The sequence below is a fragment of the Lontra canadensis genome, unplaced genomic scaffold, assembly GCF_010015895.1.
Source record: "Lontra canadensis isolate GAN:19392208 unplaced genomic scaffold, GSC_riverotter_1.0 scaffold153, whole genome shotgun sequence".
NCBI classification, from domain to species: domain Eukaryota; kingdom Metazoa; phylum Chordata; class Mammalia; order Carnivora; family Mustelidae; genus Lontra; species Lontra canadensis.
Genome location: NW_022631147.1, coordinates 2,533,288 through 2,821,645, shown reverse-complemented (window position 1 = coordinate 2,821,645; position 288,358 = coordinate 2,533,288). Strand labels below are relative to the sequence as shown.

General features: G+C 44.4%; 2 protein-coding genes and 1 non-coding gene across 13 annotated transcripts; 2 read left to right on the top strand and 1 right to left on the bottom strand.

Annotated features, from left to right (window-relative positions):
* Positions 1–1,859: 1,859 nt before the first annotated feature.
* On the bottom strand, positions 1,860–12,506 carry PEX26 (peroxisomal biogenesis factor 26). Of its 5 annotated transcripts, none has more exons than XM_032844387.1 (6): positions 12,335–12,506; positions 11,842–12,137; positions 10,341–10,481; positions 9,559–9,854; positions 7,396–7,542; positions 1,860–4,738 (listed from the first exon to the last, which is right to left on the bottom strand). In XM_032844387.1, the coding sequence occupies exons 1-6, from the start codon at positions 12,410–12,412 to the stop codon at positions 4,638–4,640; spliced, it is 1,059 nt and encodes a 352-aa protein (XP_032700278.1). In that variant the 5' UTR covers positions 12,413–12,506; the 3' UTR covers positions 1,860–4,637. The 5 variants fall into 5 exon arrangements, with proteins under 5 accessions (XP_032700278.1, XP_032700281.1, XP_032700279.1 ...); XM_032844390.1 differs by having other exon boundaries at positions 11,842–12,195; positions 12,331–12,449; XM_032844388.1 differs by having other exon boundaries at positions 11,842–12,195; positions 12,296–12,446.
* A 69,034-nt stretch (positions 12,507–81,540) lies between these two features.
* Positions 81,541–276,180, top strand: MICAL3 (microtubule associated monooxygenase, calponin and LIM domain containing 3). 7 transcript variants are annotated; one of them, XM_032844441.1, is made up of 41 exons: positions 81,541–81,640; positions 162,816–163,156; positions 164,866–165,073; positions 166,985–167,101; positions 167,726–167,827; positions 168,448–168,603; positions 169,628–169,728; positions 172,921–173,178; positions 173,500–173,615; positions 174,650–174,776; positions 175,769–175,865; positions 178,034–178,181; positions 180,215–180,411; positions 182,160–182,272; positions 182,362–182,424; positions 182,912–183,085; positions 184,656–184,739; positions 187,891–187,989; positions 189,773–189,829; positions 192,173–192,280; positions 194,790–194,897; positions 195,514–195,700; positions 206,533–206,621; positions 207,411–207,498; positions 228,812–229,007; positions 235,779–236,035; positions 240,073–240,210; positions 241,379–241,441; positions 245,080–245,193; positions 245,944–246,090; positions 246,510–246,592; positions 247,686–249,537; positions 250,066–250,160; positions 253,959–254,009; positions 255,362–255,472; positions 256,941–257,034; positions 261,973–262,023; positions 269,887–269,952; positions 272,452–272,551; positions 272,739–272,812; positions 272,910–276,180. In XM_032844441.1, exons 2-41 carry the CDS (start codon positions 162,893–162,895, stop codon positions 273,092–273,094), a joined length of 6,738 nt encoding a protein of 2,245 aa, XP_032700332.1. In that variant the 5' UTR covers positions 81,541–81,640; positions 162,816–162,892; the 3' UTR covers positions 273,095–276,180. The 7 variants fall into 7 exon arrangements, with proteins under 7 accessions (XP_032700332.1, XP_032700335.1, XP_032700333.1 ...); XM_032844444.1 differs by lacking the exon at positions 240,073–240,210; XM_032844442.1 differs by lacking the exon at positions 261,973–262,023.
* On the top strand, positions 260,044–260,234 carry LOC116859313. The gene has a single exon (XR_004381130.1). It is a non-coding gene; the product is annotated as a U2 spliceosomal RNA (small nuclear RNA).
* Positions 276,181–288,358: the final 12,178 nt, after the last annotated feature.

Below are 288,358 nucleotides of genomic sequence, written 5' to 3'. Positions count from 1 at the left end.
GAGAGAGGGATTTCATAGGCTGCTTATGGAATTGTGCACATTGCCTTTAACCTCACTTCCTTCCAGTCCATAAAACTGAAGTTTCCAGAGGGAGCCCTCTGGAAGCAAAAGGAAGCAAAAGGGCCCTACTTTCTTCTAGTGAACACTTCACGTATTAAATTCCAAAGGGGTGCTATGGCAAGGAGGTTGCCTCAGCCAGAGAGTAAAATTAACAGAATTACAACAGGTCTCCCCTGTGCATGCCAGAGATCGAACTCCATTGGCCCTGGGACACCTCCATGCAAGAAGTGAAAGAAGGCAAGGTAATGAATAGGTGCCTATTTTGCAACTTATGTCAAGCCTTTCTCTTTCTGCCATTTCCTCTGGCTCTTTCCAGCAGATGGCAGAGGCTGCTTGAGTGCCAGTCCAGATTCAGAAAAATTGAATGTCCAGGGTAAGCAAGGGCCTGGTCTTATCTGTCCACCATGGCTGTGGTAATTACCAGACAGGCTGGACAGACTGCTCCATGTTTGCTAGGAAGTGACCGTAAAGAGGTAGGACCAATACCTGTTAATCTCAAAGTTAGAGTTACTGTGTTTCTTGGCTTAGGAGAGGGTGGAGAGGTCTCAATATCCCAAAAAGGAAAAGTGTGGGGGTTTTTTCTACACTGCGATCCTATCACACAATGGAATGCCGAATACCTAGTAAGAATGAGGCAGCTCTACATAAGCTGATGAGGAACAATCATCCAAGATTAATTAAATGACTGTGGTGGACTCTGGGCAGGAAACTGAAAGTGGGGAAAAAAAAAAAAGAGAGAGAATTCTTTTCCATGAATATCCTTTGGTAACTTTTATTTTCTTTTTTTCTTTTTTTTAAGATTTTATTTATTTATTTGACAGGCAGAGATTACAAGTAGGCAGAGAGGCAGGCAGAGAGAGAGAGGAGGAAACAGGCTCCCTGCCGAGCAGAGAGCATGGACTCTGGGATCATGACCCGAGCCAAAGGCAGAGGTTTTAACCCACTGAGCCACCCAGGCACCCCTCCTTTGGTAACTTTTGAATTCTGTACCATATATATAAAACTTCCGTATGATTTTTAAATCATCTACATGCCCACATGGCCTACATACATGCAAGAGTGCAGATCCCCTGCCTGAAACTATAACATACCTCCGCAGAGCCTTAATGCCACTTTCGAGAATCAGAACAACTATGTCCTTGACCGTCCCATCCACTTCCACCCCTGTGATTGCCCACAATAGCTTAATTTCATCTCTCCACCTCACCCCAACCTCCCTAGCCTCCTATCTGACCACAAAATGCCATCACCCATTGCTACTCTCCTTAGCATCCCTAAATTTTAAAATATCTGTTCTATGTTGTATTTTCCCAGAACCCAGTAAAACTAATCCACTAACTCCACCTAAAGTTACCCCTCCTGGACATATCTGCATATTAACAGTGAATTTAAGCTAGAGAGTGACTGATTTTAGGGCAAGTGAAGCAGAATCATAGCACAGTGAAAGGAATACCAGATTTGAGGGTCCAGGGACCTTTATCTTATTCAGGCTATGAGACTCAGGGCAAATAACTTCACCTCTCTCGGTCTCAATTTCCTTAACTTAAAAAAAGGGGGGCAGAGGAGATGGGGTATATAAGAGATGATCTTCCCAGATCTAACATCCTACAAAATCCCACAGTACAATGCTGATTGCTATCACCTCTGAACTTGATGTATACTGTTGTATACTTGATGTATTCTTGAACAACAGCATTGCCTGAAAGAAATATGTGAGTCATATATATATATATAATTTTAAGCATTCTAGCAACCCCACAAAAAAGTAGAAACAGCTGAAATTAATTTAATAGATTTTATTTAACCCAACATACCCAAAATACTATCATTTCAACATGCAATCAATATAAAAATTATTGAGTTTCCATTTTTATAGTCCTATATCTTCAAAATCCAGTGAGTATTTTACATTCACAGAACATCTCAATTTGTACCAGCCACATTTCAAGTGCTCAAAAGCCACCTGTGACTAATGGCTACCATGTTGGACAGCACAGGTCTAAGTCTAACAAGGAAGCCCTCCCTTCATTTCTGACCTCATTAAGGTCAGACGTGAAGACTGATATGAATACCAGCCTCCATTCTTAGAAAATATCAAAGTTATCAGAGCAGTTCTGGTTCTGAGTTCCTTGACTGACTAGGTAGGTAGCTAGGGCTGGTTGCCAGACAATATTGCAGAGTTCAAGACGAACATCACACAGAGAACCTAGAGGCCTAGAAGCTGAATATGGAAGAACTTCAGGGGACAGACAGAAAAAGGAGTTGGGTATAGTCAGGTCTTTTTACTCAGACTTTTCACAATATAAAATATACCAAAAGCACATGGACCTTTTGTCCTGACAGCTATAGCAGTTCATTAATTTAAACATCTCTAATAGCTTCATATTTCCTAGGTGCTTGGCTAGGCCCAGAAGTCCCTATGAAATAATAACTAACAGATGAGGACACTGAGGCTGAGAAAGGATAGGTCACTTTCCAACAGTCACATACCTCGTGAGTGGTAGAGCAGGGATCCAAACTGATTCTTAAACACTGCAACAAGCCACATTCCCCAGCATCAAAGAGCTCACAGTTACTGGAGGTAACAAAGGACTTTGCAATTATAAGGCTATGGGGTCACTAACATAAAAAGGTGGAAGCAGACATCAGGAGAGGATTCCCAAAAGTAACCCTTGAGTAAGTCTGGAAATTTGAGGAGCTAACCAGGCAAAAAGTGGGAGCTGGGCCTTCCAGAGGGAACAGCAGGTGCTAAAGATACAGCAGTGTGAAGGAGCATGAAATGTTCAGAAAACCATGACTGGCTGGGCCTCTGGAGGGCAGCGTGCATGAGCAACAGAGGCCCCACATAAAAGTGGAGGGATTAGCTAAAACCAGTGCCTAAGGGGCCTTAAATTCCGTGATGAATTTAAGAAGAAATGCCATGTGAGGCATGCAAAGTCATTAAAGAGTTTTATCTAGGGTAGAGAAAGGGACCAGATTTTCATTTTGAGAAATCATTCCAACAGATCTCAAGGCTTACCTGTCTCTTTTCCTCTTCTCAGGGTTCTTAACTCTACTTAAAAGCCCATATGTAAAAACACAGATTTATTTCCTACAGAGGTGGACTACGCCCTAGGGACTCACCTCCCAAAGGCCCGTGAGTTTTATTTTTCCCACCCGCTTTACTAAAGACAAACTGTTTACTTGAACGCCTAAAAACCAGCCTCTTGGAAACTACTAAGCATCTCCTCTATTCCTGGCATCAACACTGCCTGAAGACCCAGCAGGGGGCAGTTTGTTTGGCCTTCAGCCTCAAAAAGGCTAGCCCCTGCTGGAAGCCTTTTACAATTCCAACAGCATAGTAGTGTTTTACATTTATTTGCACAGAAACTTGTAAGATTCTTGTGGCTGGTGACAGAAAACACTGAAACATTTCAAATACCCAAATGCTATGGCCCCAATGTGTCCTCCTCCTCCTAACAATGAATTGCTCCTTGCCTTCAAAACCCGTATCTCCCCTCTGGCCAACTCCCTCCATACATCCCTTCCAACTCACCTGATTACCCAGTTCCATTTTCAGCTCATCAGCCTCTGAGGCTGACCTACTTTTCAAGGCCACACAAGCAGAAAAATTTGCACATTATACAAAGAATAGACTATAACTAGAACAACAGGACACAGAAGGTGGGGAGGAGAACCAGCAACGGTGTATACCAAGGAGGTAGGCAGAACCTGGTTAGACAGCCATCAGACAAAGTACAAAAATACCATTGCAGAGCAGGGAGAAGGAACTAAAAGGAAGAAAGAGAACACAGGAATACTGAGTGTGTAATAGAGCAGGACTTGGCCACTGACAACCTGGAAAATTGAGCTGAAGCCCAAGAAGCACCAAACAAGATCACTTTACCCAGTGAGAAGAGCAGAGCAGCCTTACTTTGCTTTCAACAGTTACCTGGGTAGTTCTGAAAGCCACGTCCTGGTCTGAAAAGAGAGGACCCAAACAGCTTCAAGCCTACTGCAAAACCACAGGAATGGTATATTGATAAATAACTTCTCTATGCTCCTCTCAGAGAAGAGAAATAAGTGGCCCTCTCAGATCTTCACTCTGCCTAACTAAGGGCCTGACCTGTGAGGCAATTTTCAGAGGTTAAGTTTTCCACACAAGTGAAAGGCCAGGGGTCATTCCATCAGAGTTTTCTGAACTTCCAGCTTCATTAACACTCTGACCTAAAAACACCAATCCTTTGCTTTTACCAAGAAGATGGACTATTTCATGGATATACTCTCCTTTCCCAAACCCCTCCTTTAGAAGGGGCCTTTGGGTACAAGGGAGTATTATTCTAGAGGACTCGTGCTCCCTGGCCCTACTTTGTTCCCGTATTACCTACCAACACCAGCCAAACTAGGGTGCAAAGGGGAGAACACTCGGGCGGCAAAACATAGTTCACCAGACTGGATCAACTCTTTCTAGAATTAGGGCTGGCCCCACCCCTGTGGGGCCAGAGCCAGCAACAGGAGGGCCACCATGGATGAGTGCCTCTGCTTCTGTCATGGCAGACCTGGGGAGTAGAGAGGTTGAGTGGAATGGGAAAAGCCACTCAATCGTGGATAGGAAGCCGGTAGAGAGAAAACATGGCCTCTTGGATCCGATGGAAGAGCTGAGCCAGCTTGTAGAGGAAGGGCAAAGAAGAAGGAGAAGCTGCAGGAAGAAGGAAGATTGTTGTCAGTATGCCTGCCTTTACTCCCCTCTTCTTCCCCTCAGCCTCAAGTCCCATCCCTTGGAAATGGAAGTATGGGTTATTTTTTTAAAGCATATGTTGATGCTTAATGTTATTTGCTCCTCCTTCCCTTCCCAACAATAAAGAAAACCTTCATTTTCTCTAGGATATATTCTCTGGGATATATTTTCTTTACTTGGATTACAGTGACCTTAAGTTCACTAAGAATGAGAAAACATATATTTTAGCCTAGCTTTCTGATACATACACAAACAAACTGATAATGGTGGCTGCCTCTGGGAAGATAAATTTGAGAAGAGACTTCACTACATTCCTTTTCATACCTTCTCAACCTGCAGCCAAGTGACAGTATTTTGTATTTTTATCCTAAGTTAATTATATTAAAAATAAAGTACAATCTACCTCTTTAGAATTAGGGCTGAGTTGATTGGTTAGTTTTTCCTTATTTGATTAACAATTTTTTAACTGATATTTTCTTTCTTAAAAAGAAAAATGTTATTTTTAAGGAAAGTTACTGACAGTCTACTCTTTTTATATCCTTCCTTCAGAGTTCTAGTTGCTGCCTAATCACGGGCTCTCCTCTCCCACAGAACCACCACTGCAATGAGTTAAATCTGCCACTGGGGGTCAGCAGCTCCAGGCCAGGGCATCAGGAAGCTCCAAGCAGCCCTGCAAGCCACAAACTCAAATTACCCTTTGCAGTTCCCACTCAGAAGAGAGAGACTATGGACTCTGAAAAACAATCTGAAGGGTTTGAAGAGGTGGGGGGGGTGGGAGGTTGGGGGAACCAGGTGGTGGGTATTAGAGAGGGCACGGACTGCATGGAGCACTGGGTGTGGTACAAAAACAATGAATACTGTTATGCTGAAAATAAATTTTAAAAAAATGATTAAAAAAAATAAAATAAAAAGCATTACAAATAAAAAAAAAGAGCAGGACTTACAAGAACCACTGGGGGGAAAAATATCTAAATTTTTATCAAGTCTCTGTGGAACAAAGTAGAAGTCAGCAACTGGACAGGAATGAAAACAAACTATCCTTAGCTTTCCTGAGAACTACAGGTGACTCTTTCCTTAAGCAAACAGAGCTATTCAGAGGGAATTTCTGCTCAGTGTTCAGCAAAGTGAAAAGGACAACTCTGAGCTATGCAAAAAAAGAAAAGCTCACTAAATAAGAGGAAGGGGAACGGGGAAAATGGGGAAGACCTAAAGATTAAATCAAGAACTAGCAGGTTTTGTTTTTGTTTTGTTTTAAAGATTTGATTTATTTATTTGAGAGAGGGAGAACACGCATGCACATATGCTCGCAAGTGAGCTCCATGTGGGGCTGGATCCTACAACTCTGAGATCATGACCTGAGCTGAAACCGAGAGTCTGATGCTTGACCAACTGAGCCACCTAGGCGTCCCAAGAACTGGCAGGTTTAAAAATAGACAAATTATTTGTGTGACCGTGGGCTAGTTACTTTTTTCTCTAGTTCTTGGGTTTCTCGATCAAAAAAAGAAAGAAAAAGAAGAGGAAGGGACTGGAATAAGGGTTTCCAGTTTTTCCTGCAGTTTTGAAAGTTATATAATTCTATTCTAAGTCTAAATTCATGAGAAGAGTAAAGATTAGATTGTAACTCACATAGAGTAACACACAAACATAAAAATCTAAAAGGGTGAGCTCTTAATCTTTGGTCCAGCACTTAATTTCGAGGAGTTAATTCTCAGGAAATAACCAGGGTTGTTCCCAAATAGCACTTAGGGAACTCATGTCTGCTTCATAGCACTGCAGAAAACAGAGTAAGAAATAATCAAAATGTTCAACAATAGGGGGTTATTAATCAATCACAGAAGTTTCTGCAGATTGGAATATTATTTAGCCACCTAAAGCCATGTTTTAAAAGATATTTATAACATGGGACGCCTGGGTGGCTCCGTGGTTGGGCCGCTGCCTTTGGCTCAGGTCATGATCCTTTGGTCCTGGGATCGAGTCCCGCATCGGGCTCCTTGCTCGGCAAGGAGCCTGCTTCCTCCTCTCTCTCTGCCTGCCTCTCTGCCTGCTTGTGTGTACTCTCTCTCTCTCTGACAAATAAACAAAATCTTCAGAAAAAAAAAAAAGATATTTATAACATGCAAAATTGCATCTGTATCCATATAGAAAAAGACTGAAAGTATAACTATTACAATAACAAACTTCATAGGTGATTTCTGTTTTTTTCTTTATGCTTTTCTCTATTTTCTACATTTTCTAAAATGTACATATATTTCAATTACGATTTAACACAATTTTTTAGGTATTATGATGAGGAAAAAAATTTTTTTTTAAATTTTCACATTCTAGTCAGAGTTCACCCCCGGATAAAGTGAATGACAATGACTCAAAGTCAGTGTTCAAGGGTCAACTGAATAGAGTGAATTTCCTCCAGACTGCTCCCATGGACTCCAGGGCTATTCTTTCCCAGGCGGGCTGAGCTGGTTCTTGCTGGGGTCCAACAGTCCCTCCTTATGGAAGAGACTCAGGGAGAAGTGGCACAGGAGATGCCTCCATCCCCAGGAGGCTCCCACAGGCCCAGCCCCTGTTCAACAGCCCCTTCCCCAGGAAGGGCAGGAAAGAAGACGGGCTTCATTACTCACCTGGATCAAACCTTACCACCAAGAGGCAGAGGATCAAGGCAGCCAAGAGGCTCTTTTTGAAGGGCATAGAGAAGAAGTGGCTCACTGTAGAATCCCAAAGCCGGCGAAGCAACATCATTAGTGACAGGAACTTGTGGGAGAAGGAGCCTGATCAGGGAGATAGAGCATACCTGCAGGTAACTCCACGAGAAACAGCTTCCCTGACTCTGAGCTTTGAGCAAGATTATGAGAGCTGACAAAAGGTAACAAGACTAGTTCACTCCTGTAGTTCATTAAGTGGTTATAAAAAAGATTCCAAAAGCTCCAAAAATGTTTTAAGGACAGACTACATCACTAGAATGTCATCTCCTTAGGAGAGACTTTTAATAGACAGCATCTACTCAGCCGGGTAAACCTGGCATATCTGGTGTATTTTTTAAATATTATTTTATAGCATTCTTTATATTTTGGCCTAAGATATGTACAGAGAGTTACAAAGAGCAGTAGTTCTTGATTATCACATTAATGAAGGGAACAGAGAGGCACTTAATATATACAGTGAAGAATTCAAAACTCAGATTGTAAATATGACCACCACCAACTCAAGTACAAGTGGTGCCAAGTCCTGACAGAACACTCTGAACTTGCCGTCAAACCCTTTCCCCATCCTTTCCTCCCTAGGAGATGGAGGGGCAGAGGGCTTTGGTAGCCACAGGAAATTCCTGAAGCCAATAACCTGTTTTCAAAGAAAGGATTCTACATCAGCAGGTTCATGCTCTGTAGCACACAAAGAAAAGACACTTTGGAGAACAGGATTATAGTTAAAGAACTTTCATTAAAAAAAAAAAAAAAAAAAGGATCAGGGGACGCCTGGGTGGCTCAGTTGGTTAAGTGGCTGCCCTTGGCTCAGGTCATGATCCCAGGGTCCTGGGACTGAGTCCCACATCGGGCTCCCAGCTCAGCAGGGAGCCTGGTTCTCCCTCTGCCTGCTGCTCTCCCTGCTTGTGCTCACTCACTCTTTCTCTCTCTCACAAAAATTAAAAAAAAAAAAAAAAAAAAAAAGATCAGGCCTATTCTGTACATACCAAGAGAAAAATCAAAGAACAGTGGCTAAAAACTACCAAGAAAAAAACTTAAATTTCAGGAAAAACTTCTCTACAGAACTGTCCATACATGGAATGAGCTGCTTCTGGAGATAGTAAATTTTCTATCCTTGCATAGACTATGTGATCACTTGAGGAAAAGAGGATGGAAAGGATTTAAAGACCAGAGGAAGGGTCTGAAGTAGAGGACTTTTAAAATCCTTTATAACAAAATAACCCCCACACCCACCCCTAGGTAGGCATCCCATGTAGGATAATAGTCAGGAGTATGATGTTGGGTTTAAAATGGTTTCCCTAAAAAGCCATTGTGTGAAACTGCATTCCAATGGGCAGAGATAGGCTGCCCCTTAAAGGGCAACATCAATCACTGAAGAACATACCCAGGAGATCTAGGAAGTAAAGGCAGACAGGAGGCTGGGTGGTGGGGCCCAAGCTGAAGATAAGTAATTTTTATCTAAGTCAAGGTACCAAGTTACTGTGTCAGCTTCTTATTTTTCTTTGGCTATCCCGCATACCTCAGCTGTGTTTGGGCCAGCTTTTAAAGAAGGAATAACATCCCACTCAGACCAGCATGATAGAGACAAGAGATCTAGTGACAGGACCCGAAGGAGAAGTTGGCTTTCAAAGAGGCCAGAGTTATGGTTCTGAGATTCAGCCACACCTCCCAGAGATTTTCCTTCCACCGCCAACTACAGAGGGTCAGGGCTTCACTTTTTTTTTTTTTTTAAGATTTTATTTATTTATTTGACAGAGAGAGATCACAAGTAGACAGAGAGGCAGGCAGAGAGAGAGGGAGAGAGGGAAGCAGGCTCCCTGCTGAGCAGAGAGCCCGACACGGGACTCGATCCCAGGACCCTGAGATCATGACCTGAGCCGAAGGCAGCGGCTTAACCCACGGAGCAACCCAGGCGCCCCAGGGCTTCACTTTTTAATCCAATCAACAGGTTTCCTATTCTGGGATTTTGGAGTTACTCATACAAATAATTGCTCCCAAGCTCCCAGGAATGTCATGATAACCCCAAAGTATAAGGGAGAGCCCACAACTCCACTTTACAGAGGCCACCAAAGAATAATGTCCTACCTTCCTGGTTTAGCTTCTGGGCGTCCTCAGTGCCCAAGTGTTGGTGTTTCTGCTGTTGCCTTGCCTTACTAATGGCCTGGAGTAAGTCCAACCGCTCTTCCTCATTGAAGGCTGCAGAACCCACCACTAGCTCCTCAGCCTCCGACAAGCAGCCCAGAGGCAGCAGCACTTGGTGCAGGTGAAGTTCTGCCAAGGCTCTGTATTCTGGAAGGCCCTGGTTGTCAAGGTCTTGCAGCCAGGCACTGACCACTTCCAGCACAGCACCAGGCTCTTGCATTTTGCTGTATAAAAGAACACTGCAAACCCAAATAATCCAATTTCAAAAAAGGAACAGTCAGTGCTCCATGGTCGGTTTACCTCTCATTACTACCACCCTCTCCCACCCAACCCTTCCCCTGTGTCCTCCAGGCCTTCCCTATGGGATACTGATATTGATAAGAATTGATAAGAATAAGAATTAGGAATTCTTAGGAAGTAGCAAGAAGCTCTGTCAGCTAGGACCCCACATCTATCATCCCACTTCACATCTCCTATTCCCACTGTCCCCCTCCTCCTCTTTTCCTCTACCCGACTCCTAAATTCTCTCTTCCTCATCCTTTATAGCTAGGTTTTGAGGTAAAAATAAATAAATAAATAAAAATTTAAAAAAACAGGGAAAGATTTAGATATAGAGGGAAAGGGTAAGGAAGGGGTAAAGAGAAGATACTGGGCACTGATTCAAAAAAGGATATGAAAATCCTCTTGTTTCTGAACTGACCCAGTGAGTCAGAAGAAGGACGTACCATAGTTCCAGGACTTTGGGAGGTAGCTTTTCAGGGACCTGGTAATACTGAAGAACCCAGGACAGGACTTCCTGCCACCGATTCATTTCTGCCAGGGCCTGGATCCCCACAACACACAGGGAGCATTTCACCTCCAAGGAACTGTCAGCAGAAAAACCAATTCAGGTTTAGAAGTGGTTCCCCTCCAGGGGTGCCTGGGTGGCTCAGTCAGTTAACGGGTGACTTTTGGTTTCTGCTCAGGTCATGATCTCGGGGTTGTGGGATCAAGCCCTGCACCAGGCTCCGTGCTTCGGCTCAGTGTAGACTCTGCTGGAGACTTTTTCCTCTCCCTCTGCCCCTCCCCCTGCTCTCACACACTCTCAGAAAGAAAGAAAGAAAGGAAAGGAAAGGAAAGGAAAGGAAAGGAAAGGAAAGGAAAGGAAAGGAAAGAAAGAAAGATAGATAGATAGATGGATGGTTCCCCTGTTTCCATTCCCACCACCACCCTGGGACCATTCCCCCCACACAGTTCCCAACTCAGTAGCCATCACCTCTATCCTCCCCATTAGTATTTAAGTGGAGCTCAAATTACAACTGGTCTCACTAGCCCCAACAGAGAGAAAACTGCCCTTTCCCCCAGGAGTTCAAAGTTCCTATAAATCTGGAGACAACTCCTGCCTATCACCCATCTTTGTACCCAGGTGAAATGCAGCACAGGTGTGTGGGTGGAAAGAGCTGGAGCTAAGAGTTTGCTTCAGTGAAGAAGTGGGGATAGAGCAAGGGTTCTGCCTGAGTGTATGTATAAGAACTTCACAACTGGCCTGTTAGCACCACCAAGTGAGGTACCTCCAGGAACCCCAAATCACAGCCTCCAGCATTTACTGCCACAAGCCCTACTCAACCCCCTAAAACACAGCCAGGGCTCCCCAGTTCATCCTTCTCTGGGGTCAGCTTTGACTATTCTACCCACCACTAGGCTACCCTAGTGTAGCCAAAATCAACATTACTATCCACAGAGAAATGATTCCCTCAACTTCCCGAAGAGGCTAACAGCATTAAAAAGAGCAATGCAGGACCAAGGTTTTCATCAGATTGATACTTTAATCCAGTCCTTCAACAGTCCCAGAACTCTACTCCTGCTCTTAACTCCACTTCCATTCATCAAGCAAGGTCAGAAGTGAACAACCTGGGGGAGAAGACTGTACCTAGGAGAGGACTTCCACCACCTGCTTACTGAACCTGCTTACCATAATAATTTAACACTTAATACACATTCTATCTTCCCATCATGCCACTCTACACTGGAATAGGGAGAAAAGAATTGGCTATGAGTTCTCACTAAGCTGTTACCCGACTTGACAGCTTCCTCCTCATTGGCAGTGCCTCAGCTTCCTCCTCTGTAGAATGGGCACACCAGCTTATCAGAGAGGGCTCCTTGTGAGCAATCTGGGAATAACAGAACTCCCCAAATCTTGAGTCCGTCCCCAAGATCACCCGGAAATGAACGGAGCCCAGCACGTACGTGCCCGCATCATCTTTGGCCAAGCTCTGCCAGGCGCGTTCGCAGGTTTGCAGTGCCGCCCGGAAGTCCAGGTGCACCACCAAGAGGTCTGCAGCCTCCTCCAGCAGAACCACGGCTGCCGACGGAGTCGGGGCGACGCGTACAGGCTCGCTGCTCCTCAGAGGCGCCCCGAGCCCCCTAAGGGGGGCTGCAGGGGTCGAGGAGTCACTCTTCATAGCCAGCCTGGGCTTAGGGCCTGTTTCTCCAGACATCAGAGTGGCAGCCTCTCCGGGGTCTCCGGGATATCCCGCGTCGGCCTGGGAGAAGAGGGACAGTCCTCATACGCTTGCCCACAGCCCTTCCCGAAGCCGAGTCCTGGGGAAGGAAAAGTTAGTAGCCATGTCTAAGGCAAAGGCTGAGTTAGCCGGGCAGATGCTCCAGCTCAAGACACTGAACACAGGGAACCAGTTCACACCTCAGATTTGCAGAACAGCTACATCCCTGGAATACCTGCCTCTAGCTTCTCTGGCCCCACGACATGTACTGGTACCCAACTTAGCCCCGGGGAGGGCCGTTCCAGGTTCTTTTTCATGAATCTAGCCGCTCACTGCAGGCGCGGGACAAGGTAACCTACACGCTTCCGGCTCTCGCAGCCCCCTGCAGACTCATGGCGTCCCGATGGCGCGGAGGACTCTGGAAGTTGTAGTTCTCTGGCTCTTGGCTCAGTCGCCTTCCTGAGGTAGATGGAGGAATTTCGGACTACAACCCCCAGCATACCACGCCACAGAAACTGTCACTGTACCCGGAGAAAACAAACTTGGCACCAAAGCTTTTGGAAATGACAAATCAGAGGCTGTGTTGTGAGATGGGGAGGTCCCCTCACGAACCAGTTCCAGCAAAGGCCGGACAGAGGAAATTTCAGTAACGGAGGTGAAGTTATGAGCAGGCTTCTAAAAAGCAGGAAAAGCACTGAAAGGAAACTTTAGAGCTGGAGACTTTTCCTTCTATATTCCGCTTTCCCAGGCATAGTCACATTTATGCAGAGCTTTACAGGGCCTAGCTCTATGCTAAGCGCTCTTTGTGCTATCTCATTTAATCCTTCCCTCAACCCTGGGAGATAAGAACAACTGTTACCACCATTTAGCAGGCGAGGACATTGGAGTTTATTTAAGCAATTTGCTGAAGGTCCCACAACAAGAGGTGGCAAAAACTAAGTCAACAAGGCTATTTTTGCTCAAAGCCGTGTATTTAACCACTATTCTGTTCTGCAGAACAGGGCTGAGTCTATGCTTTCTATTCAGAGAATGTATAAATCATTGCCCAAGCAAGTTACATAAGCTCATTGAGCCTTCTTGCTTCGTATAAATACATAAGCTCATTGAGCCTCGTTGCTTCGTAAAATAGAGATATTGTGAAAACAAACCCACACAGTGTGTAATGCAATGTATAATAAAGTGCTAGAACAGAACAGGTATTCAATAAATTAGAGCTACAATAATTATTATTAGATAAATTTACACAGATACATAAATTACATTTAGTGTTATATTATGTGCTTCACCCAGACGCTGCTGAATTTATACTAGGTTCTCTCAGCTTTAGCTTCTTCTCAGTTCCCTACCTTTTGAACTCCTCACAAAGCTTCTCTAGAATTGTTTTCTCCCCTGGTGATTAGAAAGGCCTGGCACAGGGTAAATGGTGGTTAATACCACACATCCTCTTCCCTTGTCACTAGATAGAGACACACCCATCTGCTGGGCTTTCAGCTCTCTGCAGAAAGTCCTCATGGAAAGCTGAGGCAGAAACATGATATCCATCAAACTCTGAAGAAGGAGAAGTATGGACCCTGTAACCATATAAGGTAATGAAGTCAGGACTTCACTTATTCTGTAAATACTTTTTTTTTTAAGATTTTGTTTATTTATTTGACAGAGAGAGATCACAAGTAGGCAGAGAGAGAGGGAAGCAGGCTCCCTGCTGAGCAGAAGGCCCGATGCAGGACTCCATCGCAGGACCCTGAGATCATGACCTGAGCTGAAGGTCCCCAGTGAGCCACCCAGGTACCCCTTTGTAAATACTTTTTGAACACCTACTCAGTGCTAGGCCCTATTCTAAGTACTGCAGATCCCACAGTGAACAAAAAGAGACAAAAATATCTGCTTTTGTGGAGTTTGTGTCATAGTGAAAGAAAACAAAAATTTTTTAATTTCCTTTTTTTTAAGATTTTATTTATTTATTTGACAGAAATCACAAGTAGGCAAAGAGGCAGGCAGAAAGAGGAAGGAGCAGGCTCCGTGCTGAGCAGAGAGCCTGATGCAGGGCGTGGTCCCAGGACCCTGAGATCATGACCTGAGCTGAAGGCAGAGACTTAACTCACTGAGCCCCAAGAAAACAAAATTTTTAAAAAGCAAGTGAAATACAAACAATAGTATGTCAGATGATAATAAATGCTGAGGAGAAATAAAGAGGAGAGATTGGGAGTGACAGCAGTGGAGAGAGGTAGAGTTGGTCTCTACATTTAACTTTGTTTTCTAACAGGAAATCCAGGGTTGCCGGAAGAGCAAAGAGAAATGTGGACCTTCTGCTCAGGACTGCTGACCTCTGTCAGCAGGATCGCTACTCATTTTGGAGCACTGCCCTTAGGACCAACATATCTCCAGGGTTGCTTGTGAGAAGCTCCACCCTACATCTCTCTTCCTTGCCTGCCAGTATTCATTCCCACACAGAAAACTCCAGATGAAAACAGAGATCCCTGGAAAGTGTGCTTCAGTCTGAGAATCAAGTTACCAACATATTTTATCAGCTCTGACTCAGATTTGATTATTATTGCACTGCAAATAAAAGCCCTGTTCTCAGAAGCAGGCAGGGGTAGACGTCCTGCTGGAACAATCAGGAAAGCAACAGGAGAATCAGAAAATAGACCGGAGCGGGACTAGGCAGGTTGAGACTGGCGCAACCACACCACATAATTTCCGGAAGCACCACCTCGGATTACCGCCTTGAAAGGACCCCTTCCTTAAATTCTAACAAGGAGTTTCTTGCTATTTCTAAATGCTTCCAGGAGATGGCAGCACAGCCTTTAAAAGAAGCAGACCTGCCAGAACCAAACTTGCCTATTTAGTGGTATGGCTGCCATAACGAGGTCAAGATTGGGGAGAGGGGAGATTGCTAAAAATCACGTAAAAATATAATTGTGTTCTGTTTCTGTGTTTCACCCAGTTTTTGACTATACAGGACTTCAGTGGTCTGTATGTAACCATTTAACCTTTAGCATTGTTAAGCCCACAAATTGACTCTTCAACCATCATTGTGACATTGCACTGTCTCCCCTGTCTGAATGTACCCAGAATTTCTCAGGCTAAGACACAACGATCCTAAACATAAGCAAGTTCATTCTACCTGAGCGAGAGTGAACAGACATTATATATATCGAACCAGTTTTTCTGACTCAGAGCTCACAACACAATCTTTGAAAGCACCTATCCTCCCCTGGGGATAAATCAAGAACCAGAAAAAAGTCCTAATCTGTAAGACCAGATCTAAGGTCTGGTCCATGCTAATATTTGTATTATCGGAATAGTTTCTTTGGTGGAAAATAGAGTAAATGAGATGAAGAATCCACATATGAGCCATCCTCTGAGCCCGACCCAAGCTCTGGGACTTGGTGTTCCTCCTTCTGCTGGGCGGGAGCACAGTCTATCAATGCATTGCCTTAATCTGAGAATGCGGATTTGCTCTGCCTGCTTTGAGCAGATGATGAATTGGTATTTTTGTAGCTGAAAGAACTCTAGACTAGAAGATGAACTACCCCAGTCAAAATACTGGTTCCTTTGGTGACCAAACCAGTCACCAGGCCTCTAGAAAGTCACTGAAACCCTGTGGGCCTCAGTTTTCTCATCTGAGGACATGGGTAACAGCACCTGCCACATAGGATGTTTGTGAGGGTCAGAAGAGACCATGTGACAATGGCCTATTGAGCTCTCTAAATCTCTGAAACAGTTCAGGCTGATATAAGGCCAGCTGGTATAATATATCAGGGAGCGAGTAAGAAGAAGAAAGAATCTCATTCCACCTCAAAGTTCTGCAATCTTACTTTCTGATCTAGAATATGACTTCACTCTTTCTTTCAAAGGTGAGTAGTGTTCATCCTGTCCTGCCCTCTTCAAGCTGATTCTACGTTCTATGACAATAGACAGCATCCATAGCTGACCCTTCTAACACATCTCTTTCAGCCAGGGACATTGATGATAAAGCTCCTGTGGAATAGAATCATACCTAGTGTGGACCTTTGACCAGACCCAAGCCAGAGAGAGAAATATTGGCAGGGTGGAGATAATATTTTTCCAGGATGGCCAAGTGTGCTCCCTCACTCCAGACCTTCGTTGGCATCTTTATGGCTCTTTTTTATTTTTATTTTTTTAAATTTATTTATTTGACAGAGCGAGAGATCACAAGTAGGCAGAGAGGTAGGCAGAGAAGCAGGCTCCCTGTTGAGCAGAGAGCCCGACGCGGCGCTCAATCCCAGGACCCTGGGATCATGACCTGAGCCGAAGGCAGAGGCTTTAACCCACTGAGCCACCCAGGCACCCCTATGGCTCTTTTTTAAAGCCTGGACTTGGTATTCAGGGCAGAACTCAATGCTTCATATTGGCTCCTGTCCATACAGATAGAGCAGAATTCTTACTTTGCCTCTGTGTCTAAGAAGTAATGATCATAATCATAATTATTCTCTTTGGTACTTTATAAAAATAAGACAGTCAATTTATTAGTATAGTATAAACTATGTCTGGGTGCTATTCTGAGTCCTTTACACTTAACTTGTTATAATCATCAACAACCCTATAATATAAGTTTTAGTGTCATCCCTATTTTGTAGATGAAACCAAAGCACAGAGAGGTTAAGTGACTTGTTGAAGGTCACACAGAAGTGCAAAGAAGGGCTGGGACTTAAATCCAAGCAATTTAGCTCTAGAGTCTTTCTTCTTAACTGATACCTAATACTGGCCCTATGAAATACTTTCACTTATTTTATTTGAATTTAACAACCAACCTGTGAACAAGGTGACAGATATATTATTATTATTATTATTATTAATTATTCCTATTTATAGATAGGAAACTAAAGCTCAGAAACCACCCAAGCTCAAACATTTGGTCTCAGTAGCTGACACGGTTACTGGAGATTTCTAACCAGATCCCATGCCCAGAACCTTCTTCAAAGAGCCACCAGAGCTCCTCTTCATCACTTGAAGATGACTAGGGGAGTCACTCTGTGGAGACCTGCTGTCCACCATTTCTCACCCACTACGGGAGTCAGAAGATTAACTCAGAGAAATCTGAGCAGATCTTCATGATGACAGACCAAACCTGAAAAATGAAACAAGTAATGGCTGCTCACTAGGAATAAGTCAGCCTTGGCTCTCTGATGGAAGAGTGGAAAGAGGTTATCTCCTCCCTGAAAACTTTCCTGATCACACCTAATGCAAGCTAATCACCACTTCCTTCAAACTCCCAATTGTGCTTTGCTTTTTTTATGACATTCTTCTTGTCCTTCCCAACTTCCAGGTCTTCTTATAGTATTTTTTTGTTTGTTTGTTTTGTTTTTTGTTTTTTGTTTTTTTGTCATTCCCGTATTCAGCTGTGCCCCTCCTTAGGGCAGACACAGAGTCTCACTCATCTCAGGATCTTGCATGGTTTAGCAATAGGCATAAAGCAGTAAGCACACAATGTTCAGGAAGGACCCCATCTCTCCTGAGCTGCTCTGCATGATTGGGTCTTAACATTGTCTGGTGAGCACTGTGTGAAAAGGTTGGAAGCTGAGGAGATATTAACCCCACAAAAAAGAGAGACACCTAAAGGTGACTCCAGGTACCAATAGCCCTGGCCTGCCTTCTTGTCCATGGGCAATTTGCAATGTTCCTTCCTGTGGTCTCTTCTTACTTCGTAGGAAATAATCAAATAACCTCAGTCACCTTGAGTGACAAAATTTTAGAGTTGTAAGGAGGCTTATCATACTACATATGGCCAAGGAAACTGAGGCCAGAGAAGGTTAAGCAATAGACTGATATTACACAGCCGAAGAAGGCAGCATTACTTGCCCCATCACATGCTGCCCCAGAGAGGACCTCACCTTTGCTTAAAAGTGTTTTCCTCACTAACACAGAAATGCCTGCCTTTAATCATACTTTGGGGTAATCTATGGTATCAAGGTCACTGTTAATGTGCAGATAACTAGCTGGGAAGGGCAGCACATGGAGCTATTGCCAGCCATTGATCCCCACCACCCCAGGGCTCTCTTCCCTCCCCTCCATGGAGAGCAGCAATGGTTCTCAAAACCTGTAGTTTTTAGCCCTAGCAGGCCTTCCAGGGAAAACGGGATGGAAGGGTTCTCAACAGTTTTAATATTTCAAGAAGAAATTACATTTACCATGCTTACTTGTTAATAGGTTTTATTTAGTAGACATTCCAAAACACAGTATTGATGGAGGGGCAATTAAAAGCGACCATTTGTACAAAAAAGGTTGAGAACCATGAGAGAATATTTATGTCCCAAGTGATTTCCTGAAATTATCTCTGAAGTACAATTTTGAGTCAACAAACCCAAATACCTTAAGGTATTTGAGGAATGGCAGAGAAGGCTGAAATGTTGGGAAGGTTTCCAGAAATCTTAATTTTAACTTCATCCAGGTGAAGGCAGTAACAAAGGAAGGGTATGGTAAGAATCCCAAAGAAGCTGTGATTTAAAAAAAAAAAAATAAAACAAGTAGTGAGCATTTGGTAATACATATAATTGTCAAATCACTATTTGAGTACAGCAAGTAAAACAAATATTTGCCCAATACTGTTCCACGTGTCCAGGGCCTAAAACCAATAATGTAACAAATATAAAATAAGTAAAAGGAATTGCAGTTTGCCTTTGCATTTGTTTTAATTATTATCCTCAGACAATGATCTCAAGAGCCTCTTGGTATCCCCACCCCTAGCCCAGTGCCATGGTCCATAAATGCTCTGACCCCATGCAGCCGTTGTTTCTGGAGCAGAGTAAGAATAACACCGGAAAGAACATTAAAAAGTTACTAAAGTGAGGAAAACAGACATCTGACCATATTTTTTAACCAAGAGCAATTCAGTTTATTTCAAAAATTAAGGACAACTCAGAGAAGCTCCAGTCTGTTGTCATAAAGGCCTCTCCCTCTGCAAATCAGTAGCCCCACCTAGCCCCACTCTTTTGTCCTCACTGGAGTTGGGCTGCATGACACACAAGCCACGTCCAAGCTTGTGTGCACTTGACTGTAGGAAGTTTTCTGGAAAGATTATTACGAATGGTAAGGCATGCTGTCACTATCCCTTTTATTTCACGGCTCTCTGGGAAATTTGTTCCTTTGAGTCTGGTCTGAAACATAGCGCGACAATGGGAGCGGATTCTGAGTAGGCTCACCACACCCTTCCTCTGATCAGTCATGACAAAGGGTGATTACCTGAGCCGCATGAAAGAGGAGGTGAGTTCCTAGTTCTACCTGACAGCCAGGTCTAAGGGACCAGAAAGAACAGAGGGAGAAAAACAGGAATCACATGTTACCATAGCAAATAAGGAGACTCATGTGTACACAGGCTATGACTAAAACTACCGTGTGATTACAGCCTAGGAAATAAACAGAAGTGAAAGGTTACCTCTTCCTCTCCTTTCAGGGACATCTTGGAGGGATTCCCTTCCCCTCCAACTCCTTTTAACAGGCATTTGTCTTTACCATGTTCACACACTTCTTATTGCCAGAACTTCCACTTTCCCTCCCTAAGAAATCATTCTCTGGGGTAAAAGGACCATAGAATAGATGCTCCTAGAGTTTTATAGCCTGAGATCTGCCTGTTTGATATCTGCTCTTCTTTTGTCTTTTAACTGTTTTTGTTAAAATTACACCTATCCAGTGTGAAAAAATCCAAACAAGACAGAAAAGTATAAGAGAATAAGGAACATTGGAAATCTCATTACCCATAAATGACAACTTTGAACATTTTGATGAACATCCTCCCACAAATACACATCATTATCCATAATTACACTGCCCTGCAGCCCAACTTACTCATTCCCAGTATGTGAGAGGAGTTCTTTTTATTTTCCAGTGGAATATTGCTATTACCTACTAACTAAAACAAGAAACAAATAATCCTGCTGTGACTAGTAACAATTCACAAATTTATAGTTCTTTGTAGCTAAAAACACTTGTACATACTTACTCCCGAATCATCCTGAAGCTGGAAGGAAAACTCTGAGGAGTCCATCTGCCTTTCTTATGGGTTTAATTATAATCATACCTCACATTGGTGTAGTAGTTTACAATTTTAAAAAGCATCTTTCCATGACTTTATATGATTATCACAAAGTAAGATGATTGAAAGTGAGATAAGTATCCACAATGCAAAAATAATGCATTGTCATAACTACATTTACATAACATGTTAATAATAGTTGTAAGTATATATATTGAGAAATGAGTGTGCCAGGCTCTGTGCTCAGTCCACTCCGTACATCACCTGCTGTAATCCTCACAATCCCTGTCTTAGAGATGCTGTAACTAAGATTTAGAGGGTAGTAATTTGATCAAATTTCCACAGCAAATCTTGGTGGGATTTTAATCCAAATGTGTCTGGCTTTAACATTCCTTGTTTTGTTTTAATTTTTATTTGTTTATTTGACAGAGAGAGAGAGAGCACAAGCAGGAGGAGCAGCAGGCAGAGGCAGAGGGAGAAGCAGACTTCCTGCTGAACAGGGAGCCAAATGCAGGTCTCAATCCCAGGACCCGTGACCTGAGCTAAAGGCAGATTCTTAACTGACTGAGCAACCCAGGTGCCCCTTTTCCCTGTTTGTTTGTTTGTTTGTTTGTTTTTAAGTTTTGTTTTTTTTTAGAGGATGGGAAGGAGCGGAAGAACAGAGAATCTCAAGCAGACTCCCTACTGAGTGCAACAATAGGGGCTCAATAGGAGGGGGCTTTCAATCCCAGAACCCTGAGATCACGACCCAAGCCAAAACCAAGAACTGGACGCTTAACTGATTTCGCCCCCCACCCCTGGCGCCCCAACATTCCATTTTTAATCACTGCATCATCCAACATTTTACACTAACATTAGTGCAACGCTGTATAAAACACATTCCTCTGATTAAAGGTGCTGAGTGTCAAAATGATCTTTCAGCTCTCCAGAGAAGGGCACTCTTCCAAAGATCTTCCAAAAATCCTTCCTGCTTCAGTGAAATCTCTTTCTTCTTCAGAGGGAGCAAGTCAGTCTCTTCCACAAAAACCAACCTCTTGGTCACATGCATGTGCCAGTTGCGAAGACATGAAGTTGTGGAGGTCCAAATCATTCCTTCTTCATGGCTTTCTTGTGCTTTGGATAGAGGGCAGAGTTGGTCTATATTGTCCTTTACTTCCAGAGAGAAGGGAGAGAGTGTTTATTCTTGATAATATGAAACTAGAGATGATGAAACAAAATTGAATGGGATTCAGGGAAACCATTAAAAGCAGGGTAAGTGGGAGGCATATACAAGGAATTAAACAGCATCCTTTTGACATACAGGCAGAGTTGGTTTGAGGAGGCAATTAGACAATGAAAATTGATATTTTCTTCTTTAAAGATAACAATTTTTATTTATAAAGCACTCCTTGCTGGAATGAGCTCAAAGCATCTAATGGGTGCTGGCTAATTACCCCACCCAACAATCTGGCAGCCAGGAAAAGAGAGAGATAATTATCCCCATTTTTCAGGCAGGGAGACCGAGCCACAGAAGAGTGGTGCCTTGCATAAAACCAGAGAGCTGAAAATAGAAGGCAAGCCTCCTAATAACACCCTTCCACCCCTCTGTATGTTTATAGACATCGACTCCTGAGGAAGGACAACCCACTTGCCAGAAAAAAGCAGCCGTCTCTCGTTGGGAACTACAGCTCCCAGCAGACACAGAGAGGAGACAGGGCTGTGCCCCTAGTGCCCAGTCCAGATTCCCAAATATGGAGAAGGACTGGGTTTTGGAAGAGGAACAGAATGCTCACCCTTGAAAGAGAGGGAGAGAAAGAGGGAGTATGAGGTAAGTTTGAAATATTTAACTCTGTCTCCTAAATGTCTGCCTGGTCTTTGAAATATAGCAGCCAAAGTCATGATCTTTTAATAAATCTTGCTAGAAGATCTCACTCTGTAAACCAAACAGTTACTTTAGCAGAACCCTGTTTATTCCTGAGATTAGATATGTGCTGGTTCAGTTCTAGGAGGTCAGAGACCCTTCCTCTGAGCCCAACCAGCTCGAAAGGTGATGGTGGTGATGGAGAGAAAGATTTCTGAGTAAAGGGCAGCCCTGACGTGATAGGAGCAGACATTCCAGAGGCTGGGGCTGGGGGGCCGGTTTGCTGGACCCAAGCATGAGCAGCCCTGGGAGGACAAGGGTTACTTTTTTTCTGCTTTGGAGCCAGCTGAGCCTGCCTGGTGGAAAAGGCATGAAAGAACTCTTTCCCCCATTCTGTCTCATTCTGTCAACAAACACTTATTAAAGCACCGATGCTTAGGGCACTGGACTAGATGATGAGAGGGAAACAAATCATAAGACCAGATTTCTGTCCTCAGGGTGCTTACGATTGGGGGATTGGGTAGATACAAAAGGAATAAGGAGCAAAGGGAAGAAAAAGACAATGCAAAGAACCTATTATTTACACTTTTCATCCAATGTTTAGTTATCAGTTAATTGATCACCCACCATGAGCCAGGTGCTGTTCAAGACACTTGGAATACAGTGGGGAATACACCAAAAGCAAAAGCTTCTGTCCTTGTAGATTTTACTGTCTGGTAGCCCCTGGATGTCTGGGGGAAGAGTCATCTAAGCGGAAGGAACAGTGAGTGCGAAGCCTTGAGAAGGATATGATCTTGGTGAGTTTGAGAGCAAACCAGTGCAGCTAAAAGCGAGTGGATGAGGACAAGAGCAAGGAGAAGTGAAGTCAGAGAACTAGTCTGAGGTCAAATCACACAAGGCCTTATAAGGGTAAAAAGTGTGACAAGATCTCATTGGGAAACTTGTTTTTAAGCAGTGGTTTGTTATGATTTAATGTAAAGGGCCAGATAAGGGGAACAGACCTGTAAAGGAGTTTGTGGAATAGAAGAGAGGTATCACTGAACTGGAATGGACAAGGAAGGCTTCCCAGCAGAATGGGATGCAAGCTGAGTGCCAATGATTAAACAGGATTTGGATCTCAAGAGAAGGCATTTCAGATGGATGGAACTCCAGGAGCAAGGTGTGCTGTCAGGATGGACCATGGCATGTTCGGATCATCAATCTGCCATAGAAGTGGTCATATGGGGGAGTAGTGGATGGTGAGGTTGGAGAAGGAGCATTGGAAAAATGTAAGGTCTCTATGTCAGCAGGTTCTGAATCTCAGGTTAACAGTCATTGGGGAATTTAAATGCACAGAGGCATTTTCACAGGCTTCATTATCCAGTCAGAGAACTTGGTCTTCCCCAGGGTCCAACATTTTTCCCCAAGAGACTTGTTTCTTTGAGTCCTAGGCTTTTGAGTCCCACATGAAATCAAGGCAACTGAGTGGCACAATTCCAGAGGGCACCATTCACATTGTGCCATATGTGAAAGGCACCCCCTATTGTATCATATAAACCACAGGGCAAATGGTGCCTCTGGAGGTGTGTGATAGCAGAGGCCCTGATTAACATTTTAGGGGATAAAATACCAACCTGCCCACAGGCCTGCTCATAGTGCCTCAGAAGCTTCCTTCCCTTTCAGATTAAAGCCCAGCTGAACTGGCTGCAGAATCAGTGGGGATGAGGGCCATCAGCTGACAGAGAACTGGAAGGGAGAACAGAAAAAAGAGAGATTCAACGAGGAGGCAAGGGAAGAAGCACTTAATGTTTGTCATCCTTTTGCCTAGTGGAGCACAAGAGGGAAGTAAAGGAATTAGAAGAAGCGTGGGGGGTGGTGTGTGGAGAAAAGGACTACTCAGGTAGCTGAGCTGCAGGTGGTTTTAGCAGATTGCCCTGTAGCTGTCATCATTCTCCCGTAGGATATCCCAGTACTGCTAGTCTATGGGCCTCAGGAGGGCAGCAAGCTGCTGAGCAGAAGAACTACGGTGGTGGGGGCGGGGCGGGGGAAGGGTGTCTAATGAATACTCCGCCCCTGAGACAGTTAGACTGACCACCCATTTACTTTTTTTTATAACCACCCATTTAAGTTATGTCTATTTAAGCACCTCACCAAGGAGTCTCCCAACTTTCTACCTGAATTTGGGGAAACCATGGTGTGGTTGCAACAGATGAAAGCAAAATAAACTCAAAGAAAATGTTACTCCCCTCTGTGCCTTCTTCCCCCCACCCTCAGCAGCCACACAGAGAAGGGAATTTGCATGAACAGGGAACAGCAGAATGTTGCGTGTGTGTCTGCTTGCCCAGGAAAGGGCAAGAGGGTTGTATGTTTGGGATTAGTATGTCCTCTGCCCAGTCTGATCCATTTTACATTCTCAATAATAAGTAGTAGCAGGCGCCTGGGTGACTCAGTCAGTTAAGCATCTGCCTTTGGCTCAGGTCATGATCCCGGGGTCCTGGGATCAAGTCCCACGTCAGACTCCCTGTTCAGCGGGGAGCCTGCTTCTCCCTCTGCCTGCAGCTCCCGCTTTCTTTTTCTGACAAATTAGTAAATAAAATCTTTCTTAAAAGATAATAAATAGTAGCAGTTGGGGCAATAAAATGTTCTCTTGGGCTGTTATACTGAGTTTCCACACTCCCTAGACATGGCAGACCCAGTAAATCCAAGATGAGCCACGTACCCAAATTCCAACAGCGTTACCTCTCCAGCCTCTCATTGTTCCTCCTTTCCTATATAGTCATTGCATTTGGAATAGTATTGCCCTTTAGTTCCTGCACTAAACCCAATGGGCATACAGCTGCACACACAGCTGCCCTGCCCCACCCTGCAAATGCCCATTTTTAAGAACCAGTGAAGAAATTCTTGACTTTAGCATGGTAGTCTCAAATTATGTGGACAGAACCTTTGATCCTCTGATCTATCCAGGAATACATAGCTATGTTCCGTCATGATGGCAGAGCACGTCTCCTCACCTGCCTTCTTCTTGTTTTCCCTTCCGCTGGCACAACTGTGCAGCTTCCTCCTACACCTAGGCTCAGAGAGGATGCAGCTCGGACTGAGAGCTGTAGCCACTGACTACCCATTGGTGGCCCAGGCAGTAGGACTGTTTTGAGGAGCATGGACTCCTTCCCTCTACTGGAAGTGCTCGCCCATCACCTTCAGGATAAGTCCCTACCAACTCTCCCAGCCTTATTTCTCACACCTGCAGCTCCAGGCAGAAAGCCCTCTGCCATTTTCCTGACCAACACCCTGCTCTCTCCAAACCTGGGATGTTGAGCAAATTAGTCCCTTGTCTTGGCCCTTTCCTACTTCCTGGACTGAACTAACCCTCCAGAGTTCAGCTCAATTATCATCTCCTCTGAGGAGGTTTTCCTGAATCCCTTTTCACCTCTTTCAGGTGCCTCCTTATCTGTATTTCTGGAGCACCTTATACTTAGCTGTAGTTTAGTTAGCATGCTAACTGTCTGTTTACTTACATGAATCCCGCACTGAACTATTAACTCCCTCAGGGTGAAGAGCTGTTTATTTTATTTCTGTATTTCCAACTTCCAACCCATTGAAGTCGTGATGATCATTTGTTGAATTAATAAATGGCCAGGAGGGGCACCTGGGTGGCTCATCGGGTTAAAGCCTCTGCCTTCGGCTCGGGTCTTGATCCCAGGGTCCTGGGATGGAGCGCCTCATCCGTCTCTCTGCTCAGCAGGGAGCCTGCTTCCCTTCCTCTCTCTCTGCCTGCCTCTCTGCCTCCCTGCGATCTCTGTCAGATAAATAAATAAAATCTTTTAAAAAAAGATTTTTTTAAATAAATAAATGGCCAGGAGCCTTTGGCCCAATGAGTAACCAGGTCTCCATCAGTGAGGTAAAATAAAGTAAGGCCATGATCTGTTTTCCAGGTCAACCACCTGTCTTATTAACTAACACACCCATTTCCTGGAAAATTCTCCACCTACACACTCACACCCTCCCTCGCCCTTCCCCCCACCCCACCCAGTCATCACCCACACATCTTGCCATCCTCTACCCTAAGGCTCCCCTCAGTATTCATTGGACTAAGAAGACACTAGTGCCCTTCTGGATTGCCAGAAAGAGAGTATCTTGTGTTCTTGGATGTCAACCTTCCCTTTCTTCCTCAGTCAGGAGAATGTTGGCTTCTGGCACCATTTCCAAACTGGGTTCTCTTTCTGGGTAACACAGAACAAGTTACTGACTCTCTGACCCCCAGTTCCTTTATCAAGAAAAGGGGGTGAGGAGTAAGGATAAAGGGATTACAGAACACCTGTTGGTTAAGTGTCTGCCTTCAGCTCAGGTCATGATCCCAAGGTCCTGGGATCAAGGCCCACATCTGGCTCCTTGCTGGGTGAGGAGCCTGCTTTTCTCTCTGCCTGCCACTTCTGCTGCTTGTGCTCACACTCTCTCTCTGACAAATAAATATTTTTTTAAAAGGATGGAGAGATTAGAATAAGTAAATTCCCATTCCACTAATCTTGCAAAGTTACAAAGATAAAATGTACCTAAGTATTGAGGTATCTGTGAGGGCTCTCTGTGATTCCCATTGTCCAAATCAACTTCATCAAAATCTTGGCAAGATCATTCCCTGCCTAGCTGTCCAGTCCTGATATGAGCAATCTCAATTCCATTTTTCTGGACTTTCTTTCTCATCATCGGATCTTGGCAAACTCCATGCCCTTAACTTAAAATGCTTGGTCTGATCATCCCCACCCCCACAGCTTAGGTCGACATTAAAAAGCAGAGAGACTATGTCTTATTCACATGATATCTTCCTCAGTTAATGCTGCACATGGCCCCAGTGGCTGCTCAGCAAATACCTGATGAATATATGAATTTGTCTATGATTTCCTTCCTCATTCCTGCTTATTTCTTCATTGTTATCAAGATGTCAGTCTTTCTGACCTCATCCTGTGGGAATACCACAGAGATTAGCTAATTAATAAGGGTAAAGCTCTCCTGACATTTGTGTTAATGTTTAACAGAAATAGTTGGGAGTGTGGTGACCCAAGGAGACAACAGCAAAATCCTGTGGTCTTCTCAGACCATCATGACATCAAGTTGCCCCTGTTCTCCTCTCACTGCACAAACACTCAATGGGAGGCCTGACCCTTGATCGTCATTGCTCCCTGGACCCTACTTTCTTCTCTTGGCAAGGCCTATCCCCAGGATCCAGCCTCAAGCCTAAACTCCACCCCACCATCTCCTGTGGACATTGCCTCTCCCTCTGGGGTATTCTTGCAGCTGTCAAACAAGGGGAGGCTGTGGAAGTACCATAGGTTCTGGAGGCCAGTCACCTGTTGCCAAGGTTTCCCTCCTCTCGTCCTCTTACCAGATCAGTTGTGGGGATCTAGGAATATGAGGAAGGGCAGTTTACTTGGTTCTTCCCTTCCACAGAAAAAGGGAGTGGAATGGTCACTGGCGGTGAATAAATCAAAGCAAAAAACCTGTTCCAGCTAGAGACCATTGGAAAAAAATCAACAAATCCATGAATTATCCTGTTTATACCAGAAATGATAGTTTGGACCTTTATTAATAGATTGTCCTGAAATTACAGGCCATTCACAAAGATAAATGCATGAAGCTGTGTTTTAGTCCCTCCTTATCCATTGAAGACTTTGGCACCAAACTTCTAGTTTTCTACTCTATGCCAAGTCTTGCTATCATCCTGGGTAACTTCAGTGTCAAACAGACCAATTATTTACACAGTAGGGATCACAAATCATTAGTGAGTCATGAAATCAATTAAGAGGATTGTGACTAGAATTTTTCTTAAGAAACAGAATGGAAATGAAATAAAATATCATATGTAGAAATGGTGGTTTGGGGTAAAACATTTATTTCAATAACATAATAATATACATTATTATTCTGTAATTATGTTAATAATGTATTATTTCAATATCAATACATACATGTGTTCTAGTCATGATGTAAAATACATTTCTTTTTTAAGATTTATTTATTTATTTTTAGAGAGAAAGAAAAAGCACATGGCGGGGCGGGCAGAAGGAGAGGGAGAGACAGATTCTCAAAGAGACTCCCCACTGAGCGTGGAGCCAGACACAGGGCTGAATCTCATGACCCTGAGATCAGGACCTGATCTGAAGCCAAGAGTTGGATGCTCCGTGGACTGAGCCACCCAGGCACTCCTAAAGTACATTACTTATTGTGGGCCATAATCAAAAGCTTTAGATGGTTAAGAGTACATACAATAGCATATTATTTAGCCTTAAAGGGAAGGAAATCCTGGTACATACTACAAAATAGATGAACTTTGTAGAAATTATGCTAACTTAAATAAGCCAGTCACAAAAGGACAAATACTATAATGGTTCTATTTCCAGGAGGCACCTTAAATAGTCACATTCATAAAGACAGAAAGTAGAATGGTGTTTACCAGGGACTGGGTAGGGAGCAGGGAATGGAGAGTCCGTGTTTAGTGGGCACAGAGTTTCAGTTTTGCAAGATGAATGGTGGTAATGGTAACACAACAATGCAAGTATACTTAATGCCAGCCAAAATACTTAATACATTTAATATAATGCATTTAATACCCTTAAAATGATTAAGAGGGTAAACTTTATGTTTTGCATATCTTACCACAATTTTTTAAAAAGCTATCATAGAAGCTTCCAAGGTCTTTGACCAGTGACCTTCATCCCCACTCACATCCAGCTTTCAGCTTCAAGGCTATACCCTAGTCCCAGTCATCATCAGAAACTGTTCATCTCCCACTCTGTGATCTCCACCTCCACCGTTCTTGCTTCCACACTCCTTATTCTCATTGTACCAATATCTGTACCTTATTGCATCATTTCAGCTCTTGCTCACCTACCTTTTCCCAGTCTACCTTCCTTCCTGTATTGGTGCAACAGCTTCCTTACTAGTCTTCATGAGAGTCCTGCCCCCTCTAAATTGCATAGGTGTGACATTTCTAAAATTTCACTCTTCTCTTAAAACTTCCTACTTAAAACCCCTCAGTGGCTTTCTTGCTTTCAAGGAAAAGCCCTTAGCTAAGAAGACAAACCAGTTGTGAGGTGGCTCCTGGTTAACATGGATCACTTCTTCCCTGTCATCCCGCATGGCAATGTGTAGCCTTCAATACTACTTGTAGTTTCAAGTTCAAGCTTTCATTTGCTTGAGTCTGGACCCATTCTCCCCTGGCCTGGAAAAGGCCCTTCCCACCCACCTCACTTGTCCTTCATTTGTCTAAGTCCCACTACTCAAGACTGGATTGGCTTATCACTTCTTCTAAGAAGTTTCCCTCTACTCTCATAAGTTTGGATCTGGGGCCTCAAGTGAAGTCCTACAGCACCTTTGGCCTGATCAGATCAGAGCACATACCATGCTGCACTGTAATTACCTGTTTACTTCACCATCTGCCCTCACTAGACTGTCATCCACCTCCCTAAAGCTAGGTATCTGATTCATCACTGCATCCCTGTGCCTACTACAATACCTACCATGGAGTAGATACTCTCTGAGTTGATGAGTAGGTTGGCAGACAGGAGGATGTTCAAATGGATGGATTTCATAGGTTTTGAAATTGAAATGGATGAATTTCACAGGTTTTGGAATCAGGCTCAATCAACAACTTTCATCTGGAAATACCTTTGATCAAGGTCTAAAGAATGGTTCATCCAAATGAATAACAGTTACTATATTTGTATAGCATTCAACAGTTTATAGAGCACTGTCATGTTTTTTTTAATCTTACTTGACACATGTAATAACATATGAAGTAAGATAACCAACCACAAATTGAATGGGTATTACACGTGACCTTAATTCTTAATTTAAAAACATGTTTACAAGTTGCAACCTACTTCATAAAAAGTCAAATAGACAAAAAAGTAAATAAAAGAGAGTGAGCAAGAAGGAGTGAGTGAGAGAGAGAGCAAAAAGAAATTCCTAAAAAGTCAACTTGTTTTTGTAAAAAACAAAAACAAAAACAAAACAAAACAAAACACAGAGGTGCCTGGGTGGCTCCGTTGGTTGAACGTCTCTAAGGTCATGATCCTAGGGTCCTGGGATTGAGCTCTTTGTCAGGCTCCCTGCTCAGCAGGGAGTCTGCTTCTCCCTCTGCCCCTCCCCACCCCTGCTTATGCTCAGTCTCTCTCTCTCTCCAATGAATAAATAAAATCTTTAAAAATAAATAAATAATAACAAAATAATGTACGAAGTAAGAAGGAAACCCATCATCATCACCACATTATAAATGAGGGAACTATGGGTTCTCCAAGGTCAGAAAGGTAGTGAATGAAAAAAGCGGGATAAGCGCTTACATCTTCCTTCCACTCACTTTACTGTGATGCATTTAACCTTCAGGAATGAAAACAATCTGAATAATTAATCCCAAAACCAGAACCTTTCAGAAAACAGTATAGTATTTTCTGGCTTCTACAGGGCCCTGTCAAGGTCCTAGCCCACACATACCTAGTAAATATTAACTAGCTCCACTGTAGCAAAACCCTCCCTGAAGTGCCTTGCTTTTTTCACATTTCCCAGAAAAAGAAAGAAAACCAACCACCCCAAGGACCAATATCTGGGATTTCCCCCTTACATTCACCCTATATCTCTGTGTTGCAAATCAAGCCCAATTTCTTTTGATTCTCAGCAGAGAGAAATAAATAAAGCATGAGTATTATTTATATCCCATTTGTATCCAAAAAGCAAAGGAGAAGAGTTTATCAGTAGTCCCCATATAAATAACCTTTTCTTTCTGCCCTCTCTGGTCCAAGTTAAACAATTCAATTGCATTTTGCATAGGATCTGTTTTCCAAGCACTCAGTCATTTTATTTGTTTTTATGTGGACTCTATCCAATTGTTCCCAGTCTCTTTTTTACTTTTAGAGCCAAAACTGGACATGGGTCACCAGTAAAATTCTGGTTAAATTCAAGAATTGTGGGAGGATGAAGAAAAAAACGAAAAAGAAGAATGGGAGGGTGACACTCCATGATCCAGGAATAGCACTACAGGATACTTACCCCCAAAATACAGAAACACTAATTCAAAGGGATACATCCCCCTCTGTGTTTATTACAGCATTATTTACAACAGCCAAACTATGGAAGCAGCCCAAGTGTCCATCAATAGATGAATGAATAAAGAAGATGTGGTACACACACACACACAGGTATTATTCAGCCAACAAAAAGAATGAAATCTTGGGGCACCTGGGTGGCTCAGTGGGTTAAGCCTCTGCCTTCAGCTTGGGTCATGATCTCCGGGTTCTGGGATCGAGCCCCACATCAGGCTCTCTGCTCAGCAGGGAGCCTGCTTCCCCCTCTCTCTCTACCTACTTGTGATCTCTCTCTCTCTGTCAAATAAATAAATAAAATCTTCAAAAAAAAATTTAAAAAAAGAATGAAATCTTGCCATTTGCAGCAACACAGATAGAACTAGAGAGTGTAATGCTGAGCAAAATAAATCAGAGAAAGACACATACCATATTATCTCACTCATATGTGGAATTTGAGAAAAAAAAAAAAAAAAGCAAAGGGGAAAACAGAGAGACAAACCAAGAAACAGAAGCTGAACTCCAGAGGGGAGGTGGGTGGAAGGATAGGAGATAAGGAAAATAGGGGATGGGGATTAAAGAGTACTCTTAACATGATGAAAAAATAAAAATTTAAAAAGTAAAGAATAGTGGTAGGATGACTTAGACCTTAAGCCTTACCCACAATACTTATCCTAGTGCATCTCCTTTGCTCCAGCAAAGCAAGCCCTGTGAGGTTCATGGCTACTGCCTTTGCACAAGAGAAAGGACAGAAAGAGCATCTGGTTTTGGTTTTTTTTTTAAGATTTATTTATTCAGGATAAAGAAGATACACACACACACACACACACACACACACACACAGAAATACTATACAGCCATCAAAAGAAACGAAATCTTGCCATTTGCAATGACGTGGAAGGAACTAGAGGGTATCATGCTAAGTGAAATAAATCAATCAGAGAAAGACAATTATCATATGATCTCTCTGATATGAGGAATTTGAGAGGCAGGGCAGGGGGTCATGGGGGTAGGGAGGGAAAAATGAAACAAGATGGGATCGGGAAAGAGATAAACCATAAGAGATTCTTAATCTCACGAAACAAACTGAGGGTTGCTGGGGGGACGGGTAGGGATAGGTAGCTGAGTGATGGACATTGGGGAGGGTATGTGCTATGGTGAGTGCTGTGAAATGTGTAAGCCTGATGATTCACAGGCCTGTCCCCTAGGGCAAATAATATATTATATGTTAATAAATAAATTAAAACAAAAATAAAAATATTTATTTACTCGTTTGAGAGAGAGAAAGAGAAAGAGCATGCTTTCACTCATGAGCAGGGGGAGGGGCAGAGGGAGAAGCAGGCTCCCTGATGCAGGGCTTGATCCCAGGAGCCTGAGACCATGACCTCAGCAGAAGGCAGACACTTAACTGACTGAGCCAGACGGGCGCCCCAGAAAGACCATCTAGACTGGAAAAAGCCCTTTCCTTTCCTACACACGTACACATAGTTACTCACCTCTGTCTCAATCAGTTAAGTACAGATCCTTTGCCTTTTGTGAAGTAAAACTGAGCAGAACCTGAAACTCTGATTTCAGGAATACTGGGAAGGCCCATGTCTCCATAATCACAAGTCCTGGAATTTTCAGAATTATCCTAACTTCAGAAAGTTTATTCTGGTTTGTCATAAACCATCAAATGATCCTAGAAGTGTCAACATTTCTATTTCTCAATTATACTTAAGGAAAAGCTTCTTAGGGCACCTGGGTGGCTCAATTAAGTGTCTGCCTTTGACTCAGGTCATAATCTCAGAGTCCTGGGATCAAGCTCTGCTTGGCAGGGAGCCTGCTTCTCCCTCTGTCCTTCCCTCTGCTTGTGTTCTCTCACTCTCTCTTTCTCTCAAAAATAAATAAATAAAAACTTAATTTTTTCCTCCAAGAAAAGCTTCTTTTATCTAAAATCATTTTTAAAAGGTCTACTGGTAGACAGTGTGTCCAAATTTTTTATTTAAAAATTATGGTCAGGGCACCAGGGTGGCTTGGTCCATTAAGCACCTGCCTTCCACTCAGGTCATGATCCCAGGACGCTGGGATCGAGTCCCACCTTGGACTCCCTGTTCCGCTGAGAAACTGCTTCTCCCTCTGCCTCTCTCTCTGTCTCTGTCTCTCATGAACACATAAATAAAATCTTTTGAAAAAGCAACAACTATGGTCAGTAAATCCAGGTTTTTGCAAAAGAAACATCCCGTCTGCTTGCTCCATCCCACAATTCCACAGGTAGAGCTTCATCCCTTTTTTATTTTTTAAGATTTTATTTATTTGACAGACAGAGATCACAAGTAGGCAGAGAAGCAGGCAGTGAGAGAGGGGAAGCAGGCTCCCTGCTGAGCAGAGAGCCCGATGCGGGGCTCGATGCGAGGCTCGATGCGAGGCTCGATGCGAGGCTCGATCCCAGGATCCTGAGATCATGACCTGAGCCCAAGGCAGAGGCTTAACCCACTGAGCCACCCAGGCACCTGAGCTTCATCCCTTCTTATCTGAAGGAGCTGCCAGGGCCATTACTGGGCAAATATCCATGTGAGATACGCTGTCTCAAACTTTTATCAGTCATTTATAACTTAGAGGGAAAGTGTTTTAGATTCTATACTGAAAGCAAAGTTTTGTTCCAGAGAAAGAAAGGCAAGAGCAGGAGACCAGAATGACAACATTTTGGTCATACCGTAAAGAATGTGTTTAAGCATCTTCATGATCATTGCTCTCCCCATGAAATTTGAATATCACAGATATACTGTACATCTGTCTGTGTATGTGTAGTGTGGCTTCCTTTCTAGCAAACACGAGTTGTGGTTTTTTCAGTCTCCAAGAACAAAATTCCCTGCTTGAGGACAGTATTGAACCCTTTGAGGATGCATAGTTGAAAAGGAAAAGAGTTACGACTAAGAAGCTGAGGCACCAAAGACGAGCTCCTTGCACAATGCTGTCACGCTTGATTTGACCGGACTGCCTTTCCTCATCCTTGACAACCATTCCTAGACTACGGGAGCAGAATTCAGCCTCTGTGGTCTTCCTCTGCTTGTGGGGTCCCATTCTCCTGGCCCTGATGGTACTTAGCTTAACTGACCCCTGAGCAAGAGACAATGTTGCTGGGCAAGTAGGTCTCCAAGGAAAGCAGCACTTGGGATCCACTGTGGGGCCATATGTAGGGCCAGATGCCCCCAGAAAGTTGTCAGGTATGAATCCAGAGGTCTGCAGGCATAATCTGTCCTCTCCCCCTGGTGATGGAGGAAGAAAGGGCCTGACAGCAGGAAACACATGACTGGCAGACAGGGAGAAGGCATACCAAGTTCCACCCTCCTCCAGGGAGGCAAGGAGGCATTCCACTATGCTGATCTGGAACCAATGTCGTCTACTTGTTAATCAGTTCTAATTACTGCACTGGTAACTAGAAAGGACAAACTGGTTTCAAAGAGCCCAATAGACTATACTGCACACCTAATACTAATATAATGCTGTATGTTAACTAATTGGAATTTAAATAAAAACATTAAATAAACAAACAAAACAAGCCAGCCCCACAGAAGAAAGCTAAGTGAAGAAAAGTGGAGGGATTATAAATCCAAGGAAGCAAAGAGCAACAGATAAGAAGCTGCTCACCAAAAGCAAATCTAGATGAAAAGAAGGTAAACAAGATAATGCCAGCTAGGGTTGTCCAAGGAAACAAGAAAGAGTTCTATAAATATAGCCAGAAAAAAAAATATTTGTCTTAGCTGATGAGATCACCACACATGGCTCATGATAGGAATCTTTTGTTGCTCCCTTAATTGAAGCTTGGAAGAGAACAGAAATGAGAGCAGAAATCAAACTACTGGCCCACACGGTCTGTGTTCCAATAAGCTATTCCACTTTTAATTAAATGCAGCTGAAGTCATTAAGACTTGATACTATCAATCTGGACTGTGGCCTGTATTTTCATTGACATGCTGGCCCCCACCTTTTCCACCCACCCCTCCACTCCCAGCAATAAACTGGCTAGCAGCTTACCCACACTGAGCAAATGGAGTCGGAAACAGGAAAAGGCAGATGGCTATGAGTTGGACAGCAGGAAAAGGGGAGGGAAAAGTGTGAATAACCCCCCAGCCTCCACTTCCCAGGGACTTCCTTTTTCTCTGAAGGACACTTACTGTACAGGCAGGAGCAGAAAAAGAGCTGGAGTCCTCCACAAATATTCAGTCCCTGTTATGTGCCAAGTAGAGATCTAGGCATTGAGAATATGCCAATGAATAAGACAAGTAGAGACTTGAAGAGCTTACATTTGAAGCTGGGAGTGGGAGAGTGGGGAACAGTTGAAGACAGACAACATAAATAATGAATATATGAGATAATTTCACATACTGTGAAGTGCTCCCCAAAATGGAGATAGAGAATGATTGGAAGGATTCTTTAACTCAGGAGGTTAAGGCAGGCCTGTCTGAGCAGGTGCTGCAACCTGAAAGGTGAGGAGGCGGTTAGGCAACAAGGCAAAGTGTTCCAAGACGAGGGAACATGAAATGGAAAGCCACTGAGTCAGAAAAGAGCTTGGCATGTTCAGAGGATATAAAGAAGGCCAGTAGGGCAGTACCGTAGTGGGCCAAAGAGAGAAGAGGAAGGTGCCTGCAAAAGCAGGCAGGACCACTTAGCTAGGGTCTTACAGGACAGGGATTTGGATTCTGGGGAATATTTTAAAGGGAAGAGTGTTTTGAGGCATATCTATTTCAGAAAAAACACTCAGGCTGCTAAGTAGAGAATGGACCAAGCCAGTGGAGGCCAGGAATGGAGACAAGAAGACTAGGTAGGGACTTGAGTCCAAGGAAGAAAGAGGGTAGTGGTTTAGATCTGCGTGGAGGTGGTGGTATATTTAGATCTGGTCCACGGTGAAATGTATTTTGAAGGTAAAACAAATAAGATTTCTTGTGAGATGTAAGAAAAAGCAAAGAGTTAAGGATGACTCCTGTGTTTTTGTCCTGAGCAACAGGGTAACGGGTGGCTTCCTTTAGTAAGGTGGGGAAGACAAGGAAAATAAATTCATTTGGAGTGGGAAGGAAACAAGTATTTTGTTTGGGACATATTGACCTTGAGATGAATACTCTACATTCTCTCTTGGACACCAAGGAAACGTGGTGAACTTCATGCTTCAGTTTCCTCATCTTTAAATATAATAGTACCTACTACCTTCCTTGGTTTATGTGAAGATTAAATGAGTTCTTATGTATAAAGCAGTTAGGATAGTTCCTGCCACAGAATAAACAACATGATATGTATTTGATATTAATAATAAGGCAGTTGTTTTCTTTTTAATTGCAAATGGTGAGGAGGAGGAGAGAGAAGAAAAAACATTGAAAATGTGAGAGAGAAAGGGAAGCAGAATGGTGAAGACCTTGTGGATACAAGGAATGATTCCCAGAGTTCAAGTAAAAGACTGACCTCAGATAGTTAACAAGGACACTTCTGCTGCAGAAACAGGAGGAGATTCTGCTCGTGTGCTACAAATGCAGTTGGACCAAAGGAGCATGTGGAGGGAGGGGACAGTTTTCCTCTGACCACACCAATCTTCTCTGTGAAATAGAGGGCAAGGTCTTTATCTAGTATGAAGGGCTGGGAAGGGGTGCTGGAGACACAGTGAGAGTCAGGAGCATGAAACTGTCTTCTCCAAAGTGTGAAGATGTGGTCACCAAGAAGGGAGAGTCTGGCAGGTGGGAGAAACATTGGTCTCTCAAACTGCCTCACATGGTACCAGGTTGGTTTGCAAATATAATTCAATTTGGAACCAATAGAGCATGTTACCAAATTCAGAGGAAGTGGAATTTGTGGTGTGCTGGAACTATGAAGGATGACCTCCCAGGGGAAGCAGGGTCTGAGCTCAGCTTTGAAAGACAGGTTGTAGGAATTCAACCAGCCACAAACCAGAGGCCACTGTTACCTATAATCCCTGGACCTTCGTACCCATCTTTCTCATGAATAGTGCCCCAAGACTGCTTTAATAAGGTAGAGCTGATTTGCTGGCTTTGTCTAATGAGGAACCATGCTGTGTCATCAGCAGAAACAATAGCAGAAGAATTCAATAGGCTTCTAGGTGGTTTTTCTGAGGGCGGGGCAGGTAGTGTCTTCTGAAGCTAGAGGTTTCTTCCATCTTAATTGGCTCTCCTCTTCCTAACATCATCGTTTGCAGGGCACATGAGAAAGTGTTAATTAGGAAAGATTCTGGCAGAAAGATAACCAAAAAGGTCATACTGAAATCCAGCCACATCTTTTTCCCTTGAAAGTGGGGCCCACATTCTTGCTCCTTGCACAATACAACAGTCTATTTTATTATCAGTAATTATCAGCCTTATCCAGCTCTGAGGCCAGACCTCCTCAGAGACCCTTGGGACCTACCCCAGTGAAAGGTCATAGAGACTCTTCTGCCTCCCTTAAGTGGCCCGCTAAAAAGTAAGTGGAAAGACTCATGGCTAAACCCCAAAGATATACTCCTCATAGTATTCCAGGGAGAAGGATCCAAGACTTGATCTGTGCTGGCAAAGCCATTTTTTAAATTGGAATTGCTGGTAAGGCTGCTTCCCTAAAAGGCAACTCAAATCCTGTCTTCTTCTTCCCCTTCCCTGGAGCTATGGCTCTCTGCCATCATGTTCTCTAAGACTCTCTAAGGGCAAGGGTTATTCTGGTCCTTTCCTCCCATCTGAATCCCTTAAGTCCACACTTAGCTACCTGCAGCCCATCCAGGATAAAACTATTGGAAAGCTTTTCCAATAATGTTCTATAAAGCAAAATGCTGCTGGTTGCATATGGTACAACACACAGCCCACACCTTCAGACTCTGGGATGGTACAAAGGCCTCCTGGAATTCTTTCCAAGCAGGCTTAAGCCCAGTCCAGGCCACTTTAGGAGGAGGGAGAAGAAGAGGGAAAGAATCCCAAGAAGACTCCTGCTGAGCGTGGAGACCTAAGTGGGGCCCAATCTCATGACCCTGAGATCATGACCTAAGCCAAAACCAAGAGTTGGTCACTTAAGTGACTGAGCCACCCAAACACCGGAGCCAATGGTCCATTTTTTTTAAGATTTTATTTATTTATTTGTCAGAGAGATGGAGAGAGAGCACACAAGTAGGCAGAGGCAGAGAGAGAAGCAGGCTTCCTGATGAGCAAAGAGCCAGATACGGGACTCGATCCCAGGACCCTGGGATCACAACCTGAGCCGAAGGCAGGGACTTAACCAACTGAGCTACCCAGGCGTCCCCAGTAGTCCATTTTTAAAACAATGTTTGTTGTTGGAAAGTATTGTAGGGGTTAATAAAGACGTTATCAGAGAGACCTAGGATTTCCTAAGCATTGTGTTTTTTGGGGAGATCAGCAAAAAAACTAAACTTCTGAAGAAAAGTCTCCATTTTAACTCAATCATTTGGCCCTTCAAATTGATCTGTCTGTTACTTTTTCCTTCTACAAATGATTTTCTGATTTGGGATCACCTGGAAACTGTCTTAAATGCTACCTAGATAACACCCTAAGTTCAATTTGTGAAGGCAAGTTACGATTTGGAAGTGAAATGGCAGTCTGTGTAGGTTTTCAGTAGCGTAATTCCATATTCATTCTAAGACTTAACAAATCAATAGCTTATAGATTCATAGACTGTGAGTGCCACATGAGCCTTAAGTTATCATGTAGCAGATAAGGACACCAAGTCACTTGCCCACAAGCACACAGCAAGGTGCAAGACAAGATCAAGATCTTCATTTCCATTCAATCCCATAGCATTTCAGGTTTACTTGTAGATTCCATGATAATATTTAAGAGTTGAGTGATTGTGATCAAATTTGACACTATGGAAAAGCACATAAAAATAATTTTGATGTTGGTTCGACTTATGACGTAGAAAGAAAATGAAAGCCAAAAACAACTTGTCAATAAAAGTCAGTGATATTTGACAAGTAATAGAGGTTAGAAAATGGATGTCTTATAAGAAGAAAAGCTCAATTTCTCATATGAAAAATAATCCATTGTGAGGCACCTGGGTGGCTCAGTTGTTAAATGTCTGCCTTCAGCTCAGGTCATGATCCCAGGGTCCTGGGATCGAGCCCTGCATTGTGCTCCCTGCTCTGCAGGAAACCTGCTTCTCCCCCTCCCACTCCCCCTGCTTGTGTCCCCTCTCTCACTGTGTCTCTCTCTGTCAAATAAATAAATAAAATATTTTTAAAAAAATAACCCATTGAATGCTGCCAATATTTTTATAACTTAAGAACTGTCTTTTATGCTCATGTCAGCAAGATGTGTAACATCTGTCCCTTTATTCATTTTAGTAATTTTTCTATAGTTTTAAAAAATATTTTATTAGTTACCTTTTAAATCCCATTTTATTCTAGAGGGAAATGGTAGGTGGAAGTTAAGTATTTATCAAAAAATCAAGAAAAGTAAAAAGGTTTGGTTTAAGATTATTTAGGAAGTATGTTGTGGGTCTAGTAATAGTCTAACCAGAGTATCTAGGTCTGACGCCTGTAGTAGAACTAAGACTTTAGAAAAAGGTATGGAGAGAGGGAGAAAAGTGAGTATGGAGAAGTAAAGAAAGAGAAAAGGATAATGAGGGAAGAAATTGGTTCTGCTTTCTCCTGAAGGCCTCCCAGCAGAATCCATAACCCAAGAGCAGTACGAGCATTGCATAGAGAAGTGGGAACATGACCAGTCAGAGATATTTTAGCCTTGCACACATCTTAAGTCTATGAGTTTACTGAGCTGGTCTCCAGTTCAAGGCATACAGTCCTTCTTGAACTTCTGGACTTTACCTTCAAGGGGTCCTCCTTCACTCTTCTATACCCCTAAGCCCTGAGATCTCCAGGAATTCTGCAGGGCCTGGGAAAGAGCACTCAATCCCCCCAGGGAGAGACAGAAGAGCACCTTATTTCCTGAACCTTGGTGCTTCACTCCCAGGAATTGGGAGAACAGGAGGATGGGAGAGGGGTGAAGAGAAGGGTTAGGGTGGAGTTTTCAGCTCCAAGCCAAAGCACTGCTCTGGGGAGAAGAGTGATGGTAAATGGAGTCTTGCTATTATTTTTCTGTGTTGCTGCTGGGGATGGGGGTTCCTGGCAGCTCGCTTTGGCCCCGGCTTTGGCCTTTGTTTCCCTACTCTCTCCTCTTGGCACAGTCAGAGGCTTTCAGTGTTGTGCTTTCAGGGTCACATGGTTAAATCTTTGCACAGCTGCCTGGGGGGAAAAAAGAGTGAGAGAGAGAGAGAGACTGAGACAGAGAGAGCACCCGTTCTATTCTTACCACGTGTGAGGCTAAACAATTATTATTGGCATGACTAAAAGCCCATCAAAGCATTCTCTCCCTGACCCCTACCCCTAGTTACATAACAAAACACCTCTCACTCCACTTCTGGACTATTCACACCCAAATCATCCTCTGTCCTCCACACACAAGCTTCTATCCACATTCCTATCCACACTCTCCAGTGCACACACACTCTCTCATATCCACAGTAGAGAGTGTGCATATGTATTATGGTACCTACTGAAAGGGAAGTCAACATTTTAATCAACCCAGTAACTTCTGCACCTGATGTTGGATAAAGAGTTTGATTTTTTGGGAAGGTGTCAGTGGATCTGGCAATTTACACACACATGCACACACACAACTGGCCTTTTCCATACTACTTCAAAGTTTTATGATCTCTGTCCTTAACCTTCTTTCTTCAGTATAAAATCATGAGCTCCCAGTCTCCTATTTTCTACTAACACGATATCTTTCCCACCTGAAAAGCCAACACAATGTGGTTTTTCAAAAAACAATCTTCAGGGGTGCCTGGGTGGCTCAGTGGGTTAAGCCTCTGCCTTCGGCTCAGGTCATGATCCCAGGGTCCTGGGATTGAGCCCCACATTGGGCTCTCTGCTCAGCGGGGAGCCTGCTTCCCCCTCTCTCTCTGCCTGCTTTTCTGCCTACTTGTGATCTCTGTCTGTCAAATAAATAAAATCTTAAAAAAAAAAAAAAAAGACAATCTTCTTATATCTCCAGGCCCCTACTAGTAAGTTTTATCCCTCAGTCTTTCCTACAAAACCCTAACTAGTGCTCTGTTTATTTCTATATGTTTATACCACCATTAATGGCCTCTGTCAGTCACTGTGAGCAGCAACAGCTGAGGCAGATAAGGTCCTTGGCATGTCCCATGTTTCTTCAGGCTGCCTCAAATTGGTCTTCGTAGTTTAACACCTTGAATGGCCGACAGGAAATTAGGTCTAACAAAGTATTTTTATGAAGTAAGGTGGTTCATTCTTTTTTTTTTTAAGATTTTATTTATTTATTTGACAGAGAGAGATCACAAGCAGGCAGAGAGGCAGGAAGAGAGAGAGGAGGAAGCAAGCTCCCTGCTGAGCAGAGAGCCCGATGCGGGGCTCGATCCCAGGACCCCGAGATCATGACCCGAGCCGAAGGCAGCGGCTTAACCCACTGAGCCACCCAGGTGCCCCAAGGTGGTTCATTCTTAAAAAAGAAATAGACCTGGCATGCCTGGGTGGCTCAGTTGATTAACCTTGGGCTCAGGTAGTGATCCCGGGGTCCTGGGATTGAGCCCCACATTGGGCTCCCTGCTCAGCGGGATGTCTGCTTCTCCCTCTGCCCCTCCCCTCACTTGTGTGCTCTCTCTCTGTCTCTCTCTCAAATACATAAAATCCTAAAAAATTTTTTTTTTCTTAAGCAAAAGACCAGTCTTGGGGCGCCTGGGTGGCTCAGTGGGTTAAGCCTCTGCCTTCGGCTCTGGTCATGATCCCATGGTCCTGGGCTTCTCTGCTCAGCAGGGAGCCTGCTTCTCCCTCTCTCTCTCTGCCTGCCTCTCTGCCTACTTGTGATCTCTATCTGTCAAATAAATAAATAAAATCTTTTAAAAAAGAAAAAAAAAAGAAAATTTAAAGAAAAAAAAAAAAGGAAAAGACCAGTCTTCAATATCCAAATAAAATTTCACATAATATTGTGATCCACATCACTGGGTTTGGTCTCTTACTTCTCAAGGTCATAGTGAAACATCCACTTAAATGTGTGACTTTTTACATGTTGTTTAAAAAGCAATCTTGTTGGAGTGCCTGGATGGCTCAGTTGGCTGAGTGTCTGCCTTTGGCTCAGGTCATTACCTTAGGATCCTGGGATCAAGTCTGCATTGGGCTTCCTGCTCAGTGGGGAGTCTGCTTCTCTCTCTCTCTCTCTCTCTCTCTCCCTATGTCCCTCCCCACTGCTCCTTCTCTCTCTCTCTTTCTCTCTAAGATAAATAAATGAAATCTTTAAAAGATAAAAAATAGTGAAAAATAAAAAGCAGTCTTGTTATTTTGTAGGTCCAATTCTGCTATAACCAAGAAGGTTTTAAATATACAGAAGCATAAAATGGCTAACAAATACATAATAAACACTTCCAATGTTTATTTCTTGGTTTATTTGCTGGAATTATATCTTTTATTGCAGGGGGTGGCAAACTACAACCTGAGGGCCCAATCCTGTTCTTGTGCAATCTGTGAGCTAAGGGTGGCTTTCATATTGTTTCGATGGTTGAAAAAAATTGAAAGACTATTTCATGACATGCAAAACTATATGAAATTCATATTTCAGTGTCCATAAAGTTTTATTTGAATATAGCCACATTTATTTGTTTACATATTTTTGTTTGTTTGTTTGTTTACATATTTTCAAGGCTGCTTTCACACTGCTACAATGGAGATGAGTAGCTACAACAGAAACCATATAGCTCCCAAAGCCTAAAATATTCACTATCTGGCCTTTTACCAGAAAATGTTGCTGATTCCTGCTCTACAGCATGGCTTTTCTATCTTCACATATCTTTGGGAAAGCTTTACTAGAAACAGAAGCCTGAAATAATAGTGGCTTACACAAGGTAGAGGTTCATTTTTCTCTCATGTAGAAGAAAATTCAAGATAGGTAGACTGAGCTGACATAGTGTCCTGGTGGTCATCAGAACATACAGCTTCTTGTATCTTTCTGCTCTGCCATCTTACTGCAAGGCTTTCATCTCCAAGATTACCTCATAGTCACATAATGACTACTGGAACTCCAGTCATCACATCATGTTCCCAGGAGTAGAAAGCAAAAGTATGGTAAGGACAAAAGAGCTATCCTCCCAACCAAGTTAGTTCTTATTAAACAGCTTCACCAGAAGTTCTAGACAAATATTCTTCTCCTTTTTTTATCCAGGTGTATTCTTCTTATACCTATTTGGGCAGCTCCATTTGCAAAGGAGCCTGAGAAATGTACTTTATAGCTGAGAACATTGCCACCCAAATAAAATCAGGATTCTGTTAGTGACACACAAGAAGAGAGAGGATACTGGTTAGGCAGCCAACAATATCTGTCCCAGGAACAAATGGGCTCTCCATATCTTTTTCTTCTCTTTTTTTTTTCTTTTAAGATTTTATTTATTTATCTGACAGAGAGAGCACAAGCAGGAAGAGCAGCAGGCAGAGCAGCAGGCAGAGGAAGAGGGAACTGATGCAGGGCTCGATTATAGGATCCTGGGAACATGACCTGAGCCAAAAGCAGATGCTTAACTGACTGAGTCACCCAGGCATCCTTCTCCATATTCTTTGCCATATATGCTGCATAATAGTTTCTCATAAACATACAAGTATTTTTCAATTACTCTTTTTTTTTTTTGTCTTTTTAAAGCATACATCCTTACTCAGCCTCCCCAGGTCTAGCTCTTTACAAAGTATATTTCACAAATATTGAATCATTTAGCCCTTACAACAACCCTGTGAATCACAGCAATCACTACTGGGAAACTGAGGAAATTAAAACTCAGAAAAATGAAGTAGAATGCCCCAAGTCACTCAAATAAGTAGCAGCAGTGCGACTCAAGTTCAAGCCTCCTACCTCAAATTCAGTTGATTTTTCCACCATATCAATACTGTACCCAGTTTGATGCCACTGATGCCCAGACCATTTCCTGCCAACAATATGCATTATTGGGATGCCTAGGTGGCTCAGTTGGTTAAGCATCTGCCTTTGGCTCAGGTTGTGATCTCAGGGTCCTGCAATCGAGCCCCACCTCGGGGTCCTGGGATCAAACACTGCATCGGACTCCCTGCTCAGCTGGGAGCCTCCTTCTCCCTCTCCCTCTGCCCCTTCCCCCACTTGTGCTCTCTCACTCTCTCTCTCTCACTCTCTCTCTCTAAATGAATAAATAAAATCTTAAAAAAAAAAACTGATATGCATTATCTCTAGTCCCCTCTCTCAACCATTTCTTCTCTTCCATGTCCTCCTCTCCCCCTTACTAACTTGACATTTTCGAGGCCCTAAGGATTTCTCTCTAGATAGTCATGGCACGTCTTTTCTGGTTGTCTTGCCAGAAGTTTTTGCTGAAAAAATATGCTGATAGTCCTATGGAAGCTCCTTTGTACATAACAAGTTGTTTTTCTCCTGCTGCTTTTAAAATTCTGTCACCTTTAACTTTTGACAATTTAATTATAATGTGTCTTAGTGTGGGTCTCTGGATTCATTTTTCTTGGAACCCTCCTAGATCTGTCTATCTGTTTCTTTCCCCAGGTTAGGGAAGTTTGCAGCCACTGTTCATTTGCATAAGCTTTCTGCCTGTTTAATCTCTCTTTTTGTTCTGGGACCCCTACACACTCACTTTACTGTATCCTTTAAGCCCTTTAAGCTATTTTCACTCTTTTTCATTCTTTTTGCTTTTTGCTCCTTTAATTGGATGGATTCCAATGCCTTGTCTTCTAGTTTGCTTGTCTTTCTTCCAATTGATCTAGACTACTGCTCAAACTCTCTATTAAATTTTCTGTTCAGTTATATTCCTCAGCTTTATGATTTCTGTTTGGTACTTTTCTATATTTCCTACATTTTTGTTGAAATTCTCACTTTTTTCATTGTTGTCTTGACTCGGTGAGGAATCTTATTACTGTCATTCTGAACTTTCTATCAGGTAAGTTATTTATCTGTTTCATTAGATGTGTTATTTATCTGTTTCATTAGATGTGTTCCTAGAGTTCTATCTTGTTCTTTTGCTCAGAACATATTTCTCTGTTTCTTAATTTTCTTTGACTCTCTGTGTTGCAACCTCTCCCAGTTTTGAAAGAATAGTCTTGTGTGGGAGATGAACCTCACCAATTAGCCTGGCCAGTGCTCCTTGTTGTTTCTCAAATCTTTGTGATTTTCCAAATCTTTGTGATCTTTCTTGCTCTTGGTGGCTCCCAATAGTTGAAGATATGCCAAGACCCTTAATTGTCTCAAAGGGAAAGATCACAGTCCATACCTAGACACAGGCTATTTGGAAGCCAGTTAGGTGACTGCTGGGAAAGTGTGTAGTTAAGTCCCTTTCAGGGAGAAACTGGGAAGTAGGCATTTTTGTCTGTTGCCTTTCTGCTGGGCCCTGGGTGTATAACCATGGGTGAGAGTGTGGTCCTGAATCTATTAAGAATTTCTTTGTTTTTAATAATACCATGGGACTCCTGAATGCATGTCCCATTGGCTATAAGAGCCAGGTGATCTGGCGGCCCATTCCTCAGGTGGCAGCCACAAAAGCTGGGCACAAGATATGCATACAAGCTCCTTCCAGGGAGATACTAGTGACTTGAAACGGGCTAGAGGGAGAGGACAGAGGAGATGTCTGCAGGCTTTCCCTGGTCTCTGGAAAGGATTGCAGTTAGCCCCTAGTTGTGTGCTAAATTAGAAGCCTTATGCTCAGGCAGCAGCTTTTAAAGGAGGCAAATTTCCCTTTTCAGGGAAAGACTGAGAGGTGGGCCTTTCTGCCTGTTCCCTCTGCGCTGAGTCCTGGGAGAGGGAGAATAGCCAGTTAAGAACGGCTCCTTTGTTTGCTACTGTCCTATGGGACTCCTGAATGGAAGTCCATTGGCTATCAGAACCAGGTGATCTGTGGATCCATCTCTCAGGTGGTACCCATGAAAGTGGGGTACAGACATATGTACAAACTTCATTCAGGGAGATATGGTGATTTGGGACAAGCAGGAGGTAGAAGGCAGGAGAGGTGTCTACCAGCTTCCCTGGTTTTGTAGTCAGTCCCTAGATGCCTGCTAAATTAGAAGCTTGACCCAACGGCACCAACTTTTTTTTTTTTTTTTAAGTAGGTTCCATGCCCAATGTGGAGCTTAAACTCATAACTCCGAGTTCAAGAGTCCCGTACTCTACCTTAAAGAAAGAATATAAATGTTCCCTATTCAGGGAAAGGCTGGGAAATTGACAGGTTTTGCTGGCTCCCCCTGCACTGAATCCTAAGGTGATAACAAAAGACAGTGCTCAGGTCTGTTAATAACTGCTTCTTTGTTTCACTATAGCCTTGTGGGCCTCATGAACTCAAGCCTCACTGATTTTCAGAGGTAGATGTTTTGGGGGTCTATCTACTGCATGAAAATCTTAAGAGTAGAGATATTAAATACAGAGTCCAAACTCTTCACTCCTTGAGGAGAAGCTTAGAATTAGGGGTTCCCTCCTAATTGTATGGCACTATCCATTTTGATGTGGATATTTTCTTGTTTGCCTGATGTATAGAAATTACTGAGCCAGTTCTGGATTACCATCAGAGGGAACTGCTCTGTGTGCAGCTCTTCATTTGGTGTGTCCAGGGGAGCAGGAGAGTTCAGGAGCCTCCTATATCACCATCTTTAAAGACTACTCCTGAGCAAGCCTAAATTCATTCTTAATAAGTAATAAAAAGTACAAAAGTGTATCCATTGAAAAATAAGTCTCCTTTTCATCTCTGTCTCCAGCCATCCAATTCTCTTACCCAAGACAACACTTGCCTCTTGAATATACTTACATAGGTAATCTATGCATTTCCCACTATGTGTATATACATACATGCATACATATGTCTTTATAATATTTTATTAGTATAAATGATAACATATTATATACATGCTTCTCTCACTTAACAGTATACCCTAAGGTGCATTCCATCTGTAGCTAGGTCTGTTTAGAACTCAGACCTTAACCATGTTATTATACTACTTTAAATTCCTTAGTGGGTCCACATTAACCCACAGAATGAAATTTATGCTCCTTAGTCTAACTTCAAGGTCCTCTCTAACCTGACTCTTCTTAGTACTTCAATATTCTCTCCCACCATCTACTGATTGCTTATATTCTAGTAGTCAAATTGCTTATAGTATGCCCTCATACTCAGTGTTATTTCACAAGTCAGAACCTTTGCGATGCCCTTCTCACCTTTCCTCATCTTAATTACATTTATATACCCTTCAAGAAAACTCAGATGTTTCTCACCCAGGAAGCTTTCCCTTTATTCCCAGCCTGGTCCAAGGATTCCTGCATGCTTAGCTCATAGCCATTATCGTATTAAATTAAAAGTATCTGTTTATGTGTACATTTTCATCATTTAACTTCTCCAAAGCAAGAATCCTACCATTTGGGGCTCATATTTGTTTCCCCAGAGCCTAGCATCATGTCTAGCATATAGTTGAAGCTAAATAAATATTTATTGACAAGGACTGATTTGAACTATTGAACTTCCTCTCTGGTAAGGTCAGAATCCTTTTTTAAAGCCGAGAGTCAAATGAAACAGTACACATTTCTAGAAATAGTGAGTTGTGATTGGGATGGGGCTATAAGGAAACTTTCTTGAAAAGTTGACGTGAGCATGTTGAAGGTGAGAGACAAATCCTGCATTGGAAATGGCTAATGGAAATGAAGAAACCTAAGAAACATCAGTGGAAGGAGAGAAGGGAGTTAAGGATGAGTGCAGCAGGCAGAGGTATTAGGCCTAAATTGGACATGCCGGGATGAGTTAGCAAGAGGTGACTATAGTAGTATCTTCTAGTGCAGGGTATTTTTTCACTAATAGGCAGCCTGTGTATCAGGAGAGAAGGACCCTGCACATTGCAAACTCCACAGTTCCAAAATGACCTTCTTTTCTCCACCCCTCACTCCCTGATGAAGGAGTAATAACTCTTTCAATAGTCTGGGGGAAAAAGATGGCTTTTCATGGTATGGGTAAGGAGGATGGGTTTGAACCAATTATCTACAACTGTTGATGTGGTTTGAAGTTCAGAGCCAACAGCCAAGAAAGAATTCTTGAGATGTCTTCGGTGCAAAAAGGTAGTTTTATTAAACCATAGGGTCAGGACCCATGGGCAGAAAGAACTGCACTGGGGTTGTGAGGAGTGACTGATTGTATAAGATTTTCTATCCTATGGAAGGAAGGGTGATGTTAGGGTTCCAGGAAATCCAGTCTATAGGTTTCCAGAGATTGCTTTTTTCTTGTAAATCATGAGGACAGTTCCAAACTAATGGAGACTCATGTCCTGCCTGACTATGATCTCTATCAGTTAACCACTTGTCTTTCCCTTTCCTTTGTTCTTGGGCAGCCAGGAGTGCCTGAGGAATGTCACACATATCCCACCTGGGGTTGGGGGGCTGGTCAGGGTATTAACTTGTGCTTTACCCTCAACTTGCCTTTTGCTCCTTCATTACTGTGATTAGTGCTCCTCCTAAGGGATGCAGGTGTCACAAGCACCGATGGCAGGGGACACCTTCTCAAAGAGGTCAGGGAAGTCTTCCTTGAGAAGTTTCAGCTGAGATCTGTAGGTTTACTAGGAGTTAGCTAGACAAAGCATGGTGTGAGTGAAGGGGGAGGGAAATGTGTTTCATGCAAAGGGAAAACAATATGTGTGGAAGACTAAGGAAGGAAGATGTGAGGCTTATAGAAGAAAATAAGTTAAAAATAGCGTGGAATGAATGGCAAAAGACAAAGCTGGTGAAGTAGATAGAAGTCCCATCACGCAGGGTCAGAAAGTTTGTGTACTTTATCCCCAAAACATTCAGAAGCACCTTAAGGTGCAGAGGAATGATGTGATTTGTGTTTATAAAATATCACTCTTGGGGCACTCTGGGTGGCTCAGTTGGTTAAGCATCTGTCTTCTGCTCAGTTCGTGACCTCGGGGCCTTGGGATTGAGCCCTGCATGGGCTCCCTGCTCCACAGGAAGCCTCCTTCTCCCTCTACCTCTGCCTGCTGTTTCCCCTGTCTTGTGCTCTCTCTCTTTCTCTATGTCAAGTAAATAAATAAATCTTTAAAAAAATCCCTCTTGTCCATCATGTATAAATGAATAAACAAAATTCAGTGTAGTCATACAGTGGACCAATATTCAGCCTTAAAAGGGAAGGAAATTCTGACACATGCTCCAAGGTGAATGAATCTTAAGAACATTATGCTAAGTAAAATAAGCCAACACATAAGGACAATATTGTATGATTCCACTTATATGAGGTACCTAGAATAGGTAAATTCATTGAGACAGAAGGAAGAATAGTCTTTACAGGCGCTGGGTGGGGCAGGGTGGAGAATGGGGAATTATTGTTCATGGATACAGAGTTTCAGTTTGGAATGATGAAAAAAATTCTGAACCTGGGTAGTGGTGGCAGTTGTACTGCATGGTGAATGTATTTAATGCCACTGAATTGCACATTTAAAAATGGCTTAAATGATCTCAAAGAGCTCTGAATTGCCAAAACAATCTTGAGAAAGAAAATCAAAGCTAGAAAGATAACACTTCCTGATTCCAAACTATATTACAAAAATATAGTAATTACAGTAGTCAAAACAGTATGGTACTAGCATAAAGACAGATACATGGACCAACAAAAAAAAAAAATAGAGTCCCCAAATACCGTCCCCCCCCCAACATATGGCCTACTGATCTTCAACAAGCATGTCAAGACCATGCAATAGGGAAAGATAGTCTCTTCAACAAATGGTGCTGGGAAAACTAGATATCCACGTGCAAAAGAATGAAGTTGGATCCTTACTTTACAGAATATATACAAATTAATTCAAAATGGCTTAAAAACTTAATGGTAAGACCAAAAACTATAAAACTCCTAGGAAAAAACATAGAAAAATCTTCATGACATTGGGTTACACAATGATTTCTTAGATATGACACAAAAAGTCCAGGCAACAAAAGCAAAAATAGACAAATAGAACTACATTAAACTTCAGTGCAGCAAAGGAAATAATCAACAGAATGAAAAAGCAACATATGGAATGGGAGGAAATATTTACAAACCATATACATGATAAGGAGTTAATGTCTAATATATATATAGAACTCTTACAACTCAACAAGCAAAAAACCAAACAGCCTGATTTTAAAATGATCAGAGGTGTATAAACCTGGTGATTCACAGACCTGTACCCCTGGGGATAAAAATACATTATATGTTTATTAAAAATAAATAAATAAATAAATAAATAAATAAATGAATAAATTTAAAAATAAATAAATAAATAAAAATGATCAGAGGACTTGATTAGACATTTCCCCTAAAGAAGATGTTCAAATAATCAAAAAACACATGAAAATATACTTAGCATCACTAATCATCGAGGAAATGAAAATCAAAACCACAATGAGATATCACCTCATACCCACTAGGATAACCACTATCAAAAAGGGAAAAAGAAAAAAGAAAAGAAGTGTTGGTGAAGATGTAGAGAAATCGGAGGTAGCCCATGCTTCTGGCTACCTGGTGCATTTAACTCTCACCCCTAAGGTAAAATGGTGCAGCTGCTGCAGAAAACAGTACAGAGGTTCCTCAAAAACTTGATAAAAGAATTACCATATGATTCTGCAACCCTACTTCTGAGTATATATCCAAATGAACTAAAAACGGGATCTCAAAGATATATTTGCACACCCATGTCATTGAAACACTTTTCACAAAGGCCGAGAGGTGAAAGTAACCTAAATGTTCATTGATGGAGAAATGGATAAAGAAAAAATACATACATACAATGGAATACTATTCAGCCTTTAAAAAGAAGGAAATTCTGTCACAGGCTAAAACATGGATGAAACTTGAGGACATTATGTTAAGCAAAAGCAGCTAATCACACACACACACACACACACACAAATACTGCTTGATTCCACATATATGAAGTATCTAAAGTAGTTGAATTCTTGAAAACAGAAAGTTGAATGGTGATTTCCAGGGCCACCCAGGCGCCCCATGGTATGTGTTTTTTAACCACAGTTTTTTACTTGGTTAAAATGGTAAGTTGAATATTATGTATATTTTACCATGTAAAAAAGAAAAAAAGACATCACTCTTTCTACAAGATGAATTCAAGAGGAAGCAAGGATTAGGTGTTTGGTAGGCCCAAGCAAAGAGATGACAGTGGCTTACTCTGGAAGAGTTGAAAGTAGTGGACAGGGGGTGCCTGGGTGGCTCAGTGGGTTAAGCCTCTGCCTTCGGCTCAGGTCATGATCTCAGGGTCCTGGGATCGAGCCCCACATCGGGCTCTCTGCTCAGCGGGGACCCTGCTTCCTCCTCTCTTTCTCTGCCTGTCTCTCTGCCTACTTGTGATCTCTGTCAAGTAAATAAATAAAATCTTAAAAAATTAAAAAAAAAAAAGAAAAGAAAGTAGTGGATAAAGTAAAGCTATATTCTGGAGATGTCTTGTCTCCTGAGTTAAAATGTGAGTTCCTAAAGGGAATGAGCACCATATTCTTTTTCTTTTATGTCCTTATACTGTATCCATCATAGATATACCATAAATATTGCTAGATCACCTGTAGGAAAGTGGCTACAGAAAAATCATATCCTGACTGACTCGTGGAAATGAAGAGTTAATGATTTTTTCTCACAAGCATAGTGATTTGCAAGTAAATCACTCCATAGTAGAGCTTTGGGAAACTGAGGTCTTCTCTATAAAATGGGAGGATTTTCTGTCAGGTCAAAGGAGACCCTATGGCCTCATGCCTCTGAGTGAAGGGGTGACTAACAGATCTAGCAGCTAAATGATATCCTAAGGAAGCAAATAAGAGATAGGCTTGTGAGCTAAACTTGCCATGAGCTAGATCAGTTCTTCTCCCTGCATGTTCACAAAGTTCTGTTCACAAAGTTCACATGTTCTGTTCCATCAGAACACGGAATGCCTACGGTGTTAGCCAATCTGATGAGGACTAGAGAATGAAGAAAGAGAGAGAGTGGCAAATGGTGGTCCTTGATATCTCAGGAGGGTGAGGGAATGGAGGTGTTGACACAGGGAGCCTTATAGGTTTTTCCTAGACCAAATAAAATACTAGGAGGAACTATAGATTTATTTGAAGCCTGAATCTTTCTTATGTAACATCATGTTTCTGACTTCCAGTATTCTGAGAAAGAATCCAAGCAAATATATATGTATTATATATAATATAATTTATATTTATAAGCCTATATATAAACATATATTTATAAGCTTATATATAAATATTATGTATATGATATATTTATATATATTATGTATATAATTATATATTTTATAGAATATATTATAATGTTAATAGTAATTAAAATAGTTAAGTGTTTATATATTATATATATCATATATTATATATATTTATATATACAAAAGCATATATATCTATATATGCTCTTGTGTAAGTATGTGTGTAGTTTAATTCTGCTTGTTCAGGTTATATATCTCTGCTTATGTATATAGGATGCCTGATACACACACATGGGGGACACTACAGAGGTTGATACATATATACACATATGTATGTACACATATGTGTGTGTATATATCAGTGTGTGTATGTGTATGTGTCAGGCAGGGAGGTTGGGTAGAGGGAAGGGCTTTGAACTGAAATTTGATTGTTTTTGGTCAAGATGAAACGCAATTAAAGTGGACACATTTTTGCTGGCAGGCCTCTAGCTGCCTCATGATGTCAGCTGTAATCTTGCCACTCTCAGCCTTCTTCACAGTCCCCTCACCCTGCTGATGAGGATAATGATCCCTATTAGTCACTGTCTGATTAACCAGACTGAGAAGGTCTCTGCCTCCCAAGGGGGGAACAATGTGGGGGATCCCTGTAGGTAGCTCAGTGATAGAAGAGAGACAGATACCAGGGGAGCTAAGCCACAGGCAGCCCATGCTTCTGGCTACCTGGTTCCTTTAACTCTCAGCCCCAAAGACCATTCTTTTAATCAGAAGACATTTAATTCCATAAGTTTAAGACTCAGAGACAGGATTTCTACTCATTTTCATTCAAGATCTCCCATTTCTCTCCAACTCAAATTCTCTGCCTCAGCCTACTCATTGTTTTGAATATACCTGGAGATTTCCTGCCTCCAAGTCTCACCTTGCTCATTCCCCTACCCCAGAATGCACCTCTCCACCACCACCCTCATTTCCAAACACTACATCAGTATGAGCTCAGAGTGAGCTCTCCTTCTTCAGAACTCCACTGGTCCTTGTTCCTACCAATCAACCCCCACTGGTCATCTGCTAGGGTTAGTTCCCTCCATAGGCATGGATCACTTTTCCTCAAACCAGATTATAAACTCTACTCTCTCATCAAACACCCTGGTGTGTACGCAATCAGAGGCCCTGTTCTCACTGTTTGCTTAGTCGTATTAAGTGTCCTTAGAGTATGTTTCAATCAGATAACTCCCACTGTCTGTTAAACTGCCCTTAAAACACAGGGTATGTGTAACAAAATGGTCAAACAAAACATAACTGTAGACCGTACATGGCCTATGACCAATTTGTAACTCCTGACTTGAACCAAAAAACTTATTAACTAAAGGTTTGTTTTTCTCATTTTGGATACTTCATGAAGATCAGAGTCTTCATTTCCTGAGTTCTTTATTGAAAGCATTAAACCTTCTAGATAATCCACTTTAGAAAATCATTTGTAGGGTCCAGTTGGTTTGGGTTTTGGTTTTTGGCATTTTTAGTCTACAAAATCACCTCTAGGAACAGGTGAATATGAATTTGGGACCCAAGATCCTGTGTTCTGCCTTTAGTTATCCATTATGCTTAACTCTCTAAGGACTGACAGGCTAGGATGAGAATGATTTGAACCCTCTGAACTGTTCTCCTTCAAGCTTCCTGAGTTTCTTTTCCTTAAGCAGCTCTCTTAGAGGTTAGCCTGGGTAACAACAGCATCCTTACTGCTAGAACTCTTGTCCCAGACACAGAAAGCAGCTAGGATTCCTTAAGGATGAAGTTTCTGATATCAGAAATGTAAATGTTCTTTTCAATGAGTCAATGTCACCCGCTTAGGAATCTGAACTGGAAACCCTGGGGGCTGTGGATACACAAGCAGATTCCAAGTCTGCCAGGGGACAAAGTTTTTCATTTGGACAATGATACTGAAGTCTGTTGAGTAGAGAGGCAAGAATCCTCCCTCACAGGAACTCTAGCTTACTTCAGCCTGTCAAGGTCCAGAGTGGAATTGGCCAGGGTTTTCTGAGTAGCCCAGGTTAGGAAGCCCCACTGTGTAGGGAGACAATGTCAAAATGCCTCTATGTTATGTCTATCTTGGCTTCAAACTGTGCTTGAGATCACCTTTTGCTTCATATTGACACATCACCTGATGGTCAGTTCTATCTAGAATGGTCCTACTACTGTGACTGAGACGGATCTCCTCCACCTGACTCTGAATTCTATCTTGTTCTATTCCTTTCCTATGATGAGTACACAAGTACTTTTCTCTTCATACTTCATCTGTTACCTACAAGTCTCCACCGTTCCCACCAATCACAGCTCCCCACCTGCTTAGGGCAGAACAAGGAGTAGAAGTGACAGAAGGGCAAAGCTCTCCACTTTACTAGTTACACAGTTCTGGTCAAAAATTGAGTAGCACTTGTGATGAACACAGCATAATGGAGAGACTTATTAAATCACTATGTTGTACACCTGAAACTAATGTAATATTGTATGTCAACTATAATTTTAAAAACTAAGTAAAGGACCAAACATTACAAAATAAAACTATTATTTATCTTAACTAAAATAAATCAAAATTTATAATAATTCTTTACATGGGACCCCTGGGTGGCTCAGTTGGTTAAGCGTCTGCCTTTGGCTTGGGTCATGATCCCCAGAGTTCTGGGATGCAGCCCCACATCCAGCTCCCTGCTCAGCCAGTAGCCTGCTTGTCCCTCTGCCTGCCACTCCCCCTGCTTGTACTCTCATTCTCTCTCTCTCTCTCTCCCATGCTCTCTCTGGCAAATAAATAAATAAAATCTTTTTTAAAAATAAATAATAAATTAAAAAAATAATAATCCTTTCCATTTCCACAGCACTTTTACAGTTTACAAAGTTTTATATTTGATCCTCACTTGTTCCTGCAAAATGAGGAAAACTGGTATTTCTATTCCTATTTGACAGTTAAGGAAATACATGCATTAGAGAAGAACCTTGATTTACTCAAGGTTACACAACTAATAGGTGGTATAGCTGGAACTCAAACTTAGGCTTTCTTATTTTAGGTCTAAAGTATCCTTGGTGTTCATTTATTCTTCTTTCTGCTGTCCTGTAACAGGGCCAGACAGGAGTGGAAGATCAGAACGCTCTCTGAGTGATCCCTTAAGTTTGTACTCCACCTGGCTTTTGTCTCAGTGGATGTGACTAAGTCCAAGGAAGAATATTAACTGTTTCCAGGCAGCTAATTATATCAAGGTAGAAAAGAGTACTGACTTGCTCATTTACTGCTTCAAGCCTAGGAGCCTCTCCCAAGTCTTCAGCCCCAAGAGGCCTCCTACAATAGAGAACATTCTCAGTTAGTGTGTTTGGTGCCAGTGACTAGGCTGGTTAGAATGAAGGAGAGGGGCTGACTTCTGGATGTGTGGGAAACTCCATAAAGGAAGATGAAGTTCCCATAGGCATGCCCTCTTATCTTCCTACCCTTGGGCTTAGCGGTGTTTAATAGGAACAGAAGAGTTGCCAGGCACAGACCTGTCCCCGTTCCACCCTGGCTTGGACAAAGCCATAAGCAGTGCTTGTTCCTAGCCCTATCTCCACCTGACCTGAGATATCATCATCAGAAAGTTCCTATTAAGCTCCTAACTGTAGGTCAGAGGCAAGAGTGATTTCTGCAACACTGTGCCCTTGAGCAGCTACCCAGGCCTTCCTGTTTTGCAATACTGTGGGGTGATTCTAATTATCCCCTGGGGGCGGGGGGGAGGCAGGTGGGTAGTGAAGGGCCAGGGGAAGGGTTGATAAATTCCCCAAAGCCAAGTGTATTAAAATTCACACCGATTTAAAAATAAATATATACCATCTGGCATTTTTAGGAAAATGGAGAGGAGTTGGGTTTGGGGAGGAGGAATTGCTAAGTGGCACAAAAACGGGTTGTAACTTCTCCAACAGATGTGAGTCACTCTAAGGAGCTCAGTCTTGTGTCTTTCATTCCAAAGCCCTGAATCTCAGAGAGCTGGTAGCAGAGCTGGAGAGCAGCCAATCCCAGAAAACTGGGCTGGGGAAGGAAATACAGTGGGGAGGTTTCTGAGCTGGTCTCCAGGGAACAGAGGGAACAATGGAAAGAGGAGGGGCAGAGGAAACTCTTTACCACCTGGTGTCTTGCCCCCAGACGACAAAACCACAAAACCGCTTGGACTTTGATCCCTTAGTGACTTTATTAAATGCACACTGCCCTAGTAGACACCTTGCTGAGAGATAAAAGACAGTGGTTAGGAGCACAAAATCTGTAGCCAAAATGCTAGGTTCACATTCTGGGTCTGCCATTTACTAACTTGTGACCTTGAGCAAGTCACTTAACTTCACCTCCATGTCCTCAACTAAAAAATAGAACTAAAAGTAATAACTACAGAATAGAGCAGTGGGTAGGACAAACACAAAGAATAGTGCTTGTGTTCTAAGTTAGTGAAATACAACATTGGTTACCTTTACGGCTGAGTACAATGGAGAACTACAGAGGAAGTGAAGCCAGGGTAGGAGAGCAGCTATAGTCTAAAGCACAAATGCATTTAAGACAGAAACTTGTTCTAAAAACATGAATATGTGCCAGGAGATTTAACTATGGCAGTCGGGCTTACTATAGGCCAAGTTCAGGCTACCTCATTGGAACAAGATAATATAGTTTCAGAACAATGACACTTTTTCTACCAGACCCTGAGAAAAAAATAATAAAGGAAAAAAATGTCCTACTCCATCTTTAAGAAAGTCAAATCATTCAAAACACACTAAGCACCTACTCTGTATAAAATATTCTGATAGATGTTATTAGAGTTAACATGAAATAAGGGACTTGTACCCTGTCATTTAGGGACCTTATAATCCCATTGTGAAGTCTGGGTCAACACTAATAGTGATAAAAGTGTATGTTTCCTCTTCTTGAACAATAAGAATCTACATCATAATTTTTCTCTTTGTCCAGAGCAAGTTTAAATTTTAATTTAGTGCCCAAATTCTGTAGCAATTCACTTTTCCCCAAGGGCCCTTCTGATTTCAATTCTTCATTAAAAGTTTTAACAGTTTTTTAAAAATATATATTCTAATATTACAAACTACTCTGAATTGTTTTGGTAATCAGAGGGTCAAAAACATTAAAACATTATCTATCAGAGTGAAATAGCAGTACAAGAGAAATGACCTATGAAGGCTCCCTGAGTTAAAGGGAACTTAGAAGTCAAGGAATCAACATTTCTCCCAGAGTAGTATCCTCCTGTAAGATCTCTGATGTATGCCCCCCAGCATTTCCTTGAGCACAGTTCCAGACCATTCTGTTGTGAGCCAGCAATGTTGGGAAACTCTTAGAGCAGAAATCCATTTCACATCAACCATCATTCCTAATGATCCTACTTCTGCCCTTGGAGTGACATAGAACAAGTCACATACCTCTTCTTCATTTGACAGCCCATGAGATATTCAGAAGTCTCCAAGCTAAACATTCCTAGCTGCTGTGTCCTCTCATCCTGAGGAGCAGAGCTCAGGCCTTCACTGTCTTGTGGTGGACGGACTCCAGTTTACAGATCCCTCTCAGAACACTGTACCACGCATAATGATACCAATATGACCAGGCACACACTCCCTTCAACATCAGATCACTCTCTGCCTATTAATATAGCCCCAGAGGTTGTACCAACTGTTTTAGCAGCTGTTCCTCACTTGGGACTTTTACATAGTTGACTTCACTCCACCATCTTGTTTCACATGAACTTTAGCCAAAGCAAGCCTATACCATGCAATAGATTTTTCAACCAAAAGTGTGGCCATTGTATTTATTGATGCTAAACCTCTACCTATTGGGTGTAGCCTATCATTCCAGGCAGATCATTTTTAATGTTTATATTGTCATCTATATACTAGAAATAGATTTCAGTCTATTTCTGTTGGCTATCTTTTCTAGCTTTCCATCATCTGCAAATTTAATCAGCTTGCCTTCAGACTTCAAGATCAGTAATAAAATTCAGTGCAATCTCGAACTAGTCATTTCAGCTCTTTCTGCTCCAGTTTTCTCATCTGTAAAATAATAAAGGGGCAGGGAGTGATTTCCTGGGTCCCAAGAAATTTGAATATGTCTTATACAAATCAAATGGCCAGCTGGTCAAAGACTGGGAAAGGGGAAAAAGATGGGGTGATCACTTTCACTCCAGGGTAACTTGCTCAAGTAAATTGTGAGAGTTAATTTAATGTGTCAACTTGACTGGTTCCTGGGATTTCCAGATATCTGGTAAAATATTATTTCTAGGTATATTTGTGAGAGTGTTTCCAGAAGGGATTAGCATCTAAATCAGTCAACTGAGAAAAGATCTCCTCACCAGAGTGTATGGGTGCCATCTAATCTAAGACCCAGACAGAACAAAAAGGCAGAGGAAGAGCAAATTTTCTCTCTCTCTCCTTGAGCTGGGACATCTATCCTTTCTTGCCCTCAGACATGAGAGTTCCTCAGACATGATTTCTTGGGCCTTTGGACTTGAACGAATTACACAATGGGTTTTATGGTTATACAGCTTACAGATGGCAGATCATAGGACTGTTTGACCTCCATAACCCTGTGAGCCAATTTTTATAAGTATATACATACATATATACATATATTATATTATTCTTTTGGAAGAACTCTAAGACATAAATTTTGTGTTCAAATAGATGGATTTCACGTATTTGAAAGGTTTTGACTTTGAACTCTGAAAAAAACATGGTAGATACCTTCACTCCTAGACTTTCTACTTTTGCATAGCTCTCATCTGTGAAAGAGAAAAGTTGCAAAAGATATAGATAATTGTCAATTTAATTGCAATAATTTCAGTTCCAAATTCTGTGTGGTTATCTAAAACTACCTGGTGAAATATTAGTTGTATATTCCTTTTAGTGAAAACAGTGCTAAATGTTATGTTATATATTCAGAAATTTACTATAACATATCCCAATAAGAGAATTTACAGAAGATCAGTTACCACAGTGTACCCACTCCTGCCAATTTTGCAGCAGCAATTAGCCCTGTAGCCAAGAGCAAAAACCTTTCAGTATAATCTGGATTTACAAGGTAAATTTTTAAATAGTCAAAAATATATCTCCCTTCCACCCTGCCACACCTAACTTCTTCTATAGAGGGATAACAAATGCTTAAAGGGCTTAGATGGGATATCTGGCTGGTTCAGTTGGTAGGGCATACAACTCTTGATCTCAGGGTCATGAGTTCAAGCCCCCATGTTGGGCGTAAAGCTTATTTTAAATGAATGAATGAATGAATGAATGGCTTAGAGATACTCCAGTCAGTGTTGTACCCACCTCCACTCTCCCCTACATGTCTTCCCTCTTTTGCTATCTTCTGCCAGGGAAGAAGGGATCCAGCATTAGGCTAGCTTTCCTTGCATTTCACCTTGGCAGATCATCAGTAACATCAAGCAGTCTTATCTCGCAACCTTGGAAAGTTCTATTACTCTTGCTGCTTTTCTTCAGAGATCCCCATCATCCAAGCCCAACCCTCTATGACAACATTATTAAATTCACCTAATCATCTGGTCAGTGCTGAACACTGAACTAAAATGCAAGGATCAGAGGGAAATCAAAGGCAGCTTTTCTTTTTCTTTTTTAATATTTTACTTACTTATTTGTCAGAAACAGACAGAGAAAGCACAAGCAGGGGGAGCAGCAGGAAGAGGGAGAAGCAGTTTCCCCGCTGAGCAGGGAGCCCGATGCAGAACTCAGTCCTGGGACTCTGGGATCATGACCTGAGCTGAAGACAGACACTTAAACAACTGAGCCACCAAGGCATCCCAAAGGCAGCTTTTCTATAACAGCATGGAGCTTAAGCCACCACCAGAGTCAAGAGTGAGTAAGTTTCAAGTTCCAACATCACTGACATTACAGGAACTTGGAAAGCTTACCACTCTGTCTTAAATTTTTCCTCCCTAAAGTCTAGTGTTTTACAATTTCTTGCTTATAGAGTTGTGCTTTTTTGTTTTTTGTTTTTTTTTTTTTTTAACTATGGAATGTTTCATGAATTTGTGGGTCATTCTTGCTCAGGGGCCATGCTACTTATAGAGCATTTTAAAATAATAAAGAACTATTGAGTTTTTCTGAATAAAATAAGCAAACAAAAAAACAAAACAAAACAAAAAAAAACCCTGAAAACAGCTAACTCCAATTTTCCAAAGGATTTATGAAATAATCAACTTCAATGCCAAATGCTAACTGCAGGCACACCAGACACTGGGAAATGTGTAAGTGGAATTGTATTGTGAATGCCTTGTGGAAGGGCCAGTGATTCAGAAATCCCCACTAGAGAAGAGCATTAGAAATTTTTTAAAATGTTTATACCTTACATTAGCATCCCCAAATCTAACAAAACATTTACAAGATCTATATAAGGAAGACTACGAAGCTCTGATGAATGAAATCAAAGGAGAACTAATAAATGGAGAGATATTCCATGTTCATGGTTAAGAAGACTCAATACTGTCAAGATGTCAGTTCTTCCCAATTTGATCCACAGAGTCAGTGTAATCTCAATCAAAGTCCTAGCAAGTTAATTTGTAGATATTGACACACTGATTTTAAAGTTTATTTGAAGAAGCAAAAGACCCAGAATAGCCAACACAATATTGATGGAGAACAAAGTCAAAAGATTGACACTACCTGATCTCAAGACTTACTATAAACCTACAATAATCAAGCAGTATGATATTGATGAAAGAAAAAACAAATAGATCAAAAGAACTAAGAGAGCCCAGACATAGACTCACATAAATATAGTTAACTGAACAAATGAGCAAAGACAATAAAATGAACAAAGTCTTTTCAAAAAACAGTGCTAGAACAACTGGATGTCCTCATGCAAAAGAAGAATATAGACACAGACCTTATACCTTTCACAAAAATCAACTGAAAATAGATAGCAGAGCTAAATGTTAAGATGAAAAACTATAAAACTCCTAGAAGATAATATAAGAGAAATATAAGATAATATAAGAGAAAAACCTAGATGATCTTGAGTATGGTAGTAAGTTTTTAGATACAGCACCAAAGGTACAATCCATGAAAGAAATAACTGATACCTTGGAATTCATTAAAATTAAAAACTTCTAAGTGCAAAAGAAAGTATCAAGAGAATGAGAAGGCAAGCCATGGACTGGAAGAAAACATTTGCAAAAGACACATCTGATAAAGAATTATCCAAGTGCACCTGGGTGGTTCAGTGATTAGGCATCTGCCTTCAGCTCAGGTCATGATCCCAGGGTCCTGGGATAGAGCCTCACATCAGGCTCCCGGCTCAGTGGGAAGCCTCGTTTCCCTCTCCCACTCCCTTTGCTTGTGTTCCTGCTCTCGTTGTCTATCTCTGTGTCAAATAAATAAATAAAATCTTTAAAAAAATTATTATCCAAAATATACAAAGAACCCTTATAAAAAGGACTCAAATAAGTAAGAAAACAAACAATTCAGTTAAAAAAAAAAAAATGGACCATAGACCATAACAGACCCCTCTCAAAGAAGGTACTCAGATGAAAAATAAGCATATGAAAAGATGTTCCATATAATTATCACAGGGAAATGCAAATTAAAACAACAATGAGGGATGCCTGGATGGCTCAGTCAGTTAAGCATCTGCCTTCGGCTCAAGTCATGATCCCAGGGTCCTAGGATCCAGTCCCACCTTGGACTCCTCGCTCAGCAGGGAGCCTACTTCTCCCTCTGCCTGGCTGCTCTGCCTACCTGTGCACTCTCTGACAAATAAATAAAATCTTAAAATAAATAAATAAAAGGAGATGCCACTGTACACCTGTAAAAATGGCCAACATCTAGAACAGTGACAACATCAAATGCCAGCAAGGATGAGAAGCAACAGGAACTCTCATCCACTGTTAGTGGGAATGCAAAATGGTATACCCACTTTGAAAGAGAGTTTGGCATTCTTTTACAAAACTAAACATACTCTTAGCATATGATCCAGAAATCATGTTCCTTGGTATTTACCCAAGGGTAAATTTATTTACAAAAACCTGTACGTGGTTGTTTATAGCAGCTTTATTCACAGTTGGCAAAACTTAGAAGCCACCAAGATCTCCTTCAGTAGATGAGTGGATAAATAAAGTGTGGTACATTCAGACAATGGACTATTACTCAGTGCTAAAAAGAGATAAGCTATCAAGTCATGAAAAGACATGAAGGAATTTTAAATGCATATTACTAAGTGAAAGAAGCCAATCTGAAAAGGTTTTATACTATTTTATTCCAACTGTACAACATTCTGGAAAAGGTAAAACTATAGAGACAGTAATCACAATAAAAAGATCTGTGGTTGCCAGGGGTTAGGCGATCAACAAGCAGAGCACAGAGGATTTTTAGAGCAATGAAAAATATGATACTTTAACGATTGATGCATATCATTATACATTTGTCCAAACCCATAAATGTGTAATACCAAGAATGAACTATAGGATAAATTATGTGGGTAACAATGATGTATCAATGTAGTTATAACAACTGTTATTAACATTGGTGGGGGATGTTGATGATGGATAGATAGGCTATGCATGTGTAGGGACAGGGAAATCTCTGTACCTTTCCCTCAATTTTAATATGAACCTAAAACTGCTCTAAATAAGTAAAGTCTTACAGTGTCTGGCTGGCTAAGACTGTTAGCCAGTTGGTGGAGCAGGCAACTTTTGATCTTGAGGTTGTGAGTTCAAGTCCTGCATTAGATATACAGATGACTTTATTAATTTTTCTAAAATTTATTTGAGAGATGGGGGGCCTGGGTGGCTCAGTCAGTTAAACGTCTGCCTTCAGCTCGGGTCATGGTCCCAGGGTCCTGGGATCAAGCCCCACATCAGGCTCCCTGCTTAGCCGGGAGTCTTCTCCCTCTGTCTGCTGCTCCCCCTGCTTGTGCATGCTCTCTCTCTCTCTCTCTCTGACAAATAAATGAAATCTTAAAAAAAATATTATTTGAGAAAGAGAAAGAGAGCATGAGAGAGCAAACACAAGCAGGGGGAAAGGGCAGGGGGAGAGGGAGAAGCAGGCTCCCTGCTAAGCAAAGAGCCCAACTTGGGGCTCAATCCCAGGACCCAGGATCATGACTGAGTTGAAAGCAGATATCTAACCAACTGAGTCACCTGGATGCCCCTAGAGATGATTAAAAAAAAATAATAAAATCTTTCATGACTTTAAAAAAAAACTTTTTTTAAAAAAGTGAAGTCTTAATTAAAAGAAAAAAGCTCATACCTTTAATCCAGTATTTCCAGTATTTTAAATCAAATATTCACAAAAATGGGCAAGATTTATGTAGAAAAATTTTTATTACAGTTATATGAAATCAATAAAAATGGGAAATAACTCAAATATTCCATAAGAAATTATGATACATTCATAAACTGAAATATTGTGTAGTATTTAAAATAATGTTATTTTATTTTTTTTTAAGATTTTATTTATTTATTTGACACAGAGAGAGAGAAATCACAAGTAGGCAGAGAGGTAGGCAGAGAGAGAGGGAGAAGCAGACTCCCCACTGAGCAGAAAGCCCAATGCAGGCCTTGATCCCAGGACCCTAAGACCATGACCTGAGCCAAAGGCAGAGACTTAACCCACTGAGCCATCCAGGCACCCTAAAATAATGTTTTTAAAGAACTGTAATGGAGGGTAAAATTCTTACAAGTTTATTTTAAATGAAAAGCAGGATACAATTATACATATATGGTCTTTGTCTTAGTTCATTCTGGCTGCAATAACAGAAAAACATAGACTGGGTGGCTTATTAACAATAGAAATTCATTTCTCATAGTTTCTCAGAGTTGGAGAGGTCCAAGATCCCCAAGGATCACCATGTCCCATGTCTGGTGAAGATTCATAGACAGTAAGCATTCCTCTCCCTGAATCCTTACACTGCAAAAGGGGCAGAGAGCTCTCTGAAGTCTCTTTTACAAGGGCATTATTCCCATTCATGAGGACACAGCGTCCATGACCTAATCACTTCCCAGAGGTCCCACTTCCAAATACCATCATTTGGAGATTAGATTTCAACATATGAACTTGGCAGTGACACAAACATTCAGTCTATGGAAGTCTTAGTTTAATGATAACAAGGAAAAAGACTGGAGAGAGTTCCTGGGGGCTCAGTCCATTAAGCATCTGCCTTCAGCTCAGGTCATGATCCTGGAGTCCCAGGATCGAGTTCTGCATTGGGCTTCCTGCTTAGCAGGGAGTTTGCTTCTCCCTCTGACCCTCCCCCATCTCATTATCTCTTTCTCACTCTCACTTTCTCAAATAAATAAATAAAATATTTTAAAAAGACAGGACAAAAATAGGAATATTAATCATAGTTTTCTTTGGATGATAGGATTATGGATGATTTTTATTCCTTTATGTTTCTATATTTTTCAAGTTGTTTTTTTTTTAAGATTTATTTATTTTAGAGAGAGAAAGAGAGAGAGCATGAGTGGGAGGGGCAGAGGGAGAGGGATAGAGAATCTCAAGCAGACTCCATGCTGAGCTTGGAGCACAATGCTGGGCTCAGTCTCAGGACCCTGAGATCACAATCTGAACCAAAACCAAGAGTTGGATACTCAGCCAACTGTGCCACCGGAGCACCCCTCAAGTTTTCTAAAATAAACACCTTATTTCTTTTTATCAAATTTTATTTATTTATTTAACAGAGAGAGAGGGAGGGAGCACAAGTGGGTGGAGTGGGAGAGGGAGAAGCAGGCTTCCCACTGAGCTGAGAGCACGGCTAGATCCTAGGACCCTGGGATCATGACCTGAGCTGAAGGCAGACACTTAATGACTGAGCCACCCCGGTGCCCCAGCATCTTATTTCTTTTTAAAAACAATGGAAGTAGGGGTGCCTGGGTGGCTCAGTGGGTTAAAGCCTCTGCCTTCATCTCAGGTCATGATCCCAGGGTCCTGGCATTAAGCCTGCTTCCTCTCTCTGCCTGCCTCTCTGCCTACTTCAGATCTCTGTCTGTCAAATAAATAAATAAAATCTTTTTAAAAAATGGAAATAGATAAAAGTAGTAAATGAGAAGTAGAAGAAATTATCAGTGATTCTGGACATCCCAGGAAGTTTTCCCTAATGGGCCAAACCCTGATGGCCTCATGCCCTCCACTATCATGTCACACAGAACTGGGTGGCAATTCCAGTTTTACCACTTATCTACATGAATAGCCTTGCACAAGCAAGTAACTTATTTTGTGGGCTTTTATGTTCTTAATTTATAAAAGTGATGTAAAATCTCGTAGGTTGACAGGAGGATTAAATGAAATAACCCATGAAAAGCCCAGGAACATTGTCTGAACTCAGTAAAAATGTATTCCCTCCCTTATTCTAGAAGTAGAGCAAAACACCTACAGATATGTAGGTGGAACAGACATTGATGCAGAGTTCTGTAGTGAACAAAGGACTCAGGACATCAAGCAGGTACCACCTCTGCACTACAACCCTGATCTTCTCAATAGCCTGACCCTCAGATTAAAGACTACGGAAATGAGGGGAACACGTTAATGAGGCAGACAATGACATGATTAAGGGATAACCCTTGTGACAAGAGCCCTTTCTCCAAGTCATCAGGCAAGGGTCAGCCCTCTTCTGAGAGTGCTGGCTGGAGTCAATCTGCTTTTGACTACAGAGCCAAGATGGATATCATACTGAAGCCAATGATCCTTGAAGACAAAATAATCTCTAAGGCTTCTTTCCGCTCTGATTATAATGCTATAATTATAATAAGCAAATGCTGGTAGGAATTTATTCAAATCTGTCCAGTCTTCCATCTTTAAGTGCTTGGCAGGTTTCTTTCAAGTTCCATGGGCCATGACAATCCAGGGGGCGTTGTTTGGGAGTGTGAAATAAAATCACTTTAAACTCCAGCAGCAGGAGCCCTTCTCAGAGTAAAGGAGAAAGGTCTAGGTCCTGAGCCCTTAAGAGGCTGCCGGCAACTGCACCCTTCCCCCAGGGAGTCACGCACTGATCTCCATTTAGCATGATTCCCTAGGGCAGGGGGGCTTAAATTATGGCTGGAAATTCCAAGCCTTAAAATGCTAGTGTGTGTGTGTTGAGATGGCCATTGGGGAGCGGGGGAGGGAAAGAATCCCGAAGGAGGAAGGAGGGTTTGGTTTTCATTTTGGTTGGAGGCTAAAAAACAGACATTCCGGACAGTACCATTCAGGAACTCCACTTCTCTTAGCTCCCTTGTGGTCAGCAGATCCCAGGAGAATCTATCACGTCATCACTCATCTGTTACCTTTTCCCCACTGCCTTCCCCAGCCACCATCAAGCCGCCCGCTCCTGGTCACCATAGCAACCGGGACGAGCCAGCATCCAGCTCTGCCGCACTGACTTCCCCAACCCCAGCTGAGATGCAGCAGTGAGGACAAGAAGCGAGAGGCAGACACCCAGGATCTAGGTCCTTCCTTGCTGCCCCGACTGTGAATCCCTGGACCCTGGGAGAGAGTTGCGGAGAAGGGACAAGGGGGAGAAACGGCTGTACCTTGGAGCCTCCCGATGCCGACCTCCGGTGGGGGGTCCAGCAGGAAGGTGGAGTGGGCAGCACTGAAGGTGTGTGCAGCCATAGCCGCGGCATCTGTACAACTGAGGACCAACCGACTCTGGAGAGCAAGCATCTGTTACCTACCGAGGAGATGCCCTTTGAAGCCCTAATCGGTGAGTACCATCAAGTTTTCCTTTGGGTGAACAATCTCTGAAATGACAAGGTTATATGTTTTGATTACTGCCTTTAAAAAAAAAATCACATTTTTAAATTGCGTATGATTGGGAAGCATTTTCCCTTCTGACATCTTTGGGTTTCTGGGAATTGTTATTTCCTTCTCCCTTTAAATGCGCTACTCCCTTAGCCAGTGGGAGCTACACTCCAGTCTGTGTCCCCATTACCGCAGAACACCCCACTGGTGCAGATACCAAGCATCACAAATAAACACTCCAAAGGCTATCCGAGAAGCAGCAGGGCTCCGTTTCCCAGCACCTTCATCCCATTTGCTTTGCGTTCCTATCCTACAATCAAAGAAATAACGTCCGCAGGCAAACCAGTGCCATGCCAGATGTCAGAGGAATGCCAGGAAGTCCTTGTTCCTTTCTGGTGAGCTCAAGGAAATGAATCCATTACCTCAGCCAGAAGAAACAATTGTTACACGAGGAGAGAAATCCACTTCATGCCAGTAGAGGGCGCGAGCGCTTGCCTGCGCAGCTAAGTACACAACCCAAAGGCGACACAGGCGCGCGCGCGCGCGTGTACCCGGAGGCTGCGGAGGGATGCAGGGCACTCCTTATCCTGGAGATTTTTAACAAAAGGATGGTCAAATTCATTCCTTCTTGGAAGCACAGGGAAGCGCCAGATGGCTTCTAGGGGACTGCATCTTGTTTTTAGAATTGAATGATTACGACTCTGTGGCAAAGTACTTTCTGTGTATTAAGTCCTTTCCTTGCCAGACTACCCTTCCCATTCCTCTCCACCCCTCCCTCGAAAAAAAGCTTTGTTATTGACCTAGCACTGTGATCAACTACTTAGAGTTTTCATTGTTATTAAGATTCCTTTCAAGGGAAAGGTGAAATCTTGTTAAAAGGTAAACAGAAGGCAGAACTGTTGGGTCCTTGCAGCACTGTTCAGTGGTTCTCGGCGAGCTGTGTGTTGGAACACCTGGGGAACTTTAAAAAAAATACCGATTCCTGGGTCCCATCCCCAGAGATTCTAACTTAATTGGTCTGGGACACAGCCTAAGCTGTGAGCTTTTTAGAGGCTCCGAGGTGATGCTAATGAAGTAAGTTTGCAATCCACCATTCCAATTAATTAGGATGACATTTTTCCAGTTGAATTTGATAGTTAAACTAAGCCTCTCAAAGAAGCTACTGCTGTGGGGCACAGTATATAATTGTTGTGAATGCCTAGAAGCTACAAGCTAAGACAGATGGCAGGGATCTAGCTGCCCAAAGGGCCCAGAATGAAGGTGATGTTTTAGATGTGGGTGGGAGCAAGCATCTCTCTTAGAATAGGTTCTGTCACTAACTGAGATGTTCTGATTTATATTCCAGGGCAAGGGGAGAAAGAGATGTGTGCCTTTGCAAGTCTGTAGGGTGAAAGCCATGGCTCCCCGTAGATTTATAGGCTTTACGTCTAATGGTACTAAACAGGGTCACATGTGTAAATCTTCCACCCACTGCAAGGAGAATGGACTTGGAGGGAAGAGGAGGGGTTTAGAATGCAGTGGTCACTCTAAAAAAGGGAGAAACAATAATAAGATCACCTAAGAATTATAAAGTCTTACTCTTCTCAGGCTGAAAACCCTTCCAAAGGGCTTTAACTCCTCCTAAGCTTGAGGGGAATCCAAAAATCTTAGGTTCCCTGAAAATTCAGGCATCAGCTCTGCAAGTACCACTGCATACTGGAGGGCAAACCTTGCAGGAGGTTCTTCCAATGCTCACATGGTAATGTTATCTCATGAATATTCATAAGTTCTGTGAAGCAGGTGGGAGGCAGAAACTACACAGCAATACCTAAGGTCCTCAAGGAGATAAGGTAAGACCTCAAAACTCTGGGCATGAGAAGTTCGAATTTTAAATACTGTATTAAGTATCATTTACCAGCCTGGAGTCAGAAATTCACCCATCATGGCTGTCTTTTGTTCCTGCTTTAATTTGGGTTAGAAAAACGGCTACAGCCTCCTTGAGGGATAGGTATGAAAGTACTATATCTTCTGAAACCCTCAGCAAGCCTCATTCACCAAATAAAAAGGCAAGAGAACTCAGATTCTGTTTAAAGATCATACAAGCTACCTGATGTGGATCACAAAGCCTAATGTGCCAGGGCCACTGAGGGAGTAACTGAGAGGTCTTCCTGACCACAGAAACACCACACTGCTACACGGGATTATTTGTATGCCTGCATTCTCAGGCTCTGCCCTCCACAAGTCCTTCCCTAATACCTCTCTCCAAGCAACCCAAGACAGTTGTAACCACCTCCATCCTGCCCTTTAGTCATTGTTTTCCTAGTCTGTGCACAGCCACACACACAACACTATTTTGTTCCCTCTTGGAGTCCACCTGACACCCCACCCCCCGAGACAATGCTTTCCCTTACCCACCATGGGCCTCCCCCAGGCTTCCTCCAGTATTCACTTGGCAAGTCAGGCCATAGGCAGGCTTAACCTTGCTTGCTCTTAGCTCTCTCAGCTGAACTGGAGCTACTTTCGACTAATTCCACATAAGAGACGGCTCCCAGTGGCTTATGCTACCTCAAACCCAAGGCCCTCCCCCAACAGACCACCTCAGAGCTGATTCTAAAAGACCTTTTTATCCCAGGTGTGTCAATACAAGAATGTGAGTGAGAGTCACAACTTCTGTTCCTCCTACGCTGTACTGCTCTTTGGAGATTGAACAAAACCTTTAATAAAGTATTTTGAATACTACAAAACAAACCTTTGGAACTTAAAAAAAAAAAAGCACACACTAGAATTCCATGCATAGCTATATACTGTATGATTCCATTTACATGACATTCTGGAAAAGACAAAAAAAAAACCAAACAAATTTAGCAATTACCAGGAACTGGAGGTGTGGGGGAGAAGTTGACTACAAAGGGGAACAAGGAGAATTTGAGGATAATAGAGCTATTTTACAGTGGCATATATTTGTTAAAAGCCAGAACCTTACACTAAAAAGAGTACATTTTTAATATGTAAATTATATCTCCATAAACCTGACGGGGGTGGGGGAGGAACTCCTTGGATAAATTCAGGGTCCATAAAAAGAAATTCACTCACTTGAGGAAGTAAATGAGCAAACAAACACATAGATATGTGTTTATTTTGACAGCAATCAAAAGTGCAAATTATAACACTGTGCTACTCTTTTATTTTTTGCTAATGATTAACAAATTTTAAAACTGGGGCACCTGGGTGGCTCAGTTGGTTAAAGGTCTGCCTTCAGCTCTGGTCATCATCCTGGAGTCCCTTAATCTCCCTGCTCAGCCTGTAGTCTGCTTCTCCCTCTCCCTCTGTTCCTCCTCCCCACTCATGTGCGCTCTCGCTCTCTCTCGCTCTCTCTCTCTCTCTCTGGCTCCTCTCAAATAAATAAATATACAATCTTAAAAAAAAAAAAAACAATAACATAATGCCATTGAGGGGGCAATAAGATTGCATTGCTTATTGTGTGTTGCAGTGTAAATTGGTAAAATTAGGGGGGGCGATGGAAGATGATAGTATATAGGAAAAGTTCTAAAAGTACTATATCCTGGAATTTTTCTCAAAACAGATTTTTTTAAATATTTTATTTATTTATTTGATAGACAGAGATCACAAGCAGGCAGAGAGGCAGGCAGAGAGAGAGAGAGGGGAAAGCAGGATCCCCGCTGAGCAGAGAGCCCGATGCGGGGCTCGATCCCAGGACCCTGGGACCATGACCTGAGCGAAGTCAGAGGCTTTAACCCACTGAGCCATCCAGGTGCCCCTCTCAAAACAGTTTTTAAATAAATATTTTTAAAATTCCAAATGCATGAAAGATATCCTCTAGTGTGCTACCTTAATAAAAAAAAAAATAGAAATAGCTGAAATGTCCAACATTGGAGGAATAGTGAAAAAATTCATGGTACATCAACACAATGGAATATTTTGCCTTCATAACAAAAGCTTAAATCCGGAGACAAGTAGAAAGAAACATGGAAGAAATTTATGATTAAATGGATGACAAAATATAAAATAGCAAGCATTCCGTGTTTGTAGCTTTTTTTTTTTTTTTTTTTTAGTTTTTATTTATTTGACAGAGAGTGACAGCAAGAGAGGGAACACAAGCAGAGAGAGTGGAAGAGGGAGAAGCAGGCTTCCCACAGAGCAGGGAGGCCAATGCAGTGCTTGAGCCCACCAGGGATCATGACCTGAGCCGAAGGCAAACACCCAATGACTAAGCCACCCAGGCGTCCCTCATGTTTGTAATTTAAAATAACTGCGTGTACCTGGAAGCCAAAAATCCTCACGTGCGAGTTACTGTGCTAAACTGATGTACTATAGATGATTTTTAAGTTTTAAAAATTCATTATTCATTTGCTGTTATACATTGCCATTTCATTAATAAAGAACTCTCAAGGGGCGCCTGGGTGGCTCAGTGGGTTAAAGCCTCTGCCTTTGGCTCAGGTCATGATCCCAGGGTTCTGGGATCAAGCCCTGAATAGAATGGAGCTCTCTGCTCAGCAGGGAGCCTGCTTCCCTTCCTCCCTCTCTGCCTGCCTCTCTGCCTACTTGTGATCTCTGTCTGTCAAATAAATTAATAAAATCTTAAAAAAAAAAAAAAAAAGAATTCTCAAACCTTCAAGATAGAAAGAAGTACATGTGGAGGAGAAAAGAAATCCCAGAAATTATAATATTACAATGTAGAATGTTGTTTTCTTGGCCCTAGAAACCAGAGAAATAATGAGAGTCACAATTATGTTGAATAAGCTCAAGCTGTATGGATTTTTGTTCATTCTTGTTATGAGCTAATGTCAGTTTTGGTAAATTCCTTGCTTATGGCAAGCAGTTTGTCAATATCTGATAATTGACTGAATAATTAGGTCTTTTAGTTGTGTTTTTCACCATCTCAAACCTAGAAAAACCTGAATTTATCTCTGAAGAAGCATCAGAAATCTTAGTACAAATAACACTTTCTCCTTATCTATATATCGTGAGAGGACTTTAATTTTTCCAGCATAGTGAATGCCATCTTTGGGCTCCCCCCCCCATTAAAACAATTATAAGATCACTTTAAGGAATGTCTGGTTGGCTTAGTTGGTAGAGCATGCAAGTCTTGATCTTGGGGTTGTGAGTTTGAGCCCCATATTGGGTGTAGAGATTACTTAAAATTTTTAAAAAAGAATTATAAGCTAATTTTAAGTAGGTCACAGCTCTGAAGAGAAAGATAAGGTATAGCATGGATAGAAATCTGGAGAAATTTTCTTAGAAACTTGCCTAATGTAGCTGTTTAAATGATGGAGCTGTTTTATTTGAGGTGAGAAGGAGAGTGGGGGCAAAAAGAAAACCAGCAACTTAGAAAACCTGCGTTTTGGGGGCACCTGGGTGGCTCAGTTCGTTGTGTCTGCCTTTGGCTCGTTGTGATCCCGGGGTCTTGGGATGGAGTCCTTCATCCGGCTCCCCGCTCCATTGGGAGTCTGCTATTCCCTTTCCCTCTGCCCCTCCCCCTGCTCATGGTTTTATATGTGCACTCTCTCTCTGGCTCTCTCTCTCTCAAATACATAAAATCTTTAAAAAGAAAGAAAAAAGAAAAGAAGGAAGGAAGGAAGGGAAGGGAAGGAAGAAAGAAAGGAAAGAAGGAAAAGAAAACCTGCTCTTTCTCTTCTAGGCTCTAGCACCTTCAGACCAAATGGCCTAGTGTATCATTTCTGCCTCCCCACCTTAACCTTTGGTTTGCTGTGTAACCTAAAGATAGACATTTAGTGTCTCTGTGCCTCATTTCCATATCCTTAAGAGGAATGAAAATTTTTGTCTCTTCTTTTTCCAAAGGCAGGTTGGGTGGAAGATTGTATGCATATTTATGTAACCCCTCTGCTCTTTTTCCTAAGGGTGTCTGCATTTTCTGATAGGCCTTCCACAGACAGGACATCAGGACACAGGTGGAGGACAGAGATATGAGGGAAACCTCCATAAACAAAACTGTGTGTGTGTGTGTGTGTGTGTGTGTGTGTGTGTGTGTGAGAAAGAGAGCGAAAGGACGGAGGGAGAGAGAAATTGTACTTGAATCAAGTCAGAACCAATAATTGGACTAAAAAAAGAATCGATTTGTTGAACTAACCCTACAGAGATAATAATTTTCATTTTTAGGGAAAGAACATTAATATGTATTAAGCACATACTCCAGGACACTGCCTTCGTGTACATTATTTCCATCAACCCTCAACAACTCTGTGAAATAAGCATTATTTTTCCCATTTTTCTGATTTAGAGGGAATTACTGCAATTTGGAGACATTAATGTAACCAGGGTTTTATGCAGAAAAGTGGGGATTTGAGCTCATTTTGCTCTCAGGACAAAACCTGCTCTATTATGCCTCCATGTCAGACAGACTTGGGCTAAGATTCTGACTGTGGGTGGCATTCATTAGCTGTGTAACCTTGGGCAAGTTTTTTAACATCTCTGAAGTTCAATTACCTTGTATTAAAATAGGGATAATAATGACACAAAACTAGGTTCTTAAGAAGGTTATCTCATACCTTTGGGGGTTTTTTGTGGTTGCAAACAACAGAGATAGACTTTAGGGCTAACTTTGGGGAGCAGTGGAAGAAATTTATTGGAAGAAGATGAATTAGCTAACATAAATGAATGAAAAGTATACTACCAGATCTTGCCAAGGATGAGGATCAGGGCTGCTAAGGGGATCTAGAGAGTAGAGAGAGAACCAGTTTCCTTCTTCAGGATATTCACAACGGGATGTAACAGCTTAGGTCAATTTCAGTTCTTGTGTCTTTCTGCATAACACTGAAATTCTAAGAAGAGAAGTCAGCCTGGCCTTGGCTGGGCTGTGTGCTGTCTAACTCACAGGTGAACAAGATGCCTTGGCTGACATGCCCACAGGCCTGCATGCAGCAGGGAAAGGAAGTTCCCACAGAAGATGTAGGTGCTGTTCCCCGAGAGAGGGCCTGGGTGCTGAGTAGGCACAAGTCGGTGATACCCACCACGGAACTGATCCAGGACCTGGCACAGAGGAACAGCTCTGTGAAGGCTTGCTGCTGGTGTTCTCACGTCACTTTCTGTAAGATAGCAGTTCCAGATCAGCAAATTGTGGTATAACAGTACATCCTGAAATCTACTTCAGTGTTCTCCATATGTGTGCTATGTTATGGCACATGTAGAAGATGGTATTTGACCAGTACCCTGGGGTGAACTGACAAGGTACTCCTGCAGGAAGAGGCTAGATGGAAGGCTCTGGCCACTGCTGGTCCTACCAGGCAGCCCGGAGAGCTGAGGGCATCACAGTGTGGCACCCATTAGTGACACACTGGTAACAAAGCTTAAGCTTATATAATAGGGCTTTCAAACTACCTGCCATTACCTAGTCTCAACTCAGCTTGCACCACCTTTCCTCCTCCCTTTTTTTTTTTGAAGATTTTATTTATTAATTTGAGAGAGAGAGAACGAGAGCATGAGAGAGCATGAGAAGGGGGAGTTCAGAGGGCAGAGGGAAGAGCAGACTCCTCACCGAGCAGGGAACCCCAAGCAGGGCTTGATCCCAGGACTCCAGGATCAAGACCTGAGCTGGGGGCAGTCACCCCGGTGCCCCTCTTCCTCCCAAATTTCTCATGAGGCTTCCCAGTAGGCAGGCAGGAGTTGAAGTCAATAGTGGTGACCCAGAGCCATCTTCTGTCCCCACTCCTTCCTTAGGGCTTTCACTGTCAGGAATTCAAGATTTGCAGAAAATCAAAGTAACTTCTCTTCTAGATAAGGTTTAGGGATATCTGGCCTAAGGGGCCTAAACTATCTTAGAGATTTTATTTTGCTGAAGCCAATGATTTTGCCATGATATACTCTCTGAGGGACTGCGCTAAGGCACGCTGCAGCTCTTGTTGAAGCAAATAGGCTGGGTTTCCAAGCAGGACAAGACGTTTGCCGTACAAAAGACGGCCACAATTGTGGAGGCAGCCAGAGCATGCAAAGACTGTGTAAAGTTGAAAACATGTGGATGCCCTACTCATTCCTTTTTCTCTTTTTTTTTTTGGGGGGGGGCTGTTTGAGGAGGAGGCTGTTGAGGAGGAGGAGGTTGTTGTTTTTATTTTTTCTCATTACAAAAGTATGTTCCATAGTCCATTCTTTCCCAAAATGAAAAAGCACAAATAAGCAAAAAGAAGAGAATCTCATACCCTACCCATCCCTTGCTTCACTTAGATGTTAACATGTTAATATTTATCCTTTCAAATTAGATATTTATAGATAAAGATATCTATATATATAGATAGATATATACACAGAGATATCTATATATAGATATCTGTGTGTGTGTGTGTGTGTGTGTGTGTGTGTAGACATATATATAATTTTTGGTAAATTTTTCTTAGATGTGGCTGCATATGAAGAAATCAGTCCAGAAAAATCCTGTTAGCAATATTTGCCATGTTTCTAGAGACTTTCAAGAACTTGGTCTGAGTTGGATTAGAGAAGAGCCTTCTTGCACTGGGACTCTAGGAAACTCTATTTTGATGATGATTACAATGTGGTAACCATAGATGTTATTTTGCAGCAACTTTAGTGATTAGAGATTTCTTCTATAGACTATACTGGTTTCAGTTTGCTTACACGTAGATAGAATTTCTGATCGCAGAACGTACATACCAATGAGTTGGGGCAAACACTTCTTAATTTTTTGACATTGTATTATGGAAAATTGATGCAAAAACAGATTTGCAATTTTTCAAGTTGTGTTTAAACTTTTTCCTAGCATGGTGAAACTTGCAAATCGGGAGTTAGTTATCTTTAATTAGTTAAAAGATTTCTAACTTTTTTAAACCCCACTATGAAATGTTAGCCTAGGGATAAACCCCAGAACTGAGGATGTATTCCAGTTCTTGGACATCCCAATCTATGATTCCCTTTTCTCCAGAAGACTGGGTTATTTCAAACCAGTCTTTGGTATAGAAGAGGAGAGGACAAGGGCATCAAGTTTTTCATCTCATGTCTTCATAGGTCTATATGACAATGCATGTAGCCCAGGAATCAAAATTGTACTAAACCATCCTCTTTTTCCCTCTTGACTCTCTTATCCTATAGAGAGAGAAGAGAGCATTCTGAGTCTGTCCGGTATCCTAGGAGACTTTACGCTACACATAGCTTGGGACTTCCTTGGAGATAGCTTCAAGGTAAATACCTCCTGGAGTCATGATGAACTGAACTAGCAGTGGTAATGGATGTGATATTTGGACTACAGAATCTCTCCACAACTAGTGTTTTAGTAAGCATTTTTTGCATTGCCAGTGACAGAAAGCTGACAAAATCTGATTTACATTTAAAAAGGGGCGGGGAGTATTTACTGTTTCATATAACTGGCTTCCCATGAAACTTGATTCAAGGCTCACATACGTGACCAAATCCAACTTTGCTTCTCTCCATTTCTCAACTCCACTCCTTCAGGTTTTCTCCTCCTGCAGGCAAAGTCTACCTCATGGCCCCAGATGGCTGCCAGCAACTTCCAGTGCTACCTGTATCCCACTTCAAGTCCAGAGAAGGGTTGTGATTAATTCCAGCCAAACTACACTGAAAATGGGGAGAGGTAAATTCTTCCATGAGAAATTAGGCTGTTGATGGCTGGAGAAAAAGATTTATGTAGAGGCAACCACAAAACAGAAAGCTAAAGGACAGGAAAGCTAAGCAGGAGCTGAGAGTCATGTTGAGTGGACTGGTGAACCACTCAGTACTGGAGGATGCGCTGCCAGCTTGGCCTGTCTTGGATTTATCCCCATCACAGAATTGGGTCTTATTGAAGAAGCACAAACTGATTTTAATATTAGCCTGTACTAATTGGTGACTGATACATTTTACAGCTGAAAAAATTTCTATGCATGGATTTGTCACCCATTTCAAAGTTAAAGTGTATAGATTTATGTGTTGTTTTGAGCCATCGGTTCCACTACCTTTTTTATTGTTTCAGGTAAAATGACACTGAGTTTATCTGAGCTCTGATCATTTGAACAAATTCTACTATGATTTTTCTATCATTTTTCAGGGTTTTGGGAGAAAGGTGGTTAAATGGAGGAAAAGGGAAACACTCATTTTCCTGCTTAATTTCAGGGCATTTGGGAGGAAAAATATATATTCACCACATTTTTTTAAGATTTTATATTTATTTATCTGACAGACAGAGATCACAAGTAGGCAGAGAGGAAGGCAAAGAGAGAGGAAGGGAAGCAGGCTCCCTGCCGAGCAGAGAGCTCCATTCGATTCCGGGCTTGATCCCAGAACCCTGGGATCATGACCTGAGCCAAAGGCAGAGGCTTCAACCCACTGAGCCACCCAGGCGCCCCTATATTTACCACTTTGATAGGTAAAAATACACTATAATAATTGAAACAACGAGATGTTCTTCATCTGTTCAATTGCCAAGGATTACAAAAGAAGAGAAATGCCCAGGATTGGTGAGGGTTCAGAGAAATAGCCCCTTCATAGCTTGCTGGTGGGAAAGTAACTGGTATAAACTTCCTGAAAGACAACTTGCCAATATATATGGAATATTTAAAAATGTGCATGACCTTTGACCAAGGAATTGTGTTTCTAGAAATACTAGGAAATAATCATAGCATATATAAACATTTATATATGTGGATAATCTTTGAAGTTACATATATAATGGAAAATTGGAAATAATCTTTATGACTAAAAAGAAAATCTTGGTTAAATAACTTAAAGTATACCCATTTAAAGTGCAGTCACTTAAAGTCATGTATTAGAATAATATTTATTGGAATGGGAAAATTCCTAGACTATTGTTATGGAGAAAGTAGACTGCAGAGCAGTTTGATTAAATTTTGTTTAAAAGATACATACAAAAAAGACATGCACACATACACAAAGAAAATACAGGAAAAATACATGGAAATAGTAACAGTGATAAGCTGTTAAGGGTAATGAGTAATTTTAATTTTTTGTAAGTCTCTATTAAAAGTTTTTAAACAATGAACATGTATTACTATTGAAATCAGAATTTTTTCTTTTCTTAAAAGTAAGACAGAATTTTTAAAAAAGTAAGACAGAATACACCATAATTCTTTGGACAAATCATGGGTTGATATTATCCCCCCTACTGTTTGGTACATGTCCTGTTATTTCTGGGTACCCTCCATTTTTCCACCTTCCTCCCCAATACAGATGCCATCTCCCCCACTCTACCCTCTCCCAGAAGCCTGCCCAGTGCTCTTCATCCTACTCTAAAGGACATGCTTTCTGACATGAGCTTGCAGTCAGCCTGGGAATGGAATCCTGTCACAGACTTTGAGGAGTTTGGGCTGACCCATTCCTCACGAAATGAATTTGATGTTTATCACCCTCTCCACTTGGAGAGTACAGCTTCATTTGCGATCAGTCAGGATAACCCCACACAACCTGACAGTCCTTTGCTCATGGTAGGTGCCCACTAAATGTTAGAGTGCATAAAGGAAACACTTAGATAAACAGAGGCTTTTTTAAAAAAAAGATTTTATTTATTTATTTATTTGACAGAGATCACAATTAGGCAGAGAGGCAGGCAGAGAGAGGAGGGAAGCAGGCTCCCCGATGCGGGGCTCGATCCCAGGACCCTGAGATTATGACCTGAGCCGAAGGCAGAGGCTTAACCCACTGAGCCACCCAGGCGCCCCTAAATAGAGGCATTTTTGAGCTCTCTGGGGATAATACAAGACAGGAGAGCGGTGGGAGTGAAAATTAACTGGACTGACTAGTCCTGGGCCAGGCAGAGATTGAAACAGAAGTATTGCCTTCAGAATTATCAGGCTTAGTCTTCTTAATGACATTAAAAGTTTATTGGCTCCCACATCATTTTGCCAGGTTGTTCACCCCTGTGAGGATTTCTGCAGTTTAAAAAGAATGAGATCATTAGCCCAGCTTACATTCTCAGGGCTGTGTTACAAGTGTCAGAGGAGCAGGGTACTTTTCTAAACAGCAACTAGGAAACTTCCCAGAATCTGTGAGCAGCAGCAGCCCTGCACATAGAAATCCCTTCCTCCTGGGTGCAGGGCTGATTGTATCTCCAGGTACTTCAGGCAGTGTTGGGGGTTGCGGGCAGTTTTTGTTGCCCTTTGCTACTGAGTTTGCCAGGTGTGTCAAAAACATAATCTCAGAGACAGAATATAAACACGACAGTAGAGAGAAAAGCTTAGTGCCTCTCACTCCTTGTAGAAGCCTTCCTTGACTTGTTTTCGCCCACTGTCAGCACTGGTGCCCTTCTCCCTGGATTCCATGCTGGGGGGGGGGGTGCTGTTATTTGTTCCCGTGTTGCTTATAATTGCTCTCTACTGGTTACATGTGAAAAAATTGTGTTCACCCAGGGAGCAGGGATTTCAGTGGGGAGAAAATGACAACTTGGAAAACCATACTTCATTATTGAACACTCTTGTCACCATAATTAAACTGGTCAGCATTTCTGAGCTGTAGTTCTTTCCTCACTGCAGACAAACTGCTCATAACCTTCCTGACATGGTTATTTTGAGGCTGAAATGGTATTATAGGTATAGACATGTAAAAAATGATATAAGTGTATGACATTATCTTTTGAATGGAATGCTGTAGCTTCTTAAGAAATAGGAGATAGTGGGGTACCTGGGGGGCTCAGTGGGTTGAGCCTCTGCCTTTGGCTTGGGTTGTGATCTCAGGGTCCTGGGATCGAGCCCCACATCGGGCTCTCTGCTCAGCGGGGAGCCTGCTTCCTCCTCTCTCTCTGCCTGCATCTCTGCCTGCTTGTGATCTCTGTCTGTCAAATAAATAAAATCTTAAAGAAAAAAAAAGGAATAGGAGATAGTATTGCACTATGGGTTTGTGAAGGTAGAAATGACAGACCTCAACTATGTGTACTTGGGCAAATCAGCTTCTCTAAGGCTCATTTTCTCTCCATAAAACAGGAATAATAATAGCACTTCATAGAGTTCATGTGATGGTGAAATGAAATGACACATACAGAGCATTTCCCAATAGTACTTAGCACATACTAAGCATTTAATGAATGTAAGCAGCTGCTGCTGCTGTAAATGAATGAGAGAGGAAACTATATTAATCAAAATTGCATACTGGGGCAGAAACTCAGGGTTATGATGGCACTGAGTAGAAATGGGAGCTCTATAAATTCACAGCTTCTGTTAATCAACCTGGGGAGAAACTAGACTTTCTTCACTGAATAATAGTTGGAAGATGAGTTGGGAGTGGGATGGGGCCTGGATAGTGGAGCTATTAGAAAAGTATCCCTAACACCTCATATAATTTGGAAGAAGGTTGAGTGGATGTAGGGTGAGCAGATGATGGAAGATTGAAAAGTTCTGAAAAATAAAGGTGGAGTTGGTCTGAAGTTTGGTGGCCAAAATGTTGGTCTAGCTGCTGGTATAAAGCTCTAAAATTGAGCAGAGTAGACCCCCCAAGGGTTGTTTTCAAGTCTTGAATTTGACGTGTAGTGTGACTAAAAGCATAATTGGCCATGAATAGTTGAATGGTATGCCAGACACTTCAGATAGTGCTTCAGCCACTCTAATGAGGACGGCCCAGTGAGCTGTGTTGCTAAAAGTATGGATTCTGGAGCTTCAACAGGTGTAGTAATTACGAATTGAAACTTTTATATGTGGAGGAAGAGAGAAGGAAAAGAAAAGGTGACTCTTGTAAGAGTAGAAATTATGAGATATTCGTAGAGGGGAGTAGAGAGTTGGGGTGTTCACCACACATAAGAAAAATGCTTTGCTTTAAGAGAGAAAGGACAAAGAATATTGAATGTGTCTTTACACAAGATGGGGTCTATACGGTCTGTATAAAGTGTACTTTCAACCAGAAAGTGTACTTCCAATCAGAAAGTGTACTTTCAACCAACGTTTTTTAAGATGGGGGAGCATACTGAAAATTGAAGAATATATGTAAATACTGCCAATCCCACGCAAAGGATTAGAGGACCACAAAATATGAAAGGACCATCAGAGATCATTTCTAGTCCAATATTGTCATTGGATTAGATGAGGAAACTGAGGCAGAGAGATATAGAGTAACCTACCCAAAGTCACACACATATATCTGGTTCAATTCTCTCCATATCTTGTTTTAGCTCTCTTACCCCAAAATTTGAGGAGCCCTTAATCTCGTTGTTTCCCGTCTGGATAAGATCAGGAAGAAAATTCTGGTTTTGTTTTGTGGCGGCTTCTGAGGGAAACAAACAAGTTCCCTTTAAACGCATCCTCTCTTCTCCCCATCTGGCAGGTTTGATATGCCCACCGTGTTTTTCCATTGGCCATTTTGTGTGGTTCCTTGCGGCCTTCCAGGATTCCCAACCAATCAACTCCTCCCTTTCTCACTTGGGCGGGGCTTTGAGGAATGTACCATATGGACCGTGCGGGGGGATAGAGAGGAGGAAGGGAGTGGCGACAGCCTATTTCTTTACCTTTTGCATATACCATTGAGATTCTGGCAAAGCCTGAGTCTGCAGGTAGCAACAGCGCCCTGAGGACGGGAACCACGTGCCAGTTTCAGAGGCGCACTTAGATCTGTTGCCCCCGAGACTGGGGTCCTATGGCTAGGGCTGAAGGGCCGCAGCCCCCGCCCTCCCATGTGCCCGCCCAGCCACCGGCGGCGGCGCCGCTGCTTCAGCTGCGGCCGCTGCTGTTGCCCGCGCTGACGGTGCGGCTGGCGCGCGGGGGCTGTGGCGCTGCGGGGCTGCGCGCCCGGAGCGGGGCTTGGGGGCCCGGGCCGGCCAGGGGACGCTGGCGCCGGGGGACACACCAGCATGAGGCGGAGGTGAGGACCGGGGTTCGAGACCTAGACCGGCCCCAACCGTTCCGTGGGGGCCGCATCCCACCCGCGCCCTGAGCGCAGGGTTTCCGGGGCCCCCAAGGGTGACTCCAGAGACGGCGAGAGCCGCGACCAGACCTGTGGCTGAAGACCTTACCCGGGGCAGCCGGGAGGGCTGGGGACCCGCCGTGGGCGCTTGGCGCCTCCTTCTGGCGGCCCCTTCGAGCCCTTTTCCTAGCGGGGCGGCGGAGTGAACGAGGAAGCCCCTCCTCGCGCTTCTCCGGCTCTCCAGACCCGTGTCCTTGACCTGCAGGAGTTGGATGTTCGGTCAAGTGCGGCCGCGCGTGCCCAGGAGTTCCAGGGGAGGCTAGCACTGGGGGAGGCCAGGGGATTGGGGAGGCTTCCAGCGTCTTGTGGGAGTGGGAAGGAGAGTGGCTGGGACTGAGTGTTCTGAGGAAGCTTTGGGGGCGGGGGCGAAGATCTCTTATCTAAACCCGGGGGGGGGGGGCCCCGAGGCTTGGGGATGGGGTGCGTCCTGCCCTGGCGCCCAGGCCCAGCCTCCGGGCCATTGGCCTTCCACTCGAGCTGGGGTATGGGACTCCTCTGTTGCACCGTGGCCAGGCGAGCGCTGGCTTCCAGGGGGGTAGATCCTGTCTTGATCTGGAGTCTAACAGAGGCTGAGTGTGGATTGCTGGGTCTCTCTGGGCAGGTGGCCATGAGAACCACGAAGTGCTTTTTGCCTTTTGTTTTCTTAGGGTAGTGGTGGACTGGGTGAGATGATGGCAGCCACATACGTCACTTATCTATGAGCCATCCCCCCCTTGCCTAACTGCCTTACAAGGTGATAGTGTTATTGGAGGTCTGTGTGGTACAACTGTAAATTCCTGGTTTAAAAACCACCTCGAGGAGCCCTTACACACATCAGAGACTTGCCTTGTGTTAGCAGAAAGCCAGACGTAGTGATAGCCTTTGCAGGTTCTGGCATGGATGGTAAACTAGTCATCACAATTCTTTGTTGGGCCCCTCAGGCGAGGCCTCTACCTCATCCCATTAAGGGGCATGGATTAGCCCTATGTCTTCGCTGGTTTTTTCTCCGGAGGTTTAATTCAGGGAAAGCGTTTCCAAGAATGCATGCAGATCACAGTTACATTCTTTTAATGTTTGGTGTTTAACACAGACATTAATTAAGGTTAACCTGAAGTGCGTTAAGGCAGAGAATTGTGAAAAGTATCTTTTTAAAATAAGGCTTATTATTACTTTATTCTTTTTTTAGTGGGTTGTAGATGGAGAGAATGGCATTTAAACATCAGAACATCAGTATTTGGTCCCATTTGACAGTTTACTGTGTGGACAATCATGTAGGATGATGGTTTGTACCCCAAGGGTGAGAATGAGTTGGGTTTTATAGTGAGAAAGGTATCTTATTTTGCATTGTTGCTGCCGGCAGGGAGGCTTTGCCCTCTCATTACCTGGCCACCCAGATGCCAATTCATTATTGTGGTTGCTTTCTCCCCGTGAGCACACCTGTAAAGAGCCGGAAGAGAATAGTATACATTCTGGGTTTGATTGTCAAATGTACTCTCAGATCAGAAATTTGGCTCAGATTGTTTTAGCCCTTAGTGAATTCTTATTGTGCTCTATGTTTTAAACATTTTTGAGCTTTTTTTGATAGTATATTATATATTCCTATATTCCAGAATTATAGGAAAAACGTGGTTTGAGTATTCCTCTTGCAAACAATCTTTAGGAATGTGGACCTGGTTCCTATCCAATTTACAGATAAGGAACTAGGGTTTGGTAGGACCCTAAGTCGAAGGAGTGAGAACAAGGCTGGTACTCAAACCTGGGCTGTCAGATCTCGAAGTGTGTGCTCTTAAATCCCAAGCTTTAGTGGTGACTAAAGGGCAGATGTCAGTCCCTAACTCTTGTTGCTGGTGCCTCCCTGGGGCCTGATGGCACTGTGATTGTACTGGGCCTTTATTTTTCATTGACGTAAAGTTTTCACACCCTGGAATTTTTCTCAAGCCAGGGGCATTCTTCTAGCCAGATGTAGGGTCGTTACTTTAGAAAAAATATTCAGAGCCGAAAAGGCATCTATATTTGGAGAGTAGGAAGTACTTAATAAGACCAGAAGGTAAGAATAGGGACAGAGAGAATCAAGGTGGTTTGTGGGCAGGAAATTTGTGATTTTCTAACCCCGGGGATATCTTTAGTACCCAGGCTTTTTAAACTTAGGCTGTGCATTGAAATTGTAAACTTGGAGACAGGGCAGCACTGGGCTAAAATCTGTGTAGTAAGGCTCTCAGTTTCTCGTTTAGATGGCAAAGTTGAAATTCTGATTCCTTTCCAGGCTTTAGCTTCTACAAATAATGCAGTAAGTTATGGGAATGATGGGGATATTGTTTGGAAATTCACCTAAACTCTTTGTGGACTTCCCCTTCCTTTCATGCTTCCCTAGCCCATCTTCAGTTCCACTTTTTCAGAATTCAGCTCTGATCCTGTGGAGTTGGAATGGTGGACGGTGTCAGGCTCTGCGATGCTTGGGATATACCAGTGGATAGAACATCCCTACCCCCGTGGCCTCTGCTGTACATGACTTGCTGTTGTCATGGTTTGGGCTTTAGCTGTCTTTGGATAAAAACTGGGGATGGAGGACAGGGAAACCATCACTACAAACCCTGCAATTCATTGACTTGTCATTGTGGAGTCAGAATTTCACAGAGAAAACTGCCAACTGCCACAATTTACAGAAAATGAACAGTGGTGATAATCAGATTACTAGAAGGGTGGTGAAGTAGGACTATTGGTTTGTACCTTGCTGAAAGGGAGAAGAAAGGCAGGAGTTTCTGGTAAGTATTAAGTTTTGTGATAAGAACAGCTGGGTCTCCCTGCATCCCTCTTGCATGGCTTGCTCAGTGTCTATCACAAGAAAGGAGAAACGAGCATGTCTTGGTGTGTGAATGGAAGCCAGGAAAGGAGTCTTTCTGCATTAGATAGGTCTACAGAGGTCTGTTTAATTGTATCTCCAATGAAGGATCTGGTTTGGTTAACTCTGGAAGGAGAGAGACAGCGAGTGGTTAACTAGTAGCTTTTATTGACTTCTTTACTATTTTAAATAATAACTAAAAGGCAGAGTGAAACTTTAGTCCCAGCCTTGTCCTCTCTTCTTTCCTGCTTCTTTTCCGTTGTTGATTTACATAAGTATGGAGGAAGGCTGAGTTTGGGGAGTTCTTCTCTATGTCATTGTTGGAACCTGAGAAGAGAGGAGGGGCCGAGTAACCATCCGAGGGAAGATCAAGAGTAGCAATACTTCTAGCTTCTGTAGCTCCTCTGGATTACACAACAAACCTTCAGCACAAACTGCTCCCAGCCTACAAAACTCTGACTTGTGAAGGTCCCAGCTGCACTCTTCCCTGTCTTCCCCCCAAGCTTCACCCACCTTCACCACCAAAGCCGCCTTCGATTGAGAATTGTTGGGTTTGTGAGTGGAAAAGGAAAAGAAGCGGGGAGAGTAACACAAGGATGATAATGACGTTAGCACTGGTAGCAGCAGCAGACACTTAGAGACAATTGACTGTGTACCAGGCTCTGCGTGGATGAACTCATTCAGTCCTCATAGCAGCCGTGGATGGTAGGTGCTGTTCCAATCCCGGCTTTCTGCATGAGGAATTCAAGGCCCAGGGAGTAGTGACTTACTGAATGTCTCACTTAGTGGTGGAGACGGACTGCGGACTTAGGTATTTGGTTCCAGATTTGTGCTCTCATGGACCAGTTAAGGGCAGCTGACTTGGGTAAACTTGTACCTAAAAGAGTTTTCTCTGGCCTGAAGGTTGCCTTTCCTCTCTTACAACCTCCCTTCCATTTTTACATTTAACCCCCTCTTTATTGATCTGAAATGCTATAGGAGAGATGCATTTAGGTTAAGTGGTATATTCCTTTAAAATTGGGACAGAGACAGAGAAGGTAATTCTGAATCATGTAGAGGGGCCTAGGTGGGCTTCCAAAAAGGATACCTAAGACAGTGTACAGAGACTTCAGGGACCCAGAGGCTGGACCATGGGATCTAGAAAGAGTACTCATTATAGCACTGCTCCCAGAAAAGATGAGGAACCTTTCCTTTCCCGCCTCTACCTTTTTGCTTGGCATGGGTTGCTGATTCCCAAGACCTAGAACGTGAGCAAATCCTCTCATTGCCCTAGCTCAACTACTTTATGGATGATTTTAGTTTCATTTTCTTACTTAATTAAATAAACTAGTCTTGGGTCCTCATCATGTTTGGAACAGAACCTTTTACCCAGTTTGGTCATAACTGGTCAGGGTCATTTATTTCCCTGTGAAAAAGGAAAAGGGAAGTATTGTGACTAGTGGCAAGGACATGTGTCATTTTGTTTCCAAACAGGTTTTTCTCAAAACCAGACTTGCAGAGGAAGGGGGAAAAAAATCAACCCCTGCCTTTGGCATTTTAAGCATCTTTAGACAAGTGAGTCCTGTGGACAGTTAGGTAGTAATACTTACTGAGTGTTACTGTGGGCCAGATACTGTGCCAAATGCTTTAATACACACACACATCATATCTAGTCTTCAGGTAGACATTCCTATTTTATCATAGGAAAAATGTTCCAGAGAGGGTAAGGTCCATAAACCCAGTAACTTGCAGAGGCTTGATGACTCTGAATCACCTCGTCAGAAGGAGCGAAAGGAAGAGAAAATGGGGAAGAAAAAGACAGTATTGGGCAGGGGAAAGAAATTCACAAGATGGCAACATGAATCAGCCTCCAGTATTTACTGTATATCTCAATGTACAGTAGGTGTACTGGGTAGGGCACCAAGAAGCCTATGGACTCCAACCACCCTTGGGGAGCCAGGGAACAAAGAAGTTTCAGAACCTAAGAGTATTAGGTTACACGCTGGGACTTGGTTTTAGTATGGATTTATTGAGTGAGTACTATATAATAAAGCAAGTGCCAGGTACTAAAACAATGTCTACCTCTGAGAGGTCACCAGATTTCTTAAGGCAAGCTGACATGAATCCAGAAAACCATAGTGTGTTATGATAAGTGACTTCACTGGCCAGGGAGCCCTGCACATGGAGTGGTGGGGAAAATTTATACTTACTGGCAAAATATTTCTTCTTGATTCATGTTCATTTCATGCACATAAGATTGAGAATTTCTGAAATTTACCCACCCCTGTGGCTATTGTTTCTGGAATGTTTGTGTTTTAGCAAACAGAGGATCTCTTTGCAGGTCCTCTCTGAGGACCATCCCTACACCTTGGTTGCAGGAAAGGCTGGGGCCACCTCCCTTTCCTGCAGGTTGCCCTTAGATCCATCACTGCTGCAGATCTGTTGGGTTTGGTGCGCTTGTCCTTGCATAATCACTGCTCACTTGGAGGTATAGGTGCTCCAACAGACCAGTAGCCCTTGCTAAAAGAGCATATTGCTGGGCTGTGCCCTTTCCAGGTGTTCTAACAGGGGTGAGAGCAGTCCTGGGCATGATGATGCTTTACCAATGCCTTGGGAATTAGATCAGACCATGTTACTACTGTGGCTCCTTTCTAACTCTAAGACCACATTACTGTGCCAGCAGTGACCTGGGCTCCCAGGGTAGCCTTGTAGTGATTGGTATCCGCCAGCCCTCCTACTCCTCCATCTTCCTTCCATATCTTCTTGTCATGTGCTATATTTGAAAGCTGATATATTGTGGGAAAAGGCCTAATGGGGCTTCTTATTGCTTGAAATGCTTAGTGAGATTATTTTTGTTTGTGTTTTAATATTTTATAAGGCCTTTGGATCACTATGATCAGGTCCATTCAAGTAGAAAGTTCGTACGTCTCCTGGACATTAAGTTGACTCAGTTTGGTAATAATACTTAGGATCCTTCACGTGCTGCTCATGAAAAGCTCTCTCTGTCCAGACCAGTGGCTCCAGAGAAGGGTTCACCAGTTTAAAGGTATGCCTTGCGTTAGGCATAGTTGATGTATGGAAGTTGTATTGACCTCCAAAATATAATAGTGTGTGTCTGTACTTCTTAGCTTTAAATTTAATTCTTCAGAGTAAAGGAATTTTGCAACAGAATTCTCTCTCTAGGTATTTAAAATTTTACTTTTTCTGTGTACAACTTTTTCGGGCAGTCTGATATTCCACCATTGGTGGAAATGACTGCATCACTTACCTGCTGGGACCCTCCCCAACCACCAGTGTGCATGCAGCTGCAGAGCCACGGGAGTTCCTGGGCTCTGCCTTTACAGGTTCCCAGGACTATCACCCCGGCTTGTTGGTGTGACAGACAGAACCAGATGGGCATATCCTGGCACTGCCTGGATGGCCAGCTTTGGCTTATGCAGTATTCAGTTGCATACCAGGATTTATCTGGACCATCTCTGTCTGTGCTGCCTCACTGGGCTCCATGCACACTTTTCTTTCATGCTTGTCTCCAGGTTATTTCTGCAGGCTTTCATGAGGCCCAAATGCTTGGCCAAAGGCGATAGGCAAGAAAATGCAAGGTGAAGTGTAAATTGTTCCTGGCTAGTGGGCCGAGGGCTTTTGGCTAAAAACCTTGCATACATTGGAGTATGGGACAAGTGACAAAGGAACTAATATATCAGGAGTCTACTTCATAAAAACACTTGATGACATAATCTTTGATTCTTAAATAACAGTTAAGTATATGGTGCCCACTTAACAGATTGGGAAATATGAGACTCAGGGAAGTGAGATGACTTGCCTGATCGATATCTCTCATTTGGTGAATGGTGGAGCTAAATTAGATTTAAAAGACCAAAATGTGGAGTGGTTAAGATCATGAACACCAGAGGGGCACCTGGGTGGCTCAGTCAGTTAAGCATTTGCCATCAGCCCAAGTCATGATCCTGGGGTCCTGGGATCGAGCCCCACATTGGGCTCTCTGCTCAGTGGTGAGTTTCCCTCACTCTCTCTCTCTCTTCCTGCCACTCTGCCTACTTGTTCTCTCTCTCTCTGTCAAATAAATAAATCTTTAAAAAAAAAAATGAACATTGGAACTAGACTGTTCTACAACATTTACTAGGGTTTGTGACTTTGGGTGTGTACTTTAACCTCCTTGGGCCTCAGTTTCTTAATCTGTGCAGGGGCACAACAATCCTATTCACTTTATTTGGTATTAAGCATGTGGAATTCTGCCAGGTACCTATTGAGCATCCTATTTATTAGCTGTACTGTTAGTGACTGTTGCTTATGAACCTTGGAGCTAAATACTGAGACACTGGGTTTCTTCTCCTCCAGGGACAGAGCATGTGTAGGTTCATGCTTAATATCAAAGTACCCACAAATGCCCCCTGCTCTCAACCATTAGCAACTATTTAGACTTCCTGGAATAATTTGTTCATTAATTTGTCATCTGCTGGGCTCTTCTTCTTCCTGTTGCAGGGCACAGATTTGTAGAAATGTATGACCTTACCCTGTTCTTGATGAATGCATCTGCTTCAGAAGATACAGTATAATTGTAAAAAAAAAAAAAAAAAAACACGTCTGGGGGAAGAGGAAAGAAAAGCAGTGACATACCAAAGTGGCACAGGCAGGTGACTCCAGTTGTAAGGACAGTAACCACAGCTGACCCTTGAATAACATGGGTTTGAACCGTGTAGGTCCACTTACATGCAGCTTTTTTTTTTTTTTTTTTTTTTTTTTGTAAGTGCAGTCTGGTACTACAAATGTATTTTTCCTATGATTTTCTTCATAACATTTTCTCTGGCTTACTTTATTCTAAGAATATAGTGCATAATGCATATAATATACAAAATACATCTTAACTGTTTATCAGTAAGGCTTCTGGTCAACAGTAGGACACTATTGGCTAAGTTTTGGGGGAGTCAAAAGTTATATGCAGATTGGGGTGCCTGAGTGGCTCAGTGGGTTAAAGCCTCTGCCTTCGGCTCAGGTCATGATCCCAGAGTCCTGGGATCGAGCCCTGCATCGGGCTCTCTGCTTAGCAGGGAACCTGCTTCCTCCTCTCTCTCCCTGCCTGCCTCTCTGACTACTTGTGATCTCTATCAAATTAAAAAAAATAATAATAACAACAACAACAACAAAAAAGTTATATGCAGATTTTCAATTGTGGGGAGATTAGCACCCTCAACCTTCCATTGTTAAGAGTCAGCTATATTGTCCATCCTGCAAGTTAGATGGTACAGTATCCTCCCTGCTTTGTAGATGCGGACTCAGAGATACAAGTGTCTTGTCCAAGGGCACACAGCAGGTGAGTGGGAAGAGCCTGGGGTTGGAACCCTAGTTGACACTGACTCACCTGGGCCCGGTCATTGGTAAGTTCGTCCAGGTGCTGCTGTGAGCAAAGCTTGGGTTGAGAGTGAGCAGGATGCTTTCCCAGCAGTGAGGAGGCCAGCCTGACTGGCTTGCAGTTGAGTTCAGGGTTTGTGGACTGCTGTGCCACGTTCTGTCTGGGTGTTGGGAGATGAGTAAGACATGTTCCTTGCCCTCTTGGAATTGTACTGTAGCTGGGGAGACAGACACACAAATAGATGATTTCAGTGTAGTGTGGTAAGAGCTGTGATGAGGGTAAGTATAGGGTGCTGTGGAAGCCGAGGGAAGGGAACCAGGAAATGCTTCCAGAGTCTTGAAAAGGTAGGCTTAGCTGCTGAAGGCAAGAAGAGTTTTCTAAAAGGCAGAGGGCCGCATGAACAAAGGCATAGCCTTTGTGGGCTTTTCTTGCTAAAAGCAAGTTTATTCACCTGTTCTGATGGATACTACGGGACCAGGTGAAGTTTATAGGCAACACCAGAGGTGTTGGAACACAGAGTTCCAACACTTAGTGTGGAAATAGTGTCTTGTGTCCGTTAATCTGGTGGAGGCGGGAAAGATGAAAGTCAAGCAAGACCACCTGTGGGAGGGGTTGGCAAACTTTTCTCTGTAAAGGGCCAGAAAGTAAGTATTTTAGGTTCAGTGGGCCATGTGGTCTCTGATGCAGCTACTTAGCAGCCTAGTGGGAAAGCAGCCGCAGACAATTGGTAAACAAATCGGCATGGCTGTGTGCCAACAAAGCTTTACTTGCGACCCTCCAAATTGAATTTCATAAAATGCTCACATGTCTCAAAATAGTCTTGATTTTTCTCCCTTGAGCCATTTAAAAATGTAAAACCCTTCTTTGTTTGCAGGTTGGATTTGTCCCACAAGTCCTGGTTTGCCCACCCTGAGTGGTAGTAATTCGGGTGTGACATGACAGGGAACTGAAACAGGTAGTTGGCAATGGAAATAGAGAGGAAGGGACTTGATGCCAAAGACATTTTGGAAAGAGGACACTGATTAGATGGAAGAGATAAGGGAAGAAAAGAGCCCCAGATGATGATGAAGCTTCAAGTTTTGTGGCTTCCCACCCTCTTTTTGGTAAAATTGGCCCCATTTTTCATGTGCTGAGAATATGACTTGATTCGGGAGAAAAACCTGAGAGCATGACTTGATGCTAGAGAAGAGGCCAGAGATAGCAGCTGCCCTATGTGATCCCTAACTTCTGTCAGCATTGTTAATTGTTCCAGTTTCCCCAAGAGCGTCACTGTGCCAGACCCCTCTGCTGCCTTGGCCTCTGGGTGCTTTAGGTGAGAGATGGCTCCTGCTATAACTGGGAGAGCATGGACACCTGTTTGACGGGGCACAGGTGAAGTTCCTTTGTTGGAGAACTTCCTTTTATATACTTTCACACAGAGAAGTTGCAAGAGCAGCCGCCTTCTGTTATCTAGGTCTATTAAATGAGATTTTAGTAATTATTTACATTCTGTCCCATTCGCTGTTTTATTCTCTCCCCATTCTTCTCCCATTTTTTCCTGACCCATTTGAAAGTTCGTGACATCCTGCCCCCTTTTGCCACTAAATACTTCAGCATGAATTTATCAAGGAAAAGGTAACCACAGTGTGGTGGTCAACATCTAATGGTGGTTTTTGGAGCTAACACACCTCTAATAGCTGTTACTCATAGACTATCTGCCATATGTAAGGAATGATGCTGTCATTCCCCTGACAGTTGCAGACACAGACACCTACCTGGCTTTGGGGACCCACACTTCCCTCAGTAGCAGTTCTCTAGGACTCATGCTTGGGCTGGTCACTGGGTTTCTCCAAAAGGAGAAGCAGCCCCAGGGCTGCAAGGTCACTTGGTGTCTTGAGCTGCTGAGCTGCCGGAGGGCAGGCACTTTACTACTGCCATTTCCTGATGCCTTCATGAGAAAGCTCTTCTCTGAAATGGAGCACAGCTGCCACAGCACCCAAACTCTCACTTATGGTTACAAACACATTCTTTCTCTTGGATTTTTTCTCCTCCATTGCTCCCCAGCCTATGGAAAATGATTGTTTTAGAGTGGATTTTGTTCCAGGCCTGATCTGGGGGAAAAAAAAAAAGAAATTGGAGTCCTTTATTTTGGGAATAAAATAGGAGGGAAAACTATATTATCTTTTCTGACTTAAAGCAAAAGGGGATTTTCTTTTTTCCAGACTGAAACCAGAAATAGGGAAATATTTGATGCATACTCCTTAGTTCCTTATCAGTAGTGATAGTTTGTTGTGTTCCATAGGAACTATGGAAAAAGGAATCTGGAAATTCTGCCCCCAATGAGAAAGGAATAAAGGGAAGGCTTTTATCTTAGGTGTAATATGGGTGTCTCATTCCATTTACCTAAGTGATGTATGACTTAACTGAATGCTTGGTCTTTGCCAGTGTGGATGTGATTGGGACCCTTCACTGTGTTCAGTCATTACTGACCTTCAGAGAGCCCATTCTTGAGATCCAGGACATCTGAAATCTGAGTCAGGAGTCTTCAGAGCCTTAGATCTTGGAGGCCTTGTCCTGGCCTTGGGGTGGGGGGCGGGTCACAAAGGAGGATGAAGGTGTCAGGTGCCTCTGCATTCCTTGATCTCCCAATCTACATGAGAAAACCTTGACTCAGCTGTTGTGCAGTTAGCTCAAGTGAATCACTTAATGGTTTTGTGTCATGGTTTTGCCATTTGTAAAGTGGAGAGATATTGTCTCTTAGCCATTTAGAGGACACCCTGGAGGGGCACCTGGGTGGCTCAGTTAATTAAGTGTCTGCTTTTGGCTCAGGTCATGATCCTAGGGTCCTGGGAACAGAGCCCCATGTCGGGCTCCCCCCCTTGGGAGGGTGAGGGGGTTGGAGGGAGAAGCCTCCTTCTTCCTCTCCCTTTGCCCCTCCCCCTGCTTGTGCTCTCTCTTGCTCTCAAATAATTAAATCAAAATTTTAAAGGAGCATCCTGGAGATAAAATTAGAGTATAACATTTGCAGGTGTGCTTGGAAACAAACTACGAGTACTTTTTACATGCTGACATTTTCATAGGAGCACCCTTAACACAGGTGGAGGTTACTGCTTACCGCTAGTATAGGAGGACTGATGGTCACAGATGTCCAAAGCTGCCCTCACGGGATCTGCTTGTCTTTTTTTGTGGTTTATGGAATCCACAAAGGCAAGGCAGGCAGATTCAGTAAACAGTCACTTAAAAGTACTAGGGACATACAAAGAGGGTAGAAGTCACAGGCTCTGTTCGTAGAGTTCACAGTTCATCTGGGGAGTCAAGATAAATAGTAGAAGAGCAGTTAGTGAACAGCAAGCAAATACAGAGAATCCATGTATGTAAACCATATATTCTGCTGCTCAAAAAGCAGTGGGTATTATTCCCCTTGCTCCCTGTGCTCTAGCTTCTTCTGGGTGTCGTGCTGTTCCTTGGACATCCCAGGCACGCCCTGCCTCAGACCTTTCCCCAGACTGTTTGGTCTCTGTGAAGCAGGCTTCCCTACGGTGTACACAGTTGACCCCCTTAGTCTCTGCCTGCCTTTGGTCACATGTTACCTTCTTTATGAAAGCTACTCATGCCACCCAGTCTGAAATTTCAGTGTGTCCCCAGTATTCTAAATTCCTTTCATCCTGCTTTTTCTTTTTTACCAGAGTACTTAAACCACCCTCTAGCATGTTTTACTTCCGTTTATGGAGAGGCACAGTAGCCTGGGCTCTGGGACCAGACTGCTTTGGTGTAAGTCTTGGCTTCACCACTTACTTCTTATGTGAACTTGGGTAGATTATGGAACCCTTTTAGTCTTAGTTTCCATATTTGTAAGAATAATACCTAACTCAGAGAATTTTTTTGAGGATCAAATGAATTGATATTTATTGAATGCTTAGCCTAATACCTGTCATGAAGTAAGCACTATATGAGTGTTTGATGAATAGTTTTTATTGTCAAATGAAAAACTGCATGAGGTCACAGAGCTTCATCTGTTTTGTCCTCTAATGTATCCCTAGCATTTAGAGCAGGGCCAGGCAGGAAGCAGGCAGTAAGTACATGTTCAGCGAATGAAGAGGCTGTGGAGAAGTTGGTCTGGAAAGGGGAGTACTGAGGTGCGGGCAGCGCTGTGGATGACAGGCCAACCTGGGATCCCATTCCAGCCAGCTCTGCACACTGTAATCTTGGGCCAGGGTCTCAATCTCTCCAAGGCTTGAGCTCTCGCTTCCCTTGCAGAGTTGTTAGCAGAATTAAAGAATATACATTTAAGGGCCAAGCACGATACTGGCCTGGCTGGTAGCAGATGGTCCATAAATGTTAGTTCTTTTCCTTCCTCAGCACCCCTGGAAGAAGTGAGTCAGTGAAGGAAGCTGGTTGTTAGGGAGGAGCAGGGGAAATCCTGAGTCTCGGTGCAGAGAAGGGGAACAAAAACAAGATATTCGATAAAGATGTGACCATCACCAACACGCTGGACTGAAGTGCTTAGTTAGAAGGGGCTGTTCCTTGTCAAACTTTGATGTTAAGATGAGAAGTGTAGGGTTTTGTTTGTTTTGTTTTTTGTAACTTTGTTTTGCTGCAATTTCAGAAAAGTGCAAGCATAGTGTAAAGAACTCTTTTTTACACAGAACCATCAGTTTCCATTTTGCACCATTTGCCTTTCATATTTTTTCTTTCTCTCCATATGAATTAAAGACATTGTATTCCTTATCCACTAAATAGTTAAGTGTTTATCTCCTAGGAAGAGGAATATCCTCTTAGATTTTTGATAGGAAGCTTTAGGTTCTTAAATAGGGTAGTGGCACTCTGTGAAAAGTACCTGGGGAAGGTGGGCTGGAGGCCGATGGGCAGGCAGTTTCGGGTAACTTCCCCTGGTGGATAGTGAAGACATATTGATGAACAGAAATGGGAAAAGGGAGATAGACCTAGGAGATATATAGGGAGTCTTGGGTTTGTTACAGCTGGGAACAAGGTGAAAATGATAACCAAGGGGAAAGGAGGGCTCATATGTAGCAGGGCTGTGGTCTGGGGAGGAGAGCAGCATGCATAATATGAAAAAGCAAATTCAGCTTTATTTTATGCTTGGGAAAATGAAACCTCACTCCTGGCTTCGTTCATGTTATTCAGTCTACAGAAGATAAAGGTCCACCAAATCCTGGCTGATGCAGTAGAGTCTATCTCCTACATTCTTAGAGGAGCAGCTGTGACAGGCTTGTATTGTCAAAGGCATAGAGATACACAGTGTGATCTGAAGGACACTGCAGTTGCTGAGAGCTGGGGAAGTACTTTAGGCTTTGTTTGCCATGAAAATAGTTAAGTAGAGACGAGCATTCAGATAGTCCGATGGAGATCTAGGAGTTATTAGTGACAAAGACAGTTGATATTGAGTGGGGACAATGATGAGAAGCCAGGGACCAAAACCAGCTTTGGTGAAGTGATCTATAGCGAACCAAGGAGAGGGACGAAGACCAGAGAAAGAAACTTAAAGGGAGGGTAACAACAGTAATGTAAAAAGAAGTAGCATTAGGAGGACCCAAACTGAGCTAAAAGAGATCCAGGGAGTCGGTAAGTAAGCTCCCAGCAGTTCCCAGTGCCAGCCCAGTACCTTCTGGGGCCTGGAGATACTTGCTGGGCTCTGTTTTTTCCAGAGTAGGAGCCAGAACTCATGAGCTTTAAGGAACACCCTGTGAATAATGCCACCCAGGGTGCTAAACCAAATTAGACTGTTAAAGGATTTTAAATTAACTTCCCAGTGCCTAAGTGTGTTGTGGAAGAAATCTCAGGGAGAATTTATCAAAAATATCTTACTTCTGAGCTTATAGTAAGTATTAAAAGATCTCCTCCTTGAAGATAATGTGTTACCTGGAGCATTCTGCTATTCTCTCTGACATTCAGAATTCTCAGATACAGTAAAATCTTGTTAGAGGAAAGTCTTGATTCCCTCTAGAAGAGCAGACTCTTAAGTAACTGTAAGAGATCATGCTTTCTTTCCACGAATATGCATGAGTGCCTTTTGTGTACTAAACACTGGGAATATAGTAGTGAGTCATGGCCTGCCTTTACCTTGTTAAATTTTCAGGAATTTTGCAGGTTGGTTGATAAGTACAGCCATTAAAAGTTCTATAAACTTATAATTGAATAAATTATATTAAAAACAAGGGTAATAAATACTCAACATTCATCTCTTCCTCATTAATTTAGCACAAACAATGCTCTGTGTCTCTTCTATCCATATGGTTGAGATACTATGTAATAGTGAGCTATGGTGCATTTCTTCCCAGCTTGGCGCCCATGCTAAGAGATGTCAAGTTGGTAGCTTGAAATTGACCATGATGGAAGTATATATTCCATGGAAACAAACGGCACTAAAAACCAGGGCCTGATTTATTTTGTTCATTGCCTAAGAAAGTGATGGAGAAAATGTTAACATTTGCTGTTCAAACCTAGTGTTTCTTGTTTTTTTTTTTTTTTCCTAAGATTTATTTTTAAGTCATCTCAGTACCCAATGTGGGGCTCGAACTCACAGCCTCAAGATCGAAAGTTCCATGCTCTACCGACTGAGCCAGCCAGTCACCCCCAAACTTAGTGTTCCATGTCTACAGCTATTTTACTGTGAATTAATATGAGAAATTGATGAAAGATTCATCTAGTGTTTGAAAGCTAGGGTCCAGTTCAGCAAGGAAGTTGCTCATATCCTGTTTGATATACATACATCTTTCTTGTTCCAATTTTATTTTGCTCCTTAAAGTAAAAGAAAATATCAACATTCTCCTATTAGTTGAATCCATGAGTTGGTTATAGATATATGAGTTAGACAAAAATCTGTGACAGCATTCTGTAAGAATCAATTGGCTATATGGAATTTACAGTAGAGAGTATTATATATTTTATTACTATATACTTTAGTATATATTTATTACTATTCTGTGTATTTTGTTACTGTTGTACGCTACACATTTTTATATCCGTAAAATTTATTATTAAAATTATTGAAATTTATTATAAATGTAAATATATGTTCACATAAATATACCTGTAAAGACATGAGCATGTTTTGGAGACTAGGCGGTTAAGCATTTACCAGCACCCCGCCCTAGTCAGTTAAATAAACACTGCCTTCATGGTGTTCACAGTTCAGTGGGGGAGACAAGTGTAGTCACGGAGATAACTAAGTCTGTGAAGGACCTGCAGGAAGGATCAGTGCAGGGTCCAGGGAAAGTGTGGGACAGAGTACTTCATCAGGGCTGGAGTGGGGACGTGGAAAAGGCCTCCTGGGGAAAAGGATACATAAGTTGAGTACAGACAGCTGGCAGCTGGGGAGTGGAGGAGGGCCTGGGGCAGAGTGAACAGTTTAGGCCTGCGGGAGGTTTGTGAGCTTGAGGAGTAAACAAGCAGTTGGACTGAAGCAGAATGATAAGAAAGAAGGAGAGGGCAGTTCTGGAAAGAAAGGTGGGTGTGGACCACATTGTGTGGGTGCTTGCTGTAGATCATGTGAAAGTCGTGGTAACAATTTAAGGATTCTGCTTTTAGGCTGTTTGGCAACTGAGATGCCAGCATTATTTTGGCTGACTAATGTGGTTTAAGAAATGAGAAAAGAGGCATTAATAAATATTTTTATTATTTTAAATAATATATATGTTATAAAATAATATATAATATATTTTTATTATTTTAATAATATTTTTGTGAATAAATACTTAAAGTTGACAAATATGAATTTTATCCACTTATTATATGTAGGACTTGGTGCTAATGGTTTTCTTTCTTTTTTTTTTTTTTAATTTTTTTTATTAACATGTAATGAATTATTTGCTTCAGGGGTACAGGTCTGTGAATCATCAGGCTTACACAGTTCACAGCCCTCACCATAGACACATACCCTCCCCAATGTCCATGACCCCATCCCTTTCCCCCCATCCCCCAGCAACCCTCAGTTCGTTTCCTGAGATTAAGAGTCTCTTATGGTTTGTCTCCCTCCCCAGTCCCATCTGTTTCATTTTTTTTCCCCTCCCTACCCTCCCATCACCCCCCCCCCAAATTCCTCAGGTGCTAATGGTTTTCAAGGAGACAAATCGTTAACGCTGTCCTTACCCACCAGGAGTGTGTTGCACGGTGGGGGCGAGCAGAAACACCTACGATTAACTGTAGTATAAGGTGGCTTTAAACAAATGCTGTGGAGGAAGCAATTAATTCTGATTGTAGGATGGGGAAGGCCATATGGACAAGGCAGGATAGTTAGTTTTGCAATAATTTACTTGGGGGACTCCAGGAGAATATCCTGCTTTTGACCAAAGACTTTTACTGTCTCTATTTCCTGATTTATCCCCATCACCCACTGCCCTGGAGTTTTAGCTTACTTCATGAATGCCAGTTCTGCCTCCAACCAGGCTGCTAGAGAGGGACCACATCCCAGACTTCCCTCCCATTTCTTGGAGCATCTGACCTGGAGCTCATGTTATATGCCTTCAAGAAATATTTATTGGCTTTGTATGTTCACCAGCAAAGCATCTTAGAATACAGGTTTAGAAGAAACTTTAGACTGAAAATATCAGCTTCATGTGCAGGGGGTGTGCTGGGCTGGAGAAGGTGCTACGGCAGGGCTCCTGGCTCCTCTAGGCTGGGACTTGTCTCACGGAAGTCACTGAATGCAGTGGCGAATTCCTCTAATGAAATCTTTGGTGAAAGACTCAACATTTCTATTATCTTTATTTAACCAACATTTATTGAGTACCTACTGTGTGCCAGGACCTTGAGCTAGCCCTTGTTCTCAGTTGGGTTTTTTTTTTCTTTTTTTTTAACAGCTTTACTATATAATTCACATATCATACATTTCATTCATTCAGATTGTACAATTCAGTGGTTCCTAGTGTAATCAGAGAGTTTATAACCATCATTCCAATCAATGCTAGAACATTTTTGTCATCCCCCAAAGAGGCCGTCTACCCCGTAGCACTGACTCTTTACTTCTCTCCAGTGCCCCTCCTTCTTGGCAGCCACTAGTCAACTTTGCTGTCTCTGTAAATTTGTTTTTCTGGATATTTCATATAAATGGAATCATACAATATGTGGTCTTTTGTGAATGGCTTCTTTCATTTAGTATAGTGTTTTCAAGTTCATCCGTGTTGTAGCATGCATGAGAATTTCATTCCTTTTTATGGCCAAACATTCCGTTTTATGGATAGACTCCATTTATCCATTCAACAGTTCTGCTTTGGGCTATTTTGAGTAATGTTGCAGTGAATGTTCATGTACCAGTTTTTGTGTGGACATATGTTTTCATTTCTTTTGTTTATTTATGTACCTAGGGGTCAAATTGCTGGATCAGATGGTAACTCTGTGTTTAACATTTTGAGGAAGTGCCTACCTATTTCCAAAAGTAGCTGCACCATTTTGATTCCTACCAGAAATGTAAGGGTTCTAGTCTCTCCACATCTCATCCCCACTTGCTATTATCTGTCTTTTTTACTGTAGCCATCCTGGTGGATGTGAAGCCCTATTTCATTGTGGTTTTGATTTGCATTTCCGTAATGGTTAATGATTTTGAGTGTCTTTTCATGTGCTTTTTGGCCATTTGTGTATCTTCTTTGGAAAAATATCTATTCAAATCCTTTGCCCATTTTAAAATTTAGGTTACTTTTAATTATTGAGTTGTAAGAGTTCTTTATATATTCTAGATAAAGTTCCTTATCTGATACACGATTTGCAAATATTTTACCCCATTCTGTGGGTTGTCTTTTCAGTTTCTTGATGGCATCCTTCTTGCTTTGAAGCATAAAAGCTTAATTAATTTTGATGAGTCAAATTTGCCCTCAGTTCTTGAGTAAACCCAGATTTATATGACAGATTTCTATGCTTTCAGGTATTTGTTATATTTAACAAGTCTCTGTTGAATAGTTTATAGCCAGTTTTATAACCTTTACTACTTGCAACTTCTTAACGTTGGTGAGTTTGTTTTAGCTTTTATTTATTTTTTAATTTTTTAAAGATTTATTTATTTGAGAGAGAGAGAGCGTGCGAAGAGTGAACATGTGAGCACATGCTCATGAGCTGGGGGGTGGGGCAGAACGAGAGGGAGGGAGAGAGAGAGAGAAAGAGAGAGAGAGTCCAGGCAGGCTCCATGCTCATGGGGCTCCATCTCACAACCCTGAGATTAATGACCTGAGCCAAAATCAAAAGAATTGGCAGCTTAGCCAACTGAGCCACCGAGGTGCCCCTGTTTTAGCTTTTAGAAACTTAAAACCCTCTGAAAGCAAAGACTAAGGCGTATAGACTGTTTATAGCATTTTAATCACCATATCGCTGGTAAAAATACAGCCATAGGCTGATGACTACTGAACCCATTGGGGCCAGTCTTCTGGGAATAGTTGGATGTTGAACCGAAGAATATTGAGATTGTATTTAAGCACAGGCCAGGAAAATGGAGCATTGTTATTTCCTATTGTAATTTTAACTCCTTTGTGTTATCTAACAAGATTTTGGCTATATTTACTCTATAAGGCAAGGAATTTAATAATAAGTCCATCTGAGTTATGTAGATAAGTTAACAGAGTGAAATACTTAAACTATCTTCTACCTGCATCCCTACGGAATATTTTAGTTGTCTACCTTCTGCGTATATCGTTCAGACAGGACTAAAGACGTTTTACTTACATAATAATGTTAGTTCTGTTGCCTGTTTTATTTGTTACCTCCTCTGAGCCACCTAGCACTTCCGGGATGGTATATACTGTCTCCTGTCGATGAGGGAGCAAGCTCAGGGGGCATGCAGCAGATGCTGTTTCTTGTCCAAGATCACATTCCTACTAGTAGGTAGGAATGCTTGGGGTCCCTTTGCGGGGACATACTTGGGATTACTTGAAAATGTGGTATTTCAGAGCCTCATTGGTTTTGTATCCCTTTAGCTCTCTTTATAAGGTATTTCCCTTTCTAAGTTTGGATAAATGAATGTGTGAAGTTTTTTCCTTTGCATGTAATCTGAATAAGTAGGTATAAATCATGCAGCTGGGGGCTGGGAGTGTGTGGAACATAAGAACAAAAATGTGAGAGGGAGAGGACACCTGATTAATAATCTGGAATAGTGGAGAAGACAAGAAGTTCTGTCTTCCCAGCTTCAAGAAAGTAGTGGAAATTTATGAAATAGGAAGTGAATTAAGTAGGCCATAAGGCAATTTAGATTCTTAGGCTTGTTCACTTCTTGTTACCCTGAGGTATCAGAATGCTTGGGTGTCTTTAGTAAGTGCAATTTTGAAACAAAGCCTGGTTCCATATTCCCACTTTGAAGATTTTTTTTTTTTTTTTTTTTTTTTTTGACAGATCACAAGTAGGCAGAGAGGCAGGCAGAGAGAGACAGGAGGGGGAGGCAGGCTCCCTGCTGAGCAGAGAGCCCGATGCGGGACTCGATCCCAGGACCCTGAGATCATGACCTGAGCTGAAGGCAGAGGCTTTAACCACTGAGCCACCCAGGTGCACCCATATTCCCACTTTGAATTGGGCTGCCTGGGATCAAGTGGATGATAGTGGGTGATGATGCTATCTTAGATTGCTCTAGCCTTTGTCTTCCATAGAACCATGCCGTATGGTTTTGTGATTACAAGGTCAACCTGAGACTGACAGTTCTTTCAAAGAAGTCACTCTCAGAATGTTTTTGGAACCTGTGACACTTTGGTCTCTTTGCCTGCTTTATTCTTAGTGAGGGCAGATACTTTGATGATGGACATGATGTGGTTAAGACTCCAAATTTGGACTGCCTGGGTTAAGTTCCATCTTTTACTACTTAGAACTGTGTGACCTTGAGTACATTACTAAATTTCTATCTCTTCACCTATAAAATGAGATTTCTATCTCTTCACCTATAAAATGTGTATATTAGTACCTATCTCATGGAACTTTGGAGAATCAAAGGAAATCCTGTGTGATGTTCAGAGAACAGCATACAGTATAGTGCTCATCACATAGTAAGCACACATTAAATGTTAGCTGCTATTATTTGTCTTTGCTGTTGCTGTGAAATGACCAAAACGTTAATTTGGACCTGGCTTTTGTAAATAAAGTGGGCAGTTAGATTGGGTAGCAGTATTTTTGGTAAAACATGAAGTGTGAAAATAAATAGCAATCTCCATAGTTCCTATTTATTAAGCACCTCCTGTCTGTTTGGCCCTGTAGTGTAGGCTCTTACTCATACTTCCTCAGTTAGTTCTGATGGTGGTCATGCAGGGTGGTTGATCAGCATTGTTGAGGGACATGCTTACAGTCCGACAGCTGCTCACTGTGGAGCAGCTAGTCTGGGTCACACAGCTCTCAGGAGTTGGGCTTTCTCTTGACTATATTGTATTGCTTCCCTTGTCTCTGTTCACCTTGGCAGCCAAAGTAACAGGAACGTCTTTATTTTCCATGAGCCTGTAATTTTGGTTATGCACACAAGCAATAGCCCAGAGGGAGGTAAGATTTCCAGGGTATAACCCTTTTTAGGTGAGTCTTTTCCATTGTGATGATTGAACAGTGAGGAGAGGAGGACCTCGGTCAATCTGTCTTTTAAAAAGGCCCATGGTCATCCATTTCAAGCCAGGTGGCTGTTGGTTCTCCTGGCACTCACAGCCTTAATTAACTGCCACCACAGGCTGGGGGATGAATGTGGAAGGGGGTTCTTGCCCCATCCTCCACGGTCATAACATATAGGTCTCAGGATGAGTGCAGGGTCTGGATGACCCTTCCTGAGTCCTGTCCTCTCTTGGGAAGGAACATGGGCTCAGTTACATATTCCCTAGAAATAAGTCTCTTATCAGATACATGATTTGCAGAAATCTTTTCCCATTCTATGGATTGTCTTTTCACTTTTTTGATGGATGTCCTATGAAACCCAGCATTCTCTTGCCACCCCTCCATTTCCTGCCCTGTTTCCCATAAGGTGAGGCTTTGCAAGTGTTGGGATGCCACAACATGCGAAAGAAGGTAGTAGTACCCACTCCCTGCCACCCACATACACTTCCCTTCATTTTAAAATAACAGAACCAAAGAAGAGTTAAGATTAAAGACCCATTGTTAAGTAGGCATGGAATAAGAGCGAAGCTCTGCCCCAAATAATCCAAGACTGCAGTGAGTGGCGGTGGCCGAGGGCCCAGCGTAGCCTGATGTGGGCAGTCCAGGTGAGCTGTGAGCGGAGCACAGGCGCTGCCTCCCTGGCACTAAGGGGCGGGGCCACAGGGCGGCTGAGCCGCCTGTCTGTGCTGGTGGCGCAGGGGCTGCCCGGGGTGTGGAGCATGGTAGGTTGCTTTGGGTCTGGCACTGCCAAAGACTACATGGGCTGGTGGTTCAGGTTACAGTTGCTGTGGGAACTGTGACCTTTGAGTTTCCTGGCTTATGCATGGAATTTCAGTTGCATAATACTACAACAACTTGGATTATTTTCCCCCTTCTTGCCTTTCTTGACATTTAATTTTTTTATCCCAGTGAATGGGACAGTTTCACTCACTTTCCTTTTCCTGCTCCCTCTGAGTGTGCCAGGGAGGAGACTAGCCTTGGCCCTTGGCCTGTGGGAATCTTCCTCTTGTCTCCAAGCAAGGCCCTGAGGTTGGGGTGAGCCGGCCTGGAGCAGCCTGTGTGGGGGACTGCTGTATGTTTTAGGGTGGGCTCAGTTGTCCCTGTGTGCTTATTTCTCCCAAATGGTCTTTGCTCGTTTCTACTTCTGCACCTCCATTTACACTATTCCCCATGTCTCTCTCGAGTATCCTCTGCAGGTGGCTTAGTTAAATACTCCACAGACTTCAGTTTCTACTTGAGTCCCACTCTCTTTGGGAAACCTGTTGTCACAATAGCCTAAAATTATACCCCTTTCCAGTGAATTGTATATGACTTGAATGTTTCATTTGGCATTTAATCAGATAATGCCTTAGGATATTTTTCTTATCTCAAGGACATTTGTCATTTGGGGTGAAGTGGTAGTCTGGTTTCTTTTTTCTACAAACCAGATTATAAGATTCTTAAGGGCCAAGATTTTAAGTCATTGCATTGCTTGTTAAATGGTCACTGGTTTATATGTGATTTGCTGAATTAAGTGTGTATTTTCTTAATATCTGCCATGAGGAAGGCATTGGGCTGGTAGCTCCAAAGGACAAAGGGAAAAAAACAAGGTCCTTACATCCAGAGTTCTCAAGATGCCTAGCCTGGCCTGGGGTGGTTTGGCTGGCCACATTTTCCCTGCCAACCTCTTCTTTCTCTCCCAGTGAACTCTAAGCCCAGTTACAGAAAGTAAATGGCCTTGGTTCGTGGAAGGCCCAAGTTGGTTGTCACCAGACAACCGGTGCACATGTGCTTCCTTCTGCCCTCAGAGAAAGTGCCTACCTTCACTTAGCACCATCCTTCTGGGCTCTAGTACGATAATACTTCCTTACCAAGGCCTTTCCTGACCACCTCAACCAGGGAGGTCCCTTCTGTTATTCTCTCTTACATTCGCTTTTGTTTTCCACCAGAGACTTTTTTGTAGTACCTAAGTATAAACTTACTTGTTTATGTGTTGACACTTCTCTTTTGATGGTTATGTCCACCACTGTATTTCCATTTCTGGCACATAGGAGACCTAGCACTTTGTTCACATTCTATACTCAGTCAGACCTAATACAATGCCTTGTGCTTAATAGCCTCATTGGAAATGCTTAAATGATTGGGCATTCTTACAGAAATGTATGTACTTTTTTTTTAAGGGAAAGAAAGGAAAATATGGTGATTTATCCTGTGATCTACGGCTTTGGTTGGTCTGCAATAGACAGGCCTTAGGACCCACCCAGGATCCCTCTCTTGAGATAAAAATGGAAACATCTTTGATCCTGGCAAAGTGTATTTGCTTTTTTTTCTTTCCTTCTCTTTTTCTGTCATCTTCCCTCCCTCCTTTTTTGACTTGTCTAATAAATAAGTTAAGGCAGCTTTGGCTGTCTATCTGTTCTGTACTGTGAGGAGGGAGAGGCAGGACTGTTATTCTCTTCCCTATTCTGTGGCATTCTAGACACTTTTTGCGGGGGACCTTTGGGATACTCACTTTTTTCTAAGCTTTTAGAATCGAATTTGAGAAGCAGCCTTTGCTATGCACCAGAACAGCTATGAGAAGGCGCTGCTCGTCCACTTTCTTCAGATTTCCCTGGGGCAAATTGGTGTGGGTATGTGTGCTTTTCCTAATCTGTTAGGGTGGATTTAACATCTTCACTTTCCCAGGTATTGGATCCTGTATATGACTTGCCTTTGAAAAAGTTTAAATAAAGAACCTGTAGGGTCTAGTGAAGTAATGTCTCCAAAGTACTTCAAGTTCTTCAGGAAAGAAAGAAGCGCTCTGTAAACTCTGAGTATAATTATTAATCAGACTTTCCTTTGGTCCACTTCTCTGCCCTGGGTTTGCCTTCTGCTGCTGTTTAGGCTGCCAGGATTAACATACGGAAAGTAACTGGATCATCTTTCCCAACCCCCCTCCTGGCATGGTGGCACAGACTGTGGATAAACACTCTGAGCGACTGTCCTCAGTTTGAGGAGTGGCAGCGGTCTGAGCAAATGCTCTGACACAGAGTCTTTGGTTCCTCTGGATGGCTGTCTCTGCCTCTGCCCGCCTTCCGTCCTGCATGCCATTTTCAGCTGCCTCTGACATCCACTTTTCTCAGCCAGACAAGAAGAGGGGGGACTGGTTCTCCTTCAGTAGGCCCTCTTGTGTTGTTGAATATAAGCTGGGAGTGGGTACCAAGTTCTAAACCTGTTTTTCAGTCCATCCTTCAGTGAGCAATTAACCCAATCAACTGACCATGGGGCCCACACCTCAAGGGTCTCCGTTCTCCACCCCAGTCCCCACTGGGCAGACTCCCTCTAGGAGTCAGATAAAGAAGCTTCTGCAGTTGGAACTGTGTCCCTTTTATTGTAGCAGATTGACTTATTTGTTTTTCAACTTCAGTTTTCACTTCTTTTTTTTTTTTAAAGATTTTATTTATTTGACAGATCACAAGAAGGCAGAGGCAGGCAGAGAGAGAGAAGGGAGGAAGCAGGCTCCCTGCTGAGCAGAGAGCCCGATGTGGGGCTGGATCCCAGGACCCTGGGATTATGACCTGAGCCAAAGGCAGAGGCTTTAACCCACTGAGCCACCCAGGCGCCCCTAGTTTTCACTTCTTAAAAAAGCATCAGATTTCAGTAAAATCACACGTATATTTTTATTTATTTATTTATTTATTTTTTAAGTAATCTCTACACCCAATGCGGGCTTGAACTCATGACCCCGAGATCAAGAGTCATTCCACCAACTGGGCCAGCCAGGCACCCCTCTCGTAGATGTATTTTTTAAATTTCAGATATATGTATTTTAATGCAGGCTGCATGCCTAGCACAGAGCCCAGTGAGGGGCCTGAACTCGCTACCCTGCGACTGAGACCCGAGCAGAGATAAAAAATGGGACGCTCAACTGACTGAGCCACTCAGGCACCCACCTCCTTGTACGTATACTTTTTTAAAAATTCAAATTCAGAAGCAGAATTTGATCACTTCCCCCTCATTGGCTTTTCCTGTGTCCCTTCCTCCCTCTTATGAAGTCCTGTTGCCTAGTGCTTATTATGTTCCTGGCACACAATAGGTGCTTTAATAGTTCTTAAGTTGGAGGTAGTGGGAAGAGGTATCATATAATTTAGCAGGATTCACCAAAACGTAGGAGAAAGTTTTATTTACTGTTTTCCCTGTTTGTTTTTTATCTTGTCCTCTATTTCAGCACTGTACTTTACGTTGAGGCAGTGTGTCCTAAACTGTGTTCCATAGACTGTTAAGATGTGTTCTAGAGAAAATTAAAACATTTCTTAATAAGATAATTGAATTTTACTTTTTTTGTAGTGGTGAGAATTTTGTTTATGAAGTTTTAAAAAATGATTGTTTTCTGCAACAGTTAATTTATCTATGAGACCTTTTGATTTGTGGTTAATAGAATACAACTTTATCCAAAATGTGGTTGAATTCATAGTTTGGATCACTAGGCACTTCTTAAATTTGTTGTCCCTTGCTAATCTAAGTGCCCCTAATACCTCTTGAGCTCCTTTAGTATTCTTTTTTAAGTTTTAGTGTGAAACTGTTCTGTGGCCAAATCTACTTGAAAAATGGTGGACCGGCATGGAACCAGCCTTACCTTGAAGACTACCTTGTGGGTTTTGAGTAGACATGGTGATCACTTAATTCTCTGCTCTGTGTTGGAAATGTCCTAGGCACTTCAAAGAGGTTGCCTGTTTTGAGCCTCACCTCAAAATATTTATGTTCCAGGAGTTAAATAGTACTGGATCTCTGTTTCACAGTGGGGAAATGTAGGCTTAGGAAGCCTTGCCTATCCAAGGGTGTAGTAAATGGTAGATCCCAGATTCCAAGATTCACATCCAGATCTGTGGGATTCCAAAGCCTGTTTCCACAGTAGCCTCTGACATCTATATTGCTCATATTTTGAGAAGCTCTGTCTCTTCAGTATTGAGAGTCTAAACTTTGTGCTAAAGTTACTCTCCTTTCCTCCATTTTCCCACATTACCATTCCCAGAAAGGCAGGCTTCACTACTTTGATTTGTTGCTGTATCTCTCCTTTGCCCATCATGCTAATTTTCTCATGTTTCTTCCTTTCCCCTTCTCTCTGCCCATCTCCCCCTTACTCATCCTTCAGGATCTCCTCAGATCTGTCTTTCTATGAAACTTGCTTGGATCTACTTACCTACTTTTACAAGCACTATTTTTTATTATCATAGTTAAATGTTTATTGTAATTAAGTTAGTTGCATGTTTATTGAATTGAATCTATTAGAAGTTTGTAGTCCAATTTCTACCCTGCTTCTGAACTCCTGTTGTCAGTAGGAGTCTGTGCCAGTAATCCTCATGCTGTGGGCAGTGACCATTTGTGTGTGTTAATGGCCTGAACTTGGTTTGAGTTAGTGCCATCTCAAACATACATATTCTGCTTTTTTTGCAATATGTAGATGCTGTTGTGATTAACAACATGTAAATTCATTGGAAAATGTTGAATTCATGGTGGGTTTTTCATGGTAGTTTTTTTTGTATTGTTAGGCATTTTTTTTTTTCAGTCGGCAGGTTATAAAGAATAGCCTATATCGCATAACGATAACAACAAAATAGTTGATGGTAAAAAGGAGTCATCATGCCTCCCACCCCCCGCCGCCAGAACTGGGAACTACTGGCTATCCTATCCATTTGGCATGTATGTATTTTTTTGTATTTTTAGTTATTTTATGTGTTGCCTTACCTGCTTAGCTAGATTGTAAGCCCTCTGAGTATGGGCCCTTGGAGTACTTGCACATAATCAGTGTCCAGGAAATATATACAGGTTTGATTTAATCTTGAAATCTTATTTTCCCTGTTTCACTACCCATCTCACTATATTTTATTTTCTTGAGCTCCCTCTTCTCTTCTTGTCCAGTTGGTTTTTTAAAAAGTTTTTATTTATTTATTTGACAGATAGAGATCACAAGTAGGTAGAGAGGCAGGCAGAGAGGGAGGGGGAGAAGCAGGCTCCCCACTGAGCAGAGAGCCTGATGTTGGTATCCATCCCAGAACCCTGAGATCATGACCTGAGCCAAAGGCAGAGGCTTAACCCACTGAGCCACCCAGGCGCCCCTTGTCCAGTTTTTATAAAGAATCCCTAACCTCTAATAACTTCCCATCACTGCAGTGCAGTTACTTGTTGAGCTCCAACTGCACATTCAGCAGGCGTTTGGCTAGGCTGCGGGCAGATGCATTATCATTTACATAATTATTTTGTGGAGCATTATGCAGGCATCGTGGAAAATACCTTAGAAATGCATTCTCTCATTTACTTCGTAGAAATACCCTATTACGTAGGCACTGTTTCTGTCTGCATTTTACAAGTGACTTATGTAAGAATTGGATAGCCGAGGGTGCGGCAGTCCGCATCCAGTCTCACTCAGACTCCCAAGCCAGTACTTGGAGGCCTTCTAATATCTGCATCTCCCAAGGATCCAGCATGGCTGTTCCCCTAAGGAATTTTCCACTGGGGAAACAGAAACAATGGCAAGCTATACTGCTTGGTTAAGAGTAAGTATTAAATTGTCTAGAACTGTGAAGGAGCTCAGAGGCGGAGGGACGCAGGCAGAACTGGAGATGCTGAGGGGCTGCACGGAGGGGCCTGTTTTCTGCTACGATCTGAATATGGTGGAATTTGGGTGCGGGACTGCCATGAGCCAAGGCCTGAGGAAAATGTGCTGCGCGGCAGCGGGGGCAGGGATGGGCATGGGGCTGGCCCAGCTGGAGGGCACAGTATCTCAGAGAAAGTGGGAGAGGAGACTGGGTGACTAGAGCCAGCAAATCTGTTGATTTTTGAGCAGGAAGTGACAGGGTGAATTTTCTGTTTTAGAGCCACAAGGTTGGCAGCAGATGGCAGATTGCTCATGGCACAATTGTTGCCTTCACTCTCTTGTATAGTTCTCCTTTCTTAAGGCTTCCTTCCCTGTGTGCCCCTGGGACCTAGGGTTACCTCTTCTGGTCCCAGGAGTAGCCATCTGTACAGAGGTCCCATGCTGGTTGATTATACTGTCTCAGAGTGAAAAGGTACTGAACATGGAGGTCAGAGACCTAGATTTGACTGCTGGGCGGTAGTTCACTGGCTAGACAAATTATCTAACCTTTTTTCATTCTCTTTTCTCCCTCCATCTGTGATCTGCAGATAATAGTAACAACTAAGAGTTGTTCAAGGATCAAGAGGCTAACAGATATAAGCTGTTTAATAGTCTAGTGGTTCCAGACTTTCTGGGATCAAGTGCCAACTCTGTCAACTTACTGTGTGACTTTGGGGAAATTTCTGAACCTCTCTGTGTTTTCCTTTTGTTATCTATAAAATCAGGCTACTTCACAGTGAGAAATAAATGCAGAAAGATAGATCAGTGGATAGTAGCTAGCTCTTACACAATACTGGCACGTGGTGATGTGATTAATAAAGTAGAGCTGCTGTCATTATTATCTTCTTCATCACCACTCTCACCACAGTAGTCAGTATGGAGTATGTGCTTTCTTTAAGGCAGGAAACCAATGAAGAAAGCCTCTAAAATATATAGTAAGAAACTCCCTCTAATTAAACTGGAGAAATATATGTCTTTCAGTCCAATTACAGAGATATATGTCTTCATCACTTCTCTCTTTTTTTTTTTTTTTCAAGAAAGATTTTTATATGAGAGAGAGAAAGAGCACGAGCCGGGGATGGGCAGAGGGAGAGTGACAAGCAGAGTTCCAGCTGAGCAGGGAGCCCGATGCAAGATTCGATCCCAGGACCCTGAGATCATGACCTGAGCCAAAGACAGACACTTAACCATCTGAGCCACCCAGGTGCCCCCAGTGCTTCTCTTAAGCACTACCATATATCCATCTTCCCCCAATTTCGGGATCTTTTGGAGAGTCCAGGTATTACTGAAATTCTTTAAAAAGTCACAACTTGCAAAGTTGGAATCACAACTTTTTCTCAGACATAGAATTATTTCCCTTCTTTTTTAAATAAAAAGAGGGGAGGAGGGAAAGGAGAGAGGAGAATGCCTGGATTTGCTTGGGCCACACAGTTCTCTCTGTCAGAGGTCTTCCTACCTCTGAGTGAGAGGCAGCTGCCGTCACGGGACAAGGCCGGCCCTGCTGGATCTGTCCTGGGACTGAGTGGCACTGAGGCTCCCATGGGGAGTTCAGGGCTTGCTTTGTAACCCTTGAGCTACAGTGTTTCTGCTTAGGAATCTTTCCCCTCCCTTTGTCCCAGACCTAGACTAGCACGTGGAGCTTTAGCAGTGCAGTTACATTCAGCAGCCAAGGCCAGTACGTTCTGGCTGCTGCTTCTAAAAGACCCCAACCCCTTGGTCTTGAATCAGCAATTATGTCTGAGTCTTGACTATATCTGTGTGGAGCAATTCTTTCCCTTTTTAAATTTTTTTTAAATACCCAAAACTCAAATTGTTGGACCTTGTCCTTTGCAGATGAAGTGAGAGTTGTTTTCTGAGGACTGGTTCATACCAGAAACCAGCTGCTTTTAAATTGCTACAGATCTTTAAAAAGACCGTTTATTTGTGGACCAAATTCCCTATCCACAGAACCTTGTTGTCTGTAGGATTCTTATGAAGACTATGACACTGTTGAGGTAGGTGACAGCTGGCAAAGGTGCATGAGTTTGGTTTTAAGACTTTAATCTCATGTAGGGTCAGAACCTTGTGGAGCTAATCCCTTTGACACTCCCCCCCGCCCCCTCACACACACACACTATAGTTGGTAAAATGTGTGGATGTGTGCCATGGACTGAAATGGTGAACAAAACCCAAATGCACACATTAGGCATATGGGCAGATGATCAAACGAAAGTAAAGACTTATCATTTGGGAGCCTCTGACATTGGCAGTGGTGTCTTACATGGAACGATGCCCTTGATTAGCAGTTACTTTGTAAAGGGCCAAAAGACTGGGCTGTGTATACTTGGCCTCAACTGTGCAAGATAAAAATGCAATCAGAAGGATATGATGGGAGGACAGCCTTTTGGAGGGAGTGCTGGGTGCTGAAGAAAACAGGGTGACAGAATGATAGCAACAGGCTTTGCCTCCAACTTTGCCTTTCTTGGATTTACACTGGCTCTGAGGGGGAGAGGCTGATTTTTTTGGGTAACGACTGGCTCTTTTCTTCATTCTTGTTAGAACATGGAATTCCAACTCCAATAATAATAATACCATTTTGAATTAATTTCATATATGTCCTATAGATTGGGGTTAGAAAGTACATAGATCTCCATCCGGTTTTAGGGAAGACTAGAAGAAAGTCTCTTTTACTATGTTGGTTATAATTGCCTTTGCATTTAAAAATATCTGTGACGGGGTCAGATTTTGCCATGTATTATAAATGCAGTAAAGATGGGGATAGTGTCTTTAAAAATGTCCCCACAAAATTTTTAGGGGTGCCTGTGTGGCTCCCCAGCCATTCTTGATGTCCCAACTCTTGATCTCAGCTCAGGTCTTGATCCCAGGGTTGTGAGTTCAAGCCCTGCCTTGGGCTCCATGCTGGGCATGGAACCTACTTTAAAAAAAAAAAAAAAGTGTCCGTAAAACCTTCTAGATATTTGACCCTCAGCTAGTCAGTTAGTAGGTGAAGAGGTTACTTGTCTGAAGCTAGGAGCATCTTATCTTGAAAGGCTGATAACGGAGTGTGTGGCATTTTATTTGGGTGTGGGTTAGGATGGGATGGGAGGTGGCAGAAGAGACTTGTGGCCCCTTCAGTGCATGTGGCTATGTCCTCATTAGAGCACAACTTGCCAGGTTTGTGGATACTCCTGAGGTTCAAGGGGCGGGGAGGGAGCTCGGGTGAGTGAAATGAGTGAAGAGTTTTCCTTAGTGCCAGTGGAGCGATAGGTATCCTTCAAGCTCCAGCCCATTGTCCTCATCTCTTCAGGTTCTCACAGAGGGAAGATGGTGCTTGGCCATAGTGAGGTAAAAGGATGGGGAAAGTAGGCCCATCAAATGTTAACAACTGTTGTGTTTTACTGTTTGGGAAATAGGAATTTTAAGCTCTTTTCCTCCATATTTATGTAAATGGAGCAGACAGAATAATTGCTGTGAAAGTGTGGAGATGGCTGTCATTCGGTCTCATGCATAGAAGACTAATGGAGTCTTCCTTTAAACATTCTGTGTTTAGGGGATGTTTGGGTGGCTCAGTCCATTAAGCATCTGCCTTCGGCTCAGGTCGTGACCCCAAGGTCCTGGGATTGAGCCCCTCATCAGGCTCTTTGCTCAGGGGGAGCCTGTTTCTCCCAATGCCTGCAGCTCCCCCTACTTGTGCTCTCTCTCTCTCTCTCTCTGACAAGTAAATAAATAAAATCTTTAAAAAATAAAAGATAAAACATTCACATTTAGGACAGTTGTAGGTAAAGTTAAGGCATTGACTGGAATATAGACGTATTTGTCAGCCTTCCTGCCTTTGAACAGGATGCAGATGATAAAGTCAACAGTTGGTTTGTATAACCTCTATATCTAATCTGCTTTGTTATTTCTTTCTTCAGAATGTCTTTGGAAACTGCTTATCTCCAGCACCTAAAACTACATCTGCATAATTTGTTCTCAGTATTTGTTAAATGACCTTCCCTTTTAAAATTTCGGTTCCCACTGCCACAGCTCCAATCTGGTTCCCTTCCGTTAGGTGCCCAAGTGATTACATGGGCTCCTGGACATTGCTTGGCTGCGGTTCCATTTTGCTTCTTACCACCCTCCTGGCTGTGGCCAGGCCATTCTGCTGCTTTGAGGCTGGGCTGCTCCTCTATGGCCCTAGTCATATGGCTCCTCTCTTACGTGGCTTCAAAAGCTCATAGAGAACTTCTCACCCTCCTCCTAGTCTCCTGCATGTGTTCTGCTAAGTCCTTCTTCTAATCCTGTCTCTGCCTTCTCTTCCCAGTCTTCCCGAATCATAACCATCCTAACCCTGATAGCCTGGCCATACAGTTTTAGGATGTGTTTGCTTGTTTGCTGGGGTACATGTGTTTTTCTCTGACTGGATTGTAAGCTTCTTGAGGGTAGGGATATTGTCTTGTTGTATGTACTACTTTCATCAGTCAGCATATATTGGTCACATTGTGAGCATTGTAAACACTTAAACTTACCACCTTCATAGTCATTGGCCTAGAAAATAATCAGCAAGAAGCACTTTCCTATCTTTGCCCTGTTTTAAATTCTTTTTTTTTTTTTTTTTTTTTGTATGACTTGTCTTTCTCAGGCTGAATATTCAGGACCTAGCTTGTGTGGATTTGTAAGAAGCCCCAAATAGTATGTTTTTATTTGTTATTATTTTTTTTTCCCAAACAGTTTTTAAACAGCTTTTTAGGGGTGCCTGGGTGGTTCAGTGGTTAAAGCCTCTGCCTTCAGCTCAGGTCATAATCTCAGGGTCCTGGGATCGAGCCCTGCATTGGGCTCTCTGCTCAGCGGGGAGTCTGCTTCCTTCTCTCTCTCTGCCTGCCTCTCTGCCTACTTGTGATCTCTATCTGTCAAATGAATAAATAAAATCTTAAAAAAAAAAAGCTTTTTAAGGATGAATCTCACAGAAATGCAGAGTACCCTTTTGGTCTTTGGAAGGTGAGGGGGTAGAGGAGAGGAGTAGCTCTAAATGAGTGATACAGTGGTATTGGTGGTGGCAGCAGGGGTGGTGTGGGGCTGGGAGGCCTTCGTTTGAGCAGGAGATGCTCTAGAATGTCTGAGGGCAGGCACAGCCTGAGTGAGAGTGGGTTTGGGGTACAAACCCTCAACCTTTCTGTTGACTTACCCTTCTTATCTCCTGTTATTTCCTACCTCCACCCCCAATTCTGTATCACCTTCTGCCATTATTGCCTCCTCAAGTAGCACAAAGTGTGGGGAAGAGACCCTAGTAGTTGTGTATGTACTAAGAATATGGGCTTCTCCTTTATCTGGAGCTCCGTTGAGCTGTCCTGGACCCGTTTGGGATTGGTAAGGAGTTCCAGGAGAAGATTCTGAGGATGTGAGACTGTGTGCCCGTCCACCTAGGGAGGGTTCTTGGTTCTGAGAATGCAGGAGGCAAAGTTGGGGGTGAGAGGCTGGATCTGGAGAGGATGCCCTGGTGGTCACATCTGGAGCATGGGAGAGGATCTCTGCCAGGTGACCATCTTCCCCTTGAGGGGACACACACAGTGAGAATGGCCGAGGGATTATTTCCCTATATCACTGCCTCTACTAGGACCCAGAAGGGGGGAGCTTTATATGTTGGTCCTTTTGTTAGTTGGTTCTTCATTTATCTTTTTAGTTCTTCCTGCCCAAGCTCTTTGGATGCTCCATTAGCAAGTCCTGTCAACTCCACTTTCCTGTTTGGACTCAGAACCTGACTACAGCCTGCACTGATACTTCTTTAGGCCAAGCCACTATCACCTGTTCCCTGGAGTTTTGCAGTAACCTCTAAATCAGTTTCCCTGCTCCCCGCTTTTTACCCCTAGATGTGTTGTCAACACAGCAGCCAGAGGGGTGCTCTGAAGATCTGCTGCACTCTTATCATTCTTCCTTGCTCACACCTCTGCAGTGTCTCCCCCCCTGGTGCCCCAGTAGAAGCTGAACCCCTCGCTGTGGCCAGCAAGGCTTCACACAGTCAGATTGCCTCTTGTATGTCATGACCCCCTCTTCAGTCCATATGCTGCTCCCTTGCCTCCAAGGCTGCCCCACCCCCAGGTGATCTGGGATTTGCCCCTTTCGTTCTTTGCTGTGCTCTGTTTCCTCACAGGCTTCCCAAACCGTCCTGGTTAACCATGCCACCTCCTACCCAACCCACCCCCAGGGCTTCCTAGCCTCCTTCCATACTCTGTTCTTCCTCCCTAGCGTATCTTTCCCTCCAGTACATCAGGGTCCACCTGCATGTTGTCTGTCCCCCCTGTAGAATGAAAGCTCCACAAGGGCAGGAATGTTTGTCTCGTTCACTGTTCTGTCCCCAGTGCCAGGCGCACAGGGAGTGAACAGTACATATTTGGTGGCTTCATTCAGTTATTTTGCACCCATTGTGCACTAGGCTCACACATACACACACACAGACACACATACATACACACTACGCACACAGGAATAGGACAGGAATTTTGTTACCCTCCCCTTCCCCCAATGAGCTCACCGCCTGGTGAGGAGCAAACAGTGAAGTAATAGCAGTGAAGTGAAAGTAATACTGAAGGAGAGATAAATAAACTTCTGTGAGGATAAGGAGGAAACTGTCCGGGGTGGGGGAGGGAGTGGGGCTGGGAGAGCAGCACAGATTCTCTCAACTCTGAGGCTGGTTTACCTAAACACATTCTGCTATTCTTTGTGCACATCTGCTTTCCCCCTTCCTCACGGGGCTGAGTGAGAATTCTCAGCTTCCATTTGCTAATCAACAAATATTAATGCTTTTTTGCATACATTTGTACACTTGTAGACATTGGAATACTATTAGATCTTGAAAGCAGGGAAGGTAGCATGAGTTTTTTCATCTTCATGCCAAATGAGTCCAATTCCTTTAACCTTCCCTTATAAGGTCGGTCTTCTATCCAGTTAATCTTTTTTTTTTTTTTCTCCCTGTACCCTTTCCAGTTTTTTTTTTTTTTTTCCATCTTTGTTTATCTTTGTTTTTCTGTCCTAGAAGGATCACATCCCTACCAGGAGGAATATTACCTCCTTAAGCTACCTAGTATTTTATTAGCAAAACCCCCCTCCTGCCTTCTCCAAACAGTAGGCAGTCATTGTAAACCACTGTTGGTGCCAGCTGCATTTAGCGCCATACCTTCATGTAAAACAGGCCCCAGGGCTTGGGCTTCCACCACCTAAACCCCATTCTTATGGCCAGTTCTGGCCCTACTGGCTGCAGCCATGGTATGATCTACTCGCCCATGGACAGTTCCATTTGACCTGTTGAGGGTTATCTTTGGCTCTTGGGGTGGAGAAGCACATCTGTCTCCACTTTAACAGAAGAGGGTGGGTATCAGGCTGGTAGGAGACACCTTTGGAAAGAGGACAGAGCTGAGGGGTAGCTCTGTTTTCCTTTCTTCTGTAACCACCTCCAGTCATTTGTTACCATCATCAGCACTGTAGAGAGTATCCATTCAACTGAGGCTCTGTCAGGCATTTCATTTGGGGGAGCATAATACAATTAACAACATGTCCTGAAAAGTGAACCCTAATAAGGGTGAGTCTTGGTTGGTGAGTTAATGAACTGAAGGTTTTGAAATTCACCGAGATTTGGATTGGTAGGGCTTTTCTGCAGGAGGTAATAGTAGAAGATAAACTGGCCTAAAACTGTTAGAAATTGATTATAATGGGGTTTGCATTATTTTAATTGGTGAGGAAAATCTAGTTTTGTATCATCTAGGGTTCACTGAAGAGATCAGATCATGCCACCTTACTGAATCAGTTTTTCCTGAGATTTCAGTTATGCATAATGTGGAATATTTAGTTCCTTGGGGATGAATCTTCTTTCATCTTAGCTTCCCAGGAAAAGCTCTGCTCTTACTGATGAAACTGCAGCCAAAGCTGTGTTTTTGTAAGCAGGTACCAGTTGATAAGCTGCCAGGTAGAGTCTGTTCTATCTCCATATGCAAGACTGTATGCCATTTTATCTCCTTCAGAGCTTCCTTTGGTAAGTAAAGGGCTTCTGTTAAGGTCAGTGGTGTCAGTTAGGATTATTCTCAGTTGGGAATTGCAAAATATGGCTGAAACATGAAGGTTTTCTCCATTATGTAAAAGAAGCCTAGAGGTGGGAAGCCCAGAGCCAGTATGGTCAGTTCCATGGACATCAGGACTTTGGCTAGGATAATAGAAGTTCTTCTGTGTTAGCTACAACATGTGGATCCACTCCACGTATATATAGGTGAGAATTTAACTTGACCTAACTCTACTATCCTGGTGCATGATTTCCATCTTTTAGGTTACTCATGGTCAAATGTGGCTGCTGGAGCTCCAGCCATCACATTTCTGTTTCCAGGGAAAACACAAAAGGGAAGAAATGAAGAAAGACAAAAAGTTGTTCTCCCACGTGAGACAACACCTTGAAAGGAGTCTTTCTGGAAGGTCACACATTTCTGCTTATATCTCATTAGCCAACACTTAGGAAAACGTGATATAGTTGGCTTTAAGGAAGGCTGTGAAGTGTGACTTTGTAACATTGCTAATAAAACTGGAGTTCTATATTTTTTTAAAAGATTTTGTATTTATTCATTTGAGACAGCACAAGCAGGAGGGAGGGTCAGAGGGAGAAAGAGAAGCAGACTTCCCACTGGGCAGGGAGCCCAACAGAGGGCGCGATCCCAAGACCCTGGTATCACAACCCCAGACGAAGGCAGACACTTAACCAAGTGAGACACCAGGCACCCCTGGAGTTCTATTATTAAAAAAGAAATCTTTGCACTAGTCAGTATGTCTAACTTTTCTGCCCTGTCTCCCATGGGCATGGAGAAGAACTGAACATATAAGCACATAGTGGTCCTTTCTCCCGATTCTGTCCTTGCATCTCTCCTTTTAGCCAAATAATAATGTAATTGCAGGAGTTGGTTGGAAGCTGGTTGGGTGAAAGTATACGGGTATTTCTGTGGGTAACCGCTCAGTTAGTAGCCGTGGGGGCAGTGCAGGCTGGGGCATACGGGGGAGGTAGCTTTTCTTATGTCTCTGGGTTCTTCCTGTTCTCTCTCAATCTTGTTTTGTTTAGAAGTTGTGATCTTGATGTGAAACCTTTTTAGCTCCTTTCCTTAGCTTACAATCACAGGACCTCAGGGGGATTGGGCACTAGCTAGGTGAGCACACAGCGCTTTGGAACGTGTGGATTAAGCCAGTGCGGAACACGAGAGGGTGGCGTGTGTGTTTGTGTGCTTTCCCTGCAAATTCTCTCCTGCAGCTGCATCTCCTGAAGAGATCAGCGATTACAGAAGATGCATTCTCAGGGTCCTTCTTCCTGCTAATTTTCTCCCCCTTTGTACATAAATACTCACAAATGCTGTTTAATGGGCCAGGATTTGGGTTTATGGCTAAAAATCTGAAATTCTGAAATTCTCTGGACCCAAGTCCTCAGGAAACCTGGATCATATACTCAGCTAAGTGAGCGACTTGAGATCTCGTGGATCTTTTCCAGATCAAATCCTCAGCAGTTCCGTGATGTCAACTCAGGGCTTTTTGGGCATGAGATCTATTTCCACCTTCCAGGCCTGGCTGGAAGTTGTCCGGAAATTGACACTGACACATTGAGTTGCATAGCAAATGGAGCTGTCAGGGGAAATGTGGGTTTCATCTTAGAAAGCACTGGTCCCAGCAGCATCTTGGCAAAGTGTTAATTTGTGAGAATTAAGTTGGTGTATTATGGGGCGGTAGTAGGTGGGACTAAGTGTGTGAGTGAGTGGAGGAGACTGGCTTGGCTCTTAGATTTTCATTGGTTCTCAGCTGGCAGTCTTTTTAGGTGCCATCTGTTTCCCCTGCTGTGCACAGAGTCTTTCAGTGCTGGGTCTGTCTTGGGTGAGCAAGTCACTGCTAATTCCTCAGCATACTGATATTTACATCCCCTCCTGAGCATGACAGAAAGAGGCTTCTCTGTAGAGAGGAGGATGGGCGAGCGTGGATTTGACAGGAACAAAGGGATGGGGGATGAGGCAGACACACCTATAGCTTAAGTTAGGGTTGGGATGAAACAGGGCTGTCACTCCAGTCTGATCCTTTGATTCTGTGTGGTCCTTGCCTCTCTGCTGTCCCAAACCAGGGGGATTTTGAAGAATGGGCAGGGAGAGAAAATGATTATAGCTAATAGCCACCATTTGTTGAGAGCTTACTATACGCTAGGCATTAAATAAATAAGTAAGTAAGTAAGTAAATAGGCATTAAGTAAATAAATGCATTGTCATTAAATCCTTAACAAGAATCCTATGATGGGATTTAATTTGAGAGAGCTGGAGTGACTTGATTAGTCACATAGCTTAGTAAGTAGCAGAACCGGGATTTCAGTCTCATTCTGTTTGATTCAAAGCTTGTGCCCTTAACCGTATCCGGTTTCTGCTTCCCCCTCTTTCATTCATTCAGCAAGTGTTTGAGTGCTCATTCTTTTCCAAGCACTGTTCTAGGTGCTGGAGAATAGCAGTGAGCCAAACAGGTAACAGTCCTTGCTCTCGCAGAGCTTCTGTTTCAGCAGGGGGTTATTTCCCACAAGTACTTTCCTGTATTCCATCTTTTCATCCCCATATATTCTATAAATATCACACACACAGGATGTTCCTTAAATGACTCTTCTTTTTCTCAAATACTAGAACAAGGGTTTTCTTGTTTGTTAGATATTGGGATATTGATTCCTACTCCCGCCTCCACGTGTTATCAAAGCCCATCATTGGGACAGTAAGCACTTATGGGAGGCCTGGGGGTGCTCAGGAGTTTACCTGTGCCTGGGATCTGGCTTTGCCTGTCAGATCATTTCCTTTCTTTTCCAGGGAAGGGTACGCCTGGCTTAGGTGGATAGAGTTTTTTGTCTTCCCTCCCCTCCCCCACCCCAGAAGTTGTTTTTTGAGGTGGCTAAGAGTGAAAGTCAAGAAATCAGTGATAAAAATAAAATCAGTGATAATGTTGATTCTTGCTGTGAGCTGCCCTTACGGCTGGTCTCAGAGGTTCTTGTGTTCAATTTGTTTTAGCTAGTCAGTCCCCCACCCCATCCCCAGCATCTGCTTTAGGCCTTATGGATATAAGCTGGATATAAGAGAAGGTTAGCTGAATGTTTTTGTGTGCCTTCAGATCAGATTCAGGTACCTAGAGACAGATGACTTCTTGATTCAGAAGAAAGAGGAGGGAAGATGTCAGGAGATTAATTTATACCAAGAACAATGCAGTTATGGGCTTAGAGTAAGTATATTCATCTTGTGTTCATGAGATCTAGTGAATGAAGAATTTTGAATTTGACACTGCCATCAATTTTCTGATGTTAGGCATATGCAACAGGGAAACTCCAAATTCCTCTGCGGACTGTGTTTGGATCCAGCTGGGTAGAAAATGGGCAGGAGACCTCTCAGAGCCTTAGCTGGGACTGCCCTGGCTACAGAGTACTAAGAGGACCTTGAAGAAAGTCAGTTGTCTCTTTCTCTAGGAGTTACAAATGAGTACTGGTGTATTCCCTTTAGAAAAAAGAGCTTCCTAGAAATTATAAGAATGTTCTCTCCCAAAAAGAAAAAAAAGAATGCTCTCTCCCTTCCCTGGTCCCTCTGAAACCATCAAGACCTGACTGAGATCAAGTCTCGGAATTGGTATCTGAGGACCAGGGCATAGGCCTGTAGCAGGAGGGGGAGTTTTTGGACACTCACAGCTGAAGCAAGTTTGGGGAATGCAGTGGCTTAGTGGCTATTGCTTAGTAAAGCCACCTGAGACAATGGAGGGGTTCCCTGGAAAAAGGAACACACTGATGTTGCTGCCCCCAATGTGCTGAATATCATCCATGTGGTTGAATTGGAATGTAGATCCAGGGAAGAGGGTAAGTCGTGGCCAGCTGGCCCATCAGGCACAGGTGGTGTGACAGTGGGGCAAGGCTGTGCCCAGTTCCCACTCCCCCAAAATGCATACAGGTTGGCTTAGTTCTCCCTCCTCATCTCCAGAATTGAAGCACATTTTAAAAGCCTGGGAGAATGGAATGTGATAAGAGATTTGAAGAGGAGGTATGCTGCCTTTGCATGTCAGAGCTGGTCCCTTACTCCGGACATTTATAATCTGGATGCTGGGGTTTCCTTGGTGGTGCCACAAAGAAATGAAAACACAAGATTGTTGGAAGAGTCTGGAAAGAAGAAGTGAATGGGGTATTGGGGTGGCTGGGGGCCACCAACCCCTATTTCAGTCAGAGAAGTTTTTACCTATTCTAGATAGATGTTGGGCACTGGCCGCTAACAAAATCTTTAACTGCTTAGCTAGTACAGTCCTGTCTTTTTACAAAAAAGGAATCTGAATCTTTGCCCAAATGAGTGTTCTATCCAAGGTTTTACAGTCTAATGAGCCACTGAGTCAGTGCTGGAATCCTGTTGCTGTGCTTGCAATCAGTTCATCCTTGGGTTTTCATGTGTCAGATGACGCAGGTAGAGAGCTAAGTGTTTTGACTCCTGTAGGGCTTCTTTAGAAAATATTACAATATTGGGGGAAAAAAAGAAAAAATTACAATATTGATTCTCACGAAGTGAATTAGTAGATTGCTCTCTTTTTATCCCGTAACAGAGAAATGTTTGACTTCATGGCAACCTTTAGTGGTCATTTCATTCCCCAAAAGTCATGTACAGTTGGTACTGTATTCTTACAATAAAGTCAGCTAGAAGAAAGAAAATATTAAGAAAATCATAAGGACAGGTACCTGGGTGGCTCAGTCCGTTAAGCATCCGGCTCCCGATTTTGGCTCAGGTCATGATCTCAGGGTCGTGAAAACAGGCCGTTCATTGGGCTCCTCCCTCAGCGGGGAGTCTGCTTGAGATTCTCTCCCTCACCCCTTCCCCCGCCCATATAAATAAATAAATCTTTTTTTTTTTTTTTTAAGAAAATTGTAAGGAAACAAAAATAAATTTACAGCACTGTATTGTAAAAAATCCACATTTAAGTGAACCCACATAGTTCAAACCCATGTTATTCAAGAATCAAACTGTTATTTAGTATTTGACCTTAAACAAGGCCATGGTTTCTTCTTTGTGCTTTGAGTTTTTCCTTTTTTTTTTTTTTTTTTAAGATTTTATTTATTTATTTTGGAGAGATAGTGTGAGTGCTTGCATACACATACATGAGCGGGGAAGAGGCAGAGGGAGAGAAAGAATCTGAGGCAGGCTCTGCTGAGTACAAGCCCCATGCAGGACTCAGTCCCACGACCCTGAGATCACAACCCGAGCCGAAACCAAGAGTTGGGTGCTTAACTGACTGAGCCACCGAGGCAGCCCGTTTTTCCTTTCGTAAAAAAAGGGATAGTAAATACTAGATATATACAATGGAGTACTGACATAAAAGAAGGAGTATCTTAAAGGGCCTCTTATTTTTCAGAACGCTAGGAGTAAGGAATTGTGTTTTTATAGTGCTTTACAACTTACGAAGCATTTTCACATACATTGCCAAATTTGACTCATAATAGCTTGGATTATAATTTCTGTTTTGTAAATGTGAAAATGGCTTTAGAGAGGTTATAGAGCTTAGTAAATGACAGAACCCTGATTCAGATCCCTGTTTCTAATTCTGAATACAGTGCTTCCCTGCCACACTACCCTGCCTCTTCCCAAACACAATGTGCACACTGTGTGACCTTTCCTTGCATCTGGGCATTCATTTCTGTTTGCTGAGGAATTCATTGGGAAAAGGCAGTGCCACTTTGTCTAAAACAGCAGAGGAAATGACCCAGCCAGGAAGTTGGGCCACATCACCAGATGGCATAGTTGGAGAGACCACTATTCTGGCCCTTCTCTTGGGAGATCTGTGTTAGGAGGCCAACATAGGGTGGGGCTGACAGTGGGGTTTGCTTTCCTGTTCATTATGGGATGGTAAGTATTTAAAAATGTCTTGTGAAACATTCTTTGGCTAGTGGCTGAGTGTGTGCCAAAGTTCATGGCTCTAAACTTCTGAGCATCACCAAGTAGCTGAGTAGTTGGGGCTGCCTTCTGTAAGATATTTATCATGGTGTTACCTTTATTAGATCAACAAACTAAATTCATTTCCTACCTTGAACTTATTCTCAGGCCAGTCAGTATGAAGCTCAGGGTTCTTCAAAGAGAATGAAGGGTCATAATTCCTAGGAATTAAGTGGTGATACAGTTTAGGAGTTTTTTATCTTTTTTTAAAATCGACATCTGTACCCTGAATGACCTGTGTGTCTGTGCTGCTTCTTTCCTGGAGTTTGTTTTGTTTTTCCTTCCATCTTAAATATCATTTTTGGGGACACCTGGGTGGCTCCAACTGTTAAGTGTCTGACTCTTGATCTCAGCTCAGGTCTTGATCTCAGGGTCATGAGGTCAAACCCTGCATTTGGCTGCATGCTGGGTGTGGGGCATACTTAAATATATATATATATTTATACATTTTTATATATATAATACACATTTTCTTTCTTCCCATCACTCCACCCTAGACTTCTCCAGTTCTTTTATTTTTTTTTTAAGAGTTTATTTATTTATTTGACAGATAGAGATCACAGGTAGGCAGAGAGGCAGGCAGAGAGTGAGAGGGAAGCAGGCTCCCCGCTAAGCAGAGAGCCCAATGCGGGGCTTGATCCCATGACCTGAGCCCAAGGCAGAGGCTTTAACCCACTGAGCCACCTAGGCGCCCCAGACTTCTCCAGTTCTACTCAGTTCTTTAAGGGCTCTGTTTCTGATTTACTTATTTACCTTTTCTAGACTACGCCAGCCCAGAAAGACCTTTGAAATGCTCTAGCTCCTTGATCACAGCGTGTTAGAAACACAGCACCAGGGGTGCCTGGGTGTCTCAGTCTATTAAGTGTCTGCCTTCAGCTCAGGTTGTGATCTCAGGGTCCTAGGATCAAGCCCTGCACCAGGCTTCTTGCTCAGCAGGGAGTCTGCTTCTGCCTCTCCCCTCTAGTTTTACTTGCTCACGCTCATCAATATATTCATATCAACATATTCATATCATATATATATTCATATCAGTATAGAAAATTTGTCAGAGCCTGTATGGATCATATAAGAGATGTGACATACATACTCATAAAAATTTACTGCTAAAGGTTAAAAAAATGTGAGCGAGCACACAAATTTGAGTCCACCAAATGAAGCAGCATTTGCGGAAGAGGCATATAGGCATTGGAACCAGACATGTTTCTATAGGTGGATTCTTCCAACTTCATCACTTGCTGTCTGTGTGTGTCCTGGGGGAGTTTGTCCCTTCATTGGATTCTTGTTCATCTTTGAATTATCTTCTGTTTTATAAAAGGGATAAAACAGAGATAACTTTCTTAAGAGTCATGTTACAACTACGCTCCTTTGTATTGTTTTATGATTTCCAGGATAGGTCATAAGCTCCTGAGAAATAAGGTTCCAGTCTTGTGTATTTGACTTCCCCAAGAACACTTGTCCCAGGAAGGAGTGCCTGGGATTAAATGCTATTCAGCTGGTGTGTGAGGACGTGGGAGGAGCAGGAGCTTGACGAGGGAGAAGAACACTGCTGCTTGCTAGCCTTGCCTTGGAATACCATGCCCATCCCATTTCCCCCTCTCCCACCTAGTAGTTATGCTTTTACAGATCCATGCACAAAGCAGACTACTAAAAGGTGAATTCTGATCTAAGTAGCTGTCTTGGGAGCTCTCAGAAATAGGTACAGAGGGGCGCCTGGGTGGCTCAGTGGGTTAAAGCCTCTGCCTTCGGCTCAAGTCATGATCTCAGCGTCCTGGGATCAAGCCCCACATCGGGCTCTCTGCCCAGCGAGGAGCCTGCTTCCCCCTCTCTCTCTGCCTGCCTCTCTGCCTACTTGTGATCTCTCTCTCTCTCTGTGTCAAATAAACAAAATCTTTTTTAAAAAAATAGGTAGAGAAATCCAACAAGATTGTGGCAACACAAAACATCTTCCTGCAAGCTCTTATATATACTTCTGCACAGGGCAGGGAGGGGAGTAAAGGCTTGTCAGATTGCCAACTAATTTGTCCTTCAATGGCAAGCAGCAGAAGGAGAGATGGATGGTATAAGCATCTGGTAGATCAGCTTGGGACCTGTTAAGCTATTGTGCATTTACTTTGTTGGAGCAGAGGCTTGGGGACTTCAGAGACTTTAGAGCTGATGGCCGAGATCCACATTGACAGGTTGTGTTTTAATTTTTGCTGTTGAACGCGTGGTGTCTGTCTGGAGCCAGGCAGGGTGTATGTGAATGTGTCACAAATACGCTTCTTTGAAGGTGAAAATCATTAAGGTTACCAGCTGGACCATCATATCCTTTACTCTTGATTCAAAATAAAACAGAGGGAATGCCTTGTTTTCAGCATTGGATGTCTGGCCTTGTTACAAATCATGTTTAAAAAATTTCTAACTTTTGAAGGGATTGAGACGGCTTCCTAATACTTGTAATTTTACAATGACAAGTCAATGAAAATTGACATTTCCGTTCACATTGGTGATTTTTAACAGCTGTGTGTATATGATACCCTGAGGTTTAGTAGAAGGAGGGCCATTATCTTGGAGTTAGCATGAGGCTGGTATCAGAGTGTTTCCCTGTTTCCTTAAAGGATTTCTTTCCTCTGAATTAGCTGCTTGTTAAGGGTGAGGCTGACTGTGTGATTGGAGTTGTTGTTAGGTTGGTGGGCGGCCTTCAGGTTGAGTAGTTGTCTTGGCTGGTTCAGCCTTGCCCACGGGGGTGCGGGTTGCAAGATTACTGTGTACAGGAGCTGTGGGCTGGCCTGAGAGAACAAAGAGGAGAATATAGGCCAATTGAGCCGTGTGGTACAGCAAGCTCTTAGAAGGACAACAAACAATTTATGTACAGTCTTTCTCTTCTGAAGTCATACTCCTACTTTCTTTGTGATTTAAAAAATTTCTCCTCTCCCACTTTTACTCCAGGCTCCTCAGTCCGTATTCTTTGAAGTCTGAAGTGTGGAGAGGCGATATCAGGGCTGCCACAGCCTCACCTTCCCACATGGTGTCAGGAGCCTGTGCTCCAGCCAAAGCAGTTTGCTGGAGCGCAGAGGGCGGGGCGTCCCTAGGGAAGAAGGCAGGAAGGACCAGAGGCTAAAAATAGGCAGCTTGGAAGAACCTGCTTACTTTTTTTTTCAGGTCAGATGTGGTCCTCCCATGACAACCTAGCTTGGAGTATAGTGATGGTTTTGGAACAAAGAAGAGGAAATAAATCACCTCTCACTGAAAGAAAGAGAGAGAGAGAAGGAGGGAAGGGAGAGAGAGATAAAGGGAGGGAAGGAAGAAAGAAAGGAAGAAGGAAGGAAGAAGAGAAGAAAGAAATATCACAAAATACAGGCTTTTGCAAGAAAGGAAAAGAAAAGGAAAACATCACCACAAAGTATAGACTTTTACTGTATGTTCCAGATAAAAGGAACTTTCCCAAATGGCCTGATGGTTTTGGATGTGTGTCCCCTTGAAGTTCTGGGGATATATGTGTTTGGGAATGTGTACATGCACGTGTCCCCGTGTGCCTGGCACTAAAATGGTTCATTGTGTCAGGTGCTGAGACATTCTGGGACTGTGGGTAGGTGTTCTCACAGAGGTTTTTCCCAAGAGATCTTTTGCACATATAAAGAAAGATGTGTCCCATTTATAAGGCAACTCTCCTTATACTGAATGGAAGAAACTCCCCTGGGTCGTGTTTGTACAGTAAATACACAGTCTGGGTCATTGTTTCTTTCACACAGGAGGCATACCAGATGCAGAACAGAGGATCAAAAAGCAAGCTGTGTCAGCTACGCTCGTCCCTCCCTTTTCAGTCCTTTTAAAAAATGGTGGTCTCCTCCCCGTACCACCCCTGGCCTCCCCCTACCCCCCACCCCCAACCACAGAAAATGAAATCTTCCCTGAACTCCCTCCCAGACTATCTAGCAGGCGTAAAAGTTGCTGATTCAAGCTGGTGAGAGTCCCTTCTACTCTCCCTGGGATAGCCGAAGGGGATTTTAAGGGAAACAATAGAAAGTCCTTGAGATGCTTTAGGTCATTTATACCTGCTTGCTGTATCTTCCTTCTAATACTCAGTACCATTTTTCTGAGGGAGAATTTTCTATCCTGACTTTCAGACCATATTTCTAATAACTTAAAAATAAGGCTATTGCTTGTATATGCCCTTCTGCACTTGTTTCTGCCTTTTTTTCCTGTAACCTGAGAAAGTAGCTGTACTCTTCAGCAAACTGCCCCCAGCCCTGATCCTACCCTGACATGGCTTGTGGCCGGACCTTCCACTGGGCTGGGCACTAGAAGTCCTTGTGTGGTGTTGGCCTCTATGACTCATTTCATTCCTTTTATCTTTGTCTGTTAGCTAAATATATCTGCTTCTTTCTCTCACCCTTTCTCTGATCTCTGGGCAGAAGACAAACTTTGTCTACGGTCTTTGATGTAGTGGGGGCTGGACTAGAAAGGCATTCTTGGTGGGTGTGGGAGCATGTGGTAGAACTAGGACACACTGATGCTGCTGGCAGGCTCGTGGCAAGGGAACCCCACTGCTCTCACAGAACTCCTCTCCCTGGGTGTTGTGGTCCACATTACCCCATAACATCCAAGTCACAAGGAATAGCTTCTCTGGTAGAAGAAAGCATTTCCTCCTGTGAATTTTGCTGTTTTACTTGGGGGGAAATGTGGGAATATCAATGATTGAGGATCTTCTTAAGGGGTGGCTTTTTTTCTGTAACAGGTGACTGCCCTGCGGTGGGTAGGGATGCACTTGGGGCTCACAGAAGATGGTGGTACTACCTGTTGTGGGGTAAGCTAGCCAAGGACCCTGCTTTCACATTGGGCCAGGGTGAACCTCAGTGTGAGCCCAGAGCCCACGGCGTCCTTGAATGCAGACTTTCATGTATATTAGTGACCAAGGAAAAGGAAGCACAAGCCATTGGGTAGTTTTAAGACTTAGGCTATCAGCTGGAAGTTCTGAGCCCAACCGGGGAAGGAAGTGCGGAGACAAATGGAACTCTTACCCTGCACCAGAGAAACAACTCTTCGGAGAAGGTAAAGACAGAAATGGCAATGTGAGAGAAAAGCTGAATGTTCTCTTCTAGAAGTCAGGGAGAATCACAGTTGACAGCAGTCAGCCCTAAAAGGCTAGATTAAGTCTAGCCTGAACCTAATATTAGATTAGATTGACTGACTTAATCTTATCTAGTCATACTGTTTAAAAAAATGGAGTCCCATTGTTCATGTGTGAGACATTTATATTTAATGGCATTGGATACTATATTTATCATAGAGTAAGTTTTAAGAGCTCAGAGGGGTGTAGTGATATTATCAGAAATAAATAGGGCAGTGATTTCCCAGTAACTCTTCCCCCTTCCACCAGCATGGTGTGCCTGGTTCTCAGAGGGCTGTTTGAGGACCCACCATTCTATGCTTCTCTTAATATGTTCAGTTGCACCCTATTTTCATTTAAAAATGCAGTTCCTCCTACATGCTTTCTCATACAGCGGCATGTGAACGTGGTGCCCATCTCTTGCAACCTAGTCACTCTGGCCTTTAATCAGAGTTGCGTGCTTGTTCTCCTTGCTGCCTGGCTGTGTCCAGCAGTCTCAGCTTGTAGAGTCCCAGGAGAGCTGGCGCACACGTTGCTGGGCAGACTTTGCATGGAATGTTGCCCTCATGCCATTAGCCAAAGCGGAGGCTGGGTCGGCCCTGCTCTCTCTGCCTCCGACTTTATTGTTCAGGACTTAATGTAATAATATGCTTGAACAGGCGGAGAGACCGCATTAGCTTGGCTCTGCAGTTGTAAACAATATTTGCTCTGTGAGTTTTCTCCTTCACCCTCTACTCTCCTAGATCCCTGTGCCCCCTACCACCAGTACCCCCTCTCTTCTTGCATATTCTAACCTTGGCTAAACAGCTTCATTCGTAAGATGGTCAGTGTTTTCTGGGAGGAGAATGTACTGAAAATAACCAAGTCCCCAGAACCTCCAGCTGTCATGCACCGGTAAGAACTGCTTAGTTTCTGGGTAGAGATTTTAATTAATGTCTAGATAATCAAAGTATTTTCCTTATATTTCCCACTCCCTTTGCTACTTTGAAATCCTGTTTGAAAACACATACATATGCACTCAAGCACACTCAGGTAACAAAGAACAACTTTCCTAAAACTGACAGCCACCTTGGCAGGGAGCACTGGGAAGATTCCATTCAGTGCCTCCCAGAACAAAGGCTTCTGTGTCAGTCCTGCCAAGAGTGGAAGATGGAGAGGGACAGGTATAGGGGCCTAGATGGTCTTTACTTACACGTAGGGAATTGTGGAGTTTCTATATTTTTTCCATAGACAAGTTTTTCTCCCTCTACTTCTCACTTTCTCCCGTAATTTAACACAAAAACAGGGTAAAAGAAAACCCTTCCTCACACCTGCACCGTCTTTGACAATCGTGGTTGGCTTCCTTCACAGAACCTGCTCCCCCTTCTCTGTGTTGATTGGTGGCTGATGATGTCATGGCATAAAACTCAAACTGATTGTTTTCTCTGTGGGACAGGACGAAAAACAGCAGAGAGCAGAGCTCTTGCTCTGTTGTCTCCTCCAGTTCATGCTCTCAAATGAGATGGAAAAAGGTGGGAGCAGAGCCATGGCAGCAGATCACTTTGATTTACTCATCAAGCTCAGGCTCCAGCACCTGGAATAGGGAAGCTTCTCATATAAGGAAAGAGCTTTTGTTTTTTCCTGAGAGGACCTACTGCTTTTTGCACAGAAGAGATTTTGATCCTTTTTGCTTTAATCTGTTTAAGGGATGGATAGAGGTATTTTCAAGGAAACTATATTGGCCCAAGAAAGGGTAGTAATAGAAGTTAATTTCAGGAAAATAAATAATAATTGGAAAAATTTCACTTGGTTCCTCACAGAACTTGGCAGCTCTTGCTGTCAGCATGCTTCTGTCATGGAAGTAACGTCAGCTCTATAACGACAACTCTAGTATGTGAATTAAGGGCACGGTACAACCTCAGAGTGTTACATCTGATCTGAAGAGCCCAGGGAAGAGAACTTACATGTGATTCTAGTCTTGAGTGGACTTGATGAGATTCACTTTCACTGTGGACCTTACTGGGCCCACTGTGGTACAGGCAGAGCAGATAGGCCTGGCCTGAATCTGGGGTAGGACCCATCAGACTTGAACCTTCAGGACTGTCTTGGTTGACATCAGGGTTTGGGCTCACCTTATGCTGTGCAGCAGAATTACCAGCATTAATAGACCCTTGTCATATATAGCTGCTCGAAACATCTGGAAGCCTAGGGGAGAGTCTAGGCTCCTTCAGGGGCTTCTGCCGCAGATAGCACCAAATGAATGAAGCACCTAAACAAAGCTCTGTCTTTCATCAGGTATCCACTGATGATGGTCTTCAGACTTGGTAAGGTCGCTGAGCATGTGAAAGCCTTTCCCCTTAGATTTTACATATTACCACAGGACACATTTTTTCAGCCTACCTTTCTTTTTTCAGAGTTGTGGTCATACCTGAATTACCACTAACCTTAATGACCATTTCCAAAAAGATTGACCGGAAAAGTCACACCACTCTGGTAAGTGGAGGAGGTGAGGCATGTCTGACAGGAGGCATCATTGGTAGGACAGAGGCCTGGATAGGAGTCCCTCCCAACCCACAGAGCTGTCCTTGGTGGGGGCAGTCTATATTTACTCTCACTGAAGCACCCAGGACTTTGATTTGTTGATTTGTTGGACGAAAGGAAACTCTAAAGCTGGCCTGGCAACCACAGTCACTTACATACAGTCTTCTTCACCCACTTGGACTGTGCTTAATTCTGTGCTTCCCTGCAAACATACAATCACTGGGCTATCTTTAGATATGTTGCGGTGTAATTTCACCCCAGGAGAGACAGAACTTACAGCTGGTTTACATTTTCCTGAACAAAACATACACACTGAGAGATTAGGCACACCATTTCCTTGAGCTGTGTAGAATATTACTCAGTTCTTTGCTGGGAAACTCCCTTTTTGTTAATGTTATTTTAAGGTTGGGGATAGTAGAGATTTTTCAAATATGTGATTGACATGTATGCAAGGGAGAAGGCCCACTCGAAGGTAGATGAGCCTTTCATTATTCAGCCAGATGTGTGTTGCATTCCTAGATTTTGCCTTCTGTTTCCTTTCTTCTCAACTCTGGTGGCTCAGCAGAATCATGGTGTGGGGAGAGTGACATATACCTACCCCATCCCACCACAGAGATTCGGATTGGATTGATCTGGGGTAGGGCCTGAACGTTGGTAAATGTTGTCAAGTTCCTTGATGAGTCTAATGAATAAATAGCTGATCTGAAGAGTATAGTAAAATGTACCCCCAGAATGGTACATCTGAAGTATGTGGTAGTTTCTTTCCCATCATCAAATTCTTAATCATCAAATAATTCTTTTTAGTAGTTGAGAATTGCCTACATTTTCTGAGCAGTGACACCTGTTGCTCTGGTGTGGCATTTGACGGCTCAACTTACTTCTTCTTTCCTTCTTGTAACTTCCATCTTTGCAAGGGAACCCCTTGTCTTCTGGGAGGAACCCAGTCATAGGTCTGCTGAGGGCATCTCTCTGAGCCCCAGATTTCTCTCCAGAAAAACTGAGAATGGGGAAGTGCTTGAAATGCTCAAGACCCTGGTCACTCTCCACTGATGGAAGGCTTTGTCTCCCCTCCTGAGAATGGCTGGGTTTTCAGCTTGGCTGACTAAGTAGACCGTGTTTTTGTTCACTTCTCCAGGCCAGAGAAAAGTGGTGTAGAACAGCTCTTTGCCTCATTTTACCCCACAATAGCCAAAATGAAGACTCAATATAGGTCTAAGAGAACCAGAATTGTGGGGTACAGCCAGTGTTGAGTACAAGCACCTGCTGTACCTGTGATCAAGTGGGGGGAAGAAGTGCTCTACCTGGTTCAGTTGTCTGGTGGCCTCTGAGCACAGTTGGATGTCTTGTACACTTTTAGTGTGCAGGTGGGAGGGAGTAGGTTGGCCCATAATTCTTTCAGAGTTCTGACCTGATTGTGGGAGTTTGCATGGCTTTTGGCTGGTTTTGTGTAATTTATTACACTGTGATTTAATAGCTCTCTGAGCATTTGGCACTAACCTGTTGGAGGCAGAATTTATGGCTTTTTCTTGGAGAAGAAATTAGCCCATTGTTTGAGAAAATGTTCTTTAACTCCTTAAGTATTCACTACCTCATTTCTATGCCTTTCTCTACCTAGTTTCCCTTTCTGAGCCCCTCTGCAGCTGCCACTGCTCTTGTATGTATACAGACTTGAGTTTATACTACCTTTGCCTCTTTCCTGTGATGAGCAATTTTTTTTTCTTTTATTCCCCTGTATGTTATGTTCTTTGTATCTTCCACCACTGGACTTGACTATTTCATGGAACTAGTCCTTCCTTGTTCCCTTTGATCTTCAGGTTTGATTTGCCTTTTCTAATGTTGTGTTGTACAGGTTAACAGCCTTCATCAGGATCAGTTCTCTTCTTTGTGGGCTGATTCACAAATACTTTTCACCTGTGTGAAATCTTGGTTTTTTTTTTTTAAGATTTTTATTTATTTATTTGACAGACAGAGATCACAAGCAGGCAGAGAGAGAGAGAGGAGGAAGCAGGCTCCCCGCTGAGCAGAGAGCCCCATGTGGGGCTCGATCCCAGGACCCTGGGATCATGACCTGAGCCTAAGGCAGAGGCTTTAACCCACCGAGCCACCCAGGTGCCCCTGAAATCTTGTTTTTGATGTGGTGTTCAACTGGCCCAGAAAGACCAAATATTAAAATGGAAGCTAATGAGGGGCACCTGGGTGGCTCATTCAGTTAATCATCCGAGTCTTGATTTTGGCTCAGGTCATGATCTCAGGGTTGTGAGATTGAGCCCCACATCAGGCTCCATACTGGATATGGAGCCTGTTTAAGATTCTTCTCCCTCTACCCCTCCCCCACCCAAATTCTGTTCCTCTCCCTCTTCCTTGCTCACCCCCGTGCAGTTAATAGAAAAAATCAGACCTTGGGGGTCGCCTGGTTGGCACAGTGTGTTAAGCCTCTGCCTTCAGCTCAGGTCATGATCTCAGGATCCTGGGATCAAGCCCCATGTTGGGCTCTCTGCTCAGCAGGGAGCCTGCTTCCCCCTCCCTCCCTGCCATCTCAATATTACCTATCTCTCTGCCTGCTTGTGATCTCTCTCTCTCTCTGTCATATAAATAAATAAAATCTTAAAAAAAAAAAATCAGACCTTGGTTCTGAAAAGTCCAGGTGTCCTATAAGATGGTAGACAGGTGAAATCTGGAAGACACCATGGGAATCAGTGGACTCCAAGCATATTGCCTCTTAATAAGTACCTACTTGGAAAGACTACAGAGGATATGCCTTAGGAAAGAGTTCAGTTCGAGCAAGAACAGGGAGAAAGCTTTGGGAAATGAGGCTGTATATGTAGGGGAGTTGGTTGGGTATGGAGTGATAGTTATAGAATGCACAATGGCCAGATTTGAGGTTTGAAGGTAAGAGAAGGAACAAGGAAGTTCAGGGCATTATGGGAAGAAAAGTATGGTAACATAAGAAGCTCAGGAGTCTTCCACATATGGTGTTGACTATTGAAAGTAAGGTATTCAGTAAATTATGTATCAGTTCCATTGAGGAAGAGTGAGCACTAGCCCTACTGATAATCTTGATGACTTTTTATTCCCTTTATTCAAATCCAACCATAGTAATTGAGTGATCATCAGTATTAACAATTCCTTATTGAATAGAGATATGTAGGATTTGAAATTTTTAATATTAGAAAGATATAAGGTGATCAATTTTAGATCATTTTGGTTTATCATTAAATATGACATTTCATTCTCATCAAATAAATTATGTAGATTAGCTTAACTAGAGCAACAGTCCCAACATTTAAAAATTTTTAAATATTACATGCTTTTTATTGAAGTATAGTTGACATACAATGTTATATTTAGTTTAACACAGTGATTCAACAGTTCAGTACATTACTCAGTGCTCACCAAGATAAGTAATAATCACCATCTGTCATCATACATTATGACAATATTATTGACAATATTCCCTATGCTGTGCTTTTCATCTCCATGACTTATTTCATTTTTAAAATTTCTTAGCTCATTTTAGTACGTATTTTCAGTAATCAAGTAATATATTAACATATTAGTCTTTTAAGAGAATACAAAGGAAGCCTGATTATTTGCTTTTGGGGTCCTAATCTGGAGTGTATAGGTTCCTTCCAGGAATAGGAAGTTCATGACATGGTTTAACCCAAATTAATATTGGCATTTGGATGCAAAATATGTTAATAAAGATGATTAGCTTCTCAGTCATTGGATACCTCTCATATATGGTCTTTGGGAACTTTTTGATATGGTGGCTGGGAGCAGAAAGAATTCCAGTGTTTATAGGCTTCCTGGAAAGATGTCATCTCAATATTACCTATTAACATATTTACAATGTTTTGGAAGACAGTGCAGAAAATTTCAATATCATGTGTTATCACATTCTTTATAAACTCCATCTGTCCCAGGCTTTTTTTGTTAATTAATGATTTGAGGATATTCAGTTGGTTCCTTTTGCCCAGAAGTCAGGTTAACGTATAGATTTAAACATCTTTTGAAATAACATTAACTATTTTATTTTCCCTGTAACACTATTTTGATAATTGACAAAGTCAGTGATTGTAGTCAGGAATAGGTTACTTAGGTGGTGACTTACTGGTTTTGTAACTGGAATTTTGTATCTCTTAATTCCCTTCACCTATTTTGCTTGTTATCTGTACCTCGCTGCCCCCACAACCACCACTTTCTTTTCTGTATTCAAGAATCTGTTTGTCTGTTCATTTATTTTATTTTTATACTTCACGTATAAGTGAAATCATCTGGTATTTGTCTCTGTCTGACTTAATTCATTTACCATAATACCCTCTTAGGTCCATTGTCACAAATGGCAAGACTTCATTCTTTTTTATGGCTGAGTAGTACATATATTTTTATAACTTGTGATTAAGTAAATTTACCTATTTCCTTTGTCTTGAAAATATAGCTCATATGTATACCTTTATTTAAAAGGCAAAGGTGAGGGGCGCCTGAGTGGCTCAGTGGGTTAAAGCCTCTGCCTTCGGCTCAGGTCATGATCCCAGGGTCCTGGGATCAAGCCCCATATCAGGCTCTCTGCTTAGCGGGAAGCCTGCTTCCTCCTCTCTCTCTGCCTGCCTCTCTGCCTACTTGTGATCTCTGTCTGTCAAATAAATAAATAAAATCTTTAAAAAAATAAAAAAAAAAGGCAAAGGTGAAAATCTTTAAAGATTTTGCAAATAATATATTTATAATTTGATTATTTCATTTTGCTAATAAAGGAAGAAAAATTCGTTGTATGTTTGGTGGTGGGGGTTGGGGAAGAACCTTTAGACCTTGGCATTTCTTTGCCAGCCTTTTGTCCTTGGCCTCCGAGTTATAAAGCCCAGGGCCTTCTGTAGTGATCTTATAGGCATGTTCTGACCTAGGAGCAGAACAGGATTGCTGATAGTGATGACATGACTTCCAGGGCTACTTGGAGGAGTGTTAGTATCTTCAATAAATATAATAACATGTTCCTATGTCTCCTTAAAGTGTGTCCAGATGTTTTCTGAACGGGTGTCACATGTTTCCAGGGTGCCTTGAGTGAGGTAACTTTCTGGTAGTAGACAAGGCAGTAGTGGGTAGGACTGTTTGACTTCGGAGAGAGCAGTCACTCTAATTTAATATAAAGATAGGAGCCTAGTTTCCCAAGTCTCTCTCCAGCCAGGAAGGAGTTCTCATTTCTAATTATGATTAGAAGTGATTGTGTGATGCCACCTTTCAGAATTGCAGAGACAGATGGGTCTGTCCTTGACAAGGTACACAGAGTTGAATCTGAGCCCTTTTACCTGGCGAATTCGCTGCCCATAGTCCCGATCGGCACTCATGGGCTTCATGGCCTATCTCACGGTGTTTGCTCTCCTTGATGTAGGGCAGGGGTGCGTGGCCATCACTGGCTCCGAGAGGGCCTTTGTGTGAGTAGTGTGTGGATGCCGCTCCTTACTAGGTGTATAGTTTTCTGAGTGGGGTTGTAGCCACATTTCAGCCCCTGTCCATTCCCCTCTTTAACTGGGGAGCTCGCAGTGTTCCACACAGTGGCCAGGGGTTGGGGAGCAGGAGCCTGGTATTTACTTGGAATCATGATCTCTAGAGACTGTATGGATGGATATTTATCCTTCATTAACTTGTTACCCAAATGGTTTTTGCTATAAGTGCTTAATGTCCTTGAGATTTCAGCTAGAGCCAGGAGCACTGGTGGGAACACAAGGCAGAAGTGGCCTCACTCTCTGCTCAGCTTCCATTTAGTCCGTTTAGTCTCCAGTCATCTGATTATCAAAGCATCGTCTTAGAGCAAGGGACTCCTAATTCATCTTGACATCCCAATCTTTTGTCCAAAACTGTATTTGGCACCAGAGTATAGCACAGTTACTTCTCGGGTTTGATGTCGTTAGAGGCCTCATTGTAAGGAAACTACCTCCCACCCCCCATCCCCCATCTTTCCCTCAGCAGTGGTTGGAGCTGAACCCTACTGTGCTTGGTGGTATAATAAATCATGATATCAAATGTCTAAGGTTTGGAATGACTTTCTTTCCCATTGGGTGCTCTGGTCTCCCTTCAGAGGTGTACGTTTGTATTCCATTTTTGACGCATTAGACTTCTTGGGGAGGAGATGGGATAATTTGGGCTTCAGAGTAAGGCACTCCTGGGTTTGAATGTTACCATTTTCAGCTTATTAGCTGGACAGGTTAATTATCCTCTGATTTTCAGTTTTCTCATGTGCACAATGAGAATCATAAGAGGTCTTGTAGGACTGTTGTGAGGACCAAATTAAAAGATTTCTGTGAAGTGTCAGCATACAATGTTTGGCACATAGGAAAGTTCAGTAAATGGTGACAGTTGTTATAATCAACAAGAAATAGGCCAATAAATCTCTTAAGCCTCATCCTTCCAAAGCACAGAGTATTCATAAAATCTTACTCTTAGCTTGAAATCTGATTGCTACAACCATTTATAAGAGGGAGAAGAGAATATATGAGTTTTGGTTTTTTGAGTTTGTTTGGTTTACTCCTATCTTAATTGTTTTAATGCTGGGAATAGGACATGCTCCTTGTCCCTAGGAACTTAGAGATCTGGGAGACAGTCATATAAACTGGTTATACTGGAGTATAACTAACCTTATAGGTGCAATGATAGAAGTCATTGTGGGATACGGCAAAGTAAGCGATCCATCTTTGATAGTGAGCATCCTTTTTTTCCCCCCTGCTTTGGGCTAAATTTGTCTTTTTACATGAAATAGATGGGGAAAGCTACTTTGATATTATCTAATTTAAATTGTTGTCCTTGGAGAGTTGATGAGTCCTTGGAAGGACCTTGGGCTTGCTTAAAAGTATGATATAAAGAAGCAGAGGGAGATAATGGAGAGACTTTAACCCTTAAATTGCCATGCTATTGGTAGCTTTTTGTGTGACTCAGGACAAGTTATTTCATCTTTCTTTTTTTTTTTTTTTAAGATTTTATTTATTTATTTGAGAGAGAGGCAGTGAGAGAGAACATGAGCGAGGAGAAGGTGAGAGGGAGAAGCAGACTCCCCGTAGAGCTGGGATCCCGATGCGGGACTCGATCCCAGGACTCTGGGATCATGACCTGAGCCGAAAGCAGTCGTCCAACCACCTGAGCCACCCAGGCGTCCCTTATTTCATCTTTCAACAACTATTTTCTCTGGCCCTCAAGAGGAGGACATTAGCATCTGCCTTCCATACTCAACTGTGCAGGGAGTAAGTAGCGTAATGTATGTGAAAGTGCTTTAAGAAGCAGGAAATGCTACCTACATGGTGGTGTGGTTGAGAGCAGTATATAGACAGACATCACTCCCGTGTTGTATTGTATCGTATTGTATTGTATTTTTTCAGTGTTCCAAGACTCCGTTCTCTTTGTAGAGGAAGATGGCACTGAGAACCAGCTAGAAAGAGAGAGAGAGAGAGAAAGAATTAGAGAGGAAACCTGTGGAAATGTTCAAGACTGAGCACATGGTGTTCCCTCTTCTTGTCCTTCAGACCTCTGCTTTAAGTTACCTACTCAGAAGAACTTCCATGACCAACTTATTTTAGGGCCCCTCCTATTATTCTGAGTCAAATAATCTGCATCTCCTTCCTGGCACTCATATTTTGTAATGATATGCTTGTTTGCTTACTTGTTTTCTGTCCATATGCTCCATAGGCAGTAGACTTCCTCCGCTGAGGCGGGAGCCCAGTGTGGTGGGGCTCAATCCCAGGCTCATGATCTGAGCCAAAGGCAGATGCTTAACCAACTGAGCCATCCAGGCACCCCATATTTAAATTTTCATAACAGTAAACTTCCTCGGCCTGACATACACTGCAAACTCTACAAATAATTTGATGAATGACGTGAAAGGGGGCAAGAGCTCTTGGTCTTCTACCTGGAAAACAGCTGCTTTGGGAATGCCCAGGTAGACATCTCATTGTTCTGTGGGTAAACCAGAGGCAGGGTGTCTGTGCCTGAGACTATTGTTGCACCTCCCGATTGCAGGTTCTAAATGCCACAGTCTGGATTTGTGACTCATCTCTCCCCTTCACCCACGTGTCCCTTTCTACCCATTTAGAGACCCCTAAACTCATGCGCACATTGAATTTGGTGACTCTGTCCCTTGGAAAGCGAAAACTTACTCTGAACTGTGGAACTTGGTTCCAGGGAGTTGAGAGCTTGCCAGGCATGGAGCATGTGTCCTATTTACTATTTATAAAGTGTACCACCCTGGCTCTTGGTCAGAGGCCGCACCCCTTGGGTTCCCAGCTGTCTGTCCCCATCTTATGCCAAGTAGCAGTATGTCAGGTTCTTCCTTGGTATGTGAGGCATAATGTAGGTTTCGTTCATGTATGCTGCTGGGTGCCCCTCGGATTGCAGTTCTCTTAGGACCCTGAAGAGATGCCCTTTTTTGGTTTATTTTTTGACTTTTTAAAAAATCAATTATTTTTATTAACTATAATGTATCATTTGCCCCAGGGGTGCAGGTCTGTGAATCGTCAGGCTTACACATTTCACAGCACTCACCATATCACATACCCTCCCCAATGTCCATCACCCAGCCACCCTATACCTACCCCCACCCCCAGCAACCCTCAGTTTATTTTGTGAGTTTAAGAGTCTCTTATAGTGGGGCGCCTGGGTAGCTCATTGGGTTAAAGCCTATGCCTTTGGCTCAGGTCATGATCCCAGGGTCCTGGGATCAAGCCCCACATCGGGCTGTCTGCTCCGCAGGGAGCCTGCTTCCTCTTCTCTCTCTCTCTGCCTGCCTCTCTGCCTGCCAAATAAATAAATAAAAATTTAAAAAAATAAAAAAAAGAGTCTCTTATGGTTTGTCTCCCTCCCAATCCCTTCGTTTTGACTTTTTTTTTTTTTTTTTTAATTTGCACTCAAAGGCAGACACTCAATGACCGAACCACCCAGGCACCCCTGCAACTAAAATTTTTATATATGTAAACATCTGTATGTGTCTGACTGGGTTCAGTTGGAAGTTGAGCTACTATGAATTTGGGTTATAAAGGATTTATTACAGAAATTAGATCTTACTCAATTGAGGGAATAGCTAGGAAAGTGAAGGTCGAAATTGGGGTATTGGAATCAGAGAAGAGTCACTAACCAGTCTGCCTGAAGCATCAGCGTAAGAGGACAAGTCAGAGGCTACAGGGAAGTCTGAGAAGTCTGCCACATCTGTTTCTGGGGCAGAGCTACCTACAAAGCTTTGTGGGAAGCCATAGCCTCTAGGCAGCTACTATCCATTCTGGTCTACAGCCAGTTGTCTGGTGGTGGATCAGAGGATCAACAGTGAGACGGAAGAACAGTATAGGGGAGAACAAGGACCTGCTGGAACCTGCCAGCGATCTCTGTCTCTGTCCATTACCACATTTGACTGCTAAGACCTTCAGAGAGTAATGGCCACTGATTCAGTACCATTTTCCAAATCTCATGCAAGTTCCTTTTTTGGCCAGCTCTAACTTGGAACCCTAACTGGGGATTCTGGGGAACATAGTTCCCAGCTTAACTAAGCTGACACAGCACTGTCCAGTACACCATCCAGATCAGGATTCTAAAGGCCCCCTCCTGCCCCTTCCCAGACTGTAATACCACCCCATCACTTGCAGTCATTTTTAAAACATTTTATTTATTTATTTATTTATTCATTCATTCATTCATGAAAGAGAGGGGCAGAGGGAGAAGCAGGCTTCGCGCAGAGCAGGGAACCCAATGTGGGACTTGATCCCAGGACCGTGGGGTCAGGACCTGAGCTGAAGGCAGACGCCTTAGCCAACTGAGCCACCCAGGCACCCTGCAGTCATTATTTTGACTGACTTCTGCACATAGATTTGAATTGCATTTGCTTGTGGTTGTTATATAAATGGAGTCATGCAGTATGATCCTTTTGTGTGTCTGCCTTCTTTGCTCACCATTAATCTATGAGTTCATCTGTGTTGTTACATGTTGCAGTGGTTCATTCTTTTTCACTGCTGCATAGTATTCTGGTATAGGAGTATAACTGCTGCTTATTCCTCATTTTGCTATTTTTGGTCATTTGGGTTGTTTCCAGTTTGGGAGTATTATGAATAAAGCTGCTATAAACATTCTTATATTTATCTTTTGATCAACATAGACATTTTATTTCTTTTGGTTGTATCTCCAAGAATAGAATTTCAGAGGTTTGTATGATTAAAGGTATGTTTAGCTTCAGGAACTACTGCTGAACAGTCTGCAAGGTGGTTGTGCCAGTTCACACTAAGTATCTGAGAGTTTAGGTGTTCCATATCCTTTTCTACCCCTGGTATTATCCATCTTTGATTTTAGTCATTCTAATGGGTGTGTGATAGTATCTCATTGTAGTTTTGCTTGATGTTTTCCGGATAACTAATGATATTGGGTGCCTGTTCATATGCTTTTTGGCAACTCGGATGTCTTCTTTTGTGAAGTACTGGTCAGATCTTACGCTCCTTCTTCACTGGATGTCTACATCTTTCTTATTCATTTGTACAAATCCTTTGCATCTTCTGGATATGAGGTTTTTCTCAGTTACAGGTAGCCCTTTGGTTTTAAGGAGGCATGTTCCTTCTGAAACAGTGAATAGGTGGGGCTTCAGGCATGTTTGAAGAGGGAAGCCTTTGGAAAAAATGTGTTTATTTATTGCTCTTTTCTCAGGGAATTAATACAGTTCAGGACTGGAAGTGAGCATCCCAACCTACATGTGGTTTTAAAAATAAAATATAGGACCCACAGATATTTCTGTTGCTTTTTAAAAAATACAGTTTATCTTGAGCACTCAAAATATATACATACACACAAGCCAGAAATTTAATTCATTCCATAAAGCTTTGAATGTTAGTTGTGGATCTGACTCAACTAAAAGCTGAGGATAGAAACCTGGCTATGAAACTTGCTATCCCCTAGGAGCTCAGAGTCCAGTGGTAGGTATTTGAGGAACAGAGGAGAGATCTATACCTAGGAAGAAGGGAAGAGCAAAAAAGCTGGGCAGAGAAGTGCTCAGAGAAAATGTGGAATTGAAGCCCTGATGGACGAGTAGGTTCGTATTTATCATCAACCTTGGTTTAGAGAAGATTGAAGGAGGTCGAATGTGTGTGGATGGGTGGGCATGCGTGTTGTAAGCTGTGAAAACAAAATGTACAGGAAAGAGCATAGCCTGTTTCTGGAGCAGCCAGTAGATGTGAATGCCTGAAGCATGGGGCACATGAGGCAGATGTAGAGAGTGATGAGGATGAGGTTGAAGCCGGGGCTAGCGTGGGCTGGCAGCCAAGGTGTTTAGTCTTTCAGGAAAATGGTGTCTTTCAGAGTATGAAAACAGGACAGTGGCATGATTCGATTTGTTTAGAAAGATCACTTTGAAAGAAATGTGGTATATGAATTGGAATTTCAAACTTGAGACAGGGTCTGTAAACTTATACAGCTGTGTTCATAGCAGCATTATTGACAATAACCAAAAGATAGAAACAGCCCAAGTGTCTAAAGATGGATGAATGTACACAGATGGTAGAATATTATTCAGCCATAAAAAAGAATGAAGTTCTGGTACGTGCTACATTGTCAATAAACATTTGAAAACGTTATGCTGAGTGAAACAAACCAGGAAGAAGAGGGCAAATATGTGTTCTACTTATATGAGGTAACTTAGAATAGGCAGATCCATAGAGAAAGCTGAATAGAGATTACCAGGGGATGGAAGGGAGGGAACATAGGGAGTTACTGTTTAATGCATTACAGAGTTTCTACTGGGGGTGATGAGAGGAGTTCTGAAAATAGTGGTAATTGTTATTCAACTTTGTGAATTTACTTAATGCCGCTGAATTGTATACCTTAAAAAATGGCTAAAGTGATCAATTTTATGACACACACACACACACACACACACGCACCTTCTCACAAAAAATAAAAAACTTACCTTGAGGCAGGATCTGCGTCTAGGAGATCTAAAGCTATGTCTTGACTGTTGTAGGAATTAAGGTAGAGATAACGAACTTCAAGGCAATGAATTTGAAAAGGAAGGGATAGATGAGAGTAATTTAGGAAGACCAAATGGGAATGAATGTATCTTGTACTATCCTGTGTTCCCTCCAGTACTTAGTATAGTATAATCCCCATCTCCCTTTTTTTCGCCAATGAGAAGAACTTGGGAAGGCAGATGTGGAGGCTGACACCTGGAATTCTGGCTCTGGTGGGTGGCAGTTTTATACGAGGGTTACAATTCAGGGTTGGGGGCGGGTGGACAAGTTTGGAAGAGAAGATGAAGAGTTCTGTTTCGAGTACCTGAGTTGGAGCGCCCTGACATATTCTGATGGAGATGTCTAGGAGGGAGTTACAAAAATGGTGCAGAATGAAATAAAAGGAAGAAAAAGTCAAGGGTAGAGTCCTGGGAGCTCTCATTATTTCTCGGTGTGGCAGAAGTCAGAGGAGCAACCCGAGAGAAACCAGGGGAGGAGAGTTCAGTTGTGTAGTCCTCCGTCTTTTGCTGAGTTGCCTTCTGATTGTTCTTAATGGAGATTGTTCTTAATGGTACTTCTCTCTTGGGGTATTCCCTCAGCAAGCCTGATTGTTCTTTGGAGGGCCCACACCTCTGGAGTGCTGAAGATGAGTATAGTAAAATGCACTCAGGGAAGTGTATTCATGTCTAAGCAATTCAGTTGTGTATTTGGGAGTTGTGGACCTGTAGCCTTCTAACCTTTCCTGATTTTCTGATTCAGTTGTCCCTTCATTGCTGCTTTTTTTTTTTTTTTAATCCTGCATATGAAGAAAAATCGATGGCTTTTGACCAACATCAATCTCAGGATAAAAGGCATCTATAAAATCCTACAATCCCATGGGTAAAATTAAGATGCCTGTATGTTTATGGTTTTCAAAAAGGTTAATGCATTTTTTTCATAAATTTCAATTCTTTTGTTTGATCAGTGGTTTGGAAAATTATTGGGTTTGGGATTCAAGACCTCTTGTTTTACACTGTGCTTTTGAAAGTACACAGCTGTCAGGAGGGAAGTGACAGTGTCTGCTTCAAGATTTAATTGAAATCTGTTTGATTCTTTTGCCCTAGTACTTAAAATCTGTCCTGACGAAGAGAGATTTGTGCAGTAGTACTACTGAGACATCATTGGGGGAGGGTGCCAGAAAATGTAAACAGATTAAGGTAGTCTTCCTTTTAGTTTGGGAACCACTATTAGCAGCATTTGTTACTTCTTAAAAAAAAATTGTGTAAGTTTCCAGGTCCCTCAAGCTAAGCCCAGCCAAGTGCTTTTCAGATGAGACGGCTGTGATTTCTCTTCTGTGGCTTGCTCTGAATTCCTTTCCAGGTGCTGAATTGGCAGCAATAGCAAATGGATACTAACATCTTTCTTCATATTCTTTAGCCTCTTAAACCTGACTATGCCATAATCATCTTCAGGTTTGGGAGTTATTAAAAAGCCTCCCTGAAGTGATGGAAATGTTCTGAAACTAGGTTTAGTGGTGATGGTTGCATAGCTTGGTAAATTTACTAAACATCATTGAATTGTACACTTAAAACAGGTGATTCTTTGTGTATGTAAGTTATACCTTACCAAAGTTGTTTAGAAAAACATCCCTTCCAATCCTGAGCTCCTGCCTAAGTGCTACTCTTTTCAGGCAACCAAAGCCCTACTCAAAGTCCTCTTGGCTCTTGGCCAAGTCCTGGAGGGTTCTCTTAGGAATCTGGCACAGCTTGTGGCTCTTGCCTGGCTCCTCTCCACTTGCTCTGCCCAGTGCATCCAGCACCTAACCTGGTTGAACTACCAGCCAATTCTGTTTCTTTTGTGAGGCTAAAAGGTGAGCAGTTCGGGCTCTCTAGGGCCCAGAGGCCAGTTACTCAGTTTGTGGTTTATTCTGATCTCATGCCTCTTATTTTCCCTTGCTGTTTGGCCTTTTTACTGCTGTTAACGCCCAGGTTACAGGGTAAGCAGACTATTTCAGTGCAACTAGAACCTTGCGATATGGCCATTCTCAGCGGTTCCATTTGAAGGTTCAGTGGGAAGAAAGGTTAAGTAATGTTTCCAGTTGTCTGTATATTTTCTAACCTCTTTATCCTCTTCTGCTTTCCTCCCCAAATTGTCTAGGTGACTGAAAATGAGGTGAAAACATTTTCCTGCCTTCACCCCAAATTTCACTCTACCTAGTTGGATTGTAGCAAAGTTTGTTTCATATTGGGTGATTACTGACTTTCTCTTCCAGAGCCATAAGTCATGAGGGCAGGGGTCCTGCCTACCTTCACTGTTACGAGTGGGAATTGAGGCTTTAATACAAACAGGTGGGTTAAATTGCCACACAGGAGGTGGGCAGCCAGAGCACAAATCGAGGCTGCCCGGTTTGATGTCATCCTGGTGTGAAAATTATTGAGTTCCTGCCATCCTCACACTGTACTTGGAGGTTCTCTGGTGCTTCCGGTCAGGTGTCTTCGGAGATATAAGGTTGTTAGTTAAGGGTCTTTTTTAACACTTAGTCTTTATGTCTGTCATGCCCAGTATTTGGATCAAATACAGATTTAAGTTAGAATGCTTTCTTTTTTCTGTCCCAAAGTGAGTGATATTTCTCAAGGTGGTATACTTAATACTCATAAGGGGAACCTTAGAGGGTGAGATGCACCCACTTCAGCTTGTAATGCTTGCTGTTGAGTAGTCTTGACTCATGACTACACGCATAGAAGTCTCAGTTTGTGAAAGGGCAGGTGGCATCCTTTGGTGCCTTCCTCCCAAGGATGGCTTCCCTGGAGTTGGACCTGCCTAAGCCACAATGGTGAGAGGGTCAAGTAGTAAGTAACACTTTATAATAGCCCCTAGGGAGCATTTGGGTTCTGTTGGTTTCTAGATTTCAGTCCATGGAGCAAGCCAAAGTGTTTACCTTCTAAATGCCAGAGCCAGCAGGTCAATTAGCAGTTGTCCTATGTCTGTAATAAATTAGGCAAGCATTTTAGAAAATCGGGCAGTGGGCAAGGAATAGCTTGTAACCTTATACTGTGCTGCTGCCAAGCCAGAGAAGACTGCCTGGTGGCAGCCCTGGGCCTCTTGGCGGTGTTGGCGTTTTAGGACAGGAATGGATGGGGAATATAGTTTTTAGGCCCTTTCAGGGCTATATCACCTAAACTCTAAACTCATTGGCACTAAAGTAAGTAAAGATTAATTAATACTCTGTAGAAAAACTTCATAGGTTGCTGGCTTTGAGCCCTGAGTAGTGGAATTTTGGAGCCCAAAGGCCTTGTGTCAGTTGGTTTTTGATGATTGGTCTTTGGGAGAGTAGAAACTAATGTGTCAGCAGTACTTCAGCACCCCCTTGGACAGGGTGGGGGGGTCATTCCCAGGGGCTACGGGTGGTGCAAGTAGGTAGTAGCTGTGGGCTATACACTTTGAAGACCCTGCCAGAGTGTTGCTTAGGGAATTTTTAATATTCCTTAAACATAAAAAAGAAAAGTTTGTTGTTATTCCCTTTCTTTGGATGTTTCATTTCTTTTTTTTTTTTTTTTTTTTTTTTTTTTAAAGATTTTATTTATTTATTTGACAGACAGAAATCACAAGCAGGCAGAGAGGCAGGCAGAGAGAGAGGAAGGGAAGCAGACTCCCTGCCGAGCAGAGAGCCCGATGCGGGGCTCGATCCCAGGACCCCGAGATCACGACCTGAGCCGAAGGCAGCGGCTTAACCCACTGAGCCACCCAGGCGCCCCTGGATGTTTCATTTCTAACCAAATGGACTCTTTCCCTTGTGAAGGAGTTAGACATACAGCTGTGGGAGTGATCATCTGATGTCAGAGCTCAACAAGACTCAGAGTAGAGTAGGGGTTGGCCTTGAGCATTTGATACAGAGAAGACTTCTGTCTCACTGGGAAAATTATGCCTCAGTTCCATACCCTTTTAAGCTAATTCAGAAGGGAAAGTATATTCTATAGAGATGGTTTAAAATTAGCCCTCTTGGTTTATTTCTGCTTTGGAGAGAACAACTGAAGTTTTTTCTATGAAAGTGGTTGAAGAAACCATGGCTTTGGAGCCAGGTAGCCCCACCTCCTGTGGCCTGGAGCCGAGGCAGATCTAGTTGGTTGGCTTGGTTCATGGATTTGAGGTGGAGGGGGCACATCTACCTTGCTGGGAAATCAGGATCTCTTTTTTGCTGTCAGCCTCCTGAAACAGCTTCTCTTAGCACTCCTGAGTTACAGCCACTCTTCTCATACTTTGCTTGCTTTGTCTTTCCCTTCCTTCCCCTTTCCCATCTCCAAGAACCATAGGGGGCATTGTTTTTCTTTAGATGCTCTAATTTGAGAGCTTCAAAATCACAATTCCAGTAACTTAGGGATCATTTGGTATCTGAAAAAGGGTAATACCATTCTGGAATGTGAATTGAAAGTAGTGATCCTTTTTATAATCAGGAACTGTCCAGAGATGTCTTAGGGACCTCAGTTTGGCCACTTGTCTTTCTCTCACACCCTAAATCAATAACAGGTCAATAACAAACTAATTGTAACACAAATACCTTTTCCCCTTTTCTATTCTTCTGTGACATTAAACAGTGTGGCCCAAATAAGCCTTTATGTTTTTTCTTCTTTCCTGGCATCTGCTTTTCCACAAACATGTGTACTAAGTGCAATAAAAATGAATTACTCTAACTCCTAACATCGCATGAGTAATGGGTAGACAGAAATGGATTTAATTCCAGAGCCATTGCTAAGTGTTGAAAGAGAGATATGTACCAAGGTGAGAAGAGACACAGAGGAGGAAGTGATGAACTTTGATGGGGGCGGGGTGGGGGGGTGGGTAGGTGGGGTCATTTCAATGGACAGGGAGAAAGGGCATACTAGGCAAAGGGGAATGACACAAATAAAGTTTAAGAAGTTTGTAAGAGTGTGGTACATCCCAGTAACTGCAAGTGTGACTGAAGAAAATGGTTTGTGTTTGGAAGTGTAGGAAAGAAGGCTGGTGTTACATCTTGGTGGACCTTCTGAACCTTGCTGATGGTTTGGATTATTTCCTAAAGATAGTGGAGGGTTGTAATATCACATCAGAGGCAAAGAATCACACTTGCTCTTAAACAGGAACACTTTGGCACTCGTGGAGGGTGGATCGGAAGGGAATTAAGATTCAAAGGCTGGGGCACCTGGGTGGCTCAGTCAGTTAAATGTCTGCCTTTAGCTCAAGTCATGATCCCAGGGTCCTGGGATCAAGCCCTGCTCAGTGAGGAGTCTGCTCCCCTCCGCACTTGTGCTTGCTCTCTCACTCTCTCTCAAATAAATAAATAAAATCTTTTTTTGTTTTTTATTTTTTTAAGATTTTACTTATTTATTTGACAGAGAGAGAAAACAAGTAGGCAGAGAGGCAGGCAGAGAGAGGGGGGGAAGCAGGTTCCCTACTGAGCAGAGAGCCCGATGCGGGGCTTGATTCCAGGACCCTGAGACCACGACCCGAGCCAAAGGTAGAGGCTTAACCCACTGAGCCACCCAGGCAATCCTAAAATCTTTAAAAAAAAAAAAAAAAAAGATTAAAAAGCTATTATAATACATTGTGGATACTTTTACCACGATAATGGTAGTGAGTATTAACTCTATAAATAGAAGTCCTAGAGAGTTAGAATCAGTGGGACTTTGCTTTTGGTTGATTGGATTGAGAGGTGAAGACAGAGAAGGGTCTAAGATGATTTCCATTTGATTTGTGGATGGTTGTAGCGTTAGACTGTATAACACGGTGTAAATTGGGGGAGGAGAGCAGAAATTTTGGATTCCTCAGTCTGAGGTAATACGGGATGTTTAGGTGAAGATACTTAGCATTTGGACCTCAGCAAGGTCACAAAAGGTAAAAGTTTAGGGGTCATCCAATTTTATGAAAGACAGGGACACATGAAATCATTGGAGCCATTTGAGAGAGATGAGCAGCAATGAGAATAGTAGTAGGAGAAGCAGGAGATAGAGCCAGGGGAGGGGCAGTTTCTAGGAAGAGCTACTGAGAGGGAACAAGTAAAATAAGGATTGAAGTGTCTGAGCCTTTCACAATTAGGAAGCTATTGTCAATCTCCGTGGAGTGATGGAGACAGAAGCCAGATTGAAGAGTCATGAAGTGGTAACAGAAAAATTGACTGCTTTTCCAGGAACCTCAGTTATGAAAGCAGGTGGGAGAGATTGGTAGGTTGGTGGGCATACTGGTTTCATGGCTGGGGTGGGGGTGGGGGGTGTCTGTGTCTGTGTGTAACATGGAGAGACTCCAGCATATTGGCAGGCTAAAGGAGAAGTAAGCTGGTAGTGAAAAAGTTTAAAATGTGTGACACATGGATGGTGGTGATGGTTATAAACACATGGGTGTACTTAATGCCACCAAGCTGTACACTTACAAATGCTTAAAATGGGGAAATGTACGCTAGTAGGTGGACCCAGATTCAGAGGAGAACCACGTGGATAGGCTGGGCAGCCTCTGGCTGGTGGGACTTTTCTCTGAGATGGGGGAGCAGGAGGGTGAGGGCATCCTTTACTCTTTTCTTGACCATGTGAGAGGCAAAAGCATTGAGAATGGAAGGGGTTATGGAGTGGGGGACCTGAGAACACAGAGCCAGGGGTACAGGAACCAGAGTGAGTTCCACGAAAGAATTGCTGGATAGAATTGAGGCCCCATCTGTGGTTGGATGTGATGGTGTGGTGTGGCCACATCAGGCTGCACGGCTGACTTTTTAATTTTTTCTCTCCAGCAGCTTAGAAAAGTTTTTATCCCATCTCTATTCCACTTCTGAAGCTGGTATTTCAAGTGTCACGCTATCTGTCTGTGTTTGCCTCCCTACCTCTCCACCTAATCTCTGGGCAGCCTTATCAGAGAAGCTGGTGAATAGTGAAACGCACTATCACCCTTGGCTCCCCTTTGTAATCCTGCCTTGAGTGAAAAAGTGCTGCCTTTTCAGACACCCTGGGCTTAAGACAGGTCCGTGGTTTTCTGATGCAGATTTAAAAACTACACACGCAACTTGGATTTAGAAATATTATGGCTGCTTCCCTTATCTCTCTAGGGAAGTGGGCTGGGGCCTGTTGTATAGCATTTCATGCCACTGATACCACTCTTCTAAAACCCAGTTTCTTTTTATAGGGGACAGTGGCTTTGAACCTGTTTGGCTGTTGAAACAAAGCTGTCTCTAGGTCTTGGCTCCTGTCCTGCTCTCCTTGCAGGTCCTGAGCTGGGTGCAGTGGCCTCCTGGGCAGTGCCTGGATAAGGCAGGTCTAGAGCATGTAGTGGTCATGTGGAAGGACCAAATCATCAGCAGAGCAGAGGGTAGAAACCATCCAGATTCTCCTTGTGGGATTGATACCCTGATCTCTGTATGTGTACTCCTTCTCCTACCCTGATGGCATTTGCTCAAAGATACTCAATCTGTTTTCATTTGATATGACTTAGTCTCAAATCCTAACAGAATTCTGCCTCGGCAGGCTGGAGAAGTATATTTACCTATTCACTTATTTATTCAAGAGGTAATTATTGTATACCTGCTATGAACCAGGAACTGTCCCAGGCATAATAATAAAACAATAGTGGACAAATTGGCAAAAATCCTTATCCTCATGTGGCTTGCATTCTAGAGAGGAAGATAGACAATAAATAAATAACAACTTAAGTAGTTTGGGGAAAACCAGGAAAGGGGATACGCAGAGTGGCGAGTCCCTTTTAAATAATGTGGTCAGGGAAGGCCACATTAGAGAGGTGACATTTGAATGAATACCCAAGGGTAGTGGAGGAGTTAACTGTGTTCCTGTCAGCTCCATCAGAAGACTTCTGCCCTTGAAGATGAGAGTGTTTTTCCCTCTGCTCACTGTATTATTTCAAGAACCTAGAAAAGTTCTCAGCACATAATGGCTGCTCAGTTCTTTTTGTATGCATGAATGATCTGAAGGAAGAGTATTTCAGACAAAGGGAGCAGCTAGTGCAACGACTGAGGTGTGTGTCTGGTGTGTATGAGGGACAGCAAAGGGGCTAGTCTGGCTGAGGGAGTGTGCACGATGGGTAGCAGGAAGAGGTTAGGAGAGGGGTAAGTTGTGTATGGGGTGTAGATTTTAGGGCTCCCTGAGACCTTTTCAGGGCGTCCATTAGGTGTTTCACAAGAATACTAAGATGTTATTATTTGCCTTTTCTACTCTGTTATACTTATGAGTGTAAGTGGAGTTTTCTGGAGGCTACATGATATGTGTGTGTTGCAACAGATGGAATGTAGAAAGCAGATACAGGAATCCAGCTGTCTTCATAAGACAGACATTAAGGAGCTTTGCAAAAATGTAAAAACACCACTCTTCTCACTAAATTTTGTTTTGGAAAATATTTTTGTTTTGTATAAAATATGTTAATTATGTGGCTATATAATGGATTGTTATTTTTTAATGAATTAATAACTATTGAAATTTTTTTCTCTTTTAACCTTAAATGCATTAAATATAGATAGATCTTTGGGCCCTCAATATTTTTAAGAGTATAAAGGAACCTTGAGACCAAAATTATGTGAAATACTGCTACAAGGTCTTGTAGGCCATTGTAAAAATATTTGATTTTTCCCCAAGATGGGAGCTATAGTCATGGCTCTGGCTGAGTCAAACAAGATGAAATTCAGTGAAAGTAGTTAAAAGGTTCTGAGGGGTCTTGAAAACAAAGCACATAAGTATAGGGTTAGGGAGACATATTTTAGAATAATAAGAATTTGGAGATGTACTATACAGTATGTATCAACAGTTCAGGGTACATTTCAGTCAAGCTCTTTACTTTTTTTTAGTTGGGCCTCCTTTCGGCTGGAGGAGGTAGACAATAAGCAAATAAACCACATACTGTGTCAAGTGATAACAAATGCCAGAGGAAAAATAAAGCAAGGGTGATAGGAGGTTGGTATTCTTTCATGTAGGTGGTCAGGAAAGGTTTGATTAATTAGGTGGCATTTGAGCAAAGATCTGAAGAAAGTAGGGAAGAAAGCGTGTAGCTGTCTGGGTGGAGATCACCAGGCAAGAGACAGGGAAGGTCAGAGACTCTGGGTGCACAGCCTGCTGAGGGTGCTTGATGAACAGGAAGAGGCCAGTCTAGCTAGAGCCCAAGGAGTGTAAGGGAGAGTGGTAGGACATAAACAAGGAGATACGGAAGTGGGGACAGGCCACTCAAGGCCTTAGAGGCCATCGTAAGGACTTTGGATTTAGCTATAGGGTGGGAAGCCATTGGAGCATCTGAGCAAAGGTGTATCACCTGATTTGACTCACGTTTAAGTGAAAGCTAGGGCTGCTGTGTAGAAAATATTTGGGGTTAGGGAGTAGAATTTGGACAGTGGAAGGGGAGAGAGGCTATTGCAGTAATCCAAGTAAGAGATGATCGTGACTTTGGTGAAGATGGTAAAAGAAGAGATGGTGAAAAGTGGTTGGATTGGCTCTGTGTTTTGAAGATAGACCAAAGTTACTGAGAAACTGAACATGAGATGTGACAGAAATTAGGATAATTCTAAGGTTTTTGGATTGAGTGAGTAGGTGGAAGGTGGTATCATTTGCTAAGATGAAGAATACTGAGGAAGAAGCAGGCTGAGGGTAAGAATGGGAACCAAGTACTTGGTTTTGTGTATGTTAAATTTGAGATGCCTGTCGTATATCCAGGTAAAAGGTGTCAAATAAACAATTGGTTATACAAGTTCAGAAGAGCGAAAATAAATATTGGAGCGCCATCAACTATCTCTACTATGAAATGGTGCTTAAAGCCATGGGACTGGAGGGTTTTCAAAGTGAATTGTGTCTCCTTAATGGGTCATGAAATCAATACAGTGGGGATCAGTAATTTTTTTTTTTTTTTAGTGAAATAGAATACAGAACATCAGAATATCTCAGTAGTAAGGGTAAACTATGAAAGTTTTAAAAATTATACCTACAGAGAGATAACTGTGTGTACAATTTAAAAATTTTAAGCCATCAGTGATCTTTAGGGAGTAGATGTAGATTGAGAAGAGTGCCCAAAACGAGGTGATCCTGTGGCCATTTCAACATGCAGCAGATGGCAATGTGTGAGGGACCAGCAGAGGACACAGGGAAGTGGCTAGTGAGGCAGGAGGAGAACCAAGAGAGTGGTGTCCTAGAGGCAAAGAAGAGGGTTGATCAGCTGTGACTCACACTGCAGATAGGTTGCGGACACTAGGAATTGAGAATTGGCTGTTAGATTTGACAGTAGGGAAATGATGCACTTCCTTGATGAGACATTTCCATGGAGTGGTAGGGATCAAGCTAATTGCTGTAGGTTCAAAAGAAAGTGGGAGAAGAAAAAGTTGTGACCACAGGCAGTTCTTTCTGGGAGTGGAGTAAGCTAGTCAGAGGACATGGGGATAGGGGATGGTTTTTAAAAATGAGAGAGAGAGGTGTTACGTTGATGGAAATAGTTCAGTTTGGGGGAGGAGGTTAATGCGGGAGAGAGGGACCAGTGTGGGAGGCCATGTAGTTGAGTAGGAGGGGATGGGATTGGGTGCACAGATGGAGGGTTGCTTCAGGTCAGCATGTGGATAGTTGTCTGCTCACTGTTACAGGAGGAAATGCAGATGAGATGGGTATAGACATTAGTGATGGGAGTTTGTCAAAGAATGCTAAAGAAGGTAAACTGAAAACCATGTCAAAATTGAAACAGTTGAAGGAGAATGTGTAGATAGCAAATATTTGGAAGGTTGTTGCGTAAAAGAGAGGAACTGGTTTTGTTCTGGATGTCACTTAGAGGGACATTTTGGACCACTGGGTAAAAAAATGATGGGCAGAATGATTTTGGTCTTCTACATAGAAATTGAGTCCCTGGGAAATTAGCATTTCAAACGGATGGAAGATTGTGAAGACTACTTCCTAAGATAGAAAGTTGCCTGTCATTGGAGGTGTTCCTGTGTTGTGGCTGGTATATAGAAGATGCAAGTGTGGGATGGCTGGCTAGGTTAGATGATCTTTCAGATCCTACCCAGCCCTGACCATTGTGTATTTTGTGATTCATGGTAACTGGTAGTAGGCAGACTGTACAACTGAGAAACCCCAAATTCTATTCCAGGTTAATCTCTTGCCAGTTGTTTGTATGTTCTGGGAATGCTCTGGCTGCAGGTCTGCCCCTGGGGAAGGCAGATCATTAAGATGTGACAGAGTTAGTGCCTTTACAGGACCTCAAATTTTTCCCAGCCGTTCTACAGTCATCTTTACGGGGGTGTTTGTGTCCCTTTGGACATAAACACAACATTGGTGTTGTATGAGCCCCTGTGCTTAGTTGGCCCTACCCAGCACTCTGCCCAGGTGTCAGCCAGATTATTTCCTGAGTCTGCAGTGGGTGTACCTGGCTTGGTGTCCCCTTTAGTCAGCAAAACCTCATTGAACATCTGTTGTGTTCCTAGAACTGGTGCATAGAACTGAACAAAGTAGATGGGAGCGCACCCCCTTGTAGAAGAGCAGCTTTTGGGTTGTGCTTTCCCACAACCTCAGTGAGCCTTTCTCCCGGCCAGAGGCCCTTCATCACCCTGGGAGCCCGGGTCTTTGTAACTCAGTGCTGTCCTCTTAGTAGTGGGTAGGTTGAGGTTCACCTTCTGTCGTGCCCTGAGTTCTTACAATGCCTGGGATGGCAGTAGAGGATTCAAACATTCTTTGTAATGGACTTCTCAAAGGTGTTGCTGTTGGCTGGGGTGGGAGAGCCTCCTGAAGAATGCAGACTGATAAGAACTCTGCTAGTACTATTTTAGTTGTCTTGCCCTTCAGCAGCCAATGGGAAGAATTGCTGTGAAACCAGACCGCCCTTACTGCCATTTATGAAAGGGCTCCATTTCAAAGGAGCAGATGCAGCGATAACTTGTGAGAAGAAAAAGAATCGTGCATTGTATATCCTTACTAAATTTGCTTGAAACTGCCTGTCGGTAGCTGAGCAGCGACCTTCATAACAGGCAGGGTCTGTCTGTGATCTGTGTGTACACCTGCAGGTTCTGGCTCTCAGGCAGCAAGGGACTGGGAGTATGCTTTCCATTGCGCCTTTATTTCTCCAGCTGTGTTCTCAGGTGGTGTCTCATAGTGGTGAGGCTTTGGGCTCAGAAATAGCTCAGGATGCAAAACACGGCTGCATTACTTTCTTGCCATGTGGCCTTTAAAGCTCTTCAACTTGAGGGACGCCTGGGTGGCTCAGGGAGTTAAGCCTCTGCCTTCAGCCCAGGTCATGATCTCAGGGTCCTGGGATCGAGCCCCGCATTGGGTTCTCTGCTCAGCGGGGAGCTTGCTTCCCCTCTACTTTCTGCTTGCTGCTCTACCTACTTGTGATCTCTCTCCCTCTGTCAAATAAATAAAATCTTTTAAAAATAAATAAATAAATAAAGCTCTTCAACTTGAAGTTTCCCCATCTGTAAATGGAGGGAATGGATTCTACCTCAGAGGATTGAGGTGCAGATGTAATACCTGACAGCTAGTAACTGTTCGTGCAATTCGTTAGCTATTTTTACCATTATTGATGGAAATCCATCTTTCTTGTTTTAATACTTAAGTTTGGTAGGAACTTACACAAATCTTATTCCTATAGCCCTCCACCATTATCATACCTTCTAGAACAGATGGAATGGAGAGGGTGCAGAGCAATGATGGAACAAAGAAAGTTTTGAAACATTTTTCTTTTAAAAAAACAAAGCTATCTGAGCGCTCGAGTCCTAGTGTGTGAGCCATTTATTAGCTGGAGTATAACCTTTTGTTGCCGGGATTATAAACAACTGGTTAATAATAACTACTGCCACTTACAGGGTCCTGCCGTGTGCCTGGCACTGCTGAACATTTCACATTCATTACTTCAGTTCCTGCAAAACTCTGTGATCTTGTGGGTATTACTTCATTTTGTAGATGAGGAAACTATTTATAAGAAACCAGCCTCAGGGATTGTTCTTTTTAGATTGGAGGGGGACATTGTTCTTTTTGACTCCTTGTTTTTCTGGTGTAAAATAAAGTTAGAGAAGGTATAAAACAGAAGATAGGGCCTTAACCATGTCTTCAGAATTAGAGACTTCAAGAGAGCACAGAGATCACACCACCCAGGCTCTTAGATCTCTCTAGAGAGGGTAATAACAAAGGATAAAGTGGTATGAGAATTCAGGGGCGCCTGGGTGGCTCAGTGGGTTAAAGCCTCTGCCTTCAGCGCAGGTCATGATCCCAGGGTTCTGCGATCAAGCCCCGCATCGGGCTCTCTGCTCTGCAGAGAGCCTGCTTCCCCCTCTCTCTGCCTACCTCTCTGCCTACTTGTGATCTCTGTCAAATAAATGAATAAAAAATCTTTAATAAAAAAAAAGTGGTATGAGAATTCATAACAAAAGTGCTACATTTTTAAAAAAAAATTTTTTGAATTCATTTTTTCCTATTTATTTTTTAAGAGATATATTTATTTATTCATTTGTGAGAGAGTATGCAAGCATGAATTGGGGGAGGGTCTGAGGGAGAGGGAGAAGCAGGCTCCCACTGAGTAGGGAGCCCCAATGCAGAACTTGATCCCAGGACCTCGGGATCATGACCTGAGACAAAGACAGACTCTTAACCGACTGAACCACCTAGGTGCCCCTCCTATTTATTTTATTTACTTTTACATCATGATAAATGTTCTCTTTAGTCCCTACCCCCTACTTCCTTATCTCCCCACCTCCCCTCTGGAAAAAAAAAATTACTAAACATAATAAAAACATGAGTGACAGTCAATAGAAAAAATAGCACATGTACAAACCCAGGAATTATAATAGAGTATAATATAACTTAGTGTAATAAACTTTATAGGCAAAATACTGAATAAATACTGGTTTTTAGAGCAAGAGACTATAAAAAATGGGCAGGAAAATATGAGAAAACTTTCAGAAATGAGATCTAAAAATGTTGAAATTAAAAACTGAACAACTGATTAGAGAAAATGAATAAATCTAAACATTAAGGGATTGTCTAGAATACAGTATATTGAACAAGGGGAAGACTTTTTTTTATTCAAGTAGAATTAACATACAATGTTACATTAGTTTCAGGTATACAGTATAATTTAGCAGTTCTGTACATTTCTCAGTGTTCATCAAGATAAGTGTAGTCTTAATTTCCTTTTCTGTTTCACCCACACAGCTCCCCTGTAGCAACCACTAGTTTGTTCTCTGTATTTGAGTCTTTTTTTTTTTTTTTTGGTCTTTTTTGTTTGTTCATTTGTTTTGTTTCTTAAATTCCGCATATGAGTGAAAGCATATAGTATTTGTCTTTCTCTGACTTATTTCACTTAGCATTATACCCTCTAGAACCATCCATCTTGTTGTAAATGACAAGATTTAATTATTTTTTATGGTTGAGTTATACTTCCTAGTATATATCCTGCACATCTTCTTGATCCAGCCATCTATGGATGGATACTTGGGTTGCTTCCATATCTTGAAGAGTGCTACATTCTTGCTAGTGTCTCTTAGGACATCACTCCCTGTCCAGGCTGACCTTTGCATTTTTAGATACAACTTTTTTGGTAGCAAGGTAGAAGTCTCTGTAACATGTATCCAGTTCTCCTCCACCTTCCCCAGCCATGGAGGCCAAGGCCAGTGCTTTTCCCTAGGACTGGTCCTTCCAGTGTGGAGCTTCTGGGCTCCCATACTGAATCCCTTGAGGAGATTCTGTTCCCCTCATCAGCTCCAAAGAAATTGTGTTTCCACTAAAGGTCAGGCTCTAGCTACAAAGACCTGGGCCCTACCCTAAGGAAGCTCTTAGTGGAGGAGGGAGCCATTTATGTAATGACTTTGTGAACTGAGAGTTGCAAGTGAGTAATACAGTATGACTAAAGAGCAGATCTAGGGTTTGGGGAAGGGCACCGAGGTAGGGTGGAGACTGGTTTCATGTGTCCTCAGCATCTTGCTGAGTGTCAGTTTGATGCTAAATAGGATGGGAAGTTAGAAACAAGCTGAGGACGGACTAGTGCAGAAACAAGAATGCAGGAGAAAGACTCCTTTCCCAGTTGTACTTTGGGCTTGCTTCCTAGGTACCTGCAGAACCTTAGATAAGGCTGTGAGAGAGACGCCATTGGTGCCCGAGATGGGAAATAGTAGGAGGCAACAAGGAGTCTCATTCCCAGACTATCTGGTTCAGTCAGCTCATTGCCTCCTGAGGTGAGGGCCTCAGTGTTCCCATCCACAGATGATAGTAGCCTGAGTGGCCTTTGTTGCAGAAAGACTGATGAAGCGCTCAAGGCACTTGGAAACTTTGATCTTTGTTTCTGAGACAAAACACACAGGAATCTCTATAATCTGAAGCGCAGTTTTCATCTAAGTTTCCTCCTAATCACATTCCAAAACCTGCCTTCCTGTAGATCTACTTACTGCTAAGATCTTTTTAGACAAGTCACAGCTCTGACTGAATGGGTTAGGGAAAGAAGCATTTCTTAGATTCCTTAATAAGATTCAGAGATTTACACATCTGCTGGTATATTGATGCTGCAGTGGCTAGGGAGAAAATTAAACTTGACTCTGTTTCATACTCTTTTTTTTTTTTTTTTTTTTTTTTAAAGAGAGGGAGAGGGAGATTCCTAAGCAGTCTCCACATGGGGTATGGAGCCTGACGCGGGGTCCAGTCCCACGACCCTGAGACCGTGACCTGAGCCAAAACCAAGAGTCGGACACTTAACTGACTGAGCCACCCAGGCATCCCTGGTTTCATACTCTTAAAGTATAATTCCTACTTTCTTGTTTTGTTTCTCTTTCCCTTTCCTATTTTTTAAGGATTTTATTTATTTATTTGAGCAAGAGAGAGCGAGAATGAGTGGGAGATGGGGAGGGGCAGAGGGTGAGGGAGAAGGAGACTCCCCGCTGAGCAGGGAGTCTGAAGCAGGACTCAATCCCAGGACCCTGGGGTCATGACTGGAGCCAAAGGCAGCTGCATAACCAACTGAGCCACCCAGGGTGTCCCTCCCTTTTCTTTCTTTCTTCCTTCCTTTCTTTCTTTTTTTTTTTTTTTTTAAAGATTTTATTTATTTATTTGACAGAGATCACAAGTAGGCAGAGAGGCAGGCAGGGGAGGTGGGGAGGGGGAAGCAGGCTCCCTGCTGAGCAGAGGATGTAGGGCTCAATCCCAGGACCCTGAGATCATGACCTGAGCCGAAGGCAGAGGCTTAACCCACTGAGCCACCCAGGCGCCTGCTCCTTTTTCTATCTTTAAAGATAGTTCTCCCCTCCTACAAATAATCATCCACCTACTCTAAGTTAGAGATTGAGTGTTCTCATAACCGGCCATGAGTCAGTGACAGCTTTTTACTCTTGTTGTAAATAGAAACATAAATTCTGTTCCTGCATGCACTTCATAGGCTGCCTCTCCAGCATTTTCCTCCACAGCCAAGGAATGTGCAAGGCTTCTGAGTCAGCAGTCCGCTTCCACGGGACAAAACATGCAAGATATTGTCCACTTGCAGAAATTGCACCAGTGCTCTGGAAACCTGGCATCATGTCCTCTTCCTCTTCCCTCCTGAGACTCCTCACTTCCCCTTTCCCTTCCTTCTACACCTTGGCTTTTCAGTCCCCAGGATTTCTGGCCCCCTCTGGTCAGGTTTCCTGGTCTGTAGGTTCCTGTAATTACGAATACAGAATTTTCCCAGGATACTAGGATGTTTGGCACACAGGGATGGTCCAGGAGAGGCCAGGAGAAGCAGGATCTGAATTCACCTTCAGGAATGAGGGAAATGAGGGCGACAACAGGAATGGCCCTTTTGGAGTTCTCCCCAGCTACTCTCAGAATGAATCAGAATGCCAGATTCCCCTTGCTAATGACACTGTCCCAGTCCAACAGAGGTACAGAGTAATGCTGTAGCACTTGAGAGTATCTTCCTGCTGTGGTCATTTGGCTTGCAAAGTAGGAAAAGTGAGGCAACCCAGGGGAATTAATCTTGTGTACTCTTACCTTGGGTGCTTGTCGCATTGTTCCAGGAACCAACTTAACCTCTATTTATCTGTTGTCATTAGTGACCTGCAGGTCGAAATCCCTTAGACTGTGCATTTAATACTTGACTGCTGCTTGTGAGCAGACTGTCTGCAGCTGTCTGGGAGCTGTGGCTGAAACCCAAAAGTCAGCAGAAGGATTGGGGGCCAGTTATTAATGAAGGTGTTCATCTGGGGTGGGGGTTGATTTGGAAACTCTCTGTGGTGGTTAGTAGCTCTGTGGAAGTGAATATTTCAAACAGAGTGGGCGGCAGCCCACCAAGGAGGTATTAGTGTACAAAGCAGAATTTTTCTTTGAAAATAAATGCCCAAGACACTTTAGGGAGTTGTAAGCTTAAAACAGGCATTATGACAGAGGAAAGGCTTTTAGAAATAATGTTGCAGGATTTTTTTAAAGATTTTATTTATTTGAGTGGGAGAGAAAGAGCACCTGCATGCATGCAAGCGAGGGGGTGGGGGCAGTGGGAGAGGAAGAGAGTCTCCAGCAACTCCACACTCAACGTGGAGCCAAACTCGGGACTTGATCTCCGGACCCTGGGATCATGACCCAAGCCAAAACCAAGAGACAGATGCTTGACCAACTGAGCCACCCAAGTGCCCCAAAGTTGCAGGATTTTTAATGTGTTGGTTTCAGCAAGAACATCCTGGTACTGAGTACTCCAGATGCTGGCAAGGAGTAGAAGGTGACTGCTTTTTAGGAACAAAAAGAAATCGTTTTCTTCTTTGACAAGAGGCAGAGTGATCAGACCAGGTGTTTTCAAAGCTTTCCAAACATTATGACTCTGGTGGAGTCAAAGTCTACTATGAACAGAGGTCGGGCATGCAGAGGGTCAGGATTGCAAAATGCTGTCTGTTTGCCAAAAATGCAAATAAAGCCACAGAAATCTACACAAGGAAGGCAAGAGGCAGTCACTCTGGGACCTTTGTTTCCAGTCATCAGTTGTTACCTGTTACCCTTCTGCCTTTGGATAGACATGTCTTTTTTCTGCTTTTGCAAGACCTCTTTTTACTATGTACCATTTCTAAGATAAGCCTTGGCATGTAAGAAAAAGAATGGACTCTTTTTAGGAATTTTAAAATACTTCTCTTGCCGCATATTGTTTCCTAGAATAAACTTTTATTTAGGAGGATCTGGAGGTTAGTTCCAGTTAATTCTGTTTCTTGATGGACTCTTGGCCAAGTGGCTATTGAGACAAGCTGTGTTTTGTAGCAGTGTAGTTTTCCTATCTAGAGCCAGGAGAGGTTGTTGAGTAAGTATATATCTGAGATGAGAAGTCAAGTCCGTGTGTTCTGGGTGAAGAGTGCCGGGTCTGCTGACGTAAAGGGAGAATGTCTGTTCTCAGTTAGCTCAGATAGCTATTGCTTTCTCCCGTGAAGCTTAAGACAGGTCTCCTGTTGATGTGGTTTAGCTTTATAATATCATGGTAAGGAATAGAGAGACGAAGAATGTTACTTCTTCACAAAGGGGGATTCTGTTGCACAGACGCTTACCCAACGTAAGAGCTTCAGGACAGAACATGGTCTCATCCATGTCCAGAGCTTGGTGCCTTCTTCTGACGGTTGATTTCTTCAGCACATACAGTTTGATGGTTCCCAGTACTCTTGGGTTGCTTCTCTAAAAACTGAGTGAGTCACTTCTTACCTCTGTACCCCTCCTGACCACAGTGGATCAACAACCCCCCTTCCTCTGTCTCCCCCCATCTCCAAGAGTAAGTCTTCTTTAAAGCAAAGTTTCAGTGCAGCCCTGTTTGTCACACTAGTAGCAAGTGTGACACACTAGTGTGCCTATGATGGAGCTAGTTCAGACTAGAACACCAGGAGTGAGCACTGTGACTGTGAGGATTTTCTTAGTACTAAATTCGGAGAACTTCAGAATTGGAAGAAGAGTTTAGGGACCATCCAGTGTAGCCCCCTCATCTTACACCAGGGAAAATCAAGACCTGGTAAGGCAAAGTAACTTGCCCAAGGTCATGCAACCAATATCTGGCACAGGGGGCTCGGAGCTATATTAGTGCTCATCTCCTTCCTCTCACCTGCTTCTCTGTTCTTACTCTGCCTTAGTTTTTGCTCTTGGCCCTTTGCCTCCCACCTCCCAGTAGGAGTTCTAAGTTGTGATGATACATGCATGAAACGTGGTACAAAAATGATGAAACAGACTCAAGGGAGTGAGTGCATTAAAGGAGCATGTAAAGTGCCTTCTCCCATCTTAAAGCTTCTGTCCAGCAAACATAGGGTGGTTGATGTGTAGGTGTTTTTAATAAGTGGAAAGTGTAGACATTATCATTACTTTCAGATATGTTTGTGGGCAAAATGAAATGGCTATAAAGTCTTCCCACCCTGCTGTGTACCACACGCAGGGGCAGGACTTTTTCAGTCCTTTAAAACCCTGTTGACTTGGCAGCCTCTGAACTTTGTGCTTCTTAGACTGATGTCACACTGCCCTTTGCTTCTCCTCAGACCTCTCTCCACTGTGCCTCACAATCTTGTTAGAGAGCTCCTCTTTCTCTACCAATTGCTTACAAGTTGACGAGTCCCAGATCTCACCCAGGGCCCATGGCTCTCTCTTCCCATGGGCTGTCCTTGTGTGATTGTACCACTTTTGAAGATGCAACTACCATCTGTATGCTAATGACTCCTGAATCTGGGCCTGGGTTCCCGGCTATTCCCCTGAGCTTCAAATACTGCCTAGCAAGTACCTTTCTTAAGGCAGTTCAGACATAATAAGCCAAAGGGTACTCACTACTCTCCCCTCACAAATGAGTTCTTCTATTTTCTTCTATTTTTAATTCATTGGCCTGGTGTCATTATTTACTCTGTGGCCTAAGCTGGAAACCCAAAAATCATTCTTGAGTCTTTCATCTGTAAAAGTCACTCACTCACAAGCCTTCCTACTTTATTTCTTTTCCTACTTTCCACACTTCTTCCCTGCCTGGCTAACACTGACTTACCTGAAAGACTCAGCTGTCACCTTTCAGAGGTTCATCTTCAACGAGCACCCACTACAATTAGGTACTCATCATCTTCGTTCTGAAATCCCTTACACCTCTGTCTCTCTAATGACATTTAGCAAAGTACGTTTAACATTCTATTTGTGAGTCTGTCTTACCCACTAAGCTGTAAGACCCTTGAAAGCAACATTGTCTTACTCATCTTTCCATCCCTAGTGTCACAGATAGTGCCTGGAATTCAGAAGATATAGGATATACATTTGTTGAATAAATGACTGTGATACTTCAGAACTTCATCTGAGAAGGAGTTACGTCTCCTAAAAAATGTTTATAGGTAGAAATTTGGATTTGCTAACGATTCCTTTTTCTTAATTTATTTTTGTTAGATTAATGTGACAGAATCAAGTGGATCAACAGTCATCCCACTGCCCCCTTTGTTGGGGGGTGCTGAGAGTGGGGAAGCATGGAGGACAGTAAGAACGAGACGATGAATCGCGCTCACATCCTCTTTGACCGGTTTGTGCAGGCCACCACCTGCAAGGGGACCCTCAAGGCCTTCCAAGAGCTCTGTGACCACCTAGAACTGAAGCCTAAGGACTACCGCTCCTTTTATCACAAGCTCAAGTCCAAGCTTAACTACTGGAAAGCCAAAGCGCTGTGGGCAAAGTTGGACAAGCGGGGCAGCCACAAAGACTACAAAAAGGGAAAAGCGTGCACTAACACCAAGGTAAGGGTTCGGTTTCTCCCAGGCCTTGGGGTCACTGACCTAAGGATTTAGCCGCAAGAGAAAAGATTGTGAGGACAAGTAGGCCAAAGAAAGGGATTGAGTAGTGGTAGACCGGGTGAGAACTAGACAGTCTAGCAGAGACTTAGTACAGAAAGTCAGACTTTGTGAGTCTATTACCTGTGTTCAGTTGACTGTTCCATATCCCAGATTCTGTTCTTATTTCATGTATTCACATTGAACAGATTTAGCTATTTAAGTACAACCCTGAAGTCAAGTGATGTAGGAACTTTTTCCCCGCTGAGAGCTCCGTTTTGAATTTCACACTATTAGGAGGATGCAGGTTGCTTAGCAAAGAAGAAGCCATGCCATGTTAGCATCCTGTCTGAACATGGCTTCATGGTGCCTGGCATGTCATCTTTATAAAGTCGTCATTCCATACTCAGTGACTAATAAGGTCTAGATAGTATTTGCTAACTTGGGGATCTGCCACAATCTTCAGACCTCTTTTTATCCATATTCCAAAGGTTTGTTTTGATAAACAAGGGCTTTGTGAGCCAAAATATTTCTTTTGCTTTCTTCATGATCTAGGGAAATAGAGTTTTCATGAAATAGGTGAGGTATTCAGTCACCTGTGCAGGGGGTAGGAACAGGGAAGTGAGAAGGGACAGTCTATTTCCTGCTTTCCTCCTTATGTGAAAACATCTTCTTGTGAGAAGTTTGGAAAAAACTAGCAGAGAAACAAAATTGCAAACGACTTCATGACTAGATTATTAATGTCCTTTCATGAGCTTTAATTTGCCCTGTGTGGAGACCTAGAGACCTTTCCCCCACGGGTTTGCCTCTGGTAGATACTCATCAGCAAAATTCAAGAAATTCAGAGAGGCATGACTGAGTGCAGTGTTTTATTAATAATACAGGGGCGCCTGGGTGGCTCAGTGGGTTAAAGCCTCTGCCTTCGGCTCAGGTCATGATCCCAGGGTCCTGGGATCGAGCCCCACATCGGGCTCTCTGCTCAGCAGGGAGCCTGCTTCCCCCTCTCTCTGTCTCTGCCTGCCTCTCTGCCTACTTGTGATCTCTGTCTGTGAAATAAATAAATAAAATCTTAAAAAAAAAAAAAAAGAATACAAATTAGTTAAGTGTCCGTTCTCACCTTGAGTACTTCTCTAGAATATGGGTTTTTAACATCATTTCCCTGGATTTTCAGTCCTAAGATGGTGATTTTAGAACTCTTTTTAGCACATAAAACTTGGGCTCTTGGAAGTTACCTTCTGGGAATCCTTGAGTGGTAGATTCACTTCAGGACTCTGAACTATGTATTTAATAATCTGTGTCTCCTTGGACAGAAATCTGCTTGACTTAAAAACCTTTCAGAAGGTTCTCTCCTGTTAATAAAAGGTGACATGTGATTTTCAAGTCATTTGTTGAAATGACCACTTCAGTATATTGCAGACCTACAAGGTGAACCTGTGCTGGGTTTATGTGAAGCACTAACAATTAACAGTCTCCTCTGTCCATAACAATCACCAGCTTTCCTCTCAAGCCACTGCAGATGCTCTCCTGTGACCCAGACAGGTCTGAAGATTTCTTAGGAGAATAGCCTAACTTGGAGGCTTTAGGGAATGATGGTTATCAGATCATGAAACTGTTACAGAAATGTGAGCTTTCCTAAGAGGTGCTGCCTTTGCCCTGAAAGCAGATGTGTTTTTCAGTGTCTCATCATTGGAGCTGGGCCCTGTGGTCTCCGTACAGCCATTGACTTATCCTTATTGGGAGCTAAAGTGGTCGTTATTGAGAAACGAGATGCCTTCTCCCGCAACAATGTCTTGCATCTCTGGCCATTCACCATACATGATCTGCGAGGTCTGGGTGCCAAGAAGTTCTATGGCAAGTTCTGTGCTGGAGCTATCGACCATATCAGTAAGTAAAACCAATCCTGCAGGATCCCATGCCTGCCCCCTACCCACTTGTTCAATAGAAAGAGATAGATTATTTGAGGAATTCATACTCAATAGTCCAATTTGTTTTGGTATCATTAACGTCCACTGTGCTTGGAGTCAAAATACCTGTGATGCGGTGGTTTATAACCTAGGACTCTTACCTGCAGTGCAAGTTTTATCTCCTGTGACATGAATTTAACTTAAGGATTTCTAAAGTTGGGTCTTGAACGCTTCCTGAGCACTTGCAGTGGGTGGGATGGGCACTGGGCCAGCCTAGGAAACACTACCAGTTTGAGCCTTGACCCTCTGGTGATTCTTGGGCCAGTGGAAAAAGCACCAAGCATGAGGCTCTCTCTAATGTGATATGATAGATACTCTACTGACGTAAGGACAAAATGCTGCAGCGTCAGTACTGGGGAAACCACAGTTTTAGAAGCAGCCTCCTAGTTTAGTCACCAATGGCAAATCAGTAACGAGATTCATTTGGTTAGGTGATTCTCGTGAGGTCTACAGCGTGGATAACTGGCTGAAATTTTGTCATCTCCAAGCTCAGCTTGGGCCTGTGCTTCTCTGAGATCCTATAGAGTAGATACAGGTCAGTGCAGACAGTGGTTTTCTCTCCATGACTGTCAAGTGGCGTGTCTGAAAGGTGATTCAGAATAGACAATGTCCACATTATGAAGTTTTGAGTCTTGTTTATTGATCATCGTTAATGATTCCAGGAGATTCTTATCAAGGAACTTTTTTTCTGAGCTCCTCCAGATGTGTCCTGCAAATACATCAAACTGTTGGACTGTTTGCTCTTTGTAGTGGTTGTGCCAGTTCACCAAACATTGGCCGGCAGCTGCCATAGTCCATTGGCCGAGGAAGCACTCTGCCCATCTGTTGGGCTATCATATGTAAAGCATCTTGGAATCTAGTTGTCTGCAAATATTAAATGTGTGCTAGAAGGAGATTTAATGAGCCTTTAGGAGTGTGACTCAGAAGGGTGGTGGTTGTGATAAGCTGGGGGAGAAAACCAAGATGACTTAGATGAGGACCTGCACACACCACATTAGTCAGAGGCTGCAGGTGAGATTGGTCTTAAGAGAGGACCAAGGTCATTTGATTTGTCTGGATTTGTGTGCCTTATGTGGAATTTGTTTCGGAGCTAAGAGAGTCCTACATTGGGGACTAGATTTTTATCTCAGTAGGCCTGGGGCTGCTACCGTGTCTGACACTTGGTGGTCACTCATTAGACACAGAATAAATAAATCTCACTGTGATAAGGAGCAAGATTTTCACTCATTTTGAGCCTCAGTTTCTGTGCCTGTAAACCAGTGGTGGGAGAGGGAATGGTAAAAGACTAAGGTTGGATGAAGGTTTCCCCTTCTCACTTTATAAGAGTGTATTAGATCAAGATGAAAGGGAGATGTGGGAATCTCAGGAAGTAGTGCAGCCCTTTTGTATCAAACTGGAAAACCCACTGCAAGGCGTACACCTTTTGCCTTCTATGGTAAATCCCTTGTCCTGTCAGGATTGTGGATTCCGCTAGATGACTGTGGCTCTGATGGAATCGGGGGAAGATGGAAAAGAAGGTCTCCTGTTGGCCACAATCTGTGTTGTCTCAGAACTTTAGGTTGTTTTGAACACCCAGCCCAAAAGGTGGGCGTGCCTTGCATGTCTTTTTAGAACATCTCTTGCACTGAATTGTATTTGCCCTTAAAAAAAAAGAAAAGAAAAGAAAAGAAAGAAGCTATAGACTGTGGCTTGGAAAATGTCTCCAGCTACAGGAGGCTTTGAGAATCTGGATAAACTGTGTTGGTGGGCAGGTAAGAACCCAAGCAGTAATTGCTGACTAGTACTCTCTTTTTAGTGTGCCCTCACTGGTATCATCTTTTTGTTCCTGCAGGTATCCGTCAGCTTCAGCTAATACTTTTGAAAGTTGCCCTGATCCTGGGCATTGAGATCCATGTCAACGTGGAATTCCAAGGTCTTGTACAGCCTCCTGAGGACCAAGAAAATGAACGTGAGTTAGGTTGAACCAATGAAGGAAGGATAAAAGGGCATGGAGTGTGTGAGAAAAAGATGAGCTCAATGGAGAAAAGTTTAAGAATCTGTGGGTTGTTTTCAGAACGAGTTAAAGAGGTTTCTTCAGTTGTACAGCCTCTTTCAAGGGACTTTGGCTTAATGAGGAGGCTTTTGACATACTATTAGATGTTGCAAGCACTTGTATTCATTATAACAAATCATGTCGTGGGGAACATTCTTTTTTTTTTTTTTTTTTTTTAAGATTTTATTTATTTATTGGACAGAGAGAGATCACAAGTAGGCAGAGAGGCAGGCAGAGAGAGAGAGGAGGAAGCAGGCTCCCCACCAAGGAAAGAGCCCGATGTGGGGTTCGATCCCAGGACGCTGGGATCATGACCTGAGCCGAAGGCAGAGGCTTTAACACTCTGAGTCACCCAGGTGCCCCCGTGGGGAACATTCTTTTGTGAGCCTTCTCCAAGGCTTTTTTCCCTGTGTTTTGTATCCCATGCTTTTTTACTCCTAGTGTTTTCAGTTCGGGGTTTTGTGCAGTTTGTATCTAGAGGTGTCTTAGGTGTATGAATATAGTCTGGGTAAAGACCTTCATTTTGACTTTGGTCCACAGGGATAGGTTGGCGGGCACTGGTCCACCCCAAAACCCATCCTGTGTCAGAATATGAATTTGAAGTGATCATCGGAGGGGATGGCCGTAGGAACACCTTGGAAGGTATTGGTCAATGCTGCTTTGCCTGGTTCATAGCAGAGTGAAGGGTGACCCCCCACCCACCCACCCAACCCTGCGGGGAGAGTTTGTATCATCAAAGAATCCACATTCCTTAGTATCTGCTTATGTGTGCTATCTATTCTAACTGAATGATAGACTCAGCCTTGCACTAGCCAACTGGTATTTGGGTTCTCTTCTTACGGGGCACTTTTGTTAGGGCACTAAGAGGTAATTAATTGGTTGACACTGCAGGATTATATCTATGTTTAGTAAACTGGTGGCTTCCTTTTCTTTCTCTTCTTTTTTGTTTTCTTTTCTTTCTTTCTTTCTTTCTTTCTTTCTTTCTTTCTTTCAGTGGAATCCATTGAACTAAGTAGTATTCTGGTCAGTTAGATTTCACATTGTTAGTACATGGGAGACTTTGACTTCCTTCCTGAAATTCATGTATTTTTTGGCAGGTAAACACCTTATTTTCAGATAGAGAAGAATCGTCCTAAAATTTTCCCATTGATTCCCATTCCACATGTTCCCCAATGTCTTCATCAACACCTGTTCCTGTTTGAAGTGATCTTCCTTCTTCTCTAGAGAGCCTTGGTCTCCCCTGAAAATTTCTTTCCTTCCAGGATTTCGCCGGAAGGAATTTCGTGGCAAGCTGGCCATTGCCATTACAGCAAATTTTATTAACCGAAATACAACAGCAGAAGCCAAAGTGGAAGAGATCAGTGGAGTGGCTTTTATATTCAACCAAAAATTTTTCCAGGAACTGAGGGAAGCCACAGGTTGGTATAGATGCCTCCAAAGCAATAGGGATAGAATTTAAATAACTACTTGTGATTTTTCTCTCAGAGGGTTTGGTAGAGTAGGTGGTCATTGGCATTATTGCTATTATTTGCCCCACTGCTCACTCTTTCTCCAGTGCTTTCCTTACCACTGTCTCCTCTTCTAGCGTTCTTTATCCTCTTTACAGTGACAGGGCTGCTCTGGGCTTAGTTTCTGTTTATTTGTTTGTTTTTAAGGGGCCGTTCTGCCTTTTACCAACTCTTCTCCAACCCTTTCCACTATGCTGTGGCTCTAAGTAATGGTGCTCGATGCAGTAAGCTACTGATGGGTAGTTCTCTGGTTCTCTAGAACCTGACTTTAGATACTGAGTATACAGTCTCCTGGTGTTCCAATTTGGGCATGAAGTAAACCACGTGCTAGATAGGAATGAGATTATTGTATGATAGCTTTTGAATAAGTTAACTTATTTTGCTGCTGCAAAAGTGTGCCTCAGATTTCATTTCTCTGTTTTCTCGAACATGATTGCTTTCCATTATATCTGTTTTTTAGATTATTGAATTATTATTGAATTAAAATATTATTGAATTAAAAACACCAGTAGTTCACGCTCTGCTTCCAGATATCTAGTTATCTGTCCTGTTACGAGCAGAGGTGATTCTCCCAGTTGCTTTGATGACTATCAAGATGTTTAACTTGAAAACTAACCCTGACCTCTTACTGGAAGTTGACCTTTCTTTTTCTTCCAGTCCTCCTATTTCTGCTTACTATTGATCATGGTTTTTAGGATAACTTAGGGTATCAAGTGAATTACAGAGCAGTGCAGGTATGAACATAGCTCCCCCTCTTCTCATGAACTGAATATGCAGGAAGTAAGAATCTGGGCTCAGACATCTTTTTATTTTCACTTTCTCTGCCTAGAGTGTTACAGCCTGGTCTCTGTGGACACATGTAAACGTTCTGGCTGTCCTAACGTACCTTCATTTCAGCAAGCCCACATGTGACAGATTTGCTTTCTGGTTGCAGGTATCGACTTGGAGAATATTGTCTACTACAAAGATGACACACACTATTTTGTTATGACAGCCAAAAAGCAGAGTTTGCTAGACAAAGGGGTGATACTGCATGTGAGTAATGGATTTCTTTCAAACCTCTTTTATGTTGTACTAGGTAATGTGACCACTAAGAGAAAGGATTTTGTTTTCTGATGAGTTTTTCCTCCAAGGGAAGGAAAATGAGCACCCAATTCATCTCCTGGAAACATGTACTCCTCCAATGTTTTTTAGTTTAACTTCTAAAAATTCTTTTGTTATGGAGAATTTCAGATGTAAACAAAAGTAGAGAGAATCATATAGTGAACCCCCCCCCACCATGCCCACTATCTTGCTTTAACAATTGTCAACACATGGCCAGTATTATTTCAGTAGTACCTCACCCCACTCCCCACTCCTGCCATTGGATTGTTCTAAAGCAAATCTCAGATCTCAGTTATTTTGGATACCCAGTTTAATTTTAGGAGATTTGGTATGTCATTATAACTAATTCTGCATATGACTAATTAGTAGTTGGTTAATAGGTCGTCTTTTGGAACAGGGTGGTAGGGGGAAGGGAGTTTGACCTGGAAGTCTGAGAATGGTTCTGGTTTTACTGCAGATATGTCTCAGAAGTCTAGGGAATACTGGCTAGATCAAGGTATATTTAGACCTCTTCATGACCTAACAATCATGAGAGGTCTGCTTCAGCCTTTTTTCCAGGTGGATAATTGTATGACATTCCCTGAGATGATGAACAGAATGTGAAATCAGAGAACCACAGGATAGGTGGTTCTTTAAGGAGAGTCTCTTAAGTCTTATATGGTGCTCAGTCTGAATCAGAATTACTATTCCCATGTGATGAGTTGGAAAGAAGAGGCACCAGATGTGCTGATTCAGGCCTCTACAGGTCTTACCACAGACTCCTGGCTAAAGTTCCGGGTGCCTTTGTCTCTGCAGCACTGAGTTATACTGTTGCCATATCTGAGAGCAGCGTTGGGGGCAAGCCAGTGATGGGGGCAAGCCAGTGAACACGTGCCTGCTGCACAGCCTCTTCCCAGTCACAGACCTCATTATCTGTTTCTCAGCCTTGAGCTCCTTTATGTACATGAGGAGAAACAGGACAGAGCAGTTCATGCAGCCCATTCTGTCAAAAGCATAAGCAAGATGGCAAGATAAAGATGGTTTGATGCTTTATCAGTAAGAAATAGCCAGTGAACCCGGGGGTAGGCTGTGGACTAAGACAAATCTATCATCTTAGGCAGAATAGTGGTTATTAGTTGAAATTATTGTTTTATTGTGCTTCACAGTTAGTGCTTTTTGTTTATTTATTTATTTTACAAAATTGAGGGTTTGTGGCATCCTTGCGCTGAACAAGAGAATTGGTGCAATTTTTCCAAAAGCACTTGCTCATTTCATGTTTCTGTGTTATATTTTAGTAATTCTTGACAGTACTTCAGACATTTTCATTATTATATTTGTTATGGTGATCTGTGATCAGAGATTATAACTTGCTGAAAACTCCAATAATGGTTAGCATTTTTTAGCAATAAAGTATTTTTTAGTTAAGGTAGGTTCATTGTTTTTTTAGACATAATGCTATTGCACACTTTTTACAGCATAGTATAAATATAATTTATATTTACTGGGAAACCAAAAAAACTCATTTGACTGCAAGTTGTGACATTCACATTGTGGTGGTCTGGAACTGAACTTGCAGTATCTCGAAGGCATACCTATATATAGGAACAGTCTAGCATGCCCAGACCTGATATACTTTTGCTTTTTGTTTATTCTTCTAGAAGGCAGGGGCCATGTTTCTATGTGTGCTGCTAATACTAAACTGGTTGTAGTCACTTACTCGATGTTGAACAAACATGGTTTCAAGGACCAACTTGAGTATTTGTGTTTTGACTGTTAACATCTTATAGTGGTAGCTGGAAGTACCATCGGGGACACTTGGAAACAAACCATAGGCCCCACTTTAGGAGAATAGAGATCTGGCTCAGTTAGCCAGGAATCTCCAAAGCAAAAAAGGAATTTTTCAGTCCTTTTATGTGGAAAGCCCATTTTCCTCTCATCATTGTTTTTCTTTGTTGGTGGGTTTCTATGGAGCCTTTCAGAATCTTATTTTGAAAGCCTCTGTTCCATTTTCAGTGTATTTCTTCTCACCCCCTGGCTGCTGTTGCTCCCACCTCGCATCTTTTTGGCACTAGAGCTTTCAGGTGCTTCCTTTGGGTTTGATGAATTACACAATGCTGAGTATTTCTTATGTTCCCATTTGCCAGAAGCTATTTGCTACCCAGAAGATAACGATCGCCAATATAACATAAATTATAAAATATGTTTTCAGTTTAGAAAGTAACATCACGGGCGCCTGGGTGGCTCAGTGGTTTAAGCCGCTGCCTCTGGCTCGGGTCATGATCTCAGGGTCCTGGGATTGAGTCCCGCAATGGGCTCTCTGCTCGGCAGGGAGCCTGCTTACCTCTCACTCTCTCTGCCTGCCTCTCTGCCTACTTGTGATCTCTCTCTGTCAAAGAAATAAATAAAATATTCAAAAAAAAAAAAAAAAGAACCGTCACATAAATTATTTTATTTGGTATTCAAAACAACTCCATGAGTTGGATTAGGCAAGATTAAAGAAGTATGGAAACACCAGGCAGCAAACCTGTGCTCTTTTAGAAACAGCCTCCCCCATGGGGCACCCAGGTGGCTCAGTTGGTTGAGCATCTGACTCTTGATTTTGGCTCAGGTCATGATCTTAGGGTTGTGGGGTCATCAGGTTCCATGCTCAGCAGGGAGTCTGCTTGGGATTCTGTCTCTCTCCCTCTCGCCCTCCCCATCCCCACTGTGCTCTCTATCTCTCTCAAATAAATAAATAAATATCTATTTATTTATTTATTATTTTTTATTATTTTTTAAAAGAAGGGCCACCTGGGTGGCTAAGACAGTTAAGCATCTACCTTCAGCTCAGTTCAGGTCATGATCCCAAGGTCCTAGCTTATCCAGTGGGGAGCCTGCTTCTCCTCCTCCTTCTGCACCCGCCCCTTCCTGTGCTGTCTCTCTGCTTTCTCTCTCTCAAATAAATAAATAATCTTTTAAAAAAAACAAAAAATTTTTCAAAAGAAACAGCCTCTCCTTTTCTTTTAATTTGTGTAGAAGACTTGTTTTGGAATATGAAATCACTTTAGGAAGAAGGGAAAGGCTGTGAAACTAGCTTACATCTGACATGTATAGTGTGGTTCTAGCGGGGCTTTTCCTTCGACCCTCTTCTCTCTCTGGAGACAGGACTACGCTGACACAGAGCTCTTGCTTTCCCGGGAGAATGTGGACCAAGAGGCTCTGCTGAACTATGCCAGGGAGGCGGCTGACTTCTCCACTCAGCAGCAGCTGCCTTCTCTGGATTTTGCCATCAATCACTATGGGCAGCCTGATGTGGCCATGTTCGACTTCACTTGTATGTACGCCTCTGAGAATGCTGCCTTGGTGCGGGAGCAGAATGGACACCAGTTACTAGTGGCCCTGGTTGGGGACAGCCTCCTAGAGGTGAGTGGTAAGGGTGGCAGCGCTTTATAAGTAGAGGCAGTAGTAAGGAAGCAGTGATAATGAGGAACAATGGGAGTATCCCAGGTTACAGAGCGAGTGCCTACAGCATGGTGCAGCAGAGGTAGACTCCCTGCAGAGATACCCTAGGAAGTAAGGAGGTTGCTCACAATGGATGGAAGCTCTGCAGCTTTTGTGATTTGTTCTGCCGGTTTATGAACAGTTGCCAAACAGTACTGTCAACAGCAGACTTTCTCTCTTAGTTTAGTTTCCCTCTATTGAAAGGTAATTTATTTTAATTCTTTGTTTTCTGTTCCTTCATAGCCTTTTTGGCCAATGGGGACAGGAATAGCCCGAGGATTTCTAGCTGCTATGGACTCAGCCTGGATGGTACGAAGTTGGTCTCTAGGAACAAGCCCCTTGGAGGTCCTGGCCGAGAGGTAATGGGAAGTAGCCACGGGTCCCTTTCCTGGGAGTGATGAGTGGTTTGCTCCTCACGCAGAGTACAGGTTTTCTTCCTTTTCTCTCTCTCTCTCTCTCTCTCCTGCTTTCTTAATTCAAGATGTTTTCATATTTAAGAGAAGAAAAGCAAGATAATGATTAATAAAGTCATAGTCATAGATATGTAAAACTATCTAATTTAAGTGCTCTTATTTCTTTCCAAATTAAATTTATTACTGACAAATGGTATCTGAATCTTTGTATTCCTTTAAGGAACAGTATCTGATTCCTTTATGGCAGTCACATGAACAAATACATAAGCATAGTACATTAAATCTTCCCATCCTTAAAGTAGAAAGACTTGCACTAATGAAATCAGTATGGTAGCAGGGGACATACTAACATAAGAAAAGAAATACAAAGTGACTTTGGATTCAAAAGAAAACCCCAAATTGCTTGCAAATATTTCTCAAACTTTCAAATGTCAGATATGTTGAAGCAGATTATTGCATATGAAGTCATATTCTTCATATTGCATATGAAGAATCCTAGGATTTGTTTGCTAATAAAGAACAAATGCCTTGACCAGAAAAACTAGAGAAATAAGATTTCAAATCTGTGTGTAGTCGGTGGTTGATAGCATTTCAAGTCTGTTATCTAAGGTACTCTGAGCAAGTTTAGTGGCAAGTTCTTTTTTCATCTGTGGTTTTCTTAAATATTGGCCTACTTGAAAAAACAAAAGAGTAAATTATTTGCCTTTTAAATTAGAATCAGGCTTTTTATCTCAACCCACCACAGTGTACTTGCTCTTGCTACTGGTCCTCAATCAGTCCAGTGCCTGTGGAATCACTGGAGTAGTGGGAATGGGAGCAAGGGCTGATGTATGTTTGGAGAAAAATGGCCAATGATGAGGACTTGTCATATCCTTCAGATTATTTGGGATATTGACAGAAAATAGGAATATTATCAAAGGAGAAGGAGATATGTATGGTGCTTGTCACTGCTCTGAGTAAATTGTTGTATGTTCTTGCAGAGAAAGCATTTATAGGTTGCTGCCTCAGACCACCCCTGAGAATGTGAGTAAAAACTTCAGCCAATACAGCATTGACCCTGTCACCAGATACCCCAACATTAATGTCAACTTCCTCCGCCCGAGCCAGGTAAGAGCCTTCTAGTCAGTTATCTACCTCTAAGCCCATATTCAGGACGGATCAGGCCTCTGAAACACTGAAATATGTCTGTTAATACCGTATACATACACTTCTTTCATAATCCAAGTAGATGTCTCCCTGGAATGGTATCACTTTCCCTCAATAGATTGAGCAGCTAAGGGAGGGAGTTGTTGAATGACTTGCCAGAAGATCCCATGTGACCAAAATGGTGGATCCAGGACTTTCTCCGGGACTTTCTCATTCAAGCTGCATGTTGTAGGGGAGAGAGTACTTGCTCACTACTCAGGAAATGGAACTTCTTGCATTATTGCTGCCCATCACTTTGATGTGGATGTGTCATCCCGTCTTCTCTGAACCCCAGTTTCTTCATCAATAAAGTGGAGGTGATAGTCCTGCTGTTCACGGGACCATGGTGAAGGCAAATGAGATTGTTCACTTGAACAGACTTTGAAAATTAGTACCTTCTGTGCAAGTTAAAGATACCGTTGGTCAGTTCTGTTACACTGCTGAGTCATTTCTCACAATGTCTAAAGCCTTAAAATTGCATTGAGAATGACATTTGACAAAGCGCTATAATCCCAAAGAACCCAACAGTTTTTAGAAAGTGGTCCGTTCAACATACTTGCCTCTGTACTTGTATAATTTTTTATTCACTTTCTATCTGAAGTTTATGGCTCTAAGCCTTCTATATACCTCTATTTAAGGGGCCTGTGAGACCTGCTATCAATGGGCAGTATTAATGGTTCAATAGTGACTATCAAGGGGCCCTCGTTGGCTGAGTAGCTAATTTTTAGCACAACTTTTTTACACTAATCTGTATTTGTTTACATGTAAACCCAACACATTCCAGAAAGGATTTAAAGGTCATTGTCATAGCTTTTATCTGAACTTTGCCCAACCTGCTATCTTAGTCTTTCATTTTGCTCTCAGGTGGGAACTTGTTAAGTGGTGTTTGATTTTCCTTCTTAACTTTCTGCCAGGTGCGCCATTTATATGATACTGGGGAAACAAAAGATATTCATCTGGAAATGGAGAACCTGGTGAATTCCCGAACTACCCCAAAGTTGACTCGCAATGGTGAGTTCTGGCAATGACCTATTAAATGCGAGTACCCTATTCAGAGAAGTCTGTACTTACTGAGCTGGTAGTGCACACAGTACTGTATAAGGCCGTGGTTCTCAACTGGGGTGACTTGGCCCCCAGGGAACATTTGGTAGCATTTGCAGACATTTTAGATTGTCATGACTGGGGGAGGGTGCTAAACCTCCTATAGTGCACAGGCCAGCTCCCCACAACAAAGAATTGCCTAGCCAGAAATGTCAAGAATATCAGGGCAGAACCCAGAGAAATCAAGTATAAATGCTGTTGAAAGAGAGGAAGTGAGCACACACCCATACCAACTAAGGTTTCTGGGCGGAGACTTTAGGAAAAAGCAGTGACGTTTTAGCTGAGTACTACGACATTGCCAGGATACAGTTATGAGGGATAAAAGCCATTCCATATTTTGTGTTCACTGAAGGGCCCCTGTAGATTTTTTTAAAATGAGAGCAGAATGAATGTACCTAGTCAGCTACATGGAAGATGGGATGGAGAAGGGAAATGCGAGAGGCAGGGCCACTAGTTAGAAGTACATTGTAGCAGTCAAGCTAACGGTGGTGAAGGCCTGAATCTGATGCTCATGTCGAGGACGGACAAGGGAGTGGAGTGTAGTTAGAAGAACTCTGACTTTGGAGCCAGGTGCAACTGTGTCCCAGTCCAAGCTTTGCCATTTGTGAAATTTGAGGGCCAGAACAGGTTATTTTGCACCTCTAAACTTTGGTTTCCTTTTCTGTTAAATGGGCATAAGAAATAACTACTTCCACCATGGTCATAAATGGCAGCCATTTTGTCATTGTCGTTATTCATTATGCAAGCGAGAGTATATTCTAGAGCCAGAATCAATAGGCATCGGCAATTTGTTTGCATGGGTCAAGAGATGGTTGCAGATGGTGCCGCCATCAGTTTGGACAAGGAAGCAGGAGGATAGAAGGTTTGAGTCTGTTTTGAGTTTGACATGTTATTGCAATATCAGGGTGGATTTCACAACCAACAGGCAGTTGGAAGCATTTTCGTCTGTGTCCACTAGAGTGTCATCTACTTGAAAGCAGGCAGTAAACCTTTGTCACTATCATTTTAGAGCCTGGAATGTTGAAGTTGCCCAGTACATGTTGGGTTGGTGGAAAAACAGATTTGGAAGACATCTGAACAAAGTTAATTTCTGAAGTAAATTTCTGATTTATGATGATAACAGCAGGAGTGTTTCTCTGTATAGTTTTAGAATAAATTTTCACTGAAAAACTTAAATGAAACAGGGTTTTTATGATATACAGTTTTTATCTTATATTCCCAAGTCACTAAATGACTTCATACAAGATTAGATATTTCCAGCTGTCAAAGGTAAGAGAGCAGACATTCTTGGACACAAATAGGAATTCACAGATTCTTCTAAATGCTCCATATCAGAGCTCCTCTGATGCAGTTAAGAAAAATGGACTTTTAGAAAGGCCATTCGTGTTTAAAAAGACACAGCGGTGGACTGAAAACATCCAAGTGTATGTGTTGATGTGTTCTCTTTTTCAAGTTGTGATCATTTATAATATGGAGTGCCAGTTCTGGCCTGGGGGACTATTCTGGTCCAGGGTCTTTGGCCTTGCCAGTGTAATCCTACAGAGTTTCTTCATTTGCCAAATCACTCTGTACCCTGGAATGTGTAAGAGTGGGCTTTGCACATTATTGGTTTAATGTATTGCTAGAGAGAACAGACTCTTTACTGCTCTACTCCTCCCAGTATAATTTGAAGGGAAGGAGCTTCTTCAGCTAGCTGCCAAGCCGCGCTTCTAGACCTTCTGTAGGTGGGGTAAAGGTCAGTAGATGGTGCCCTTCCAGCTAAGTCAGTATCCAAGAGTGCTGCAGGGACCCCGGGCTTCAGGACCAGCAGATCCAGATCATTCCTCTTGTGACTTACCATTCTGTTAAAGGGACTGGTGTTGACATCAGATATTGGATAAATTTGGTAGTTTCTTATCTACCTAAAATTCCACTATCGTGATACCAATTACATAGCTCTTTATTTTTGAAAAACAGTGATAACTGTTTTGTTCCTGCCTTTAGTAAGTTTTTAAACCGATATGTGTACTACAAGGAGGATCCTACATCAATGCTACCAGGTGACCACACTTCTGATGATTTTTTTGTTTTTGTTTTAGAGTCTGTAGCTCGTTCAAGCAAACTGCTGGGTTGGTGCCAAAGGCAGACAGATGGCTATGCAGGGGTAAATGTGACAGATCTCACTATGTCTTGGAAAAGTGGACTGGCCTTATGTGCGATCATCCATAGGTACCGCCCTGATCTGATGTAAGTTGTGACAAACTTTGTGTTTCATTTTGTATTTGCTCAGGACCTCAGAGTATTTTGCTGTCAGATAGCCAAATTTTGCATTTCTTCTTAGAATGGGATACATAGCAAGATACTTTTTTCTAGGAAGCATTGATTAATTTCAAGTTAGTTATATTTAAAACTTGTGTCAAGCATCGTGTAGCTGAATCCAGCTGAAGTTTTAAAAATCACAGCACTCAGAAGGTCAAAAACTGGTTTTAATACCCACCTGGGCCTATTAACATCACACAAAGGAAAACTCTGTTTATTGGCCCCAGGTTGAACTCTTCATTTCGGCCAGCTATTTCCCAGATGCTGGTGGTCATAAGGAAAACCTCACTAGAACATTTGGCTGGCTGAAGGCAAATATGTCACTACCAACAAACTCAAAAGCAGTGAATACTTACCCAATTTATCATGGTTCATTGGTATTTTCTCTGTTAAGAATTGTGCCTTTTGCAAATATACTATGCCCAGGCCCATAAGATTCAGGCTACCTTACTCGCTTATATCAGTGACACCCTCTCTTTTGGCCATTCTTTACTCTCCTAAATGCAAAATCACTACCATAGGATGACCCCAGGTCAACTACAGAGACCAGTGCCTTCAGATTTCCCCCATAGGCATTCGTTACCATGGAAGCCAAACAGGAAGATCCAGAAACAAAAGAAAAGACTGTTGAATTATTTTGGCTGCCTGTCCTTTTCATTAGGGACCAAATTTGTGCATTTGCTTTAATGATTGCTTAAGGAAACCTAAAAAACATAGTTCCTGTTTATATTAGGTTATAAATTAGTAAGGCCAGAGCTACTAGAAACGGCCTTACATATATGGTTTTGGAATAAGAATTTCTGATTTATTTAGATAAAGCTAAGTGATCTCCAGTGCTTCTGTCCCATAGGTAATGCAGAGGTTGGTAAATGAATGTAGGGCCCCCCCACCCCCCATCAAGAAAGGACAGGAGAAGAAAAAGGAGTAGTTTGAGAAGGATTGTGATGAATGGCAGGAGACTGGGTAAATCTGTTCTCTTCCAAAGGGAAGGCAGGAAAGAAAAGGAAATGGAGGCAAAAGTAGCTGAAGGGAAGCTAGCAGGTGAGGTGGGGGGTGGTAGAGGGAGAAGGCTGCCTGCAGAAGGTCTAGGGAAGTTCCATGTAACAGAACACAAAGCAGTGGGGGTAGGTGATTTGGCACCGTTTAGACTACAATGACGTCATTCAGGATGAGGCCTTCCTGGTTTAATAGACTTAATCTATAAAGAAAAAGCATTTAGAAAAATGAAAACCTTGCTACAGAGTCAGTAGCAGGTTAACACAAAAAAAGGCCTGCCAGTTGATCTGAAATCACCCCTTAAAGAAGAATGGTCTCGGTCTTTACTTCATCGAATGGCAAGAAGTTTGAGACACAGCGGGAAGTGTTTGTTAATTTAAGTACTTGGGAAAACTCAGGAAATTTAGCCTCAGAAACATCTTTTGAGGAAGGTTTTGGTATTTCCCTTCATGTAGAAGGCTGAATAAGATTTACCAGAGCTGATTTAGTGCATCAACAGCTCGTCTGGTCCAAATGACACAGCGAGTAATAGTCCTAAGCCTTTAGAAGCAGTCTAATCCAAATAGGATATTCATCATTATTGAGCATTAGTGTAATATGTACAGATCACATACGAGGTACAAGAGGATACATATTAAAGATAGTTCCTATTCTTGGGCTTACCTTTTAGTAAGAAGTTTACATTATTGGGAAGATGAGAGTAGTTCTTCAACTTTTCCCTCCTTTTTTACTTTCTGGGTAGATCTTTAGTCATTTCTTCTCCTTGAGGATGATTTGCATTTTATTGGTGTAAGGGAGGAGACCAAAAGGTGAGAAGAGCAGGTTGGCTCTCAAATTGCAGTAAACCCCGCACCCTGGATTTTAGCTGAAAGACGAAGGAAATGATGATGACTCTACTGATACTGTGTTTTCTGGCCTGAGGATAAGCAACCCTTCTTATGTTTTTCTCCTTCTGTTTTTCTTAGAGATTTTGATTCTTTGGATGAGCAAAATGTGGAGAAGAATAACCAGCTGGCCTTTGATATTGCTGAGAAGGAACTGGGCATTTCTCCCATCATGACAGGCAAAGAAATGGCCTCGGTGGGGGAGCCTGACAAGCTTTCTATGGTGATGTACCTGACTCAGTTCTATGAGATGTTCAAGGACTCACTCCCCTCCAGTGGTAAGGGCTGGCGGGTATGGAAGGCCTCCATTTTTTCTATTTTTTCCTGGCTTTTCTTTCTTCCCTTCCAACCACGTCCTTCGTTAGTACCACCAGAAGCAAACCTGCACTTACTCTGTATTATTATTGGTTGGCAGTCTGGGTAAGGCCCTGGAACTTTGCTCCATTATTTTTTCCTTCTTGACTAGTATGTTCTCAGCCATTATTTCTTTCCCCAAATCTTTCTCACTAAGCCTATGAGTTTGCAAAAGTCATTCCTTTGCAAAATGTTTTCCTTGACTCTACTACTTCCTTATACCCTTCCTCTCAGAGCCAGCCTTTTGAAAAAAAGCGGTTTGTTCTAAGTAGGACCTCTGCCTCCTAAGGCCTAAACTTCGCAACACTTTGCAACCCGGCTTCTTCTTTTTTTTTTAAGATTTTATTTATTTGACAGATCACAAGTAGGCAGAGAGGCAGGTAGAGAGAGGGGCGGGGAAGCAGGCTCCTTGCTGAGCAGAGAGCCTGATGCAGGGCTCAATCCCAAGACCCTGGGATCATGACCTAAGCTGAAGGCAGAGGCTTTAACCCACTGAGCCACCCTGGCGCCCCCCCGGCTTCTGTTTTAACTGCTCTGCCAAAAAGAATCACCCAATCTGCATTCTTTTCTCATTTTGCATCTCTCACTCACTTGGCTTTTCTGCATTATTTAGCACTATGGAATGGTATTCTTTTTCTTGAAATTCTCTCTTCTCGTTGGCCTCTGTGGTCCTATACTTGTTTGCTTCATTCTCTTTCTTCTGTAACTGTTCCTTCTCTGGCTTCTCTCTCTTCTCCAACCTTTTAGTGTTTTTCAAAGTCTTTGGCCCTCAGCCTGCTGCCTCAGTCTACCAAAATGCTACCAAAAAATATTCCTGTTATCATTTATTGTCCCTCAGAGTAAGTCAGTACACATATTGCTTTAGAGTGTTGACCGTGGTACCCAACCTGGATTTACTTCCCAGTACTTGCACCTGTTTGACCTTAGGCAAGTCACTCAATTTCCCTGTGCCTCAGTTTCGCCATCCATAAACTGGATTTTATGTACATATAACATAAAACTGATGAGCTAAGGAGAGTGTTTGGCAAAGTCATTTAATATCAGCAGTATGTTATTAATTTTGATTACTTTTTAAATTACTGTTGTTACTAATAAAACATTATAATTCATAGAGTTTGTGGTTCCACAGTGTGTACTCTTACAGATGTCCATAGCTTTTTCTGATCAGATATGCAGTTCTTACAACAGGAATCTACAACTCTCAAATCTGTTTAGGGAGAGCCTATTTAGGGAGAGCCTTCCTGTTATGTGTGCCTGTGTACATGGTTGCCTGCATCATCAAAGCCAATGACCCTGAGCTATGTATCCTTCCTCCCTTTCTCCCTCTACCTTGAAGTTTTTGTCACGACAGTGAGGCTTTAGCAGTCTGTTGTAACTAACAATCATAGGCAGATTCCAATGTTTGAAAAGCGAAAAGTGGAGGGTTTTGTGACTGCAATGGATTTGAAAGAAGAGTTTGTTCTGTTAACATGGATGGAAAAGAAAGCTCAACATCCAGACCATAGTGTGCATTTCTTTATTGAATTTTCCACTGAGTTCCTCTTGCTTTTGTCAGAGCAGATGAACCTTTAAAGTTTTCTGGGGTTCTGTGAGCCACCTGCAAGGAGTGTAGTTCTGTCAGTACTTTGAAGCCCCCTCCAGGGCTGTGCTCAACATTGCTTCCTGTTCACAGATGCCCTGGACCTGAATGCCGAGGAGAAAGCAGTTCTTATAGCCAGCACCAAATCCCCCATCTCCTTCCTCAGCAAACTTGGGCAGACCATCTCTCGGAAGCGTTCTCCCAAGGTAAATAGAGGAGGTTTTTGACCTGCTACAAACCTACAGGTGAGGTATGGTGACTAGGATAATGCAGTCTCCCTCCTCTCTTGATATAGGATAAAAAGGAAAAGGACTTGGATGGTGCTGGAAAGAGGAGAAAGACCAGTCAGTCGGAAGAGGTAAGATTTAGCTGGGATTTGCTAGAATGGTCATTCTCAATTGCCCATTGGGGCTGAAATTAATTTCCAAATTGATATTGCTAGATCTTTTCATATTCATTTTTATGAGAATTTCTGTGAGCAGCTGCTTTTTCAGTAGGCTTTTGCCTTTGTACAGTGTTTTGGAGAGCATCTAAGGAAGCATACACACGCGTGTGTGCACTAGTGCTTTCCTCTCTCTTCAGAATTTTACATTTTGCCGGGAGCAATGGCTTTCTTGAGATAGGACAACACCAGCCCAAGTCCAGGTACCTCTTTATACTGCCCCATGCACCAAAGTCTTGCTGACTGCCTCTGGAGTTTAGAACCTTGAAGAGAGCTGTTAAGCTTAACCTAAAGCAAAAAGAGCAGCTGCCATGCCAGGCACTGGCTGCACTCCTTTGAGGGAAGGGCATCTGTGGGGGACTTCTCTAACCAAGGCCGATTCTTGGGTGTTGGTGTTTGTCAGGAGGATGTGCCCCGTGGTCACAGAGGAGGAAGGCCCACACTGGTGAGCACCCTAACAGACAGGAGGATGGATGTGGCCCTTGGCAATCAGAACAAAGTGAAGTACATGGCGACCCAATTGTTGGCCAAATTTGAAGAGAATGCACCCCCACAGTCCACTGGCATGAGGAGACAGGTAAGCCCCACTTCGTATCTCACCCATCCATGCTTGGTCTGGCCATATAAGAAGGAGGGATCTTCTCAGTCAAATGAAGTGGGACAGGGTGTGTCTCAGCCGAGCACTCACACCCTCATGACTGTGTCTGGTTTTCTCCTTGTCTGACTGTGGCCGAGAAAAGCTTTTGATAAGCTCCTCCCATGCTTTCAGCACTGCTTTCTCCTCACCATTCATGTCTGAGGTGTCTGTGGCAAAAATTCAGAAGAGGGATTTGAAGTTTTATAAATATCTATACATATTTATATGCTCACATATGTGCACAATTTGAATTATTAAAGAGATAGATGCTTATTGAGGAAAATGCTGGAGAGAATAATAAAGGTAATCAAAACACCTCTAATTCTGTTAACATTTTTTTATATTTCTTTCTCGTCTGTTTTCAGTGCATTTCTGTTTTTATAGTTGAGGTCATTTGGAAGATACACTTTCTGTTCTGCTTTGTTCACATAACTTTGGGCATATTGCCATGTTGTTCCAAACTCTACAAGCATCTTCCAATACATGTGTGTCCGTGCTTTTCTTAACTCTTCCTCTGGTGTTGGATGTTTTTGATGTTGTTCATCTTTCATGATGAAGTATAAAGATAAAAAATGTTCTTGTGAGAAATCTTCTTTTGTGTATTGTGGATGGTTTTCGTAGGCTATCCTTGAACTAGGTCAGGAATTATGAACATTTTAAAGAGTCATCATGGGTACTAACTTGAGAGTGCTAAACAGAAGCATTTGACTTGAGATGTCTTTGTTAGGTCTTCCCTCCCCTCTTGCTTATTTGAAAGTCACTAAGACTTCTTATAAGAGGAGGTGCTAGGATTTGGAGATAAGCGCAGGAAGTTTCTTACAGAGCTCCCAGTGACCTGAGAGAACATCCAAAGGAAAGGGAGCCCATGCTTTTTATTCTTTTACTCTCTTTATTCAGCTTTTTCCATACATATCAGCCATTGTTCTAAGGACCAGGGGTGAGGGGGTACTGACTTTGCTTGGAGTCTGGCCAGAATTAACTTCTTCTCACATTTAGCCTTTGGTTATTAATTTTTATACTCCAGTCATATGTATTGTGGCTCATAGAGAGGAATAATACTGTTCATTGGTAGACGTCTGAGGTTGCCTGGCAGCTCTGGCAACTGTGGGATCTGCCCCATCTCAGGAGGTCTGGAAAGCTCTCCTTGGGAGGAAGTTTGCCCCTAAGAGAAGGTTGTGTTCCTCATTTTGAGTAGAAAGTTTAGTTTTCCAAACCAGAATTAGTAGTTTAGGTTCAGAGCTTTGAGCTAGGGAAGAGGAGAGTGAAAATTACAGCTTCTGATTTCGTTTTTTTCCTTTTGCATTTGCTTTTGGTTTGTGGGGTGGGGTATTTTGTTTCCTTTGTAAATGTAACTTTCTAAGAATTAATTCTGTGTCTGTTCCCACTCCCCGCTCATAGATGTGTGCCTGTCCACCGTTATCTTTTTTGTGTCTTCTCCTACCTTAATGTATTTTATTTTGTTTTGTCTCCATGTCCTGTCCCCCACCCATACTTGGCCTGTGTGTCACAGCCGACACAAGAGCGTGGGGTCAGCCAGCCGTCCTGCTGCCTACCTGAGCAGGGTCGCCCTGCTCCCACCCCCCAGTGGAAACAGGTAAAGGAGCTGTCCAGGGGCCAAAATGGGTGCTGCTTCCCTGGGCCTTCCCAACCTGCTCATCCCTCAGAGCCAGCCAGGGCTGAGGCCTACACTTTAGAATCCTGGCTCCCAAGGACAGGAAGCTTTTGTACTCATTTGAGTAGCAGCTTTGGGGAACAGTTTAACAGACTGTGCTGATTGTATTGCATGATTTGTTTAACTCCTTGGGATTTGAAAAATTAGTTAAAAGAGTGGGTGGTAATTTGGTGTTGAAACTAGCTGAAGCTCTGTGGGAAGTTGTTCCAGGTACCTTAGCTTCTCTGCTTTACCACTGTAACCTTTGACCCAAGTTGACTTTTTGCTTACATATGTCCTTGTAACTAATGGAGGGAGAATCCTGAACTCAGCAAGGCTGAGAATTGGGACAGTGGAGCCTTTCATGTTAAATAGGGAAATGTTAGCCAAGAAATATCTTGAACTATGATTTTTATTTGTTTCAGACCCTCAACAGAGATGATCATGGGCATTTTCTTGGCGTTTTGTCTCCATTTAACATACACCTTGAAAATTTTCAGTTAAGTTTTTACAAGATCTCCTAGAAGGCTGCGTCTAAGCAGTATTGGATAGGACAGAAGAAGTGAGTGGAGGGATGTCAGCTGGTTGATAATAGGAAACCCTTCGGTAGCATTGGGGCCTCTACTGTATTTTCTCCCAAGTCACAGTTGAGCAAGGTCCTGCTCTAGTAAGTGTAGCCTGGATTCTCTGTCTTGTGGTTTGGTATCATCTAGGACTAAGATTCTGAGAGGTCAGGTGAGCTGACCCTTGATTTCTTCTTGTGCTATAGAGTGCCAGCTGTTGCTGGGAGGTGCTAGGGAGTGGCAAGTGGATTTTATTTGAATTACATTCAGGGCAAAAGTTCCTTTCTAACCTCTTTTAAATAATATGCCACATTAAAGGCAAGCTCCAGGATGCTGAGATGGAAGCTGGGGAGAGATGTTCACACTCACAACAGAAGCCAAGATGCTTCTTCCTCTGTATTTGGAGGACGTCTTCTGGAAAACAAACAAAACTCATTGGAAAATCCGTTTTATTTTCTTACCCTTTGCCTTGAAGTCTAGGTGGAATGTATGATTTGAAAGGTAATTTTTAGTTGAGGATCTGCTGAAGGAGAAAGTGAACTCTAGATACACCCAAACTCTAGATTCTGACAGTATTCATCAAGGTCACCTGACATAGGAAGAATAAAGGGGAAGGGAAGTTAGTTTTAACACGTGTAGTGGATGAACAGATGACTTTAAATATCACATGCCCAGAGCAGCTTTGGGTTGGCTTGCTGGGAAGTCTCGAGGGTAGTAAGTGTGACCGAGGAGCCTGGCTCAGCCAAGCCTCTGTCCTGGCAAAGAGTGGCATGTCAGCTCATCACCTGATGGAGCTGTACTGAAGGGGCATCAGGAGCTTGGTGTTGGTGGGCCTGCTTGTGTTTCCCCTGTTTATGAAGTATCTGATGGCCTCTGACCTTGTGCACGGTGCTACATGGAGACATAAAAGCTAGGTTGTCATCTGGGTAATTTATGAAGTAAAATATTGCTAGGCTCTACAGGCAGCAGAATAGAGCCCTTGAAGTCAAACCTGGCTTCTGTGGAGTGGGCACCAGAGATTACAGTTGGAAGGAGTATCTGGGTAGATCTTGGTAAGTGAAAAACGATGAGCCATGAAAATCCTATTAGATCGTTGCTGGATAGAGTTGGAAATTGTAAATTTACTTCGTTGTGAAAGAACTGTAACTCACAGTTACATGTAATTTTTCCTCAATACTAAATCAGGGGTGGCATTATGAGTCTTGGCCCTGTCAGTTTATCTCCTAAGAGAACAGGAACATGCTGGTGCTCCAGAAACATGGGAACAGAGGAACTCCGGTGGTGTGCTCCAGTGGCCCTCTGCTTCTGACTCATCCTGATGATGGCCTTCATTAGCTCTCTTTAGGAATGAGGGGCTTACCAGCCAGACCTTACAGTGACTCACTTTCTGTTTCTCTTGAAGAGGTTTGACTTGAGGCAGGAGGGTGTGGCAAAGCAATCACTGGTGGCTGAGGTGGCATGAGGATCAGTTTTAACTTCGGTCATGGATGGAAGAGGGAAAATGAATAATAGTTGGCTTGCCAGTGGCTTCTCTTTTTTACCTTCCTATGTAAAGGAAGGTTCTTCCTTGGCTCTTCCCTCCCCCACCCCTCTGCCATTTGATCTCAGAAATGGGTCCAGCAGGTAAACTCTGCATATTAACCAGTCTTGGTTTGGAAGTAAATTGTCGTGAGAGGTGGGAACAAACCGGGGGGTGGGGGGGCTGTTTCCCCAGGCCCTACAAGCTCCACACCTTCTTCTCCCTCCTGGGCTCCCCCTGTGTGCTGCCCCACGCGGTCATTGTGGGCATGAGGAAATGGAGGATTCCTCTGGTCTGGAAATAAGTAACTGTTTCTTAAGCACCAAAAAGTTCTGTAAGTCACAGATGTACAGGAAGGGAATACAATGGAGAGGGGGAGAATGGGGAAATAATCCATGGATATATATGGTATTCGGTTAGTGACAGATGTACTTATTTTCTTATATTCTGTTTCCTGTACTTTATCTGTCTCCCTGGTGGTTTTCCAGAACCTTTTAAGTACACTCCAGAGGCTGAGGAGAGGGAAGCCATGGCAGGGTGTTGTCTCGGTTGGCACTCAGGGAGCAGGCTGCTTTGCTGCTGGTGGGTGTACAGGTGACTGAGCCCTCGGGGGCTGGTCTCCATACTCCCCTCGTGATGGTCGGCCTGTGTGCCCTTTCTCTCTACCTACATCCAAGCTCATTTCTTCTATCCTCAACTTCCCTCATAAAACCAACAAAGGATATATCCTTGATCCCTGGCGTTTAGAAAGTGTTACATGCAAGTTCTGTCCCAAGACCAGCTGCAGAGATGACCCATGTGGTCTGCACTTATCAGACAGCGCAAGTATGGCCTGGAGGCCAGTCGCTGACTGTGACCAGCCATCTTCCCTGACCACACAGCGATTGTCATGGAGGACAGAGAGGCACGGGAGGGATGTCTTTGGTAAATACTCTTAATCCTTCCAGAACCAGCCTAAACGTGGCCCCTGTTTCACCAATGTTCTCTCTATTTGTGTCTGTTGGTGTAAAAGCGACGGGAAAAGGAGCGTTCTCGGACCTGCCCCAAAAAAGTGATCACGCTCTCTCCTCCCCCTACTCCACCTCCCTGTCGGGCGCGTGGCAGCCAGCAGGTGATCCTCTCTGCATGCTCGGTGGTCCTCGTCTCTTTCTTCCTGCCTGCCTGCCTGTGTAGGTGGCTAGGGTGGAGGATTCCCTCTTTTCAGAACTAACAATTAAAAAACAAAAAGAGCATTTGTAGCAGAAGCAACCTTATTACTACAAATGAGCAATTCCAGATCAGGCCCCAGGATGGCACATAATACATTCAAACCCTGGCTGGTTGAATCTAGTCCCACATCATAGGAAAACAACTATGCAAGCACAGACTAAAACTATATTTGTCGCAGATGCAAACTCCAAGAGCCCTGAAGAGCAGCACATTTTTATGTAACCTCATTTAAAGCAGCCACTTTTGTCTTGCTACCCAAGGAGGTATATTTAGATGGGCTTTTGGAAGGCTTTTATGGGGCCTCGCTTTATGAGTTTTGTTCTTTCCAATTTTGAGAGCCCTGCTTCTTGCTTATCCAACTTGTGCTAGCAAACACCTGCCCTTCCTGTCTACCCTACTCACACTCCAGGAAGTTCACTTAAAAAATGCTTTCAGAGCAGTTAACCACAGACATGATTAAAGGGGACAACAAGGATACTTATATAAAGTACATTTATAGAATATATATTGACCTTTGTAGGATATCCATATAAAATAAAATACTAATTTTAAAAGCAGGAGCTATGGAAAGACATTTTCTCAACTAAGGTGGCTTATTTAAAAGGTGACCCCTAGTAATGTATCTGAAAAGACCCACACTGTGTTCCTGGGTCTAAGAACTGAGCCACTGTAGGTTTAGCAGTTATGCTATGCCTTATCTCTACATAAGAACTAACACTTAGATCCAGGTGGTATTCCCATCTCTTCCTGTGTTATCTCATCCAATTCCTTACAGTAACCCTACAAGGCAGGTACTATTATCACCTCCATTTTACAGATGAGGAGACTGAGGCATAGGATAGGGAGGCCAAAGCACTTGGTACAAGGTCGCACAGTAAGTAATGGAGCCAGGAGTTGAATCTGGGGTGTGACTTGAGCCCAAGCTCTGGCCTCATCCTGCCTGTGGAGACAATGTGCTCATGGGCCCCATTACCAGCTTTGGATTAGTTTTTCCACCAGTACACGGCCATAAGCTGAATCCTCAGAAGCAATCCAAAGAGTGATAAGAGTAGCCTTTCCTTTCCCTGTGTGATTGCTGATAGTGGTTTCCTCAGGTCGGTGGTAGCAGCCATATGCCTGTCTTCCGGATTTCCATCCCTGTCACATACATATTCCTGTCTGTTGACTGAAAATGCTTCCAGTCATTGTCCGTGTCTCCCTTTAACAAATAATGCTCTGGTCCCGTATTCCTATTCAGGGACCACTCCCCACCCTGGAGTTTCCTCTGGACTGTTGTAATGGCCATTTGTTCCAGCCAGTTTCCATCTCCCCACCTTTCCTTTCTAATGTCTTGTTGTGGAAAACTTCACCCTCCTAACCAGCCTCTCCTATTAAGCCTTCCATTTAATGCCTCTGATCTTGTGCCACTGTGTGAAAGAAATAACATTTGTTCCACTTTGGTACTAACCATAGTTCTTTATATCTGTGGCTGACTTCACTGGAGGCCAGATGGATAGGGTGCTGGACAAGGAGTTGTCCTAGGGTCATGGGATTTGATATAGACGGGATTGTGGTTACCTGGGGTGGGGATATGTCAGGGGCAGGGAATATATGTTGAAATGAATTCTGAATTTCTGGCACTGTCACTTAGTAGGTCCACATAGAACATGTGGATGGAGCTTAAGTTTCTACTTTGTTGCCAACAGACATACAGGGATCTTGATGCTGACAGCCGTGGCAAGCAGAGTCCCCATCAGGAGAGGGTAAAAGAGCATGAACCATGGCATGGGATGCTGAGGGCCAAACAGATGGGGCACGCTGTGGTGGGGGGCGGGCAGAGGGAAGGTGGGGATGGTCTCTGCTCCCCTTGCTTTCTGCACACTCTTGTCACCCAGCCAAGAGCAAGAATTCTTGTTGCTAACTGCATTGACCTGTGTAAATAGCATTCACAGGAGAGCATTCATCTGCCCAGTATTCAGATCAATAAGCAGGTGGCATTTGCTTCTATCTTTTGACATTCAGGGGTCTAGAGGTAGAAATACTGAGAGAGCCAAAGCTCTTACTGGTGTGGGGATTTTGTAAGTATGAAGAGGGTGGAGAGGAAGGAAGGCGGTGACGAGATGGGGGTACGTAGTGAAAAGCTTCAGCTACTCTTTTCTGAAAAACTGAAGGGGCAATTACTGATGACACCTGGACATCGTATCATTTGACAAATAGCAGAGATGCCCCTTTTAAAAAGCCTGCTTATTTTATGAAGCTTTTGGGGTTGTTATTGTTACCCTTAAACCCAGTCCCTGAGTTGGTATAGCTCTACAGCAAGAGTGAAGAATCATCTTTTAATTTCGCATGGGCCTTTTTCTTTTATTTTTACCTCTCTTTCTGCTTTTGCTCTCTGAGAAATAGAGTCACAGCTAAGGAAGCTAGTGCTGTCTCCTTAGGCCCTGTCACCACGCGAGAAGCAGGTAGGCTGTGTGTTGTCAGGACCACACAGGGATTGGTGCTGGGTGTGGGAGAAGAGTCCGGGGTGGAGGTGGAAAGAGGACATTCCTTTCACCTCCTCACACACAGCCTTGCTCTGCCTCCTTCTCTTCTGCTGGGGCTGCTTCCTTCCACAAGCACTGTGTGCGCCCGGCCTCTTTCTTTCTTCTTCCTAGGCTGTATTCCTCTCAAAAAGAAAAGTAAGCATTTCCTGGAGACCGGCAAGCCCTACATTTCAGGGAATTCATACTTAAATGAGGTCCTGATGATTTTTCATGAAACAGAGCCTAAGCGAAGAAGAACAGAGGGAAGTGTGTCAAGGAAAAGGAGAGATGGGCAGGGAGAAGCTATCAGACGTCTGGGGCTGCAATAAGGAAAGGTAGCATTTTCCCAATGAGCTGATTTCCGGATTCTTCACTGCAGGGTTCCTGTCTAGATACCTTTAAGGGTTACATTTATGTTCTCTTCCAGGATTTTCTTTCCACTGTTTCAAAATCTTGCCTGTGCACTCACCTGCTCCCTCACCCTCCCGCCCCGGTCTTCTCACCAGCTTCACTGCTTTGCCTTCTCTGGGGGAGCAGCCTTCTGTCTTGTTTCTCTGTGGTGGGTGGTGCTCTTCTACAGAGATCGCCCCCCCCAACCCCTGCCTTGGGTCTGTGTTTCTGAGCCTGCCTTGCATGTTGAGCGGAGGGCCAGTGAGCTGGCTGAGCGTCTGGAGCAGGGGTGGTTACACGCTATGTTGCTACCCGTTCAAGCTATGAAGTTAGTGGGGAACACTGAACTGGGGGTGCCGTGGATCTGCTTGGAGCTAGAGGGCAGAGGGCTGGCTTCTCTTACCATGATAGTACCTCTTTCCTCTACCCTGCACGTACTTCACCCTGAACCTGGTAGGAAACTAAGCAGTTATCACTTGCCAGAGCTTTTAGCCCTCTTCTTCCTCTTCTGGCGACTGGATGGCTCTTGGCTGCATGGGCCATGGAGGATCGTGGCTTACTTTGTTACACATGCTGCATGCAGTCTGCAGGAAACTTGGGATCTTTTCTCCTGATCACTGCTGGGATTTGGCTGGCTCCTTGGCAGGCAGAGTTTCTCTGAGCACTGGCAATAGGAAGAGGCAAAGCCACCTTTCTGGCCTTTATGGAGAAGGAGTCAGCTTCACTCGAGATTTGCTATCTCTGTTCACTGTTTATAAGATGGTAGAATCTCCTGCCCAGGAGAGGTCCCAGCTCACGCCAGTGAGGGGCCCTGCAGAGCATAAAGAGTGTGTGTGTGAGCAGGACACCACCTTTGCCCTCTGCCGCCTCCTGGCTGGTAGTGTTTTCCACTTGGGGTGGATTGAGTAAAAACCACCAAACAGGAGAAGACAAGGCTTTCAGAGGAAGCTCACAACTACAGTGACCGTGTTTCAGAGCGAGCTTCACTGTAAGCACGAGGCAAGGGTGAGTTAAAAGCAGAATGGAAGGCTTGAATGAGCCATTAATGCTTTTGGGAACTAAGAATATTTCTTTACTTCATTTACTATTTAGAGAAAGGTCTAAAACTCCCAAATTCCATACACTCAGGTCAGTATGTAACTTTTTATTTAATATTTCCTTTGATTTTTTTTTTCTCCATCTTGTATTTTGTAGCCAGAGCCTGAACCTTCTCGTCGATTTTTTGTTGACCAGTGGGAGCTTTCTGTTAGTCTCCGCTCCTCCAACCGCCCCGCCTCTCCCTCCTCTGACTCCCTCCGACAGGTAGCACAGCCTGGAACTTGGCAATGCTCTTTCCTCTTCAGCCTCTCCTCAGTTCACCTACACAAATGTTGTGTAGCCCAATGAGGTTGCAGTGCTATTAACTTTGGCCTGTCTTCTGTGGGAATCCGTGTGTGTGTGTGTGTGTGTGTGTGTGTGTTTCCGTCTGTCTGTTTTGCATGTGAGGTCTGTAGGCATACACCAAAGTTACAGAGGATGCCAGCTTTCATTGCATCAACTTCTGTCAAATAAACCCTCTTTTATAATATTTCAGCTATATCAAATTAAAATAAATATTTTTTAGCCATTAGCTTTTTAAATTCCAGGTGTCCTCATATTAATATGTATGACAAAATATGAGCCATAGTGTAATTAAATCTCTTCCATGGAGTGGTGATTATGCAGTATTGTGGGTGCCTCTTGAATTATAATCATTTGAAGAATGAGCCCTGCTATTTTCTACAATGGAACTGATCCAGCTATAGAGTAGTTTAGAGAGCAATTGGCGGGTCTTTTTGCCCTTTCTGTTTATGTTTCCTGTTCTCAAGCAGTCTATGCAGTACGTGTGCGGAAGCATATGCATGTGTGGTGGCAAAAGTGTAAGTCCAACAATTGCTACAGTTAATCTATTTCTTAAGAGAGGGGAAAAGGAAACCATCTGCTTTTCATGCCAGAAAAAATAGACTCGAGCCTCCACCTCTTTTGGGGGGATGCTTGTCAATATTACCACATCGCTGAGAACTGAAAGTGACCAGTGCCTTTGTACGTGGGCAGCCCTGGGCTGTATTTGCTGAATATGCCGGTTCCTGGTGGGAGGAAAGGGTCCTGGCTGAACAGTGAGGACCCTGGGCTTGCTTAGCGTTCCAGCCTCGTGTGTGACATCTGGTCTGTGCTCTCACTTACTTTCTGCAGAATGAAGTGCAATTTCCCGCACCCTCAGTGTCAGCTGTTAGACGATCTGCTCTGCTCTGCCTGGTGCCAGTCCGTTCCAGGCACGAGCTTCCCTGATAGCTCTCAGCAAAAGAAGGTTTAGATTTTAGAGCCACTTGTTTTTCTCGACTACTAATCGGTATAAGCTGTGGAGTTAATGAGCAAGTGGCACCAGTCCTTGGAAACCTCCTTATTTTAAATTGAAAAACAGAATTGACTCCTCAGTTCCAGCAGAACCTTGGAGAATTGTTTGCTCATTTGGGCTTGTTATTCTCGTAGAGTTCACACGGAGTTAGTTTTCCCCCAGAGCACTTCTCTTATTTGTCCCTGCCCAGCCCAGGCCATGCCGTTGCTCAAGCTAGCAGTTCTCGTACATACGGGTTGGTGTGTATTGTCTATTCACACCACTTCCTAATGGGGTTGTGGACATCCCCAAGACAATGGACCTGGTGTGTTTCTCAGTCAGAATGAGAGGACTCCTCAAACCCGGCTGCCAGCTGTCCTATTGCACATAATTTACGAGAGGGAGTATCGCACACACGGGGTGTCCTGACCATCTCCACGTGGGAGGGTGACTGTGGAGTCTGCAAAGGATGGCCGGCAAGGCTTTGACCTCATTCCCTTGGGACAGGCTCAAAGCGAGGCTGCCTAGCAGGAAGGCTTACAATCGAAATTTGGTAGGTTCTTATTACTTCTTCCACATTGCTACGAAGAGGACTGAATTGGTTGGATTTTTTCTTTTCTCTTTTTTTCAACCTATGAAAAAATAATCCCTCTTGGACTAAAATGCATTCTGATTTCCCAAAACTATACCGAGCCACTTGTCTGCATGGCTGCGCGTGTTAGCTTCCTGAAGCCGAGTTTAAGAAGCCCAGCCCTGTCTAGAAGGTTTTAGCTGTAGTGCCCGGATAGAACACATATGTGTCAACAGGGAGAATGGGCCAAGAAGGATTCTACAGATGAATTTCAGGAATATTTGATGTATGTGACAGGTTATGAGCGTAACAGTAATAGAAGGAAGGTGATCATCACTAATAATACTAGGCTGTTGGCATCTTTTACCCAAGTGGAGAGTCAGCCTTGCAAGAGTGAGCTTGGTTTCTTTCTAAATGAGGAAATAACTTCCCAAGCCCTCCCCAGACCCAGCTTGAAACATGCTGTTCATCTGGACATCTGCCGTCTTGGTAGGAGTTGTTCCTCTTGCATTCTTTATATGTAATTTGAGTCACTAGGATATGGGCCCTTCTTATTCCATTCTATATTTGTTTTCTTCCTGTCTTCCCACCTCCCTGAACTATATATTCTGAAAAGACATGAAAGACTATATTCTCCCTTATTGAATTTAATTATTCCTGCAGCCATTATTCTTACCAATGCTGATACATCTGTGTGGACAAGGACACCCGTTTTTCTTATCACCGAGTTTCCCTGCTTGTGGGCACTGTGTTGGCATGGTTTGCTGCTGCACCTTGTATTCATTTTATACCTTTCAAAGATTTTTTTTCCCTGTCTTCTTAATTTATTTATTTTTTTCCTTCTCATTTCCCTTCATTCTGGTCATTTTATAATCTCCAACCAATAGAAGTATATAAAGATGTACACGGGCGGAGTGAGCTCATTGGCTGAGCAGATAGCCAATCAGCTTCAAAGGAAAGAACAGCCCAAAACCCTTCTAGACAAGAAGGAACTGGTAAGAGATGTATTAAGGGCACTGTCTGTCTAGATATAGCACAGCTGTGGCAAATAAACCTGGTTAATTCTAAGTAGCTTAGTAACATTCTAGCCATTATCTGCCATGTTGTAATTTTTTTTTTTTAAGGTTGTCGGAATTTTGTAACTAAATTTCTATGACTGAGTGGTTGTTTAGAATGTCGTGTGGAAAAACGTACTTAATTAGTATCTCTAAAAGTGATTGCTCTAGGTCCAGGGGACCCAGATTGCTGTAGAACCATGTGAACACTGAAGAGGTATTTTTATGCTACCTTCAAAACAGAGTTCTGTCAAAATAATTTGGTTTGATTGTTGTGCAGTTCTGTATAACCAACTGGGGTTCCCTCTGGACTGTTGGTTAACATCGAGTCAGAGTCTGCCTTCTGCAGCTTGCTGCATAGAAGGCACGTGTGACAGTCACTGCCATAGTTCTGCTGTGTTGTGGGAGAGCCAGTAGCAGAGGGAGCCAGCTTAGTCTGTTTCAAAGCACAGTTGCACAGTGAGGGTTGGTTTCACATATGGAGAAGTCATGCACCTCCTGGAGGTGAGCCTGAGAAGTGTTGCCCTGACATGCCTCCCACCGCCCCCCATTACAGGGCTCGATAAAGAAGGAGTTCCCACAGAACTTGGGAGGCAGTGACACTTGCTATTTCTGCCGGAAGCGGGTCTACGTGATGGAGAGGCTGAGTGCTGAGGGCAAGTTCTTCCATCGGAGCTGCTTCAAATGCGAGTACTGCGCCACCACCCTGCGCCTCTCTGCCTATGCCTATGACATCGAGGACGGTAAGCCCATTTGCACTTGAGGCCATACTTAGAAACTGGGCCCACGGACACTCTTTTCCACGTGAGCTGATCTTAGGGCCTCTTTACTGCGTTCTTATATATACATTTTTTCTGCCTCTCCTAACCCTTCCCATCCATCTCCCTCTACTCTTTGTTTATTTTTTCTCTGAGACTCCTTCTTATAAATATTTCCCTAAAGTCACCAGGCCGTAGCATAGAATTACTCAGCAGTGATGGTAATGAGAATGGCATGTGTTTACCTAAATCACTTCCCTGGCTTCATAGACACTTGTTTCTTACTTCAGGGTGGGATCTTAAAATAAAAGGGACACAAAGAGGATAAGGTTTTTCTTGTCTTTACTTTAGGGAAGGGGAAATCACAGATCTGTCGGAGTCCTGTCTCTTGTCACAGATCAGTGACAGCCTGGATCTCATGCCGCCTAGATTCTCACACTTTGCTTCTGAAGGATGTCGCTCTCTAGCATCAGCGTATCTCTGATGAGAGCTTGTTGCGCAGGATCTAAATCTAATTTACCAGAGTGTTCAAGCCCTTGCCTTTTGTGGCATGTATTGTTTTTATAATGAAAGACCTTAATGGAGCAGAAGGTGGGGAATTATACAAATAGATGACAAAGCCTGACAGACAGACAGAGGCAGACTGGCATGCCTGTCATTTGAAAACTCTTAAAGATTAATTGAACTGGTGACCAAAGACATTGATGATTACTGTACTCATTCCTGTAGAGTGCTGAAGGAACTTCATGAGAGGCAGTCTTACTGATTCAAAAGTAATGAAAACACCTAGATTAATAGGAGTCCTCACAGAGGTGGCATTATATGACCTCTTTTTGGAATCTCGGACCCAATTGCAGTCTAGGAGTGGGAGGAGTCCCTCACCCCCCCGAGCCCCATAACACCAAGCAATTCTCTGACACCAACAGAGTGTATGAGAATTCAGCTCAATTCTGACCCGATCTACTCTGCCCAGTGATAGTATCGCATTCCACAGGTTAAGCAGGCCTGGAAGACTGCCCCTCACCCCCCACGTAGACACTAGTCACAAGCCCCAGGCTGTTACTTGTGCTTCTGACCCATCAGCTGCAGATTGGAGGTTCCAGTAACCTCTTCCCTAGGTTCTTTTCATTTGCTAGAGCAGCTCACAGAACTCAGGAAAACACTTAGGTTTACCAGTTTGCTAAAGACTATGATAAAAGCTACAAATCAACAGCCACATGGAAAGATACATAGGGCAAGGTTTGGAAAAAGGGCATAGAGCTTTCATGGGGCACCTTTCCAGGGACGCACTACTCTCCCTGCAGCTCAGCGTGTTCACCAACCCAGAAATTCTCCGAACCCCATCCTCTTGGGTTTTTACAGAGGTTTCATTGCAGTCATGTTTGACTAAAATATTGGGCATTGTTTGATTCAAACTCCAGTCCTTTCCCCTGGAGAGTTGGGGTACCCTCTAATCCCATGGTTCGTCCTTCTGACAACCAACCTCTGCCCTTGGGTGGGGTCTAAAAGTCACCTTAATTATTACAACAAAAGATGCCTTTATCTAGGAAATTTCAGGTATTTGGAACTGAGTCAGGAACTGTGGACCTTGACCAAATGTATATGAGAAATATATTTGATTTTCTGATACATGTGTCTTATAAATTACAGTATTACACATCCATTACTACGTTGGTAGGTAATTTTTGACGGAGGAGATAGTAAGATGGTGTCACATAGGAGAGGGAGTCACCTATGAGTCACCTCAGTCATCCAGGCTCTGCTAATAATGGATAAATAGGTAGCTCTGTCAGAAGTAGCAGTAAAGGAGCCAAAGTGATGAACCAAGAAAAGCTAACTTTTTCCATGATGGTACCTGCCTTTTGTAACATTAGTAAAAAGCACCACCTTGTGAGGGAAGAGTTCAGACAGTTATCTAAATAACAAAAATATATCCTTAGGTATCAGATTTTCTCTGGCACCGTTCCCACACACGTGCTCTTTCGGTAATGCCTTTGACTTCCAAGGATAGGGGTTGGCAATGGAGCCCACCAGTGTCTTTTAACTGTCCTTAATGCTCAGGTTATTTTAGTTAGCCTTTTACTGAAGTCTCTGTGGAAAGAAGATTCTTCAAGTTCCAGCCAATAGATCCCCAAGTATTTTTGCCCATTGATTGTGTACTCATCTCTGCCACATTCTCTTGAGGATGCAGACAAAAGGTAAAATGTTCCTCAAGGAGCTTACATTCTGATGGGCCTGATAAGACAAGGCACATAGCAACAACAAATGATGAAGAGTATATAATTAAGGGCTCAGAGACAAAATACAGATTCTAATTTTGCAGAATTTCAAAGGAGGAAGAAATCAATGAAGCTTCCCAGTTTTTAGGAATGACTGAACTGACCTTGGGCTAGACTCTGAGAGAATGTCTCAGTGGAGGAAGAGAAGGCATGCCAGGCAAGAGAACGACAGAATGACAGGAGCACAGATGGGAATGAGCGTGACATTGGGAGCAGATGAGGCAGGCCAGGCTGGTCGAGTGCATTGTTCACACTGGCGGGGAGGACAGCAGATCTAAACCAATTCCCCAAATTCTAACCCCAGCCCCTCCACAAAGGACAGGTGAACTAGAGAAAAGAATGGAATTTTAGGGATCCTGAAATTTTAGTCTGTTCTTTATCCACATTACTGTGTGACTCAGAAATCTTAACTGAAGGGCCTCAGATAAGAAAAAGACAGGAAAGTCATAGGTCATTTATGGGAGAAAATAAGTAACCCAGGCACTGTGGTGGGCCCTCTAACACATACCATGCCCTTCCATCCTCACAACAACCCTATACAGTATCACAACAACCCTATACACTATCACAACAACCCTATACAGTATCACAACAACCCTATACAGTAACTAGTTACATTATTGCAATTTTACAAATCCAGAAAGCAAATTCGGAGAAGTCATAAGTTCCTTGTTCAAGTTCACCCAAAACTAGTAAGTGCTGGTTTGCACTAAATGACCTCTGGGATCCCTCCCCGTCAGATGTTCTGGAATTAGTGACTCTGCGCCCGTGTCAGCTCCACACTGGCAAATTGAGAATCATACACTTCAGAGAAATATCCATGTTCTACCCTTGTCCCTGATGAGTCTTCCCTTCAGCTCTTTTTAAAAGGATTCAGTCTGCCCTAAAACTAAGCTCCTCTTTCTCTTGCCAAATACTAGCTTATTTCCAGCTGCTGCCAAGTCTTAAGACAGTGACTCTAGGGGCACCTGGGTGGCTCAGTGGGTTAAAGCCTCTGCCTTCGGCTCAGGTCATGATCCCAGAGTCCTGGGATCGAGCCCCACATCGGGCTCTCTGCTCAGCGGGGAGCCTGCTTCCTCCTCTCTCTCTGCCTGCCTCTCTGCCTACTTGTGATCTCTGTCTGTCAAATAAATAAATAAAATCTTAAAAAAAAAAAAAAGACAGTGACTCTAAATCAGGCAGTGTTTCAGGTCTCAAACTTTCATCTCAAGGAGAGAAAACCCATTATCTGCTAAGGTGGTCTGTGGAAGGGTCAGCATCAGTAGCAACAAGCCTGAAACAGTCCACTGCTCTCTGTCCCTTCGAGTATCAACCGCCCTGATCACCCTCTGCATCTTCCACCGGGACTACCGGTCTCCCTGCTTCCACCATTGCCTGCTATGGTCTGCTTCCACAAAGCAACTGAGGGATCTTAAAAGATGTAAATCAGATCTTTCCAGCCTCCTGCTTTATACCCTTACCATCTGCTGCAGTCCAAATAGAATCCGTTCAGGCTGAGAGCTTTGCTTGTCTACCCCAGCCTACATTTCCTCTCTGCTGCCAGCTATCTCCTAGCTCGCTCTACTCCTGCCACGTTGGTTTCTTTCCATTTCATAAACCTGATTAGGCTGCTGCTACCTTGGGACTTTGCTCTAGCTGTCTCTTCTCCTGGAATGCACTTCCCCCTAATCTTCACAGGGTGGGCTTCTTGTCCTTCACAGCTTCGCTTACATAGTCCCTCCCCAGAGAGGCATTTGTAGACCTCCCGATCTGTGGTACTCATCACTACCTGGTGCTTATTTACACATTTTCAGCTCTTCTGAGCAGAGACTAGTCTTTCTTCTTGACTGAACATTCTTGGTGTTTAGATTAGTACCTGTCCTATGATGGCATTCAGTGAGCTGTTGAATGAATGAGTCATGGCCCATTATGCCTTAATCTTGCCCTTTAGCCATTTGTTTCCTCTAATTTCTTTTTCCAGTCACGCCCATATTTAATTACCAGGATTTAATTTATTTAGACCATCTAAAATCAGTGGCTTGGCAGAATCAATCTGTGGTTAGTTTATAACATTAGCATGGCTGTATTCACTGATTGAGACGGACATCATAGAGTAGTGACTAAATGTACAGACTTTGGAGCCAGGCTTCCTAGGTTCAAATTTTCTGTGAGGTTCAGAGTGGGGGCACTTGGGGCAGGTTGCTTAACCCTTCTGTGCCTCACCTGGAAAAAGGTGGAGAGTAACAATATCTACCTTATTGTGTTCTGAGGACTAAATGTGTTGGCAGATGTTACAATAGTTATGATAGTATCTGGCACGTGGTAAATGTTAGATAAAATTAGCTCTTTTTGTTATTAATCAAAGAAGCAAAAAGTACCATCAAATTGAGCTTCAGAAGGGGTTTGAGGAGATACTGAGTACCTGCAACACATAATATGATTTCTCATTTACTTATCTCATCCTAAGAGTATTATCTTCATATTCTACGTGAAGAGAAATGTTTCAAAATGCTAAATAGTTCACACGGCTACTGAGTGGGACAGTATTTAAACTGAGATCTGACTTCAGTGCTCATGTTCTTTCCATCACATGATACTGCATTTTTAGAGAAAACAGTTTTCTGGACTTTTTCTGAAAATTACCTTTTGGTTAGGTTTGGGACTTGCTTTGAAACCTAAACGTCTTTTCTTTATTAATTTAGGATAATCTAGCAGAATTCAGTGAGGACTCCCTGGAGTTTAGCCTATTGAGTTGTATTTTAAAACCTAGGATTCTGGGGCACCTGGGTGGTTCAGTCATTGGGCATCTGCCTTCGGCTCATGATCTTCGGGTCATGATCCCAGGGTCCTGGGATCAAGCCCTGCATTGGGCTCCTTGCTCAGCGGAAAGCCTGCTTCTCCCTCTCGCACTCCACCAGCTTGTGTTCCCTCTCTTGTTGTGTCTCTCTCTGTCAAATAATAAATAAAATCTTAAAAAAATAATAAAATAAAATAAAACGTAGGATTCTACTTTAGTAGAAGAATAATGCAGGGAAAAAAATAAAGGAATGAAAGTAACTATAACTGTAGTTTTCTGATACTATAATAAAACAAGACTATGCCACCCAAGCACCCCAGGAGCATTCTTTAAAAAAGAATAAGGTACAGGCACCTGGGTGGCTCAGTTGAGCATCTGCCTTCAGCTAAGGTCATGACCCCGGAGTCCCGGGATTAAATCCCTCATCGGGCTCCCTGCTCGGCAGGGAGTTTGCTTCTCCCTCTGCCCCTCACCCTGCTCATGTTCTCTCTCTCACGCTCTGTCTCTCTCTCAAATAAGTAAAATTTTAAAAAGAAAGACAAAACAGACAAAAAAGTAGTATGTGATCCAAGCACTAATAAATTCTGTCTTGCCCTTATTACATTTTATCTTACCCAAAATTCACAAAAGGGAGGGGTGCCTGGGTGGCTCAGTCAGTTAAGCATCTCTTTTAGGCTTAGGTCATGATTCCAGTGTCCTGGGATCATGACCAGCATCAGGCTCCCTGCTCAGTGGAGAGCCTGTTTCTCCTTCTCCCTCTGCCACTCTCCTTACTTATGCTCTCTCTCTCTCTCTCTAATAAATAAATAAAATCTTTCTTAAAAATTCACAAAAGTGAGGGGTGCCTGGGTGGCTCAGTGGGTTAAAGCCTCTGCCTTCGGCTCAGGTCATGATCTCAGGGTCCTGGGATCGAGCCCCACATCGGGTTCTCTGCTCAGTGGGGAGCCTGCTTCCTCCTTTCTCTCTGTGCCTGCCTCTCTGCTTACTTGTGATCTCTCTCTGTCAAATAAATAAATAAAATCTTTAAAAAAATAATTCACAAAAGTGAAATGGTTTATTACAGATTGTAAAAGATATTTTGTCTAAACTGAAAAAAATAACCCATAATTCAACTCCCCTTGTAGAGAAATCAGCAGTGAGACTGATGGTCCTTTGGCTGTCAGTGTTCCTGACAATAGATGTAGTGTCTCTGAGTTCTGGTTATGTGCCAATAGGAAATTCTATTTCAGAAAACATGCTATATAATGAATATTATTTGAAATTATGAAATCCATAAACTACATTTTTCTAAAATATTTAATTAGTTTTAGGAGGCAGGGTACAGGTAAAAGAAGGCAGAAGTCAGTTACTTTGAAGGAAAAGAGGAAAGATACAGTAATCAGAGCACCAGCTCTGGAAAAGAAAGGCCATCTCACCTTTATTTCTTTTGACTTTTATGTCCTCCCCCTTTTTTCCCTAGATTTATTGAGATATAGTTGGCACATAACAGTATTTAAGTCTGAGGTATACAGTGTGTTGATTTATACTTCTATAAACTGTAAAATTATTACCATCATAGTATTAGGTACCATCTGCATTGTATCACATAGTTCCTAATTCTTTTTTGTGGTGAGAATCTTCTCTTTTTTTTTTAAAGATTTGTTTTATTTATTTATTTATTTATTTATTTATTTATTGAGAAAGAGCAAGCAAACGAGCATGCATGTACACACATGTGCCCATGGGTCAGTGGGGGAGGGAGAGAGAGAATCTCAAGCAGATACCCCCACTCCCTCTAACGCCCCCACCACCATGCTCCTCTGAGCATAGAGCCTAGCACAGGGCTCTATCTAACCCTGAGATCACAACCCAAGCCAAAACCAAGAGTCAGATGCCCAAGTGACTGAGCCACTCACGTGCCCCTATGGTGAGAACTTTTAAGGTCCATTTTCTTAGCAACATTCAAGTATATAATACAGTATAATTAACTATAACCACCGTGCTGTGCATTAGATCCCCGAGCTTATTAATCTTATAAGTGGAAGTTTCTACCCTTTGACCAGTATTTCATCATGTTCCCCACCGCTTAACCCCTGGCAACCTCCATTCTGCTCTCTGTTTCTCTGAGATTGTCTACTTTAGATTCCACATTTAAGTGAGGTCACACAGTGTTTGTCTTTCACTATCTGACTTCACTCAGCATAGTGCCTTCAGGATCCATCCAAGTTATTAAAAATGGCAGGATTTCCTTCTTTCTCATAGCTGGATAATGTTCTTTTGTGTCCATGTACCACATCTTTGTTATCCATTCATTCATTGACAGACACTTAAGTTTATTTCCATATTTTGGCCGTTGTAATGCTGTAATGAACATCAGAGTGCAGATAGCTTTACAAGATTCTGATTTGCAGTTTCTTTGAGTATCTACCCAGAAGTAGATTTCTTTTGACTTTTATGTCCTTCCCCTTTTTTCACTTATTGAGGAACTTCCGTACTGCTATCCATAAGGGCTGCACCAATTTTCATTCCCACCAGAAGTTCATGAGGATTCCCTTTTCTCCATACCTTCACCAACACTTAACTCTTCTCTTTTTAATGATGGCCATTATGACTGGTGTGAGGGGATATCCTGTGGTTTTGATTTGCATTTCCCTAATGACTAGTAATGTTGAGCACCTTTTCATCTACCTGTTGGACATTTGCAAGCCTTTTTTGGAAAACTACCTCTTCAATTCTGCCCAATTTTTAAAATCAGGTTGTTAGTTTTTTTGTTGTTGAGTTGTATGAGTTATTTATATATTTGGATATTAACCCCTTGTTGGATATATGATTTGAATTTTCTCTCATTCTGTAAGGAGAAATACTGCCTTTCCATTTTGTTGATTGTTTCCTTAACTGTGCAGAAGCTTTTTATTTTGATGTAGTCCCACTTGTAGAGATTTTACTTCTATTGTTTGTGCTTTTGCTGTCATATCTAAGAAATCACTCCTGAGACCAGTGTCAAGTTGCTTTTCCCCTGTTTTCTTGTGGTTTTGTGGTTTCAGGCCTTACACGTAAATCTTTAATCCATTTCAAGTTTGTTTTTGTGAACGGTATAATATAGAGATACACTTTCATTCTTCTGCATGTGGTTGTCCAGTTTTCCCAACACCATTTATAGAAGAGACCATCCTTGTCCCATCAAGTATGCTTGGCTCTCTTCTCAAACGGGGGTTTATTTCTGCGTGTTCCATTGGTCTGTGTGTCTGTTTTTATGCCTATAAAAACATGTTGATTACTATAGCTTTGTGATAGAGTTTGAAATCAAGAAGTATGATGCCTCTGGCTTTGTTCTCAATATTGCCTTAGCTATTGAGGGTCTTTTGTGGCTCCATACAAATTTTAAGATTTTTTTCTACTTCTGTGAAAAATGCCATTGGAATTTTAATGGAAATTGCATTGAATCTCTAGATGGTTTGGGGTATTATGGACATTTTAACAATATTAATTCATCCAGTCCACAAACATAGATATTTTTCCATTTGTTTGTGTCTTCTTCAGTCTCTCTTACCAAGGTATTGTAGTTTTCAGTGTGTTGATCTTTTACTTCCTTGATTACATTTATTCCTAAGTATTTTATTTTTTTGATGCTAGTGTGAAAGAGATTGTTCTCTTTACTTTTTCAGATATTTGGTTGTTAATGTGTAGAAACAATTGCTTTCTTTGTGTTGATTTTTTATCCTGCAATTTTACTGAGTTATTGATTAGTTCTGGTGGTATTTTGGTGGGGTCTAGGCTAGGATTTTCTACATACAAGATCATATCATCCTCAAACAAAGACAGTTTTATTCTTTCCTTTCTTATTTGGATGCCTTTTATTTCTTTCTCTTACATGATTACTCTGGCTAGGACTTCTAGCACTTTGTTGAATAGGAGTGGTGAGAGTGGGCATCCTTGTGTTCCAAATCTGAGAGGAAAGGTTTTCAACCTTCACCTTTGAGAGTGATGTTGGCTATGGGTTTGTTGTATATGGTCTTTACTGTACTGAGGTGTGTGTTACTTCTGTAACCCAGTCTGTTGAGTGTTTTTATCATGAAAGGGTGTTAGACTTTGTTAAATGCTTTTTCTGCATTTGTTGAGATCACATGGTTTTTATCTTTCGTTCTGTTCATGTGGTATATCACGTTTACTGATCTGTGTGTATTCAAACATCCTTGTATCCCAGGGATAAATCCCACTTTGTTGTGGTGAGTGATTGTTTTACTGTGCTGTCGAACTGGGTTTGCTACTATTTTGTTGAGAATTTTTGCATCTGTGTTCATCAGGGATATTTGTCTGTGATTTTCTTGTCGTGTCCTTATCTATTGTGGTACCAAGGTAATGCTTTCATTGTAAAAGAAGTTTGGGAGTATTCCTTCCTGTTTGATATTTTGGAAGAGTTTGAGAAAGATTGCTGTTAATTCTTCTTTAAATATTTGGTGGAATTCACCAGTGAAGCCATCTGGTCCTGAACTTTTCTGTTTGGGAAGGATTTTGATTACTGATTCACTCTCCTTACTCAGTATTGGTCTATTCAGATCTTCTCTGTCTTCATGATTCAGTCTTGGTATATGTTTTTAGGACTCTGTTCATTTCTTATAGGTTATCCAGCTTTTGGTGTATAATTATACATAGTAGCTTCTCACAATCCTTTGTATTTCTGTGGTATCAGTTGTAACGCCTCCTTTTTCATTGCTGATTTTACTTTTTTGAGTCTTCTGTTTTTCTGAATTAGTATAGTAAAGTCTTGTGAATTTTGATTATCTTTTCAAAGAGCCAGCCCTTAGTTTCCATCTATCTTTTTTACTGATTTTCTGGTTAGGTTCTCTTATTTTAACTTTGAGAACAGGAAAGTTCATTTGTCAAAGGAGTAACCTCTGCAAATGAAAAGGATAGATGGGATTACTTCTGTTTCAACAGTTTCTATAATAGGGTCTATCCTTTAATTTTCATAAGCCTTGGCTCTTTAAAGTGGGAGTAAGGAAAGAGCCAGGAAAAAAATGACCCTTTGTGACTGACTCCCACTACCGGTGTCAGGGGAAAAGCCAAGATCATTGTTTTTCAAACTTTGGACCACACCTGCAAAAGAAAATGCATGTTCCATTAGGGCTCAGTAAACACATATAGACACAACTAAAAGCTGTCGGGACTGATACTTAACTCTGATTAGGCCGCTGTGCACTTTATTGCATGTTATTGCTTCATTCTATTTGTAGTCCATCGCAGGATTGTTTGGTTTGGTTTGGTATTGTTTTTTAATGCTGGTTGTGACCCACTACGGGGTCATAAGGCTGGCTTGTGGATGGTTGCAGCAGAGGGGGCCCTGTCAGAGCCAGTGCTCCATGCTGCCCCACCCCCTGCAGCCTTCACGCCTCCACCCTGCGCTTATGTTCATTCTTGGTTTCCCCAGAAATGCTACTCCCAGCTTTCCATGTGACCACATCTTTGTTCTGTACACACTGCCACTTTGTTCACTGGCCCTGCCATGCAAGCTTCACATCTTTGCTCTGGACGCTGATTGGGTGATAGCTCAATGGCCTTCACATATCCAAAAGAAATCCCCTCCCCCTTCAGGCAAAGGGGAGAGGAGGGCTGAAATCAAAGTTTTTAGGGAGGGTTTGGCCTCCCTGGACAAGAAGCCTGGGCAGTGGTGACAGTGCCCTGTGGCTAGAGGAGATAGACAGGAGTGTGCTGAGACCAAGGAGTCAAGTTCAGAATTAAGAGTCTCGCTCACTTCTTTTTCCCCTGCATCTTGCTGCCTACAGGTAAATTCTACTGCAAACCACACTACTGTTATCGACTCTCCGGCTCCGCACAGAGGAAGAGACCGGCAGTGGCTCCTATCTCTGGAAAGGTAATGGTGATCCATCTGTAGGTGGGGGAGAAGCAGGCATTTTAGCATGGTGACAGGTGAGGGTGTGGTTAGCTGGGCCTGTGAAATGGCCACTAACTTGCCTTTCTTGTGAATGGGAAGGGCCTGAGAGACGGTCACAGTCCAGTTGGGGAGGAAACCCACTTTTCAAGTATAATCTCGATACTGCATTTCACTAAGGTAATGTTCCATCCACCACCTGAGTTGGATTTATTTGAGAGACTGTGTTAGGCCTTCGTGTTTGCTCTATATAAAAGAAGACTTCAGTCATTGTAAAAAGCATCCTTCTGAGAGAAGGACACCCTGCAAAGGAACTTGGCTGTAAATAATCTGCTCTGCTTGTCAATTCCTTTCACTTTCTTTGTTCTGTGAATTACTTTTCTAAGTTCCTTTTTCCTTCTTACTTTTTTTTCTTTTTTTTTTTTTTACCAAGAGTAGCTCCTCCACTTGTCATTGTCCAAGTGAACCGGGTATTCCCTTCATGACAAGGTGTTCCCTTGTCAGCATGCAGGCTTACTAACCTGTCCTGGAGGGGCTTTTGTTGACTGCAGAGGGACCTGTGGGGAAGGGAAACTTATTCCAAGATGGACCTAGATTTTGACTCCTGGTGATTTCTCCATGAATTATGTCCTGGGTTTTTAAAGAAAGACTGTGAGAAATACGGTCTGGATTGACTGGTGGGAGCAGCGAACTAGCCAGGCAGGGGCCATTGTCTTCTGAGATTTGAGTGCTTTGGTCAGTCACTCTTCTTCTTCTCGTGGACTTTCCTAGGAATCCAGAGAAGCCCTGCAGGATGGCCCCACTGTGGACACAAGTGGACGGGCCAGCGCCATCGCCAGCCCTGCTGAGAGAACTCCAGGTAGCCTCACTTCCTTGTTTGGCTGGGTGGTTCGTCACTCTCTCGGCCTCTGTGACAAGGCCAAGGGGATGAGCCAGCACCTCCAAAGCAACATTTCTTCGATTGGGCATCAAGTGGCCCAAAACCCTTTGGACTCCTTTTTCATGTGCCAGCTGCTTGCATTCGGAGTCCCCTTTCTCTATGGCCTGTCGGAGGTGCTGGTACAAATCAGAGGGGAGTTTCACTTGCAGGCCGTGAGCCAGTAGGGGCGCCATCGGGTAAGCGGGATCACCTGAACTTCAGGAATGTCTGTTCACACTGTTCACAACCTCAAAGTGTTGTTGCCGGAGCTTGGGAGGCTGCCCACACTTCTTAAGTGTGTCTTAACACTGAGGTGGTCGGTCCAGGCCCTGCCCAGATAGACAGGAATTCAGAACAGGCTGCTTGCCAGAGTCTCGGGGCCTTCTTATTTTGGACTCCTTGGACAGCATGGAATTGTAATAAGACCACATGATCTGGATTTATGTTCACCTAAACTTGAAATTCTTGCATCCTATCCCCTATTTGGGTATCTACATAAGCTGACACTATACTTCTATTTGACGTGTAACCACTATAGGCCATGCCCTGTCCTAATCACTTTGGGGCATTTGAACTTGTAATGAGGACCAAACCCTAATCTGTTCAATTTCCCCTAATCATTTTCTTGTGTCAGGAAGTGAATGACACTATCCATACCTCTGAAAACGTTTATTCTGGTTTTCAGTTTATGGGCTCATGGACATTAGGTTTATTGTGAAGAATTGTAGTTTTTCCCTTAAAATTGCCTCTCTCTGCTCCATGTCAAGCCAGCCCATGAGATGTGTCCCCAGTTCCACAAACTGCTGGATGGTCCCAGTACCCCCAGTGAAGCCACAGACTGTATACAATCCAGGGTCATTGTGTAGGTGAGAGAGGAAGTCAATGGGCCGTGCTTCTGCTTCTCACAGTTTCTGTGTCTTTCACAGCAGATAGGGCTCAAGCAGCCATTTACAAACTCATGAAAATTACCATATAAAAACTAAAGATCATCCCAATTTCTAATGCTAGAAACTGGAGCAGGAGTTGGCAGTGAAATTTCCATAATGGGAAAAGAGAATGATCCACTCCACTTTCAAATGACAGGTTTTCAGAGTTGTTTCCCTCCCTGTGCTTAAGAATTAGAGAAAGGGAGAATGTGCCCAGGGAGGGCAGTGATTCGGAGGGTAAGACCCAGCAAACCCCAGCTGAGCTAGGTGAATTCAGCTTCTGCTCCTGTGTGTGCCCTTATTAAAATCCGGGGAAGCTTTTTAAGTGCCCTGCAATTTGGACCAACATTTTATAGCAATGTTTAAGCCACAAATGACTTTGAAATGTATAGCTTCGAAACCCTTTACAATCTGTCTTTCCCATGAAATGCTGGCAGCCTTTTGCAGTTGACACTCTCAGAGCACCAGGGGGGAGTACTGGTAGCGAAGACAGAGTTTTCGGCTGTGGGGTCTAGAATGTGCATTTGACCAGGTGAGAACACCACCTCATCAATCTGGGCCTTGTTCCAGCAGAGATGGATTTCCCAAGGAACTTGGCTACTCAGTAAAACAACTCAGAGAAATGAAACTTTCCTTTTGGGTATCAAGTACAGAACATTCTTTTAAAAAAATCTGAACACAATGAAGTTCAGGTTGTTTCTGACCAAGCCAAGTTTGTTCACTTTCCCATGTGGTTCAGTTTGCCATTCTTACTGTCTAGTTTGAAAGCATAACGGATTTAAAGTTACTGTAGAGAAGAAGAATATTCTACAAAGCAAGGAGAGAAGATAAGAGTCTGACAATGTCATTAAGACTCAACCAAGAAAGAATCAAGTCCCTGAGGATGTCTCAGCCCCTATGGTTCATGATTCTGAAGGTGACTTGCCTGTTCTAGCACAAGGGGTTCAAGTTGTGCATCCCAAAGGAAACCCTGCTTGAACCCTAACATGAATGAGGAATGCATTCTCCCCCCACTTGAAGGCAGCTGAGAGCTGTATCTGCCTCTGGGGACTTTTGGAAATGACAGTGCTGAGTCTGAACATGCTCCAAAGCCCCAGCACTTCCCCTATAAGGTATCTAATTCTTGCTAGCCTCTATAGAAAAGGAACAGAATTATGGGTGGTATTTTATAGTTGTCTTTCTCTAAATCCCACACTAAAGCTTTGATTGGTTTGGAATTTCCTTTTGAAAAGCTTCAGAAAAACTCAGGTATTTCAGGGTTTCAGAATATGTGTCCTTGATAAGTCATTAACCCAGATCCATGGTACATCTCCTCTCCTGTACTATAGACGAGAAGAAGCTGCGAATGAATGAACTTGATTTCACTGTGTATAAATAGGCTATCCTCGTAGATGCATATCCACCAAAAGGCAGAGCTGGAAAAGCTATGGCCATAGCTGGCACTTAAGCCTACTGTGCATTATCTCTGGGCCACCTCTGTATTTGTGGCAATGCCCTCTTTTCCCTTATGTACTTGTCCCCTTATGCCAAAATTACTGCTGTTGCCAAAAAATCCCAAACAACTCACAAGTTGAAAGAGCCTATTCCAGCCTGCTTTGCAGTGTTGTCTCTCTCTGATATCCTAATCTGTAACTGCTGCTAATTTAGTGTTTGGAGGAGGACATGGTTTACAGTACTGTTGTTTATAATGTGTTTTTAATATAGAAACCCTCCTTTCTGTTCCCCAAATCTGTAAATGCTTTGTGGACCTGGCACAGATTTTCTACCCTGGCCTCCTGGTACGTACCCTGACTTTAAGAAAAGTTGGGGAAACAACAGGTAGAGGAAAAAAAATCCCAAATTATATATTTTCTCCTTGGACATAAGACCCTCAACTGCAGAATCCCCTTTACATTTCATATAGAGGATAATCAAAAATGAAACATAAATGTTATGGGGAATCATAAGGGAAGAGAAGAAAGCTTTTCTTGTAGTACAGGTAACAGAGTGGGATGGAAAGGACAGTCTTAACTTTAAAAGCTGCCTAACAATTAACAAGAGGCAAGCACCTGCTCCCTGTCCCTAGACAACCCTTGTATGATCACTATTAAGTTCTATAGTTTGGGTGCTAAATGGACCAGAATAGCCATGCGATACAAGGAATGCCATGCAATCCTGGGATTCCTGCCTGTCAGGATGAAGTTAGGGAGTCTCACTGCTTCCCAAGCCCTCTTCTCTTATAGGCATTTCTGGAAAACCTCTTAGTAGAGCAAAGAGAATTGTGCAGTCCAGCTTAACTCCCCAGCCCTCCCCCAAGAGTCATAGTTTGATGGTAATGTGTAAATATTTATACATATACACATGTATATTTATATAGGTATAATTTCATACATACAAGTAGATGTTTATCTATCATGTCCTAAATAATTATAACCATACTAATGAAGCTGTTTCTGAAGCTTCTTTTTCCTGGGTTCTGGAAACCAAGGGAGCTTTTACAATGGGGAACCATGCCACTGGCCTGGCTTAGAGTCAGGTCAGGGTTTGGAGGGAACAGAGCAGGCCGGCACATGTGTGGAGGTGGAGACTTTGGGGGCAGGGCATGGGTATCTCAGAAAAGGAGCAGTACCTGGCCCCAACCTCAGAAAGTTGACTCATGAACAGGCTAGGAAAAGCAGGAGTTCTGTTGCTCATGAACTACCACAGAGAGGCAGACCCCCTCCCATTCCCGTTTTGCTTCCAGGCTTTTCTATCAGTTCCCCTGGCTTAGTTACTGCAGCTTCCTTCTGTCTCTTGGTGTTTCGTTTGTCTCTGTAGGGCAGTGGATCGTTCTTAGTCCCTCCTAAATGGGCCTCAGCGTGGCCTGGAATGCCCGCCCAGTGGATTAAGGGCTTCCCTTTTTCCTGGGCCATTCAGCTTGGGGTGGAGGTCAGGGTAGAGGTGGGGGGTGGCAGCCAGCCAGGTTCCCACGGCCATGGTACAAAGACGCCATAGCGAGGGAGAATGCACTGTGCCAAGGAACACATCACCTGTCTGCTTCTGGCCTTCGCTACAGCCTTTACTTTTGCCCTTGTTTTTAATCTGTGCTGTGAGTTTTTGGTGTGTTTCTTTGTGAGTTTTTTAATTTAATTGTGTAACTTTGTTTTTGCCGTTACTGTGAAACTAAGGTGTTGTGCTTTTAATTTTTTTTAACAAATGTTACCATTCTTATTTAAGAGAATAAATTCCAAACAATCTTCAGGTTTCTGAGTTTTTCTTTTCCTTCCCTTTCTTCTGTTTGGAGGGTGGGAAAGGGGTTAGCTTAGGCAGGTCTCAAGAGTGGGCCTGAAGGCCACTGTGCCTAAGGACTATCACTTCTGAGGTAGAGTCAGGAGAGAGTGTGGATGTAGTAAAATGGGGAAATGGGGTGTTTACACCTAAAATACAGATGGTCGTTAACAGAAGGGCCTCTGTCCATGGGGGTTGGCGTGGTGGAAGACATTTTGTTCTGTAGCAGCTGCAGATAGAAGAGACCGAAAAGGCGCCACCTGTGCCCCACAGGCAGTCAGGCAGCGTGAGGGACTTGAGGGCTAGAGCAGATGGAGGGATAGAAATTCACGTGGAGCCCATGTCTGCCATGGGGACACGGAGCCAGAAGCCTGCCTTTCCTGTTCCTGCCTCTGGCAGGCCACTCAGGGAACTGGGAGCAGTTATGTGTCTCTCCTCTGCGTTGAGGCTTTTGCCTAAGGCACAATGACCTCACTCCTGGTGACACTGAAGGTTCCTGTTTTGTTCTTTCCAGCTGATGTCCCTCTCATGCTGTCTCTGCTGTCACCTGCACGCTGAGCAAGCATATCCAGTTCTGCTTAGCCACTCACCCTCAAGCCAGGAGAGATGAGCCTGTTGCCTTCTCCCACACACTGCTGTGACCTTAGCAGTGGTGGCTTCTTGTGTCGTGTTGGCACGCCGGCCACAGTGGCACAGCCCAGCTTTGGTGCCACAGCCCAGCTTTGGTGCCACATTGGGCCAAAAGAGGGCACCTGGTAGGGGAGCACTCAGCACCTACTCTGCTCCCACTGACTCTAGGAAATTGGGTATCCGTTGTTAAAAAGGCCTGCGGAGCCTCCTCTACTCAGAAGCAGCCCACTTAGGACTCTGGGTTCTTAGGCTTACTCACAGAAAAGAGAAACAGAGTGCTGGGTTCTCTTGGTATCTAGATTATCAGACTCCCCGGTCAGGGAGGGTCTGTATCCTTCCATAGCTTCCAGTTCTGTCAGAACACTATTTGTACCGTTTTAATCCTCAGAGCATTGCTGCAACAGAGACTATAGACTTGGGTGGGGGGTGGGAATGAGAGCTCAGATTCTCTGTTGCAGCAATGCTCTGTCTCTGAAATAAGTCTCTCAGTATCCTGGTGCCTACAAAAGGCTAAGAGAAAAAGAACTGGGATGTGGGGGATGCAATAAGCGGTAGTGAATAATTGACTAAGAATCGATAAGGCTAGATCTACATATATAAGTGAAGAATTTTAGACCTTTGCTTCCGCTGTCTGTCCCATGCCCCAGTAATAAAGGGGGAGGAAAGCCAAGATTGTTTAGAACAGTATACTGAAACATCTAACAGGAAGGCAGTGACAATGAACGTGATTCTGTGCCACCCGTTGTGAAGACCCTGGACGAGTCCCTTTGGGTCCCAGTTTCTTTCTGAAACTTCTTAAAATCCATCCCTCTGCTTCTCTTTTATAAATTCCCTGGAGATGTCCCTAATTGAGATACTCCCTAGGAGAATCCTGTGGTATAGACGTGGAAGCAGTACAGGCAATGAAAATGGGCCACTCTCTATTTTCATACTGAAAAATAGGGCAAGATAAGGCCATGTAGGACCCAGGTCCTACAAGTGTCCCCCTTGAGGTACAAATAAAAGAAAAATGCCCAGGTGGGGCTGTCTTAAATGTAACAGCCAGGCATAGATTTCAGGAAAAAGCCTCCCTGAATCCCATTCCCTTTCACAAAGCTTCAAAACCTTTTCCAGACTCCAAAACCAGTCCTTACCTTGGAACTCAGATCCAGCCAAGCACCCAGCAAGTGCCAACAAGTAGATTCGTCATAATGAAATGAGGGGGAGGGACATCAGATTGGCGCTCCCTGTCTTGGTTAAGCCATAGGATTGCCGTGTTCTTCTCTAACTCCTCTCTTTCTCTCTCTCTCTTTCTCTCTCTCTCTCTCTCTTTCTTTCTCTCTCTCTCGTCACTGCCCACAATTCTCAGCTGTGTGTGTTGGCTGCTGATGCCTCTTTCTTCACAATTGCTCCTTGTCTCTTCAACATGTATGTTCTGGAGGGGGTAGGCTTTTGGGCAGAAACACCTTCCATATGCCTGAGAAGAGAGGCGGGGCTTCAGCATATGTGATTCTCCTTCAATTACTTCCAGGTTTCACTAGCCACGTGAGCACCATTTCCTTTTTTACTTCCTGTGGGTCAACTGCCGCATAGCTTTGCGTAGTTAATGAACATTTTGAATATTTCTGAGGCAGTTCTATGGCCCTTCAAGGACAATGGGCAAAAGTTTGAGTCACTGCCAACACCCAAACCCTAACTCAGGCTAACTAAACTCGACCTTGCCTTTGATGTTGTTCTTTTCCTCCAGATCTATATGTACAAGTGTAGCCAGAGGGCTCCCAAAATGTGAAGAAGACTCCCAGCCCTCAGAGAGGGCCCTCATTGGCATGAAAGGGGGAGTTTGGGGAACATACTTCAACAGAAAGGGAGTCCAAGGCCCCAGCTCTGCCTGGCTACAGAACAGAGTCTCTTGGGGCCATGCTAGGAGAATTACTAGAAAAATTCTTACAATTGAGTCAGAATTTCTGTTGGCCTCTTAGGTTTCCTTCACCTCTTCTTGCTTACTTACCCAGCTTGTGTGATTATGCATTAATCACATGAAACTGTTCCAAGTGTGCCTATTAAGTGATTGAATTCCTTATTCTGTGCTTTTGTAAAATATCAGGATTATTGCCATTTTATCACTTATTTCGTAGTTTAGCCTTATTTCGTTTAGGTCCTTGCCTGACATTATAGGTCTTTTGTAATTATTTCATAGTTAGTCACCCTGTTACCAGAACTTTACACCCAGGGCCACTTGCTTCTCTTAAGGTTCAAGAGCTCTTGTCCCTATACCCTGTGTCCTAGTGTTCCTGGGCCTCTACCAAAGACACCTCCCTGAAAAAAGATGAACCCAGTTAAAAGGGTAAGGACCCCAAGTTCAGTTACTAAAGACCACCACTACCAGGCAAGGACCTACAGGTACCAGAGGAACTCAGGACCTCAATGAGTTTTAGTTTCCTCAACAAACGGGACAAAATCAGAGCTGTTTCACTGGTGAGACCTAAATAAATATGTTTTCCTTCTGTCCTCATGTTCTTTCAAGGTTAATAAAACCAGGAATACTATGAAAATAAATTCCAGGGAGGGTAATCCTCTTGACATTTAGTAGCTGCTCAGAGATCAGACCTGACACTAAAAAGTGTGATTAGACAACCTTAGGGAGAAGAGTTTGTCTCCAAAAAGCTAAACCACAGTGGGTTTCTTAGACTGAGTTCAAACCCTTAACCAAAGAATAGCTGATATTGACTGTAATAGGATTATAACAGCTTATTTATTCATTTTTCCCTGTTTTCTAGAAATAAGTCAGGATCTAGAAAGATCAGATTAGAGAGGGATCAGCTATAAAATCCCTCCAGTTTACCAACAAGAGACGTATTTGAGTTAGTAGGTTCTTCTTTTAGAAGTAAATATTCTCAGGGCACCTGGCTGGCTCAGTTAGTTAAGCGTCCAACTCTTGGTTTCAGCTCAGGTCATGTCATGATCTCATGGTTGTGAGATCGAGCCCTATGTTGGGCTCTGCACTTAGCGTGGAGGCTGCTTGAGATGCTCTCTCCCTCTCCCCCTGCCCCCTGCTGTGCTCATGCTCACTTTCTTGCTCTCTTCTTGTTCTCTCTCAAATAAGTAAATCTTTAAAAAAAAAAAAAAAGTACATATTCTCTCCTAGAGTTTAGTCTAATGTGAGTTACTCTAAACCAGCTATTTGCTTGTCTTTTACCTGGTTCACCTTTCTTGGGAATTAATATTGGTAGAGAAGCCTAGAAACATGGGGACACAGAGTGCAGGGAAGACAGCTCCAGGGCTGTCCAAATCTCAGTGAAGGGCTTTGTAATGTCAGAGAATTAGGTGGCACTGGGTGTCTGGGGTAACTATGGTAACAGGGAATTGATGGCCTGCAGGAGTTAACAGCCGAAGTCTTAAGGGCTTTGCCATACTGCTGAGAGCTGGCAACCATCCAGCTCTGGAACCATCCTCCATGCTGCTGGAAATACAGTCTATATTTATAGTCATATAATAAAGGGTCATCTATATTTATAGTCAAGGGAGCCCCCTTCTCTCCGAAGCCTTTTCCTCAAATAAAGATAGAAATTAAAACTCGAAGTATGCTAACTCCTGTCGTTTCCTCCCTGTGATTAATACCGGCCAGTTTACCATCATAGTGTTTGTTGTACTAACTCTGGAAAGTAATGTGGGAAGACACACAGTTGTGATGTAATAACACAGCACCTCCTGTGTCCTGGGTATTGTCCAGGAGCTTTCTGTGTAGCCCTCATGTAATCTGCACAGGAGCTTGTGAGGGAAGTGTCATTTTACAGATGAGGAAACAGGCACACAGAAGTCAAGCAAACTTGGTCAAGGCCACATAACTAATCAGTGCAAAGTCAGGATAGAATCATACGGAAGATATAAGAGCATTGTTCGTGCACTGTGCCCTACAGGTGCCCTTCTTCTGCTCTCGAACCTCCCCTGTCAGTACTTGGTAAGAGGCAAAACACTGTTTAGCTACACAAATAAGATTAAAAAAAAAAATAGGCGAATGCCCTGTATAAATCAGTGTATGCATTTGATTATTTCTGAGAAACATCTGTCCCCCACCCCCCAGTTTCCTGGGCAGTGATCCCAGGGCTAGGAACGTGACTTTGGAAAGATACTAGTTGGAGGCATCTCGTGGCTCATTCAGTTGAGTGTCTGACTCTTGATTTCTGCTTGGGCTGTGATCTCAGGGTCATACAATCAGGCCCCTCATGGGGCTCTGTGCTCAGTGTGGAGTCTGCTTGTCCTGCTCCCCCATCCCAATCTGTGCATGCACACTTTCTCTCAAATGAATAAATACAATCTAAAAAATAAAAAAGATACTAAAGAGAAAATTGTTTCATCACTGATGTGTAAGGGGAGAAAGTCATCAAAAGAAGTTGAGGAAGAGAATAATAATCACTGAATCAACTATAAGTAATACAAAATGGACTCCCTCTTCGTTTTCCCCATGTCAGCTCTCATTGCTCATCACAGATAGAATCAAACCTAAAACTGATTATTAAGAGTAAGCCCAGAACTGGAATGTGTCCCTCCAAATGGAACGTACCCTGCCAACAGCCTAGAGGAGATGGGATTCTGTTCAGGGAGAATGTTTCTTGTTCTCTGGACCCCAGTGTAACTGCTTCTAACTTATAAGTCTTTCAGCTTATCCTCTGTCTCTGCTGGCTCGTTTGATTGTCATTTTTAAAAAGGCCGCATGATGGTTGAGCTGCCCGACTTGTTTATTATAATTGTCATTCATAGTCCCCATAGGAAAACGCCTGCTTGGCCCTGGGTGGAGTTAAGGTATGAGGGAAGAGAGACATGATCTTATGCCTCCTTTTGTACTGAGAGTTTGAGCAGAGTCACCTGTGACATCAGAGGGGAAACCTGGAAGTTCTTACCTATCCAAGTTTGGGCTACTTTGATCTCAACTCACATGTAAAATGACTTGACTTTTAAGTCTTTGGGCTAAATGTGCATATCATTCTGGGCAAGCAGTTTTGGTTTTGCCCTGTTGGATAAAATTTGATTTAGGCACAGAAATGATTTCAAGAAGTCTCCTGAGCATGTGTAGACATAGCTTTGGAAAGGGATGCCAGGACAGGGAGCTTTTAGAGCTCGTAGATAGGATGTTTTGGGTAAGTGGGAAAAAAGAGAAAAAAGGTGAGTTTTTCCACATGTGTCTTCAAGTCTGCTTTTTCCCTGGGTTTAATGAGAGGTCCGCCCATAATGTGTCACGGGGTTATTCCAGCTCTCAGCAGGCTGCTGTATCCAGCTGGAGAAAGTGAGTGAAAGGAGGAGTTAATCAAATGCATTTTTTGGTCTCCTTAAATTCCTGCTTCAGCCTGATAGTAGGATTCACACCCAAGACAAGTGTGGATGGTTTGGGGGGGTGGATATGTGTAGGTTCCCCTTGAGGGGCATTGCCAAGGGTGAGCAGGGTCAGCTTGTAAGTGGAGTTGTACCATAAGATGAAAAGTCCAGAAGTCTCATGCAATGACTTACTTCTGCTCAGTGTGGGCCACTGGAACAAGCTCCTCACTCAGCATCTGAACATCTTCCCGCGGTTCCCTTTCTGTGGGCAGCATGCCAAGAGCTGTCTGTTCACCATGGCAGTTCTCAATTGGTCCTTCATGTATTACACTTCTATTGGTCAAGATGTCTTACCTTGACAGCAGACATGAAGATTCATGAGCTCACTAGTCTGTGTTCTACATGCACCCCATCCAAATCGAGCCACGGTCAGAATATTTGGTGGATTGATTGACCTGTTGGTGAGAGATTAGAGAGAGTTTGATGTAACTTCTAGGCCAGTGCTTTTCAGGCTCATCAGTGTTGACATTTGGGGCTGGATAACTCTTTGTTGTGGAGGGCTGGCCTGTGTATTGTGGGATATTTGGCAATATACCTGGCCTCTTCCCATTAGATGTCAGAACACACCACCTCCCGAGGGTGTGATGACCAAAGCTGTCTCCAGCCATTGCTAAATCATCACTGAGGAAAAAAGGACGTGAGACTGACATGCAATTAACGTCAATTTTATTGTTTCTACAGTAGGAGATCAGGAAAGAGGGTGAGTGAGATTAATGAAAGTGATACAGAACCATGTTGGAGCCTTACAGGAGTGCCTCTAAACCTTACTGCCTCCCCCTGTGAAAATTGTGAGCACCTATGTCCCAACAGTGTACTTATTTACATGAGGGTACCCCACTAATACGGCATGTGCTATCGGACATTTACAAGACATTTTAGAAAGCAGGGTAAAAAATTAAGAATGAAGATCTAGTGTTTCTCTTCTCTACCCCAATGACTTAATTGTCCCTGTACCCTCAGAATGCGCTCATCCTTCTGTGGAGACCATAGCCTCAGAGCATTGGCCTGGGTCTAAGTGGAACAAACAGAGTTCTTAATAACAGAAGATGCTAATTTGAGTTCCAAGTCTGCAGCCTGTTGTCCTTGTCATCTTTGGTCATTAACTTCTCTGAGCCTCCGTTTCCTTAACTTAACGAAATTACAAAATGAAAAAAATGCAACCTTTTTCTTTCTACTCCATAAGATTATTGTGAATCTCAAATAAGCTAAAATATATGGAAATTTGTTTATTCAAAAGAATTACAGGAACATCAAATATTATTACCATTGGTAGGGATCCCAGAAAATTCTGGAGTAATCAGAGTGAGAAAGTGTTTTCTATTCACTGACTGACTAATGGTCTCCTGCTCTGGTCTGTGCATCCTTTGGGGTTAGCACAAGAAGGTCCACTGGGTTGTATTCTAACTGGCAGAGGCTTAGGGGAACGGAACAGTAAGAAGGGCTTGGCTCTCTGTAGTCTTCAGCAGAATGGTCTGGGGGGAGTTGACCTGTACCGAATGCCAGGTTTTTTGAAGTATTGTTAAGACTCTGCAAGTGCTTGGCTAAATTTGGCATTGCTTTTTTTCTTAGCCTGCATGGATGGGATGTGAAGTCACCTACTAATTCCATGATACCCTGGGGGCTCTTCACTATAGTAACGAACGTAAAAACAATCCTAGATAGGGTTTACATTTTGAACTAAATTTTGAACATCTAACCCAAAAGTCAGGACTGACCAGGAGTCAGTTAGCCTTATCCTGGGCAGAACTAGGGTTATACATGGTCCTAGGCATGTCTGCCTCTGTGTTGCTTTGACCCACAACCCCTGCCCCCACCCCCCGCCACAGGCCTCAGTGGTTATGTCATGACCCTTTTGCAGAAGATATGAGAAGAGGGGGTCTGATTTCTTCTAGGAATCAGTGCATGGAAGGGCATTTTATGGGTGACCAGAGAGCACTGGTCATTAGTAGGGGCTCTCTGACCCTCTCTGAGCACTGGCTCAGTGCTCAGTGCCCCTATTCCATCAGCCTTCTATGGCCTCTGTCCCCAGGCATGAATGTTTTCCAGGCCAGGTCTCTGTGACCTTCAAACAGATGAAAAGAAAGGTGTAACTGTTGTAGATATGAGTATCAAGTGGTAGTTGCAGGCATTGCTGGAGGGGATTTTAGTTCGTTTCCAAAAATGTATCTTCAGCTAGCTAAGAGAATGCTGTGTATGAGGTTTTGTGTCCTCAAGGAGGAACCTATTTGAGAGAGGCTTTTGTGGGGATGTGGGTTTGTCCTTACTGATGGTCTGATGATAGACAGAGCCCCGGGGAAGTTGAAAATCACTTTCCTGGCTGAGCAGCTGGCCACGTGTAGGCCACCTCGCAGCCAGCTTCGGACACAGTCTTGACTGAAGGGCTCTGGCACTGTGCTCTGGAAAGGAGGAGGGACTGGAATTTCAACCTGGCATCTTGGAAAAAGCACACCCAGTTTGGAATGCCTCACCTGTAAACTCATGGTCCTTTTCTGCCTTCCACCTCTCCTCTCTGCCTCTTGTTCTTAGGTCTGCTCTTCTGGTAAGCAAGCTACTGCCTATAAGTAGACTACTCTCTACTGGGAAGTGCAGCCATCACTTTTGGACATCAGATTCTTTGAGGTAGACTCTTTAAACAGCCTTAACGCATGGTCTTCTAAAACTTGGCGACCTTGTGGGAATTTCTCTTTCTCTGGTGCTAAGGGAAGAGTTGCTGTTTTACACATTTACCCCTTTCACTGTACTATCTCTCGTTTGTTCGTGGGGCCTTGCACAGCATCCAGCTGCTTGGGAGACAGAGGCCTTAAAGTTTCTGCATTAGGTTGAGGAAACAGACCGTACGTAATACATTCAACTAACTTCCTAAATTATAGTGTGATATTCTAGTTTAGGCCTTTTATGCTGGTCATTTATTCAAAACATGTTATTATCATACCCACAGGCATCAGAAGCACAAAGATGACTGGAATAATTCCCTCCGTAGCAGAGCCTCTGGTTTTGGGGTGCATTCAGACCACTGAACAGGAGATAGATACATGAAAGAGTCCTTCAGGAGGACAGAAGTCGAGCCTGTAGGCAGAATTGGGAAGCAATAGGCAGAAGTAGGAGAGAAGGAATGGTCTTAGCTTATCTCGTTGAACCATCCTTCTCTTTACCTGCCTCTCAGGATTTCAGAGGTCAGCCCCACAGCCGGATTGATTTCACAGCTTATATATACTTAACTATACAGAATCTCCTGGGTTATGAGGCACATATATAAGCTAATAGGTTAAAATATTCTGCTCAAGGCCCATTGCACAACAGTTAACCCTTCTGAGATTTCACCCTCAGGAATCTGAAGGTGGGCAGCCAGAGAAGGAAGGTAGAATATTGCTAGAGCACAGCTCTCCTGAGACTTAAAAGAAAAGACAGCCAGAGCCCTGTGCTTTAGACATGCCCACAACTTCCCAACACCCAAGAGGTCACCAGTTAGTAGGCTGACCCCACTGATTATGAAGGAGCAAGTCGAGTTTCATCTGTGAGATAGTACAACACATGAAAAGTACGAGAGAGCTACATGATTCAATTGGTAAGAATTTTTGTAATAAAAACTAGGGTATATACTTTAAAATAAACCCCTTTGCCTTGGCCAGATGTAGCAGGATTTCCATCTGCCAAAAAGGTGCCTTTGGAACATACCATAATAGTAGCAAGAAGAACAATTTAACGTTAGTAAATGAACTTAAGGGTAAAAGTTTCATGGGATCACACAGATCCAAGAGCAGAGGTTATGGACGGTGGAGAAGGGGCCACTCAGTAGCCTGCTAAAGGGAGGGCAGTGCCCTCAGCATTCCTGAGACACTGTCCCAGTCTGCAGGAGTCCCCATTCTCATGTGGATGGTTATCTCTGGTGCTGTTCTGATTTATTCCTTGTTGGGTTTTTCCCTTATTGGTTTTTGTCATGTAATATTTAGCACAGAATTTCCCAACTCTTGGTCATTAAATATCTCCAAAGCAATTGAGCTTCCCCTGGAATCCAAATAACCTACTTTTCTCTGTGCCCCACATAAAAATACAGTTACCCCAAATGAAGAATAAATTGTTCATGAGTAAGGGGCAATTAACAATTCCATCCCATGTGGTTCAGTGGAACCAGCTCAAGCTTTGGAGTAATAGAGCCCTGGGTTTGGTCTTGGGTCTGCCTCCTTTGAACCTTTGAGCGTGTTACTCACCATCACAGAGACTCAGGTGTCATAGTGGTAACAACGGTGACTGGCTAGCATGATGTGATAGGCACTGCCAGCGTGTGCAGCATAGCTGTCGTGGTGATTGACACAGGCAGCTCTCTTTATTCCTCCATCACCCCTGCTCCACAGGCAGATTCTGTGAACTCCTCTTCCCTGCCAGCAGGAAGCCGGAGAATAGTCTATTGGAGGGTGATTGTTTACGGGCAGAAGCCCCCTTGTCCTAAGAGTGGCTTGGACCCTTCTTTCTTTGGTCGCCAAAGCAAGGGGATCCCTTTCCACAGACAGCTGTGGGCTTGTAGAATGGTTAGTGCCCCCTCAGAATAAGAAATCTCTGCAAAAGGTGTAAAAAACCGTGAGCCCAGTCTAGCAGGGTCTACTAAGGCAAATGACCTGAGGGGCTAAAGAGGAAGAGAGCCTAAACTGGTAGTTCCAAGCACCAGCAAACATGCAAAGAAAGGCCTTTTATCAGCCCTAGTAAATCTTTACTCCCTAGATTGGGTTCTAGGCTGGGAGTGACCTCCTGATCCTCTCACAGGTACCAGATCGAGCAGTAAGGAGGTCTCTGAGGCAGGTGACCAATTCCGTTATTTTGTTTCTAAGCCAGGATGACACTGAATTGGCATGGTGCGTGCTCTGCCTGCCTTTCAGGCCACTAAGCAAAAACACATATAGGAACTATAGCTCAAAGCAAGATGAAAGGAGTAGGTTAAGATCCACAGTGACTTCTAATTATGAACAGCCTGGCTCAAGTTACCAGGGTCCAACTGCAGCCTAATACATTCCAAAAGGAAGCAGGGCCCAAGCCCCAGGCTTTGTCCCATGTAGGAAAACGTGTCTGGGCTGGACGGTGGTGGTTCTGTTTTAGACCAGCCACCACTTCAGATGGCTTCATCCTCCTTTCCCAGTGGATGAAGAAGCATGGGAGAATATAGTTTCAGTATTGTTTCCAACAAGAGCAGGGAGAAAACATAATTAAGACACAAATTCCCCCTCATAGCCTTGTAAGGATTAGGGTTCTGTGTGAGGAGGGGTATGCTAATTTCCCAGGGTGATTTTGTGAATGTTTCTGAGACCAGTGAACAAGGCAACATAAAAATCACTTTAACCAGTTTTGCGGTGGGTCCAGGAACTTTGATTTGTACTGCCAGCCTGGTAATTCTTTCTTCAGGAGGCTTCATCTTCCTTAACACCTCCTTGAGACCTTGTAGCTCAAACCTAGTTCATGGTTTGGTGCTTTCTATTGTGTCAGATCATGGACAGGACAGGCTTTGCGCGGATGTGTGAGGAGGCCATCTGAAATGACTTTAGTTCATCCTTCTTAAAAAAGAAATCGCAACAAAAATATCCAGTAACTTGTTCAGGGAAACAGAAGTAAAAATGAGCAACCTTAAGGGAGAATCTCTATATTCCAAAATGGCAAAGGGTGCTTTTCTTCTCAAATGGTACCAATCATTTCAAATCACAGGGCCATCTCTTATTAGAACATGGCCACAGTTGACACCTTTTGATACCCTGGGTCATTGGTCTCTCCCAGCAGATAGGTGACACCCATAGTCCATCAGAGTACAGGCTCCTCAAGGGCAGAAATCTTGCCTATGTTGCCTGATGTACGCCCAAGTGCCTAGCACAGTGCCTGGCTGGAAATAGCTATTCCATAAATAATTGTTTAATGTACAGTTGAGTGAATGAATCCAAGCATCCATTCAGCTTATGGGTGCGGGAAATATGATGAAAATCCATCCTGAATCCCAGTTCACTGTGCCTTTTCCTAAAGTCCTTTTTAGACTTTCAGATTTCATTCAAGCTTTCCCAAGCTTATAGAGAAGGAAAGGAAAAAAGAACGGGAAACAGGCCAGATATGAATATGGTGCAAGGAGAGAAGCCCTCAGATGTTCCAGTCTCTTAGCTGACATCCTTCACAATCACCTGAAGTCCTTCAGTGCGCTGGGCTGCTGGCCACCACCGCAGGAGGGAAAGGGGGAAGAAGAGCCTCCTGGGGAGGATTGGGAGGGCCCGCCTCTTCAGTGTCATCGTGTCCCTCGCATCCCTTCAGGAATCGGACAGACACAAACAACTGCTTTTGGCAGCTCTTGCACATCAGCTGAGAGCAGGTTGTTCTGTTAGGAAAAATATTTCTTTCGGGATGATGTATGGACCTCGTGCTGGCAGTGACTGTTCCAAAACAGAGCCCTGGGGTCAGGCCCAGAGCCTTTTTCCTATTTAGGAGATGACCCAGATCCTGGGAGCCGTTTCCTTCTGGTATGTGTGAAGCTGGAATTGGCCTCCAGTGACCTGAGATCTGACTTAGTGAGGACGCAACCTTGGAAATCATTTCAAAACTTTCACCCGTGTTGAGCTGGAAAGTCCCCGTGTAGTTGCTGTTGCGCTGAAGCGTGTGAAGTGGAGGCCAGGTGGGCCCTGGCCAGGCAGCCTGACCCCACTGCTTTTCCTCTCACTTGCCAAACCCACATCTGTCAGCTATTTTTACAGCTGTGCTCCGATAGCCTTTGCTTCCACGTGCCCTTCTCTTCATAGAGATGGGGAGGTCCTGCGTCTGTCACTGTTACAGCAACTGCCTGGGCCCCCTCCACTCTTCCTTCCTTTTTGATACTGTAGTTTATCATCGCCACCTGGTTAATGTAGCCCCTTGCATATCACAGAGAACCAAACATGCTGCTTTTCTTGATTTTTTTTTTTTTTAATCCCTGTGGCGTTTTGAGGTTATGGGCTAGGAATGTTAAGCATATTTTGGCAGTTGGTGAATTTTGGATACTTGCCGAGTATCCTCTGAGGTGCCACATTCCCTTTGGGAAAACAGAACCTCCCTGGAGCCTTGGCCCTCAGGGAGATGTCATGTCATGCCCATGTTGCTCAAAGCTCTGGGTGTGTCTAGCTCCATGTGGACGTGGACCCAGTGGGCATAGGAAGACTGGAACAGTGAGGCGACTCTCTTCCTTCCACCTCAGTTCTTACCAATTCTCCAGTGGGACCTTTCTAACAGTTTTCATGAAAAAGCATCCTTTCTCTGTGGGACTGACGTATGAATGATATGAATAGTTCTGAGAGCCTCTCGTTTCGCTTTTGTTGATTGTGGCCAAGGCCAGAACTAAGTCAACATTTCCCCTCCCTAAAGCCCCGGACTCTGGGTTTGGTCTGCCAAATTCTGTTACTTGTTGATCTATTAGTCCACAGAGCTTATAGAAACCCCAGAGAAATAACTCTGGAAGGAGGACAATGTCATTGCGATTGCCAGATCCTGTGCTCTAAGATGCTTTCATATAGTTCTGTGTCCCTCATCTTGAAAATTATAGTGGGGAGGAGACAACGGTGAGGAGTCCCAAAGGGGAAAGCAGAACAGGACTGTGTGGATTAACGCTGCCCTCCTTGGATTCAGATCTTGGCTCCACTGCCCACTAGCTTTGTGACCTTGGGCAGGTTGGTTAATGTCTCTGAATTTCAGTTACCTCATTTGCAAACTACTACCTAGCTCATCGAATTTTCTTTAAAGCTGGTTAGGCTAACACCATATTCCTCCAGAAAGTCATTCTTGACTCCCCTGGGGGGTGGAGCTGCCCTTTTAGGCGCTCCCATAGTTCCACCGTGCGGCATGAGCTGTGGTATGGGATACAGCACACTGCAAAGACCCCTGAGCGGGACTGTCTCTTCTGTGACTAGCCTACAGCTCTTTAAGAGTAGAGAGTGTTTTAAATCTGCTTTGTTTCCCAAGGTTCTAGTTGAATTTCTGGCAAACGGTATGGTTTTTACCCGCTAAAAACAGGCGTCACTTCTGGAGTGTTTCTCTCTGTGAGTATGTTTGTTCAGTCTACCTTGAAATCGCTTGTATCTGAGTTGATGAGTGTTAGTTGTTTGTTTCCCTGAAGTTATCATTCTTGTTCTATTCTTCTTTCCCTAGGTAGAAGATATACTGGTTTTTACTCTTTATCTGTGGAGTTCCCCAAAACTTTATACTTGGGTAGTGGCTTCACATTTATTTCACTTTCTTATTTGCTTTCTGTTTAAGGGCATTTGTCAAAAATACATGATGGGAAGGAAAATATCAAATGATACTCTAGTCAGGGGATCCTTAGCCTTCTCGTGTTTATCGTGCTGGGTTTTGCTGAGGGGAAGGAGCAAAAGACAACAGGGAGACAGCTGTTTGGAAACGATGAACTGATTCGGGTAGAGCTGGGGGCCAGGTGTGGGGGATGCTGTAGGGGCTTCCACCTGCTGTGCTCCCTTGCCTCCCTACCTATTCTTCCAGATGCCCTGATCCTACATCATAGCTTATACTTCAGGGGCCCTGAGGTCCGCGTTGAAGAATGGACCAGGGATGTATAAAATGTCCCAATGGGGTTTATAAAAACTAGGACAGGTGGGCATTGCACAGGGCCCTAGGGAGCCCAGGGATTCATGCCATGACCCCATCATTAGAAGTTTCGTAGATAAATGTGCCCTGGGTCTTACTTTATAGTAAAGGCTGTCTAGTAAATTTGAAAGATGCTATTTGGTGGAAGATCCGGATAAATCTGACAGGTATGCTAAGACTTCATTCTGTGACTGCCTGGACACACAGAAAGTTCTTTCTAATGACAATACAGAGAAGTCCAGAACATTGTACACAACAAAAGTGCCAGGCTTCCAGAATATTTTCTGTGGACCTGTCGTGTCACAAAAATTACTAACTCAATAGTCCCACTGCTTTCCTTTAGTCCTACATTACAGAGATTCTGGCTTTCCCCTGATAGCCCATCTGTCACCCAACACCAGGTCAATATGATGTTGCCTGCTAAAGCCCAGTGTCATCTCTTAGAGCTTAGAATGTCACCAAAGGCCACGTGGGCTCTATTCCCACCCCGGTCTCTTCCTCTTCCCTACCGCGTTAAGAGTACTGCCACTAGAAGATCTAATAATACCAACCTGCCATTACAGGCCATTGTACCACTGTCGCTGTTCCCCTCTGCCCAGAACTCTCTTCCCATCTTTGTCAGGTAACTCTTGCTTGCAGTCCAGAGCAAATGGACACAACCTACCTGCACAAAAATACACACAAACCAGTGCTAAGAATGTTACTGGACATCAGTTATAGCACTTAACCTGTAGTTGCTGGATACTGCCCAAGTGCAGGGTTTAAGTAGAAGAGAAAGATGATGGGTTCGGGCACATGCGGAGTCGGCACACACACGTACTTACGTATACATGTATATAATTCCATCCTGTATTTATAATAATCTAGGAGTTGAGGGTTGTCCTCATTTATAGATCAGGGAATGAGCTCTCAGAAGTTACATAATTTTCTTAAGATCCTTCAGGTCACTCGTGGTCACAGGTGTCTAGCCTGGATTTGTCTGACGCTAAATATAAACCTACGTCATATTACAGTGAAGACGTAGAGTAAAGAATAAATACAGTGGGCCTCTTCTGACCCAATCTGGGATAAAAAGGCACATCAAAAAAAATAATGATGGGTATTAAGGAGAGCACGTGTTGTGATGAGCACTGGGTGTTATATGCAACTAATGAATCGTTGAACACATCAAAAACTAGTGTACTACTATATGCTGGCTAACTGAATATAATAAAAAAAAAATAATGATGAAGGAGTTAATAAGGAGGGAGACAGGGAAATTTCCAGATTAAAGGAGATGAAGAAAACACGGCAAATACAACACTTAAGTTTCTCAAAATCCATAAGTCATATTGGTACTCAAAAAAAAGAAATGGGAAAAGTTCTTTGCAAAGAATGACAATGGAGAAGGAATGATACAATTTTTAAAATCCCTATTCATCAATGGGTACTAAAACCCGTGGGTGGAAGGATAGTGGGGTAGGATAGTCTCATGGTTTCTACGTATCACCCCATGGATTACTTATTAATTACAAAAGGGGAAAATACCTCTTTACAACAGAAAGATGGTTGGGCACCACTTTAACCAAGCAGTCAAGCTGATGTCACCAAGAATGAGACAACCTGGGTGCCTGGGTGGCTCAGTCATTAAGTGTCTGCCTTTGGTTCAGGTCATGATCTCGGGGTCTTGGGATCAAGTCTCACATTGGGCTCCTTGTTCAGTGGGGAGCCTGCTTCTCCCTCTCCCCCTGCTTGTACTCTCTCTTTCTGTCTGTCTCTGTCTCTCTCTCTCTCTCTCAATAAATAAATATGGGGGGGAAAGGTTTAAAGAAGAGTGAGGCAACCCAACCATATTCCTCCTGTGTGCAGTGGAAGGGGCACAGGATCACCCATGTGGTGTTCTTCCTAGATGGGAAGTGTTTACCATGAATCTAATGACAAGGAGACAGACAAACCCACTACGTGACAAGTTCTGCAAGCAGCTAGCCTGGACGCCTCCATGGATCAGCCAGAAGCAGTGCATGAACCTTGACTGGGTCCTGGGTCATCAGGGGGTGGGCAGCTGGCAGGACCCCTCCTTCTCAGTGGAAGCTGAGGTGGGCGTGGTCGGTGAGAAGCTCCTCCTTAGGGTCCAACCCAAGTCCCCTTTCCTCCTCCTCCCCAGTCACCGTCACCTCTTCCCTCCGCTGTGCATGGGTTCAGGGCTGACGGAGGAGAGTCAGCCTGGGGCAGCCATCTTGGAGCATGACTGGGGCAGTCATCTCAGGGCAGATGTGCCGTCTTCCTGTTTCTCCTGCTCAGGGAAGACTTGCCGCTCTCACCTTGCAGTCCTTTCCTGGCCTGTGTGACCTCATGGACTCCCCTTGTCTGGCCCCCATCCCTCCTTTCACTGAAATGAGCGGTGACTGCCTTGGATGCTTAGATATCCTTCTGTTGGCGCCTCCTCCCTCCCCGCATACCCCCTCCATCCCTCACCACCTGTGGTCATTTCCCATCACCTGTCATGGAACTTTGCCACTTTGCTTGTCTTACAGGTTCAAGTGTGAATGGTCTGGAAGAGCCTAGCATTGCCAAGAGACTCAGGGGCACTCCTGAACGGATCGAGCTGGAGAACTACCGCCTGTCTGTGAAACTGGCCGAGGAGCTGGAGGAGGTGCCCGAGGAGACACAGGCCGAGCACAACCTGAGCAGCGCGCTGGACAAAGGCGCAGAGGAAGATGTGGCCAGCAGGTCAGCCTGTGCCCGGGGGCTGCAGCCCGTTTTCTTGTGTGTTGCTTCATGCCTGTCGTTTGTCCTGGCAGCCCCTTCCCCAGATGAATGTACCTGCCTACAAGGGGAGGCAGCTCTGTATCCTCAGCAGGGGACCTGGGTGCCACTTACCAGCTATGTGACACTAGGCAAGTCATGTAACCTCTCTGTGCCTCCATTTCCTCATCTGTGAAATGAAGGCAGTGCTAGGACTTGCCTCACACAGTTGCTGTGAGGGTTAAATAGTAAGAAGCGTTGGAAACAGTACGTGGCATGCCTGTTGATGGCAGTTGCCTTTATTACCCCTTTGCATGGCACCGGACTGTTTCCAGAGGACTTCTGTATCCATTACCTCACTTGGTCATCACCTTGCTTGGTCATCCTTGCAAAAGTCCTGTGAAGTAGGCCAGAGCATACATCTTATCACTCTCTAATTACGGAGACTGCTGGTGACTAATACTAGGATCGAGGGTTGACTAAGACTCAGACTCAGGTTTCCTGGATCCACGTCACACTTTGCCATTCATCGAGAAGGTAACAGAACAAAAATGACAGTCCCCACTCCTGCTCTGAGGCTGTTGACAGGTTCACTGGAGGGACAAGCCATGCACAGAGGGACAACCGGAGGCCTGAAGCAGTGCGCTGGGTCAGTGGCAGGAGTGTCAGGGTTGGAATGAGGGGCTCCTGCTATGACCCCAAGTCGCCCGGCAATCTTAGGGAAGCCACCTCACTTCTCCAGGCTTCTTCCTTCCTCCTCTAGCTGAGATGGAAGGTAAGTAAGGTAAAGAGGTAAAGAGTGGAGCAGAAAGCCTGTGTCCCAGGGACCGTAGACACAGCCAGTGTTTTTTTTTGCGTGGCCATGCCAGCGTTTTCATGATGTCTCAGTGAGTGATGCCTGAGGGGAACGTGCGCCCTGCAGCCCCCACAGGCCTCCTGAGTCCACTGTCTTTGCCCCAGGGCCTCATGTTCATTACTACCCAGGTCTGCCAGAGTCAGTACAGGATTCAGAGTGCTCCATGGAAGATGATCAGGACCACCAATAGAGAACAAGATGAAAGATGGAGTAAAATCACTATCAGTCAGACTGTCCTGCAGGGCTTCTGGGATGGGAGCACCCATGGTGTCTCCCAGACTGGTGGAGGCTTTCCATTAACACTGAGACACACACTGGGTACTTGTCTGTAACCAAGATTTGCATTCCTAAAAAGTTCCCAGGTGATGTTGTTGTCTAGGGACCACACTTTGCAAACCACTGCTCTAAATCTCCCAAATTTCCCTGATGATAAGGGCCACCTTGGGACACTTGGTATGAAAGTAAATCCTGGACCCTCCCCTGGAGTAACTGAGTCGGTGGGCTTGGGGTGGGGACCAGGAGTACCTGTTTTGAACAAACACACTGTGTGGGTGTCCTGATTTAGTTTACCCAAGCAGAGACTACTGGCCCAGACCTGATTATCTCCATGACCCTTCCTTGGAGTAGGGGAGGAAGGAACATCTTCCAAAGGAGACCCTAGAAATAGTACTTTTATTTTCTCTGGGAGAGAACAGGTGCCTGAAGACAAAAGAAAACTAGGGGTTTTGTTTGTTTGTTTATATAAGATATTATTTCTTTATTTGAGAGAGAGAGAATGGGAGAGTACAGAGGGAGAGACAGGGGAAGAAATAGACTCCCTGCTGAGCAGAGAGCCCAATGTGGGGCTCGATCCTAGGACCCTGAGATCATGACCTGAGCAGAAGGCAGATGCCTAATGGTCTAGGCCACCCAGGCACCCGGAAAACTAGCTTTATGATTTTAGTTGCTTGGCAACTTCATCCCAGGCGATGAAGATGGCTTGGGCGGCACTCATCTGGGGAGGGCCTCAAGTCAGTGAGGGCTAGAGCAACCAGGTGCCCTTTCCAGATGGAGCAGCCAGGTCACAGAGGACTCCCCAAAAGTTCATGACGGGCAAGTGCTAGTTTTATGACGGCTAGTTGTGACGGAAGAGGTTTGGCCCTCCATTGGAGTAACGCAATAAGGAGAAGCCCCTTCTTCAAGGTTGACCACAAATAAGTGGAAATTCCTGACTGGTCCTCTCTCTTCCTCACCGCTTCTCCAGCAGAGGTAGTAATGGGAGCCGTCGCTGAGCAGGATGCTGCTTTCAGCACGGATTAAGTTTCCATCATGCCACGATAGCTGGACAATATCCATCTTCTCCAGCAGTGTGCCGAGCGGTGGAGTATTTATACAGTCATTAGAGCAGATGAGATCTAGGAGTGGGCACTCTGATATCCAGAGTAGATTCATTTAAAAATGAAAGCCACGATTTCCTGTTTTCCCTTGAAAACCACCCAAGAACTTCAAGTGGTATTTCACACAGCGGTCTGCCTCAGTCACCGTAGGGCCTGCCCAGATTTCCAGTCTCCACTTTCTGAAGTTGGACCCAGGCAAACAGGAGACGGTCATGGTCTTTTTCCTGGGTTTGGCACCCTGACAGCTGCCAGTGGCTAAAGAACTCTTGGGTTCTTGGTGAACCATCCAAGAGGGCGCAGTGTGACAAGGGTGTGAACATTGGTGGGAATCTTGACCTCTCACCCAACCTCTTTAAGCTTCACTGGCCTCATTTGTGACAATGGGGATATTAATATGTCCTAGAGTCCTAGAGTTATCGTGTCCTAGAGTTAATGGGTAATTAAATGACCTAATTCATGTGAAGTGTTTTGTGCCACATGGCACTTCTTAGAGCTCAGGGAGCGTTCACCATCACTGTTACTATCCTTGGTCCTTCCCTCCTGGCATGGCAGAATCTCTACTCGGCACATTTAAGTGTGGAGCAAATCTTGATTTTTTAGAATCTTGTCCACATGCCTGCTGGTCTGGCTTCCTCCTTCCAGGCTCCATCATAGCCTCAATGAGAAGAAACTCAGGGAAAGTGCTTTAAGATCAGGGATTGGATAAGTATCATAGCAGGGAGGATTTTTGCAAGATTTTCTTCTAACTGAAAGGGTGTACTCCTATTGATGGACTTCAGAGGTCTCATCTCCATGACACCTGTGAATTTAGGCAGCAGCTTGCCCTGGCTTTGCCTCTTTGGACTGTGCAAGGCCCCATGGTAAGCCCTGCAGCGAGCCAAGCAGACCTGTCCCTGCTCTCAGAGAGCACGCAGTCCAGGGGGCCCACCCACATCAAACAGTCACAAAAAGCAATTGATTGTTTCAAACGCAGAAACAGACACGTCATGACGGAATGCTGACGTCGAGGGCTGCATTTTCTGGCCCTCGTCTCTCCTAGGAAGCTATAAAGTGAGAGGTCACCCCCTCTTCCCAAAGGACAGAGAAGTTGGTTGACTGTGTTGTATTTTGTTCTGGTGTGTAGCAGCAATTCTCCCCACTTAAAAAGTTTCTAGGCTGACTCCCAAGTGGTCGGGGGTGGTCTGCCTCACTATACATTCCTCCTCCTCCCCCTTTCTCCTAGCCTTTTCAAAGTCCAGACCCAGAAATTCAGGCACTGGAGACAGCCAGAAAATGTAGACGGGGCCTACTGAATTTGAGCTATGAATCTTGCATGACATAAGGAGCCTAGTGAGACTCAGAGAACGGCTCCAGGGTCCCAGGGAGATGATGGCCTAGGAAGGAACATTTGGCAACACCTGTCCATCTATCTGTGCTTCACAAAGGGAGCAAGTCTGGTTTGCCTATCTCAGATTTCCAGAAGCAATGTAGCCAGGTCTCTCAGAGATGGACTGAGAGCTGTTGAAGAGAGGCAAGTGTTGGCCTTCCCACCTGATTTTTTATGCTCTGTGCCTCACTTGCTATTTTCCCATGGTCCTTGAGCTATCATAAAACTAGCCAGTGTGGCACTCAGAGCTGTAAGTGGGGCCCCGTTGCCTCATCATGGAGCCCAGTGCCACCACCCTCATGACAGGGCGCAGTACAAGGAGCCTGGAAGCTTCAGTGAGGGCCCGTTGAGTCTGCTGACTCCTGGGGTAACCTTGTGTGCCTGACTGTGAAGGAAGGGCAAGCTGGCCTGCCTTCTGCCCAAGTGAAGTTTTAATAAATTTACATAAGATTTAAGATGAGCATAGGAGGCATTCTTATCTTTATTTCATGTTGGAAAGATGTTAGGTGATCTGCATTGGGTTATACGTTGTTAAGTAGTAAGAAAGTAAACAAGTAAGAACACAAAAGTAAGGCAAAAATAATACCTAAGTAAGTCATGAAAAAGAGTCAAAATCCAGATGCCAAGCTTTCTGTGGCCCAAATTCTTACATTTACTCACCTTAAACTACCTCCTCTCAACCCTCCATCCCACTACAGTAATGTTGTACCTTCTTTTATCATTGCCATGTTTGCATCCTATCTCCCCTGAACAGTGAGGCTCTTTTCTATGTCACCCTTGTATCCTCTGCAATGTCTAGGAAGTGCATTACAAGTAGAAGATGCTCAGTAAGTTTTCAAGGGGGCTGAATGAATGAGTGAAAGAAGTAGCATTCACTAAAGGGAGCTGCTTGCAGTAAGGAACGGACTCTCTTTATTTTTGTACCTACTGGGTGAACTTTAATAGACACTCAAAAATGTTCATTGAATAAACGAAGGAACATGTAAACGAGTAAACAGATACGTGAATAGCCAGAATCCCAGAGTGTAACACAAACATGAAAATCAGGAAAGTGCCTGACCTTCACAACATTTCTCCGAGGCAGGTATTAACATTCCCGCCTTACTGACAAGGATGCTGAAGCTCAGCTGTAGTCAGCTCAAGGTCATACAGCTGCTGAGGAGCAGAGCCAGTGTAGGCCTGTGAGAATCAGCCACCTGAGAAGTCATGGGCGCACAGCCTCCTGGACTGCCCTCCCTTCTGACCCGGCCGAAGTATGGGCATTCCCAAAACCACCCTCGAGTTCATTAACCTGTTAGAAGGATGCCCAGAACTCACCAAAAGGCTTATACTCATGGTTATGATTTAATTATAGGGAAGGATACTGATTGAAATCAGCCAGGTGAAGAAGTGCACAGACCAGAGTCCGAGAAAGTACGGACATGGAGCTCCCATCGTCCTCTCCCTGTGGAGTCAGGGCTGTGTTACTTTCTTGGTATTAATGTGTGACAAATCCCGTGTAGTATTACTCACCCAAACCTCGATATTCAGAGATTTGTTGGGGCTCCATTACCTAGGCATTGATGGACTGATTTTTTACATGGTGTGATTGATTTCAGTCTCCAGGCCAATTAATACCATAAGACTCAAGCCTCCACCCTAAATCATTGGTCTTTTGTAAGTGGTCAGCCCTCCCCCTAAATCACATTATTAGACTGTCCACCGTGACCCAAGGATTCCAGGGAAATAAAGACATTCCCATCAGGCAGGACCTCCCAGGGGCTTAGAGTTGACATCTCAGGCCCCGAGACAAAGACCAGACCATCTCTTTAAGCAAGGTGAAATTCTTTACTGCACAGGTACGACTAGTGCTGGGGGTGGGGTATTATGGACCTTATCGCACTGTATTCTCTGATGCTCTCTCCACGTGCACTGCCCCGCTCCAGGCAGGGAGAGAGCAGCCCACCGTCACAGGAAGACGGGACCAAGACCTCAGCCTCATGTGCGATGCCTCTGGGGTTTGGGGCTTTCTTGTGCCAGAGGTTGGCCCATGCCACATTTCCCCCAGCCCAGTCAACTACACATTTCTCACTGAGGGCAGAGCCTCTCCCGAAGAAGACTTGGGGAATTATCGGACCGTGAAATAGGTCTGAGGAGCTTCATTTGTGTGGTGATGTTTGGGTTTTTCTCCTGCTCTACAGTCCCGTTGTAGAGCATTGAATTTTATTCTTGTACCACCTGTTGACAGCTCGCTCTGCCGGCCGGGGAAGAGGGTACAGATGCTCCAGGGCCATGGCTCTGAGGGTGGTGGTCCAGGATTTGGGCTTGCATAAGTCACAGCTAGTGTCTCGCAGCATTTAGTGCTACTTCCCTTTTCCAGCTGAGCTCTAGGCTGCGTGCTGTCAAGGGAGAATTGTGGTGGAAAACGAGGCTGGTGGTCAAGGGTGATGACCCCAGGGGTGCGATGTTTGTTTCCACGCCCTCCCCATACTCCCTGTTCTGTAACTTCAGCAGACAGTGCCTTTGCTGCCTTGTCAACTGCGTGTTCACCATGGTATCGTACTCCGGGCGTGGCGCGTCAGGGGGACATCGGGAACACTGGAGCTGAACGCACGGCCTTCACTCCAGCACACACACTTGACGGCTAACCTGTCTGTGGCTAAGACTTCAGTTCGGGCCTCTTGGAAGCAGCTCTTTCTCACCGTGGTTCCCACGAGAGCCTTCCAACCCACCCAAGTCAAGTAGAATTGAGGTCCTCAATAAATAAAAATTTATTTAAACCAAACAATAGGTCACGATGAAAGGACACTTTCTCTCCATTCTTGATTCCCTTGGGTCATGGGTTCATATCAAAATGAGCCCGTGCCCCTACTGTCTCTGAGGCCCTCTAAGACTAAACTTGGTGGAGTTGCTATTCACTGAACAGAGCGCCCCGCCAGACTGGGCTGTTGGCTCATGTGGCTTTATGTCGGGGTTACTCATACGTGTGTGTTTCCTCTGGCCCTCTACTCACTCTCCTTCCCCTCATGTGTCTTACCTGGGTGGGGAAGCACGCTGCACCCCTCCGTGCCTGTCCTCTCCCCCTTCCTGCCCAGCAGTTGCTTCGCTGGGACAGTTTGCCTCCGGTTGTGACTTTTAACTGTCTATTCACTTCGGTTGTGTCGTTGTTTCCCCCACAGCAGTTCTGAGTCCGAGATGGAGGAAGAGGAGGAGGAGGAGGAAGAGGAACCCCCTCTGCCCCCCTCAGATCTGGGCGGTGTTCCTTGGAAGGAGGCTGTGAGGATCCATGCTCTTCTGAAAGGAAAGAGTGAAGAGGAACTAGAGGCCTCAAAGAGCTACGGCCCTGGGAATGAAGAGGAGGAGGAGGAAGAGGAATATGAAGAGGAGGAGGAGGAGGAGGAAGAATATGAGGAGGAAGAGGAAGAATCTAGTGAAGGTCAGAAAAAAAAATCTCTTCTCCTAACTCTGACCCTGTCCCACCCCTGAGGCAGCCTGTTCCGTTCTTGAGTAAGGTTTCTGTTGCACACGGACTGGGAGTCTGACACATAGATGTGCCTCCCCCAGCCCCAGAGATCATCCTTCCTGCCTCTCTCTGACCTTATTATTTCCATTGACAGTGGAAATAATGTCCCTTGTGCACATTCTGAGGAGAAATTGGAAGTGGAAGGCAGAGGGTCAGCAGACGGACTTCGTCCAAATTAGATTACTCATTCTCCTGTTCTCATTTTCTCTCTTTTTTTTCCTTTAGTTTCTGTTAAAGAAATTTATTTTAATAATGAAAAGGAATTTACTTTCAAGAGGATTCCTGGACTCAGAGTCCAGGATATTGGCGGCTGCAGAGCATTGACTCTCACTCTGCTCGGAGCTGTTGTCACTGAGGAGGGGCTAGGAGCCCACTAGACAGGGTTTAGTTCGTGGCAGGTAGTAACGTGTCTGGATCAGTGTCCTGAGAAGGAGCATCTGTTCCAGCACTTGGTCTGGTTGGCTCTGAAGTGTTCTCTTGCCTTGAACTTGAAATGTTTCAATTCTGCCCCTATCTCTGTCTGTGTGTGTCCTTGAGTGATGAGGAAGAACTTGGTGGGCCTCCTTTTCTTGCCTCTGTAAGAGAGAGGCTCATTCTTTCCCTGCCTTGGCTGCCCAGAAGTCTGGTGGGTGGTAAGGAAGAAACTAGGGCAGGTAGAGACCTGAGTTCCCCTGACAGCAGTGCCTGTCATCTCACAACTATGCTCTCTCCAGGGCACATGGTAGAAGGGAAGGACATGGGCCTTTAAAGCACCCATCCCTCCCAGCCATTGTCAGAGGAGCGCATTAATTTGGGACAGCTCTGGGCCTCATCGAGTTGGCAGTAGATTTCTCTGCCACTCTTCTGCTTACCTCTGCTCCTCCTGGAATTCCATGTCCTTGGGGGCCCAGATCCCATCCCCCAGTCTGGCCCAGGGAAGGTCCAAGTGCTAACCAGATGCAGAGCCCTTCCCAGACAGGGTACTGAGATGGTCCTGAGAGCTGTGTAACTCCGAGACCCTAGTGAGGCAGGGCAGGCAAGAGGAAAGACAGCCTTCTCTTGCCCCCAGGCTGCCTGATGCCAGTGTGAATGGTCAGAGGCCAGGTACTTCCTCAGGCCCCTGAGGGGCTCCTCTAGACCCAGTTCTCCTGCACTCTTCCCTCCAAAGACAGAGGCTGGGGGAGGCCCACAGAGGCAGCCCTTGGTGGCCTGACCCTCTCTCCCTCCTTCTGATGAGAAATGAGTAAGATCTGTGGAAGAAGGAGGCAGGCCCTGGGCCGGGAAGCCGGTGTCTTGAGTTCTCCAATCTGCCGTGTCTGCAGAACCATGGTTGGCTCAGTCTCAGGACTGTCCCCTCGTCCCTGTTCATCAGGGGGCGCGATCAGGCTCACCGGGCATCCGGGAAAAAGGAATTTTGTTTGTATCATTTCAGACGTCATTCTCTCTAGCTGGTGATTCATATGCTTGGTGGCTTTAGCCCCAGACACAGCTTACAGTCAAAGTCTGTACCCTTTGCAGGAGAGTTTAGCCGTGCTTTTGTCCCTGCAGACTTAATTTCCTGCATCTGGAACTAGTGTCAAGACGCAGCCTGCAGGGATGTGATTTAACTGGAGAGATACCTACCGACAAATTCAACCCAACCCTGGGGCCTGTGTTCCTAGCCCATGGTGTTTGTATCTTCTGGGCAGTGGACTTCTATGGCTGTGTAGACAGTAACAGGATGTTCTTGCCTTGCACCTGAAGATAACCCTTCTCTATTCTTTCCTCCCTTCCATTCTCTCTTCTCTGTTTATCCCCATGTGGGGTTCTTGATGCTGTGTTTGTGGGTGTCTGGCTCCCCCTGCTGTAGAAGGGGAGTACTGCCCCTGGGACAGAGAACTCCTGCAAGGCCAGTGGCTCCAGCAGCTGTCAAAGGAAGAAGCTACGGGTACACGTAAAGGTACCCGCTCTGCCCGCTGCCCACCTTCTACCCTGGCTCCCTAACAGCCATCCAGAATCTGCCTTCAAGAGCAGGTCCCACATGAAAAGATCTGTGCTTTATAAAGCTGTGCTGACAGGCTTTGGCACATGCCTAGCTTGGCACCTGTCCCTGGGCCCAGCCTTCATGGATGGTCACCTGCACAGTAGCATGTAAGACAGAGGAGAGGCAAGGGGCAGTCAGAGAAGAAGACACCAGAAAGCATCCTTATTGAATGTGGCCCCGTTTGTGCCCCTCATATGCTTTGCTATAAGCCCTCTGCTCTAGCGAACACCTTCTAATGTAGAGACTCTCCCGTTGCAGTCATAGTGGCTGTAAGTGGCAGAGCCGGCACAGCAGAGGGGCCCAGAACCTCCTGACATTGTGCCTTGTCACATTTCCCCGAAAAACTGGCTGCTAGGTCCCCAAGGCTACATTTATGACAGGAAGCAGCACACTATCTGGGGAGAAGACTCACTGTCTTCTCTTTGTTGCTTAGAAGATGAAGACGGGGTCCACGTTTTTCTCTGACTGACCTTCCTTAGTCGTCTGCCATTCGAGCTGTTGGGTGACTTTGCTGTGATTCAGCCCCATCCAACACCGCAAAGGCCGGTTGACCTGAGGAAACGAATCTGTGGAGACCATCAGGTTCAAAGGGAGCGTGCATGCAGGCCTACCACCCCACATTTAACATAGCACGCTGCCCGCACCCACATTCACTGCTCTTACTGTTACCTCCTGTCCAGACCACATTCTCCATTGCTTAAAAATGAAGAGGTTGTGTGGTAGGGAAGCCAAAGCCGAACTGTCCAGGTAGACTGTTGAGAGTGGACTCCCATCAGGAGTCCCAGAGTCCTTCAGATCAGGTGGCACCTGCTCTTGCTGCCTGAATAGCCACCCTCCCTCCTGAAGTGTCCCCTCTCCAAGTTGCTGGCCGTCCCTTTATTTCACCCTGCTGTATGGCATGGTCCAAGCTCTGAAGACAAGGAGTTTACAGGGCAGGGGCTGCATGTATAGTCCTTGGGCTCTGGCAGCAAGAATCAGTGGAAGGGCTGCTGGTCAGTTCTCCTTTAGCTGAAAAGGCAGGTCTTGTGTCCAGAGGGGAGCAGTGGGGCACCAAATGGAGTTTTAAGGAAAAGGGCCTTGACCTCAGAAAAAGCAAAGAGGTATTGTTTTATTCCTGCCCACGAACTCCCAAAGCTTTGGGGATTTACAGGATAGAGCTCTGCTTCATCTCCCAGCCATTGCCTCCCCAAACTCCATTTCTTCCCTATAGCCGTGTCCCTGCCACAGACCAGCATGCAGCATGAGACTTATTACGGAAGGGGGATTTTTTTCTCTCTCTCTAACTGCAAAAGATAAACACTAAAGGACCAACCAATAAGTTTCTGTCCTACGTGAGTTAGCTGGTTCCTGACAGAATGATACTGTCCCATCCCACTTTTCTCTTGTCACTTGGCTTGAATCTCAAAGGAGAAGCTGTCAGCATGACAGGTGGCGGTAAGCACCACGCTGTGTGACACAGAAGGGACATGAATGGTGCATTCTCTAGGATCTCAAATTGTGCTGGGTAACAGAGCTGAGTACTCAGGACCTAGAAGGATGGCCCTTCGGAGGGCAGTTGTAACCTTCTTTTTTTTCTGACTTGGCATTTGGGTCTCTCAAATGCAGAGAAGATGAAAAGAGCATCAGAAAGGAGAGTTCTTTTTGGAGTTGTAATGTATGGTTCTCTTTATTGAAATTACAGTATAAGTGAAGCTTAAAACAACTAAATCAAGTTGAACAAGTAGAAATCGTGTGTGTGTGTGTGTGTGTGTGTGTACACGCAAGTGTGTGTTCTCAGTTTTTGCCTTTTTCTGATTCAAACTGATCCTGACAAATACAGTAACTTTTCTTTCTGTTTCCTTTCCTGTGGTGTTCCATCCTCTCCTTTCCTTGATTGTTTATTTTCTGCTTCCTTCCTCCATCATCTCTCCCTTCCTCATTTCGCCCACTTCTGACCCTGGTACTCTAGTCGGGAGCCAGAGGCTACAGCAGATCATAAATCCGGCCGACCCCTTGGAGATCCAGGCTGATGTGCACTGGACACATATTCGAGAGAAAGAGGAGGAGGAGCGAATGGTACCAACCTCTGAGTCCTCCACTTCTAGAGGTAACTGTTTCAAAATCCAAGGTCCCAGTGCCCCTCAGAGCACCTTCCCCTCTCATTGTTGTAGAGGACTCTTCTGTCAGGACCAAAACCTTCAGTTTGATAAAAACGTAAGAGCCAATGAACCATTTTATTTTCCTGATGTTAATTGTGACCACTACCCTTAGCTATTGTTTGAGGATATGTAAAGTTCTCTATAGGTTAAGAGGTTATGAGCTCTTTCTTCGTGGATGCAAAATAGTAAAATGAACTTGACCTTGGGAAAACCAAGACTTTGCTTTCTGTCCCCGTATGACCAGACAGGGTTACTCTGTCCACTTGGTAAAATGTTCTGGTGCTTTCCTTGTGTGGTGTGTGTCTGAGTGTGAATGTACATTGGTAGGACAGGGTGGGGCAGTATATTTTGAACTGAAATGAAGTTTTAAGAAGATATTTAGATCCAGGAGGCCTTTAGAGTAGATAGTATAATGTCCAGCTCTAGGTCTCAGGTGAGATGGTCTGTGTTCTACAATAGGGTGAAGACGAACTTTAACCTGACTTCTTCAAGGAATAGCAAGCAATAAAAAGGGAACATGGAGACTGGTGAGAGATAGGCCAGCTGCCATGTCATTCTCCACACCTTCCCACCTCAGCATACCCACTGTCCAAATATGGAACCTTGGTGTCATCAACCTCTGTCTCTCACTCATTTGTCTTCGTGCTTCCATTCAGCACCTGATGGGGCCACATACCCTGTAAGGCTGAGTAGATAAAACGGGTGCTCCCTGCCTTCCTGAAGTTTAGCCCTTTGGGACATGTGATCTCAGCCCCAAGTCTTCACCTATAGGCAAGACCAACCTCTGTTAACTACTCTGCAGCAGCATAAATACTCAGCGGAAGTGAGGAGAGAGACCCTGTTGACCAGAGACATCAGACTGGCCTGCAGCCATGGGCTCCGCAGCCTCGAGCCGCCGTTGACCCTCCCTGTGTTTTCTCTCCTTTTCTCATCTCGAATACCCATCTTGTAGGCTTACAACAGGACTCTGACCCCTCGTCGTTGGCTGACAGGCCTCTGGCTTGTAATGTCTCTCAGTTTCTCTTCTGTTTGGGGGCTCTAGGATGACCTCAGCTCTCCTCACGGGGACCACACATTCCTGTGTAACTTTGTATCTATCGTCTGTTTTAAATTCAGTGCCTGACCTTCCCTCCATACGCCGCGCAGCCGTGCAGGCCTGGCTGGAGACAGTCTCCGGAGGTAGTCTGGTGATGTTTGTTCGCTCTCCACTCACCATAACCACTCTCTCTCGGCAGCTCTGCTGGTACCTTAACACTAGAATTCTGGTCCTGCTGCTCGTGCATGCCAAGGTTGGCGGGGTGGGGGGGGCACATGCATGCCTCACTCAGGCAGCCCGTCCTTGCATGGACCAGACGCGCACCCCACACCCTTCAAGGAAGATCTGGAGAGCGATAGCATAGGCAGAACTGACTAAACTTTTATTGTTATTATTATTAATAAAAGTTGAGTAAAGGCAACATCTGAGGGAGCATTTTTAGCAGTGATTTTTAAAGTCTGTAGGAATTAAGTTATGTAGCAATTGGGTGTGAAAGTGGAGGAATCAGTTAATATTCCACAAACCCACAGAAGTCCAGAGGAGACAGTCAGTAGTAGGGGACTTGTGGAAGACTCCCTAGTGATGAGGGGGGAACAGAGGATTGGTGGATATTGTCCAGCTCAAAGTAGAGGGACAGGCTGGGTATAACTAGACGTAGTGTCCCCTGGGTCTACCTACTGAGATGTGGGGTCTCTTTAAATACTTAGACCAGGAGATAGCTCAGAAACCTCAGTTGTCCTTCCTGACCTTTGCTGGAGCGGTGTTTCTCAACACAGACGATAGCAGTGTTCAGCGAGGGCAGGACTGTTCTCTCTCATTGTGGGACATTTAGCTTCCTTGGTCTTGGCTCTCAAAATGTCAGCCGTGCAGCCCCAGCCATCCAGGCAACAACCAAAAAAAGCCCTACACACTCTCAAATTCCACTTGAAGAAGGGCAGCATGGCCCCCCGGTTGAGAACTCGGGTCCTGGTGGTTGCTTCTGAGGTGGGAAGGATCGGTGCTCATGGATCTTTACCACCAGCCCAGCCCATTGTCCTCACTCTCAGCAGGAGAAGTGGACACAGGCACGCAAGTCACAGAGCCACAGGGAGAGCTTGGGCCTTCAGCCAGAGCCTAGCCCTGTGCACAGAGCTGCTGCACGTCCCTCCTAGTTAAGTCAGTCAGGTCTCCCAGGATGCTTGGAGAAGGCCGAGGTGTCAGGACTTCCTCGCTAGCAGCTGAAATAAAGCAAAAGCTACGTATGTCTATGATTTTCAGCTTCCATAGTGTGTGGCAGCTTCTAGCACTCTGCTCTCCATCTTAACCTGGGTTTAATCTCCCAATTCCATCCCTCCAGCTGTGTTTCTCCAGTATCTGCTGCTGCTGCGTTGATATTTCTCACTTGTTTGTTTTTTTAATATATGTGACAATTGTTCCTTTCAAGGTGCTCCCAAGGACTGTAGACTTAGTATCTTTCTGACTCTACAACAGATATTTCTTAGTAGCAGCTCTGAATCGGAGAACCACTGGGGCTGGGGTCAGGCTGACATGGGGCAGTGTGACTGGAGTCCTGTCGTGGTCTCCTTTGTTCTCACATCTGGTGCACTTGCCGACAGAAGTATAAATTACCATCTTGAGGTCCCAGCACTCATAGATTCATTTGAGCATGCATGTTGAGCACAGTGGTCCCTAACGGGATGAGCCCTGTTCCATTTCCACTGGGTTGGGTGACAGCCAAAAGAGAAAAATGCTGGGTGAAGAGAGGCGTCTGTGTCCCCACCTCTTCAGAAATGGTGTCATGAAACCATGAGCTATCGTTATCCACGTAGGAAGCTCAGGTTTGAGGAGGCATAGACTTTTGTGATCCTCAGAAATCCCACTACTTAGTGTTTAATGAACTGAAACAGCAATGTTACCCCACAAAGGTTTTCAACCTGTGGAAATAATTGAGTAGTTTTACCCCCAGTATTTTTCCCAACAAATGCCACCATCACAGGAAAGCATCGTGGCATTACCAGCTCTACGGGCTGCTCTGGTATCTCAAACTAGGAGCGTGACATTAACTATTTGCCAGCTTAGAACTTATTCTGGAACTCTTTCATCTTTCCCCATAGTCCATTCTGAATGGTTCTCCGGAATTAGATGCAAGTCACACCTTATTTTTAATAAGTGTACGAAAGGGCTGGTAAAATAATTATATAGTTTAAGGAATTATTTTCATTGTTGTTGTTGCTGTTGTTGTTTTTTGAGAAAGAGAGTGTGTGTCTGCGACTGTGCCAGCAAGCGAGGGTGGGGGGCACATGCAAGAGGGGGAGAGAGAATCTTGAACAGGCTCCATGCCCAGTGTGGAGCAAAATGTGGGGCTCGATCTCACCACCCTGAGATCATACCTGAGCCGAAATCAAGAGTCAGACACTCAACTGACTAAGCCACCCAGGCGCCCCAAAGAGTTATGTATATAATATCTTTATTAAAAACTCCTATGACTAGGGCAAGTCAGCATCATCTTCAGAGTGCCCCTTTCCTTGTCTTCCCCACCCCACCTCCAGAGATAGTTTCTTGATTTTTATCACACTGAGACCTTGGTGTCTGCACTCACCGTGCACATGCTTACCATAGCAGGGGTACAGATTCATGAGGCTGGACAGTGAAGAGACCAGTGACTTGAGAGGACCTGGTCCTTGCACAGCCTCTCGTGGCACCACCTTTGAAGAAATCTCCCCAGCTCCACCACAGCCAGTGCCCCTGCTGCCCACCCAACCCCCTTGGGATTGGATCTCCAGCTCTTGGATTTGCAGATCTAAGCATAACTCCTGTTTCTGAAGCGAAAACCATTAGGATTGTTTGGAGAGTGGCTGTGCTTCAGACCCTAGAAGAAGCCCTTAGGACCCCTGCCAGACGGGCAGTGTCAGTCTCGGGGACCATGGGGATCTCAGAGTACCCTTTAAAGGAGCCCATGTTGCTTTCTTAATTGCTTTTCGTACTCCAGACTGTTAGTGTGAGTTCCAAGTGTGCAGAGTTTGTGTGTGTGTGTGTGTGTGTGTGTGTATGTGTGTGTGTGTATTTAGGGGCTGGTTCCTCCTGAGGAAAATGAAGTCAACGAGTGCTTTGCCTCGTTCTGCAGCACCGAAAGGCTACTCTTGAGTCTAGAAAATGAACTTTACATATCCCCTCAACCTCTCCCTCTTGCTTTAAAAAAAAAAAATCATTTCTCTGAATGATCCTAGAGCTGCAACCTCTGCTGTCAGAGAGGGAAGGTAGGTGCCCTCAGAAGTCCTGGTGGTCACTCGGGATTTCACCTGACAGCACTGCGGCTGTTAGATGGGGCCGTGTGGCTATGAGCAGGTAGTCTCGGTTTCCCCCAGTCCCTCTAGAGTGTCAGTGTGAGGACTCAGTGCCTTGTGCCATGTAATGCGATCCAGAGAGTGCTGTTGCTGCTGGATCTAAAGCCGGGTATCTGCTGGGCCTGGAGAAGCAGTGTCTCCCCTCTGACCTCACACTGAGGAGCTTACAGCAGCCCTGGGGAGGAGGATTGATGCCCAGACCTGGCGGTGCTAGTCCCAGGTGTTCAGGAAGGGCTCCGGGCCCTCGCCAGCACCCACACTGCTTTTAGCCCCCCCAAGTCTGGCTGATGTCTGCTGTGGGGTTCAAATCCAGACACTTGAGAATCCATCTCCTCGCTTCTCGAGGTCTTTGCATTGCAGCCCTGGGAAGACCACCACTCATTTACACTGGCATAGGCAGTTTCTCTGTCTGTCTATCTGTCCTTTTCTTCCTTCCTTTGAACGTTTCTGCTTTACAGTCCCATTTGATGAGAATGACCTGGAGGAAGATGTGGACTCGGAGCCGGCAGAGATAGAAGGGGAGGCTGCGGAGAATGGGGACACAGGGGACACTGGTGCTGAGCTGGATGATGGTACGGGGGACCCCAGAGCCTCCCCCTCTCCACTGTGGGGACCACCCTCTTCCCCACTGTGTGATTGCACCTCAGGAAAGATAATATACATTAAAGCAATAGCAAGGCAGTCAGTCTCCTGGTCACGTTCTTTGTTCTGGCACTAACTGGGATGTGTCTCATTCCGCCCCTAAGCCAGCAGCCAGCAGAGCCTGCATCAGTAAGTCGTAGTTGAGAAGCTGAACAGACTGGGTGCTTTAGACAAGGGCCTCCAATTCAGTGGATGTCCTCTGAAAGGTAGCTACAAGAGGATGGTGTTTTAAGAATCATAGTCTGGTTGGTTGGGGAAGAAGGGGCAGGGACTAGCCTGGGAGAAATGAGGTGAGTCCAGGCAAGACTGTGAAGGAACATGGTCATTGCTGTGGTGTTGGGGGAAACACAGACCATTGGTGAGTCCACAAAACAAGGCCTGCCCTTCACAGGCACATGCCCTATGTTTCTTTCTGTTCTGGTCCATCGGGTGCCATCTTGGGCATTTAAAAAGAAAATGGAGCACCGCAGTCTTTGATGAGAGCACCATGTTGCAGAGACTTTGGGCCGAGTCTCTCAGAAGCTTGGCGGGGACCAGTAGGCAGGGCCCAGCCAGGGCACAGAGCCAGGACTAGACCTCAAGCCATGATGCTGGTTTGGCTGCTTTCTGGGGACGACAGGAGACTCAGAAAGAAGCAGACCCTCACTCAGGTGGGCTGTGCTCTCCCATCCCTCCGGTAGATCAGCACTGGTCTGATGAGATCCCATCAGATGCTGAAACGGAGCTTCGCATGCAGCACCAGGCAGCCGTGGAGGCAGAGCTGGAGCTGAGAGTATCAGAAAACGAGGACGAACAACCTGCCCCCACACCAGGGCACCAGGAGAGAAGTAAGTGCCTTGTCTCAGGAGAAGCTGCTTCCAGAATTCCCACTGCAAGGATGAGAACAGCCCCCGGGACACAGGTCGCCAGAGCAGACCTGGAGCAGAGCCTGCAAATGGCAAACAGCTCTGCTTGCTGTCCTCCTGCCCCAGGCGTGGACCCTGCATGTAGCTTTGGCCCTTCTATGTGTGCTGTGGAGCCGGGAAAGGGTAGGAGGTACACTTCCAAGCTGGACACAGATCACACACACAGGAACAAAAGTCCACACTTCAGCGTGAGCAGAGGTGGCATCCAGGGACTCTGTGGGAATGCACTTTCCTGCTGCTGGCAGACAGTGATCCCCCCACCCAGCAGAGCTGGCTGGGAGAGGAACCCTCAGGGGAGGGGGGAAGTACTTCCTGTTTAACCCTCTGTCTGTTCTGTTCAGGTCCTGCCCAGGTCCCCAGCCCTGCCCCATCCCCAGAGGAGCAAACTGGTCTGCTCTCCCCCAGCCACAGCCCTGTGGCAGAGGTAAGGGCTCAGGGCTCATTGTTGGGGACGAACTGATGGGACCCTGAGTGGATATAGTAATTCTTCGTTTTAGGGCCCTTGCTGTGAACCCATCTTTTGGCTTCTTGTGCTTAGTGGAGCTGCTAAAAACAGGAGTTGCCTTGGGGATCCAGCTTAGTCCTCACCATGAGGACAAGGCAGTCTAGGCAGCATCTCTCTAACCCAGCGCTATACCAGTCCCAGATCTGAGTCATCCCACCACTGTGTCAGTCTTCTATCATACCATACCATTTCAAAAGTAAATTTATTTTTAGGTTAACACAGTAATTTGGGTGGAATCATCAGTTTGATAGGACAGATGTGTTTGTTTCTTAGTGTAAAATGAACGTCTGACTGAGTTTTAAAATTGAAAACATCCCACCCAGATTACCAGTGGTACGTGAACCACACATTGGAGAATGGCACGTAAAAGGATCGCCACAAGGTCCTGTGGAATATGTTTTGGGAAATGCTATCTGGAGGACAGATTTGGGAAGGAGGCCAAACTCAAGACCTGGGTTGGCCTGATTTGGTCTTTGAGATTCTAAGAAGCAGGGTGAATTTGGTGATTTCATTCATGAAATTGGGGGAGCTTTGCTGAGACTAACGGGTGGGTGATATAAGAACTTGTGCTGGAATATATGGATCTTTGAGTTTCCTGGGAAGGACAATTTGTAGTATAGACTAAAAAAAAAAAAATAGCTCTTTTAAATCTTACCATGTGGGCCTCTGTCTTCATACATCAGAGCTCTTGGGGTCCATAGTCAGGATATCTGGCTTCTTCAGTGTGCTTTGGGCAGTGTCCATTTCAGTGCACAAGGAATGTAGGATGTGTTTGAGATGAACCAAACCCTGAAAGCTGAGTCTGTTGAGCAAAGTAGAGTGGCTTGAAAGATTGAACAAATAGAGTGGAAAGTGAGAAAGTGTGTCCTGGAGCCATTTCAATGACAGCCTAAAGGAGAGGGAGAGGAATTTACTTCATAAGCACAGGCCGTTTGAGAGAGAGCTTGCCAGTGGGTTTCTTCTGACCATTGAACCCTTCCTTCTAAGCAGCTTCTATCTTCCTTTTCTGTAGGGGGCCCAAATCCCACCTGTCTCTGTTGCTACCAAGGTGAAATTGCCTGAGGACAGCCTTTTCCCTGAACCTTTGCTCCCCAAAGTGAAGCCCAAAGCAGAAGTGCCCACTGACCAGAGGGCTGTGCGCTCTCCTATCCGATTGCAGCCGGTGGCTCTGCCGGAAGCCAGGACACCTACCTCCCCAGTTAGCACACAGCGCCTGTCACCATTGGCCACCTCCACCCCCACCACCACCCAGCTCCCCATTTGCTCCCAGCCTCAGCCTTCCTCTGAGGCCACTGTCCCATCCCCCACGAAGTCCCCCATATGTTTCCAGCCTGTTCCAGCCAAAACAGCCATCCCTGTGGTTTCCCTCCCCTTGAAGAACCAAGGGGACACCAAGGATAGACTGGGTAGCCCTCTAGCTGTGGATGAGGCCCTGAAACGGAACGACCTGGTGGCAGAGTTCTGGATGAAGAGCGCTGAGATCCGCCGCAGCCTCGGGCTTACCCCTATAGATCGGAGCAAGGTGTCTGAGTCCAGCTTCCCCTCACCTACCTTTAAACCAGTGTCCCTAAAATCCTATTCAGTTGAGAAGTCTCCTCAGAGTGAGGGGCTCCAGCTTCTAAAACCTCCACCTGTTCCTAAGAGGCTAGGCCTGCCGAAGCCCGATGGTGACCAGCCCTCCCTGCCAACCCCCAAGTCCCCATCTGACAGAGAGCTGAAAAGCTCCCATGAGGAGAAAAGAGATCTGTCAAGCAGCTCTGGGCTGGGCCTTCATGGGAGCTCCTCCAACATGAAAACCTTGGGCAGCCAGAGCTTCAACACCTCGGACTCCACCATGCTCACTCCACCTTCAAGCCCACCCCCACCCCCACCCCAGAATGAGGAGCCTGCAACTCTTCGAAGGAAGCCGTATCAGACTTATGAGCATAAGGAGACCAAGCCCAAGGCCTCAGTGATACCACCCCCACCACCTGCCTCCTTTATGCGGGCCCCCCGAGAGCCTGCCCAGCCCCCTCGAGAGGAGGTGCGGAAGTCATTTGTGGAGAGTGTGGACGAGATCCCCTTTGCCGATGACGTGGAGGATACCTATGATGACAAGACAGAGGACTCGAGTCTACAGGAGAAGTTCTTCACACCCCCTTCCTACTGGCCCCGCACGGAGAGGCACCTCCACCCACCCCTAGCCAAGGAGAATGGTAGGTTGCCTACTCTGGAGAGTGGGGTCCAACCACAGAAGAGGGGCCTGCCCGTAGTCTCTCCAGAAGCCAAGGAACTGGCTGAGGAGCGCATGCGAGCCAGGGAGAAGTCTGTGAAGAGCCAGGCGTTGAGAGACGCTATGGCCAAGCAGCTGAGTAGGATGAAGGAGATGGAGATGGCAGCTGGGACCTCCAGGCCCCCAGGAGGCACCTCCCGCAAAGCTTCCTCAGTTCCCTCCAAAGGCAAAGATCTCGGCCCCGAGTCCCCTAAACGCCCAGTTCTCAAAGGCCCCAGGGAGCCCACCCTGAAGCACGAAGCCACTAGTGAGGAGGTCCTCTCCCCGCCATCGGACTCAGGGGGCCCCGATGGTTCGGTCACCTCATCCGAGGGCTCCAGTGGGAAGAGCAAGAAGAGATCGTCACTCTTCTCCCCCCGCAGAAACAAGAAAGAGAAGAAGTCCAAAGGTGAGGGCCGGCCCCCAGAGAAGCCCAGCCCAAACCTCCTGGAGGAAGCCACTGCCAAGCCCAAGTCCTTGTGGAAGTCAGTCTTTTCTGGGTACAAGAAGGACAAGAAGAAGAAGGGCGATGACAAGTCCTGTTCCAGCACCCCTTCCAGCGGTGCCACTGTGGACTCGGGCAAGCATAGGATGTCTCCCATTGTGAAAGCAGGTATGTGAGCACCAGGGGACCCCTCCTGGGGCAAGGCGTAAGGGGTGTGTCCTCCACCACCAGTTCTTCTCGGAAGATCCATTTCTCCTGCTGCTTGCCTGAGGGTTCTTAGGAGCGATGCTAACGGGGTAAACAAGAAGGAAGCCGAACCATGGGCTCACAGGGCATATTCCACATGATGGAATCATTGTAAAACCCAGCTTGGCACTGAGTAAGGGAGATTTGGGCGGTGTGTGCTCCTGTCACCCAGTCCCAGAGCAGGGCCTGATTCTGAGCACACTGGAGCGCGGCACTGCAGGGAGGCACCAGGCGGGCTGTCCTCCAGACACTGTATATTCAGTGGTCGCACTGCCCCTGCTGGCACAGGGGTCAGCCTCCAAGCTCCTGGCTCCCTGGCCTAGGTTAAGAGCCCTTCAAACTGGGAAGAAGTCCACCCTCTCCCCGATTCCCCTGGGCGGCGCATGTGCATGCAGAAGTTGGGAAAGCACCGTGGTGTCCTTGGTTTGCCTCTTCTCTCCGTCCCCTTAGAGCTGCAGCTGCGGCGCCAGCTGAGCTTCTCGGAGGACTCGGACCTCTCCAGTGACGACATCCTCGAGAGGTCCTCCCAGAAGTCCAGGCGAGAGGTACGTAGGGTCAAGCTCAGCCCAAACCTCTGGGTAGTGTTGGTGGGCATTCCAGCCCATGGTGGAACGTCAGTGGCCTCCTCTGATCGCCCAGCGGACCGCCAGCTGAATGCTCATAAAGGGAGTGCTTCTCTTGGGCTTTTTTTTTAACAGCTGGAGCTTATTTGTTTCAATGGCAAGAGTTCCTGTGTTTCTTTCTTGGGAAGAAGACAGAGATATTCATGCTCAAAGATTCACTCGATCTTTAGCAAGCCGCTGGTGTCATCCATTTGTTCTTTTGTCCTCAGAATTCCCACGGGGAGTAGCATCCGCCAGTGTCCAGAGGGACAGCAGAAGGGTTTTCTGCCCAGATCTGGTGGAGGTTGGGACACGGACGATGGGTTTAGGCAGTGGATGGAGGCTGAGTCACTAAGGAGTGCACCCTGTCATCCTGCCTGCTTTGTACATTTGTGGGTTAGAGAGGAATTTTTGGTATTAAAGAACCGGTCCAGGAAACTGACCTGGATTCTGTGCTGAGTAGGACACTCTGGATTTGACTTGGTTCCTCTTACTGCCCCAGGAATGGGCGCTGAGGTGGCTGCTTAGCTCTCCTCAGAGTGAACTTGCAATGTGGAGGCCTCTTGGATATTTATTCAATCTTCTGATTTCCAAGGGCTCTTGTAGCTCTGTTGTAGATCCATGAAGTTGGAGGAGGGAGTGGGATCAGCATCACGGAGATAGTGATGGGGTGGGGAGGACAATCTAGAAAGGCCTGGGCAGCACAGCGGGGCAGTTGACACTGCACCGTCTCCCATTGTCCAGTCTGGGATACACTCTCAGCCTCCTGTCCCAGGCAACAGCCCAGCTATCTGCTCCCTTTCCTGAATGACAGGTGCCCCCAGAGTGTTATACAGCCTTCTTTATAAGGCTCTCCAGGGCTTGAATTTGAGTCTGCCTCTCTGCTGGCTTCCAAGTTGTTGCCACGGCAGACCTGAGCCTCACACATGTCTGGTCAGTAAAGATGGCTTCAGCATCTTTGGCTAGTCCCCTCCCCCCAGCCTGGTCCAGCTTCAACAACTTCGCACACTGGAGGAAACCCATCTTTTAGTTCTCCTCTCGTTCTTGGTCTGTTGGCCTCCCTGGCCATGCCAGCTGTTTAGCTCCACTCTCCTAGAAGGACACCTGAACAGTCAGGCCTCCGATTCTGCCCTGCAATGTGCAGAGCCAACTCCCACCTGTCCCAGCCAGGCCAGCACTGAGTTAGGGTAGGGACCCTGTATGCTGGCTTTTTCCCAGGAGCCTAGCTTCGTGGGTCTCCTATCAAGTGCTCCCCATTGTACTTTCCCAGGCAGCAGCATTACTATGACATTGGGACCAAGAACTGCTTCTGGATATGTACATGGGTCCCCCAACATGTGCTGATACTGGAGACTGGCGCTGCCTTAGGGGTCTCAAGGGGCGGGTGAGGGGGGCTGTCTATGAAGGAGAATGTGGCCCAGGGTTCACTTTGCCTTCGCGTAGGTATGCAGACGTTCAACTGGTTCATCTCCTATTGATCAGAAACTCCCATCCATGGTTGCTTTTGTGGTCAGTTTCTCCACTGTCTCAGTTAAATGAAACATCCCAACAGAACGCAGAATGGCAGGCTGCCCAAGCTGGCCATGCCCAGCTTTCTTCCTGGTGATATGTGTCACTGAAGACAGCCTCCCCTGGGGCCCTGCTGACCTGAGGCACACAGGGAGCTCTTCCCTTCTATGTGACCAACAAGTCATGGCCCCCACTCCTAGACTCCCAGAATCAGAGGCATGGGGGCTTCACATTGCGTGTGTGCCCCCACAGAACCCTTTGCTGGAGGCTGAGCAGGGAATACTAAAGACAAAGCTGAGCCTAGGACATGTTGACTTGAATCCTACCAAAGTGTGGGGTCGGTCTGGGGGAGAGTGGACACTGTATTCTCAAGGATGGACGCTAAAACAGGAAAACAAAAACAACCATGCTGGACACTTTGGGATAATTAAGTGAATTTGGTCACAGATGGTATAATATGTGTAGATATGCAGTGTTACCACATCCGTGCTAGGTTGCTTGTAAGACATTAAGGTACTACAGTCATGTAGGAAAATGTCTCTGCTCTTAAGAAATACATGCTAAAATTTGTAGGCACAAAAAATGCCTGCCAATGACTCCCAAAAAAAAGATTATATATAAATATATACAAAAAGATCTATATAATATCAAGTATGTAGCAAAATGATCAAGTTTAGCAAATCTAAGCAAAGGTGTTCATTGTCCTCTTCCAACTTTTCTTAGGTTTGAAAATTTTCAGAGCAGGAAATGAAGGGAGTGGGGACCCCTAAAGGGACCACGGGGTCAGGAGAGAGCATCTGGGGGAAGTGGTTCTCCTTGCGTCACAGACCCATCTCTGAGTCAGGCATCTGGGAAACAAGTGCCCGAGTTTTGTTTCATAGTACATCATTAGTTTCTGATGTAGTGTTCAGTGATTCATTATTTCCGTATAACACCCAATGCTCATTATAACACGTGTGGTGACTAACATAACACAACAACAAAAATAATAATAATAATACAAACAACAAAAAAACACCTAAAATTGAAAATACCTTACTTTTATTTTAAAATGTTAACTTAGAAAAATTAAGATAATACAGACAAAATCTATATATCACCTGTCACACTACCAACAAAAGATGATTCACATTTGCCTCTTTTCTTTGCCTGAGGCTAACTTTAAATATAAGTAGTGCACGTGTCTTAACCTCTGTGGCCCAGCCACAGGCATGTGCCTTTGCTCTGGGACAGGCCCTAGTCCCCATGTCGCAGCAGAGGCAGCAGCTTCTCTCAGCACACCACAGATGCATCATGATTTCTCTCCTCAAGTCGCTGCCTCTGCTGAGTTGGTACCTGCCCTCCTCTGCCAGAGGCCAGTCAGGGATTGCCCCCACTCCCTTTACTTTTTACAGCAGCCACAGGTGCAGATGTTAAGGGCTACTCCTTAGGTCATGGTTACATAGTTCCTATAGAGTGATTCACATGCGGTTTGGGGGCTCATCCGTCTTCTGTTCATTTAGCTGATTTGTTCTAATAATGAGATTCATCCTCTCACTCTGGTTTGTGGGAGAGATGAGTCAGTCTGAGGCAGACATATGTGCCTGAGATATTTTTGGCTATTATCAGTTATTTATGCCCTTTCACTGGGCATAATCAAGAAATGGTCCCCACCCCATCCAGGATTTCTGGGGGGCCCACTAGGAACCCACCTGGCCCACATTGCCGGGAGAGAGCCTTTTGGAAGAGAACATTAGGTTTGCTTTGTATCTTTTGTCTCTGTGTGCCCAGCAATGGGAATTCCCCATCACCGGTGCCCCACCCCCACCCCCCACTGGGCTGAAAGAAGTCGTCTGAATTTCCACAGGCAGATGGGTTACTGAAGGAGAAATGGCATCTGTAACCATACATTTATACAGCTTTAGTTTATTCTGTACAAGGGAGAGTGAAGAGAGAAGAGAAGTTTAGGGCATAGTGAGGATGACGCTGTCTTCTCAGTAGAAAAGTGAACCCAATCCTTTACTCAAAACCAGGGTTCACAGAGACTCTGCTGCTAGGATCTGTATCCCCAGGTCCCTCACTTACGCAGTCCTGTGTGACATTGTGAAAAATAATCACATGTTTTAGTCTTTAGTCTTGCCTGTTTGTTTTAAACTTCTAACTGATTTTGCTCCATTTCTGTGTTCTATTTTTAATTTTTTAATTGTTATTATTACTATTCTGTTTTGTTTTCCGTTGCCATCCCCTTAAAAGTCGATTTATGTACCACTCGCCTTGGCATTCAGGAGATCCTATGCATCAAAGGTAGTATCTCATGCCCATGGCTGGTCATTGTTGCATGCGTGTCTGTGATTAACCACCCAGAGCTGCGCCCCCGCCCCTGGCCCTCCGGCCACATCCTCACTAACTGTTCACACATGCATGGAGCAGTAGCCAACACTGGCAGCAGAACTTTCTTTAGCTGTGTCATGGCAGAGGAAGGGGAGACGCCCTACTCTTGACTGGCTGGAGTGCATGTGGTCATTTCACTCCAGGGCTGCCCCTTGGGGACTGGGCATCACAGGGTTGGGGAGTTCGAGAGCCCTCAGCTCCATGAACTGCAAGGGGAAGTGCTTAGGGCACTAGAACACCACAATGTTCCTTGAGGACTTAGCTGCTCAGTTGGCCCTCCACTGTCCTTGAGCTCTTAAAATAAAGATTAGTAGACTACACTCCTGAGTTGAATTTGGAAGTCTCTTTTAAAGTCTATCAAAGTCTCTCTTTTTTTTTCCTCGGAGGAAATGAAGATGTTAGGAATAGAGGCAAACCCCTCAGTATTTGCCTCTTGGTGGTTGCTCAGTGTTAACACAAGGCATCTGACCCTGCCTTGCGCCCTCAGTGCCCACATTTGCAGGTGGAGTTGCTCAGGCGGTTGTGTCCGTGAATTGGCCCTGGGTTTGGGTTTGGCCTGTTGCCTCCTGAGGGCTCATTAGCAGGGGCTGAAACTGCCCTGCCAGACCACCTCCTCCCTGCTCTCAGCAGCCAACTGCTGCCCCTGGGCAGACCCTGGGGGCGGTCCCAGTTCACCTCCGGATATCCCTTCTTCAGACCACATTAGTTAGCTTGGGGTGCACTCAGACTTAAAAATAGAAGCATCCCCTTTTTCTCTACTTTAGATGTTACTTCCTAGAGAATCTTATATCACTCATCTGAAGGAATTGGCATTTGATGCTAAACAAGAAAATAAAAGGATGCTGATTTTTCTTTTTCCTTTCCCTGAATGCCTTCAAGAAGCAGGAGGCTTGTGGGAACTAATTATATTTTTATCCCCAGAAAGTCTTAAAAAGAGCAGACATCCTTCCATTTGAAATAGGTTATCTCTGTGATAAAGGAGCATATGACCCTCGGTCCCTTTAACTTCCTAGTAGTCGGTCCCCACTGAGCCTCCTGTCCCTGCCACAGCAGGGAGGTATCTCATTTGTGGTGCTTTAGCTATACCCTGTAGCAGTTAGGGCTCCAGCAAGGACAAGCGTCAGTGAAGCCTCTGGCCGAGCTGCAGCCTGGGAGTCTGCCCATGGGCACTCTGCTGAAAGGCAGCTCCGACCAAGGGGAAGTGCTCTCCATTCTCGTACGTGCCTGCTGCACGTTACTGAGGAAATCTCTCTCATTCTCTCCAGCCAAGAACTTACACAGAGGAGGAACTGAACGCCAAGCTGACCCGGCGTGTGCAGAAGGCAGCTCGGAGACAGGCCAAGCAAGAGGAGCTGAAGCGGCTACACCGAGCCCAGGTAAGATCACTGGAGGGGCCACAGCTCTTGAGTGGGAAAGAGCCTTCTCTCCAACATGCTTGTCCTTGTCCATGACTCGGGAGGGTAAAGAGGACAGAGCAGAGGTAGACGGGGTGTCCCTGATATCTGAGAGGACAGCCCCAATGTGTCAGGCCACAAGCCTCTGGCTTGATGAAACTGCAGAAGCCTTGTTTTTATGGAGTTCTTGGTAGAAAAGGAAGAGCCGGGCTTTGAGTTTCTTCCTAAATTCCTTGCTCTGGTGTCATCCTTGTGAAGTCAACTAGTTTAGTTGTGAGGATTGTCCTTGAGAGGCCATCTATGACCTGTCAGCCTCTGCTGGGCCTGGGATTTCTAGGTCAGAGCTGTTCTCCAGGCCTCAGCCTCTGTCTTCAGGCCTCACAGAACCTAGACCATTCCAGATTTTCTTTCTGAAACAAAAAATAGTTTCTTTTATAAAGTATTAAAGAGTATTACAGGGGCGCCTGGGTGGCTTAGTGGGTTAAACCTCTGCCTTCAGCTCAGGTCATGATCTCAGGGTCCTGGGATCGAGCCCCGCATCAGGCTCTCTGCTCAGCAGGGAGTCTGCTTCCTCTTCTCTCTGCCTGCCTCTCTGCCTACTTGTGATCTCTGTCAAATAAATAAATAAAATCTTAAAAAAAAAAATAAGAGTATTACAATAAGGTTTTGTAATGAGTTTGTGTATATATAGTTGTATTCATATTAGTACACTAATCAAAAGCTATAAACAATGAAAAACATTAACAGCAAACCCAAATACCAAGGTATTTCTCTGAATTTTCATGTTTAACAAGCATCAGAAGCCACCAGTCTTTTAGTCCTTTTCTTGAACATTATTCTATATCCACATTCTCTGCACTGATTGGATCCCTGGATTTTATTTCATTTTCTGTGTGCCATTTTCCAGATATATGTCATGGGCTGCTGCTTTGGGGGTTGAATGTCCTTCTAGTATCCATGATTAGTCCCCCCATAGCACAGGGAAATTTCTCACTGTATGCTTCCACACAGACTCTAGCACACTGCTCCATTCTGGATTTTTCTTTTAATCTTCTAGATTTTTTTTTAACCTTTTTTTTTTTTTAATCTTTTTAATCTTGCAGTGTGCTCTAGGAACCCCTACTAGTGCTTTAGCAACCTCACCGTTGGCAGTACTTAGGATGCAGTATCTCAGTCCCAGCTGCAGGGGCTGACATCACCTCAGGGTCTGAGCCGCCTGCCGAGACACAGACACTGCACGCTGTGTGCTTACTAACGACAGGCCCTGGGGGATTCAACGCAGGGGGGCTTCCCTCCCCACTTTGGGCTTAATGCCTGTGGACCAAAGCCTTTCCAGCTTTCAGACCTAATTTGTTTTTCTCCCTGTTTGTGTTTGTACAGTTTAGTTGTCCTCCTGAAAGCTAGGAGATGAGAGAAAGTGGGGCACTCACACTGTTCCATTTTCCCATAGATTATCCAGCGGCAGCTGGAGCAGGTGGAGGAGAAGCAGAGGCAGCTGGAGGAAAGAGGGGTTGCCGTGGAGAAGGCGCTCCGTGGTGAAGCAGGTATTGTCTGGGTCTCCTTTGTGAGGGGGTTTGTTCATAAAGGAAAGGCCCTGCCCCCACCCACCCATGGTAGGCTACTCTTTTGTCACCTCATGTAGAATTCAGCTGGGTTCAGCAGGGTTCTCTGGGGCCCTTCATCACTGAGACTGAGGCTTCCTATTAAGCAAAAGAAAAGGAAAGCCTCTTCGTTTGGGACTGCCCCAAGGCCTGGACTTGTTCTTCCACCCTCTTGGAGGGTTTGCTGTTTATCTGTAGAACCAACTCTCAGTCTGCTTCACATGTTGATGGCAAGCACTGGGCCTCCTCCTCTCTTCTTCCTCCTTTCCCCCTCCCTGCCTTCGTTTCCTCTAGAAGAAAAGAGCTGGGTATGAGGGACGCTGTACCACAAGGAGCCATCACAGAACTGCGCGAGTGGGTCCCCAAGCCGGCTTCCCATGCCACCTTCTGTGTTTAGCTTTATGGGCTCCCTCTCCCACTCAGATTGCACAGAGAATGGGAGGACACATGCCCCGCAGAGCCCTCACCACCTCGAACAGTGTGAACCCGGGCTCTCTATCTCCCAGAGGCTGGTCACTCGGAGCAAGGGACAGGCTCAGGCGATGGTGGTGAGTCAGCACAAGGTAGACATGGAAATGGCTGCGAGGGCCACACACTCAGTGGCTGCCGTGCCCAGGGAAGAGCTGCGAATGTAGTGCAATCACCCACACTGTTCTTCTAAGAAGCCTGTGAGGTGCATTCAGCACAGTGGGGCCCATAGGAAGCAAGAAGTGCCTGAGTCATCCCTGGTCCCAAGGGCCAGGAAGAAGCCCTGTTGGTTCAGGACCTTCAAACCACTGGGCCAACCTACAGGCCCAACTCAGGCACGGAGTGACTAATCTCTGCTTTCTCAAGAGTGCGTGAGTCTTGGTCCAACCTCTGGATGGGGAAACCTCCCTGTCTTTGTAGAAAGCACAGGCCTCCAGGGTCAGCAATCAATTTTTGAGGCTGGGGGTAAAGAAAGGAGGTGACCTGACTTTGCAGTAACCCCTTATCCCTTAACCTAGCATGGCAGAGGGACAGGGCGCTACGTCTCCTGGCAGGCAGGCTCTCTGTAAACTTAAGAACCAGTAGGAGGCATCCAGGAATGGGCCCAGTTGCTGCCCCATCTCGGATCTTACTGAGCTGACCTCACAGGAAGTGCCAGATGTCCAGATGAATTCGTAGGGTTCTGTGGATGGGTGGGAGCGAAGGTTCAGGCATAGAAGAAGATCTTTCTGGGCCCTTCAAGGCCTAGGTATTGCAGCTGAACAGTTGACTCAGTGATAACCTTCAGGTGAAGAAATGGCATGGGGAGAAAGATGAGGATGTGATGTTCTTGGTTTTGTGCCTTACCTGAGGCCGGAGTTACTGCTTGAAGCCTGGGCCACCAAATGAGATGCAAAAAGTTGAACCACTGAGCAGCCTATAAGCCAGAAGCCTGGGATGTATGACTGACTCACCTCAGAGGGTCTCCAGGCTTCCAAATGAAGCTGTGATGTCCCCTGCCATCCCTGTTTTGGCTCCCTGCCCCGCATGCGCTTCCTTGGCCTCCTGAGTTAAGCCTCACCACCCAGAGGGAGTTAGCCTAAGCCCAGCAGGGATGCCCTCCCCAACTGTAATAGGACTCACAGGGCCCTATCCTCGTGGCTTTCTCTTCTTGCAGATGTCAGGAGGGAGCCTTCTTATTCCTTCCCCACAGATTACTTCTGTGAAATAGAAAATGAGGGATAGATCTTCCAACACGTAGTCAGAGTAACTCAGTAGGCTTGTGTACCTCCATTTCATTATTAGTCCTCCATTTCATTCAAGTCCTCAAGGAAGACAAGCTGTGCTGCCTCTTCACGGGGTTCTGAGGTTCAGGTGGGCCGCCCCAGGGCTGATGATTTCCGCAAAGCACTTGTGTACTTGTTGGAGTCTGCGCAGTTCGAGACTGTGGCATTGCTTCAGTTTCTCTAGAACAGGCCATGTTACTCAAGCTGCTGACTGCCAGGGGGTCATAGAAACTTCCCTTGAAGACTGGTACGTGAGCTTGCCAAAATTCCCCTTTTTAGTTGTTTAGATAATTACCTTGCCATAAAAATAAACAAACAGGATTTCATTTAAGTCAGTGGTTTTCCAACTTGTTTCAAATTGTGAGCTTAAGTTTAAATCAGAAAGAACCACTCTGGAATGTTGATGAGCACCAATTTGGAAACATAGGTTAGAGTAGAGAAATGCATGTGATAATAGGCCTCAGCCTCTGGTCCATCCCCTGGGCTGTCTAGAGAACATCCTGACACAGGGAGTTGCCGGAAATGGCACCAGTGTTTGAACAGTTCACTCGGAGATCTCAGGATACGTTTGGTTTAAGTCGCCTCCCTCCCAGAAGCTGAAGGTGGGAGCAGTAGGCATTGTTTACACAGTTGACTGACTGCTAAATCGAGCCGCAGTTCATATTCCTTATAAAGAGTAGATCTAGAGAAAGGCTCCCAAGCGTGCAGTAAACCCAAATGCCAGCTCTGCTATGCTATCACAGCCTGGATGTTATCCTCCTCCAGGACCGCAATGTGACAGGAGCTGCTCCGACAGGCTGGGTTTCCCTGCACGATGGCTCCCCAGGGTGCTGCCCCGTACAGCTGTTTGCTCCTTGCAAGCCAGAACTTAAATAAATACATACGATAGCCTCTTCCCTAACACATTTTCAGGGAGTACAGATCCTTGCACGTGCAGGGCAGAAGAAACTTGGTCCTGAGAGCCTCAGAAAAGTGAGTTTCCCTGATAGCACAGATGGACGTGTTGATGGTCTTCAATGGGTTAACATCGGCATATCAGACTTCTGAATGTGATGTGTCTTATGTAAGAATTAAAGGAGTTCAGTGTATTTGCAAGTCAGGTAGTTGGGAGACCACTGAAATAGCACTCAAAGAGCCCGAGGGTCTCACAGAACAGTTTGAAAACCACTGTAGTAGTCCAAATTCTTCTAAGCAAAGCTATATCAAAACACCTTCATCCATTGCTTCTCGGCCTTTTGGCTAAGATCAAGTGCAGTATCTGTTCTTATCAGTTTAATATCTGATATGTCCTCTATCCAAGGACAATATATTAAATGGATTTTTGGAGCAGGGAGATGGAATAGGAGCTTGCTCCGTCCACTCCACTCATTGACCTGGTATTGCCGTATTTCCAGGAATGGTGCACCCCCTCAGGGGTAAAAAAAAACAAAACAAAACAAAAAAAACACCTTCATCCAAATACAGATTTGCCCAGTTTTTAAAGACAGACTTTGGTGGCTCCATTAGATTTCCCCATGAGGCATTTGGGAAATTCTCAGGATATAGCCGCTCCTACCATAAGAATGTATTTCCAGACATATTTTTTTCCTTTTCTTATTCTAAGTACCTCCCTTGTAAGACTTGCCTCTTGTCAGTAGTCCCAGAACAGTACCAGTGGCCCTGTTCCTACTTGGCCAAGATCATCTTTGAGGCTGAACTGTGACCACTGGCTGTCCTTTCTCTCCTGCTTCTGCATTCCGTTCCTCTTGTTAGTCTGGTTGTTCCTGGCTGAGTCCTTAAGGAGATAATCTCAGCTGAGCATGGCAGTTTGAAGTCTCCAGCCATGCTGGCTGGCCCCTTTCCTGAGGGTATAAAGTTGACTGAGCCTGCCATCCTGCCTCGCTCAAGGCGCCCCAGCTTCCGTAGCTCTCTGAGGGGCCAGGCTATTAGCCAGGCTGCCCTTCCAGATGAGAGATCTGATGCGGACCTGCCATCCATTGAGAGATTGCTCTCAATCTGTCTAAGGCTCATGTGTATCTGGACCATAATGGTTAGGTTCAGAGCCTGCAAGCCTAGGGCAGTGGGGATTTCTGGGCTGGAGTACCAGAGAAGACCTTTTTGTTTCTGGAACCATGTTGCAAGTTTTATCTACTGCATCAGCCTTGAGCACGAGTTGAAAAACCATTCCAGGATTACATTCTACTTTGTGGTATGGCCATTTTTAAAGGGGGAATCCCTCAGGTGGAGCAAAAAGCTGTCAGAATCAGCATGCAGACTGAGAGATCTGGAGGCAGAGGGTAACGAGGTACAGCTGCCTTTTGTTGTACTCTGCATTTGCTTATGACTCTGGGAGGATGAGGACTGCCCAACCAAGCCCAGCCCCTCAGCAGTGCCCAGGCTCTGCATCTCAAGCATGTGAAGAAGGCAACCTCCTTGCTGAACAGCCTCATGGAGCTGAAAGGCAAGGAGGGCCTGAAGCCGGCAGACCTCCAAGAGCCTTAGGGCAAATAGTGACTTCTGCTTTTAAAGAGAAGCTGGCTGAAGTTGGGGCCTAACCTCAGAAGAAATAGGATCTCCTTCATCTCAAACTTGTCCAATAAAAGCGGTTCCACAAGGAGTTTGACAGCTGAGCTGTGTGGGGTCACTGGTGAATTCTTGGGGGAGCTCTGACTGCTTTTAAACCTAAGGCTTGGTGACCTTGCAGAGCTTTCCTACAGTGTTCACATCTTGCCTTCAGCCCCTCAGCCTGGGGCTGCTAATATTCGAAAGTAGTAAGTAGCCCCTGATGTGCCCTTGAATTTTTAAGAAGTCTTCATTAGATACAGTTGACTTCCAGCAGGCCAGGACTTCCAGCAAAGCCAAGGCCTTCTGTCCTGTCCTAACTGCTCAGAGGTACGGACAGCAACCACGTGGTTAATTGGTGGTTAACTGTATCACCTATGGGTTTAGCGAGCTCTCCCTTCCACCACCAGAGAGTTTACAGCCGCAGCACGTGTGTTTGTGTGTGTGTGTGTGTGTAGTGCATTGCCAGAGAGATGCATGCTTTCCAACTGTCTCTCCTCGCCCTCTTGCTGTTTTCTATGCCTCATGTCATTGATTGCTTTGGGTCTGGGGGCACAAGAGGGTTATTTGATCCAGTAACTCTCTCTTCACCAATTCCTTGTTGTAGACTATTGGGGAGAGTCTTATTACAGTGACCTCATCGACTTGCATCTGGGTGGTATGTATAGCGGCGTCTGTTGCTGGCACTAACCCTGCTGACCCCCCTTCCCACCCGCGGTCCCCGGTCCCTGCTCACAAACAACAAGAAGAAATCAACCCGATAACCAACTGTCAAAAGCACAGGCCCTTTTCCAGCTCATACTAGAGCAGCATGCTGGATCCTCTGCATTGTCCAGAGGGAGATTTGAGAGTGCCTTTGCTTCCCCACAGTATTTTAGTTTTTTATCATGGAAGTTCACCTGCCCTTACCCATCTGTGTCTCATCTGCATCCCGGTCCCTCTGATACTGTTTAGTCATCTGACAGTAACACACATGCACACGCACTCACATGCACTCATTCTGGTTCTCCCTCTCTCTCTGTCCGCACCCTGCCCCCACCGAAACATGGCCTCTGCCCTGATCTCATTCTCATTCCTTATAACTTGTAGACATCACATCCAGTAGGACTCTCTCTGCCACTCATAACTCAGAAGCCAAACATGTAGAGAATTCAGCCTCACCCGTTTTCATGAGGGTGTTCATGTTTCCCCTAAAAGATCCAAGTGTGTGGGAAACGTGTCAGTTGTGATTTCTGCCCAAATTCACTGAACTTGAGGCTGTGTTGACAGATGGCTATAATAGAGTCCCTCCCTCCTTGCTGTGTCATGGAACTTATTTGCTGTTCTTTTCAGTGAACATATGAAAAGTCTAAGGCAGTGGTTCTCAAAGTGTGGGCTCTGGGCCAGCAGCATCAGCAACATTATTTGGTAGCTTACTAGAAAGGCAAATTCCCCAGCCCTACCCCAGATCTTCTGAATCAGAAACTCTAGAGGTGAGGCCTGGCTCTCTGTGTTTTAACAGACCTTCCAGGTGATTCTCATGCCCCCTAAAGCAGGAGAGCCACTACCTTAAAGGAATTCATGATTTTTGAAGTCTTGGCTGTACAGAGCTCACCACTTGTTTTTGATTAGAGTGGTAATGAATCCATGAGTCTCATTTCTAGACTTTGGGCAGTTTCGTCAAGAGGAGAGCCATGCCGCTGCTCCTGAGATTAGCCAGAGGAGCTGCGGGCTCCTGGGATGGGCGGTCCGACCTCTTCACCTCCCCTTACAGGCTCCTTGCCTAGAAATGGTCTTAAAACAGAAGAACCAGCAAAGATTATTCTCTGCCATTTTTTGCCATAATCCCATCCTTTTAAGAGTCACTTTGTGGTCCATTCATTTACAAACAAAGGGCCTAATTCTGTGATCCCTACTGTATGACAGTGCCATATTCTTAGAGAACCTCAAGCACTAAGGGAACAGGCTCTTGGCCTCAGGTGTGTTGAGTTGCTCATCTCTGCTCTCTGTTTTCCATCCCCAGGGTGCCACAGATTCCCACCCCTCTGCAAACCCCATCAGTGCCCAGGGCTTCTGGTGTGTTCAGAGACTTCATACTTGTGGCCACTGATGTTGTAAAAGGGCCGCTGCTTGCGTTCCACTTAACAAATCCTGTTTCCTGTCTAATAGCATTGACTCCCTTTCCCATCTCCTCCTAACATGCCCTGGGGTTGGGGGGCAGTGTTTATGTCAATCCTAAAGGAATCTCCAGTGTCTGAAAGAGAGTCTCATTAATTCAGAATTTCCTGGAAAGAGCTGTCAAAACCCATTTCTTTACAATTATATTCACCTTCCCTCCAGCTCAAGATCCTGTTGCCACACTGATCACCTCATGTGCCTAAAGTTTTGTTTTCTTTACCCCATGCTTGAGGGAGGAAATGTACTTGGCTGTTTTCAGTTTTCTGTCCTTGCCTTGATAGCTACTAGCCTCTCAGGTTTATAATTCCAACAGATTTCAGGGGGAAAGGAAATAAGTAGAAAAAAGAAACCCTGGGGTATCTTCTGAGTTATAAAATACGCCACCATCAAATGCCTTCTAGCTCCTTCTACTCGGTTCTCATCAACTCAATACTTCCTCTTTTGCCAGCTCAGTATGATTTCAGTGTTAAATTTAGACTTCTCTGTGTTTCCACTCACCAAACAGAGGCTGTTACTATCCAGCCAATGAAGCAGGAAAGAACCATCCATTCTGAAGGTAGTCCTTTATACTCCAGGCACAGATCAAGGACCCTCTGGCCCCTGTTCCTGCCCAACTCCAAGAGGAAAACAGATGCCAGAATTAGGGCCCTTTTTGGTTTCTGCTGATGCTTCATTCTTAAAATACTTGGTAATATTCGTTGTTGGCGGGATGGAGGGTTGCCCTTTTGAAATCTGGTGCCTGAATTGTAGAGCCTGATTGCTTCTCTCCTCTTACATCCCCACATGCCCACAGGGCAACCCCATTGCTGGACCCAGCACCAATCTTAGTTCTCAAGTTGGATGAGACAAAGCTCTAGGCAGTGTCCAGGTGTTGAAAATTCCATACCCTGACCAGAGGAGTCCAGACTCCTGATCCCTGCCCCACATTCTGCCCAGTAAACTCTATCACTTTAGTAGGATCTTTCAGTGGCTCTCAGCTAACTATTTTAAAGTTCCAGACCTGTATTAAAAGTCTTTTGGGGGCACATGGGTGGCTCAGTCAGTCCAACTCCTGATTTCAGGTTAGGTCATGATCTCAGGGTCATGAGGTCAAGCCCCACATTGGGCTCTATGCTAGGCCTAGAGCCTGCTTAAGCTTCTCCCCCTTGCCCTCTGCCCTTTCCTACCCTCGCATGCACGTGCACTCTCTCTTTTCCAAAAGAACAAAAAAAGTCACTTTTTGAGCCACAGAGTATAGAAAATAAAGATATCTTCACATAATTGAATCTTGTGATTTCAAAAGACACCATTAGAAAAACACATAGTGAACCCTGGACCAGAGAGGTGACCCCGAGTGACCTCACTCCCCTCCCCTTATCTTCTCCAGACACTGAGCAGGCTCTCCCTAACTGGTCCACCCATTACGTTTTGTTGCACTAGGACAGATAGATGACTGGAAATCCTTAGATAAAAATGGTCTCTCTTCAAAAGAACTTTCAATTTAAAATATATACCTAATTTCTCATTTTTGAAGATTTCCCCACCTGTATGTGTCAAAGGCAAATTGAAAGAACAGGAACGGTTTAGAAATGTAACAGAAAGGCCTGAAGAGTGGTCTTTCATTGTTGCTGGTGAGAGGCACAGGGAGGCCTAGCCCAGGCCTGCTCACTTCCCTCCCTTCCTGTTTTATTTGCTTTCCTTAATTTGATGTTGGTATATCATTTTATTTGTCTGTTTGGTCTGCTCATTATTAGCCTTGCTCCGTTTTTGCTTAGGAACTTTAAAATTCTTAAGATTTCAAATCCAGCATTTTAGCATGTGTGTGTGTGTGTGTTTGTAAGTGTACATATTAGATCTCCATCCTTACCTGTTTTTTTCCTTTTCTTTGGTGGGGGGCTTCATTTATTCCCCAACCTAGAGATTCATTCTACACTGAGTTTTTATAACACAAAGCACATCTTAGCCGTGGCTATGTATGTAGACTGGGGCTACTAGACCAGAAGCCTTCCACCCTATTATGTTGCGTGCTTACCACTCAGAAGCATTGCAAACCAGCCAACTTGATTCCCTCTGGGTTTGGAATTGGCCGCGTCATCCTTGCAGTGCAAAAGCTGCCTGCCTCAAATCAAGAGCATGGCATTGATACTGAGGAGTTAGAACAGGCAACCAAACATCTGGTCAATCTTACCTTGCTTCAGGCTACATAACCTCAACTACACAGAAAAGAAAATCAACGAAAGCCTCATTCCTTATACCTGAATCACCAAGAAATTCTCCCAGTCTTGGGCTTTCTACGAGTTTAATCTGGTAGATTGAGTTTGGACATGAAAGGTGATGCCCCTGATGTTCCTTACCAAAAGATAAAAAACATTCTGGTTGTGTCTGTAAGCATGAATTGTATAAAAAGTTACTGCTACAATGCTGGGGAAGCTATCCACAGATAGAGTGGCGTTATTGTCAAAAACCAGGCTGAGAAATGAGAGCCCCCACCCAGGCAAGATGACGGCCGCACAGCCTGGCCCACAGAGGCAGGCCCAGGGCTACCATAGCAGGAAAATGGAACCACGAAATATGACCCAAGAAATAAACATTCCTGTGTCCTGTCCAGGACACCTTGGAGCTTGTTCACAGGCCAAAAGGAAGTGGAAAAGGATCTCTTCCTTTATGTGGGATTTTCCAAAAAATGTAGCTGAAAGGAAGTAATCTAACCCAGGGCTACTTTATGGATTTTCATACATGAAAAAGCTACAGTGTATCAAAAGGTGTTGGGATGGGGAGACTATTTTGAGTCTATGAGAGGATGATATTTCTATGGTGTTTGTGAGGTAATTGTTTGGAATTCTGCCTTTTCCTGTGAAAATGCAGTTGTAAGTATGGCTCAGCTTATAAAAAGCCCATTTTCCTCATAATGTCTCTAGTACACCGTACAAGGCTATGACATTCTAGAATATAACCATGATCCCATGGGGAAATAAAGCAGTCCAGGCTGGTACTTCTGGAATGTAGATTTCTCCCTATCCCATCTGTCTAGACCCTCATCCTGGTCTACCGGGTGCTGTCAGTAGAGACTCAAGCTTTAACCCTGGGGTGAGGGCTCCTTTGTCCAACAATAGGAACTGGGAGCCTGTATGGTAGGAGGAGATAAGTACCTGGGTTGAGGCAGATGCCCACAGTTGTTCCTGAGCTCCAGAACAGACCTAAACATCCCCTTTATTTTTGTCCAGGAATCCTTGAGACTGACCCACCAACTTGCTCCCAGACCCGCCCTGGACCACATGAGAGACAGGGCCTAGAGTGAGCTGTCCCGGCAGGTCAGGGCCAAGTGATAGTATGGGGAACACCCCCAACCTAGGATTTAGGTCCTAGCTTCACCGCGTGCCCAGCAACGTCACTTATCTCTCCGAGCCTCTGCAGAATAACGGAAGGAAAGGCTGATGCTGCCGCCTTCCCAGGCCTGGCCTTCTGAGTAGGATCTACATGGGACTCCTCCATCTCCTGGTTGATTCCAGGAGCTACCATATTTGTTAGCTTTGCCTCGAGCCTTTGTGGGCCGTTTCCAGAGGGCAGACAGACTCTTGGTTCAGAATGGGAGAGGAGGATGTGGGCTTTAGTCAGGCAGTGTCCCGGGAGCAGGGTAAGGCTCAGATGAAGTAACACCTATGAGCATGTTTTGAAATGAAAGCAGGATTCATGTGTATCACATGCAGCACACTGACTCTACGTTGTGCTGTCAGTGGCCCTTCTCCGCTGCCCCCACGTCAAGATGAGTGGCACTAAAGAACTTGCCGAAAGGAAACCTGTGGCATTCAGTTTGCTGCCAAGATAGAAGGTAGGGCAGGCGAGCTTGCAGCATCTCGAGGGCAGGCAGAGCAGTCTAGGATGAGAGTGTAGACCTGCTGGTGAGAAGCCTCCAACCAGGACCAGATTCTGGGTTTGCTCAGACAGTCTGACTTGAGGTCCAGGGAACACAGGGATACTTGGAGAAGTGATCACTGTGGTACCTGTTGCAAAGACACAGAAACCTACTGCCCTGGCATCTTAAAATAATCATAACAAAAGTTTTAAAGACTTGTGTTTGCCACAAGCTTGACAACATCTTTGCTCTTAGAACTAGTGGACCAAATCATCTATTTCTCACATCTCCAAAAAAGGCGAAAAAATTACACTCAAAATCAGCACCTCTGTGTTTCCCTGGCGTGCTCATTTCAGATTCAAGTCCTGGTGGAACTCCCCTCGTTTAAATGATTTTTTCTCCTTGATTTCTTATTTTTGAAACAATATTTATTGGGTATTTTTTCTGATTATAAAAGTAGTATACATTACTACTTGGACTTTGGAGCACAGAGGAAAGTCTGGAGAAGAGAGTCCTAACCGTGCATCCTGTCTGCTCAGCCCAGCTCCTCTCAGAGGGGTGGCCCACTCCCATTCTGCGTTCTGTCTATTACTATGACAATGCCTTCTCTTTTTTTATACTTTTTTTAACACTTCCTTTCCTTGATGTCCCCTTTACTAATTTCATTTTCAAATCTCTGTTCTGAATATCCTGTTATCTCGTATTGTCTTCTGTATTGGAAAGGGTATATGAGGATGTGGTCTACATAAAAGGAACTAAAAGTTACATTTTGTGATATCCAGAAAGTATATATGTGCAAGTACATGGGCTCCACTATGTTGGCTGTGCATCATGTCCCCATCCCTTGCTAACAGCTGTGGACACCATTCCACCCCACACCAGTCTGTCTGCATAACGCCAGTACCAGGAAGCCGCAGACATTGTTTATCGCCATTGTCTTACTTATCCAGGTGTTCTGAGCGCCAGCATAGAGTCTACACTTTGAAACAAGGAAGACTGGATATGGATCAGCCCTGAGGAGAGAAAGGAGCCCTTCTCCCTTCCCCTAGCGCATCAGCCGGTCACAGCCATGTTCGTTTAGAACCCTGGATGTGATCAACATTGTAGACACACGTGCACACCCACAAACAAGTCTCTGGCTTTAGTTTTGAAGTTTTACCCGACACCAGATTCACTGTGCACAAAGCACTATGAGGAAGGGTTAAAAAGAAAGGGAAAATGTGGTACCTGCGTTTGCAAAGCAGAAGGGCTCCTCGGCCAGTAGGTTATCTATTCGGCCTTTCTGTTGACTGAAACAGAGCTATTTCTTAAACCCTGTTCCAATCCTAAAACCACCCCTGCTCACTACAGTCCTGAGGCCGTTTCTCTGAGCCTGTGTCTCCTGTGTGCCCTGGTGGTTCTGTGATGGTCCCTTGCTGGGCTCCTCTCCCTCTGCCTCTCCCTGAGTAACTGTCAGGTCTCCCTCAGTCCTAGGCATGTCTCTCTGCGCCCTGTCTTCTCTCAGTTGCCCCGTCCATGACTTACCAGCCTTGTTACTGTGAGTTTTCAATATGTCCTGTCAGCTCACCCCTTTGGTCTTCCAGTCCGAAGTGTGACAGCCTTCCCCCAGCTGTGCTATTGGAATCCTCTCTGGAGATTCTGGAGATGGAGGGGCAGAAGAAAAAGGGGGTGGTTGGCTCTCCCTGGTACATGGTGGGGGGATATGATGCGGACCAGGGGAAGTCGCCTCTTTTGTGGATATGTTTCCCTCAATTTGTCCTGGCTCAGAATTCACAGCACTGTAGAGTCGGCCCTGGAAGCCCTCTCCAGATGAGGCGCTGCCTCCATAGACTCAGAGCTGCTTTCTGGGGGCCTGGTAATCCAGTGGTGGCAGACCCCTCCTCACCTGTTACACTTCTCCAAGGCCAGTTGTATGTGGAGCGCACGCGTCTGTGGTGACATCGTAGAATGTTTCACACGGGTTTGATTGGTGACATGAAATTATCACCTGCAAACCTAGGAGCAGTGTTGGGCACAGATTTAATCACGGACTCTTCCACAGAGGTAGGCTGACCAGTCCCACGGGCTTTGGGCATTTTTGAGGAGGGAACCCAACACCCAAAACCCAAAGGCTACCATATGATGGTATCCCAATGTCACCACCCTCACAGTAAGGAACAGAGGAAGAAGGAGCAACCCACTCAACCCCAGAACCTCCCACCATTGCCAGGAAGCACGTGCATTCTTTTTTTAAGCCACACACCTGATGCCTGGGTCTGCCCTTGTTCAGTTTCCATGCTGAAAAAAGGACTTAATTCATTTGTAGACTTTGTTTCCCTTGTTTCTGCTTTTCCATTTCTTGTATTTTTTTTCTTTTCCTCCTGTTGTTCCTTTCTCACTTCTTATGCTTTTTGTCCTCTGCTTGTTTTTTATTTCACCTTCTCCCTGTCCCTCTCCACTTCCAAACTCCTCTTCCTCCTCCTTTTCCTCCTCTTCCTTTTTGTCTTTCTTCGTCTCCTTCTCCTTCTTTTCCTTGTTTGGTCCTTTTTGAAGTTGAGCCCAGTGGCGGGACTCCACGGCGTAGACCTCTCTCCTTCTGCCCTTGCTGTGTCCAGGAAGGTAACGTAACTCCCCCAACCTCATCCCCACTGCCTCTCAGCGGTCATAGCAACACTAGCCAAACAGGGACCCAAAACCCAGCTATTTCTCTTTTTCTCTGACACTCAATAGCCTTGTTACAAAATTCCATGAGTATGTGGCAGTTTCTTACAAGGTACAGTATCCCTTTGACTGTCTTGGGGAGGACTGGGGTACAGAGGAAAACCAGAGAGCCTCCAGGTACTGGCCTTTCAGGCTACAACTGAAGCATCCCATGACGTTGTGCCACCATTCATGGTGGAACTTCTCAGACTCAAATCGAGCAGATAGAGGGGACACACGGGTGAGGAACCCCCTACCTGTGTGGCAGAGATTTGTATCGGTGGAGTCGAGGAATACTGTCCTTACAAAGACTGGTCTACAAATGCCCCTAAGTTCTTTTCCCAAAAACAACAAAAACAAACAAACAAAAAAACCCCCACTAAATGCAAACTTCTTTACCCTGTGTCTTGCTGAGTGTGTGTGTGTGTGTTTTTTTTTTTTAAGTTTGTCTGATTTAAAGTCTGTTGTGGTGATAAGATTGTTGTTGAAAAGGCATGTGGGAAGGGGAAAGGGGAGTGTGGTCCTGACTAACCCTTGCTAACCTCTTAACCCTGCTCTTCATGGCGCTCACATTTGACTTTCACCCACCCCACCATATACCTTTGCTCATCAGCTGTGAACAGTCTCTACCATAGCTCATGAGCAGTGTTCAGATGTCTCCCAGTGGAATTTTTGTCCCTGCTCATGGGGAGGCGGGAAGGAGGGAGAGACTTCCCAGTGCATTCCCAGCTTGCCGCACTGGACAGCTTGCATGCCTCAGGGCTCCATCTTCCATGCCATGTGGGCACACTGTGCAGAGACGCTCAGAAAGGAATGCATGGAACTGAGCTGTGGGCTGCTCTAAAAGCCAAAGGACCAAGTCTATTGGGTCGGGTAAGGAGAACTTTCGTCCCCAGACACTCCAGCACTCCACAGAGGCAGGCTCAGCTGGTCAGGAGGGAGTTTCTGCCTTGCAGAGTAGGACTCAGGGACAGGCCTCCACCTTGGGAGCACAGCCGCATGTGTACCTGGGCTCTGTGCATACACTAACCCCCGCTTGTGTGAGTGCTATTCGTTTCTGCCACTCCAGAGTGTGGCCCCCATTGAAAGACTAACTGGCTTGGGCCTCCTGCGTGTCAAGCAAACAACACAGCAGAGAGTTGTCTTTGAACAGTGTGCAAGGAAGTCAGGTGGGAAGAATGTAGGAAAACAGTGAGTAAGGAGCTTGACAGAGGAGCGTTGTCCCACTTCAGGGTGTATTCCATGTGTTTCTGGGTCTGGTCTTTACCGGGATAGGACATCCATCCAAGTGAGTCATAAAATGGAAGGCACTTGGAAAGATCTCCCAGTCCAATGCCTCTTAACCTGGGACCCACAGGTGAACTTCAGGGAGCCCACGAACACCCTGAAGTTCTGTATATAATTGTTGGACATGTAGACATGTATTTTTCTAGGAAGAGTGTCCCTGGATTTCCCGAGATTCCCAGAATGGTTTGAAATCCAAAAATATTGAAGACCGCTGATAGAGTCTGTCTTTTGCTTTAGGCAGAGTCACACTATTGCCGTGAGCTTCTTTGTGCTCCAAGGAAAAGGAGTTTGTTCTCTCCTTGGGTGGTCTGATTCCTTGGAAAGTTCTTCCTACTGTTCTGCTGCCTTAGTTAAGCCCCACAGGGTCAGGCTGCCACTGATGGAGATGGAGTTTTCAGCTATGTGTTAGTGCAGAGCACTAGCCCCAGAAACTGCTGCTGACGTTGGGTCAGAGCAGAGGGCACTGCCTGATTTCCTAGTGGGTGTTCTCTCTGCCCTTGGTGAGAAGCCTGACAGCCATCCTGGGAGGTACTACTGCATGTACCATGCAGGATTCCTCAGGGAAGTGTTTGTCAGGAAGCCTGATAAAGCCACAATTTGAGAAAAGCCATCTCCCTGACCGGGAACTAAAGAGACAGGCAGGCATCAGTACCAGTGGCCCAGACAGGGGAGCTGGGTCAGTGAGGGTACTTTCAAAGGAGGGGTAAGTGCAGTTTATAAACTTGCATTTGCCTGGTTCACGAGACTGGTTTTCTTAAAGCAGATCTAGTACCCAGCAAGTACCATACAGATAGGAAATGAGTGGGGAAAAGGGGGAAAGAGAGGGCAAAGCACTTCAGACCTACCAAGAGCAATCCATTGAGCAGGAGGGGTCCAGACAGGCTGTAATCAGGTTCCTGAGGGGGTGTGGGCTGGGCTTGGGAAGGAGAGGTGGAGAGCACAGACTCTGTTAGACTCTGGGGCACCGCGCCCCCCTTCCATGGCTGTAGGCAAACTTTGGACCTGGCTTGGGAGTGTTCCGGCAGCATCCTGCTCGGCTCTCTTTGCACATTTGCCCCTGTGTGATGACTCCTGCCGGCCGGGGAAGACGGCAGACACTTGCTGCACCTGACGCACCCTCTCTCTTGGCAGGCATGGGCAAGAAAGATGACCCCAAGCTGATGCAGGAGTGGTTCAAGTTGGTGCAAGAGAAAAATGCCATGGTGCGCTACGAGTCAGAGCTGATGATCTTGTGAGTAAGAGGAGACTTGGGTGGGGACCCAGTCAAGGGGGGCCATCAGCTCAGCCCCTGCCACAGCAGGAGCGCAGCTTCTTCCTAATTTAGGGGATGAGGAGATGTGGCCCCCAAGTCACCGTGCTTATCTCTCTCTCTCCTCTCCTCCTCCCCCCTCCCACCCCCCACCCTTCCCCAATGCCAGTGCCCGGGAGCTGGAACTGGAAGACCGGCAGAGCCGACTGCAGCAGGAACTACGGGAGCGGATGGCGGTGGAAGGTAAGCGGGGAGCAGGGCTGGGGGCCACCGGGGAAAGCTGGGTGTGGGCCTGCTACCTCCTGGCCCTAGAGACCTAATGTCTTTGGCCACTGCCCAGATCACCTGAAAACTGAAGAGGAGTTGTCAGAGGAGAAGAAGATCTTGAACGAGATGCTGGAGGTGGTGGAACAGAGAGATGCCCTTGTGGCCCTGCTCGAGGAGCAGCGACTCCGGGAAAAAGAAGAGGACAAGGACCTGGAGGCCGTCATGCTGTCCAAGGGCTTCAGCCTGAACTGGTCCTGAGCTCCAGCTGTGCTCTGGCTGGCTGGTCTGTGGCATCCACCTGACCCAGGCTGGGTTCTTCCAAACCACCCAGATGAAAGATCTCTCAGAAGGCCTGGCACCTCCTGGGAGTTTACATGCAAATGTCTATGTGCCTCTTGAAAAGTGGGTCAAGGTCTATGCTCTGGGGAACCCCAGGTGAAGATGATTATCTGAGGTGGCTCAGCCTCCTTGGAAGGGGCCCACCCTGACTCCCTGCTCCAGAGAGAGAGAGGAATATTTGACACGTGAAGTGGGAATAAAGAAAACCTGCCCGCTCCCCAAGGCTCCACGGTGGCTGGTGCTCCTTCTACAAGAGGAGACAAGAGAAGGAATCTGCTCCCTGTCTGTCAAAACCACAGCCATCAGAGTGCACCTCCACGGAGCGGAGGGGGCGGCGATCTTCTTCATGCTTCCTGAAGCACCACCAAAGAAATGAAGAGGACACCCCGGTGGGGGGGACAAGATGGGAAGCAAGCCTGGGGAGGGGGGCAGTGGCCCGCAGGTGAGCACCTACCCCAGCATCACAGGGGAAGCTGGAGATGGGCTGGCTCCCGAATTCATGTTGCAAGTAAGGAGGACCCAGGAGGGGTCTGCTTCCTGGCCCCCTGCACCGCATACTGGACCCCTCATGGCCAGATGCCCCAGGCCTCTCTCTGGCTTTGACCTGAGGCCTGTGGACTGCTGCATTCTGCTTTGAATTCACAACAATTTTCACACTGGAAAATACTGACTTTGGGGGACAGGATGAGGCCCTGCATTTCTAGCCCCCAGTTGGCAGACAGGCGTCGTTACCGTTCAGCGCCTCACGTCGGGGTAGGAGATTATCTTTTTCCCTGACATTTTTCCTGTGTTTGCACATTGAGATGAAGCTGTCAGCCTAGCAAGATGCTCAGCCGCTTCGGACCCTTTTTGTCAATTAACTTATTTTTTTAATACTTGAAAAGAAGTAACTTCATTTTTATATCTTTACTAGAGACACTGATCACTTGGCACCCGGTGTGGGAGTGACGGGTGTGTCTGTCACGTCCTCCTACATGGTCCCATCCCGACCTGACTGAACACTGTCCCAGCCGTCTATTTATTAGCCTTCTTCAGAGTGTCACTGACCCAGTTGGCATCAGGGAGCAGCTGAGACCCCTGCGTGGGTTCTTGCTCCTAGCTCTCCTGTCCCCTCCTGTACTGGGTGTCCGCCCCTCCTCCTTCACCCAGCCCACCCTCACTGTGGTACCAAACTTCGTGTCTGCACCACTCATTTGTCTAAGGGTACATTTCAGCACTGTTGGAGGCCAGGCCAAAGGGCACAGATGCCACTCGCCTCTTCCTGTTGACCCTGGCTCTGAAGAACCCATTTTTTTTTCTCCGTTTTAGTGCCAGGGTTTCACCTCCCCTCAGCACATTTATTATGAAAGGTGAGCCCTTTTCCAGGCTGGCAGCGTGTGCTGGGACCTTGTAATCCATCTGGCTGCTGAGAATTCCCTCAGCCCAGCCTCAAAGACAACCAGACAGAGATGCAGATGTTGGAATTGAGGTTGGTCTCTCACAGTTGACTCCACCACAAACCTCCTGTGTAACCCTATCTTCATGGAAGGCCAGGGATAATGAACACCACAGAACTGGCTCCTTGAGTCAAACTGCTCATTTCTCATAGTTGAGCCGGAGACCGATATCGTCCAGCTAGCTCACAGAGCCACAGTGAGGAAGACCTGGTGACTGATAGGTAGTCAGCCCAGGGAGAGTTCCTGCCCAGGCGGGGCCAGTCCGGAAGGGGCCTCTGGCAGACTTCTGGTGGAGAGGGGCTGGTGGAGGGCGAACAGAGGGCTGGCAGCTCTTCAGGGCAGCCTAGATCAGGTGTCTGTGCCAACCTTGGCACTTCCATGGGAGCCCCACCATGCCTCAACTTGAACCTTCATTCCTAGTACAAAGGAGCAGAGAACCTGTCTCACTCTTCACTTTGTCCAAAAGCTGCCATGGCTCTCCTGTGGAAATGCAGGAGGGGTGCTGCTAGCAACCGTCACAGCTCTGACTCCTTCGCTTCCTGTTTTCCGATGAGGTGGAGTGCCTGCGATTATTCTTATTCTTAACAAGGCAAGAGGAGGGTGTTCTAGATTCTCCCTTTAAACCTCAGCCTTCCAGTAAAATTGAACTTGAGACAGGACTTTCATCACCTGTGTGGCCTCGTTCCTAACCCTCTTCACCTCCTGAATGCCACCGGAACTAGACCAGCCCCCCGGAGAGCCGCCTCCATCCCTCGAGGCTCTTGCAAACCCCAGAACAAGGCAGTGCTGTGCCAAGTGGCGGCTGCGGGATAGGGCTGCAGGGAGATGGTGTTAGTGGCCTCATATGGTGGGAACGCCACACGGGACCGTGCACCCCACTGCCGGCCGGGACGGTTAGCCTCTTAACACTCCTGCATTCCTGTGAAGCACACACGATGACCTGCGATTACTAGAAAAGGGACTGAAGACCTTCCAGAGAAGCTTCCAAAATCCACAAGCCTCCAACATGTGCCCTGGTTCTCCGCTCTCCACAGTGTTCCTTCCAGCTCTTGCAGCGCACCTTTCCTTTAAAGCTCCCATTTTATAACCACTAGTTTGCAGTTTATTTTAGAATCCTGGTGACATGCTGCATGAAATGTTTTCCAACTCTGGAAACACGTGCAGCTCCAGGCAACTGTTCTTCCCCAGATTGAAGTCCCCTTGAAGTCAGGGGATGCAGGAAATGAAATGCCAGAGCTTGAGTGAGCCCAAACGCAAGGCCGATACAATGGGCAACCAGCTCCCCATCACCAGAAGGAAGGCAGCAGGCATCTCCATTCCTGAGTCTGCGGGCCTCCGCGTGGGGTTCTCGCCCTGTTTGAGTGATGTCTTTGGGCCTTTGCTCCCAGAAACCATCTTCCAGTTGCTTTTGACCAGCAATGATAGGTTATTCTTTTTCATTTCAGAAGAGAAGAAATTTTTCAGTGGGGCAGGAGTTAGAGTTCAAAGGAAAACATTTGAAAGGTGGTAAGAACCAAGCTGCAAAGGGGAATGGGCCATTTTCTGCGCAATAAAAGTTTTTCAAAGAAATACAGAGTGTATTTCTTAAGTCATTTTACCAGACTTGGCCGTGAGCTGGGATATAGTTCCACGTTCCAGCACCTGCCTTTTGCAGGTAGATGGTGTCCACTCAAGTCATTTAGATGTCTGGCACATGTATGAGTGTGTGTACAAGCTTGTTTAAAGAACACAACTTCATAGTATCCTGGCTCAGCCATCAACTGCTGTCATTTGAGAAAATACATAAAACAACCTAGTGTGGTAGACGCTATTCTTTAGAACTAGGCCCCAGTACCCTCTAAAAGAGAAGAAGCATGTTCTGTGAAAGCAAGAGTCTTCAAGTCGGCATGGTCCTGTGCCCCTGGCAGCATTCCTAGCCAGTCCTGCTTCTGTGCCACCCTGGCCTCTGTCCTTTAACACAGCTGACCAGGGAGCCCAGTGGCATGGGGTCAGCAGCCTCTGGGCCTTAATCATTTAGATGTGTCGGTTTCTACGAGGATATTCAGCATAGGGTCTTGGAGAGATGCTATCACCCTTCTTTGGACTGGAATCATCCCCAAGAGATTAAAGGGAACAATCCTGGCCAGCTCTTCTCTTGGCTACAAGAAGCCTCTTGGGTTTGTCTCCAAATGGAGACACATTCCAGCTCTTCCCCTCCCTTGGTGTGAAGACTTTGTCATCGCCCAAACAGCTAATCCCAAAGGCACATGTCTCCCTCTGGCGCAGTAACGGCATCAGGGAGAGACAAAATGGCAATAAATGGGTGGAGGTGAGGGTTGTCCAGCCTAGAGCCAACTGCCATGGAAGCTGGTTCCCAGAGCCTATCAGCTTTATTGCCAGCTATCTCTCTCTGACACAGAGTGGACATCTCAGGCAGAAAAAACAGAACTAGCTCGAGTGAACATTCTGTGGCTGTGGTGTGTGCCATAGCCATATGCCTTGGGGAAGGCTGGAGTTCAGAAGTCATCACCTGTGCTGATCTCAGTCACCTTTTGTTCCTCAGAGGGGCTTTGATTAGAGCTGGAAACAGGCAGGATTTGGCCACAGTTCACAGCAGCCCCAGGTGGCAGGAGATGATGATTGCTGGTTTTAGGCAGGTAACCAGAAAGGAGACTGCCCAAGCCCCCACGTAAGTGCACCTCGGAAGCACATCCTCTCTTTCCTTCCAAGAAACAACCAGGTCTTATTGCTCCGCAATCCCTCCTGAACCCTGAATCTTCCTGGTCCCTTCTTAGGAATCAGAGTGAAAAATGGCAAACAGAGAGAATGTGCCATTTTATTTGATGAGCTGGCCAGACTGGCCTTCTTACGGAGACTCACCTCCTCCTGTTGGGTTACCAGCTCGGAAGATCCCCCCCCGCCCCAAGCATTGCTCAGTAAAGAGGGTAAGAAATAATCCTCTTAGCTGAGACATCAACCCGGGGACCAGAGCTGCACCTCAGACGCTAAAACAAAGAGCCTGTTAAACCAGGTGCCCAGGGTCACACAGGCCTTTCATGGACACTCCCAGATGGATCTCCTGTCGCTGCCGAGCTTCACCAGGTAGCATTTTGTGACAGTCCCACTCCTTGTGTTCCCCGCCCTGAGGTCTTGCAGGTGGGGCTCAAACAGGGAGCCTGGAGTCCTGGCTTCTGTGGGTAGGCCCTGTGTGCCGGCTGCCTCTGCCTGGGAAGCCACCTGTTACTGAGACCTATGTGGAAGAGGAGACGGCGTCCCACAGTGCACGCACGATTCACGCGCACATGCCCACACACGAGCACCTTCCTTTTCATGGTCAGCATGGCCTTTCTGAGCCAGAGTGGACATCTGGCTCTAAAGAAGGCTGGATTTAAGCCTTTGAACCCCGAAAGGACTAGCGGAGCATGGAAGACCTCAGTTGTATGGACCAGTCTCTGAAGTAGGCAGGTGGAGCATTCTGCCAGACCCAGGGGAAGGGGTGTTTGGAGTCCCCAGTGCAGGTGTGGCGCTGCCTCACACAGCTTGTGAGATGAGAAGGAGGTTGCTGATGTCTGTGTCCACACGTGAGAGAGCGGTAAGGAAAGGGAGTTAGACAAGATTAAGGTTAGCATTCAGACTCGTTCCTGTCTCTTCTCTGACTTCAGAGGAAGCCTGAGGCTTATCATTTAACTGGTGGGTTCTCCCTCGTTAACCAGCCCGCAGGATCCTCTGGAGGGCAAAACATTGAAGGGTTTGAGATTCTTAAATCGGGGCCTTTGTAGATGGACAGACATCTTTCATGATAGTAACTAATGTTGAAGGAAGGCAGTCCCAGCCCTTCTAGGGGCTGTCTCCTTCCTACCCAAGTTCATCTCACATCTATCTGGTGAGCCAACAGAGTTGTGCGTTTATTTTTAATTACTTAGAATGCTGGGCTGAACCTTCTATTTGCTCTCAGGAACTTACCTTACACAGTACAGTTGCTATAGACAGGCAGTGTTCACAGAACCTTCAGCTGGGCTGCTGAGAGATGCTCGCCTGAGGCTGGACAATGCTGAGCCTAAGTTAGCACTCGGTGCCTTACTGGGAACAAACCAGCACTCTCAGCTCAAGGGGACACCCTGCCTTTTCCCTCCTGCCTCCTACAGCCACCAGCCACCTCCACCTCCACCTTCATCTTAAGGTAGCTCCACCAAACCTGCTCTCCCCACAAGGGCTCCAGGGGACATGTCGTGGGTCCCTAGTCTTCCAGAGTCATTATCAAGGATAAGGGATTCATCCAGGTAAAGGCTAGGTTATGGTTAGTGTTACAATGCTGATCGAGAGCCAAAAGAACAAGGGTTCATTCATAAACGACCAGAGGCAGCTGGCACACCAAGCAAGGAGAAAGTAGTGTTTCTTAGCAAAAATACCCAAGTTTTGGCACTGTGGCCTTCAGGTTGTATCGCCAAGAGCTTGAATGCCAGGTCTTACCTGTGGGAAAAAAACACAAAGCAGCACCTAACAGCCAACAGTCCCCTTTCCCCAGCTGCATTTTATTTAACACTTTTTAAAAATATTTTTAAAGAATTAAGTACCATTTTTTAAATGTAACCAGGGCCAGACTTACTTGGTGCCATCCTCCCTATTGGGACAGAATACTGTTTCTGGCCCTAGTAATTAATGTCTGAAGCCTTCATCACCTGTTAAGGTCACCTGTAAAATCTGGGTGGGGAAGGTCATGCCTGAGGCTGAAGGATGCTGGCCTTGGGTCAGCATTTGGTGCCTTATACCCGTGGGAACAAACCAGCACTCAACTTGTGGGGATACCCTCTTTTCCCTGATGCCTCATCTACAGCCCAGGGGATCAGAGTTGGTAGAGCCTTAACTCACCCCAGAGTGAGTGTCTCTTCTGAGTGAATCACCCCACCATGGCCTGGGCCCCTGTTCCTGGTAGATGCAGAGAGCAGCCCCAGGACCCTGCCAAGTTTTCCTATGGGAAGATATTTGGAAGAAGCATCAAGAAAAGACAAGTCTTCTGCAACGCCGTGCCAGAGGAAAGTGGGGAGAGGGGTATGCCCGCTGAGCTGACTGCAGGGCTTGACGTCAATGTGTACACTGAGTTCAGGCCTCTGTGTGAAGAGCCATGCCCAGCCTGTTCATGAAGTTTAGAGTCTTGAGTGGGAAGGAACGAGGGAAACAAGTAGTAACTTTTCTTCAGTTTGGTGTAGGGGAGTGCACATTTACCCTCCAGCTGTTTGCACTCCTGTGGCCAACAACCAAAATAAAGTCCGTCATTATTTTTTTCTTTTGTGTGGAAGAGGATCATTTCTTCCCTCCTTGAGGTGCCCCCCTCCCAACCTGTCCTTTGGCAGGGCTCCTATCTATGGAGGTGGGGTGGAGGGAGGGCGGTGAGCTGTGTTGCTGCTTGTTACTCCTGTCTCCTCCCACTCATCCCCACCCTCCACCCCACCCCACCCCACTCCAGTCTTTCTACCTGCCCCCCACAACTCTGTTTGGATTGGGAAAAAAACAGCTAGGAGAATATTCCTGCCTCTCTTTCCCTTGATCTTACTATGTGTCTTGAAAGAAAAGAGCAAACAGAAAAATTGTCTTTCTGCCCTAGCTGAGGATCGCACTTGCCCCCCCACCCCCCAACATCTGCTTTTTCATCTCTGGGTGAGCATGTGAAGTTTTGCTGCAGCACAATGCAGGGGGTGGGTGGCATAATGGAGAAAGGGTACCTTTGCTGTTGGAGAAGGTAGGATGGGAGGGATCTTAAGGGCAATAAAAAGAAGACATGGATTCAAAACCCAGCTACGTGATCAGGAAACTAGGAACCTGATGAAGGAGAAGGGCATCGGTGGGTTGACCCTGGAGGAGGCCTTAATCAGCAGAATGAATTGGATGGCACTGAATGGGGGCGGGGGGGCTATTGGCCTCTCCAGGGTGGGCAGCCTGGCAGCCTGGCCCCCTTGCCATGTAAAACGTTCAGACCAGTCATGGCCAGGCCCCTACTCCACTCTGGGGCACCCACGCCCTCCCCTTGGCTTGGTGGGATTCAGCCAACAGTCAGTGAGCTAACTTCAGGAAGAGCAGCCGCAAGGCAAAGGAGAGTGTAAGGGCACGTGACCTGGCCAGCCCTGGCGCTAAACGATGGAGGACCCAGCTCTTTGGCAGAGTCAGCCCACCTCCCCCAGGAAACTCCTTTCTGCCTCTTGCCCCTGGAGCCCATTCTGACCAGATCCAGACTCTGGAATGGGACATTCTGGGTTCTCTAGCCCCTTGGGCCTAAGGGCCTAAGTCAGCTCCCTGAAAGCCTGCTATGAGTCCCTAACTGGGAGCCTCAGTGGCAACGGTTGGTTGTTGACTCAAGAGAAAGGTCCAGGGGTAAGGCTGCTAAGGTAATACTGGAAATCCCAGACTGGTTGTTCAGCCCATTGCAGGCACTGAGTCGAAGCTGGATCAGAGCCAGCCTCTCACAGTTTCCGCTGGGCCGTATCTGCCAACACATACCAGGCGGGGCTGGGGTGGGTGGGGGAAGCGCCCGATGTTTTCCAGTGCTGACAGTCCACGTGTACTAGACTGTGGGTATGAACACAAACTTGGCCCCACAGGCTGGGGTCCTGGAGGTAGTCACCTTTCCCCTCTCCTCCAGCAGGAGTTGTTTGGTGTTCCTCCCTCTAGACCCTCCTGCCTTCCAAGCCCCATATCCTTTAGAGCCTAGACTCTGTGTTGGTGAGAAAGCACTTGGACACTTTCCCACCAGGCACGGGTCTGCAGCTCCTGTCCCCTGTATACACACATCCAAGGACGGGGGAGTCATGCCTCAGTGGAAACCACTGTTCCCTGCCGCCTGGCACTTTCCTTCAGCTCCCCCTGGGCCTCACACTTTGGCCTCTCTTACAGCACCTTAACCCCACTCTCTGTCCCCACGTGTCAGCCCAGGGTCCAGCGTGGGTGGTGAGCCCCTGGCCTGACCTATGGTGGAGTCCCGAGTCGGGCACAGAGCAGAAGCTCTGAGCTACTTACTCATTTGGGTCTAGCAATAAGGAAATAAGCCAGCCGTCATGTTCTTCTTGCCTCCATTAGCCGACTGTTGGTTTAGAAAGCCCTGGAGGGCTCAGGTGCACCCAGCCTCCAGACCTATCCCAGAGTGGGGACTAATGGACAACTAGCTGTGTTCGTGGTATGCTGAGCAGTGCCAGGGCACCTCCACCATCCCCGACGTCACACCCTCACCTCTCGTACACCACTCCAGACCTCTGCTATCAGATTCTCTTCCTGAGGTGAGGGCGATGGGGGTGTCTGGGATGGGAAGAGCCTTGACTTCATGGCTTCAGAGTCTGCTGGGTGCATCACAGCTGTGGGCTTTCATGAGCACTGGGAAAAGAGGAGGAAGTGGTATTTGTGGGCTTGTGGAAACCCTGACCCTAAGATTGGCACCTCTGGAGAGGCTAGGCTTGGGGTTGCTTGTGGGAAGTGGGCACCAGAAGGTAGAGCATGAGCCCATCTTGCCATCCAGACACCCAACCCCATGTGGACTTGTCTCTGGGGGATGTCAAAGGTTCTGCCTCCTGCAGTTTGAGGGGACAAGATCCCATCAAAGCAGGCACAAGAAATGATTCGGTCAACATGCACGTGCAATATACCAGACACCAGGAATCAAATGCAACAAGGCAGCCACAGGCAAGTGCTCTCAGAGCTCAGTTGACAGGGCCCAGGGGCACTGGCCTGCTACCCTCCTTCATCCCTTCAGTTTCCAGGGCCAGGCACCTGAGGTCTATTGAGAGCCGAGAGGCAATACTGGGCACCACCCCTGCTGGGAAATGAGGGAAATGAGAGATACCTAGAGAAAAAGTTCATTATCAAGTCCAGGTGTGTACAGGGCAAACCAGTGAGGGAGAGGCTGTGGAGGCAGCTCGGAAGGTGACAGAGGAAGGAAGGGGAAGAGGGTACAAGCAGGCAGTCCCTCTCCTCTCCTTCCTTCCTCTTCGTGCCCCTTCAGAAACCCCAGCAATAGAGCTCCTACTCCCTGAATCACATCCCTGCTGCCCGGCCTCGGACTCCCAGCCAGGAGACTTCACCTGCACAGAGATGCTCCGGAGCCTCTGAAGGGACAGATGCCAAGTAACAATGGCAATGGCAGCCATTTACTGAGACCTTCCTATTGTGCCAGACACCATGCCTGAGACTCTTTCATATTTCATATATCTAAAATGCAACTTTGAAATATGTGCTATCATTTTCTTTGATGCTTAGGCAATAGGAAATCAAGAAATTTGTCCTGGGGCCTCAGCTTTCTTGGGGGTAACTGCTGGCCTCCTTGTTTGCAAACCCAGGAATGCCAACGACTTCACGCCAGATTTCTGTGTGTTCTGAGACCTTGCCTTATTCATTCTGACTTAATGCCTAACACATAGCTCTTCCCCTTCCTTGCCATTTGACAGGCAATAATGAGAGCATAAACACAGTACCAGTCGCTGTATTTAGAGGCATTATTATCCCCATTTTGTTGTTGAGCCTCAGAGCAATTAGGTATCATGCTAGGGCCCCAGAGCTAGTAAAGAACAGAGCTGAGAAAGCAAACTGCAAAGGCTGAGCTCTTAACCACTATGCAAAAGACTTGCCAGCCTCCCTCTGAGCCTCCCTGGGCAGTCTGCCCAGATCCCTCCAGTCCACACGCCGCCTCTACCCTCTAAATGCCCCAACACCTCTGGTCTGGGCCACATGCTGACTCTTCAATGCATCCATGTGTCTTGCAGAGTTCACTGCTGTCCCCCGTATCTCTGCTGTCCCCAGCCCAGCAAAGCTAAGCTATGTTCCCTTCCAGCTTCGCAAATTTGCCTCTTCTCACTTTCCTCTCTCCAGCACTCTCCCCATCTAAACCTATCTTCTAGGATGGCTCAGAAACTCTTTCATATGTTTACAAAGGATAAAAGCACACGGGTGCCTGGCTGGCTCCCTGGGTATAGAGTGTGCGACTCTTGATCTTAGGGTCATGAGTTCGAGCCCCACATTGGGTGTAGATGTTGTTTAAAAATAAAATATTTGGGGCACCTGGGTGGCGCAGTTGGTTGAGAAGCTAACTCTTGGTTTTAGGTCAGGTCATGAATCTCAGGCTTGTGAGATTGAGCCCCGAGTTGGCCCCACACTCAGTGGAGAGTCTACTTAAGTATTCTCCCTCTCCCTCTCACTCTGCCCCTCCCCTGCACTAGCTTGCTAACTCGTTCACGCTCTCTCTCTCTCTTTCAAATGAATAAATAAATCTTTAAAAAAATAACAAAAAAATAAGGGGCACCTGGGTGGCTCAGTGGATTAAGCTTCTGCCTTTGGCTCAGGTCATGATCTCAGGGTCCTGGGATCGAGCCCCGCGTCAGGCTCCCTGCTCAGCAGGGAGCCTGCTCCCCGGCCCCCCGCCTGCCTCTCTGCCTACTTGTGATCTCTGTCTGTCAGATAAATAAAATCTTTAAAAATAAATAAATAAATAAAACCTTTAAAACAAAAAAGAGGGCACTTGGATGGCTCAGTCTGTTAAGTGTCTGCCTTCGGCTCAGGTCATGATCTCAGGGTCCTGGAGTCAAGTCCTGAATCTGGCTCCTGCTCAGCTGGAAGTCTGCTTCTCCCTCTCCCTCAGCCTCTCCCCTCTGCTTGTGTGCTGTTTCTCTCTCACTGGCTCGCACTCTCTCAAATAAATAAAATCTTCTTTAAAAAAAAAAAAGAATAAAAACAGGGCGCCTGGGGGGCTCAGTGTGTTGGGCATCTGCCTTCAGCTTGGATCATGGTCCCAAGGTCCTGGGATTGAGCCCCAAGTAAGGCTTCCTGCTCCATGAGGTGTCTGCTTCTCCCTCTCCCTCTGCCTGCTGCTCCCCCTGTTTATTCTCTCTGTCAAATAAATAGATAAAATCTTTAAAAAAAAAAACAAAACCAAAAACATATGAATAGTGAAAACAACCTTGAGAAAGAAGCATAGGAGGATTGCCTTAACTATAGTATGACCTAATGTAAAGCCATAATAGTAAAAACCATGGAGTGTGGCTAGAAGGACCAGCAGACTGATGGCATCCCAAAAGGAGCATTCAGAGGGACCATGGAAACTTGGGTTGTGATTAAGGAGGCCCCATGAATCAATAGGAAACATGAATTGTTTTGTGAAGGGTGTTTGGAAAGAAAATTGACTTACAATATAGAGAAAATGAAAACAGTCTCCTGTGTAACACTACATATAAATATAAATTGGGATGAATCAAAGACATAAAACTGCAAATTTATAAGCTAGAAAAAAATGTAGGAGAAATCTTTGACCTATAGAGAAAGGACTTCTTTTTTTCCCACAGTTTTATTGAGATATAATTGTGGTGCCACAATATAACATTGTGGCGGTTTCACACTTGAAATATGTGAATATATTCACATATGCATATATTGTGCAATGATCACTACACTAAATTTAGTTAACATCCATCACCTCACATAGTTACAACTTTTTTTTTTAAAGATTTTATTATTCATTTGACAGAGATCACAAGTAGTCAGAGAGGCAGGCAGAGAGAGAGGAAGGGAAGCAAGCTCCCTGCTGAGCAAAGAGCCCAACACGGAGCTCCATCCCAGGATCCTGGGATCATGACCCCAGCTGAAGGCAGAGGCTTTAACCCACTGAGCCACCCAGGCACCCCCATAGTTACAACTTTTTAAAAAGATTTTATTTATTTATTTGAGAGACAGAGCAAGCATGAGAGAGGGAGGGTCAGAGGGAGAATCAGAATCCCCGCTGAGCAGGGAGCCCAATGCGGGACTCAGTCCCAAGACTCCAGGATCATAAGCTGAGCCGAAGGCAGACACTTCAGCAACTGAGCCACCTAGGCACCCAGTTACAATTTTTTTGTTATGATGAGGACTAGATTTATTCTCCTAGCAACTTCCAAATATACAATACAATGTTGTTAACTAAAGTCCTCGTGCTGTACCTGACATCCCCAGAACTTACTTATCTTGTAACTAGAAGTTGTACCTTTTGACATTCTTTGCCCACTTGACCCAACACTGACCCCCTGCCCCTGGAGGCCACCATCTATTCTGTTTCTGTGAGTTCAGCTTTGGGGTTTTTTAAGATTCCAGTTGTGAGATCATATGGTATTTCTCTTTCTCTGTCTGACTTATCTCACTTAGCATAATAATCTCCAGGTCCATCCACGTTGTTGGAAACAGTAACATTTTCTTCTTTTTTATGGCTAATAGTTGTGTGTGTGTGTGTGTGTGTGTGTGTGTGTGTGTGTGTATGTGTGACATTTTCTTAATCCATTCATATGTCCATGGACTCTTCAAAGTTTTCATGTCCTGGCTATTGCATATGATGCTGCAGTGAACCCAGGGGTTCAGATATCTCTTTGTGATAGTGATTTCATTTCCTTCAAATAAATACCCAGAATTGGGATTGCTGGATCATATGATAACTCTATTTTTAATTTTTTCGAGGAACCTTCATACTGTTCCATATTCCCACCAACAGTACGCAAGGGTTCCCTTTTTCCACGTTCTCAACAACATTTATCTCTTGTTTTTTTGATGATAGCCATTCTAACAGGTGGGAGGTGATATTTCACCGTAGTTTTTATTTGTATTTCCCTGATGATTGGCAATGTTGAGCACCTTTTAATCTATCTCTTGGCCATTTGCATAACTTCTTTGGAAAAATGGCTGATAACTTCCTCTGCCTATTTTTAAATTGTATTCTTTGGGATGCCTGGGTGGCTCAGTCAGTTAAGCGGCTGCCTTCCACTCGGGTCATGATCGCAGTGTCCTAGGATCGAGTCCCACATCGGGCTCCTTGCTTGGCAGGGAGCCTGCTTCTCCCTCTGCCTCTGCGTGCCACTTTGCCTGCCTGTGTGCTCTCTCTCTCTCTCTCTCTCTGACAAATAAATAAAAATAAAATCCTTTTAAAAAAATGTATTCTCTATAGGTTTGTTTTTGTTTATTTGTTTGTTTTGCTATTGACTTGTATGAATTCTTTATATATTTGGATATTAACCCCTTATCAGATATATGATTTGCAAATATTTTCTCTCATTCTGTAGGTTGCCTTTTCATTTTGTTGATGACTTCCTTTGCTGCGCAGAAGCTTTTCAGTTTGATGTAGTCCCACTTGCATATTTTTTGCTTTTGTGGCCTTTGTTTTTGGTGTCAGACACAAAAAGTCATTGCCAGGATCAATGTGAAGGAGCTTATTCTCTATGTTTTCTTCCAATAATTTTCTGGTTTCAAGTCTTACCTTCAAGTCTTTAATCCATTTTGAGTTGATTTTTGTGCATGGGGTAAGAGAGGGGTCCATTTTAATTCCCTTGTACGTGGAAATCCAGTTCTCCCTATATTTTTTATTCCCTACACTTTTTTTTAAAGATTTTATGTTTATTTATTTATCGCTCTCTCTTATTTATTGAGAGAGAGAGAGAGAGAGAGAGAGAAAACATGAGCGGGCAGGGGGGTGGCAGAGGGAGAAGCAGACTCCCCACCGAATAGGGAGCTTGATGCCAGACTTGAAGCCAGGACGCTGAGATCACTACCTGAACTAAAGGCAGACGCTCAACTGACTGAACCACCCAGGCGCTCTTATTCCCCACACTTTTTAATTATCTTTTCCACATTGAGTATTCTTAGCTCCTTTGTTGAAAATTAATTGATCATTTATGTGTGTATTTATTTCTGGGCTCACTATTCTGTTCCAATGATATATGTATCTGTATTTATACAAATACCACACTGTTTTGATTACTGTAGCTTTGTAATATAGTTTGAAATCATTACACACGATGCCTCCAGCTTTGTTCTTCTTTCTCAGGATTGCTTTGGCTAATCTGGGTCTTTTGTAGTTCCATACAGATTCTAGGATTGTTTTTTCTATTTCTATGCAAAATGCCATTGGAATTTTGATAGAGATTGCATTGAATTTGTAGATTGCTTTTGGGTAGTGTGGCCATTTTTACAATACTAATTTTTCTAATCCATGACCATAGACTATCTTTTCATTTATTTGTGCCTTCTTCAATGTTCTGTAGTTTCCAGTGTATCAATCTTCTAAACTCCTTGGTTAAATTTATTCCTAGGTGTTTTATCCCATGTTTTTACATTCTCAAAATGTAAAAGACAAAACTACAAATTTATAAAATAGAAAAAATATAGGAGACTGTCTTTGTGACCTGTGGAGAAAAGGATTTCTTAAATTATACTTCAAGAGCACAGATTATAAGGGAACAAATGGATGAATTTGAGAAGTGTGGTTAATGCAGGATACTATAGACAAATTTAACAGGCCAAGAACAGATTGGAAGAAGATAATTTATAATGTCTAAGACCAATAAAGATCTGGGAGCCCCTGGGTTGCTCAGTGACTTGGGCATCTGCCTTTGATCCTAGGGTCCTGGGATCAAGCCCCACATCAGGCTCTCTGCTCTGCAGGGAGCCTTCTCCCTCTCTCTCTCTGCCTGCTGCTCCCCTACTTGTGCTCTCTCTGTCTCAAATAAATAAAATCTTTTTTTAAACTATTCTTTTAAAGATTTTATTTATTTATTTAACAGGGAGAGAGAGAGAGAGAGCACAAGCAGGCAGAGCAGTAGGCAAAGGGAGAAGCAGGCTCCCTGCAGAGCAGAGAGCCGGACACGGGGCTTGATCCCAGGACCCTGGGATCATGACCTGACCCGAAGGCAGATGTCCAACCAACTGAGCCACACAGGTGTCCCTCAAATAAATAAAATCTTTTTTAAAAAATAAACATAATAAAACCAATAAAGGTCTAGAA

What these genes read in the sequence shown, in the direction of transcription:
- MICAL3 (XM_032844441.1), top strand. Translation starts at nt 162,893, where the DNA reads ATGGAGGACAGTAAGAACGAGACGATGAATCGCGCTCACATCCTCTTT. An exon ending in AGAGGAAGAATCTAGTGAAG is followed by an intron (nt 236,036 to 240,072) that starts GTCAGAAAAAAA and finishes CTGGTACTCTAG; the next exon opens with TCGGGAGCCAGAGGCTACAG. An exon ending in GTCTCCCATTGTGAAAGCAG is followed by an intron (nt 249,538 to 250,065) that starts GTATGTGAGCAC and finishes CCGTCCCCTTAG; the next exon opens with AGCTGCAGCTGCGGCGCCAG.
- PEX26 (XM_032844387.1), bottom strand. Translation starts at nt 12,412, where the DNA reads ATGAAAAAGAACCTGGAACGGCCCTCCCCGGGGCTAAGTTGGGTACCA. An exon ending in TGGGGCCAGAGAAGCTAGAG is followed by an intron (nt 12,138 to 12,334) that starts GCAGGTATTCCA and finishes CTCTTCTCCCAG; the next exon opens with GCCGACGCGGGATATCCCGG. An exon ending in GCCAAAGATGATGCGGGCAC is followed by an intron (nt 10,482 to 11,841) that starts GTACGTGCTGGG and finishes TTCTGCTGACAG; the next exon opens with TTCCTTGGAGGTGAAATGCT.